This window comes from Crotalus tigris, unplaced genomic scaffold (genome assembly GCF_016545835.1).
Source record: "Crotalus tigris isolate CLP2741 ecotype Arizona unplaced genomic scaffold, ASM1654583v1 scf7180000018464.579312, whole genome shotgun sequence".
Classification (NCBI taxonomy): domain Eukaryota; kingdom Metazoa; phylum Chordata; class Lepidosauria; order Squamata; family Viperidae; genus Crotalus; species Crotalus tigris.
In genome coordinates, this window is record NW_024097020.1 from 26,214 (window position 1) to 230,623 (window position 204,410).

General features: G+C 38.7%; 3 protein-coding genes and 3 long non-coding RNA genes across 9 annotated transcripts; 4 read left to right on the forward strand and 2 right to left on the reverse strand.

Moving 5' to 3' along the window:
- Positions 1-9,649: 9,649 nt before the first annotated feature.
- On the forward strand, positions 9,650-59,266 carry MAMDC2 (MAM domain containing 2). Of its 2 annotated transcripts, XM_039352638.1 has the most exons (14): positions 9,652-10,535; positions 11,436-11,552; positions 31,013-31,284; positions 32,674-32,758; positions 34,167-34,304; positions 44,632-44,888; positions 45,830-45,923; positions 47,123-47,269; positions 49,117-49,382; positions 53,375-53,468; positions 54,755-54,907; positions 55,862-56,121; positions 57,823-57,907; positions 58,247-59,266. In XM_039352638.1, the coding sequence occupies exons 1-14, from the start codon at positions 10,505-10,507 to the stop codon at positions 58,309-58,311; spliced, it is 2,064 nt and encodes a 687-aa protein (XP_039208572.1). In that variant the 5' UTR covers positions 9,652-10,504; the 3' UTR covers positions 58,312-59,266. The 2 variants fall into 2 exon arrangements, with proteins under 2 accessions (XP_039208573.1, XP_039208572.1); XM_039352639.1 differs by lacking the exons at positions 57,823-57,907; positions 58,247-59,266 and having other exon boundaries at positions 9,650-10,535; positions 54,755-54,903; positions 55,862-56,035.
- LOC120312233 lies at positions 56,128-64,938 on the reverse strand. The gene is made up of 4 exons (XR_005557826.1): positions 64,816-64,938; positions 61,548-61,651; positions 59,448-59,516; positions 56,128-57,486 (listed from the first exon to the last, which is right to left on the reverse strand). It is a non-coding gene; the product is annotated as an uncharacterized LOC120312233 (long non-coding RNA).
- Positions 63,563-105,862, forward strand: SMC5 (structural maintenance of chromosomes 5). Of its 2 annotated transcripts, XM_039352636.1 has the most exons (24): positions 63,563-64,911; positions 66,567-66,708; positions 67,757-67,809; positions 68,370-68,532; positions 69,547-69,681; positions 71,954-72,094; positions 73,819-73,980; positions 74,960-75,031; positions 76,587-76,842; positions 77,491-77,645; positions 78,245-78,358; positions 79,829-79,923; positions 80,541-80,673; positions 80,920-81,093; positions 82,927-83,096; positions 84,832-84,955; positions 87,432-87,554; positions 91,343-91,468; positions 93,475-93,570; positions 94,254-94,358; positions 95,782-95,901; positions 102,072-102,251; positions 102,338-102,433; positions 105,031-105,862. In XM_039352636.1, exons 1-24 carry the CDS (start codon positions 64,736-64,738, stop codon positions 105,157-105,159), a joined length of 3,240 nt encoding a protein of 1,079 aa, XP_039208570.1. In that variant the 5' UTR covers positions 63,563-64,735; the 3' UTR covers positions 105,160-105,862. The 2 variants fall into 2 exon arrangements, with proteins under 2 accessions (XP_039208570.1, XP_039208571.1); XM_039352637.1 differs by lacking the exon at positions 63,563-64,911 and having other exon boundaries at positions 66,618-66,708; positions 67,757-67,807.
- Positions 105,863-106,608: 746 nt separating this feature from the next.
- KLF9 (Kruppel like factor 9) lies at positions 106,609-147,306 on the reverse strand. The gene is made up of 2 exons (XM_039352640.1): positions 145,895-147,306; positions 106,609-116,366 (listed from the first exon to the last, which is right to left on the reverse strand). The coding sequence occupies exons 1-2, from the start codon at positions 146,409-146,411 to the stop codon at positions 116,137-116,139; spliced, it is 747 nt and encodes a 248-aa protein (XP_039208574.1). The 5' UTR covers positions 146,412-147,306; the 3' UTR covers positions 106,609-116,136.
- Positions 147,204-180,556, forward strand: LOC120312235. Of its 2 annotated transcripts, none has more exons than XR_005557828.1 (3): positions 147,204-147,322; positions 177,921-178,046; positions 179,475-180,556. It is a non-coding gene; the product is annotated as an uncharacterized LOC120312235 (long non-coding RNA). The 2 variants fall into 2 exon arrangements; XR_005557827.1 differs by having other exon boundaries at positions 147,205-147,322; positions 177,918-178,046.
- A 6,900-nt stretch (positions 180,557-187,456) lies between these two features.
- On the forward strand, positions 187,457-189,694 carry LOC120312236. Its single transcript, XR_005557829.1, has 2 exons — positions 187,457-187,501; positions 189,348-189,694. It is a non-coding gene; the product is annotated as an uncharacterized LOC120312236 (long non-coding RNA).
- Positions 189,695-204,410: the final 14,716 nt, after the last annotated feature.

Consider the following 204,410-nt stretch of genomic DNA (forward strand, 5'->3'; position numbering starts at 1 on the left):
AGTTGAAGTCCACAAGTCTTAAAGTTGCCAAGATTGGACACTCCTGCTTTAAACCAAACACCCAGTTCTTCAGCTTGCTTATTGTCTTGCAGTGAAATGAAGCAACACACAAAGAACTAGCACAACAAACTTGTATCAATGAGCTGTAAAAAATGTTGACAAACCACTACCCAACAAATGCACCACTTTCAAACCAGCAGTGGGTCAGAAGGTACTCACGCTGTCCCCATCTTTCTGAAGAAGGTTGCAAATTGGACCTGGAGTTCATACCTTTTGTAATTAACTGTAATTGTAATTCAGCTTGACTAGCCACTGTCTGAGGCATGAGAATATACATTTACCAACGATTCATTTTTATTCCTTCCCCCTTCAGAATTTTCAGTGCTCATTATTAAGCTAGCTGTTCCTCTTGATTCTTCATAAGCTGAAAAAGTGATTCCTGTGATTTTTTTTCAGACTCCATGCAGGCATGAGAGTTTTTTCCCATGCTGAATGAAACACAAGCTGGGAGCCAGGAGGGTGTGGTAGGTGTCCCCAGAGAAACGGAATAGCATTGCAGGAAACAAATCCCATCTGTGCTTCATTCAGCTGTCAGAACCTTAGAGAACTTCTTAGAGGGGAAATGGGTGGGTATTTTTTGCCGTGTACTCCAACCATGGTGCCTGCAGCCTCGTGTAACATCTGGATATATCTGAAGTAACAGAAGCAAGATTATTCATACTTGACATACCTAAGTATCAAAACCACTAACACAATGTGAGTCATTTAAAGATGAAGATTTTAAAGATTTCATTTTTGTCACCTGAGCTATAGGGATCTCTAGGATAGGATAGGAAAGGGTAGGAGAGGAAAGGAGAGGATAAGGTAAGGTAAGATTGTCATTTTTTTACTGTTAGCAGACTGGCACACATTAAAAATGAAATTCTGTTGCCTGCTTGTTTAGAGTTCCAAGTAACTTTATTAATTGTCTCTCTTGCTCTATTTGTGTGAGTGTGTCTCTGAGTTAATCTTGACTCCTGGTGACTGCCTAAACTAGTTCCTTAAGTTTTCTTGGCAACATTTTTGGAAGTGGTTTGCCACTGCCTTCTTCCTAGGGCTGATACAGAGGGGCTGGCCCAAAGTCACCCAGCTGATTCTTGCCTAAGTCGGACTAGAACTTGTATAGTTTTCTGGTTTCTAGCCTGATGACTTAACCACTATACCAAATTATTCTCAAAATGTGCTGGTCTTGTATGCATCTTTCTTGTGTTGGTACTGGTGTACAGCTTTTAGCCAATAGGTTGAAGACAGTTACTCAGGAAAAAGAAAAAATTCCAAACTGAATTGCTTTCAGTCTATCAGAAACTCCCAAAGTGACAGTGGACAGTCACCTGGTTCAAAAAGTTTAGTTTTCCTAATTTTCAAATGACAAGATGTGTAAATAGTACAACATCTAGAGATGATCTGATGACAAATCTTATCGATGTCTGGCTCAGAACTCAGTTGACTACCGGAAACATCCTAACTGAAGTAGCCTCTTTATTGTTGGCTGTTCATCCTCCCCTCTTTAGATGTTGGAATAGGAAACAGCTGCTGTTCTTTTATTTTTTTAAAATATAGATAAGCTCAAAAATAAGATTATGAAATAGAAAGATACAACCTGTAAAGCTGTTGAGTGTAAGCACAGATAATATACTTTATATGTGCAAAAAGAAGAATAGATGTCCATACTACTGCATCTCCTCACCATCTCTTCTGTGGTGTCACTACAGTGCTGATTAGATTCCATACCTGCAACGGTCCTGTCTTTTCTGTCTGTCATTTGCTTGATTCCTTCATTTGGATGGTTTAGCCCAGGGGTCTTCAAACTTGGCCCTTTTATGACTTGTGGACTTCAACTCCCAGAATTCCTCAGCCAAGCAATCCTCCAAATTGTACTAGAAAATACCCTTTTTGCTTCTCCAGTGAATTCAAACATGTTTTGTTTTCCATCTGTCGTGTAGTCAAAACATTTTTCTTCAAGACTGGGGATTGATACTGCTCTATTTTTTTCTCCCAAGACTTGATTTCTAATATTTTGTCCCTGAGGAAATACTGTGCTACTTCCGGTTTAAAAAAAAAAAAGAATAGGCACAGGATTAAAGAATGTGATTGTCCCGCACTTTGTTTTTATAGTCCTAATAAACAACATGTAATTGTGGAACTATTCAGTAGTTAATTTAGTAGAAACAAGATTGTAGATACTACGGTATCAACTACTCCAGGTATTGTGAAGAACACTATGAAAGATTGGATGTCACAATATATCTAGAAATTTCAAGATCCCATGAAATAAATCAAACTAGCATCCTTAGGGATATAAATATGGACAGACACTTCAGTTCCAAAAGTATTGATATGCTAGTTATTTAGAGAGTACATTTGAAAATATAATGCTAGAATCATTAATTAGAATTGTTTACTAAAATAAGTATGACATTAGCTTTATGGTTTTCATAAAACCTGTTTACAAGAGTTGGAATTTTGACCTCACTTGGTTTATCTAATACTTATGCCCTTTTTCTGATTCCAGCTGAATTTTTGTTGCATATATGTGAGGTTAGAATTGAATGATTCTGAGTCTTTTTTTGTTGCTTTGCAGTTTAGATTTCAATTTGCAATTGATTCATTTTTGGCCTTCTTTCATGTTAGATCATATTTGAATCCATTCCAATGCTGCATAAAATGATGAGAAACAAAGCAGGCTTTTTATTATTTGCAGAAAGGTGCTGGAAAAGCCTCTGTCTAGTTCAACTCATGCTTCTGGTGGTGTCACGTAGAAGGCACGTGTTCGTACAAGCTGTACTTCTATATAAGACATTGGAGGATCATCTCAGAATGGTGGCTGACAATGAATGGTTAATAAGGGCTATCACTTAGGCAGAATATCCTGCTTTTGCAGCTTCACACTTTTCAATTGAACACACATCTCTGGCTACATAAGAGTTGGAACATGCTGTACATTCTGAAATATTTCAGTTCTCTTTGGAAATAAGCTTTTTTAAAATAACCTTACTTGCTTCTATTGAGATTAAATCCTTATTTCTGTGTGCATCCACAGTAACTTTGATAGATAGGCTGACCTCCCACAGTGCCATCATTAGGGAGGAATCTGTACTTTCCTAAAATAAGCTATCAGTTGTAATCACCCATAAGACTAATTATTCTATGAATGCTTTGCAAACCATTGTTGAAACCCACAAAAACATATGGGTGTAAATGCATGGATTATATGTGTATAGAGAAGGAATCCAATTAATTATTGTTAAGTTTCTTCTCCTTTAATGAATTGCTAGAATCTGGTAAGACAAGATACACTTGTGCTTGAGGCAGAGAGAATGGGTATTCTCTGGCTGACATTTTCAGATAATTTGGCTGGCAGCTAATTTAGAATGAGCAAGTAGATGAACATGTGGTCTGCAAGGAGCAGACTTGCAAGTGGAGAAGTGAAAGCAAGATGAAAGTCTCTGCAATTTGCAGTAAGTGAGGACAATGTGATTGAAAAGCAGATTGGGGATTACAGGGCTTTTGGAATTAAGTGGCAGGTCAGATGGGCTATCACATTGCAGAACTCCCTATGCATGTTTTCCAATTTTAATTCAACTATTTTATTACTGATACTCCATCTCTTTTGGAAGCAGGTTTATTGTATGGAAAATTAATTTCTTTTATCATCCCCAAACAAGGAAATGTTATCCTTTAATTCAGCTTTCCTTGTAGTTATATATGCCACCTTTAGTCTTGACATATTTCAGAAGATCCAGCATATTTAATATTCATCAAACAATTCACATTATACTATGACTTGAATCCAATTTCCACCATCAAGATGGCAGAATACAGAAATACAACACACACACAGAGGGTTTTCTGATATCTTTTGAGCCAGAACTACTCCATCTGGCTAAAAAATCCTGATAAACAGCAATTGAAGAGAGAGTTACAAGAGATTTCTGTTTGTCTTTGCTGCTGTTTAGCGTTTGTCCAGATTTCTGCAGCTCAGATTTAGTATGTTTAATGTTTTATTCTGCCCTGATAATAAACTGAGTAACTGGGAAACACAGCAGAAAGATCAACAGCATGCACTATCCTTAAAATCTGAGAAATGCAGAGGGCAGTAGCTGGGTTTAAAAATCAGTTTTTAGTACTGAGAATGGATGCGAGTAAAAGTACACTCATATACAGCCCTGAATAAACATGTTTCATGGTTTCTGGAATTTGAAATTGGAATTCTTTAATGCAAATCTCATCTGGCCAAGGTAGAACGATTTTGGGGTCACCGGTGTTGTTTGGGTTTAAAGGACCAAATAGATGCATTAAACCTTGCTTTCATGGCAACCCATATACTTTCTCCAAAACTCAGGCCATTTTTTCCCCACATAAAGTACAGTAGCTTAGGGGTAAAAACAGGTGTGCCTTTTGCTCCTGCAGGGCTGAAGGCATCTTTTTAGACATTTGAGTCTCCACAAAACAATCCAATGTTTTTAACCTTATCCATTTTGTGGTCCCCACGCTGGGCCATTTGTTCTACCAAGCAAAAGGTGGTTTCCTGGAATAAAAAAAAAAATTATTTTCTATGCAGTTTTAGATAATGTTGAGGTAATGCAGTCTACTTCAGGAGTAGATAACAGTACATTTTGGAGTGTCTTTAAGTTGGTCTTGCTTCATGGCAGCCGCATGCACTTTTAGTGGCTACATTTTTGGTGAGAGGTTTGCCATTACTTCATTCCAAGGAGTGAGAGAGAGTGATTGACCCAAAATCACCCAGCTGGCTTTGTGGATAAGGCAGTATTAGAACTCAGTCTCCTAACTTCCAACTTGATCAAACTGGCTCTCTTAAGATAGATACAAAAATGAAAAATGCTTTGAAGGCTGCATTTGCACATACGTAGGCAAATGCACATAGCTGTCCCATTAACCTACAGTGCCTCAGAAATGTATTCATACTATATACTTTGTCCCATTTTATGGAGAATAATTATATAGCTGATTGCTCTTACCAAATTATTTTTATAAAGATATTATTTTGTTTTTGACTCCTACAGGAGGAGAAAGATGAAGAATATATTGTACATTTATACATACTTCCACCATCATCTCTATGTCTGTGAAACTTAAATCTCCTGTCTTTGCCAGCTGAGCTTGCTTGTCTCTTTGCTATCCATGCTATGATTATTTAGCTGGGGGAGAAATGTACAGTATAATTGAAATGGGGAAGATGAATGCATTTTCCCAGACACTGCCTTCTATTAAACTGCATTACCTAAGAGACCAAAAACAACAATTTGATAGGCACTTGGAAACAAGACTGGGTCAAGCACAACAGGGCAATGATTCTTGGTACAGTCTTGTCCAACGAAATTGCAGTAGCATTGGTGGGGCAGAACACACAACCCAGCATCAGCATTGAAGGAAAACATGAAGTTGTCCCCAAGTGAGAACAAGGGAATTCATTGGGCAACTGACTCTTAGTAGAATTACAGTCCCAGCTGATGTCAGGATAATTGAACTCACCCATAATCCCTTTTTTATTTCTTCATTGAAAGGGTCACCTCATGCAGAAAGGTGCATTGGATTCTTTACTAAATATTTTCAAAAGGATTTACATGCACTCATCCCCAAATTTCTCTGTGTGTCTATGTATGTGGTGTGTGCGTGTATATATGTATCAGGCCTAGCCCAAGAATAACGTAACAAAATCCAGCCAAACTTCTTTATTTGCTTACAGCATATAGACAAAATCTTGATAGACTAAAATTATACTGCACTAATCAAACACATATACCTATTGGGCTCCAAAACCAAAAAAGATAAGCAGAGATACTTCTAAGCTGTTTCTTTTATAGTTTCTCCCCTATAGGCAGAAATCTTGCCAAACTAAAGCAACTACCTGCATCATTAATGTTATACTCTGAGAACATCTAGGGAGGAGCTAGTTTGTCTTTCTGCTAACAAAACTATCTAAACTTTGCTGTTTCTTGGTCCTCTGGAATGCAGCCTCTCTGTCCTGGGAATCCAGACTACATACCATCACAATATCCTGGGAGATTCAAGGGAATGGCTGTCCTAAATCTCTTCCATTCCCCACAATTCTGGTCTGCACTGTCTCTTGTCTCCTCTTCTCTATGGAATGTGTTCCCTCTTTTTACAAATCCTGCTCTGTTACTGTAATATATCACAAGATCGCCCCTTTATAGATACATTCCATTTCTCCCTCTCCCTCTCTCTCTCTCCCTCTGTGTGTGTGTGTGTGTGTTCATTATAAATACTGCAATACCCATATTCTTTGCCTTGGATCTATTCCTTTTTAATAAACTGAAGCCTTCCAGTGATGTGCACCAATCAAGAATATCATCCCACCATGCCTATGATGTTGTATTTGTGTTACTGAATTAGGATCTATGTATTTCCCATATTCTATGCATGGGTATAGAAAGCAATTTTTGTAAGAGACTGCTTATACATTTGAGTTTTGAAGTATCATTTATTTGTGCCTCTGTTGTAGTATCCTGAATCCACACCCTGCTCTTCTCATTCTGCTTTTGTGTTCTGCTTTCTTGGCTTCATTCTTTTCTCGCATATTTGTTTTCTGGGCTTTTGCAATAACCCTCTTTTTGTTCTAGCTTAACACACTTGTCCTGTGATTCACCTACATTTTTCAATTAACACCTGGAAGACAGGCTGCTTAGACAAGCTAGCTCTTCCTATTTATTTTTGCAAACTATGAGATAATTTCCAGTGCTAACCTCAATCAGATAAATATTTTGCTCTTAATCACACACTTAATCTTTATTAATATGTGGAATCCTTGGTGCTCTATGAACTTGGTAGTTTTCTTGCAAACTTTTCATTACCAAAGCAAGTAACATCATCAGTCCTAATTAATGAATATCTAATCTTCATCTGCTGATGCCTAAATTGCACAACTCTGGGGGTGGAAATAGGTTGCAGGGCTATATAACTTGTCCAAAGAAAGCAACCATTTTGTGAGTTGAATTCTGGAAACTATCCTCACCATTTGGGCATACCTAACTGACTGGGGACAGGTCCCCTGATGTTAGGAGTATATTCAGGGACAATTTTATACAATCTTAGAATCGTAGGATTAGAAAGTATCCTGGAGATTTTCTATCCAAACCCTCTTTCCAAGGCAGAAGTCCTCATAGCATCTCAGACAAATGGTTGTCCAATCTTTTCTTGAAAACCTCCAGCAATGGAGCATCCACAACTCTGGGAGGCAAGTTGTTCCACTGCTTAATTGTTTTCACTATCAGGAAATACCTATTTATTTCCAATTTATTATCTAATTTCTTAATAGACTTTCTTTAAAAAGTTAGTTGCTTTCTTGGTGTCTCCCTTGGTGTTCTCGTTCTTTGAGATCTGTCCTGCAAACCCTAAATTAAGTGTGGGTGCACTTGACAAATTAACAGCAACAACTCTCCTGATGAAATTGGAAAAGTGCCTGTCAATCTTTCTGTCCTAATTTTTATACAAATTTATCCTATGTCTTCCAAGAAATTCTTCATAAAGATTGTGTATGCTATTATCATGGGATCCAATACTGTATTTGTACCTGTATTCAGCATCCTGTTTTTCTTTCCCTTTTAACCCTTTTTAATATATATATATATATATATATATATATATATATATATATATATATATTAAAGCAACAAAAATAAAAGTTCCAGATAATTAAATATCTGTAAAAAGATCATTAAAAAGATCTGAATCATTAAAAGCCTTGAAAATGTTTAATAGCATATTGCTGAAGTTTGATTTTAAAATAAAATCTGAAAAGAATTCAAAAGATGAAAACAAACCCTAGATTATCATGTCACCTGCCATAAGGAGATCATTATATTACAAACATATAAAAGATATATATTCACTACTGAAGTATTTTGAGTTGCTTGTTTTTAGTAATCCAATATTTATCCTGTTCTATGTCATTCCACATAATGGATGGGTATAGACTTGCTGAAGGCAGATACAGTATACTTTTGTGTGGCATAGAGAGAACATTTCTTAATCTTGTCTATTGCTTAAAATAAAGAGGGATGGCATATATGATCCAGCTTAAAAAAAACAACATTAAGATGGGGGAAAAATTAAATAATAACAGGATTAAACTAATATGCATGTGCTATACTATTGCATTTGTTAAATGCAGCTTTGAGAAAAAAAGCTGAATATAGAAGCAAATTAAAGCACCAGATAGCACTGTGTACTATACATGTGCATTTTGAAGAACAGGATTACCAATAACAAATGTATATATCTATGTTTATATCTCGCCATCATCCTGTAATTCTGTAATTTACAGGAATACAAAAATGAAAATATCCATGACCAACATCAAAATAAAAAAAAAACAATTAAAATGTATAAAATAAACCAAATGTCTTTTGGGAGAGTTTTACTGTATTTTCATCTGCTTCCGGATGGTAGTTAAAGTGGAAGATAACCTAATCTCTGATGCAGAGGTAAGACCTAAGGACTTCAGCTCCCAGAATTTCCCAGCCAGCCATGCTGACTGGGAAATTCTGGGAGTTGAAGTCCACAATTCTTTAAGTCCAATCTTAAAGATCGAACACCACTATTCTAACAGGAGGCCATTTCAGAGACCTGCCATCCCTCCCATGGGAAATTAGGAGCTGCTTTACTCCAGCAAGACTGAATTGGTTGAACCAACCAATTTTAGTGGATAAATGTGGTCCTGAAGGTAGGTTGGTGCCAAGCCAACCTATGGTTCAAGGTTATCTCTTTACATTGCACCCAGAAGCCAACCCTTGAGCCTTCTGCAATGGCATAATAGGTTCCCACTGACAGGTGCTGGATAACATGGGTTGCTATATTTTGGGCCATCTGAAGTTTCTGGTTTTTAAGGGCAGAGCAAGTTGCAGTTGTCCAAGTGAGTGGCAATGAGGGCAGGAATCTTCACAGTAACATTAACCTGCAATCTGGTTAATCACTCATGGCATATATGGAGAAGCATGCTACACACATACAAATTTGTTTCTGTTTGGACGGAGAACTAACTAGGTAAAAATGATGAAAAAAAACATGACAGAATTACCTATACTGTGTGATTCATTAACATGCTTGCTGAGCTGATTATAAAAACGTAATTTAAGAAAAACAAATATCTGAGGAATTGTGTTAAAATGGAATGACTTCTAGCTCAGTTCTTTTGCAGTTTAAATAGTCTATATATTAGGGGTGTCCAACCTTGACAACTTTAAAACCTGTGGACTTCAACTCCCAGAATTCCCCAGCCAGCAAGTCTTAAAATTTACAATTTTGGACACCCAGGTCTACATTCCTTTTCTCAATTGCTACCATGAGATACAGATAGTCCTCGACTTATGTCCACAATTGAGCCCATTTCTGTTGCTAAGCGAGATATTTGTTAAATGAGTTTTACCCCATTTTATGACCTTTCTTGCCACAATTGTTAAGTTAATCACTGCAGTTGTTAACATGGTGGTTAAATGAATCTGGCTTCAGCATTGACTTTGCTTGTCAGACGGTCACAAAAGGTGATCATATGACCCCAGGACATGTGAGCTAGTTGCCAAGCATCTGAATTTTGATCATGCAACCATATCGATGCTGCAATGGTCTAAGTGTGAAAAACGGTCATAAGTCATATTTTTCAGTGATGTTGTAAGTTTGAATGGTCACTAAACGAAGTGGAAGTTGAGGACTACTTGTACAGTGTTTTAGGAAGGCTGAAATGCTGTATCTTGGGTTTGGGTCAGTGCCACTTGTGACTCTAGATTTATGTCCTCCTCCCCTTCTGCTTTATAGATCCGTCCTCAAACTGCATGTCCTGAGGCAAGGAAGGGACCCTACCAAGTCCTGAGAAGGGTGTTACCAGAATTCCTCAAAGTTGGCATCCGGGTTCGCCCCCAAGGCTCGGTCCTTCGTCTGCTATCCTACGCACCGTGATGGCTTGTAACATCCTCTGGGCTTCACACCCAGGAGCACCAGCGGTTCTGCGGATTTGAAGTCCCCCTCCGACCGCTCCAACCCGGTGCGGGACACGGAAAGCGGCGGCGGAAAGGCCAGCGGCCGCCGCCGCCTTGAGGCTCCCCTAGGAACTGGGAGCGTTTTCTTCGAGCCGAGCGGATTCCCGCCCGCGCGTCCCTGGAAGCTGTTGCCAATGGCTGAGCGAGGAGGAGAAGAAGGCTTACTCCGCGTGGAGACCGCGGGGCTTCCCTCACGGATCTTCTTCTGTTGCTTTCAGCAGCCCGTCCCTCCCTCGGAGCTGGCGGACTGCCTCCGAGGCTGTCCAAGCTCAGCCCCTCCGTCCCTCCCCCAGGGCTGCTGCTTAGCCTCGGCTGCTCGAGGCTTCTAAGGCATTCATTGGCATTGCGCGAGCCTCGTTGCCAGCGCCTTCGGCCCCTCGAGGCGTGAGATTAGCTGCGCGGTGCCCCCCGAGCTGCTTTGTTCTCCTCATCTCCTCGCTCCCGGCGCGGCTATGATCTTGCGTTACCTTTTCGCCGTGCAAGGTAAGGCGGTGGCGGCAGAGAGGAGGAGGCGATGTCTCGGTTCTTGCACCTGGAACAGCTTTGGGGGGTGGGGTGGCTTTTTGTGCTCGCTTTGCGGCGAAAACGATAAAAAGCTTCGGCGACAAATGAATTGAAGCAGAAGCTATATGAACTGTAGTCTGACAGATGGACGGAAACGTATTATGAGAGAATAGTACGAACGCCCCCATTGTTTGGGGCGGGGAGGGGACTACCAGAAGGAAAGGTCCAGAGACAACTGTGAGACAGAGAAAGTGATAATTGCATAGACTAGAGAGAGGGACCGTTCACAAAAAATGGGTGTGTCATAGAAACATAGCGTGTGTCTCACGTGTCTGACAACCTGGTCTCTGTTGAACCTCCTAATTCTGTAGTGAAGTCTGTACTTATGATTTCTTTGCTCTAGATTTAGGATAAGCATCTTTAGGTCTTTAAGAGATACATTAGGGAGATGAACTTATTTTTGGATATTGCATTTCCCAGATTTTTTTTTCCACTGGGTCAAGACAGCTTTTCCCATAGAAAATACAGTGGGTCGTGACTGATAAAGACATAAAGGATATTGACGGAAGAGTAGATGTATGAATCTTGCAATTACTGGGTCTTGTAATAGATTTTTAGAGTAGCAAATGAGATGAAATTTGTATTGGAATCTGGTGTAACTCTGTTGTATCTGTATCACTGGGAGGTGATCTTGGTAATTGTTAGACTGCTACTACAGTTTTTATTGCTTCTACTGCAGGAATGCAGTTGATTTCCATTGAATTAAGTCAAAGGCTGCTCTGTACTTACTTTCCTGAAGCGCACATTTTTCACAGACTCCCTTTCACAACTGGTCCACTTTCTTTATGTTGCAAACTAAGCCAGTTTTGTCCTCTTTAGTTTTGCAGTTAGCCAGAGCCCTGGAATCATACTCTGCTGGCTCTTGTGCCTTTGAAGACAGCGCTTGTGGCTATGAAACGGACATCATGACTCTCCCATGGATTTTGAATAAGGAAGGTGAGTGTTTTTTTTCCTAGGGTCACCCGAAGTTTGTTTTCTTAAACCACATTTTCATAGTAATACCAATTAACACTGTGTTATCTTTTCCTTAGTTTTTAGATGTTTAAAAGGCTGAATTTCCATCTACAGACTTAGTTACAAGCCAAATTAAAAACATATGTCATTGGCTTTTTGCACCCTCCCAGCCCCCACACTCTTACTGACTTAATGACTTACTTGAATTTTAATTATTTCAGAAATTCTGTGGGGTCTGTCTATAAATATTTAAGCATTTTATCAGTGTCTCAAGCAGAGATGCTGATATGTTTGTAGTAGACAGGATGTCTTGTTTCTTTCTGATAAAGAATATCTGTGAATATAGAATGTTCCACATTTTTTTGTCTTCTGTTTAAAATATGGGGGAGGAGATGATATAAGACAATATTTGTTAAACTTTCTGCTCTCAGGACCCCTTTTTACTTTTAAAAATTATGGATGATCCCAAAATAGCTTTTGCTTGTATGGGTTATATAAATAATACATTTTTAAAAGCTAACATGCATTTGTAATATATATATAATATTTACTGAAATAACAATATTAAACTCATTAGATATTTACATATTTTTCATGAAAAAAATCTTTATCTTTCAACAAACAGAAGAATGAGAAAATGACATTATTTTAAATTTTTGCAGATATCTTCAATATCTGACAAATAGTTTTGATTTCCTAAGAATGTGTTGGGTAATCCCTACAGATCCTTGGGCCTTTAAGACAGATTGACATAAAAGATTATAAAAAGCCTTAGATTCTGGAAAACGTCCCCAGGAAGATTTGACAATCAGTATGCTTATACTGAATTGTATATTTCTTGCCTTGGCTGCCCAAGTGAACCTTACCAAGAGCAAGTGGTTGTGTGTTTTAGGCCCCACAAGTCCTAGAAACATTACCGCGCTTGTAACTTGGGGGTGTTCCTTGTCTCACAGCTCCTGTATGAAAAGACAAAATGGCCTTTACCTTAAATTCATTTCTGAATCTGGGAACCTGCTCATGGTCACTCATATCTTATCTCCTAAATGGATTATAACTTGTGGTACATAGGGCTGTCCTTGACTACCATCCATAAGCTTCAATTGGTCCGAAATTCAGTGTCATGAATATTTATTTATTTATTTATTTATTTATGAGACTTATATACCGCTTTAAGTGCAAGCACTCTCTAAGCGGTGTACACCAGTAAGCAATGTATATATATATTTACATTGCCCCCAACAATCTGGGTCCTCATTTTACCTACCCCGGAAGGATGGAAGGCTGAGTCAACAATAATTATGGATGCTTCTTGTTACACTTCACTCAATAAGCTAGACCTGCTCCCTATAGGCCTCTAATGCAATGGAAGTCTTGGTTATCATCTATAAAGCTCTACATGACATAGGACAAGGTTATTATGAACCACCTTCTCCCAAGGTTATTTGCCTTTTTAACACATTTTGACAGGGAGGATACATTCCGGATCCCTTCTCTGAAACCTTATATAACCCATAAATAACTTCTCCGTGGTGGCTCCTGCCCTTTGGAACTGGACCTCTAATATATAGTCCCTTTAGAAAGACCTGGGCATGAGGGTAAAGATGAATCGAGTTCTTATTTGTTGAGATATATTTTAATCCTGATCTCCATTTAATTGTTTTAATTTGCTTTAATGATGTTACTTTTCTTCTGTATGTTGTTTAATTATTTTGGGTGTCATCCAGAGTCAGATTGTTAAGAGCTGGATGACTATCTAAATATTACAAACAAACAAACAAACTCATTCATTCAAGGAACTGGCAGAATCAACATGTAAAAGGAAGGTATTTTTCTTTTTTAAGTGCATAGGGGCAGAGGACTTAAGAGCAACCATGTTGCTTTCTTTTTATCTGCTTTAGAGCCTCTTCTCAGCATCACTTATACTTACATAACTGAAAGCAATTTCTCTATGCACAGCACTCTACAGAAATCTCTTCTACCAGTAGTTTTTGCAAAAGCTACTGGAAAAGGCTTCAAGGCCACATTCTCCTTTTGGTGTTCTCTAGTATTTATCAAAGCTAGAAGATGCTTCTGTGCAAGCAATGTATTTTTGTCAAGGTAAGAGACATGGGGAAGCTCAAACAAATTTATTGAGGAAAGTTGTCTTTCTGTTTTGTCTAGGGCAGGGGTAGGCAACCCAAAACACTTAAAGAGCCACTTGGACCCATTTCCCACCAAAAACAAAACACTGGGAGCCGCAAAACCATTTTGATATCTAAAATGAAGATAACACTGCATATATCCTTTTTTACCTTTATTATAGGTGTGTGTGTGTTTGTGTGTGTGTGTTTGTGTGTGTGTATGTGTGTGTGTGTGTATATATATATGTATATGTATATGTATGTATGTATGTATACACACACACACACACACACACAGGTAAAAAAAGGATATATGCAGTGTTATCTTCATTTTAGATGTCAAAAGGGTCTCTCTCTCTCTCTCTCTCTCCCTCTCTATCTGCCCTTGGTCTGCCACTCCTCTTCCCCCGCTCTCTTTCTTTCTCTCTCTCTCTTTCCTCTCTCTCTCCCTCTCTCTCCCTCTCTCTCTCTTTCTCTCTCTCTCTTTCTCCCCCCCTCTCTTATCTGCTGCTCACCTGACAAGCTTCAGGCTGTTGTCCAACAAGATCAGGGGTAGGCAACCTCATCTCTTTTATGACTCATGGACTTCAACTCCCAGAATTCCTGAGTCAGCCTAGCTGGGCTAGCTAGCTCTCTCCTGCCCTTCCTGCTTCCTGCTGAGAGAGCAGCAAAGGGAGGAGCTCCGCCCAGTAAGCTTTTCAGCTCCTCGGAGAACACTGTGAGTGCACTCTCTTTTACACATACACACACACACACAACACACACACACACACACAGAGAGAGAGAGAGAGAGAGAGAGAGAGAGAGAGAGAGAGAAGCAGGGAAGCGCAATTCCTCTCTCTGTCTCTGTCTCTCTCTACAAAGGCAGAGGAGGCTGGGAACCGCAGGGGAAGGCTCAAAGAGCCGCATGCGGCTCCGGAGCCGCAGGTTGCCGACCTGTGGTCTAGGGAATCATATTGTAAAGTACTTCAAGTTGAGTCTAAGTTGCTCAGCCTAGGACTACCATCTATCCATCTATTCCTACACTATCTATTCATCCTACATATTGGTTTTATTTTTTTTAAAGCACAATTTTCTATTTGCTAGGTTAGTCTATTAGCCAGTTAATGCAATACAATTGTTATATCCCATGCTTCTTTCAGCAGTGGATTTAAAAAGCAGAGGGGAGACCCTTGAAGTACCCCACATAGTAAGATCTAGATCTAGACCCTTCCTCTTCCCATCATCACCAATGGGAACCAGCCCTGGAAGGAGAACAATAACTACAAAACAGCTCCCCAAACCCTTCAGCTAGTTCAGATGTATACTATGGTCAGTGTTGTTAAAGACTGATAAGAGGTCAAGGAGATCCAGGATGAATTCATCTCTCCCATCCTGAGCCAACCAGAGGTAATCAAGCACAATCAAAGCTGTGTCTTACTGTATCCTAGTTTGAAACATGACTAAAAGGGGTCCATATAATCTGCTTCCTCCAAAACACTTTGGACCTGTTGGCTAACCACCTTCTCAAAAAAAAAAAAAACCCTAAAGAAGGAAGATTGGAATTTAGATAAAATAGTCCAGCTCTGCATGATCCAAAGATGTTCTTTTGAGGAGAGACAACCCAGTACCTCTTCTATAGTTTTCCACTGGAAACTCAGGCATGGGCTACCAGTCTGGAGGCTTGACAAAGCAGGAGGGGCTTGGATCAAAAACAAAAGTAGATATATCATAGAAACATACATATTTTTCCTATAAACTAAGTTTTAAAGGATGCTCAGACTTGCTCCTAGATTTCTTCCAGTGGCTCCCTAGGCATATCTTCTGCTATTTTTATCCAGCAGAGGTCCTCAATAAACCAAGGGCACATCGGGTCTGTTGCAGGAAAGATGGTGCAATCCAGCCTAAAGCCTACTTGTTGCCTCACTCTAAGCAGCAACCCAAGCCCTGTTCCTTCCAAAACCTAATTGGAACCAAGAGGTGTCTGGGAGTCTAGTCTTCCTGCAGTGGGTGATGGTGCTGTGATAAAAAGACAGAAAAGGGACTGATAATAATATCTTCCAATTCCATATTATCACCACTCTAAGACAACAGCCAAGTTTAGTGTATGACTCCCCTTCCCCCTGGGTCATTTTTGTAATAAATTGGTGGTCGTGGTGGCCATAATATCTTGGTTGACTATACAGAATTATTAAATATGTTTTTAAAAAGGATGGGCCTTGTATTCTGATGTTCTGTCCATACTGTTGATTTTTATCATCCTCCTGTGGAAGCCACTGATTGAATGGGGCATTTAGATTATTGAATTCAATCTTATGATCCATGCGGCAATCCAAAACATTCATAACAGATAGCTGTTCAGCTTCCTTTGCTTGCACACATCTAGTTCACTGTTTCCTTGGTTACCAGTTCTAATACTGAATTGTTCTTATGATTAAAATCTCTTAATATTCATCAGGAATTTTGTCTTATTCCTTGGCAGTCACCAGCATTTCTCTATTTAGAAGCCGGCTACTAACATTGCCACTTTCCTATTTGATTTACAATATTTATATACTTCCTTTGCTAGACTGAAAACAGTCTTTTAGGGATGTTCTGCTGATATTTCACAGGCCACACCCCTGGTTAACATGCAGTTAGTGTTATTGTTCATGGGGCCTAGTGATCACATGGAATGAGTACATATGGCTCCTTTCAGAGGGACAACATTCAGAAAACTAATATGTATTGTTCCCATCCACAGGAAAGGAATCCTACATGCATATATGTACCTCCACATGAAAGTTTATTTTTTACAAATTACAAATCATTAAGTAAACAGCTGATGTGCATGTTTTTATTGTGGCTTATAAAAATAAGGATGATTTATAATTATATAAATTAAAGCCAGTTGAAATATTTTATAAAATAAATGGAAAAATTAGTCTGAGAACAAGAATTTGAAGAACAGGATTAATTTAGAAAAAGCTGGATGGAATAGGAAAACTTTTCATTTGCTTCTGAAAATAAACATTCTAAAATCATTAGTAGACATTCTGTAGAAGAGTAATCCAAAATACCAGTGCTCTTGAGAAAAGCCTTGCTCCAAATAAATGATAATCTCGATCTCATAAAGATTCAAATCTTGGATAAATAAGAAATAGGTAAAAATAAAGTGTTTAATATTTTAAAATAAGTTACTGTTTTATTGTTCACATTTGAAAATGGGATAGTAAATCTTATTCTTTAAGGAAATGCTACTTTCCTTTCGAAAAATGCAAGCTGAAAGCTCATTTGCTTTCATTATATTAGAATAGGGGTGTCAAACTGCCGGCCTGCGGGCCAGATGCATCATGCCGAAACTGCGCCCACCCCATTGCCTTATGAAAGGCTAAAATGTTTTGTCTTTTAAACAGTGTGGGATAACTCCTTATGGTTTTATGGGAGCATCTCATGGACTATTGTTGGAAATAGGATTCTACATTTGATGGAGTTTTTGTCTGAAGTGATTAAGAGGAGAGATTTTTAATGTTCTTGAAGAATTAACTCATGATGACCTTAGTGTGCTTTAGAATTGTATAATTTGATTCATTGCCAAGGAACACTCTGGATTGTGTGGACTTCAGCTGTCTAAATTGACAGCAGTAATCCTACTGGCTGTGGAATTCCTGGCATTGGTCCACATATATGATGGGCAACCCATGTTAGGGATGACTGCTTATGTACTATATTCTGCCTGCATTAAAAAAAATACTTCTGGTTATATTGCATCTATAATTGCTCTATAGAGTGCAGCACATGTGGGTAACTGATAGACTCTATGTTTTGTTCAGCTGTTCACCATGGGGCTTAGAGGCCTTTTTACCTTTTTACTCAGATGATCAGTTTCAGCTGGGTGATGAAGAAAAGGTAATTTTGGTAGCATTATTAGCAGCGATGTAATAAGGTTTGCAGTTTATATAGCTGAAGTGAGTGTGTCAGCATTACTGATGACATGCTTGTGTGTATATAGTCCAAAACATGACATGTATACTATCCCTTAGTATGTGATGATATTTTATGAAATAAGTTGTGGTATAATACAGAGATGATACGCTTTCTTAGAAATAAAAGTAGCTACCCATTTCAACTTTGAGTTCACTCATTTAAAACAAATTTTTGGACATGCAAAAGAATAAAAATCTTGTTTTATTTTTCCAGATACTAAATAATATTTTTTATTTAGTAGTATCTTTGGTTGCAGTTTGATTTATTGCTGCTAGTCTAGTGACTGACCTGAAGATTTGTGCTTGAATAGCACCAATGAATCATAGAACAGCTGTACAGTATGTGATGAACAGTACAATAATCCAGTTAAATCAGCATGACATACTATCAGAGTTTTCTGTGCTTTTGAGTAGTATTTTGTGCTGCAGTATTTTTTGTATTAACTGTTTTGATTTGGCACAGTTAAGCTTCTGTCATTCAGAATTTTTTGGGGAGGGGGGAAACTCTTAGAATTGGCTTAGAAACCTGATTTGATAAGACAGTTATATTATTAATTCATTTCATAAGTAAGAGCTCTCAGTATTTCTTATTATAACCATTGTTTTTCATAATTAGAACTGCCATAAATCGTTCCTTGCTGCTAAAAAATTCTTGAAAGCATTTGAATCAAATTTTCTTTAGATTAAAAATCACTGAGGAGAATATTTATCTTCTGAGCTGAATATATGGATATATTCCTATATAATATATGGAAAACTTATTTCAGTGAAAGAATCTTATGTTACTCTGGACAACTACCAGAGTTCATAAGAATAACAAAATAGGAACCACTTTTGTAAGATTCTGAAGTACTTCTAAAAATTTGTAATACAGCCTTTTCTTTTTTAAAAGAAGAAATCAAAGACTTTCAATTTTAATTTTCAATTATGGAGCACCATGCAAATAATACAGTGCCTAAATTACCTCCCATTCATGTGCAGAATATTTCCTATTGCACCAATTACAAGTGGGTTTCCTCCTCCTCCTCCTCCTCCTCCTTCTCCTCCACCTCCACCTTCCTTATCTCTTATATTTAGCTTAGCCAGTGAACATCTATATTTGACAGCCTTTCTCCTTCTCAACATGTTCATATACTGAATGGAATTATACTGTTTAAACTGAGCTACATTAGGTCAGTGAAATCACTGAGTGCAGATTGGCTCAGTTTATTGCAACTTTGTTCTGTTTTCCTTTTTAGGTAGTAGTTTTATTGGTAGATGCCTATCTGATCTAGCAACAAGATGCTAAGTAAGTGCTGCAGAATAGACTTTTTGGTCATGTCATATTTATTTCTTAAAAGTTAATAAGTAGTGAAATGTTTAAGATGTTAGTATGCCAACACATATGGCATTAATATATGGCTCTATTTGGGAATACACTTTAGGCAGTGTGCAAAAAATTAATAAATACAGGATAAACAATTTAATAAAATAAAAATAGTGCTGCAATTTCAATATTATAATATTGAAATATTTCTTAAAAAGAGATTTTGTCATTTGGAAAGAAGTATTAATATCAGGTTTGCTTACATAAAATGATTTTGACCAGCCTTTTAAAATGAACAGTTTGAAGTTAACTTACAGAATACAGATGCTCTTAGGCATTTTTTTTTCCAGTGATATGTTTGCATAATCAATGCTTAGAAACATTGTGTTTTGTTGGGCCAATCTTGGTTCTGAAAGATTCTAAGGTGATATAATGTTTCCTCTCTTTTAAAAATAGTTTATAAATTATTTGATAAGGTTATTTTTGTTAGGATTTAAATAATAAATTTGCACTTAATTATATTCCACTCCTTCATTAAACAGGTAACATTAAAACATAAACAAAATGAATAATGGGAATCTAGTAGAAGGTGTATATACGTTATATACCTTATTTATTACTTAACTATTAGATAATTCAAGCAGAGTTTACATAGCCTGTGTTAGTGGGGGGGGGGAGGGAAGGACTCAAAGAAAACAGGACAACAAGCATAAGAACAATGTTGAAACCCTAGCACTGGCAAAGGACTTCTAATCATCTTGCTTACTTGTAAACTAATGCAATAAATACTCCAGAAATGATGGATGGAAAGAAATGACTGTAAGGGATAAGCTTCAGAACCTCTGTTCAGTTGAGGGGGAAGGCATCTGGAAAGAGGGAATAGGAAAGCCAAACATCTCAATTTTAGAAATTAACAGAACAGAATTGGAAAGGACCTGGAGGTCTTCTAGCCCAACCCCCTGCTCAAGTAGGAAATCCTATACCATTCCAGACAAATGTTGTCCAATCTCTTTCTAAAAACCTTCAGCAATGATGCGCCCACAACTTCTGAAAGCAACTCATTCTACTGATTGTTGTCAGGGAATTTCTTCTTAGTTCTGGGCTGGATCTCCCTGTGATAAGTTTCCATCATTACTTCTTGTCTTACCCTCAGCTACTTTGGAGAATAGGTTGATTCCCTCTTCTTTGTGATAGCCCCTCAAATATTGGAAGACTGTTATGTCACCCCAGTCCTTCTCTTCGCTAGATTAGACATACCCAATTCCTGCAATTTTTCATCATGTTTTAGCCTCCAGCCCAATCATCTTTGTTGCTTTTCTCTGCACTTTTCCTAGAGTCTTAGTATTTTTTTTTATATCATGGTGACCAAAATTGGATGCACTATTCCAAGTGTGGTCTTACAAAAGCAGTATATAGTGGTACTAATACTTCACGTAATCTTGATAATATTCCTCTGTTGGATTCCTAGGACTGCATTGGCTTTTTTGGCAACTGCAGCACACTGCTGGCTCCTACTTAAGTGATTCTCCTCTAGATCTCCTAAATTCTTCTCACTGTTACTGTTCTCAAGCCAGGTACTATCTGTTCTATGCCTGTGCATTTGGTTTTTCTTGCCTAAGTGTAAAACTTTACTTTTCTCACCACAGAATTGCATTTTATTGGATAGGGCCTAGTATTCTGTTTAAGTCCTTCTGGATCTTGAGCCTAGTTTCTAAAGTATTTGCTTTTCCTCCTAGCTTGATATTATCTGTAAATTTGATGAGTTCCCCTTCTATGCCCTCATCTTTATAGATTATGAAGATGTTGAAGAGTACTGGACCTAAGACAGAGTCTTCTGGTACCCCACTGCATACTTAACTCCTGTAGATGTAGTTTCATTGAGTGTGATTTGTCAGCCAGTTATGAATCCATTTGGTGGTGATACTATCTATCCCACATTTTTTTATCTTACCAAGAAGGTTGTGGTCTACTTTGTCAAATGCCTTACTGATTCCAATTATATTATGTGCACAATATTTTGCTGGTCCACTATTTTAGAGATGTATGACAGCTTCCCAAGTCAAGTTTTCAGAACAGTCCTTTTTGCTATATTTTGCTGCATTTTACTTGATTCATTGTTGAGAGCTATGTCAGATTATATTGAATCAAAGGAACTTGCCCAGACAATCTTACAATATTAGCCCTATATTTGTAACAATACTTTAGAATCAGCATATTTTCATGAACTCAGTGTAAAATTAAAAATCTGTTTGGAAATCTTAACACATGTCTTTGTAGAAGCAGCACGATCTGATAGAAAAGGGAATTTCTCACATACAATATTATAACTTTGCCTCTGGAACCTTTCACTGTTTGCCTATCTTATCATGAATGCATACTGTCAGCTTTTAAAAAATATTTTTCTTTAGGAGTGTGCAGCTATTTTTTGACATGTTTGATTTGGCAACTGTAGACTAGAAAGACTTCGATGGATTACTTTGGAGGCAAAGCAACTGCCTTTTCTCACCAAATTTGTTGTCTTATGCTGACAAATCTTTATATAAAATATGATCTCTGATCTTCTGTAAGTGGTTTGGTATACTGTATTAGGAAATTCATAAATCATAAAAGTTATGATTTCCATTTGCAGCACTTTAGTAAAAATTAATGGTTCTTTAAAATGTATAGTTCTGCGTTGCTAAAATAAAATAACCTGAATATTTTGGAATATGCAGTTTTTTAGTAAAAATATTTTAAAGTTCTGGGGAAAAAAACTGGGAAAGGGGAAATCCATATTTGTGCCTCACATAATTTCCATAAGTGGTTACTGTGGTGGAAGAGATGAGAACACTGCAACACACAGCTTTTTAGCTATATTTTAGTTGTGATGTCTTCAATGAACTGAAAATCATCACATTATTGTGTCTAGTTACAGTTCAGCTGAAATGATAGTTTAGTTGGGACTCTTGCTTTGAAAATTTATGAATGTATGATGAACAGCAGGAAAATGACCCTGCTAATGGAGCTGACAAGAGGAATAAGGGCTTTGTTTTATAAAAGGGTAGAAGAAAACAATTTTCAAGTTTTAGGACTTCTATGAAAGTAATTACCTGATTGGCAACTTTTGGTATTTTGAAACTGAATCTGGGCAATAGAATTACATTGGGAAGACAATATAATAATAAAAAAACTACAGCTTACATTGCCAAAATCCTTTTATTCCCAGTAGTGTTGCACTTCTTTTTATAGAGATGTATTAATCCACTTGACTATGTCATCCATCATCTTTTGAAAAGCAGGTGTGCTATTTAAATTGTGGAACAAATAGACCCTGAAATAATTTTGTGGGAGGTGGGCCTATAGAGGAAGCAGGCCTCTTCCTTATTATTCACTCCTATTATGAATAGAAGAAAGTTTGGCTTTATTTTGCCACTGATTGCACTGGGGGTAGGTTCTCACCCATCAGTAATCAGACAAATTGTTTTGATTAGTTTTACCCTTGTAAGGTTTCTGTGAGAATCCAAACATTAGGTTCAGCTTATTGTGTGAACTGAGAAACATCAATTCAGTTAAGTCCAAAGTAAAATGATCATATTTAATATGTTGTGCAAATGCAGACAGAAACTATTCACACAGCATGCTAATAAGTTCATCCTCCTAGCAGATGAAGGTAGGAGGGGAAAAAAAAAACCCTTGAAAAGAATTTCTCAACTCCTGGCCCTGGTACAGTGTTGGCAGTTGGGTAGGAAAAAGTTGACAAGAAGTTCAGATGAACCAGACAATTGGCTGGTGCAAGCCCTAAGCCAGGTCATTGTAATGGTAAATCAGATATGACAGCTGCAAACAGAAATAAGATAAGAAAAAGGAAAAGGTACAAATACTGCACTTAAAGCTAATGCAGTAAAATGCTGATGAGACTAGTAAATCCCAGTAAAAAAAACCCAATATCTAGTTCTAAAATATAAAACCTGGACAAATCTTATTCAGTTGTGGAGTTAATGTTTAAAAGAAGAATTTTTCTTTTTGTTTGGCAATTATCACATAGATGCAGAGGATAATTTTCCATGTGAATTTTTTAGGGTGTTTCTGTTACTCCTGATATGGAGATAATTGTGTCATAGTTTTCTTAGAATCATCAAATTAGTCATGGAGCATTGTTCTTTTCAATTTAATAATTTATATCGATTCATTGTAGAACATTCTAACATGCCAACACAAATAGAAAACTTTATTTTAGTGTATTTTATTCTTAATATTTATAAGCTTTGTTATATAACCAAAATGGTAAATCAGCATATAACATTACTTATCAGGAGATGTTTATTTCTATATATGAACATTAAAAGACCCTTAGCAGCATCAAAGTTACTTCTTGAAAGTATCCCAGAATTGGAAGGAGTACAGTGGGAGTTAGATGTAGGGCAACATTTTCCAATAGAACCATAAATACAAAATGATTCTAGGAGAAAATGTTATGTATATTTTTCTTTGATGCCAGTGTGTGATAGATTTGATAAAGCACATTGAGTATATTCTTGCGTCCCTTGCCAGATGCTTAGGAACAAGAGAATATTTATGAATATAATATTATGATGAAAATATTTCTTCCCAAACTTCAGTGTTTAAATAGATTAGTACAAGGTTTTATTTCAAGAGACAAAGCTGGTAAAGAAGATAAAATATTTTCCTTTTAACAATTATATTTTGAATATACTGTATTTGTGTAACACAAAATATCTCTGTCTGTACTCGGAGAAAAGAATTCCATTGCATACACAATTTTTAATGGCTGGAATACCCACACATTAAACCCAGCAATCCCAGCACACCCTATTGCAGCCATTAACCAAGGTTTATGGCTCAACAAAAGGGTACCCACCCCAATTGAAGCCTTCCAGGCTTGGTCCTCCCAGCCCTGAGTAAAGTAAGGGACTGCCTCTAACTCTCCACCCAACCACCTATTTCCCTCCTCCATCTATGCCCTTTTGACTCTTTTCACTCTGAAGCATTGGGCCCCAGGACTGCTTCCCATGTCCCAGGAAGTCTCAGTTGACATCTCATGACCTCACTGACTTAAGAAGCAATCCCATTCCTAATTGTGCTTGAAAGCTGAAAACTACCTTTATAATTTGATTGGTCCTATTTGTTTCTATAAATAGATGGAGGGGTATGCCATATTGTATTTTGCCTCAGTAAGATGTTTCAGGCCTGGATCCTAAGCGTATAAACAAGTGGTTCTACTTATATAAGTTAAATTAGGACTCATAGGTTGCAAGCCACAATAGCAGGTTTATCCAGTACTCTAAGCTTGTTTGTTTGTGTCAGAAGCATCACAATTAAAATAAGGCATACTTAAGGCTGCCATGAGGTCCTCAAATGTACATTGATTGGGGCACAAAGGGCAGGTATACATATGTATTATTGTCTGCATATCACCACAATCGCAAAGAGCAGAAGCAACTGGATAGCCCCATTTTTCAAAGTGTTTTTGGATCTTGTTGTGCAATGTGCTATTCTATCTGTAGTACTGTATCAGCAGCGCTCAGAACTTCTAGCTTGAGTGCCAGCAATAACATGCCAGAGTTCTATACACATTTGATACAGTACACAAACACTCACCTATGAATTTATAAAAGTATCTGTGGAGTTCATAAATTCAGTTCTGTGTATGATTACTTAGAAATAAATCAGACAGACTTTACTGGGGATTATTCCTAAGCAAGTGTGCACAGATTTGCTGCTCTGCAATAGCATGTCACTTTTAGTGATTCATAGATTGTTCTCATACAACTTCTTTTCTTTAGAGATTGTACATTTTGTTCCTTCACTTTTTACAGACCATTAGATGACACCATTATCAGTTCACTGAAGTCCATTGTTTCTGTTATCCTACTAGCTATTTATAAAACTTGATTTATGTGTTGCAAGGTGCCTTCATTGCAACTCATTTTTGGCTAATTGTAATGTCTCAGCTATGCCAAAAGCACTGTAATGGAGCACTCATGATATTCCCTGCAATCCCTCCTCTGTGCTGTGACCTATCAATTGGGCTAGTGCTCTTCTGAAAGGATGTGAAACCTTTGACCAAAGATAAGTCAGCAAGTGCAGAGGAAGGAAAGTGACTGGCACAAATATTTGTATAGTTCCTCCAACTTTAACTTGTGTTGCTCCTGCACATCTCTGATATATCAATTGGACAAGAGTTTTTTTTAATAGAATACTAAATCTGTGTTTTGAAAACAGGTACAACCTTGTGTCTAAAGGAAGCCTGCACAGATCTGACAAGCATGTGGGAAAGGACTATTAGGACAGTGTGCAGATAGATACATCTGCAGAAGTTGAATGTCCCAGCCTTGTAAAGGAATTCTCTGTAAAGAGTAAAGAAGATGACCTTGATGGAGATATGCAAGATTTGTAACAAAGATGAAAAACATTTTAAGTCCTCCGCAGACAGATAGCGTTTGTAAGCAGTCAGATAGACATCTTCCTCATTCAATGACATACAATATAAGCAGGTATAGGATAAATTAGACTTGCATGAATCTTTTATTTCAGCCAGATTGTTTTAGCAATTCTGTGGAGTTACAGTAGTTTATTGGGCTGGTCTATGTACTTGGGCTGGTCTCTGGATCCGGAAATAAAATTTGGGTGTGTCCAACTAAATTATAGAGCAAGAACATATAGACATTTTTGTGGTATCAAATAAGTAGTTAGTATCCTCCCCTTAGATCAAGACTTGGTAAGAAAACAGATCAAAGGCAATAGGGAGGCCCTGCTTTAACACGCACAAAAACAAGGGCCAAGGCACTTATAGTTACTTTTGAAGATTATATAGACTGTTTGCTCATTGCAGTAAACCTGCCTACTTTAAATCCATAAGAATATTGTTTTCTTATGAATGGATCAGATATTTCAAACCAAAATGATCATGGAGAACAGTACTCTGTGATCAGAAGCAGGCAGCACGCCCAAAGAAGCCTGAAGTGACCAATAGAAGGTAGGCAGATCCAACTCCTCAGTGTGTTTAGCAACCAGATGGTCAGTGAAGGGGTTAACAAACTCATAGAAAATGTTGCGTTTCAAGTAGAGGGAAACCAGCACAATGATTTGACTTGAAATACCTGAGATGTAGTAGAGAGAAGAAAGCTTTATATCCAATCTCCTCCCCCCTCCCCCAACAACCACTCTTTGAGGTGGGTTGGGGTGAGAGGGTGACTAGCCCAAGTCTTCCAGTGAGCATCTGTGGAGTAAAACCTGGGCATTTTTAATGCCAGTACAACATTGTGGCAACTGTACCATGTTGATTTTTCCGGCATGTTCGTGTCATGTTTAGGGACAAGTGAAAAACTCTTTAGAAAGCAGTGTTAGAAAGACCTCAGACATTTTATAAATCTGTGTATCTGAAGATGGTAACATTAGACATTCTGTCACCCACATACAAACATATGCAAAATGATGAATAAGCAGTTAGAACAAAAAAAGCTTTGAAAACAGACCACTTTTATATAATTTCCAAACATGCAGTACTGTTACTCTTCTCATCATTGCCATATGACAATTATAACAAAAGGTCCTTTTTAAAATAGAATTTACTATCATAACAATTCTGACTTAACACTTTATATAAAGTAAATGTTAACTATATTAAATAACAATCTGTAACTTTTATTTTCTTCAAACACTCCTATGTTTCCATTTAGAAAAAATGCACTTTCACTTAAGAGAAATTATGTACCTGCATAATAAATTCCACTTTTCCCATTAATATAATGATGGAACAACAGCTATTACTTGTAATTCTCTTATTTTACAATGCCATTCATCAACTGACTTAACTGGATTTAAATAATTGTGTCTAAGCTGGTTTACATAAAATAATAGTGATTTAAATGGAAAATTCATTTAGTCATAATTTTCATTTTATAAAAAATATTTTCACTATTTTATTGTAAACTCACCTCTTTAAGTAAGTGAAGTGCTTTAGAAAGTTGATTTTATCCATTCCATCTGCAGCTAAAAATAATCTTAATTATTCTGATGTGAAATTGAGTATGAAAAATCATGGCAGAGTCAGTAAACATACGCCAGAGAACAAGAGGAGATTTTGAAACTCAACTATTATGAAATGACTAGGAACCTCCAGAATTAGGATTCAATGGAAATCAGTTTATATTAAGTAAGTATCATGTAATCATATAATCTATTTAGTTTCGATGAATATATTATAGTAGATATATTGAGATTTCTGAAGTCTCAATATTTTGCAGAACATTATTTGGATAACTTTATGACACTTTCTCAGACACGAGACTTCTCTGGCTATATGAAAATATGTGGTGATCTTGCATAATAAAAAAATATTGCATAATTGAGTAACATGCAAAAAAATTAGCCAAAGTGATTAGTTAGATGCATAGACTGAGGAAAAGATACCAATGCTTCCATTTTAGTTTGGTAAAAAAGGCAAGTAAGAGGAAGTTATCATGCAGGTGGAGCAAATGGATAGAGAAATTTGCTGGTTTGGCTAAGTACTACAGTCCAGCACCATCCAATTAAGTTGAATAGTGGGGATTCAAAATATAAAGTTAAACTATAGAATTTCTTACCACAAAATATAATTATGGCCACCAACTTGTTATTTTAAAACAGTTTTCGGATAGTTTCTTGATTATAAATTTCTCCTCTAGCAGAAGTAAATACCAGTTACTGAAGAACATGAGTGGGCAGGATGATTTACTTGCTTATCCTGTCTGTGGGCATCCTGTCTATGGCCACTAAGGGGAAAAAAACTGCTGAAGTAAACACGTCTTCAGTTTACTCTTTCACAGTTTTTCTTGTAGTGTTATTTTTTCTTTTGACTATCTACTAGTATGCATATTCCACCATTTTCAGGAACCTGCTTAATAAAATTATAGTAATTTTACTATAGTAACTATAGTATGCTACAGTAAAATTATAGTAAGATGACAAGATATTGTAGTTTGGAGCTTCTGAGATTAACATAAAACATAATCAATGGTATACCATTAATTATGCTTTATGTTAATCTCAGAAGTTCCAAACTACAGTATCTTGTGGTCTTACTGTAAATTAATTTAAACGGCTAATTTTTAACAGATGAATATGTAAGTGTGGAGATAGGCCACCTTTTGTAGTTGGGAGAACAGTTGAAATTTTGACAGTATGTGGTGAGTGAATTCCTAAAATAATGACTGGAGCCTTGCCTATTCACAAAATGGCAAGACAAATCATAAAACCCATTTATCTTCTAGTGGAACTTTGTGAGCCCCAAAAGCATTGCTGCAAGGATAAAAACATTTTCGTCTCCTTTTCTTCCAAGCCATTAATAAAAAAAATATTTATTTATTTAAACCTTGCCTTTATTATTTTTACAAATAACTCAAGGCAGTGAACACATCCAGTATCTTCCTCCTTCTATTTTCCCCACAACAATAACCCTGTGAGGTGGGTTGGTCTGCCTTGAGAGAGAGTGACTGGTCCTAAGTCACCCAGCTGGCTTTCATGGCTAAGGTGGGACTTGAATTCATGGTCTCCCGCTTTCTGGCCTGGTGCCTTAACCACTAAAATTCTGTGTTTGAAGAGTACAGAACCAGGACCTGGTCCTTGTGGCATCCAGTTTGATCGCCCTTCAATTTGATGAGGAACCACTAGTAGACATTTTTACAGTATGATTTTTCAGCCAGCATTGTATCCATTTAATTGTCATGCCTTTCTATGCCCAGTTAATTAAGTTGCTAATCAATATGGTATGGAGTACTTTGTTAAATGTATTGTTGAAATCTTAATATATCGGTAGCCTAATAAGGAAGTTAAAAAAAAAAAGAGATATGGTTAGTCTGGCAAACTGTTTTTGACAAAGCAGTCCTCAGTTTGTGATAATTAGTACATTTTTTTTTCAAAATTGATATCTTTATAATTTGCATTTTTTTAGTATTGTGTCAAACTGCCTAGACTGTAATTTGCCCCTTTTTGAAGAAGAAATTTATGTTTTTCTCCATGTTTATTTGTTCAATGTATAAGTCACCTCAAAAGTATAGAATGTATTAAAACAATAACTCAGATTTATGTATGTATGTATATATTTATGCATGTATGTGTGTACAGTCATGTGAAAGAGAAAATACACTTTCTTTGAGTTCTATGGTTTTACGTATAGGACATAGTACAAATTATCTGGTCCTTAGCAGTTCTTAAAAGTAGGTAAATACAACCTCAGATGAAGAAGAACACATGACATATTACCCCATGACATTTATTTTACAAAAGTAAACCAAAATGAAGAAGACATCCCTCCCTCCCTCTGCTTTTGTGTAGCCACTGTGGTGTCCTTTTCTATTGCCCATTTTTTCCACACTGGAATTGTTTGTAATTTTATTTTTGGTACCATCCTGAGCTACTTTTCTCATTAGATTTTGGTGCAATGGCATCCTATTTATCATTGCTTTAGATTTATTATAATTTTTCTTAAAATTTGGTACTCCAACATCATCATATTTCCACTAATGTTCCTAATATTCCAGTTCTTCAATCAAGTATTTTCCCACTATTTGCTTTAATTTAAAAAAATATTTAAAAACAAGTCAGATGAGCATAGAATGCACAGGAAAAGACAGTCATGAATATGTATTTTCTATATAAAGTACAAACTCCCCACTCCCCCCAAGTTACATAAAATGTGTGCTTCAGTGTTATACCATTTGTTTCAGGTCAGATTCAAGGTTAATCTTGATTTACACTTGCAAATTTGTATTACCACAGTGATTTATTTTGAAAATAAATAGAATGTTTGCCCTCAGTAACTTTCCCAGAAATAGATGCTGTATACTTTTTAAAAAAATTTTCATTTGAATATCACACATCCCCTTACCATTGAAAGTAAGTAAGAGTTTGTAAAAATTGCTTTTTTCAAAATCTATTTCTAGTTACTATTTGGAATGAATATATTTGACAATTTGTTGACTTGGATAACAGCTGCCATAACAATTTTAAAATATATACATATACAAAGAACAATCAAATGTTCCCTTTTGGAGAGTAAGAAATAGCAAGCCAAAGAAATTAAGGCATGAATAATAAAAAAAAATGGAAATACACTTTGTCCAACTGTACTTTAAACTTCTACATACCTTTCTGCCCTTGCAAGCAAACTTCCTTGAAATATATTAATACAGAGGTCCCCAGCCTTTTGGGCACCAGGGACCGGTTCCGTGGAGAGAGGTTTTTCTGTGGATCGGATGGTGTATGGTTTTGTATGCTGCCTGCATCTCACGGATGGGGCTTTACTTGTTTGTGCGGCCCGGTTGCTGGCATACTGCGGCCCAGTACTGGACCATGGACCGGGGGTTGGGGACTCCTGTGTTAATACACTGCTTCGTATATTGGCGTTATCCTTTAAATGTCTTAACTATCTTTTTTTAGGATCTCATCAAGGTTTGGTCTGGAGACCAAGAATTTGCCATTATAATTAAATCATGGCAGTCGGGAGATACTTCATGTCATGTATACACTGATATTTAATAAATAAAAAATAATATTATCAAAATCCAATTTGCACTCCAGAATTAAAAAAAACCTTTACTAGTTCAGAATTATCCTCAGTACCTAGTCTTACGAAATGAACCTAAATATTATTCATATATTCAACAGCTGTAAAATAATTTACTTTAAAATTTAGAAACTTTAATTAAATGTATAATACATGATAAATGTATAAGAAATTTTAATCCTACAGGTTGTTTATGAAAAACATATATTATGAAATATTGTTATTTCTTTAACTCTTGCTTAATTATTTTAAATAATAAATAATAAATTAAAAAGTAGCTCGTAAGTCTGTTTAGTTTTACAGAGAAGGGAAAGGTATTGCAGCCTATATTTCAATCATCCACCCAATATGGTAATTTCCAGATATTTTGGATTCCTACACATCCTTCATCTGAACCAAAAGTAAAAGAGGCAATTTTCCTTCAGCTCAATCACTGACCATATTGGGTGAAGTTGATTGCACTTAAGAGTCCTAAGCATCAGTAAAGCATGTCTTCTTATTCAAACCCAATCATTGTACATTTTCAGGTCATTACATTTCTGTGGATACCTCACGAGGAACAAGTGGTGACACAGCTGTATTGCTCAGCCCTGAACTATACACAGGAGAGTGGAGTTGTATTCGTCTTATATATCAGATTGCATCAGCTTCAGAACTGCCTCTAGGTTCTATTACCCTAAACCTACATATAAGAGTGGAAGGTGAAAGCTTTGATCATTTGCTTTGGACAACCACAGAACATTCAGAGAGCTGGCTCATAGCCAGTGTAGATGTAAAAAATAGGACAGACAGATTCAAGGTAAGTAAGCATCTGAAACAAGTCTTTGCAAATTACATACATATACAATTGTAGATGAATGAAAAGAACTATAACACTTTTCATGTTTATCTCTTTTCTTATGAAACATAAATATCTGAAACAATTACAGCCTTTTTACTATTTGTGAAAGGATACTCAACATCCACATATCCACTTCAATAATATATCAGATATTCTAATTAATGTGTAAATCAGAGGGGAACCTGCTATCCTTATGGATTAATTGTACCACAAAACATATCAAAAAAGATCATTGTTCTATATTTTAGACTTTTCTTAGCAAAACCAGATAACTGTAGTAGTCTTTAAAGAAAAAAACAATGGAAAATAGTTTATTCTCTAAAGTACAATGATCTTAACTTTGATCTTTCTTCATATAATTTTGTAAACAGACATGTATATGAATATATCACTCTTTTGAAAACAGCAATATTATTCAATTTGAAAATAGCAATGTTACTAAAAGTGGGAAAAATGTAATGAAAAGATTAACAAAAGGGAAAAGCAAATATAGCAAATATATTTGGTTTGCACCAAATCCAGACACTATAGATTATATTTAAAACTTTTCTGTGCTTGCAAATCATCCTTGCTTCATATAACACTTCATACATTTTAAAATATTTAAACTTTTCACCTTTATTTTTTGGAATATTTCATTAATTTCATCCAGTCATTAATTTCATAGGGAGAGCCAATTTGTGTGATTAAGGCATTAGACTAGAAACTAGGAGACTGAGTTTTAGTCCCACTTTAGGCATGAAAGCCGACTCGTGACTTTTTGGGCCACTCGCTTTCTGATGGCCATGACATCAGGCTCCGGCAAGAAATTGGTCATTACCTGTTGCAACCAATGGATCAACAGTCAGTTGATGGGGGTGGGTGGGTGGGAGAGCTGATCCTGCAGATGCAGGAAAATGAAAAAGGATCTATATTCATTTTCTTTTTATAACCAAACATTGTCAAAGAACTTCTTTTATATTGGGTGTTCAGTTTTATACTCAGTCCGGATTCATTCAGCAACCATATATTCATGATTCTATCTCTTTTGTATCGTTGCATGTATTTTATAACCCACTCAAATGCATCATGTATTGTTCCTGACATATTCTTACTTCTATATGACAAAGGAGGCATAATCACTTTTTTTCCTCTCTCAATCTGAACAATATTTAGAGATGGTGTCTACTAACATAGACATTAAGCACTGCTCTGAAAGACTGATGTTCAAGAAAATATTGTAAGAAGGGTAAGAGGAAGTTAACCCAAATTCAGTGATTCATGGCCCAATCATTTAAGCTTTTTATTTTCTAAAACAAGTTATTATTAAAACACAGTGCTTACTCTACTTTTATGCTTATTTTACAGATTGTACTGGAAGCTATACTGGGAACAGAAACTTTTGCCAGCATAGCAATTTTTGAAATCAAAATTTCAAATGGCTACTGCATAGGTAAGTAGCTATTTTAATGTCTATAAATAGCATAACAATATAATATTTAATTGGGAATCTATTGTCATAAGAGTATTAGTTAAGAGAATTTCAATATAATATTGAAATATTATATTGTATTACTCTTAACCTGACAAGTAGTGTATTTGTGAATAATTATAATAAACTAAGTATAATTTGCTGCCCATGTTTCCAAATCTTTAGAAATCTTTGTTGCTCAGTCATGACTTAATACAAGAACAGCTACGCTGCAATAATGAAAAAGAACATGTTGCCTTAGTACTGGCTTGCAAGTATTCATAGATTAAAATGAATTAGGACATATTTAGGTTCTGTAACATCACTTGTACAGCTGTTAGTATCTTCTGTGTCATTGAATTTAAGGTGTGAGGACTTAAATTCAGAGTGATGATATTACAGTTAAGGACATTCCACAAGCATTGAATTTTAATTCTAATTTCTGGAAGCCATAGAGCAGGAGTCCTCAACTCCCGGTCTGTGGATTGGCACTGGGCCGCAGCATGCCAGAAACTGGGCCACGCAAACAAGTGAAGCCCCATCCTCGGGATGCAGGCAGCACACAAAACCACGCCCCCTCCGGTCTGTGGAAAAACCTCTCCATGGAACCGGTCCTTAGTACCCAAAAGATTGGGGGTCACTGCCTTAGATTTTATGGAGGGCACAGAATTTGAGAAAAGTAGAATGGAATCTGGGAATTATTGAAGGTTTAAATGCATTATATCACTTGCAAGAAGATTCAAAAGAAAAACTAAACTATAAATATGATGCACGTTGATGTAATCTGTGATGTGATTGATTTGTGCACCAGGAGGCACTTTGCTGAATTTGCTGAAATTTGCTTAGTGGGATGCATATTATTTTTAACTGGATATAGTCAAAGAAGGTTATGTGTACTTTTAATTGCTAGTTTTGTCTGCAAGAAGTATGCATTCTGTCATCAGTTGACATGCTTAACTAGCCTAATAGGCACAGAGTTTATAGGGAGGAAACAGTAATATTTGCATTAATAAATGTTTGCAATTTAACACCACAGCCCCCAAACGTTTGGGCACCAGGGACCAGTTTTATGGAGAGCAGTTTTTCCATGGACTGGGGGGCATGGTTTCACATGCTGCCTGGATCCTGAGTGTGCGCAGATGGGGATCCCTGATTTAACATATCATGAAAGTTCACCAATTCCTCCTTTATATTTCCTTTCCTTGTTCTGTTTAATGGCTTGCTGGATGATGATGGTAACACATAAGATTGAAGCTTATATTATTCTAAAGATTTATTAACATTCACAGTACATGTTAAATAGAACACTAAACTGATTATAATTGACAAAAGAGATAGTTCAGCATGCCAAATCATGAATATTTATGTGCTTTGATATTTTCAACTGCAGAATGTGATTTTGAAGAAAATCATCTTTGTGGTTTTATGAATCGCTGGAATCCGAATGTTAATTGGTTTGTTGGTGGTGGAAATGTAGGAAATTCACAGTCTATCCTTCCAAAAGATCATACTTTTAGGAATGAATTTGGTAAGCAAGAATGGATTATTTATTTTGAAAGAAAGCGGGATGGAAGATATCTGTAACTTTCAATTACAAATAATTCCAGTTTCTCTCATTTGTGTTCTCAATTCTGTGTTCCAAATTCTCTCACTAGAATACAAGAGCATCATAAATGAATATTTTATAATCATGTAGTTTTAAAAATGCATGTTCCAAAAATAGATGGGAGGGAAAACTGCAAATTGAATTTGGGTAATGGCAATTTTGATATAAATGGGGCATTCTTTCTGCATGTTGGGAGAACAGGGAGACATAGGGATTCAGCTTTTCATAACTGTTTTCCCATCTAAAGTATAACCATGTTTTGGTCAAAACAAATTATGACCTACATTTTTGCACTAAGTGCTTTCAGGCCTGCTTTTACATTTCATTTATAGTATTCGGTTTACAATAAATTTGTATGGTGTGAATTATTTATTAAATTAAATTCAGGCATTGTTCCAAGAATAATTTCTGTATAATTTTCTCAGCTATGCTCACATAGAAAATCTAGAGAAAGAAATGAATGAAACTTCATACTAGCTGTTAAACATTCTGGTTATTAAAAAGTAAAGAATTTACTTTGTTATCTTAAAATAACTACATTCTCTAAGTATATTACTCAAAACATTACATTATTTATTTAAACCTATATTTATTAAAAAAAATGTAAAATTGTTCAAATGAGCTAAAGCTCATCTATCTATAATGGCATAAATACATTTGAATTATCTTTTTGAGCCCTGTGTAAATCAGTTAGAAATATTTTTTTCTTCTTTTTGTATCATATAATTCTGTTTATCCAGTCTAAATATCAGAGATATAAACTTTTCAAAAGCTAAGTTTGATTCAATTTTTTAAGTGGCCCAATTTAACTGATTTTTTAAAAATAAAACTTTAAAATAGAATTGTCATCTGTTGGGAAAGGTTCTTTGTTTGCTGAGATGTGAGGTAAATAATGTCTGCGGTCTTTACCCAAACTTTCTTTGAATAATTTTCAAATGCGAGAAAAAAAAATATTCATGAATTCCTTCATTTCCCAGAACTATGGTCAGATGCTATTTTGAAGCATTAGAATATCTTCTGGAGAAGACTGAGAGATCAGAGGCGCTACCGAAGAAAAATAATTAAAAAGTATATTCTCCCCCCCCCCCTTTTAATGGGAGCTTTCAGAGAATCCTTTTTCATGAAGGGCACATCCATATCCAATTATAAGATAAAACATATAATAAAAGCAAAAACAATAGAAATAATTCTTTTCAGAGAAGTAAAAATAAATTAATTAATTTAGTTTCTTAGAAGTACTAAAACAATATGTTTTCATCATAGAGTTTTTCGGCATTATAAGACTATCGCAATGATAATTGAAATATACTGATAGAACCTGCATAAAACTAATCTGTAAAACAACTTCTTCAAATCTTGTAATATTCAAAAACAGTAGACTACAATTAAGTTGGAAAACTTTGATCTCCATGGATACTTTCTAATGTAAGAATGTCCTAAATTAGGAATAAATACTCAGGAAAGGAATGAAAGAAAGCTTTTGAATGACAAAGAAGTTATATTTCTGGTAAAAATTTAGCTTAGGGTTTTGTTTTTTTGCAAATTAGATGAGCTGAGTTCTTAACTTTTAAATTAGAGACCTTTGAGAAGATGTTAAACCACAATGTATTAAACCACAATGTGTTATATTTGTGCACTGGAAAGGCTGAGTGCAACAGATGCATTTAGCTCTAAAAATAGAGCAGCTGTGCAAGGCAAGGATTAATTTTGCTCATTCAGCAGACATTGCTCATTCCATGTGGTCTTTTGAGTTAGATAAAAAAGATAGTTCATCTTATATTATTTTTGGGGGGATTACATTGGTTTTTTTCTGGAAAATTGGAGAGGCCAGGATCCACCCTGTTTACTGTAGAGTTTGGGACCATTTTTAAAACAAGCAACATCTTTGTACCATTTTAGAATAACTAATTAATAAGAACTAGTAAGAGCCAAGATAGTGGAGGAGAAGGGGTCAGTAAAAAGCTGTAGAAATGCATTTATATATTTCTGCATTACTGAAATTACTTTACTAAGAATAGGTCACAAAATGCTATCAGTATAGATGTGGAAATCATTCTGGATTGTCTTCTGATGGTCTGCCGTAGTATGGAAAAGTCTTAATGTGGAAATTCACGGCTTCTGAAATATTTTCAAAGGATCAAATAGATAAACATAACTGGCAGATAGATTATAACTTCTATGGTTAAGATCTCATTAAAAAAAGGTCTATTTCCCTGGACTTTTTCCAGTTACTCATTGGAAATTAATAGCTTTTTCCCCTAATCTGAGTAGATTCTAGTTAGTAATATATTATACTGTGTTACTTGGTATCTGAACCTATGGCTTTGGAATCTTGATATTAAAACAATTTCTTATGGGAAAATTGTACTCATTTACCTCAAAAGTCTCAGATAGCTATTCACACTAACACAACAGAGTTTTATCTCTGAAATAAAGAGAAAAGTATGCTTTACTTCCAGAACTGCCGCCTGGTTCCTGTTCTACAAGCAAATGTAACTTTTGAAATGAATTAATTTAGCAGAATCTATAGAAATTTGCTGCTTCCTTTAAAATGACAAAAACAATATGAGCTTTCTCCTTTGGGTCTTGTGATTCTTCACATCACAATGCTCCTGGCATCAATTCATGTTCCCTAGCGCCATCCTACAGATGCAGGTGCGTGAAAGTGTTTTTCTGCTGATGTACACTACAGCAGATTGAAATATATTTTGAACCTACAAAGTCCTTGACTTACAATCATTCATTTGGTGACTATTCAAGTTACAATAGCACTGGAAAAGTGACTTATGATCATTTTTCACGCTTATGACTGTTGCAGCTACGTGATCAGAATTCAGACACTTGGCAACTGACTCATATGTATGACAGTTGCAGTGTCCTGGGGTCACGTGATCACCTATTGCAACATTTTGACAAGCAGAGTCAATGGGGAAGCCAAATTTGCTTACCAACCTTGTTACTAACCTAACAACTGCAGTGATTCATTTAACAACTGTGGCAATAAAGGTCATAAAATGAGGGAAACTCAATTGTTTTGCTTAGCAACAGAAATTTTGGACTCAATTGTGGTTGTAAGTCAAGGACTACCTGTACTCATTCAAAAAATAAAAATAAAAATGACAGGCATGGACTTTTCAGTTACACCAAAAATGAAAGGAGGTACAAAATGGTGTTGTGATATACCCCCTAAAACTAGAAATATGTAAAATGGATGAGATTTAAAAGAAGCTGGAAGAATTAGTGGGGAACACCTCTCAAACAGATGAACTATTACACTACAGGCACATTATTAGGTCCTGCTAATTCTTAAAGAGACAGTGGTGTGCCCTCTCTTTAAAGGACCACTGCTTGATCTAGATAGCCTGGACAGTTTCCTTCCTGTCTCCAACTTCCCATTTCTAGGGAAGGTGATGGAGGGAGTGGCTGCATGGGCAGCTTCAGAGAACTCTGGATAAAGCGGATTATCTAGACCAGGGCTTTTCAACCTTTACACAGATTGTACCACTTTTAGGACATGACAATATTTGAGTACCACCAGTGCTTAGCAAGGTGTCAAAAACTTGATGACTAAAAAAAAAGGGAGGGGATTTTGGGTTTTACTGATTAGATTCATTTGTTGTTATAGAAATGGCTACTTTATAATATTATGGAAAAGTAAAAAGTTGAGGTTCAATGTTAATGCTTCCTTCTACTGCAACAGAGGAAGTATGTTCTTTTTCCCTTTTCCCCCTCAATTTCCCCCCCCTTTTCCTCCCCACTGTGTCCTACTATTTGCTTTTGTATTTTGTTCTATAATCTAATAAAATATTACAAACTGTAGAAAAAAAGAAAAAAAGTACCAGTTTTAATTTCTTTGGTGGCTGTTCCTTTGCTGAATCACTTTCCCTTTGCGCTGACAAATGTATGATGAATTTATCCATGTTTATTAATATGCACCGCTACCAGCTACTTCAGGGGTCTTCAACCTTTTAGGACACTTTTAGGACTTCAACTCCCAGAATTCCCCAGCCCTCCTGGCTGTTGAGGAATTCTGGGAGTTAAAGTCCACAGGTATTAAAGTTGCTAAGTTTGTAGACTCCTGAGCTGGCTGGTTGGCCCAGTGTAGTAAGAATGCACCCCACCCCCACTCCCTTCCCTTTACCCATAAAGACACAGGAATCAAGTGCAAAGCAAGAAATTAAAACACAACCTCCATGTTTTTTTCTCTTTCAGCTGCCTCAGGCGTGTCACATGTCACAATGTTACAATTCTAGACTGAAAGGCTCCGGCAATTGCGAAAAGCTTTAGCTTTAAATTAAGCCAGTTTACCTTTAAAGAAAACTTTCTAAAAGCCACAGACAGAGTCAATTAAAGGGGGTAAAACTAATTAATTTGTTTAAAGGGATTAAACCTTTCCTGTTGTCTTTTTTTCCTTTCCCCCCCAAACCATGTTCTTTTATAGCCTCTCTCTTCCCCCTCCCCTTTTCTTAAGTTCACCTCCAACTCCGAACTGCTTCTGGAAGCGCCAATCAGCTGGAGCCCAGCCAGCTCCTGGGGCTTTTGCCGAGCCCAGACAGTCCTGCAGCTGCAGCTGCCTCTCGCTCAGGCTTGGCTCGCCTCGGCTCATTCCCCTCCCCTGCTATACTTGGCCAGCAATTGCGTACCACCTGCCATGTGGCAAAGTACCACAAGTGGTACGCGTACCACCAGTTGAAAAGCCCTGATCTAGACATCTTTCAGTCAGGGCCCAGGCCATGGTTTGGGACTGAGATGGCATTGATTGCACTCATGGATGACCTCTGGCAGGAGCGGGATGGAGGTAGTGCATCCATCCTAGCTTTCTTAACCTCTCAGCAGTATTCAATACCACCGATTGTAGTATTCATCTGAACCAGCTCTGAGAACTGGGGGTGGAAAGCACGGTACTGTACCTTCTTACAGGGCCAGTTCCAGTTGGTGTTGATAGAAGGGAGAGAGATCTAGCCCATGGCCTTTACTTCGCAGGGTGCCTTTGGGCTCTGGTCTCCCTCTCCTTCGATTTAACATCTACGTGAGGCTGCTGGGTGAGGTGATCTATTGGTTTGGTTGAGATATCATCAGTATGCGGATGATACCCAGCTCTATATCTCTACCCCAGGCCTCTTGAATGATGCCATGGATGTCTTATCCCAGTGTCTGGGAGCTGTTGGGGACCAGATGAGGCAAAACAAACTCCAACTCAATCCTTGTAAGTGACTGTGGGTATTTAGATCCCCCAGAGACAAGGATCTTCCATCTTTGCTTCTGGATGGGGCAGCCCTGCCCCAAATAGACCCAGTATGCAATTTGGGGATCCTCCTGGACTTGCAGCTCCTGCTTGAAGAGCAGGTGGCAGCTGTGGTCAGGGCAGCCTTTGTATACCTTCAAGTGATGTGCCAGTTGCATCCATACCTGGACTGGGAGGCCCTGCTCATGGTAACTCATACCCTTGTAATCTCCAAATTTCACTACTGTATCAGGCTTTACATTGGGGCTGCTCTTGAAGACCATTCAGAAATTTTAATTGGTGCAGAATGCAGTCACACCGGTAGTAATTGGTGCCAGATATATGGCACATGTAATATCACTCCTGCAGGAGCTGCACTGGTTACCAGTATATTTCCAGATGCAATTCAAGGTACTGATGATTATGTATAAAGCCCTACATGGCTTGGAACCAGGATACCTGAAGGATTGCCTTTTCCAAGAGTTTCTACCCATCCAATTAGATCAAATAGGATGGACATGCTACAGATCCCATCAGCCAAAGAATGTTGGCTGACAGGGACTAGAAGATGAGCTTCTTTCTTCTCCTCTGTGGAACATTATCCCTCTGGAGATTAGTTAGTCTTCTGTAAAGCATTGATGACCTGGCTATGCTTTCGAGCCTACATGCGCCAAGGGTCCTGCCTCCTGGCGATATTGTTCAGGCCAGATATCTTGTTTATATATACTGAAATTAGATGTTTTAAAGTTTTTTATTGTTTTAATTTTTTATTATTTTTATTGTTTTAAAATATTTTTTAAGATTTTAATTGCAATGTTTCTGAATTTGACCCATCCAGAGTTGTTTGCTGAGATGGGCAGCTACAGAAATCAAATAAAATAAGCTAACTTTAAATAAGGGTTAGCTTATGTATTGTCCCATATAATTTTGCTTAGGCTTTAGGCTGATTGCTAGTTCTAAAAGAGAAAAACAAAGATATACTGAACAAATTACAGTAAACATAAAATCTGTTCTGGGAGTTCATGGGAAATCAAAAATTTGCCAGAACCATAAAAGTGGCATCAGATGTCAAGCCAATTCTTTTTGATAATCCAAATGGGAAAAGACCAATAAGTGAAGCTAATGGTTTGAAAAACATCAGCCAACATTAGTTCTTGTTATTATTATGGAACTTCTGCTTGGCATCAAACATCACAAACCAACACAAAAACAATGAAGCATCATCTTCTTAGTATTCTGTCATACCCCCTTTTAATACAGTATGTATTACTTGGATCTTTTTTCCCTCTTCATCTGTACTTATGTCAGGCTGACTGATTTTTTGGTATTTTATTCTGCTTGATTTGCAAAATATAAAAGGAGTCTTTGTTATATAGGCTGCAATTTGAAAGATATCTGACATGCAGTTTCAGTACTGATTTGGCTGTACTAAAACATTTAAATGTGAATTAAATCCAGTTTTGGTCACCACGACGTAAAAAAGATGTTGAGACTTCCGGTTTTGCACAATAGCGACTGATTGCAGGCTTGCAGATTCTCCACACCCCCACAGCTAATTTCGCCCTGCCTGGGGACCCTAAATGGGTCTAAGTCACTCCGGAGAGGCGACGAAGAAAGAAGGGTGCTCCAGCGATTGTGGAATGGCGGCGGCCATTCCGTTCGACTTGGGGAAAGTCTTCTAACCCGACAGGAGAAAGGCTGGCCATATTGCATCGACCAGCCCAAGCTACTAGCAACCAAAGTCCAAAAGCACTAACCAGCACTACTGTGAACAGCATGCTTGAAACTGGGTGAGAAATTTGATCTTCTCTTTTCTATTCTACATTTAATTTCTTGGAAAAGATCCCCAAGAAGCAAAATACCTCTGAAAGGGAAGAAGGGATTTCTGCCCTACCCTTATTCTAATGGAAGCAGTGAATTAATCTTTTTATGGAGGATCAAAATATATGGAAGTGAAATAAATATAAAACCTGAAATTTAAAACTTAAATTTGGCTAAATCTAAAATTGTTTGAATGGTTAAGACTCTCATTTTAAAGATAATTGTTCATTTTGGAAATTGAAAAACAAATAGTTGCTGACACCTAGTGGTGGATGAAGACTACGACAGCTATGACTTTAATATAAGACTTGGCAAAACCTAGGAAAAACTAATCTGTGTTTGTGACCTTCAATTTTTTAACAACAAAGAACAGCTGTGACAAAAAAAGACAATAATCTGGGCTGTAAACAAAGAGAAAATTATAAATTTCAGGAAAAAAAGTCTTTTTTGAACTATTTGGATTACAAATATCTATTTAATTGGGACTCTAAAGCTATTTGCAGAGAAAAGAAAGGAAGAGAAAAACTCAAATTCTTGGCCATCATGGATCAGAGACATGTAGAAAGAACATATCAAGAAAACATAAATATTTCACAGGAGGAGATATATAGCATACTTCCACTAATTCAAACAACAATGACTTTAAACCGCAAAGAAATCCAAAATAACTTTGAAAATATAAATCAATCTATTTCTAAGTTAACTTTACAACAAAAAAAATTCCCAGAAAACAACAACAGATAAATGGATATAGAATTGAGAATAGAGATTTAAAGATGGAACTTAACAAAACAAGGAAACATGATTTAATACTAGTGGAAAAAAATTCATAAGAATTGGAAAAAACAACTTATCCCTTAAGACTACAAAATAAATCTGAGGACAAGAAAACATATTGGATAAAATGGATTGTAGAGATGTCAGGAACATTGGAGAGAAAGGAAATGATAAGAGAAGCGGAGAGAAAGAAAAAGATTTTCAACAAACGTGGAAAGGCAGAAGCCCTGTACAAAGACACTTCACCTGATTTACTTTTTATATCTACAGCAACATTTATGAACATACAGAAAAACTTTTTGATTCAGCAAAATACATTGATTAAGAAAGATACTGGGCAAAGAAAAAAGACTAAAGTGGAAACCAAGAAAATAGATGATGGGACTTACCAGAGAGAATATTTAAAAAAGAAACATTTGTTTGAATATGGTTAAAGAAATATAAAAGTTTTGGAATATATATGTCATTCTATGAGGGATGAATTCCCTAAATAATATAGTATGCTTTTTTCCCCTTTTTTGTTCTCTTTCTTGATATGAGTAATATAAAAAAATGACTTAGATAAAGGAAATGTTTTAGATACTTAAATGTGATTGAATTTAAGAAAATTATAATGCATAAAAATATTTTGAATGTTAAAGGACTAGATGATTAGATGTATTAAATGGAATGTTTAAAATTTAAACATATTTTTAGTTATGGTTAAAAAGAATAAGAAATTTAGGAAATAAATATATATTAGCTTAGGAGGGATATGTATTTTAAGTAGTATGTTATTTTTTATGTTTCTTTACTCTTGCTCTCCTTTCTTTTTTTTCTGCATTGTTTTATCTATTCCTTAAGAAATGTACAAGTGTGAAATAGTTCATATGGAAAAATAGAATTAAATTTTTAAATATAATTAATTTTTTAGAAAATCTTAACCAGTAAAAATACCTAGAATTTGATGGGAGAAACAAACTAAAATAAGGACTGTAACAGGATCTATGATAAGGCAACCAGAATGATTGGATAGAAAAGAAATATTATATTGATGTGATTATTATTTTTAGGAATATTGGGAAAAAATATATATTTAATTGTTATCTATCAAAGCAATAAGAATGGTATTAACTCAATGTTTGCAAAAGAGGATATTTTGGGAAAACAGGAAATCAACTAAAACCATTATGTGGATTATAGAAATCAATTGTTAATAATTGTTTTACAAATGTAACCCAGACAACACACTGTTCACCAATTATTAAGTGATTTATGTTTTTTTAAAAAATCAATAAAATATATTACAAAAAAATAAAATAAAAAAGATGTTGAGACTCTAGAAAGAGTACAGAGAAGAGCAACAAAGATGATTAGGGGACGGAAGCTAAAACAAATAAGGAATGGTTGCTGGAATTGGGTATGTCTAGTTTAATGAAGAGAAGGACGAGGGGGGACATGATAGCAGTGTTCCAATATCTCAGGGGCTGCCACAAAGAAGAGGGAGTCAAGCTATTCTCCAAAGCACCTGAAGGCAGGACAAGAAGCAACGGGTGGAAACTAATCAAAGAGAGAAGCAACCTAGAACTAGGGAGAAATTTTCAGACAGTTAGAACAATTAACCAGTGGAACAACCTGCCTCCAGAAGCTGTGAATGCTCCAACACTGAAAGTTTTTAAGAAGAGACTGGACAGCCATTTGTCCAAAACGGTATAGGGTTTCCTGCCTGAGCAGGGGGTTGGACTAGATGACCTCCAAGGTCCATTCCAACTTTATTATTATTATTATTGATCATCGCAGTCAGCCAGATATTCAGACTGGATTTGGCATTTTGTCTACCTATCGAGTCCTTACCAGGACCTGGGATAGGCAGATGTGGATATTTGATGGTATTACAGATATCATCGCAGGATGGAAGCAGTTCCTAATAATAATAATATTATTATTATAATATTATTATTATGCATCTAGATCTGCATATATTTCATGTAATTATAATAAATTTATGTTTACTATACATTTATCTAGAATTAAACCTTATATAACTGACTGAGATATCCTTTAATGTTATATTGCATATCAGTAAACTTTTTTGCCACGTACTTTATTGGAACCATACTGATAATGTGTAGCTCTGGCTAAAACATTTTTAGATACTATAATTTCAATACTCTACATTTATTAATTAAAAACATTTCCTTTGAGTATGCTGGTTCTAATGATATAAAAAAGGAAATAGATTGTGATATGTTCATATCAAGCAACCCAGGCAAAGCTGATAGTCCAAGTGCTGAGAGTTGCAGACATACTGATTCTAACATATTAAATATGTTAGCAAATATTCTGAGAATATCCCTTCTGAGGAGTTCATTGTTGTCATGTCTTTGTACAAAATTTTATGAGACAATGTACAATTATACTATTTTCACAAATATATTTCTCTTGTAGGTCATTACATGTATGTGGATTCGCTCTACGTCAAGCACTTTCAGGAAGTAGCTCAACTGGTTTCACCTAAGACACTAACTCCAATGTCAGGCTGTTTATCTTTTTATTATCAAGTACAGCAGGAAAATGGCATTGTTTTTACTATTTATACAAGAGATGCAAATGGCTTTTATGAGGAGCTTTGGAAAGCAGATAGACCAATGAGTAATGATTGGTTGCTAGGGGAAGTTGATTTCAGCGCACCATATCCAATGGAGGTAAGGGTCTAAAAACAACAGACCTGAATCTTTGCATATTACAGCTAATTCTTGACTTCTGACCCCAGTTAAGCCCAGAATTATGGTCATAAGTTGTTGCTGTCATTAAGCAAGGTCCTCTGAAGAGTGGGAGAGGCTCTGGGTTGCTGAATGAATGGTCATACATCCAGGACTACGTTTATAGAATTTGTGATGTTATACTTGAGCTTCCTCTTCAATATGGTAGGGGCTTAACTTTATTTTATTTTAAGAATGGTATGGAGTAATGATTTTTTTCTTTATGGATTACTTCCTTTAATTAAACTCCCTTGAGAATTCTTATAAGATGCCACTCCTTTTAAAAAAAAAAGGATTCATATCGGACATAGGAAAATGGCATGCAAGGCAGTGCACATTTCTTTGACAGATGCAAATATGTGTTGCCAATCACTGCTTCTCATTTGTAGATAGTGGAAAACATATAGATATATCGTTCTTTTGGAACTCAAATCTAGCCTGGCCAGCTAGACTTTGAGTTTGGCATGTAAACAGGAATGTATGTATTGTTCAGAAAGCGAACAATATGGGTTGTAAATTTGAGTTTGTTTCTGCACATCCCAAGTTTCTGGGACAAGGACAAGTAATAGTGGAAATGCTATAAAGCTTCCTCCTTATGATATTTGGTGTGACCCTCCTAGGTAAGTGAGCATGTGATTGTAACTTTAATCACATATAAACGTTTTTATTGTTTTTTTCTCCCCTTGATCATATTTTAATGTTAACCAAATTATTTGAGTAGCAAATGATAAATGATTTGAAAAATATATATGATTTCAAGTTTTTTCCTATGTATATAAATAAGGGTTAGCTGGGAATGATTGAATTTGCTTCTTTAAGACATCTGATCACCAAAATAACATTTTGTATAATTATAATCTAACTATGCTTGGATATTTTTGCAGATTGTTTTCGAAGTTGCTTTCAGCAGTGCCAAAGGAGGATATTTGGCTCTTGATGACATTTCTTTCTCCCCAGTTTTCTGTAGCAATCAAACAGGTACAAGTTTCCCACCTTAATTAATATTTTAAGTGAACATGAATATGTTGTATAATATGCATTTTTCTTTGCCAAATAGTAATTTAATTGCTATTATACAATAAGACAACCCAACATATCTTCAGCATCAACAAGCATTGATAATTTCTCTCAAATGATATCACCTCTAGGCAAGATGGGCAACATACAAGATGGACAGACAGACAGATAGATACTAGGACATCAGTTGTTATTGAGTAAAAAGAGTTCTGCCCACACACACAGGACTGTATCAGCAAAAAGATGTTCTGCACATACTTCTCCCATTACTGGTGGAAAAACATAGAAAGGATCCATAAGAAAACAACATCCTATAAATAGTGAGGGACAATCACACAAGCTGCATCTGAACAAATTATTGATGAACTTCTTTGAATGGATTATAGCCACTCATAAATTATATTTCTAGCCATTTGTATGTTGTAGTCTTTCTTCTGGTGCACAATTCTGTTTCAGTATATATACATAGATTGTCATAGATTTAATGGAGTATGTCTCATCTTCTTACTGGAATTGAGCTAAGATGTTGAAGAAACCGATATCTTTTAAAGCAAAATGACACAATTCACAAAATGGAGCTCATTATAGCATAAGCAGATGTATAATTCACAGTGTTTCATCTCAGAAATTATGACTAAAATACTTTGCATCCCACAAATGATGAATAAAGATGTATTTGGGTAACAGTGAGTATACAAAAAAATGAACAAGTTGTGCAGCAGATGCATATATGAAGTGAAGTAGCATTTAAAAAGATATATTACTTTTTTAAACAATTGAACATTATTGGTGGAAATATTATTACTGAGGTAATAACAGATACTGAATATAGTCTTATTGTACATCTTCCATCCTTTTTATTTGATATAAATTATTTCCACTGGAGAATGCAAATTACTGTCACTAAAAATAGGATTATCAGAGACATTTCCTTTACTGGCCTTGTATTTATGTGTGAATATGTGGATAGAAGGAAATCTTTTGGCTCTGTGGGAATCCTTAATTCTCTTTAGGATATGTTTTATTCAGTGTTACTATCCATAACTGCTATTAAGGGACAAACAGCTTGATTCCTTCTTGCTGATTTTGCTAGTATTTATCAGCTTGATTTTTCAGGTATGCAGTTTCAATTCTCTTCCATTTGATCTGTTATCCCTTAGGCCTTTCCTTCAGTCCCTTACAGGCAAGTTGCACTTTTGAAGAGAATTTTTGCCATTTTTATCAAGATTACAAGGATGGTCCTGGTTGGAGCAGGATAAAAGTGAAGCCTAATGCATATAGACCGGGTGACCATACTACCGGCTCAGGTAAGTAAAAATTCTTTATGGGAAAATGTATAGGGTGAGTCCTGTCTGTGGGCACACGAGCCGTTGTCCCAGCAGAGTTCGCTAGAGTAGCGAGTACATGGCATTTGGAAGCAACAGGGCAGGAAGTGAGCAAGCAAGCGGCATTTGCCCCCCGGGGATGTCCTGGAGATGGCAAGAGACTGGCCTCGGCCACGCTCACCCAGTCTGCCATGACCACTACAGCCACGTCCACCCAGTATGCCCATCCCCCCCGAGGGCATCACAATGCTGATGCAGCTCTGGCACTTTGCGATAAATAAGTGGGTTTTGGGTTGCAGTTTGGGCACTTGGTCTCTAAAAGGTTCGCCATCACTGACCTAGTTAGTACCAGCTTCACATAAATTTAGATGAAGTATTATTTCAGAAATTTCAAAAGCAAGATCTCAGTTAAAGAGTTTTCATACATGGGGCTTCCCCTTCCTACCAGCAGTGATCAGATGCTGACAAAAAGAGAGGGACAGGAGTGGGGAATGATTTAAGCCTGCTGTATAAGTTCACTGAGGGAAGAGATGCTGGCCAAACTTCAAAGTCTGAGGTTCTGGTTCACCTCCAAAATAGCTTTTCTATTAAAAGAACAATTTCAAATTAAGGCACTAATCATTAATATGATAAACGACATAGCAACATTATATGAAACAAGTTCAGCCAGACCCATATACATATATTGATGTCTAGTTTTGTGCAAAAGTGCTGTGTATGTCTGAAGATCTAACAATGAGTTTCAGACAAGGGATTTTTTTTTGTTTTTAATGATTTGCCTATTGAAAAATTCAGGGAGGAAAATTAAATTACAGGCAGTCCTTGACTTAGTCATTCAGTGTCTGTTCAAAGTTATAACACCATTGGAAAAAATGATTTATGATGGTTTTCGCACTTATGACCATTACGTATCCCCATAGTGAAAAGGTAAAGGTTTCTCTGTCAGTCTGACTCTGGGGCATAGTGCTCATCTCCGTTTCTTGGCCGAGGGAGCCAGTGTTGTCCGAAGACAATTTCTGTGATCATGTGGCCAGCATGGCTATATGCCAAAGATGCATGGAACGCTGTTACCTTCCCACTGAAGTGGTAGCTACTTATCTACTTCCATTTAGATGCTTTTGAACTGTTGGTGGGCAAGAGCTGGGAGCTCAAACCATTAGCGGAGTTTGGGTCTTGAATCTGGGCTGGCAGCTCCCCAGTTGGCAAGCTCTGCATCTTTAACAGCTGAACCATCATTCCATGGTCTCATGATCAAAATTCAGGCGCTTGGCAACTATCATGTATTTATGAAAGCAGCACTGTCTCTAGGCGTGTGATCACCATTCATAATCTTTTCAGCCAGCTTCTGACAAGCAAAATCAATGGGGGAAACCAGATTCACTTAATGCAGTGATTCACTTAACTGTGGCAAAGGTCATAGAATGGGTCAAAACTCATTTACCAACTGCTTTGCTTAGCAACAAAAATGTTGGGCTCAATTCTGGTCATAAGTTGAGACTACCTGTATATGTAACCTAATTACCATTCCTATAGTTATGGCAATATAGCTTTGGAACAAAATTAATCTAAAGGTTGGGTTAAAATGATTTTTTTTACTGTAAAGATAACATGTATTAATATTAATATGTAACAATGGGAAAATGGCAACTAAAAATATTCAAGCCTGGAAAGATTATTTAAGATATTATTATATGAAATAGTTCTTTAGAGACATGATCTTATATAGCAGTCCTAGCTTGCAAACATGGCACTGGAAGTCCACTACAATATCTAGAAATATCCCAGGAGTAAATTGCTTGAAATGATTTAAACATTACGTTGCATTACAGGTTTCTATTTGCTGGCAAATACAAAGTTTACATCGCAACCTGGATATATTGGCCGCTTATATAGCCCCACTCTGCCAGAAAACTTACAATATTGTCTGAGATTTTATTATGCCTTGTTTGGCTTTTTCAAAATGAGAGATTCCCTGGCTATTTATATCTTTGAAGAAAACCATATTGTTCAGGAAAAAATCTGGTCTGTCTCAGAAACTCCCAGAAGAGTCTGGACTCAAGCTGAAATCACCTTCAGAAAGCCCATGCCTTGCAAGGTAACAACCAATGTTTTCTGTCTTGGATACTGTTATTGTCAGCTTCTCCTAAATGAGTCATAATGACTCCTCTGTGAAAAAAGGGCAAAAGGATTTGTTCATCTTCTGTCTTTTCCAGTAAAAAACAGTCAAATTATCCTGGCAGATGGGAATGTGACCACAGATAGAAGGGCAGTCATTATATAGTTTGTGTGGCAGGAGGTTGTACACAAAAAGAAGCAATTATTCAAATAAAAAGGCAACTTTTAATTTTTATTGTGTTATCTGTTGTGGAAAGAAGAGTTCTAGCATTATTTCTTTAGATTGATTTAGTTAAATTAGAGCTTAAACCCTACTAATAGTTCTTATGATAAAAATATCAGTGGAAATGCTGTACCCAGCCACTGAATAGTATGCAACTAAAGTCACATTATGATTATTTTCTGTGACATGCATTGCCAGGCATATTGTAAACATTTTTTGTTGACTAACAAGATTATATGTAATTTGGGACAGTGCATTGTAAATCTGAAGGTACTTCACCGGACGTTCAGTTCATATGGAAATATGCCGTTCATACTGAAGATAGTAATAGATTTATGAAATTTTTAAAAACTGTACCAGAGTGAGGCATATTCAAGTTGTTTTAATAATTTTGATCCGAATGGAAAGGAAATTTAAAATATTAATGCCAATTGTAACAAATGTATTAATAATGTGCTTTGTGTGCATAGACAGTAAAAATGAATGGCTACTTTCATGGCTGCCAATGTAATATTTGCTCATATTATCTGGGAATATGTATTGTAGATCAAAAGATTCTAAGTTTAGAATCTTTATTTCAGTCCACTATATAGCATAAATACTGGTAGAACACAACCAGCATTTACTTCATTTTCCCTGTAGCTGATTTTATGCAACTTTGATTTTTTCCTTTCCAAGTGTCTATAGAAACAGTAAACACCCTCAGCTGCCAAGTTGAATCTTGGCCATCCTTGAATGTCACATAGCACAAGAGAATCTGATCTTTCCATTGCTTTTACAGCATTTCCAATTAAAAAATTTCAGCCATCAGAAACTCTTTTTGATGTGTTTTACTCTGCATTTTTCCTCAAATAAGAAATAGTGAATATTTAAAAATATTTTATTTCAGTCTTTGTCATTTCAGCTGGAAAAGCTGGAAAGCAGAATAATGAAAGACTTGGTTTCCAGGGATGAGACATTTTGGCGTATCTATTTGAAATTAGCTCTCTAAACCAATTACTGGTACTACAATATTTCATATAGAAGAAACTAGCCACTAACATTAATGAGCTCCTTGAAAACATCATTTTAGAACATATGCTTTGTGTAATTAAATCAAATGCAATAAACTTAAAACAAAAAGTAAGAAAATCATATTATTTGTATTATTAATTTTTATTATACTTCTCAGGTTGTCTACAACAAGGTCTTAATGTTTATGTGCTTTTTCTAGAAAGCAAGTATAAAAAGGACATTAAATCACTGAAATACTGAGGCTTTTCAGACTATGTAATAATAATAATAATGAGGAGGAGGAGGAAAAGAAAAAGTAGTAGTAGTAGTACTAGTTGGAAGGGACCTTGGAAGTCATCTAGTCCAACCCTCTGCTCAGGCAGGAAACCCTATACCATTTCAGACAAATGGCTATCCAGTCTCTTCTTAAAAACTTCCAGTGTTGGAGCATTCATAACTTCTGGAGGCAGGTTGTTCCACTAATTAATTGTTTTAACTGTCAGGAAATTTCTCCTTAGTTCTAGGTTGCTTCTCTCTTTAATTAGATTAGCGCCCAATGTTCAAGTCTGTCGAGATCCTTCTGTATCTTAAGCCTATCTTCTGGAGTATTGGCTATTCCTGCCAGCTTGGTGTCGTCTGCAAATTTGATGAGTTCCCCATCTATCCCTTCATCCAAATCATTGGTGAAGATGTTGAAGAGCACTGGGCCCAGAACAGGGCCCTGGGGCACCCCACTACACATTTCCCTCCATGTAGATGCAGTTCCATTGAGGACCACACGCTGAGTACAGCAGATCAGCCAGCTTCAAATCCATCTCTTGGTGATGCTGTCTAACCTACATTTTTCTATCTTATCAAGTCGTAGGTTGTGGTCTACTTTATCAAATGCCTTACTGAAGTCCAAGTAAATTATATCCACAGATTCCTCTGATCCACTAATTTTGTCACTTGGTCAAAGAATGCAATAAGATTTGTCTGGCATGATCTGTTTTTAACAAACCCATGCCTCTAGGTGTTTGCTGATTTGTTGCTTGATTATCTTCCCAGGTATTGAGGTCAGGCTGATAGGTCTGTCTGTTTCCCATATCCATTTTTTCCCCCATTTTTGAAGATGGGAACTACACCAGCTCTTTTCCAGTCCACTGGGTAGTTCCCAGTGCTCCAGGATCTTTGAAAAATATAGTTCAGTGGTTCTGAGATCATATCTGCCAGTTCTTCAGAACCCTGGGGGGTAGTCTATCTGGTCCTGGTGATTTGAACTCATCTAGGGTCGACAAGTGCTCACTTACCGTTTTCTTGCCTATCTTAACTTGTGTTTCTAATCTGTTTTTTACGGTACTGTTTTTGATAGGTTGGACTGTTTTTTCCCGTTGTGTAAAGACAGATGCAAAAACCGAGTTAAGTAGTTCTGCTTTTTCCCTGTTGCTTGTTACCTTCTTGATTAGCAACATGTGTTGCTTATGAAATTTCAGCCAGACTGATGTTACCTAGTTTAGTAATCTGCAAGAAAACCACCAAGTTCAGAGAGCACCAAGGACCCCATAATTTCAGCTATATTTGAACAATGTTGATTTCTGCAGAAACAATAATATAATCCCAATAAAGTTGTGAAAAAGTGTTTACAGACTTTTGTAAGAACTTTAATATAGTTTCTATATATCGTTCCGATTGGAAACCAATTTGTTTCCATAATGCTTTTAACCAGATAAATTTGTTCTTGTAATTGCTTTTACTGGTATTTTAACAATATTTTAGATATTTCTTTGTAAATTTGTGTTTGAGAGAGAAAGAGAAGAGGTAAATCTAAGTGTCATCTGCTATGGGGGACGATATGAGTGCAACTCTTTCCTGAAGATTATAGGAAGCAGATTATCTAGATCTTCACCAGTAAGGATTCTGACCTGGTTATGGAATGGAAATGGCATCAGTTACTCTTATTGAAGGTTATTATTGGACCTAGATGGTAGGGAATGGAAAGATTATTATGGCAATACCCAGAAAACTACCCACATCAAATCCCACTAGCTGCCATTTGAAAAGAAAAACAAAACAAAGTTACCTAATCAGGTAATGACACATCTGCAAGCAAGCAATCAAGCACAGAGAGCATCAAAGACTCCACAGATCATTACTATCTTCCTTTGGAGAAAGCATCAAATGCCTGAATATTTCTACTTCAATTGTTTATATACTTATTTGATCTACAGAACAAATATAATTTGAAACAATAATCTCAAATATAAATATTCATTGCTAAATTACATGATTCAAATTCTAGTAATACTATAGAATTAGCTAGGAATTTCTAGCTGTTTTATTAATGAAAAATCTGGATAAGCCAAATTGCTGTTTAATTCAGATTAGTGCTAAAATGGAAGTAACTAGAAATCAGTGAGTTAGCAATCTTTTATACTTATATTTTCATTATATATAACTGTGTTCAGACCATTAGAAAGAGTTCTAGTAAGCAAAACATTTTTTTCACGAATATTGAGATAATGTTAACTTCAAAATTTGACTATCTGTGATATGTACATAGATCGAGAATATTTCTTTTGAGATCGTGAGTAAAGTGAATGCATGCCCTTATGTACTGATATCCTTTGAAGCAACTTTCAATAAGGATGCTGTACCAGTTCATCTTTGTAAAGCATCTTTTTCAAATGCTATATAAAATTCAAAAGATTAGAAAAGCATTCTGGGGGGGAAAGGGCTTGGAAAAATTAAGATTGACTGTATTTTTGTGCAAATTTCAGGTGGTGTTTCTGAGCTGGTGTAGAAACTTTTGGGATTGTGGACTAGTGGCACTAGATGATATATCAGTGAATTTGGGAAGCTGTCATAGTGCTGGTAAAATTAATTACATTTCAAATCCGTAGTATGTATATTTATTGCAATTGATGTGTACTTTATGATATTAGTGATCTGTTCTGTATAAACTTTCCCCTAATATATATTTTCAGGTTATCATACACCATTCCATATTGGATGGAGATATACTTTTAAGTTTAAAAACTATGCTTTTTTCCATTTTAATGATGTGGATTCAAATTCACAATAATAAGAGTACAGAGAGTATTCAGCATGCCAAAGAAATTCTTGCAAAGAAATGGAATTTCTTCTATCAAATTTCAAAACACTCCTACTTGCTCTTAGAAAAAAAAATTGGGCAGATCTATATTTAAATTGGGATTTAGATATAGGCGAAATGAGTACCTTCCATTAACACAAATGTCCATTATGTCACTGTCTGTCTGTCTCCATATATATAAGAATCCAACCTACTGTAGGAATTGTTCTGAACGAGACAGTTAAATGTTCTGCATTTCTGAAAGTAACAGGGGCTCCAGAAAGATCTCCTTATAGTAGTGGTAGTCTCCTAAAATCAGGCTAGCGCTATCTCTGATTAGCTTTAGCAAAATGCCAAACACTGAGTTGTATAATGTAGAATTAGCTGTTCATGCATATACTGTATATTGACTCAATTTGATAATCCATGTTTTTGTTCCATTATGATGTGATTTAACTGATTTAAGCCATTTAAAATTAGGCTTACTATGAATGCTTTAGTTATTCTCTATATACTTTGTCAATTGCTAAGGTCACATTTGACTGTGACAAAACATAAATGAATAATCATGAGTAAACTCAAGAGATTGCAGTGAAATTTGAATTAACTAAACCATGAATAGTTACATGATTTTCTGTTAATAACTATTACTTATTTTAGCAATATTTAGCAATAACTATTACTTATTTAGAAATAACTATTATTTATTTTAGCAACTATTACTTATTTTAGCAATAACTAATTATTTTAGCAATATCAAACCAAATTGTAAAACATGCATCTAAGTAAATGTTATATAAGTCTATTTTAGAATGAAAAATCATATTTACTTAGAAAAGTAATATCTGCCTGGAATTTTGAGAAAGCAGAAAATGTAATGTGTTTAAAAAAATAATAAAAATGAGTAGAGTGTCATCAAATCAACAAATTCAGATAGAAAAGCAGTTGCTATAAGTACAGTTGAATAAAACTGATAGCTTTATCCATACCAGGAGTTTAAACAGGTCAATTAGATATATTTAAATATACTTAAGCATAACTGCATTTTACTGTATGTGTTTGGTAGATATACTACCTGATTTTCCCGGAGAATGTACTTTTGAAAAAAATGAGTGCTCATTTACTCTGCAACCAAGAAACCGGCATGGTTGGCATAGGAGGAGAAGTCCAACGCCTACATCTTACACTGGTCCAAGAGGAGACCACACTACTGGGGTAGGTAAGTTATAATTTAAAAGGTGATAAGTGACCTAAATAATATAATGAAATATCAAGTATGAATAGTTTTTATTCCAAGATAGATTTGTAATCTAAATGAGAACATTTGATGCTTTTCTTTTCTATTAAACATACAGATTAGGATTTCCATGCTTAAAAATAGACAAAACCATTCCTTCATTTTTTTAAATTTTTATGCTGATAACAGAATCTTATTGTAGATGTTCTTCAATAAATAAGACAATTGTTATGGTACTTTTTCCAGACTTCTCCGATAATTCTGGGTAAGATTTGAGAGAAGTGAATTCATATTGGAAAAGAGCAATAATTGCCAAGATACCGTGTTTCCCCGAAAGTAATACCTACCCTAGCTTGATTTTTGGGGCTGGGCCTAAAAATCAAGCTGGGGTGGGGAGGTGGAGCTGCCCCACACACCCCATACCCACTTACCGATGCAGCCAGGCTTCCCATGAATCAACACCTGCCTCGCCTCACCGGCTCACTTCTTCTGTGGTGCCCCCTAGCCTTCATTTTGCCATCAGAGGCTTCCGGAAAGGCCTCTGCAGCCAAGAACTGAGCTACAGATTCAATCTGGAGCTCCATTCTTTGCTGCAGAGGCATTTCCTTCCATCACAGAAGAAATGGGCCGGCTGGGTGGAGATTTCAGTGCTGCCACGGCGAGGTGAGACCGTGAAAAAGACACTCCCCAAAAATAAGACTTGGTGCCTCTTTTGGAGGCAAATAATAATAATAATAAGACCGGGTCTTATTTTTGGGGAAACACAGTAGACAAATCATATAATAATAAATGTTAGAAATATGTGTATGTGTAAAAAAAAAACCTCAAAAGTGACGGAAAGGAAACTTGTTCCTGGTAAAATTCAGATATCTGAATCACTCTATAAGAATTAAAAAAATCTCTTAAAATATACTTTCATATATTTTCTTTTTGAAGGATATTACATGTATATTGAAGCTTCTAATATGATCTATGGACAGAAGGCACAACTTATTTCAAGGTTATTACGAAAGACATTTGGACATCAGTGCCTTATATTTTTTTATCATATGTATGGACATGGGACAGGACTGCTGAATGTTTATTTGAAGATGCATGGTTCTAAAAAGGAGATCCTCATTTGGAGAAGACGTGGTGAACAAAGCATCTCATGGTTAAAGGGCCTAATAGAATATACATGTGATAAATCTCACCAGGTAAGTTAACAATCCCTTTATAGGAATGGGTATCTGTTTAACTTATGGCCCAGAATATTTGGAGGGATAAATTTCTGGTTGACAAGTTTGTTAAATGCCAGCAGCAGGCATAAATTCCCCAAGACCTGTAAGGAGAAAATGTGACTGAAACATGCCAATTTAAAATAGCACTGGATAGTCTTGAATTGATTGAGTCTAAATTGATTGCATAAGCAACCAAAATAAGCCTGTCTGTCATTAAAGATCATAGCAGTATCAGATGTTATGCACAGAAATTCTCATGTTTTTTTTCCTTACGGTTCTTATTTAATTTGATGGAGAATTTGCTTTACAAATTATTTTCCGAAGAAAATTATATAGATATTCTCATGAATGCTGTGTGATGTTTTTGCCCTTACTTAGGAAGGAGATATTGAAGGAGAGGTTTGTGAAATGCTCCATCTTTCATTGTATAGCCATTTTTCAAGCAGTCTAAAACTTATATACAAAAAAAGGACAAATTCAATAAATCATTTATTCTTTACACTTCATAAATCTAGCAAACAATTTCAATTGACTATTTGCTCATAGTACTATGTCTCTCTCTATCCAGTTTTAGATAATTTAAATATATAGATCTAATGTTGTACAGTTTGGATTTCAGTTACATATAATAGTATGAAGGAAGAGGTGCAGGAATAAAAATATCAAAGCAACTGTTACACATTTCTGTGAGAATGTGGGTCAGTCCAAAGGGTGTATAGATCTGTGCTCATGAACCATCTTTCAACTCCCCAGAATAGATTTTAAGAAGGACACAAAGAGGAAAAGGAAAGTTATTCTGTTGGGGGAAGAATACATTTTGATGCAACCAAAATTCTTCCTTCTAAAAGTAAATTCTTCTAAAAAATATATGTACAGGTTTCCTCTGAATCTGGAGTAGTGGCCTTCAGGCCTCCAAGTAAAAGTAAGACTGGTGGAGCTTTTACATCCAAATAATGAAGGCACAGGTAGAGGCTCTTCCAGTGAAGTTACTCCTTGCTGAACAAGGCAGAGAATACAAATAATGTGGAAGACCATTGCTTTGGTGTGTAAGATGGTGCTTCTGCCCCCAAATCCTTGCCTCTGCTATCACCTGGCTTGCCAGGAAAATAAAGAACAACTTTCCCTTTCTCCTCCAATTAAAAAAAATGAAAATATATGAGAAGAAACGTCACATTTTTTTAAAAAAAAGTCTATTCATTGAGAAGAAGGATATATAAATAATTCCTGGAAAGGGACAACTGAATCCATGTGGAAGGAAACTTATTGGTAGGATTTTCTTGGCTTCAAAGTTTGTCTGGAAGATTGGTCAATCTTTATGAAAAATAAGACTTCTTAGGAGATCTTGAGAAAGGAGGAAACAGACCCAAATAACACAAAGATTAATGGAGCAAATTTAATATTTTAACAGCACATTTTGTACAACTCCTTATTTTTATTTCCCATCCCATGTTACTATTCCTAAGGATTGCCAAACTTTCCAGAAGGGGCATGGAGAGGGTAGGAGAGATACTCATTTAAAAGAGCTTTCTTCTACTTCAGTTAGTTATAACTACACCATGATTTACAAACAAAAATTTACACACTTATATGTAAATTACTACCTTGCATGTACAGTACTTTATACATTTCTATAAAATCAAACTGTATTTATAAATTATGCTTTTTTAAAAAATGCAGATTATATTTGAAGCAATTCGTGGAATATCAATAAGAAGTGACATTGCTATAGATGACATTTCATTTCAGAGAGGACCTTGTAGAGGTAAACTTAATTTGATTGAATTTGCCCTGGTATTTGATTTACATTTGCCTCTTGAAAGCTTTTCATTATATTTATACACACACACACACACAACTAAAGAGACAACTGTTCATAGCAAGTGTTTCTTTCTAGATTTACAAAGATATTATTGTCACATTTATCAAAAGTCCCACAAAACCATTCTTGAGCTAAAGCTCTTTCATTATTTCTACTTTAATACTCATGAAAGAAAGGATAGCTAGTCTTCAGACTATTTCTCTCTGCATCTTAGCACCTCAAAATGATTTTTATCTGTAAAGTAATATACAGATGTTTTCAATGTTCTTTCTGTCCTCTTAGAAATGGAAGAAAGTATACTAGAGTCATCAGGATATTCTGCTGATTTCAATGAAATAGAGTACTGAACTCGGCAGTAGCTGATGGAATACCAGTGCTTTCTCTACAGTAGAAACTGCACAGACTTGTCCATACTATCCAATTTAAAGATAACTACTGGATTATTTTGTAAAAGACACAAAGGCACAGGAAGAGCCGAGGAAAGATTTAGTGCCTTGCTTATGAAATTATTGACTCAGGGTTTCTCTCACTTTGTTTTATGCATTTTCTTTTGCATGTGACATCAGTTATTCTAAGGAGCTATTGAATTTGCACCAAATTTGCAATAATCAATATAGATTTTTTAAGAATTTTCAGCCATACAAATATATAAAATAAAATGGACACAATCTGTCATTGTGTTAACAAAATCTGCATTCAATGAATGCCTTGTTGGCAAATAATGGATTTAGTTAAAAATTGTGAAATAAAGAAATTTATAAACACTATTAACATTTTATATGTTGTTTGCAAATGTTTTTAGTATTGTTTAGGAAGACTAATATCTGTCGGAATCCTATGCATGTCCACTCAGAAATTCATGTCATTGAGCTCAATGACAATGATTCCCAGATGTGCATAGATTTGCAATATAAGGGTCTCACCAATACAGTATTTTAATTATTGTGCTGTTTTTTCCTAATAATTATAATGAATCCGTTTATCCAGGCTGCAGCTGACAGATAAAATCTATGTAAGTGTTCTATAAAATATAATGCAGCGCACCAATATTGAACAACATACAAATGAGGAAACTGTTTGAAATGCAGTTTTATTATTTAATATATTAGTGGTTTGATAGACTTGTCAAGAATGACTTTAAGTTACATTTAACCACAAAATATTCCTGTTTGAAAAAAAATGATACCCATTTGAATGTTGAATATGTGATTATAGAGGGACATGCATTTCATATATGTATATGTGTGTACAAATGCCTTAATTTTAATTGATCAAATAAAATGTGTTTTCACTTTAACTCCACCTGTGGCCAGAAATGTACTATTTTTTTGAATAAAATTGATTTTTTTTCTCTCACAATCATCCTACAACGGAAACTGCCAGACCAGACTGCTTCAATTAGCTAGCTATGAAATGTATTTGAAAAAAAATATGGTCTGTAATATAACATAAATGGCCAATTAACGTTGTTAATATTATATACCTAGCTTTCTGTTGCAATTCATATGAAATCCAGACTAAAGTAATTCGTAATTTACAGCCAAAATTGGGACTGGAATTAAGAAAAAAAAATAGTTAAGCAAAACACCCACATAATCGGTTTGCTCAATGATTGCAATACTGGCTTTCCTAGTTGCGGTCGTTAAGTAATCTGATGGGACATGGAATCCCTTGCGATGTGAGAGGCTTGGGGAGCTTGGTGCCCAGCGGTGTGTGGAAACCTGTTGCAGGCTGGGAGGTCTGGGCCTTCTCACCCATCCCATGCTGGGTTGCCTGAGCCCTTCCCCACCCACTACGCCTGGGGCCACTTACCTTTGTGTTGTTTTTCTGACAGGCATGTCCAGCTGACACAAGGTGTGGCCTTCCAAGGAGACCACCTCAATATCATTCTGCAAGTGGGCCCAATTCTCACAATCATTCAGAATGATCCTTCTTCAAATTGTGTTATTTGGAGAAGGGGCCTTTCAAATGATTTGCAAGAATAATCAGTATGTTATCTATGTAACATCTTCCTAGGAATGTAAGCCTACCTATTTCATTATGCCATTGAATGAGCGTCATGTCAAGTACATACACTAACATCTAACATTTCATCTAGCTTTTCCAAAATCTCTAGAATTTTTCTAGAATCTCCCATAATTCTTTGGAATCTGCATAAAATGCATAGAAAATAATACAGCATGCCTGTACCGTGCACCCAAGCAGTGAATTAAGATTACTGGATGCAAAACCTAGACCTTTTATATTCAATCAGATATATCCATTTACCCATTATTTTGTTCCACAAAATACCATTATTATAGTTTTGTTAATACCTTTCACTGCAGTGTTTCTAATAATTTTATTTTATTGCATTACACATTTAAATAGAATTGCATTTTTTACATCATTTATTATAGGCTGTCAGTATATTCCACGTTTTTTTAGTCAAAAATAGGAAGTAAATGGTTTAATTGATATATTTCTTTCTAGCCTGATATTCTCCTGACATCTAGTGGACACTTCAAAAATAACATCTTCTAATTTAATAACTTGTGAACTTGCAAAAATCCTGTATGTTTTGATTTTTCAAAATAGTGAGTGTACAGTGCCTATTTGCTATCAGTTATAGTGTAGGATAGATATATATGGATCAGTACCTTGTGTTGGTCCATAACTGTAATAAAGACAGGACTGAATTGGATCAGTACCATCTGTAATATGGGTGTAAAATGCAAGTCTCATATCCCCTTTGAGATTAGTATATATATAAAAGGCAGAGCATGCATCACAGTGCTACATCTGCCATCTTACCCATTTTTACACTTCTATGACTACCATTGGTTTTAGTGAATTTCCTGTTCAGTGCCACATGCTAGACCAGGGGTCCCCAACCTGTGTGGGCTGTGGCCTGGTAGTGGGCCGTGGCCTGCTGGCCACCGGGCCACGGTACAGGCTGGCCAGTGCACACGCATGTGCGTGCACACCCCTCACTTGTGCTAGTGCCGCAGCTGCAGGGCACAAAAACAGGACGCCATGCCACAGGGCACAAAAACGGGTCACCGCTGCACCTTGGGATGTGAAAATTGGACGATGATGCACCTTGGGGTGCAAAAACAGGATACCGCCGCCCTGCAAGGCGCAAAAATGGCTACTGCCGTGCCACGAGGTGTAAAAACAAGGCGCTGTGCCACGCAAGAACAAGGCTAGTAGGGCTAGTATCACATGGGCGCTAGCCCTGCCCCGTTTGTGGCATGTGCATACTCACGGCCCTGTGCGCACGTACACACATGCATGCATGTAAAATGCTTCCCCCTCCCTTTTCCTTTGGTCTGCCAACCGACAAAGGTTGGTGACCTCTGTCCTAGACGTTTCAGAATCAAAATTTATCCTAAGGAACCATAACAGAAAAAGCATACTTCTTTGATCCCATTATGACACATTTAACTGAAGAAATCTGGAATATTCTCATTGTGTCTGACCCTAGACAGGCAGAGTGGATGGGCTCCTGGTCTCTTCAATTAATCATTGTGATCTATCAGGACTCAGAAAGTGAGTTCTGTTACAGCATCTGCCATCTAGAAAATACATCTATACAACTTACCATGATGGTGTTTTCAAAGTCATTTAAAACTTGATTCTGGTCCCAGGTTTGGAGGTAGGTGGCTGTTTATCCTGTTGTTTTTCCCTTTGGGTGTTGTGTTCCCTCTTTCAGATGTTGAGAAACTTTCATCATCATCTTTGTTTTTACTCCTTTTATTATGTAATCTATCTAGAGTTGTCTGGAGTCAAATGGCCTCTAAATTTAACTAATAAAGTGAATTTATGAACTAGATTCCTTTTTCTTTGTAGTGCTTCCTCTTGCTGCACACAAAAATGGGTATTGAAATAATGGAAAGCACTGATGGGTAGAATCAGATGATTTATAAACAAAAGTATATAAGGTATGTGCCAAAAATAATAATTCGCTTTTATCATTAATCTCTGGAGATTTCCAGTATTTTCCTTGGAGCCCATTAAATCCAGGAAGACATAACATCATTAACTCAAACAAAAATGGGCAAAGATAGAAATAAAATAAACTCCATGATGAAGATGGATCATACTAATACTTTTCATTCCTTTCTCTCTTAATATGCTTACAGGACTGAAAGTCTAACTTCATCAAGGCATTATTATGCTTACTAGAATTTAAGCTTAACAGCACCTGAAAAACTAGGCTATTTTAATCTTGACTTGCAACCTCCACTCCAGAATGAGATAAGCACATGTGCAGGAAAATAAGGGAAGTGAACTATCTTTTGATAGGAAAAAAAAGGAGTGTTATATGTCGTTGGCTGCTTTCTTTCACAATCAGTGGCAAAATTGCCTGACCAATAACCAGCCATAACACAGTGAAGATCTTGTTTCGTTTATTGTTAATAAGCGGAGAGAAGCATCATAGTTTGGTTCTCTCCAAAGTTTCAACTCAAACAATTCCCTTCCTTACACAACTCTGTCCTGGCAGCCCTCCTTGTTCCCCATTGGCTTAGGTATTATGAGGTTACATTCTCTCCAACCACCACCTACATTTTCCCCGAGACCTTCCTTAAACCTACTACATCACATTATGATTAAATTATATATGCAAGGAATGTCAATATTTTAAATATGTGCTTTGCTTACTACTGTGACCCACATTTTTCTTCTTAGAAAAACGACTTATTTTTCGGAATATTTGCCACAATTTATATGCCTCTCGCCTGTGGCTAAGTTAGCAATTTTATGCAGCTATTTTTGCAGCTCAGATGTTTCCATGCCTCACTCTGAAGCCCCTTCTGGTAGTTATACTATGGGTTCTTGGAGTTGTTGGTACAGTACCTTCCTCTAATTCTAATTATGAGAGCAGTTTGGAAATAAACCTTTGTTTGTTTATCAATGATATACACTCACAGATACAGAACTTTTATTATACACATTTGAAAACTACATTACATTACTTTTCAACATAATCGCCATCGAATTGAGGCACTTGTCATAACGTCTTACAAGTTTTGAAATTCCTTAGTAATAGTTGCTCGGCGCCAAATCTGGTCTATAGGGGGAGTAATCAAAAACATCCCAATGGAACTGCTTCAAAAGTTATTAGGTGTGTCTAGCGGTGTGCGGTGAGCATTATCGTGAATCAACACACCAGAAGTCAGCATGCCCTGATGCTTGTTATGGATGGCTCTTCTGTTTTCTGTTTCACAATATGCTTTTGAATTGATGTTCAAACCATGCTCCATGAACTTCACTAGCACTATTCCTTTGGCATCTTCACATTTGACAGGATTTTCTATGGCACCATTTCCGGTATGATGTTCGTTCATGATAATGCTTGCCTGCACACCGCTAGATGCACTCAAGAAATTTTGAAGCAGTTCCGTTGGGATGTTTTTGATCACCCCCCCCATAGCCCAGATTTGCCGCTGAGCGACTACTAAGGAATTTCAAACCTTGTAAGAAGTTATGACAAGTGCCTCAATTTGAATGGCAATTATGTTGAAAAGTAATATAATGTAGTTTTCTAATGTGTATAATAGAAGTTCTGTATCTGTGAGTGTCTGTCATTGATAACCAAATGGAGGTTTATTTCTGAATTGCCCTCGTATTTACTTCTGCAGTCAAGCTATCTCCTCTTGCAGCTTGGTACTTTCTGAAGCCCCATCATCATCTATTAAGAGGGAGCAAAAAGCCATTTTTTTCTACCATTATTTTTACTCCCCTTTTTTCCTATCAAAAGATCGATTCACCTTTTTTATGTTCCTGCACATCTCATGTTGGCTAGGGAATTCTGCTACTTGGAAATCCACAAGTCTTAAAAAGTGCCAAAGTTGGACACCTCTGGTCTAAATATTTTAGAATACAATCTCAATTAACCAGTGCCAGAATAGCTACAAATCTGGAGGACATGAACCTGAGGGAAAAATTATGCACACAAAAGACTTTTCCATGAAAAGCCAAGTTGCCTTTGCTTAACCTAAGCTCTAAGAGGATAAAAAAGCAATGAAATCCTTGGATAGTTAAGGATCATATTAATGTCATGTGGTGTTAGTGTTCAACCCCAACCTCTGCCATAGTTGCTTCTGTAATAATCATTGATAATTGAGATTTGTAATCCCATCCTACACTGGGCACGATAGGAAAACCTTGCTTACATAGTTTGGTAGAGAAGCCCTCGACATTATTCCTGGTCAGTTTTGCAGAGGATACTCATTTTTTTTCTGCTCCCAACTAACGCCTACCTTCTTTCCTAAAAACCATCAGCAACTACTTTTAGTTCATCAGTGAGAGGCTTTTTCTAAGAGGGCCACAAATTCTCGCTCGCATAAATTGCGACGACCGCTAGGTAGCAGGAGAGCAAGTTTCTGAACTCCAAATCTACTAATCTTAATTCGTAACGTACTTAAAATGCCCACTGCAAATTATTAAGGAGTAAAGCTTGATTTATACAACTGCGTCCAGAACTCAAGGTTTCACAAAGAAACGCCCCACTGCTTTTTCGCGCCCAGTGAAAATGCTCGTTCCCGCCCTTTTTTTCTCACCATCCAATAGACTTTGAGATCTTCCTCCCCGGCCGGTATGCGACAGAAAAAGAGGAAATAGTCTCCTATTTTCCTCTAACGGAAATACTCACGAGACGTAGGACTGTGGTAACCAATGACATACGCCGGCAGCCTAACCAGAGGTCAGAGCAACCAATGGGAAACGAGCGCGCATTGTCGCTTGCCTAGCCCTTAGAATTCACACTAGTTGTTGCAGGAGGTAAAGATGGCGGCCTCTGCTAAGCGTAAATCTGAAGAAACTGAGGCGGGGAGCAGCGGGGGCAAGAATCACCTCAGTAAACGAACCTCGAAGGAAAGCCAGCCGCGATCGGACGATCGACGAAGCGCAAATACATCGTTCGTCGAGGGCGCTATCGTGAGAATCTCCATGGAAAACTTCCTGTGAGTGGGAAAGACGCATGGGCAGCGGCTGTACGGCTGGCCAATAACGGCGGGGGGAGAAAAATGAGGCACGGTGGGCGTGGCCTCTTTCAAGGCCGAGAGGCGGGGTTTTACTATTTTGTCAGGAAACTTTTTCCCCGCTACCAGAGGGCTCGCGGTGGCTCCCGCGGGTTCGGTGGGTTCGTCGGTATCCCTATATGGTGTTTTGCTCTCACTCTTGCTTCCCCTAAATCCAAGAAGGGCCTTAATGACTTATTTTATTATCAGCAGTAGTTGCCCCATCAGAAAATCATGTTCATCTTTATACACTTTACCTCAGATCCTAAGAGCAGTCTAGATGTTCTGTTGCATTTAAACGTAAAGGGAGTAATTGAAGTCGCAAAGAGAGTCGTAGTGCCTAGTAGTGTCTATGTAGCCTACTGTTTCTGATTTCCCCTTGCCACCATTACATTCATGCTCCATTGGTCATCTATACAAAACTCTCAACTTCCCTCAGGAAGGGGGGAACAGGGAGTCAGTCAATCAGAATAAAGCTGGAAGGGACCTTAGAGATTTTCTAGTCCAACCCCCTACTCAAGTAGGAGATCCTAAACCAGGGGTTCTTCAACCTTGGCAACTTTAAGACTTGTGGACTTCAACTCCCAGAATTCCTCAGCCAGCAAAGCTGGCTGAGGAATTCTGGGAGTTGAAGTCCACAAGTCTTAAAGTTGCCAAGGTTGAGAACCCCTGTGACCTAAACCATTTCAGACAAGTGGCTATCTTCTTAAAAACCTCCAATGAAGGAGCACCCACGATTTCCGAAGGCAAAGCTGTTCGTTCCACTGGTTAATTGTTCTCACTGTTAGGAAGTTTCTCCTTCATTCCAGGTTGCTTCTCTCTTTGATTAGTTTCTATTCATTGTTTCTTGTGCTTTGCGTTCTGGTGCTTTGGAAACTAACTTGACTCCCCCTCTTCTCTGTGGCATTTAAACATTTTCATCCTCTACTAGCTAACCAAATATTCACTCTTAGTCTGTAATCAAAGCTGAACAATACCTATTTTCTGCTCCTATTTCTCAGTAATTGGTATTGAGAGGCATATTGCCCCTGGTACTGGAGCTAATAATTAGCCATAATGATTGACTAACAATCTTTATTAAAGTTATTAAAGTTGCCCAAGTGTGTGCCCAGTGTTATATTATGAGAGTGAATTGACAAATGATTTGCAATGAAAAAGTTCTTGTTCACTTTCTTCACACCATATAAGTATTTCATCCCCCTACATTTATCTTTTCCCTTAAAAGATGTAGATATAACTCTCACCTACAAGGGAGGTGTTACAAACATTTGATGGTTAACAGACTGGCATTGAAAAGTTAGCTTTAGATGGGATTCTTGTTTCAGTTAAGACATTAATTTCTTTGTTCTTTGATAAACTTTGTAGGATAGGATTTTATTTTTCTCTGTTTCTGAGCTAAAATTTAAAAGTCAGATTATCTTAGATATTAGCTTCTTTCTTTGCTTTATACCCTGTCTCTACTTTGGTGAGCACTCAAAACAGTAATGAAAAAAATGGGGGGGAAAATAGAATTATTAATAACATAAATTCTGCTTCTTTTTTATTTTTACAAATAACTTTCTTATAAACATTTCTTTTTTAAAAAAATTGATTTTCAGAACCTACGATAACTGTGTGGTGTTTCCAGGCCCTCATCTAAATATGATTGTGGGAGCTAATGGGACAGGTAAATCAAGCATTGTATGTGCGATATGCCTTGGATTGGCAGGAAAACCTTCCTTTATAGGACGAGCTGACAAGGTGAGAATTTGGTTTGGTTCTGTTTGGAATCATACGATATAAATTGGACTTCTGTTAGGGTACATTTCTTTAAGTTGTATAAAATAATTTCAATCTAATATATTGCAAATAAATGATGGTCCTTTGTATAATAACTTTAATGCATTATGTTTCAGGCATAATTTTTGACTGAAAAGATAGCATCATCGGGATGTAAAGTAACCCAACTCTTTTGCCACCAGCAGAAATAAAACATATAAAAAGGATCCCTTCTCACTCTAAACCAGGGTTCTCAACCTTGGCAACTTTAAGATTTGTGGACTTCAACTCCCAGAATTCCTCAGCCAGCTTTGCTGGCTGAGGAATTCTGGGAATTGAAGTTCATAAGTCTTAAAGTTGCCACGGTTGAGAACCCCTGCGTCCAAACCGAGGTCTGGTGGAAAAACCATGTTTTTAATGATCTGTAAAAGTCATTATATTAGGGGTCATCTGAACTTCAAGGGGAATGCTGTTCTCGAGGGTAGTTGCCACAACAAAGGCAACCTGCTATCTAGTTCCTGCTAGAAGGCATTACTTGATTAACAAAACCAGGAGAGAGACTGGTTTATTTTGTGTACTTCTTTTTCTAAATAACTTTAATCTCTGGAATGTTTTGTTGTCCTAGGTGTTACTCCTTAATTCTCCTCTCTCCTTTGTTATGCCAATACTGTATCACATCTGCTGGATTGTTTTAACTGTAATGATTTCAAAGGGGACTAAATATTAAATTATGATCTTTTTACTTTTATGCCATTTACTAAATAGCATATTTTGCTGTAAATACTGCACTGTACAGGCAGTTATGATTTCTGCCATGAGTTAGAGAGCTAAGTGCTGCTAGATTGTATGTTGAGTTTAGGTGACCAAAAATGATACCTCATTATGCTTACTTTCCTCTGCATTCTTTTTTCATTTCACTAATATCCTGTCCCAATTTATACTAAACAGCTCTACTGTTTAGGCATTTCATAACTGATATGCAATATTTATAAATTAAGGCTCTCTCTATGTATCTTTTCCTTTTGTTCAGGTTGGTCATTATGTGAAGCGAGGTTGCAATAAAGGAACAGTTGAAATTGAGGTGTGAGTAATGAGACTTGTTTATATGCCTGTTTTCACAAGTGTACAGGTAGTCCTCGACTTACAACAGTTAGTTTAATGACTGTTTGAAGTTACAATGGCACTGAAAAAAGTGACCTTAGGACTGTTTTTCACACTTAGGACAATTGTAGCATCCACATGGTCACGTAATCAAAATTCAGACCCTTGGCAACTGACTCATATTTATGACGGTTGCAATGTCCTGCGGTCATATGATCACCTTTTATGTCCTTCTGACTAGCAAAGTCAATAGGGAAGCCAGATTCACTTAATAGTAATGTTACTAACTTAACAACTGCAGTAATTCACTTAATAACTGTGGCAAGAAAGGTCATAAAATGAGGCAAAAGTCACTTAATGTCCCAATTAGCAACAGAAATTTTAAGCTCAGTTGTGGTTGTAAGTTGAGGACTACCTATACTTGAAAAGTAATGTTATTGAAACATTATTTTAATGTTTATTTTAATAGTACACATACAGTACTATTATACAATAGTACCATGGCCTAAGGTAATATGTAACAATTATTTTCTGGTCATTAGGCATAAGAAGCCCAAGAATATTACTATCACACGAGAAATTTCTGTAGCAAACAACCAGTCAACTTGGTTTCTTAATAAAGCCCCCTGCACTCTCAGAATGGTGGAGGAACAAGTCTCAGCTTTAAATATTCAAGTGGGCAATCTGTGCCAGTTTCTTCCGCAGGTATGAATACTTTTCATTTTAAAGAAAATATAAATATTAACAGTTTCAATAAATGAAATAATGAAGGATGTAATGATATGAAAAATCCTGTGCAAGATAAATGCTTACTTCCTGATATTAGCTATTAGATACAATAGGGTAAGTTATGAAAACAATAATCTTTATAGTACCATCTCTTTCATTCCAATGTGTGCATGACATGATAATAGAATTAAAGGACAGGAAAGTGATTATGAATAAATGTTAGGAAAAATTGTCATAATATAAAATTAGCTTGACAGGGAAACCAGTTAGACAAACTAGTTACTTCTCTTCACTGGGTGTTTTCAAGCAGAAATTGAATAGCCTTCTTTTTCAATTGTTTTAATTTGAATCCCTGCATCAGTAGGGAATTGAATAACATAAATAGCCCCTTCCAGATTTATGGTTCTTTGGTTTATTAGACTTCTCTCATTTATATTAGCATAATTGAAGTATTTTCTCTGAATGGGACTACCATAAATAGAAGATTTATTGTATAATGAACTTCTGCAGTAGATATGTCTTGGGTACAATCTAGTGCTCTGTGAGAAGTGTGAAATCATTCACAGAGCATCCTATTATTTAACCTCAGCTGAGTGACTTGCCTATATGTGAAATATGCTGCTGCTATCTCACAGTGAAAACCATAGGACCATCTGTAGCAGCTGAAACACCGTTCTGCCCACAACCTTTGCTGGTTTGTCTCTGATTCCAGCATTCCAAAGCTGTGTGAGAACTATATTTTGGCAATAGAATACCTTCTGCTGGTAAGGTGGAGAATAAGTGTTCAAAAGCCTTGTTTAGGGTAGATGTATTAACATATAGATGCAAAGGTTGTTGTCCAGAGCCTACCAAAACTGCTGTGTGGTGGCTACTAGTTGGGAAGAACTAAAAATAGCTGGATATTTATATTAGTTAAAAGTTCGTGTCTTTTAATGTAAAATATAATTGAATGCATTTATACGCATAAAATACTGCACATCTACTTTGCAGGATAAAGTTGGAGAATTTGCAAAATTGTCCAGAATTGAGTTGCTTGAAGCTACAGAAAAATCAATTGGTCCACCAGAGATGTACAAATTTCACTGTGATCTGAAAAACTTCAGGCAGAGAGAGCGAGAACTTGAAGTAAGAGTCTAATATGTATTGTATAAGATAAATATTGGGTTTGTTAAGTTCTAAGAATGTACAAGAAAAATTTCCTTCTTTTATTGAAAATATTTTATGACTTTACTCGGAAGAGCAGGCATGGTATTATCTTGGCTTATTGGCTTTGTTTCTTGCAGCTTTTATTTATTCTTTATTCTTTTATTTATTCTTCTTTGTATCTTCTTTCTAGCTTTATCTTTTTTTAACTACCTTAGATTAAAAAAACCTAAACAATTGATGTTTCCTTAATGATTGCTGATTCTGTCCTTGTTCCTCAGAAAAACTTTTCTTTCTTTTTCTTTTTTCCTGTTTATTGTATTTTATAACAAAAAAAATCACAAAAAATACAGAAGAAATGAAACACAAAAGACAATAACACTAAAAATAACTGTATAGGATAAAAAATAAAATATACTCACAAAAAAGCAAAATACTAAAACTAAAGATATATAGTTGATGAGTAGAAATAATTAGTTTACAAAAAACTTGTAAATCTGTATTATTATCAAATAAGAAAAAAAACTGGTAAGTTTTCAGAAAGACTTAAATGTTTTCTTTCCTTTACACCTTAGTCCCTAGGAATAAGTAGTGAGTAAATGTCCAGGGATATATAGCAGCACTGTACTACTGTTTGTTTATAGTATTTTTGCTTTATGTTACAATAATGCTTTCAAAATGTCTTGCAGTACAGCAAAACTGTATGACATTCATTTTAATTGTCAATATGGATCGATCTGTTATGTTTTGTAGTAATTTACTGGGAAGGTTTTCTAGAGATAACCATGATTACTTGAAGTTTGATGAAGGGGAATGCATAATCTCTGCAAATAAGTATGTTGCATTTTATTTAAACAAATATGTTGGATGGTTGGAAATCATGGTTATTAGATTTTATATTTTATATTAATTACAATTATTCTATTGAAATATCCTTTTGCTATTATTTTGATAATTATGAAACAGCTTGATATATTTTTAATGCTTTTCTACCATGTAAAACTTGTATTTATTTATTTAAGGTATTATTTATAGCTATCCACATCAATAGATTCTTGTAAAAACTATTTTATATTTATTTACTATTTATTTCATAGATTTAAAAAAATAGTCATTTTACCCAACTTTTTTTTAAACAAAAGATGAAATTAAATTAAACACGCCATTTTTAAAAATTAATCATAGTTCTTATTAGTAGAATCTCAATTATGTTAACATAACTATCAATATAGTATTTAAATACAGTTAAAGTTGGGGGTGAGAATTTGGTTGAGGGGATATCTTGTTAATTCAGTTATAAATTATTAAGATACAGAATTAAGAATTATGTTAATTTTTAATGGGAAAATAAAAAAGGAACTATAAATGTCCATTAATAAATAGAAAATACAGGTAGTCCTTGTTTTGCAACCATTTGTTTAGTGATCGTTCAACAACAACACTGAAAAAAGTGACTTATGACTGGTTTTCCCACTTAGGACCGTTGCAGCGTTCCCCTGGTCACATGTTCAAAATTCAGGCACTTGGCAACTGGCCTGTCCTTAACGACAATTGCACTGGCCCTGGTCATGCCATCATCCTTTGTAACTTTCCCAGCAGGCTTCCAACAAGCAAAGTCAATGGGGGAAGACAGATTTGCATGATTCATTTAACAACTGTAGCAAAATTCACTTAACAACTGCCTACTGAGCAATAAAAGTTTTGGGCTCAGTTGTGGTTGTAAGTTGAGGACTATCTGCATATATAATATTATTGATTGAACGTTTTCATTCAGTAAATATTTGGCTTCTGTTAGCACATTTCTATGGATCTGAGCTGACTCAAAGCAAAGACCAGGAACTCTAGTTATGATGAATTTTTCTGCATTACATTCAATGGTATATTGGGTTGTATCAGGTGGTGTCCCTTTGCTGAATGTTCATTGGTCCCGTGAAGATTTCCTTCAATGTCGGTAGGGAATGGAGGACTCCTCCAAATAGAGGGAGAATTGTTAAAAATTGCCTCTCCCATTCAGCGGGTGGAAACTGAGAGCAAATAATTGACTACAATCTAGTGATAATTTCTGTGACTACAACCCCAGTGACATTTCTGTTTTTAACTTGCACGCTGCAAAATAAGTTGTATTTTTGGAGATAAAATTCCCATTTGTATTAACACTAATACGAATTGAATGAAGTAGATGGTAGAACAATAACCTGAGAGTTAACTTGCTTAATTTAGTCATGTAAATAATTTAAAATATATGTGTTGACAGAATTCATGCACGGAAAAAAATAGCAATCTAGAAAAAATGAAGCAAAAGAATGAAAGATATAAGCAAGATGTGGAGCGATATCACGAACGTCAGCACCATCTAGATTCAATTGCAATGCTTGAGAAAAAAAGGCCATGGGTGGTAAGTTCTTAATTTTTAAAAAAGATTTGAAAATGTATTTTTAAACACAGATACACAGAGATATACACATGCATAAAAGCAAGGCTAATATAGCAAGAAAGAATTGGAGCGAAGTGGGGAAGCTGATCAAATGTCAACTATCTGTAATCTGTATTTTGTCTAACAAGAAAGAATTGGAGCGAAGTGGGGAAGCTGATCAAATGTCAACTATCTGTAATCTGTATTTTGTCTAACAAATGTCTACCTAAGCTAACAGAAAGGGAGATTACAAGCTGTTGGTAAATGTTTTAAATATACCTTTTTGCTAATTTCCATGATTATCAAATCCAGAATAAATTATAAATTAGTAACATTTTCAAAATGAAATTATGAAAAAATCACTTTTTTCTCTCCTCCCCCATAATAAGTAGCTCCTAAAATTCTTCTTGTCTTGGAATTGACTTAAGATTTTTTTTTCATCCTGCAACTTAATTTGAGCATTTTAAAACAGGGTAGGAAAAAAATTAAATTGTTTGATAAATCACATAAAGGTAAAGTTGAACTCAGTTTCATGGGCACTGGTAATTCTATAATAGTAATTTATGGAATTGTTTGGCTACTGCTTTCTTTGATGATTTTTGATTAATGTTTTGGAAACCTTTCTACTCTCTCTACATAAGGATCTCTTTTCAGTCTATTTCATGACAGCGAATTGTAAGAATAGAAATAAACAGCCTAAATTTCTTGCTGAAGACAGAGGTTCCCCTTTCTTGTGAAATCTGTTGATTTAGATTTACAGTGTTCCTTACAATGTTCTTAGTATCGATTCTCACTTGTTTTCTCTAGAGTCATATGTTGCAAAAGTGAGATGATTTCTCTCTTGTGGCAAGCCAAAACAGATTAACCCACCATCTGTTTCAATTCTCTGATTATATTAGGGTTTTTTTTTAATTCAAGAAAAACATGCTGTTCCCACTTTAAATAGCCTAAACACAATTTTAAAGTCATAGTGTTTCATTTTGTTGTAATATTTTAAAACTTGACTTCTATGATTTAACATTCATGCAAACTGAGATATGCCTATTTAAATAAACATTATTGAATACTCCAAAAAAAGTCTGAGAGCCCAGAATTTGATTAGCTACATTAAATTTAATCATTGAATATGATTTGTATAGCATCAATATGCTGTTCTTTTTTTAAAAAGTAAGAAAATACCTTTGAAATGATAATCCCCAAATTAAATTCATGATACTTTTAAAATGCTACATTGTGTCCTTCAGCTTGTTTGAGAAATGTATTGATATTTAATGCATCATCTTGACAGAAATAAACTGTTTTAAACATCAGAAAAAGAAAAGTTTACAAGACATCCGTATTTGTTGTGTATATATACCATCAAGTGGTTCATGTTAAAAAGCAAACAATTGTGCAAGTATTACAAATAGCAGTCTCACTGTAAAATTGTTCAGGTGTTTAAATTTTGTGCAGTGTTGTAATTCTGATCATAATGTCAAATAAAAATTTAGTTAATAGTGCAGTATAAAGCAGCATTCCTCCATCTGGTAGTCCCCTGATGTCAGTTGTTTTTCTTTTGCTAAGTAATGCCTGGTTAGATTATTCTGGTTCAAACTAATGTATAGTAATTATATAAATATTAAATGTGAGCAAAGTAGCAAAATTAGCTAGCATCATCCTATAGTTTGTGCAATGTCACTAATTACTTTGCATGCATTGCTTTTTAGATATATGAAGAAACACGGAAGCTGTATGAAGAGGCTAAAAGAACCCAAAATAGACAGAAAGAAGAATTAAGAATATTGAGACAGACCCAGGCTCCTATGATTCATGAGATCAGAGAAGCTGAGCAACAATGTGCAGAACTGGAAGACAAAATCAAGGAAAAGGCATGTTTTACATTTATTGTATCACTTTTGCATGAAATCTTATAGAAGTCAAAATGATTAATATACGTACAAAAGTTATAGGAATGTAGCCATGAAATTTAAAATTAAAACAGCTTATAAAAAACTGTCAGGGTTAAAATAAAAGAAGTAAAGATTTCATACCATTTAACTTTCCAACAAGTCCTCATTTCAAGATTAATGCACTATGGAAAAGCATTCTGGATCAGAGATTAATCTTACTTCCACTGGATGACATTGATAATCTCTAATTAATCACAGTACTTGAACATTGCTAGGATAAAGCAATAACTATTTTTAGCAGAATTTAAACCACCAAATGTGCTCTACAGCCCTGGGACTTGGAAATCATAGATTGACTGAATTTCTAATTCAACAAACCAGAAGATCTGCTCTTTAAATAAGATAGAAAGGCATACGTTTTCTGTTCTATACCAGTGTCTTTGTCCCATTCAGCATCTGGAGCAAATATAACTTAGGACAGCTAACTAATTCCAATTTTTAGTATTAGAGTGCTGGTTGAAAGCTTAGAACCTTAAACAAATTCATGTAAACTTCTGCTAACCATTCTTTTAAAAGTGTTCACTGTTATTTTCCTATTTGTGGAAGTCTATGATATCTCCGTACAGTACTGACTGTGAAGAAAACAGAAACTTGGTTGCAGTCCAGTAGCTGTAACTGTTACCAAAATAGAAATCATTTCTTAATAAATATTTCCAGTATATGTTGAATCCTTAAAATGGTTTCATAAGACTTCAGCTGTTCAAATTGCAGTTTGATAAACTTTACAATAATAGTTTACAGTTTTGTATCAAGTTTATTCTCCATGAGCTATAAAGAACAAACGATATGCAGTCTGTTCACATTAAAAATGTGGCAAGCTTATGCTTTCTGGTGCTATACTAGTTGATAAATTCACTAACTAGAACACAGTGCTAAGTTAAAATTCTCTTATATATAGATTGCAGCTATCAAAGAAACATCTCAGAAATGTAAACAGCAACAGGATGCTTTGGAGAAAAAAGACAAACAAGTAAGTTTTTTTCTCCCTTAAAGATTTTGACTTTAAGGTCATTGCAGGTAGTCTCACTTAACACTGGTAATTGGGATTGGCAACTCCAATGTGACCCCACCAGCTTGTGGCAGTTGCGGTAGTTCCAGTTGCCATCATTAGGTGAATCTTTGTGATTGCAGCATTCTATGGTCATGTGATCACCCATTGATTTTGCTTGTTGGAAGCCAGCAGTGAAGATCACAAATGGCAATCACATGACCTCAGGATGCAGGAATTTTCCTAAGTGTGAGTTGGTTACCAAGCACCTAAATTGTAATCACATAACTGCAAGGATGCTGTGACAGTTGCAACCCTGTGGTAAGATGAGCAATCAAAAATTAATTAATTACACACACACACACACACACACACACGCACACACACACAATTATGAGGAAGCATTGTAAGTCCCCTTGTTCAGTGCCATTGTAACGTTGAAAAATCACTGAATGGGTGGCTTTTAAAGAGAGACTAGCTATAGTAGCATGGTTTTGCTGACAGACCTGACAAAATAGGTTCTTGTTCCTCTCCACTCTCACTTATCAGCCAAACTTCAACCTCAGTGGAGTGAAGTGGGAAGAAGAGGAGTCCAATTTATGAATGGCAGTCTGCAGTATTAATCACTCAGTCTTGTCACAATATTCAAGAATATAAATGTTGAATTTCACTGTAATAATAATCACTGCAAATGTTACTTCAGGAGTCTTAAAGTGTAATACGTGCCCCCCTAAAATGATAGATGAGTTTATGTACATCACCTAGGCAAAGCACTTTTTAATTCTATCAACTTGCTGTAGTCTTTATTTCCCCTTGTCTGGACAAGCTGACTGTGGGCTGGCGCAGACAGAGTTTGTACAGGACTCAGGATTTCCTGCTTCTCTAGACCAAGTCCACTGAAAGTGCACCCTAGCAAAGTTGGAGCAGGTTTTGATAGTGCTGCTCCTTTTCCAGTTTAAGCCTGATTGGCCAAAAAGATGTTTGCATCCAGTCCTCCAGTTGTTTGACCCCTTGGATGATCACAGTTCACAATTTGAGAATATCCAACTTAGGTGATTTTTAACAATCATTTTATTCCACACACAGTATCTATTGTAGAGTATATTGACTTTTTTTTTTTAAAATACATTTTAGTTAAGAAGTGGGCATCTTGGAATTATAAAATAGTGGTCCCCAACCCCCTGCCTGTGGACCGACACCAGTCCATAGCATGCCAGAAACCGGTCCACACAAACAAGCAAACCTTCATCTGTGGGTTGTAGGGAGCACACGAAACCACGACCCCTCCAGTCCGCGGAAAAACCTCACTCCACGGAACTGGTCCCTGGTGCCCAAAAGGTTGGGGGCCATTGTTATAGAAGACAGATGCTTGCTTTGAATATTTGGCTATATCATTTCCCATAGTCATTGTTTACTGTACTTTAGTTTGCAAATAATAAGTTTGGGATCACCCATATTCAAGTCTTTGCTATTTTATAATGGAAACTTACTTTTTTATTGGCATTTCTGGAAAGTGTTTCTATGCATTTTTTTTTAGATTGAAGATATTAAACTAGCTTTAAGGATGAAAAGAGAGGCAGAAATGGATCGGCAGAAGAGAATACAAAACACTCGTAAGATGATAGAAGATTGGACCAATGAGCTTAGAAACACAGAGAATGCTGAGAACATTCAGCCTTTAATGAATTCTCTTAATGCCAACCTTAGACAGTTGGAAGAAGAGAAGGCAAATATTGATGGTGAATTAAATGATCTGCGCAGAGAAAGGGAGAACTTGCTAAAAGAAAGAAAAGGTAAAGGTGCTAAAGTATATTTTTGCTATTCATACAACCTGAGTTCCAAACAAATAAAGAGATATTGATAATTAACAACTAGCCCACTCTGTCCAGAGGGAAAATACTATGTTCCTCTTACCTGTTCCATAGCAGGATCCAAGCAGTTTATTTACTAAACTTTGGATCCTGGTATCAACCAAGCATTTCTGTCTGAATATCTTTAATATTCATTTTTTTCATATTATGGTTCTTCATGGAATAGTCATAGAAATTCTAAGATTTGCTAGATGTTGTGGAATAGTTTTGGGGAATGAGATTTATATAAGCATATAAATACATCTTTGGATTTTGTCTTCTCTATAATTTATACTAACGGAAAGATTTATGTTGAGGAAAAGGGTGGCTATTGCTATGAGAGCTACACATCTTTTGAATAGCACTTGCTATATGTTTGTTTTCTGTGGAAATTCAGCAACTCTTGTTGGATGATCTCACAGGAATAGTTCATAAGTCTCCATTAAGTTCTTGTAAACAGTAGCCTCTGTTAGAAGAGCAGAAAAATATCTAATTAAGTTATGTCTTTGCAGTCTATTAGTAAAATGGGAGGGGGGCTATATTTGTAATCATATATTACAGTAAATATTTCAGGGGTTATTAAAATTACAGGTATAGCAGACCGCATTGCTCAATTTGAAAATCTGATGAATATGAAGGAAGAGAAGCTGAGAGTGAGATTCCGAGATACACATGATGCTCTTATGTGGCTAAGACAGAATAGAGGGCAATTTAAAAGAAGCGTCTGTGACCCTGTGTTACTTTCAGTAAGCTGATTCACTTTAATATTATTACTAAAATTTAATCATTACTTCCGTTATAATCTTATTTTTAAAACCTTTTCTAAGCAATCCATTATTTTATTATCAACTGGGATATGTGCATTTTGACATCTTAAGTTAGCTATGTCAGTATAATTTGTCTCGTGAAACTTAAGTACAAAAAATATAGAACCAAAGATTTTTGTTCTGATGCTTTATTATATGCCTGTGTTATAAAGAGTATTCACAAAAATGTCAGAATTCTGATATATTAACATTTTTAATTATTTGATTTTGAGATGATATCATGCTTATTAGGTGAAGGTAATAATAACAATATGCTCACAAATTGTAATCTGTTGAGTGCTTGGGGAGAAGGCTTCCTTGCATTCATAGTCACAGTATATACAAAGTATAACTATTTTCCTTAGTGGGTACTGTTAAGTATAGGTCTTGTTGGAGAGCAGGTTGCTTTTCACAATCATGAATGATTGTTCTATAGCAGCGTATTATGTGGAGGGAATGGTGCATATTATTTAAAAAAAAATGAGTTTTGGATTTTTTAAATGCAATTCTTTTTGTAACTGTAGTTTCTTCTTTTACAGATTAATATGAGAGATAATAAGAACGCTAAATATGTAGAAAATCACATTTCTGCTAATGACATGAAGGCCTTTGTCTTTGAAATGAAGGAAGATATGGAAATATTTTTAAAAGAGGTAAAAATCTGTTCACATGATTAGAAACTGGTGGTGTAGGGGACTTAATAATAAGTAGGCTCTGTGGCATCCAGCACCATGTGTCATTACTGGCACTAAGAATACTTAATTAAATATCATTTCCACCTATACATTATAATTATATATTTTATAAATTTATCTTGTTGGGCATGTAGAATGGGGCAGGGGAATCTATTCTGTTCAACAGTAAAGATGAATATTTGAAACTTCAGCCCCCCCCCTCTCTCTCTCACACACACACACACACACACACACACACACACACAGAGAGAGAGAGAGAGAGAGAGAGAGAGAGAGAGAGAGTTTCCTTACTCTTAACTTGATGGAACATACCAATTTCTTGTTTAGAATAATCATGTTTTGAGTGGCCAATAAATAATTCAAAGATATAAGATAGACAGTACCAGAATCACCAGCCAGCTGATCAGTAATGAGAAATACTTGGAACTATAGTGCAGCAATAACCATTCAAACTATGTTCTGATAACAAACTCTTTCTTAGTGGAAGATATAGCTTCTTTTCAATAGTGTCAAAACACAATAATAGAATCCACTGTCTCCAGAGTAACCTACTGTATTTCTTTACACCTCTACAATGTTTGCAGTCAGAATTGGATGCATTCTTGATATGATTCATTTAACACAAACTAAAGTAGAACCTATTTCCTACATTATGTGCTTTTATTAATTGTTAGATTGCCGTAGATTTTTAAATGGATATTTAATCATTGCTGGCTTTTGTTCAAGTTACAAGCCATTTTATGAATACTGTTCTAAGGCAGGTCTCCAATCTTAATAGAACTCTCTCCTTAATAGACGTAAAAGTGCTCTTTCTGATATAGAGTTAATAGTAATTCTCAAATACTTGTGAACCATTTTTCGTTAATAATCTTACCTTTTGAAAAGAAAGCAAAAATATCCATATAATTTAGCAATTTAATTATCTTATACAGGTAATCCTTGCTTCACGCCCACAATTGGTACCAGCAACTGTGTCACTAAGTGCCATGATTGCTACGTGAAATATCTCATGACCGTGATGTGCTTATGATCTCACTACTGCTTTGGTTGTTAATTGAATCCCCATGGTCGTTAACCAAGATATTATATGACTGTGACTTAGATTTTACTTCCACATTCTTTATTACCTCTGCTTGTCAGAGGTCAGGCATGAAGCACATAAGTGGAAATCGTACCTGCGGGGTGATGTGATGGTCGCAAATGCGAGGATTAGTCGCAAAACCTTTTTTTTTTACACCAACATAACTTCAAATAGTTGTTAAATGAAGCAAGTGGTAATCGAGGACTGCCTGTATGCAATGGCAATGCAGAAAGAATATCCTTAGTTAGATTCAGAAGGCAATATTATAATACACCCTAGTAATAATCAAATTTATTATTTTAAAATAAATGAATTCACATTTTCGTTATTGGTGCAACCTATTGTAGATGCGGGATAATCGCAAACTAAGAGTGAATGCTGTATGTGCACCTAGTGAATCATTTGCTGAAAAAAGACCTTCAAAACCAATTGAAGAACTGTAGTAAGTAGTATACAGCCCTATGTTAAAATCAGACATTACTTAAATTAATGTGTGTGTGTAAAAATAATATATAGAGCTTGGTGGATTTTTTTAATCTTTTATAGCTTTTTGTTTCTATTTGCTTGCTTATTTTTTAGCTTGTTTGTATCCCATCTTTATTATTTTTATAAGTAACATGGTGGCAAACATACCCAACACACCTTCCTCCTCCTGTATCCCCCACAGCAACAACAGTAAGGTGGGTTATGCTGAGAGGAGTGAATGGCCCAAGGTCATCCAGCTGGCTTTCTTCACTGTCTATAAATACTCCAAGAATGGCATTATGCCTTCTTTTCTACTGTTGTTTTCTTTTGAAATTAAAGAGGTTTTTTTTTTTACTTGTAAATAAAATCAACTTATTTGATTAGAAAAATCAACACAATTGCCTATGGTACAATTAAAATCTTAAATAAAGGTGCTCCATTTGGTTTTTGTACTGCATACATCTAATTTTTATTTTAGTAAATGTAAAATGCTTCCTGCCACACATTTCCATCTCAGCTTCATTGCTTGGGGAATATGTTATTATTAGTAACAGAAAAGCTGCCTACCTGTATCTCTTTCTTTCTTTTTTTCAGCCGATATGGATTTTTCTCTTACTTAAGAGAGTTATTCGATGCTCCCCTCCCTGTGATGAATTACCTGTGTCATCAGTATCATGTTTATGAGGTTCCTGTAGGAACAGAGAAGACTAGGAATATGATTGAAAGGGTGAGAAGTATTCCCGAACAGCTCTATTGCCAGCTGAGAGGAAAAAAAACCATAGTGAACCATGGTGAAATGCCAAAAAAAAATTTTATTAACCAAACTTTAAGAGAATAACAAAGAAAGATACACCATCCACCGCCTTTCAGTCTGTCAGGAAGTTCCTCAGCTGGCAGCAGCTAGACTTCCTGGAGCTGCAGATAACTTCTCTACTTCCTGTTATGTTCATCTTTTCACTTGTTTCATGTACAGGTAATAAAGGAAACAAAACTTAAACAAATCTACACAGCAGAAGAAAGGTACACAGTAAAAATATCGCGTTACACAAATCAGTCTGTTTCCACTAACACATCATTGAGACCAGCACAGTATCTTACTGTTACAGTGGATGCAGATAAAAGAAGAGAGTTAGAAGATAAAAAAAATGTAAGTTAATTTCTGTAATGTTTCAAGAACGCGAGATTTCATTTGTATTTGAAGTTTTGGGTGTTTTTAATTCTAAAATGTCTTTGTCCTTAGCAGTTTTTCTTTTCCTTTATATCTATGTCACGGAGCATTTCTGTTTTATGTATATCTTGCTTCTGAAAACGGTGGCACATCCAGAATAGACACAGTAACAAAACACACATATTCAATACAGAATGGTATAAAATGACAAACCATAGGAAAGATGCATAAAATCTAAAATATGATGATAAAATCATATGCTACAATGAAGAACAATAAACATACAAATTCTATTAGGATATGAAAAAATATTTTCAGAATTGGATAACTTTAAACTAGCTTATTTTTCATCTTGAGTCATGCCTTTATCCTGAAAATAGCAGAGTCCAGGTTCAAATATCACTCACTCACCTCACTCACTCACTCATTCATTCATTCATTCATAAACAAACAAACAAACAAACAAATAAATGTGCTGATTTATTCACCTCTGTTTTCACACTTAAATTTTGAAAAGTGCTGTCACGCTTAATCTTTCTTTCATTCAGTTACTAGCACTATGTCTTTCACCTTACTACAAATCAAATCATTACAACCTATGACTTCTAGTAGTCATTATTGTGTTGAAAATATATTGGCAATCTAAGTTACGAATTTTAGATTTTAAATCTTTCTCACTAACTTATTATTGTACACCAATTTGTGTTTCTTAAGAAGCTTATTTATAGTAGTCAGGGTAGAATATCTTTTGAGAAACTTGGAGAGCATATAGATATAATAGACGAGATATTGTGTGTATGTCCATTTTAAAGCTAATGCAAGTTTTTAAAAGCAAGGAATGTCGATAGTTTGATAGTAAAAGAATTAAATTGATTGTACTAGAATGTATGTAGATCAAAGTTGATGATTTATCTAGTTAGGTAATGAAACATCCTCAAACAACAACCAAGCTTAGAAAGCACTAAGGACTTCTTAAATAAATAGATTACTAAAATTCTTAATATTACCAAGAATATATAATAATTGAAGAATGATCTATCTTATTTGTTAGTAAGATAATATGTAGGAGAAAAAGTTTTAGTAGGTGGCTGAAATTTAAATAACACGTGTTCCAGAAGGTGCTTAATGCAGGAAGATAATTCACTAGGTCAATAAATGAATAGACTAAAGTTGCATTTCTATACATCTTAGTTAGGATTCATTTTTAAAGGTCATTGAACTCAGTGGGAATTAATTTTGATTGGCTATGCAATTGTATTGTTAATAGAAAACTCAAAAGTGCTTTTTCTAGAGGCAATTGGACTTTCTTGTTTTTCTTTGAAGATGTTTCACTTCTTATCCAAGAAGCTTCTTCAGCTCTGACTTGATGGTGGGGAATAGAAGGATTTATATTCCTTGCAGCGGGCTGATCATTTGCATTCTTTCAGAGTCATTGAGGCCACTTGGAAGTTTATCTGTGTCCTCAAGGTCACCTGAGTGGTGCAAATGGGTATGGAACCATCTTTGAACTCCTGAAAAGTGAAAAAGCACTTTTGGGACAACCATGACCTGGATGTCAGAATCTCCATTGGCAGAGTTAATAGAAAAACTTCTGTCCAAAGCACACATAGTCGTGTGTGTGTGTGTGTGTGTGTGTGTGTGTGTGTGTGTGTGTGTCTGAAAAGAACAGGTCTGTTTACTTGAATCCAATAGTAAATTGTTACTTTATTGAACATGAGAGGAAAATACGTATAATTTAAAGCAGTCAATACAAACATCCTTAATAAGATTGCACAGTAAAATGGGATTTTTCTTCTATGCTACTTATTTCAGGAAAATAACAGGCAGTTGCAATCATTGGATTCTCAAATGGCATTACTCTCTGAGAAGCAGAAATGCCTAGAATGCAAAGACAACCAACTCCGTCAACAGAAAAAGGAACTCTTGGAACGAAAAAATAAAAGGAAACAATTAGAATCAAAAATTAGTATGAAATGTGATAGGTATGGACTTTAAATATTATATACAATTATTTAAAATCTATGTAGAAAAATAGAAGTTAGAAAGCAAAACCAAAACATCATCTAGTTCTTATCCAATGCCATATGCCTTTCAGGAAAAGAAGTGACTGCCACAACTTTATGATAATGAATAGATAGAACAGTAGTTCTGTTTCCTTTATGGGAAAACAAAATCTTACAAGATAACTGTTAAAACTGAAAAACAAATATTACTAAGTTAGATTATACTTACATATTCATTTTCTCTTTAATTTTTTGATTCTCTTCAATTGTTTTCCCTTGATCGTTTCTTCCCTTCAGCAGCATTCACCTTATGGCTGTTATTTTTGCTTAAAATTTTTCTCTCTTCACCCAATCTTCCCCTCATAGTGCTTACAGATAGTCCGTGACTTACAAGCACAGTTGAGCTTGAAAATGTTGGTGGTTGACTAAAGTGGTCATTAAACGAGGCATCATGTCTCACAGAGCTACCTGCCGGAGGTACTCTGCCTTGCACAGGGCCAAAATCCCAGCAGGTAGCCCTTTCACTCTGAAACAGGTTGGCTGAAAAAAGTCTGTCCCAAAATCCAAGCAAGATTTTGATATGGAGTATTTGCAACACAGGGCATTTGCAGCCCTGGTTTCTGGGGACTGGCTGCAAATTCCCTATCCTGCAGTTTGTAGTTACTTTGTTGTAAATCCAGGATACAATTTAGGAGCTGCTGCCGCCGCCAAGACACTTGTGCAAAACTACAGGATCTCAAGTTTTTGTGTTTGTGTCTGGGAGGGATAATGACATTATTTGGGATAGAGAAAAGGGGTGATTGTGTCAAATAGTTTAAGAACCACTGTTTCACAGATAGTTCTTGACCACAGTTGAGCCTTCAATTACTGTTGCTAAGTGAGGCAGTTGTTAAGTGAGTTTTGCCCCGTTTTACAGCCTTTTTTGCCACAATTGTTAAGCGAATCACTGCCATTGTTAAGTGAATCATGCAGTCATTAAACAATTCTGACTTCCCCCATTGATTTTTGCTTGTCGGAAGCCAACTGGGAAGGTTACAAATGGTGATCACATGATCCTGGGACAGTGCAACTGTCATAATTACATACCAGTTGCCAAGTGTCCCAATTTTGATCATGTGACTGGTTATAAGTGTGAAAAATGGTCATACGTCACTTTTTTCAATGCCATTGTCACTTCAAATGGTTACTACATGAATGGTGGTAAGTCAAGGACTATCTGTATGATCCTTGGGATTTTAACTGTCAGGGTAATTAACGTTGTAGGTAATACAATGTGTAATTTTATTTTTTTATGATATCTTTGCTGTGATCCTGAGCCTACTCGTTGTGTAAACATTCAACTAAATACAGTTTGAGAAAACTGAGACAAGGATGGCTTATACTGTTGTGATGTCTAGGTGGAGAAACATGTGCTAGTTTTAAACAAGTTTCACTTAATTGGTGGAAAATTGATAGGGTAGATTTATTAAAGACATTAGTGAGAATTAGTGCTACTAGTGTGCAGTTAGCAAATGGTGTTAAACTAAACTTCAAAAGTTTAAGGTCATCTGTACAGCATGTTCCAATGACGATGATAATGATGATGATGATGATTTTCTACTGTAGCAATCTTGTTTTGTAATTTTCCAAAATATTCCTGAAACATTTTTGTAATGTTGAAAGGAGAGTGTAATAATTATTCCCAAAATATTCCTCTTAAATCTTTTTTATACAGTTTAAGACAGATGGAACAGGATGGCATAAATCTGGAAGAAGAATCTGAGCAAGCAAATGCTACAATTAAGAAACTTAACACTCAGAAAGTAAAACTTGTAATTGATTTTATGCGACTAATAAAGGTAAATATAGTTTCTAAAACAGAAGAGATACTCTTAATGCAATTGTATATTATAAAAACCTTGAAATTATGAATTACTCTTTTTCATCCTCTGTCCTTTTTCCTTCTCTGCTATTTTATACGGTGATTGGCACATACATTGAACTTGGATAATATTTAACTGTTAATATTAACAGTTAATGTTTCATATCTTAAATTCTTGTCACCGGCTGCTTTCCATTGAGAAGCATTACACTGAGTGACATTCAATAATACAAATGCTTTCGATTAATGATGGACGTTCAGTGTGTGATTCATCATGTTAATTGCCATGTGATAAGTATTGAGTTCAGCTTAAATTAATAAATCCTGGTGTTGATCTGAACTCCAGTATTTGTATTACAACATCACAGATGTTAAGTAATTTGCCCATTGAGACCTGTGTTGCAGGATGATGTTTGAGTAGTTTTGCAAATTGGTAAGAGAATTACTTTACCCGGCCAAAATCGAAGTAGCTCTCAGACTAAATATCCTCAGCAAATAAAACAGTGTTCTGTTCTTGACACTGATTTCAGCCTAGCACAAGTGCTGTGATAAAACTGTAGGAAGCTGCCTTATAATGGCTTTCCTCTGGACATTGTGGGTGCTCCGTCGCTGGAGATTTTCAAGAAGAGACTGGACAGCCATTTGTCCGGAATGATATAGGATCACCTGCCACGGACAGAGGGTTGGACTAGAAGACCTCCAAGGTTCCTTCCAACTCTATTATTCTAGAACAGAAAATAATAACAGAGTTGGAAGAGACCTTGGAGGTCTTCTAGTCTAGGGGGTCCCCAACCTCTGGGCTGCGGCCGACTGCTGAGCCTTGAGCCTTTCGGGATTGGGCTGCAGAAATGCGCACTCCATTTGTGTGAGCAGCGGGTTGGGGAACTCTGTTCTAGTCCAACCCCTTGCTCAGGAAGGAAACCCTATACCAGGGGTAGGCAACCTTGGCTCTTTTATGACTCGTGGACTTCAACTCCCAGAATTCCTGAGCCAGCATGGCTGGCTCAGGAATTCTGGGAGTTGAAGTCCACGAGTCATAAAAGAGCCAAGGTTGCCTACCCCTGCCCTATACCATTTCAGATAAATGGTTGTCCAATCTCTTCTTAAAAACCTCCAGGATTGGAGCATCACAACTTCTGGAGGCGATCATTCTATAATCTAATGAGCCAAACCATTTAACTCAATCTTGCCAGTGCTTTCTGACAGGCATTCTCCCTGATTGCAGGCTATAATTTTTGCAGCCTTGCCTGGAGAAGCTGGACATTCAACACTCATAGCATATACTCTACAAATAATCTATGTCCGCCCCTTACAATTTGCAATGTAGAGTGTTGTAGAAAGAATGAGCCTTCCTGCCTCTCTTTCAAACTTCTTAAAAAGTTTATTGGTTTTTTTTTTTAAATTAGCAACAGACTTTATAACCTCAACCGCTCTCTCCTTTTCCTGATGCAACATGTTTCATTGGATGGATAGGAATAATCAGTTACTGAAATCTAAAAAGAGGATGACCGGGGGTGGGGGGGTGGGGGGAAAGGAAAACAAGATGAGTTGAGATATGAAGGTGAAGATAACATAGAAATGGTGTACTATTAGCAGGGTAAATAAAAACAGTGTCTTGTGGTTTATAAAGAGGAAGGAAGGATTCCTAAATTTGTAGGAAATTCTTATATTTCTGTTTCTGGATAAATGTAACTCATTCTTTAGAAATGTATCCAAAAGTTAGCTCTGGTTCAAATTCAGTAGGAAGAGGCACCTTAGCTTTCTAAAATTGCCAGAGAATTACATTACCTCAAACTCCCCCAAATATTCTTTCTGGAAATGTATGAGCTCATTCTCCCTTTTCTGTTGTTTGCACTCTTGCCCTTGACAAGTGTAATTGTGGGTTGGGATCAGGAAATGAAAAACATTCTTTGATTTACAGGTCATTGATTATGGAAGAAAACATTTTGCTTGATGAGTACTCGGATACATTCATGAGGGGGAGAACATTTTACTTTTAAAGAAGTGTTAAGTGGGACATACATTTTCCGTTGAGAAAAGAAAAAAAAGCAAGAGTTATATTTGTTTCAGTGATATGGTAGGTTCTAGACCAGTGGTTCTCAACCTGTGGGTCGGGACCCCATTTGGGGTCGAACAACCATTTCACGGGGGTCGCCAAACAAGGCTGTCTGCCATTTTTTCTACCTTTTCTTTGGCCACGCCCCTGGCACCCGGTGATGTATAAGTGGTTGGGGGTCACCACAACATGGGGAACTGTATTATGGGGTCGCAGCATTAGAAAGGTTGAGAACCACTGTTCTAGACAATAGAAAATCATGAATACATAATATAGGTAACCCTGCATTGGATCAATTTTTATATGAAGTGGAGTAATATAATCGGAATATCTAAATTTCTGAAGCTTGAAACATTTGCAAACTTTCCTAAACAGCATTTGCATTTATTTTCTGCAGAGTTGTATGGCCCTTAATGAAGACAAAACAAATTTGGTGCTAGAGAACACAATAGCTACTTTTCACAAAAGTAGGCTTGATGCTGAATATAGAACTGCAACTGTACAACTACGAGCTATGGATGTAAGCCTTCCATTTTGCTACTTGACAAATGAACTTGGAAATGTATCTAATATATGTATAGTTACCTATTTATAAGAGAGTTGCTCACATCGATTATAGTTCCTAGATAATAACTAGGTTAGTGTTTCCTTTCCTTTGTATGGACAAAATGATGAACATAAAAATAACTCCTATAATGGATTCCTTTGCTTCCTAAAAGAATTTCATCCTTCTACATCAAAAATTATGGATTAAGGTAAGCTGGATAGCAGTGGTGCTCTCTGAGATTGGTTGTTTTCTTGCAGATGTTTCATTACCCAAACTAGGTAACACCATCAACACTGTTAGTATTTCTGTGGGAATCAAATCTGCATACATGCCTCCTGCATATTTGTCAATCTAGAAATGTATTCAAAAGTGCATGCTATCATACACACGATGTAAAAGTATCACATGAATATTAGCAACTCTCCTACCTCTGGTTTTCAGCGTGGCACTTTAGGTCATAAATTCTCATTTATTCATTGCCTATATAAACACTAAAATCAACTCAACATTGGCCAGGATGCAGAGCAATGAGTGAATTATCCACAAAGGCTATAATTTATGGGATTCCCATATGTTCTTTATGTTACCTTTGGGTCAGATATACAAAAATGAGGCTAATTATTTTTTTTTTCAAATGAATGAATCTCATTTATAAATGAATAGACATCCATATTATTTATATATTGTACTATTTTGAGAGTTGGTATAAGAGCATTGGGCCTTTGTAAAATAGGATGATTTTTTATTTCCCTATGTTCTTACACCAAATTCGTGGGAAAACATGACCTTTTTGCTATACAGAAAAGTTACAGTTTATCTTTAAGTAAGTCAAAATTCTTTGTGTTTTCCATACTCGGGAATACTATATGTGAAGTTTAGTAAATGAGAATAATCTAAGATCATACTATGATTTTAGCAAAGCATAGGTACTCAGTTATTTGGGGACACAGCTACTAGATTAAAATTCAAGATCTCTACTTCAGGTTTTTCTCCTTATATATGGAAAAAGATCCCGGTTACAATTTATTAATATACAATAGTGTTAAATAATGTTTTGTTTACGTCTATACTAACCTAAACTGAGCTTGAAATAAATCATTTGGCATTGTCACCTATAGAGGCATTTTAATATTTCAATTATTTTTTCTGGCAGCTCTTCATAATATATTTGAATCGATTCAAATAGATTGGCCTGATAATAGATAAACCAAATTGTTGATTTATTAATTTATCTATTGGCAATAAACAAATAGCTGAACTATTCTCTTTTGACCACTAGAGGGCTCCTATTTATACTTCATTTATACAACAAAATTCTGTCACAATTTTCTTGACTCATGAAACCCAGAGTTAGAACGTATCAGCCGTATGAAGACTATCTAGAACTCAAAAACCTTTCAGGATAATTGTTCTGTTGTCAAATTGTTTGTATTGTTAGAACTAATGTTCAACCAAAATCTTGACTGTTTCTAATATAAGCCCTTTAATCAAAGCCTTTTCCTCTCTGCTGGCAGAGGCCACATCTGGGAGACAGCTGCTTGGTATTTGAAGTATACATCAAAGTGTCACTTGGCAATGATAAGATTTATTCATGAATTTATTTTTCGGTTGAGTAGATTGTCTTATTGTTATACTTTTATCTATACCAGGTTATCTGAATATCCTTCTTAAAATGTAGCATCCAGAATTGGGCAAGGTACTTGGGGGAACATCTGACTGATACGGCAAAAATAAAATAAATTCCTCAGTGACTTCTGAGGATTTGATTTTGGTTGGGTGCCAGTAAGTCAGTGCCCATAGACCTGTTCCCGGATAATTTGTCTCCAACCTGACCCTTCAAGTCTTTCAGTGGTTCATCCATCACCCAGTGTAATTGATTCCTTGTTTCTGGTTGTCCTCTTTTTCACTTTCCTTTCACCTTAGCTAGCATTATAGACTTTTCAAGAAAGTTAGGCCTTCGCACATGTCCAAAATATGATAATTTGAGTCTGGTCTCTTGTGCCTCAAGTGAGACCTTGCAATTGACTTGTTTTAAAGTTGTATTAGCAATTTTGCATTGCCTTGCACTGTTAAAATCCCAGTGTCTTTTTCATATATATGTATGTGTATGTGTGTGTGTGTGTCACTGCCAAGCATACAATCCCCGCCTTTTATAGAATTTTCTAACTTCCAAATTAAAAACAAAAACTAAACTTGCATTAATTGCCTGCTTGTTTTAGCTTAATAGTTTTCTATTAAGCAAAAAAGTGAAAGAAAAACAGAAAAGAAAGAAGAAAGATACAAATCAGTAGCCTCTGATCTTCTCCACAGCAATTAAAAGTAAAATTCTAAATTTACCTCTTGCTCTATGGGTACAACTCCTTTCTACAGTCTGTCCTATGTAATCATAAAAACTACAAATCATATGTTCATTTTGGGGGATTATGCAAAACGTCCAAAAGGGGTTTCGATGTTAATAAAATTGGGTATTTCTTGTTATGTGTGTGTGTGGGGGGGGGGAGACGATGGTTTTAAAAGATGCTTAAAAGTTGATTCAATAAGTTAGTTATCATTATTTCCCTGTAGCTGAAAAAATCATATGGTATGATCTGTTTTTAAAATATTGAATGGCCTATAGTTTTCCATATTGGTTTTTCATAAAATTCATCCAAGACAAAAAATTTCAATGGATTGTCTGTTTTGAATGAAAGCTGAATGTGAGCTATCCCATACAAACAAGAACTAAGTAGTGAGAAGCAGAGAATGTAGATTGCACTTCTACTTTTAATAGATGCATCTGTACATTTTAAACTCGATTTAGTTGGTGGGCTTGGGGATCCAATGGGGCATTCTTCACTGGAGATGGTTGGCAGGATAAGAAGACTTTGTCCCTATGCTGTCGGTCCCTTTGGTTTTAATTTTTATGTAAACCTTCTTCATTTAATTTAATTGTATTTATATTTAAGTTAATTGTGAATTAAATTTAATTTTTATATTTATCTTTTTTACCATTTATTAAGCCACCCACAGTTGCCTTATCAGTAAGCTAGAGGGCATTTAAATTTAATAAATAAATGAATAAAAATAAAATACACCAGGAGGTGACATGGATCGAATAATCAGGTGACCAGGTTAACAGACCCAAGGATCCTGTCTACTGCATCAAGAGTTACAGGATCTAAATTTTTTCCAACTAACTAAATAATATTGTGATTCATTTGTGTTAAATAGGCATGCCCAGTCGGAGTACAGCTCCTAGCAGTTTCAAATGATTTAATCTGTCAGATTCAAGAAATTTCTTCATCCAGCCTTTAGATGTTTTTGTGGTCCATCTCTTCCTAGAAGAGAATGGGGCATCTTAAAAAATACCACTGGCATATATCTGTCGAGGCAATAAGGCTGACCCCAAGAGAACCACTGCCAATACATAAATGTTGGGCTAAGTGATCAAATAGCCTGCCTTGGCTTGAGGGAACTTCATCTGTAATTTCTATCGTTGAAGAATAGTCTGAATTAAATCTATATGAGTTGATGACCATTTTATCAAATGTTTGTCTTATATCACGGGTATTGTAGTTTGTCAAGTACTTGTCATCGCAGATTGATAACAAACTAACATGACAGCCTCAGATGTTACTGCTGGACTTGTATTAATTGGTGTATTGTATATTCTGAAGGCTTAACTCTGATAAATGTTTTACTACCGTAGGTTTTCTTGAAGCAAGTAAAGCTTTCATAAACACAGTTTAGCCTTTTGTTTTAATCTCTTCTATTTATTCTAGCAACAAATTTCTGACCTGGATGTAAAGAAGAATTCTCTTTTGATGAAGTGTAAAGGTTTACTGAGCACTGCTAAAAAAGTTTGTAACCTTGGTATGGATCAAAACCTTCCAGAAGATGTCTATAAGGTAAATATCACAGTAAAAAGATCTCTCTCTCTCTCTCTCTCTCTCTCTCACACACACACACACACGCACAGTACTCTTCAATCTTTTTCCCAAGAAACCTATAGTATATGTAAAATAAGCTCAAAATGCAAAATTGCCCTGAAATCAATGAGACCGGAATAAAACAATTAAAACAACTGTATTAGACACAGTTGAATGTAAAGATCTAAAAATTAAATAAGATTCTATAAGCACTAAAAGGCCTACACTTAAGAATGCCTTTTTTCCCTAGTTGGTCTTACTTTAGATGTCAAAAATACCAAGAAAACTTCAAAAGATTATGTTCATTCATAGATAGATACAGAGAGTAAACTCTACAGATAGCCCTTGACCATTTGTTTAGTGACTATTTGAAGTTATAACAGCACTGAAAAAGGTGATTTATGACCGTTTTTCACACAACTATAGTAGTATCTCCAGGTCACATGATCGAAATTCGGGCACTTAGCAACTGGTATGTATTTATGATAGTTGCACTGTCTGGGGTCATGTGATCACCATTTGTAATCTTCCCAGCGGGTTTCCCACAAGCAAAGTCAATGGAGGAAGTCAGATTGCTTAAGAACCGCATGATTTATTTAATAGCTAGCCGGGGGGGGGAGGGGGGGAAGGTCATCAAATGGGGCTCAATTTACTTAAAAACTGTGTTGTTTAGCAGTGGAAATTTTGGCTCAGTTTTAGTCATAAGTTGTATAGGATTTTAAACATTAAAACTAGCAGTATGGATGATGTTCAGTTTGATTAAAAGCCCATGAAGCCCCAGAAGTACCTACTAGACAGGTCCTCAGCATCTGGCTGATAGTTGATTTACAGTATTGGGAAACTTCATTTCGGCACCTTTTTCAAAGACAAACCTTTCTCTTATTAAACACAAATAATCCAAAGGATTGCCACAGTTTGTAGATTACCTGTAGTTGTCATATTATCTCTAGGTCACAAAGGCTACTTGAGGCTGTTTTTCAAATTCATGAATGTTTCCAGTTATCAATTTAATACTTTTATGCTCTCATCTAATTGAAAAGTCAAGGACACGTAGAATTTAATGTTACCAGATTTCAGAAGTTTCTAAAACATCATTCTCCATTAGTATTTCTTCAAATTGCATTCAAATCCTTGCTCTTGTTGCCCACAAAGTCTCCAGTGGATGAGTAGATTTTAATCAGCTAGCATTACTTTCTTAAGAAAGAAGAGAAAACAAAAACATTTCTGTGTCCTTATCTTTATTAAGAGGGATATTTCACTGGAACCATGCATTTAGATTTTGGTCAAAGAAGGATGCTATAATACATTTTATTCCTTGTCTACTACTGAAGATTTCCTTGAAATATTGTAGGCATTATTGCAAAATAGTCCTTTTATTTTTCTATTTTCTCTTGAACCTTGCACAAGGACCTCTTTATTTTTCTATTAGTCATGATCAACTGTATTTTTGTATATGTAGCAGAAGTCCAAAAACATTTATCTGGCAGCGTAACTTATCCCAAAAAATTGTGGAATCAATAGCTTATCAGAAATTCACCATGTCACTTACCACGCTGACTACGTCGTTCCTTTATTCTTTGAAGAACGTGATAAGAAGCATCACAACTTTGCAACTGGATAATAGCATGTTGCTAAAGTTGTATTGGATGGTAGCATTGCACAATTATCGGAACAATCCCCCTTTTCACTTCAAGCAATAGAGGAAACTTGAAGTTGTACTTTGGTAATGGGATGCTACAATCAATCAATTTCCACACCCTTTTTTTGCTTGAAAATGAGTAGTGAAAATCTATCACAGTTGTTCCCTTCTGCCATCTCATGTTTATGAAAGGTTATCTGTATCAAGGCAGCGAGACACAAACTAGAAGCAAGCAGCTAGGGCCTTGTAGAAAAAAGGCCATGCGTGTGCAAAAGGAACATAGTAAACATCAACAGATGCTTGTGCAGAGTAATTATTTTACACAAATTTTACTCCATCTTTTTAGGCATTTCTGGACCTTCCAAATACAGTAGATGAAATTGATGCTCTGCTGAATGAGGAGAAAACAAGAGCTTCATGTTTCACAGGCCTCAGTGCTTCAGTATGTACTCCCAATGCAGTATTGCATTATACTATATTATGTGCATTATGTAAAAATTAATCATAGTCTTTGGTGGCCGGCAGCAGCTAAGTAGCAGGAATAATGTGTTGTAAATACCGTTAGAATTCCAAGTAATTTGTTCAAGGTCAAATATACTCTGTGCTGCTGTTCTTTTAAAAATGAAGAAGAAAAAACAGGTTAGGAAATGAGGAAAAAAGAGCTAGTTTACGAGACCCAGTTTTACTTTAAAGGCAATCTCTTCGTAGCACCTTCCCCCAATCATATTTGAATGACAGATACGTTTCCACAATTGAAGAAAACAAACAGTATTCAGTTATAATATATTGTACAGAACTAAAGAAATGTGGGCAGAAGTTAGCTTTTCAACCGTACATTTCCTTTAATTCAAAAAAATTATTGCTGCAACCGTGTTGTATTTGATCAGAGCAGATCCTATTTAGAACATAATAAGTCAACGTTAGGTATGGTTATACTCTCATAAGACACAACCTTGGATTCTTCTTGCTTGAGATAATAATATGCAAACGAGCTACCAAGTTTAATATAATCTTAGTGTGTGAGGAAATAATCAGTATTTTTACTTCAGATGTGGATAGCTAAAGTTCTGCATTGTCCATTCAAAAGATAATGCCCTTTAACCAAACCAGTTTTTTTCTTCCCAGGTTGTTGAAGAGTATAATAAAAGAGTTAAAGAAATAGCACAGATGACAATAGAACTGGAGGAAAAGAAAAAGGAGCTGGACAGCTATAGGCGAAATATTTCACAGGTACTCATTATTACTGTTACTTTCACTATTCTCTTTGTCCTGAAATAAATATCCATAAAGGAATTACATTGTAAGATACAGCATAAATGATAATTGGCTGGAAAATTCTGTCATTTGTTGTGTGCTGCCTGGAATTGCTTTTAGTGAGACAGGTAGATATATAAATTGAAATCATCAACAAATATAAAAGCATACAAGGAAAAATTGTTTGTAGGTTGCCCAGAGGGTAAATAGATGGCCATTTTTTTTTCTTTGAACAACTCTATCCCTTGCATCGGTGTGGAGTCGGGGCAACTGAATGGAGCTCAAGCGTTTACTGGCTGGATGACCTTCCTGACACCTATGCTACGTTTGCAGCAGACTTTTATTCATTGCGCCCAGAGAGAGAAATATCTCCCGCTGCTTAGGGCCAAATTCACAACTTTCTGATTGTGAAGCGAGAGCTCCACCTCTAGGCCACTATGCCACTCTAGTAGGTGGGTGGCCATATAAATCCAGTCAATCAATCAATTAATAGTATCATAGCTGTATCAGAAGCACTGAGATGCTTCTGGGTTAAAAGGATTAGCCAATGACATCACCGTTGCCCAGGGGACACTCAGTTGGGAGCTCCTTTCATGTCCCCAGCAGGAGCTGGAGCTCACCCTGCCCTATGGCAGCACTTAGATCTCAAACATGGGCTTGCTAACCTCCAACCCATCGTCCTAACCACATGAACCACCATGCTCCTTATTAAATAAATAAAGGCCAAAAGAACCAAATAAGGTAAATTATAATTGTCTACCCAAGCATTTCAGCTTGCCTCCTGAAGCCAGGATGACTTTCAGTTTTAATGCCTTTTGGAAAGCTGTTAAAGCCTGACTCTTCTGAAAACCTTTTACGGATTGATCGCAAAGCCATTGATTCCAAAATTAGTGTGGAATTGCAGTCTATTCCAGCCATAATGTGGCAACATTAGCATTCATTCCTACTAGGTAGCAGGGGGATTGGAAATGAAGGCGGCCAACTGCAGAGCAAACTTGAGCAATATGGCCTTGTGTACATTAATATGTCTAAACAGAGATGGGATGGGAGTTTCACTACCTAGTGGCCCCTGATAAATAAATTAACCTGATGATGGTATCTATTGATGCCCATGAAGATTACCAAAATGCACTATGAAGACGCGGAATCAAGATGGTACAAGACAACATTGCCTACATTTACTTTCCATGAAGCAATGTTGATGCATGGAATAGTTTGAAATAAGTAATTCAGAGCCTGGATGCATCTGTAATGTCTGATCACTATGCAGGTAGGTAAGTAAGTAAGATCATTATTAATTAATGATATATTGAATGCTTAATTTCAGCATCTTCTGTACTACTGGTGATGGAATCTTTATTGTCATTTCTCTTATGACCAGTTTTTTTTTTTTTTTTAGGTTAAGGAAAGGTGGCTGAACCCTTTGAAACAGATGATTGAACAAATAAATGAAAAGTTCAGCAGCTTTTTTAGCTCTATGCAATGTGCAGGGGAGATAGATCTTCATACAGAAAATGAGGTATGATTATAAAAGTGATACATTCCTTTATAGAGGAGAAAACACCTCCCACATGCATACATTTTCAATTAAACAATGGGCAGTAGGGTGCATATTTTTGAAGTTTGTATACTGTCATTTAGAAAAAAACTATCCAAGGCAAAAGCTTGTTTCCTTGGAATATATAAACACTTTAAAAAATTAAATTATCATATTCCTAGTTAAATTCTGGCAGTCCATGCATAAGGTCTGTGAATAATGTTGACACGATGCAACTTTAACTGGCTTCAACTGCAACACTTAATATACTCCCTCTACATTAAAAACTAACAGAGCTCTACCTAGTAGCACATCAATTTGGGGACAGATGTTTTGGACTATATTTTCCACATTCCTTTGCTCCTGGCCATGTTGGCAGAACTGATGCAAATTGCATTCTAAAGCATCTGTGAGGCATCAGTGACCATCTTTTGCCATAAGTAAAAAGTAATGATGCATATGAAAGGAGTAGGGTAATCCAAATATAGTCTGGCTCACTTTGCCTAATTGAGTTCTGTTGAGCAAAGTAAATAGATGCAGTTACAAATATATATAATTCTATAATTCTATATCTAGAATATAACTAAGGAAAAAAGCTCATTGTCAACCCAAATATATGAGGCAAAGAAGGCAGGTTCAGCTTCAATGGTACCTCTGATTGTACCTTCCTTCTGTATTATTGAATGGCTGCCATATACACTTTTAGTCACTAGAGCAGGCATGGGCCAGCTCAGGAATTCTGGGAGTTGAAGTCCAACAGGTCATAAAGTTGCTGTAGTTGCCCAACTCTGCACTAGAAAACTGAATTGCAAACTTCATTGGGTGACTCTGAATCTACCCAGCTTCTCTCACCAAATTGTTATGTTACTGTGGTTGTGATAAATTAGGGAATTGTTCATATAAGCCACTCTGAGTTGAAAGAGAAATGTTAGCATAAAAATACAATGAATAAATAAACAGGTTTAAGTCAGATTGGTATGCTTTTCAAGTCAAACCTTATGTTCCACCAAGAATGCTTCTTAGCCTCAGCCCCATTTCTAGCAATAAGAAGCTCTTGGGAGAATCCATAAGTACTCATAGAAATACTTTGAGTATACACGTGCTATTTACTATTATCTACCTGCCATATTAATAAGCATTTCATTTTGGGAGGACAATAAAGTTCATTCATCATAGCAATTTTTCTGATTACTTGAAAATAAAAAGTAGTGCAGATAGTGGTATTGATCAAAGCCTGGAGACTCCAAAAATCTAGACATGTTCATACTTTCTCCATATGTGTCAGCATAGAGTCTTAATCTACTATAACTCAGAAGTCTTGGAAAAAAGCACATACTATAAGTTGTCTGCTTTACAGTATTTTTTTGAGCATTGGAGTAACAATATCAGAAGAATTCTGTACACTTTGTAGAAAACTGGCCGTTTCATTCACTTTTTTTCTCATGGCATTTATCATCATTTGGACTTTGATTTGGGGTCTTCCCAGGTGCTTCAGTTGTTCATTCAAACTGTCTGAAATCTTTGGCTTTGTGGATTGCATTCCACTTCTGCCCAGCTTGCAAAAGTCAGTTCCTGTTAATAGACAGCCAGTTTCTCTTCCTTATGGCCACCACTGGCAAAAATTGAGCAGATATAGCATAATCACTCTTCTGTAATCAAGGTGCTTCTCTGGGGAAAAGCCTTCTTAGCAGTAGTGCCTGATTCCTTAGAATCTCTGGGCACATCCTTCTTGGCCTTAAGCAGCCATTATCTGCATGGCACATAGCTTTGGTATCATCCATTGGGTTGGCCTAACAGTCCTTTGCACCTCGTTGGATTGGTTGACTGAAATACTGCAGGGACCAAAGAAATACAAAACTAAGGGTCTCTTGCTGGATGGCTAAATCTGACTTTAAAAAGAGAAACTATCTAAGTTTATCTCTCTGTTATATCCATCATCTCAATTCCTCCTCACTTGGATATTATAATTCAGCAATAACACATGACTTTCCCCAAGATATGAGGACCATCACTACTGCAGCCACCTTTTTCCACTTATTGCTCATCCCAGACTTTCCTGTATGTACCGCTCTCTTTTAGAATTAATGCATCCTAAAATGCCGTTATGCTTCTTGTGATCCATATAACTAGCAGTGATGCCTTCTGAGCCAATTCTGCTTCAGAACAGGATGTGCAATCCTTTATTTTTGCAAGGTGCATGTGTCTGACCTAAAGTCCAGGACATCACTCTGAATATAAGATTTTCCACAATTCCTCCTTGCCTTTCTACACTCTGCTTTTCTACCGGTCTTCCTTGCTGCCATCACCACCAGGTGACTCTGCTAATTTCCTGATACCACTTTGGTGATTGAGCTTATCATACCTGTTCCATCTGTTTCGCAGAACATTCACCTATTTACCAATAGGGCAGATTTTGTACTTCAGAGCAAAAGGAAATACATGTCAACAAATCTCTATTCCCTCTATCTTGCTGTGTGGTTCCTTTGTTCTAGTTTCACAGCAAACATCACACTGGTCTTACAATTAAACTTTTTTGCCATGATCAGTGATAGACAGTCAAAGTTCTGTCATCTTGACTTAATTTTCTGTTTTCTTCTCTCCTAAAAGTGCTAAAAATTACTCCTATTGTCTGTAAAAGTTTACCTCATGGCTATTTCCTCCAGCCATTGCTCCATTCAGAATTTGTTGGTGTTTTTATAGTTGACACAGACGGTTTTCTCAAGCCTTTTTCCAATCTCAACCCATTTTAATCTCCTTTGCCACCACCTCTAATTCTCACAACTCTGTCACATATTTTTGGGAAACAATGCCACAAATACAGTATTTTTATCATCCGAAACCCAGCCTGGAGTTGCTGTTGCTGGGAAGTCTGAACTTTTCATGCTCATCCCTGTACCCGAATAATTCAAATGTCTGTCTTTTGCCTATGACAGTGTTTCCCAAACTTGACAATTTTAAGGCATGTGGACTTCAACTCCCAGAATTCCACAGCCAGCGTTGCTGGCTGTGGAATTCTGGGAGTTGAAGTCCACATGCCTTAAAATTGTCAAGTTTGGGAAACACTGGCCTATGATGCTGAATTTTTTTCCAATATAATCTTGGTAAAACTCTTCCTATCACCAGCTATACTACTGGAAAGAATTTTACAATCTTTAGATGCCAAGTGTAACTGGTGTACTGGGATATGCATTATATAGCCCAGTTTTTATTTTATTTTATTAAAGCCCATCTTTGTCTGCTTCTTGGAATGGAAGAGGTCTTATCATGGTAATTTGTCGGTTGAATAGTCAAAACAATCTTCCTATCTTATCAGTTGTTGAAGGAATTGCCCTTTGTAGGCATCAGAACTCATTCAAATTGTGACATCCTTCTGATACAATTGTGGTCTGTAGTCATGGTGTCAACTTATCAACTTCATTACTACTACAGTAGCATCCATGTAACTGAGATGTTTCCTATGGCCATATAGAGATATATGGACGTAGCCTTGAACAAGGGATGTAAGAGTGATTAATTAAACACCTTGTCAGCCCTGAAAAAGAGAAGGGAGTGAGAAAGAAACTCGAGATAACTGTACTTTATCTTTTTTATAAGACAAATAAGACAAAACTCAGTGAAACTTTCAAGCTTTTGTTCTTGGTTTATAGAGTTTCAGCTTTTGTCTGTTTTCTGACCTTGTCAACATATAGGAGTAAGGAGCTTATTGGTCCTAAAAGCAGTATTAAATTAATGGTGTTACTTGCCCCTAGTCATTAAAAAAGACTTTCTATCCATCCATCCATACCATAAAAATGTACAGGCTGCTGGATCTTCAAGTGGTAATCCGTGTATTCATAAAACCATCCTCCTTCCCATCTAAAGTACTTTGTGAATATCCATTCCCTTACAGTTCCCTTTGCAGTGGCCTTAAGGGCATTGAGGCAAGAACCAGAATGGGACAACTCACCACGGCCAATTCCCCACGGACACGTCAACACAGCCAACTTGCTGTGGCCAATTCTCTGCAGCCAACGTGCTACAGGACAACTTGCCAGGGGATTCACTTAGTTCTTTTTGTTGACCACATTTTCATCAAAATTATTTTATCTCTTGTATCAAAGGAAATCATTCCAATGACTACCAGCTTTTGTAATGTTTTGATGAATAATGAAAGGAACTTGTCCTGTGGCAAGTTGTCTCATGGCAAGTTGGCCATGGCAAGTTGTCCTGCGGCAAGTTAGCTACACAGAGTAGGCTACAGTGAGTTGGCCGTGGCGAATTGGCCGTGGCAAGTTGTTATAGAATAGCATTCCATTCATACATAGTAGGTTCCTGTCTCCAATTATAAAGTCCACCTCAGCTATCAAAAAGGGTTGCGCACAAATAATCCATATGTATGAATACATAGATGATACTTCAGAAAACCACAGTTAGAAAGAAGCAATCTGTTCTTCTAAAGAAAAATAACGCATTTTGACATAATTTTCATTTTTTTTACTGGAGGAACTGCTAGGAAATTTACAAACCATCTGACTGACATAAGACTTGCTTGCGAGTACCCAGTGAGATACCTGGCTTTGATAACAAGCAAGGTGAATTGTTTTTCCATGCTGGATTTTTCTTCAGCAGGTGAAGAAAACACTAGCAACAGTTGCCCCAGCAACAACTTAAGGCACCAACTTAAGAGAAAAATAAAGGGAGTACCGTACTTTCCGGCGTATAAGACGACTTTTGCAAGCGTTAAAATCGGCGCCGAAGTCAGGGGTCGTCTTATACGCCGAGTCGTCTTATACGCCGGAAATAACGGTACTTATTCTGAAAATTATGCAAAATAGGGAAATATTTTTATTGTTCAGGAGTTTAAAGATTGGTTTGAGGAAACATTTGAACAATATGCAAAATATGTGTTTATTTTTTTGTTGCTAATACAGGTAGTCTTCAACTTACTATTGAGTCCAAAATTATTGCTAAGTGAGAAATCTGTTGAGTTTTGCCCCATTTTACGATAACACAGTTGTTTAAGTGAATCACCATAGTGGTTAAATTAGTAATACTATTGTTAAGTGAATCTGGCTTTCCCATTGACTTTGCTTGTCAGAAGGTCACAAAAGGGGATCACATGATCCTGGATCACGGCAACCATCATCAATATGAACCACTTGTCAAGCATCTGAATGTAAATCAAGTGACCATGGGGATGCTGCAACAGTCCTAAGTGTGAAAAGTGGTCATAAGTCACTTTTCTCAGTGCCATTATAACTTCAAATGGTCACTGAATGAACTGTTGTATGTCGAGGTCTACCTGTATTGCATTGTTTCTTAATTGTGCTTGTGTCCTTTTTGTCCTTCCTTAGGAGTTTAAAGCAGCTTCAACATGGATCTCCAGCTATTCTATTCCATTGATAGAAGGCCTGCTTAGTATTGGGTGTAAAGGGCACGCTGACTTCATCACCTGGTTCCCTAATCTTGTTCTTCATTCACATTCACATGAATGAAGTCTTCCTGCAGGATTGAAACTTAGCACAGCATAGAGACTAGGGCAGTGTTTCTCAACCTTGACAATTTTAAGGCATGTGGACTTCAACTCCCAGAATTCCACAGCCAGCATTCCACAGCCAGAATTCCACAGCCAGCATTGCTGGCTGTGGAATTCTGGGAGTTGAAATCCACATGCCTTAAAATTGTCAAGGTTGAGAAACACTGGACTAGGGAGTGGCATGGGGAAAGACAACAATGTTGTGTATGGTCCAGTGTTACTTATAATTTCAGTACCTTGCCCACACTGAATACCTGAACAGGAATTTAGGGGAAGCATAACTATAATTTAACTGGGATATCAGAACTGACAAACTATGATTTGCCACCCGACTTTGAAATCATGTCTGCAGGGTCTGAACAGTGAACCATAGTTATGTTTCTTTCGGGACCCGCAGAAGCGCAATCATCAGTTAGCTCAGTCATCAGGAATTAAAATGAGAGCAAATTAGAGATTGATATCAAGATGTGCGGCTGTTGTTTACCATATGCTTGGAAGCTCAGCACTTGATCTGGCTTCTGAGTTATGGTTAGTGCAAACCTTGCTTTGATGTGGTATTTTCTCTTTTCAATTGATTAAGTCAGGGATTATATATATTTAAAAATCTCTGAACACACAGGCATTTGTGTTTTGACAGGAAGAATATGACAAGTACGGGATTCGGATTAGGGTCAAATTCCGTAGCAGCACGCAACTTCATGAATTGACTCCATACCATCAGAGTGGAGGAGAGAAAAGCGTTTCCACAATATTGTATTTAATGGCTTTGCAAGAACTCAACAGATGCCCTTTCAGAGTTGTTGATGAAATAAATCAGGTAAATATATGCTGATACTGGAAACAAAAGCTTCCTTCACTGTATTCAGTAGCAGAGAAGAAATATTGCTGTTTATTTCTTTACAGGGAATGGATCCAGTTAATGAAAGGAGAGTCTTTGATGTGGTAGTAGAAAATGCCTGCAAAAAGAGCACTTCACAATACTTCTTTATTACACCAAAGGTGTGTGGCTGAAAACTCTGCATCTTATGTAGATTTTGTACAGACAAACCCGTCTATAGCTTATCTTTTTCCATTTTGCACAAATCAAATTATAAATCAGCTTTATTCTATCCACAGCTGCTTAAATAGTATGTACATTCATACTCAACCTTAATGTAATTTTTAATGTTTAATCTTTCCTTTAGGTAGTTTTTTTCTGTAATGTTGAAGCTAGAACTGAATCAATTTAATTTGGAGAAGAGTTCATATTGATTATTATTATCTGTGCATAATAATGTGAAGTCACAGCTGCCAGTTCTTTACTGGTGTTGACCTTCATACTCATTGATTTCTGCCCAAGAATCTAGGATGTCATAGGATCAGTGTAGTGTAAGCCTTTTGCAATTGACAGATTGAAATTTTGTCAATTTGCAGATTTTTTGATTATTATTATTATTTTATCCCATCTAATAACACTATGTATTGGTCTAATAATAGGGAATGATCACTCTGTTAAAAAATACAGACAATGAAAGTTATTCTCATTTCTGATTCTAAATTTGGATTTGCTTATTAGAAAATAAGTAATACTGATAGCCAAAAACATATAAAGCTTAGCTTTAAGTCAGGTGTGTCCAACCTTGGCAATTTTAAGACTTGTGGACTTCAACTCCCAGAAGTCCCCAGCCAAGCATCATGGCTTGGCAAATTAGAAGAAAGGAAATTAAATAATGAGAGATTGACAGGCAGAGTCTGAACAGTTATTTCCTTTTCTCTTGATGTCATTCTACTCCATGGTATTTGTTTAGGGCCACTTCTTTGATAGCAAGGCAGATAATAGTGGCCTCCACAGGAATAACATCATCTTGTAAATGCAAAATCTTCCTGACCCAAATGAATAGGTTACAACATTTATGTGATGATATCCCCAAGCATATTACATCATCTCCTCTCCCCCACCCCAGTCAAGAGATGCTCAAAGGCTGCATACTGAAAATGTTTGCTAAAACTCCAGCTGTTTTATAAATTAAATGTAAGCAATCAGAAATTACCATCCCTGAATGTAATAAAATTAACTCTCAGGTAACTATGTACAGGTAGTCCTTGCTTAGTAACTGTCCTGTTTAGTGACCATTTGAAGTTATGACAGTGCTGAAAAAGGAACTTTATGACAGGTCCTCACATTTATGACTGTCACAGCATCCCTGCAGCCACACTTGATTGAGATCCGGGCACTTTACATCTGGTGGGCGTTTATTAACCGTTGCTGTGTCCTGAAGTCATATGACTTCTATTTTACATGTTTCACAGCTGGCTTCCAACAAGCAGTCAATGGAGATGCTGACAAGAAAACAGCAGTTGCTGTCTTATGTTGTCAGTCCCAGTCATAATTGTTAAACGAGGACTGCCTATATACCCTAACAATTCTGCCCCATGAATATATCCGTAAACAATTATTGTTGGTGTATTTGGAGAGGAAATGAGACTATCAGTAAAAGGAGCAATACATTTGACAAAAAGTTGATGGAGGGTATAGCTTCCCACAAGATAATTTGTTTATATACAAACTGAAACAAATTATCCTGTGGGAAGCTATTCCTGCCATCAACTTTTTGCCAAATTTATTGCTTGTTTTACTGATAGTCTTACGAATGTCCACTTCCCAGAATACTAGTTTCAAACTATTTTGAAGCTTCTTTGTTTTCTAGCAAGAATTTTAGGAAACGTGTTTACTGGCATTACTCCAATTTCTTTTTTTTAAAAAAATCTTAATAGTCTGTATTTCTTCCTAGCCTTTTATTTTGTTAATCTTTGCTTGTGCATATACAGGTAGTCCTCGACTTACAGCAGTTCATTTAGTAATTGTTCAAAGTTACAATGGCACTAAAAAAAAGTGACTTATGACCATTTTTCACAATTACAACCTTTGTAGCATCCCCATGGTCACATAATCAAAATTCAGATGCTTGGCAACTGATTCATACTTATGACCGTTGCTGTGTCCCAAGATCATATGATCACCTTTTGCTACCTTTTGACAAGCAAAGTCAATGGGGAAGCCAAGTTATTAACTTATCAACTGCGATTATTCACTTAACAACTGTGGCAAGAAAGGTTGTAAAATGGGACAAAACTCACTTAACAAATGTTTCTCTTAACAACAGAAATTTTGTGCTCAAATGTCATAAGTCGAGGACTACCTGTATACTATTTTTTTCAATTAAAGGTAGCTCAACAACCAAGCTCAGAGAGCACCAAAGATCTCTCATAGTTTTTTTTTCTTTATTTATATATTCTGCAAACAGCAAAAAATCTCTTGGCTGTAACTGTTAATATCTTAATATAGTAGTGTTTATTTAATTGATCCAGCCCTGGAGCTGAAAATTAGTAGTGACAATAGAGAAACTGTTCACAATTTATTCTGCATATATTATCTTAACCTAGCTAGCAATATTGTCTATTCTGTTGAACCCAAATAGAATAGCAATACCAGAGAAAAATGGAATGTAGCTGCTATGGGGAACATTCAGTATATAACAACTAATAACCAAGTATGCTTAGTAAAGAATAAGTAATAAGATTGTTTAACAAAATACTTTTTCCTTGCTTCTTAACAGCTGTTGCAGAATCTCAGTTACGGAGAAAAAATGACCATATTATTGGTCTACAATGGATCATCTATGCTAGAATCAAACAAGTGGGACTTAAAAGCTTTCTTTAGAAGGAGGCGGAGATTTCAACCATGATTAGCAGTAAAATATATATTCCTTTTTGAAACTGAAAAGAAAAATATTTGGAAAGATCAAGAATGAATGTATTTCTTAAAAGCACAATTTCTCTCTTGTAAAAGCCATTGATAGCCAATGTTTTATAAGACTGAAACACTAACCTTTTCTTTTATGCTCATTTTTCTCTGAAGAACTGTAGATATCAATTTGGAGGATAAATTGATAAAGGATATATTTTCTTATCAGCGATCAATTGTTTTAGATGAATTTGAGAAAAAAAATGTTCTGCCAGTTGTTCACAACTTGGAAACCTTAATTACATTTGTTATAATATGCCTTATAAATACAGCCTTTGAATTAACTGGTAAACTGGTAGGTTCACCAAATCTGTTCAACAAAGTTTAACTGTTTAAATATCTGTTCTCCATAACTATGAGATACTGAACTATGAAAAGTAGTCTTTCCAATTGCTGCTAAATGATGATCTTAATTGTGTTCTGGAAGACTAAAATAATTTCAAGAATTTCTGAAATATATAAAATATACAGTGTCTTTTTATCTTAATCTTAGAAGCAACCACTTGTTTGATTGGGTAATTTTATACGAAGTACCATTCTTACAACATGGGATATATTTACATTTTGTTCCATATGTTTGTCTTTTTTATAGGGAAAAATACCAAATCTCTTTTTATATAATAAATATATATGGGAAATAGTAATTTATTTTCAGTTTTTTAACTCCTGTTAAAATGGCAATAGAAATTGACTCAGTTTTGGGGTATTTCTAATAATCAAAAATATCCACTAAGTATGTCAGTCTTCAAATCATTTTTGATTAGCATATCAAAAGCATAAAGACTTTGAGACTGTTTTCATCAACAAGAAACATGAAATTTGTCTTTGAGATCCTAAGGAGCAAAATCTGTCTCCGGTAGAGGAATAAGAGAAATGTATAATTTCCATAATAATTATTTAATTCATGAGACACCATGATTATTTAATTCTGAGTACTTATGTTTATTGTAATTTGAATGTTTAATGAAAGAATGCAATAAGTTCAGAGGTATGGGTATTCAAGAGTAAATACTTTACTGGGTTTAGTTAGTTATTTCTCAAGTGACCTCCTTTTTATTTATTTACACACCACACACACACACACACACACACACACGGGGGCGGAGAAGGGGGGGACAGAGAGAGGGGGAAATGGTGGCAAATGTTTAAGAACTGGCTTTTGCCTGCACCATTCCTGCAGAACAGCTGATCAACATGCTAAGTGTATTGGCTCAGCTCCACTCTCAACCACCTTGTAAACTTCTAGAAAATACAACAATCATCTCTCATGAGCTGGCTGTAGCACCCTGTGGTGTATATATGATTCCTATAAGGTTACATTTTAAGCCATGAAGTTTGCAACTAGACCAAAACATTTGTTAAATATGAACCCTAGCTGCTCTTTTGTGGATTTGTTTTTATTTTAATTATTATTTTTTCCCTGTAGGCTGGTATGAATGCAGAGTTTCGATTCTGATTGTGGCCATTCTCCTATTTAAAAAAATGTGAATAGTAAAAGAAGCCCTTTTAATTAGATCTCTATGATTAGTGCAGTAATTTCATACTGAGATGCTAGGAGCAGAGGGGCTAATAATGTTCCTTGTTTAAAACTATTGTTTTATGAAAGTGACTAAAAAAACTAAGATAATTAACTCTACATAGGAAAGGAGAACACTGACCCTTCTCTCCTGTAGAGTTAAATAGCAAGTATAGATCTTTGCAATCAGTTGATTTTCATTTAACAAAAACCCAAAAGTTTAAGTTTGGGACCAGGTAGGTGGAGTTCATTATTTTTTTCTGCATTGTCACTTGATGCTAAGAACTTTTCTGTTTACTTACATCACTTCCTTTTCCTGGAACTCTAGAGAGCTTATTACTCCCATACAGAGACACAGTGTGTAGCATTGTGTGTGCCCTTGCAACATAGATTAGCTACAATGTTCTTTCATCATGCAGCTCAGTAACTATCTGTGTGGAAGAGGTAACAGTGAAAGGAAACTCCAGCCAAGTTGCTGAAGAAAGTATAATTGTAAGAGTTTGGATACTTGGATGGATTAAAAATGTTTACAGCAACCACTAGTAGTTTTTGAAGGTGTAGGGAAAGAATTTGAATTAGGTTCATTTCAGTTCTCTTACTCAAATTGCTGTGCTCAAGAGTGTTTGAATTCTATGTATAGGTTTTCTTTAATATTGAACTGACTCTAGTTTACCGCCAGAGGCCACTCTAATACCAGCTGCAGGAGATTTGCTTTGCCGTGTGGACTTGGAAGCTTTTAAAGGAAGTTAATGCCTTCAACTTTCAGAATGAAAAGAAGGCCTCTTTTCTAGCTGAAAACTATTTGGGACTGCACCTTCTCTATAGCAAATGTCTATTGGCTGTGGGGAATATAGACCAGTTACACCAGGAGTCTTCAAACTTGGCCCTTTTATGACTTGTGAAGTTCAATTACCAGAATTCCTCAGCCAGCGTGCCTGGCTGAGGGATTCTGGGAGTTGAAGACCACAAGTCATAAAAGCATCAAGTTTTGAAGAGCCCTGAGTTACACCAATGGTGGACGCTTTTGGAAATCTCAGCCAGGAAAACAAAACAAAAAGAAGGAAACATTGGTCCTGTGGAAATAGTAATATCATCAAGGTTTGCTGAATTGCAGATAAGGTAGAAGCAGGATTCCACCAACACTTTGAATTCCAGGAAAGACCCTTATCTTTCTGCTTGAAATAGATAACTAATGACTGATTTACTTTATTACAACTTAGAGAAGGAATAAGGTTCTAGGCTGTTTGGATGGAGAGAGTTGCAAACAGGATTGCAGGTAACAATAGTCTGTAAAATAACCTAATCAGCCTTTGTAATGTTGGGCAACATTTTGCCATCCAGGTGCTGTTGAAGTATAATTCCCATATTCCTTTACCATTGAGCATGTTGGCTGGAATTGCAGGGAGTTTGGACTTCAGTATCATCCAGACAGTACCAAAAACTGCATGACCTAAGCTTATGATTTCCTGTGAGAGTCTATGTGGTGCTTACAGTCGTTCCCAACTTTATATACCACAGTAATTCTCAGCTAAAGGATCTAACATATTTGAAGAAACTGAAATTATGAAAGATTGCCCTAAGTTACATCCTCTTGTGCAATCATTGTCTGTTGTTTTTTTCTCATCAAACTTTTGCATTCCTGTTTTTGGCCATTATAAACAAAGTTATTCTAGCTGGATGCGCTTATGCCCCCAAAAATCAAGGAGTTCTTGTTACAGTATTAACACACAAAAGCTTACATTTCATATTATATGAAGAACATATATATGACTTAAATAAGCTAGATTTTAGGTGTAAGCACTTGGAATTATTCTTTGTACATTGTCTAAAGCTGCAATGTTTAGGTCATAGATATTCTTTAAAAAATGGATGATATTTTACAGTTACCACAGGGTTTCTATAAGGCTCAAAAGGATTCTGACTTCTGCATATTGTCCTGTTGACTTTCTTGGTGCTCAAGTGTTAAAATTCTTGCTTCTTTATTTATGGCTAGGATTATTTTTAATGTTAAGTTTTTATGGCAATCTTCACGAACTTACTATTCCCTGACTTGCAAGCTGTTTTGCAAGTAATGAAAGATGGCTCAGGAACAAATAAAAAATGAGTATCGTTTGAATGGGCAATCTGAGTTATGTTGGGAAAAGGCTGATAACATTGTGATGCTGTTGTATAAAATATACCTTGCAAAAAATATGAAGAAGGCATTAAAGCAATATTCAAAATATTAAGCAAGAATGAATGTTTGGTGTTGCTAGTATTGAAAGAAGATTACATAAAATAATGTAATAATAGATTTTTAAAAGTATTGGTTTAATATCCATTTTTCCCTCAGACTTAATCCTATTAGTTCTGGTAGGAAAACACTGAAGTTGAAAGAACTGTTGATAAGTTGTTATCTTATGGGCTGTTCCCAGCATTCTTTACCCCTCCATAGAACAAGACCAGGCTAATCAGATTTTCCTGCAAGGAGTTAAAGATACCAAATACCACAATAAATTAGATACCACAGAATATTAAGGTTTGAGTTAAATATTCCATCTGGGAGTCAGCAATTTACCTTTGCTCACTTTTTCAAAAGCACAAAAAGAGTTTTCAAGGTCCAGATAGGAACTATTTCCATCTGCATTTTTAACAGGTAAATTCGCATTCCTGGAAAAGGATATATTAGATTTCATTATTCTGTATCTACATAGGACCAAATTTGATTTTTTTTTTTTTTAGCATAAAGAGACTGGGTCCTTTTAGCCTAAAGTGAAATGTACTTATTCTTTTCTTTAATACAAACCCAAAATAAATGCCAAAAAGTTCCACTCTAATAACAATACAGGATCACCCCAACTCTCTCCTTCTTCCATCCCCCCTCTACTATCCATCATGGCCAATTCTCCTATCTCCCAAAGGTCAGGCTGGTAGCTGGCTAGGGAACTAGGAGAGTTGGGCTAATACTTCTGGAAGGCACTAGATTTGGAGGTTTAACTTTGCAAAACATACGATCAAAAGTAACATAATCAAAGCAGAGTATGTCACAATATCTCTTTACATAAGTGAAACAAAGAATTATTGCTTAATTTGATTATTTCTTCAACGTATACTTGCCTCTGTACCCACAGGAAACTCAAAGTCAGTAATGGTATGAAATAAAATAGCGTAAGTAGATGGCACAGGTGACAAAGGGTGCACCTTTTCCTAACAATTAGGTTATGATTGGTAGAGGACTGTCCTTAAATCTGGTGTTGAAATTTAATGTTCATCTTTGGCAATTTCTGCTCTATTGAAGCAGCATCCTGTTGTGCAAACTTGCATGAGAATCCCTGAAAAATAACTCCAGAAACCAAGACTAAAAAATAAATGACTCATCTTGGCACACACTCCTTTTTCTGTGTGTCAGACAGAACAGCCAGCGCATCAGAACTTTCCATACTTCCGAGGGTGGTAAAATGAGGACCCAGATTATTGGGGGCAATATGTGACTCTAAACCGCTTAGGGCTGCAAAGCACTGTGAAGCAGTTTATAAATCTAAGTACTATTGCTATGGCTATAGGAGAAGATGGGAAGGAACAAACCAACACTGTTTCACATTTAATGCACTTAAAATGCATGCTGAATTTTACAAATCCAACTTAGAAGTGAGGGTTAGTTCTGACTAGTTGCTCTACCTTGAGGATTGAGTTGCTGGGTTGGGTAGGAAGGTTGGTATCAAAGGATTGCCCTTACACCTATCTTGACTTGGTAACAGAAGCTGCTGCATCAACAAGATACTTTGACCAACCGATAAGATCGGATATGTGTAGCATGTAGGAAGATCTTGAAAGTGTATGCAAAGTGTTCAAAATAAGAACTGCTGCTTGGGTTCTTGCTTGCAACTACCAGAACCCCCATCCTATCAGAATGAAAACAAAGCTGCTGCCTTCCAGGTACCATTGTTTTCTTAGTACGATTCAAAATATTCAAAGTATCATTCAGAGGGCCATGGAATCTCTTGAGTATTGAGATTGAGAGCTGCATAAAGGGTTCTTCCTACGCCTCCACAGTTGAGATGGGGCAGTTGCAGAAAGAGCCTTTATACTGGCACTTCCCAGATTCTGCAACAGATTTATCAAAAACATCTTAGCGTGTGCCAGGGACTAAAGGCAAGGACGAAGAATCTGGGGCCTTCCAGTTGTTGGTATCCAAACCCATACATTCTTCTGTGTGGCCAATTGTCGGATGGTGAGAATTGTATTCCAAACACCTAGAGCAGAAGTGTTCAACCTTGGTAACTTTAAGATGTGTGGACTTCACCTTCACTAGAGTTAAAGTCCACTGGTCTTAAAGTTGCCAAGATTGGACATCCCTGATCTAGAGGCTCAATACTTTCCCGAACCTTGGTATGTGTGTGTGTTTTTTTATTCTGATATATTAAATCTGCCTTTTTAAAACACTGGGATGTTTTAACTATAAACTTCTCTGGTTTTTTGTTTCTCTCCTGCTTCACCATTTTTTTTTACCTTTAAAAAAAGTTATCCATCTTGCAGTTCTGCCATTTTAATTGCTTGTTTTACTTTTATCTGTCTAAATCAACTTTGCCCAACATAATGGCCTCCCTGTATATTGAATTTCAACTCCAAAGGCTTTAAGCGACTGGAAGATTAAGGAGTTGTCTTGCTGATCTGGAAGAATCAGAATGGGGAGAGTGATTCAACTCCATTGTTAATAGATATTTCCTCTCATTATTTTCTGTACTATCCAATTTTGACCAATCAAACTCTGATACAAATCATCCCAAGCAGTTTTTCCATTTTGTTTCATTTTATTTCTTTTAAGTATTTGGACATTTTATATACATATGTACAAAAACACCTATTCCTACTTTTTTCTTTTTCTTTTTTCTTTTTTTTTTACAATTTCATATGATTTACAAAACAGGACAGCAAAATAACTTAGAAAGGATACGAATACTGTACAAAAATAAAATGGATTAAAGTTGTAAAGATTGGTAATTTTACAGTGTTACAGATTTGTTAACCTGCAATAAAACAGCATTTGAAAAGTATGTCTGGTGCATACTGGGCTAAGTCCATCAACAAACAGGAGAGACCTGTATAGAAGTCATCAAAATTGTTCACAAAAGATGTTGTATAGCTGTAGTTTAAAGCCATGGCTTCTCTAGGAAGGTCTTTCTGAATGGAGGCGAGGAGCTGCTTTCACGTCAGCACTCTTTTGAGAATTTCCAGAGTGGCCTGGCAAAGAAGTTCACCAAGAACTTGATTTTTCCTTCTGGTCAACACCTGCTGTAGCCTCTGCTCAAATTCCGATTTGCTAAAAGATCACAACCTATTTCACTGCGCTGTCAAGTCTGCAAGTGACGTTCACTGCTTACTCTTACACCAAATCTGACAAACTTGTCCGATTTTATTTTGTTAGTGGTTAATAAACTTTGGGTAGTTTCTGATGTTACTTTTGGAAGACTCCTAAAAAGCATATTTTACATCCTGTTGCTTACCAGATTTATTTGAAAGCAAGTTTCATTCATTTGAAGGACTGCTGCTTTCAAGTAAGCATGCTGAGATTAAAACCCTAATAAACATTCCCTGCTTCTGAGAGTAACCCTCATGAAACTCCTGGATGCTTGAGCCCTACGTCTCTTTTCTGGGGCACAGCCATGGGAGTTACAGTTCCCACAGAAAAACATTTTAACAATGATAGTGCAGCTGGGTGCAGTTGTCAGCAAGCAAGGTTGAAGAAATCCTTGCTTCTGCTGCTAAGTGAAAACAGTTTGCTGGGACAAGGATCTGTACTACACATGCTTAATCCTGTTCAATTGCCCTTCAAATTACCAACTAATTTCAGCCTAAGGAAGAGATTTATTTGGGAAGAAGAAAACTCTGAATGGGTAAGAATTAAGCACCTTATTTCTCCTTTTGCCCCAACAACTGCAAATGAGGCATCTTACATGACTTATGCAGCAGACAAATCATGCCCAAGATTCTCAACCCCGTTTGCTGTCAAATGCCAGACCAGCCCTTTTAAGACCTGGTTATGCACACATTGTCTAAAACTAATATAGGAAGCAGGCCAGTGTCAATCGGTAGCTTAACTATTGGTATGCATGACAGCCCCAATTAAAAGTTATCGTGCCAGTTGCTTCCCCTGCATCATAGCTGGAGAAATTCATGGCTGTTTGCAGAAAGTGGGTGATCTGACATGTTTAATGGTTATCAAGCCAGAAGTTTTATCATCTCTCAATACACATTAGTGGAGACATCCTCAGTAGCTTATAATGGGTTTACCTACAGTACATGTCAGTCAGCCTACTCATTGCAAACTGGTGGCCACTCCAATGCTAGAAATAATACACGTTATCTAGTGAAGGCAGGATCGTGCACACCTCATTGTAATGACCAGAATATCACAAAGGTTGGGGATTCATTGGGGATGAAATACATTGGGGATTCACTCTTTTTTTTATAGCTGGAAGAGCTGTTAAGAAAAATCAACCTAGTCATTATTTTATACATCCTATGGTTGGATTTGTCCATAAGAATCCTTTTAGAAATGAGAAGAGCAGTTCCTATGATTTGTTGTTCAAATAATAAATGCTGCCAATTAGATCACGGCAAACTATTCTGCAAATGGTTTGGCTGGTGGGGTGAAGGCAAAGCCATCATTTCTATACCCTGAAGTCCACAAGGGAGCAACATGAATAGCACCATTTGGCCGTCTAGAGCTTTCCAGCCCAAGGGACCAACGTAGAACCTTCGGGTGGACTGGAGGTGGCCACATGTCATATGAGATCAAAAAAAGAGTCCACAGCTGTCAGGGAATGGGCAAGTGCCCTAGCCACCATTTCACCAAACCTAATTATTCTCATCTGCCTTTGTGACCTGATAAGGAGGGTGCCATTTTAAGTGCCTATGGCTTGCTTTGTACAAAAGGTGAAAAAACAGCATTCAGCTTTTGGGCTCTCTTTTGCTAAAACTGCACTTGTCCTATCCCAAAGCAACAGTAAAGATCTGGCAAACTGTTTAATAGGACTCAGACTAGAGCTTAGGCTCCAGAGGATTGGTTTCATATAGAAAGGGAGGACGACTGGAATAGTACCACATTTGCGAGCTGCTGACCAACCACATAGTCCTCACCCTTATTAAACAAGGCAGCATTAACAGTACTGATAAAAGCAGAATACTTTCTCTCTCTCTTTTTTTTTTTATACACTCGAGCAATAGAAAGAGCCAGGCTACCTATTTTTATAAGGAAGAACAAACATCCCTACAATTTATTTTGGACACCAGAAATTAATTTTGGTTTATCATAAAATAAACGTTTCAAGAAGTTGAAACGGAGGTAGAAAGTGTGCTTGGTTTCCTGACATGTCTTCACTGAAGAACACTCATTCCTTTTTGCTTCTGAAATGCCATTAAGTTGTTCATTGCCCCAACACCTTTATTTAAAAGCTGTTCTTTTCGCATAGACAGGTTTTATAATGAGCCACACAAGTAAAAATGCTTGATGCACACTGAGTTCTAGTGCTGGAAGCCACAGACAATTGTAGAATATTCTACTCTCTGAGATGTTTTATTTTATTTTTCTAGGAAGCTAGCTTTCTATCGGATGAAACAAGAACAAGATACTGTCATAGCAGGTATACTTTACAAGGTCGTATGTACAGATTCTTTACAAAGTTGGGCAAACTGATCCTGGTGTAATCCCTCCGGCTACCGTGTGATTTCCTCACCCACAAAGTTAGCCCGACATAGGACAGTTGCACCACGCCTTTCATCATGAGAAAGAAGAGTCAAGGGCAGAGGGGGCAGGAGGGAAGTCTGTAAACATGATTCTCCATCATCACGAGAGATGGGGGAAGGGAACGTCCATGGATTACAACCTTCATCAGGTTCATGCTTTCAACATTAACAAAGATGACACAGCTTGGCTAGATGCAAGAGCTTTTCTCCAATGTGGATGGTGCCTCTGTTCCGAAGAGCAAACTGTAGCATTTGAAACAGATGAAATATTGCCATTATCATTAAACTGTATCAAGCCTGATACGGAGGATTGAGATTGCAAGGTACGTAGTGGTGAGGCCGTGTCGTGAAAAGTATTTCGACACGCCTCCTGCATCTGAGTCTGGATTCCTACTTGCAGTTAGTTTGGTTGTTATTCCCCAGACTCTGTACAACAGCTGCAATTTATGAAAAAGAAGACTTGTTAAAAAGTAGTTTAAAAAAATTAGTGTTAGTTGCCTTCGTCCATGTAGAGAATGTTCTGTTGGTGAAAATAAAACAAAAAAAGGTTCTCTACCAACTCCAAATGCGCATAGTTCTGTTAGCTGAGACAGAATTCTGGCGAGAGGTGAAGAAAATGCACCATTGAGAAAAGAGAGAAAGAGTCGTAAGAGAAAAAAAAACCTTTTATAAAAGTGGTAGCTTATCAAGATGGTAGCTGCTGTTATGCATTCATTCCAACAAAACCCAGCAGAGTAAAGCACTGGTAGTGGTATTCATATAGTACAGTACAGTATATGGTTGCTTTTCAGATGAAAGTCTAGGAACAGCTAAAGGAGAAAAAAAATAGTCTCATATTTCTGCCACATTTCTTTGCACGATTTAGGTTGCATTGTTTCTTTTCTACACAGCAAAGAATAGCCTCTTGTGTGTGATGCCAGCTGATTTCTTGTTTTCCTTTTGGTTTCATAATTGATTTCTGTGCATGTTTCCACTGGGGGGAAAAAAAGAGCAGCTCAAAAAGGATAACTTGGTAAAAAGTACAGTTTCCTTCCACCAATCTGGTACTGTGAATGATTTTTTTTCCTTAACAGTCTTGAACAGGGTGGACCACTTAGAAAGAAATGTGAAATTCCATCTATCATGTGCTACGATGTTTTTGTTTTTTGTTTTACTTGAAAAATACTTAAGTGAGTTGGAAAGTGGTTTCACTAAACTGGATTTTTGTTTTGTTTTAAAATACAAGCAGCATTACATTAGTCAACAAAACATCTCCATGACACAGCAATCACAAAGAGCTTGGAATCACTACTGTGGTGTCACAGGTCAAATCACCCAGTCACATATAACTATATACAGATGTGTGTGTGTGTGTCTGTGTTCACACACATGCACCCACACACCAGTGTTGATTCTTTAAACTAAAAAAAGTTGCATTATTTCTGCTCATCCCCATACAGTCTCCCCACCCAACCCCCCACGCCCACCCAGCAGCCCCTGGTTTAAGACTGTGGTTGGTAGCACAGCAGGGTGGACAGAACAAAAATGTTAATCTTTAAATTTCCAGCTACATGTGCTTTAAAAATGCAAGTCGGGGGGGGATTTTACTGTACAGTGGTGGACATATTTGTGCTGATCCATTCTGCCTTTTTCACTGATGGCCATCTCCCTACTCTCACTCCTGTTGTAGTCTTTCCTTCAAAAGGAGGCAGAGCTGGTCTTTTTAGATCGCTTGATCATGCTAGGGTGGAATTCGGTATGGCGACGGGCATGCTTGGTGAGATGGTCGCTCCGCATGAACCGCTTCTCACAAAGTGGGCATCGAAACTGCTTCTCCCCAGTGTGGGTTCGGTAGTGCCTTGTTAGCTCATCGGAGCGAGAGAACTTTTTAAGGCACTCTGGCCATGTACAAGGAAAAGGTCGTTCACCTGAAGGAAGAAAAAAAAAAGGAGAGGCATGATCAACGTGATCAATTCAAAACATATGGAAAGAATTCACCCAGGTGGAATTTCGAAGAATGTCAAAGGAACGATGAAACAAAAGAGTCTGCACAACGCTAAAACCAACTCAATGCGGCCAATAAAAACTCAGTTAAGACACCTAATCCAACATACCCGATACTCCAATTCTAATCCTACCTCCCAAGCACAGTTATCTTCATGCAGAATAGTTGCCCACTCCATTGGTCAGAGATTCTTGAGCAGCAGTATTAAAAGAATGAATTACACCACTGAGTAACTGCCTTTCCCATCCATATTTGGACCCTCACTTTTACCATCTTTTGTGCTCTTAGCCTTAACAATGTTGAAATGGCATATATTTCTATTATTAAGCAGTACCCAAAGTGACTCCTTTGAATATAGGTGCCACCTTTTAATCAGACCACCCAAAAAAAAGGGGGGGAAAGAGACCAACCAGATCAAAAAAAGAGGAAAAGAAAAAGAAAAATGAAGCAGCATTGGTAAAAGGAAAAAAAAACATGTCATCCAGAACTATTTTAAACCATACTGTTTGTGGTATTTTATTAATTTATTATCCAAGAGATAAAAGCCCGAAGATTATCATAGTGAGCTACAGAGTCTTCACAATAGATCTGAGCTGTAGAGCAGATATAAGAAAGAAAGGATTATTTTGAAATAGTTTTCTGTAAAACAACTTTCCCTTCCTAAGTTTTCCTTTTATTATTTACTTGATTCTAAAGGCAATGTGTGCAGTTAAGTTATTTTGAAGGCAGGCTGACAGTAACACAAAATGTGGGAACAATTCTTTGGAAGAAATATGACTAAACGGCATATTGGGATTCTCCAGAGATGAGGTTTTCCTGACTTGAAGTACTGCTGGAATGTCCACTAGAGAAAAAAGTTACCTGGTTTTGCAGAAGCACTACCAAATAGCTATGTCCCCCATGCCTCTTGTGTAAGAAATATTTCACTAACAAACTGTACGTTCTGTTAAAATCAGGTCAGCTTGCAAACTCGAAAATTCTTGTTCAAGACCAGCCATATGATTCAGTTGGCAGTGTACTATAACTTTACAAACTGTTTCAGGAAATGCTGCTGAAGCCAAAGTACAGGCCTGTCTAACACAGAGGTGTGGACCATTTACATTCCCCCAAAGGAAAGCTGACCATAAAAATTAAATGTGAAGAATTGTGCATTGGTATGTGGCTGATGTAAGGCATTACGTGTAACTCTATGCACACCCTTGTGCTAAAGAAGCCTCATTCAACAGTGGATCTGCTGTTTAAAACTATATGTGATTAACTGTTGTTTTTACAAGTAAACCTATTAGTAGATATCCTATAGGTGACTGACAGTAATTCTCCCATTGTGACACTGTTTGCATGGGGCATCGTGATAGATATCTGAAACCACAGATGTGGTTGCTAATGGCAAAACCCACCATGCATATCCTTCCATATCCTACTGATTTTTATTATTTCAGTGCCCATCGAATATATATATATTCCCCAATCCCTGCCAAGATGAGTGGTATTTGTTGTTAGAGGAGGAATGGAATGCTGGTCAGAACATTATTTATTGCAAAGCTTTCAGAGTATTTCATTCGAACATTTGCAAGTGGGTAGGAATCCAGAAATGCAAACAAGGAGAGCTTAGTTTTCTATGAATCATCTTTATAAGTGCATGCCAATGTACTTCCCCTTTTCTTATCCATGTGGAAAAGCAGCTTGTACGATGTGATTATTTTTGTATGTACATGATGGCTAAAATCCCTTGCTTGACAATCTTAATAAAGTGTAACTGTGAAGAACGTTTTGTTTTTTCTTAAAAGGGCCTAACGCCCAAAATAGAAGAAAAAATAACGTTGTCTCTCTTCTTGTCTAGCTGATTTGATTAAGAAAGCAGAGCCCTCCAATCACCTTTGATATGTCAGAAACTACCAAAGATAAAGGTTTCCCTGTCCAGTCGTGCCCGGCTCTAGTGATGTGATTCAGCCAGTTCGCACCAGTTTGGCAGAACCGGTAGCTAATTTTTTGTTGCCTAGGCCCAGGATGGACTTCCAGAAGTGACATCCACACAGAGAACCGGTTGTTCACCTATTTGAATACCACCACTGTCTAGGACTAAAGCCAGCATTGTCTGAAGACATTTGCCATGGTCATAGGGCCAGCATGATTGTTCTGTTCTGTGTGCTGGTAAGGCATTGAGACGAGGCAGTAATAACAACAATTGGTTCTTTATTAAAGCTTCAACAGAACAGAACCAACACAAAATGGCGCGGATCCCTTTTATACCCTTTTCCAGGGACAGCATCAGCCAATAAATGCAACATATTCTCCCGCTTTGCTGGTGCGCAATAGGCTGGAGACAGCCTGTCTGGCCTGGGTAGCCACGTGGTCTGCCCTGGACTCTCTGTAGCTTCCTGCACCTGCTCTGTCAATCACAGGCCCAGGACATAACACCCCTCCCCTCTTAGTTAAAAAAAACATACACAACTATTTTGTTAACTACTCCAAAGTTACCCTTTTGAGCGTATTCTTATTTCTAGAGAAATACTAGGCCCACCCGCTTACAGACAGTAATCTTACATAATCCTGTAAAAACTTTGGAGGGCCTCTGACCCGTTCCGAGCATCTCGGAGCTGCTGCAAGTGCCCGGTCTGCAAGCTCGCCTACCAGGCTTGTCAGACCAGGACTTTGAGGCCCAGTAGATACAGATGAACTGCATCTTGCTGACTGGCCTGGTCCAGTAAACCCAACCCTTTGTTCCTCTGACTTCGGCTGGCTATTTCCAGTAAGCCCAGACCAGAGTTTCTTGGTGGGGTGGAACTCCCCAGGTCTGCAAAAGACCCCTGTTGGGAGCACTATCCCGTAGGCACAAGACCTGCAGTAGATGTGGCATGAAAAGCCGGTTGCGTGCAATGTCCCATGGACCCAGTGCCAGAGTCAGGAGCCGCCTTGTTGGCAAACCCCCTATTTGAAGAATGCAAACCCCTGCTACCACAGAGAGACTGCGATCCACGATCGTGATCATGGTCCTCTTCCTCCCCGAGAGCAGAGTCAGGAGCAGAAGGGTGACTAGATAGCCTCCATCACAGCTGGTCAATATGCCGATGCAGCACGCGACCATCTTCCAAGGCCACTTCATATAACAGTGGCCCAGTGACCTTGAAGACCACTGCTGTCACACAGAGATGTCCAGGTCCATAGTTCCTTGCCCAAACCGGATCGCCCACCTGTAGTCTCCTCGGTGCCCATGGCTGTGACACCTGTGAAGCCACCCGGTCTGGGTGTAACCTGTCCAGTTTGGTAGTTAGCTGGCGACCCCAGCAGAGTTCAGCTGGGCTCTTGCCTGTAGCTGTGCAAGGTGTGGTGCGGTTGCAAAGGAGAAAATCAGCTAACTTATGGTGCCAGCTCCTGTGAGTGAGCCTCTTCAAGGCGTCTTTAGTTGTGTGCACCATGTGCTCAGCTTGGCTGTAAGAAGCCAGATGAAAGGGTGCCGAAGTAGTATGACGAATCATGTTGACTTGCAGGAAAGCCTGGAACTCCGAAGAGGTGAATTGAGGTCCGTTGTCAGAGACAAAGACATCTGGCAGCCCATGAGAGGAAAAGATCCCTCTCAATACCTGGATGGTCCTGGCAGTAGTTGTGGTGGACACTGGAACTACCTCTAGCCATTTAGAGTGACTGTCCACAACAATGAAGAAGAATTGCCCCTGAAAGGGCCAGCGTAGTCGATATGAACCCTCGACCAAGGATCATGTGTGTCCTCCCACCTATGTACAGGAGCCTGTGGCATTTCAGGCCTGGACTGTTGGCAAATGTGGCACCCTTGGACCTGGGCCTCAATCTCCTTATCAAGCCCAGGCCACCAAAGATAACTGTGCGCAAGTGCCTTCATCCGGACTATGCCCAGATGTCCCTCATGCAGAGACTGCAAGACTCTAGTCCTCAATGAGACTGGGATCACTACCCTGCTACCCCACAGGACACAACCCTTAAAGGTGGAAAGCTCATGCTTCCTTTTCCAGAAACTCTAGAAATTGGTGCCAGGACATGTGTCAGGCCATCCTTACAGCACCCATGTCAACACGCGTGTTAGCATGTTATCAGTGGCTGTTTCTGCAGCCACATCCCCTGCATTGAGGATCAGGATCAGATTCTACAAGCTGTAGGGGCAACCTACTAAGGCCATCTGCATGGCCCATTTCTTTGCCTGGTTTGTGAACCAGGGAGTAATCATATGCAGAAAGGAAAATTGACCACCTCAGCATTCTAGGAGAAATTATGTGTGGAGTTTGCTTGTTCGTTGTGAACCCCAGCAATGGCTTATGGTCTGTAAAGACCATGAAGTGGTGGCCATACAAAAAGTCATGGAACTTTATTATGCCAGACACTATGGCCAAGGCTTCTCTGTCTATCTGTGCGTAGTTATGCTCAGCAGAAGACAGAGTCCTTGAATAGTATGCTACAGGACCTTGAGTCCCATCAGCCTTGAGGTGACTTAAGACAGCCCCGATCCCATAAGGGGATGCATCACAAGCTATATACACACTGGCAGCTGCTCATTGAAATGAGCGAGAACAGCATTTGAAGACAACAATGCCTTGACCTCAGCAAAACTCCTTTCATGGACTTTTGTCCACTTCCATGGAGCCTGTTTGTCCAAAAGCTGATGTAATGGCTCTGCCACTGCAGCTTTGTGGGGGAGGAAGGAATGGTAAAAATTTAGAAGCCCAAGGAAGGCTTGAAGCTTACTCTCCGACTTGGGACTTGGGGCCTGCTGAATCACTTTGAGCTTAGATTTAGCAGGATGGATGCCAGGAATTCAGTGGAAGTTACTCCAATTTTGCATTTTTCCTGCTTAAGCTTCAGCCCCGCTTCGCGGAAATGCAGCAAAACAGACTGACGCCTTTCAGCCAGGTTTTTGAGTGATTCCCTAGCGATGAGGACATCATCGAAGTAAGGACAAACTCCCTGAATGTTATGGCGTGTTTGCTCCATCATGCTTTGAAAAATGCCAGGGGCTACGTTAACCCTGAACTGCAGTCTTCTGACTTTGAAAGCTCCCTGGTGCGTTACAATCATCTGGGCCTCACCCATTGCATCATCAACCGGTAGCTATTGATAGACCTGAGCCAAATCGAGTTTGGCGAAAACTCAGCCTCCTTTAAGTGAGGCCAAAATGTGACTCACCACAGGCACCGGATAAGAGTGCTGCTGTAATGCTTTGTTTAGCGTGCATTTATAATCAGCACAAATGCGGACTTCCCCGTTGGCCTTGAATGGCGTGACTATGGGTGTTTCCCATGGACTGCTATCCACAGGTTCCAAAATACCTTGCTGTACCAGTTTATCCAGCTTGGCATTAATCTTTTGCTTAAGCGCAAAAGGCACTCGACAAGGCTTAATCCTAATTGGTGCAATGGAGGGATCTAACCGCAAAGCAATTGGAGGCCTCTTGTATGACTCTAGCTCCGGGCTGAAGACATCAGTAAACTCCTTGCAAACTTCCGCAAGACTGGCCGTTTGCATGCTGGGTAGCCTAGTTACTTGATTCCCAAGTGCCTCGAACCAATCGAGTCCGATTAGACTCGTGTGGTCACCCTCAACCACGATAATGTCCAGAAACCCCTCAAAATGCTTACACTGCACTCTGAGCATGGCCTCCTCTTTCACACTGACTCAGGAATTCTGGAAGTCAGTTAAGATGAGATTTGACGTCACGGGTTTAACTCTCTGCCCATTCGTATAGCAGATCTACTTGAGGGTTTTCTGGGAAATGATTGACAGAGCTGAACCCATGTCCAGCTCCATCGTTAAGGGGACCCCCTGCAATTTGACATCAAGATGTAGCTTTTTTTTCAATGGCCGGAGAGCCCCTGTTCTCAAAATGCTCCTGCAGGACGTGCAGAACCCCACCCTATTCTGGCTGGGGACCCTGACACCTTTCTGAGGCAATTCGTTCATAGGATGGTCTTTCTTGTGACCCAAACAGATGGTGGCTATGTGGCCTTGCCGGCCACACGCCCGGCAAATAGCTGAGCAGAAACGGCAGTTGGAGTGCTTGTGGTGTCCTCCACAACCAAAACACCAAGGGAATGGAACTGCCTTGTCAGATCCCTTGTCAGCTCGCTCTTGGGGCCTTCTCTCTGCTGGCTGCTGTAAACGGTTGACCTCATTGTCGGAATTCAGTTCGGATACCTCTCGAGCAACCTTTTGATGGACTGAGCCTGAACTCGTAGGGTTCTTGGAAAGCCACAAGGCCTTAACAGCTCCTCCTGCTGCTTTGTCAGCCGTGATCTCCCTGAGCGCATCTTGGAAGGAAACGTCTTCCTTCGCAAAAATCTTCTGCTGCAGCTCTTGGCTCCTCAAGCCACAAACTAGCCGATCACGTAGCCGTTCTTCTAAGTCTTTGAATTCACAGGGCCTTGCAGCTTGATGTAGAGCACAATAAAGTCTGCAGCAGACTCTCCTGGACGTTGGTCCTGCTGCTCGAATGCATGACGCCATGCAATTACCAAAAGCTTTGGTTCAAAATGCTCCCTTAACATTTTCTTAAGCTCAGTATAAGCGATGGATTACAACGGGGCTGGGGCAGCCAGATTCTCAACAATATCAAATGTCTCTTGCCCACAGACACAAAGTAACATTGCGGCCTTGAGCCTGTCCTCCTGAACGTGGTTTACCCGAAAGTAGTTTTCTACTCTGGCAACATATGAACGCCAATGTTCAGGGTGCGCTGTATCGAATTCGGACAGTCGCCCAATCTTAGCCATCGTTCCTCCTTGGTGGCCTCGTCAATGCCTCGTGTTGCTCCGGCTTGTGAAAGGGTTCCAGAACGAATCTTGCCGAGCTCTCCTCCAGCACTTTTGTACTGGCAGGCAGAGTCGCGCAAGTCAGAATGCTGAACTTCCAAGCCCTTCAGCCTTCCGTGGTGAGTCAGCCTAATATTCTTTGCAGCATGATCCCACCTTCATTGCCAATGTTCTGTTCTGTGCGTTGGTAAGGCATTGAGACGAGGCAGTAGTAACAACAGTTGCTTCTTTATTAAAGCTTCAACAGAACCTCAACAGAACCAACACAAAATGGCGTGGATCCCTTTTATACCTTTTTCCAGGGACAGCGTCAGCCAATAAATGCAACATATTCTCCCGCTTTGCACATGCATAATAGGCTGAAGACAGCCTGTCTGGCCCGGGCAGCCACATGGTCTGCCTGGGACTCTCTGTAGCTTCCTGCACCTGCTCTGTCAATCACAGGCCCAGGACATAACAATGACTATACACCAAAGGTGCACGGATCACTGTTACCTTCCCACCGAAGTGATACCTATTAATCTACTTGCATTTGCATGCTTTCGAACTGCTAGGTGGGCCGGAGGTGGGGCAGGGATGGGAGCTCACCCCGTTATTTGGGCACAGATCTCAAACCCGGGATGTCAGCTCTCCAGCTGACAAGCTAAGCATCTTTAACCACTGAACCACTGTGCCCCCGCCCCAGAAAAGACTAACGTGACTGAAAATCCATTTCCAACATTCTCAAAGCAAAGTATATATAACTAATCACGGATGCTAGGAAAGTTGTTTACCTTGAGCAAATAACCATAGCTTTTTTTCCTCAGATACTAATATCTTATGTTAAGGATTTATAAAGATGATCTAACTTCCAAGATATTCATATACACTTGCTTTCTCTGAAGTTTTTCAAATCAGGTGGTGAGGACATTTCAGTGGAAGATCTAAAGAGAGCAGCAAGCAGAAGGTACACAAAGAAGACATGGATGCTAGACTGTCTGATCTGGTTTCCAGGCAGGGTGTTGGTTTATTTGTAGCAAATCATCCATAACCAACCTGAATCAAATTATGTATGAATGTATTTGTGCTCTGAAACTAATGTTCAGATATATGTAGGACTTTCATAAAAGAGTTTACAGAGTTGTTGATTATAAGGAAAGTGCAGAACTGCCTGCAGCTGTTTGTGCTTTGTCAGAATTTCCCAGCTATAACTGCAAATAGACTGAACCCCACCATATAAAGGTGTTCTAATATAATTACAGGTTGTCCTCATTTATCAACCATTTTATTCACAGCAAATATTTGAAGTTACACATTTTTAGATTTATAGCTGGGCCTTGAAGGTGAAGGCATTACAGCATCCCCATAGTTTACATGATCACAATTTGAGCACTTGGCAGCCAGGGTGCATTTATGGTGGTCACAGCTTCCCATGGTCACATAATCACCATGTACAACCTTCACAGGAGGCTTCCAACAAGCAAAGTCAACGGAGAAGCTGGCAGGAAGTTGCAAGTCTTGGTCATGTAACATCACACTTAACAAACTGTGGTGATTTGCTTAAAGAACCAGAGCAGAAATTGTAACTCAACACATTCACATCACAATTCACATTACAACTGCATCACTTAGCAATGAAGTTGCTGGCCTCAAGTACTGCACAGTCAGTAAGTGAGGACCACCAATAATGGAAAGGCAGATCTATTTAAAAGTAATCCTGCATATGGCTGCAGCTTCTTTTGATCATCTCAGGGGTGTAGAGGAGGCTTCATTTGCAACTCAGAATCCCTGCAGCCAGAGGTAACACCGGACTTATATGATTACTTATACTCAAAATCTCTGGGCTAGAAGCTTCATTTTCCTTCAAAAATAATAATAATAATACTACAAAAGTGGATTATTAGAAATCTAGGTATTGCACCAGTCATCAAGCTTGAATATAATCTTTGATTGGAGAATGTTGCCAACTACGACAAGATATTGATGCTTTTACTCTTAAATGAAGTAGTAAATGGAGGTAGATATGCTAATTATTCATCCTTGAGAACGACTCACTAGTATCCCAATAATGCTCTCATTTAAAATCACTGGGGGAAAAGTAGAAGTTGTTTTATTAAGCTTGAGTATGAAACATAGGAGAGAATATTGTACCATTTATTCGTAAGTTAACTTAGCCACATAGCCACTTTGCCATATGACCTAATGAAGTAAGAGAGATAGAAAGATGTAAACTTATTATCTGTAAGTTTAAGGGAGTGAATCAGAGTGAACAGTTCCCAAACCTGAGCACTTTCTCCCAAAGAGTGTGTATCCTCAATTGCATAACAATGAAGTTGTCCAAAACAGACAAGTGTCTCATAAAATGTCAAGTGGTTGAGCCCTCTCTCCTCCTGGATCTAAACACAATAACATAAAGAGATGAAAAATGATCATGTTTGTTCTGAACTTGGGAGACTAAACTAAAAAAAAAAGGGGGGGGGGGAAGCAAAAAGAGGAAAATTGAATCTGCAGCATTGTTTGAGACAATCCTACTAGTTCAACTTGGATAAAACATGAAAAAGGTCAACCAAGTCTGGAATCACCTATTCCAAAGCAAGAATGAAGCTACAATTCCAAATCCTTCAGCAGATCCTTCCTTGAGGTTTCATGTGTCACCAACAGGGTTATTACATTGATTTTGTTATTAACATTTCTGCAGCATTTCAGTTATCTGCAGACTCCGTTTTCATGAGCTGCTGTTGTTTGCTGCAAGAAAACAACCTGGATGCTTCATCTCAAACTAAGTACCATTAATTTATAAAATGGGAATACAGTTATTGCTTGGTTGACTTTTTGAGATTTCTGGGAGATTTCTGTGGGATTATGACTTTAGTGAAACAACAGAAGATTCTGCTTTTCCAGAAGGAGATGGGAGAAAGGGACAGAGTAATGACAGTACGTCTAACTGTACCTTCAAGCAAATGTTAAAAATTAAAGTGACCTAGATAAATTCATGAACCTAAGATAATATCAAAATGATCTTTGCAACATTTTCTGATTATTAAAAAAATGTCCTCCTTTTGAACTTCTCAAATACACATCCATTAAACTCCAAGTTCTATTTTGCATTGTGACTGATATCAATGCTAGTATCATTGTTATCCCAGATATCCCAAAGAAAATAGATATACCGATAAAGAAGAATATTTGTAGCTCAGGGTTAAATGAGGGGTCCTTGGTGCTCTCTGAGTTTCTTGCAGACATTTCATTGCCAAACTAGGTAACATTATCAGTGCACTGATGATGTTACCCAGTTTGGTAATGAAATGTCTGCAAGAAAACCATCAAGCCCGGAGAGCTCCGAGGACCCCTTAGAAATAGATATCATTAGAAGCATCCCCCCGATGCCATTTTCTGCTTTAAACCTGTCTATTTTGTGCTTGCTGTTTGGCCCTGAATCTATCATCTTGGAACAATTCTCATAGATTAGTGACATGTATCCTAGACGCCTCTAAAAGCAAAGTAGAGAGGCAAAATAAAACATAGTTGTGAACAAAAGCAGGAACGTCCAATGCAGCAGCCATTTTGTTATATAAGCTTAGTGTGAGGGCTTCAGAGTAAGATTTTAAGCCTTTACTGTCCCTTGACACAACAATATTTTTACAAATGTATTGTTATTCATTTGTAATATTTTAATCCCAATGCAAGATGGGAAATAATTTATTATATGTGATCAAGTTGTTGTTTTTTCCCTTAGCAATCACATAGATTTTTTCCCATGGTAATCTATCCCTAACTTGATCTTTCAGGTCTTCCAACATTGCACCCATTGCACTGATAATTGAGTACATCCACCTTGGTGCTGTTGTCGTCTTCTCCTCTTCCCTTCTCCCTTTTCTAGAATTAGAATCTTCTCCAAAGAGCTACTGTAGGTCTTTGCATAATGTGTCTGAAATAGGATAATTTCACCCTGTTCCTTTGTGCCTTGACCGAGAGAAGAAATATGTTAGGCAGACTGGTAAACTTATAAAAAGTTAGAGGGTATTCCCAAGAGCTTCCAGTGAGGATCATGCGAACTGGACATCCCCAAAGAAGAGGGACAGTGTAGGGCGGAGATTGGCAAACAGATTTTATTGATTTATGTATTTATTTATATCCCACCTTTATTATTTTTACCAATAATGCAAGGCGGCAAACATATCCAACACACCTTCCTCCTCCTGTTTTCTGCACAACAACAACCCTGTGAGATGAGTTGTTGTGACTGGCCTAGAGTCATCCAACTGGCTTTCAGGCCTAAGTATTACTTAAAGTCATGGTCTCCCAATTTTCCAGCAAAGGAGGCCTTAACTACTAGACCAAACTGGCTCTCTTGGCACAGATCAGGCAATACAAGTCTTTCCAGACAAAGGAGAGATAGTGAGGATGTGCATTTGCTTTCTGGACAGTTGCTCCTCCTGAGTAGAATGCAGGAAATGAGGGTTTTGGACCTGGATCTTGAGTTGAGCGGCTGGGAGTTGAGGGAATTCAATGAAGTTCATAGACTATTATATAGACACAAAGTTTACTCGCCCAATTTCTTAATCAATTTTGGATGTAATTAATTTATAGTTAAATAGAAATTGTGGGCACGCTGGTTGAGGAATGCTGGGAGTTGAAGTCCATAAGTCATAAAAAGGCCAAGTTTGAAGACCCCTGGTCTAAGTGATAGGATAAGACCCCACTTTATTTTTAATCTCACTTTTACTATTTTTATAAATAACTCAAGGCAGTGAACATACCTAATACTCCTTCCTCCTTCTATTTTCACCACAACAATAGCCAAAGTGAGTTGGGTCGAGAGAGAGTGACTGAGTCAAAGTCATCCTCAGCAATTTATAATTCTTTTAAGATTACAAAGGTACAAAGAAAGGAAGGTGTTTCAAGGACTTAGAATTTTTGGCCAAAAGCTTAACAAGAACACGATCCAAGAAAGTTTAAAATGGATAAAGGAGACACTTATTTTAAAAGTTTATTTCTAGTGAAAGTATTTTTAAATAAATTGGGATTAAATTAGACAAATTAACCAGACCTTCATGGCAATGTCTTCTGTTTACTATTGAAGAGTGCAGACAATTAGTGGATTTTACAAAATAAAAGGTAAAGGTAATTTGAGTCAGACTTAATGGGATGGTAGCTATGGAGATGGAGATATGGCCTTTGATGTTGATTGGAACTATGGAGTGCCATTAGAAATTAAATTATTCAAAGCAAAGAAACATTTTTAAAAATGGGAGAGATAGAAGAAATCTGGCCTTTTCTCTCTTTTTTGTTTGAGACACTTTCCTTTTTGAATTAAAATATTACAAAGGCAACCAAAAGAGTGGCGAGAAGAGAGGTTTGCTACACCAACCTACAGAGAAAGTAATTATAGTAGATTTTTCCAGCAAATGTTTGAGGAATTGGGAAATAAATTAGTAGAATCACTTGATTCTAAACTAACTTATTTGATATCAACTTGACATCATTTGAAAAAAGAATGGATAAAAGACTCATAAAGTTTAAAGAAGTTAAGATGATGGAAAGCTCTGTTAAACAATTGTCTGCAGAGGTAAATGTTAATGACAAAATGGAAATTTTAGAGAGTAAGGCAAAAGTTACAGAAACTTGGAAAGAGAACTAGATAAACTAGTTGAACTGACACCCAGAGAGAAGGAATTTTGCTTGCAATTTAGAGTAATCCCAGAGAATTCTGATGAATATATTAAAACAAAAGATTATTAAAGCCTTGACAAATTTTCTGGATTGAGAAGAGAAAGACACTGAGTCAAAAATTGATAAAATACATAAAATAAATCCCAGATTTGTAAGAACAAGAAATGTTACGAGGTATAGTTTAGGGCTAGTTTGTCAGGAAGAAGACAAGATATGAGGTGTTACAACAGTATTTTAATACAAGATTGAAGATTGAGAATACAGGTATGATGTTCTTAAAAAAAAGTCTTGTTAAAATTTTTGTGTAAGAGAGGGGCTTTTTTGACAGAGATGTTAAAGCAGAAAAAGTTAAGCATTCAAATGGGACAAATTGGAAGGTGTGATTTTTACTTCAAAACAGCTGAGGTCTTGACTGGATTCTATTTAAAGAGGGGATTTTTAGAAAAATAAAAATTGGAATTGGAAGAGTTCCAAATGGAGGTATCAGAGGAGATTACACAAAAACTCCAACAGGTGCAATAAGAAATGAAAAGAAATGATGATGATCTTTGTGACACATATTTTTTTTTTCTAAACTTTTGGCTTGATGATGGATGATAAATACTTAATTTGGAATATAAATGGAGCAAATGCTCCTCAAAAGAGAGGGGGGAAATCATTATTTTAAAAAAATTAAAAGAGGATATAATTTGTATACATGTTATGTTAATGTTAACAAAAATACATAAAATATTTAATCTATAAAAATTTGGATGAATTTATTTCTGCAAAGGAATTGTTTTGCATATAAATCTCCAACTAAAACCAGAATTTGAATTGACTAATGGTAGATTTGCTAGTGGAAGTTAATTTAGATGGGGCTGGACTTTGATACTGGAATTTATGCCTCGAATTGCTTTATAAGCAATGTATTGAGTGTTTTGTAGTTTTTTCCTATGAAAATTGGTGGTTGATGAGGAATTGTAATGGAATGATTTCCCCACAAATGGATAAAACCTCTGGGGAAAAAAAAAGGAATTACTCAGCAAATTACCATAATATTTTTTTAACTTGATGGACAATTTAGGGCTGGTTGATATATGAAAACAAAAAAATGGCAATTCAAGAGTTTACTCACATTTCTTAAAGACACAGATCTTTTTCAATAATAAACATGATTTGGATTTCAAAGGATTTGGCCACTGAGATTTCTAAAATAAAGATATTACCAAATACTTTTTTAGATCATAATCCTATGGGTTTGATTTATGAAAAAAAAGCTAATCCTTTTAGATGAAGACTCAAGAAATTTTGCTACCGGTATAAAAAGAAGCAATGAAATATTGTAAAAAGAAGCTAAAAGAATTATTGAAAATAATTCAGCTAAGGGCATTGATTTACAAATGGATTGGGATGCAAGTAATACTTTTATTAGAGGCCTTAGGCAGTGAACTTAAAAGAACAGTCAAAAGGAATCACAACCTATTTTGGATGAAATAAAGAGAAAAGAAGAATTAAAGAATTATCTGGAGAAGATAACTTTTTTTCAGCAAATTAACTTCTACAATGGCAATTCTCTATATTAACAGTAAGAAAAATAGAAATAAAAATGAATTGTGCAAAATTAAAAAAAATGAGTTTGCAAATATACCAGGGAAGTGACTAGTATATAAATGATGAAAAAAATGGTATTGAAATTACATGAGGGAAGTATTATATTAAGGGACAGTGAGGCTATATAAAAATCATTTCATCAGTATTATTCTAGTTTGTATAAAGGAAATGAAATCTCCCTGGAGAAAATAGATGAATATCTAAAGAAACAAAATTTACTAAAGATTATGTAATCTGAAGATAGATTACGAATGGACCTATCATAATAAGGGAAGTTTCTGAAGCTGTAAAAAAGATTAAACTAGGAAAGGTTCCTGGACCTGATGGATTATCAGGATGTCATTATAAATATTTTAAGGTTGAACTTTTACAACCTTTACAAAACATGATTATCTTTACCCTACAGCAGTGGTAGTGAACCTATGGCACGCATGCCAGAGGTGGCACTCAGAGCCCTCTCTGTGGGCACATGCGCCACGCCCCAGAGATGGCAACTGTCCCTCTTCAACCAGCCGCCTGCTAACTCGCCGAGGTCCCACGTGGCCAGATGCATTCCAGCATGGCTGGTTTCTCTCCCTCCCGTCCCATCCCTCCTGGCCTCAGATGCTCTCATTTTCCCGGGCATGACCCACTGCATCACCTCCTCAGCTGTCGGCTGGCCGTCCAGCTCAGAGGCAGCTTCTCTGAACTGCTGGTGGCAGGCTGTGGAGCCCCAGAGTGTGCTGGGGGCTGGCAGGCTGTGGCTGCTGATGGATGCTGTCAGCCCCCATGTGTTCGCTGGCCTCTGTGTGGGGGGGCCGATGGTGTCAGGCAGCAGCCGCCCCGGCCCCTGCCTCGCCTCGCCCTGTGACAATGGCACCCCCGCCCTACCTTGCCTCGCCTTGCCTCACCTCACCCCACAGGATGAGCTTCCTGCCCACTGCCCCACATGCCAGAGACCCTCTGGATCTCCCCCAACCCTGCCCAGCCTCCACAGGTGTCTGTCCCCATGAGCAACATAGAGGTTACCACGCCCACCTTGGCCACACCCATCCAGTCTGTCATGACCACGACAGCCACACCCACCCAGTGGGCCATGCCCACTCAGTGGGCCACGCCCACCTGGCACCCGGCAATAAATAAGTGGGTTTTGGGTTGCAGTTTGGGCACTCGGTCTCTAAAAGGTTCGCCATCACTGCCCTACAGGGAGGAGGGATAGTTGGAAAGAGGTCAATATAACATTAATATCCAAAGAAGGACAAGATATGATTTTAACAAGACATTATAGACCAATTATCATTACTGAACAATAACTACAAGTTGTTCACAGCAATCCTGATAAATCGAAAATGTTTCTGCAAGAATATATTCACAGGGAACATTGTGGGTTTTTACCTCAAAAAAAAAAGTTTAAGGAATAATATCATAAATGTATTGGACATTTTGGAATACTTTGAACAACATAATAAAAACAAATACCACTGATCTTTCTAGAAATAGAAAAGGTCTTTGATAATCTTGTTTAAGATTATGGAAGTTATGAATTTTGGAGAGAACTTTATAAAATGAAGATAAAACCAATCTGCACTTCAGAGAAAGCAAAAATAATTGTTAATAGAGATTTAAGAAAAACAATGTGAGATAAAAAGAAATAAATAGGGATGGCCTCTGTTTCCTCTTGTGGAAGTAAGAGTTTTAAAATAAACTTTTAATTTAAGGGCTCTTGCAAATGAACAGATAATGGTTCTGGAAATTCTTTTAAAGGGAATAGTATGGAAATATTAATGGGCAAATTAAAAATGTTTTGTGCATTATGAGGTTTTAATGTTAATAAACAGAAGATTATTTGGGTATCATTATGACAAATATGAAATGTATATTATTTCAAAATAATTATGTTAAGGTATAGAATGAATTTAAAATATATGTTAAGATGGGATAAAATTGCCCTTGTTGGGGACAACTTCTGAGATAAAAACGAATGTCTCACCTAGACTGATTTTATTTTAGATAATACCTGTTTTGACATGCAATGCACCATTTAAACATAACAAACAAAGAAGAAAACAATAAATGAAGCAATGTAGTCATTCCATATGTTACAGGAATATCGGAAAAGCTCAGGAGGATCTTCAGCCAATACAACTTATGTGCATACTTCAAACCAAACAATACACTAAGGCAGAAGCTTGTCCACCCCAGGGGTAAAACACCCAGATACAAACTGAGCAAAGTGGTATATCCAGTACAGTATATCCAGTACAGTGCAGTGAGCCATGTGCAGATCTGTACACTGGGAAAACAAAACAACCACTTCATAAATGTATGGCACAATATAGGAGAACAAACCCATCAGGACAAGATTCAGCAGTCTATCTGCATTTAAAAGACAAAGGCCACTCTTTGGAAGACAGCAAATATCACATTTTGGACAGAGAGGACAGCTCATTTGAAAGAGGGGCCAAAGAGGTCATCTATATCAAAATTGAACAGCCTTCTCTCAAAAGAGGGGGAGGGATACCCCAATCTATCTCCAGATCTATCTCCAGTCTACAACATAGTCCTCTCAACAGTTCCAAGAAGGCTCCGCACCCATTTGCACTACTCCGGTGACCCTGATGACACAGATAAGTCTCCAGGTGGCATCAACAACTTACTAAAAGAATGCAAATGACCAGCCATCTTCAAGGAATATAAATCTTTCCATTCCCCACCATCCAGTCAGAGCTGAAGAAGCTTCTTGGATGAGAAATGAAACATCTTCAAAGAGAAAAAAGAAAGTCCAATTGCCTCGTGAAAAAGCACCTTAAATAGTTTCAGAAGGATGCATCTGAATTTGTGCAGCGGGGAAAAATCTGTTAAGTTCTTACATTTAATTTCCACTGTTAAATAGAAAGTGTTACAAGATGCAAAGGACACTCTCACCTCAATCCTCCTCATAGGATTGTTACAATGGGGGAAATAGGAGGAAGAAGGAATATTATGTATGTTCACCACCATGACTTATTTATTAAAAAATAATAAAGACAAGAAGGAAGGGAAGGGAAGGGAAAGAGAAAGGGAAGGAAGGAAGGAAGGAAGGAAGGAAGGAAGGAAGGAAGGAGGGAGGGAGGGAGGGAGGGAGGGAGGGAGGGGGGGGGCTGGTTTGCCTGATTTGAAACTGTATTTTGCAGTTTGCTGTTAGGTTTGGGTGCTGTAGAGAAACAGAAGGCTTTTGGAGTTAGAAAGACATGACCTGAGATTTGAGTGGCATAAATATTTGTGATATAACAAGTCAAGGTCAGTGTAGATTTTAAAAAACCCTATTATGTTAGACATGCCATATTGAGAATATGGAAGAGATACGAAGCCATGTTGTGCCTGAAAATGCCCAAGAGGCTCTCAGCACAAGAAGCATATCACAGATGAGAAATAATAAACAAACACAAATGGCTAACTTATTGTGTGATATTAGAATTTTTGTCAAGGGGAACGTAAAATAAAATCAAGAGAAAAACTAGTGGTGGAGAAAATAATTTATGGATTTGAACTTTCTGAGTTTTAAATAGAATTGTATAAAAGTGATGAATATGTAATTACTAAAAAATATAAATTGTTCTTGAAATTTGAAAGGGGAGAAGAACATGTGAAAGATTATATGATAAAGTAGAGTAAAATTTTTGGTTGTAATATAGTGATAAAAAAAGGAAAAATATGTAGCTATACGTACACTGATTCAGAGGTCTTAACATTAATATATACTGAGATCATAGATTTTTCCTTTGGGACTGGTAGACAAATAGTTGGAAAAAAGTCATGGACTTTGTTTTTGTATACGATAACTGCAGCGAGATTATTTTATGTGCAGAGATGGAAAGATTCGGCACTAAACACAATGGAAGAATGATGGTTAAAAATGATGGAACTTGCTGAGATGGCTAAATTGACTTTTTTGATCAGAGAAAAGACAATATCTACATTTATTGCTGACTGGAAGCCCCATTAAAGAGAAACAATGAACTTATGATTTATGGTTTTGATGATTAAACAGAATAGATTATAGAAAGACGAGAGCTATGTTATAACTACAGAGTCAGAGGTAAACTTATAAAAGTATATATAACTACTATAAAAATAATCAGAAACTTTAAAAATAATCAGTATCTTTTTTCTTTCTTTTCTATTTTTTCTTTACTTTTTTCTCTCTTTCACTTCTCTTTGATTTCTTTCCCTTTTTTCTTTTTCTTATTTTACATTAGTTTGTGTTAGTTTTTATGTTGGTTTATGAATTTGCATTGGTGTGTATATATGTGTTTGTATGAAAGTTACAGGGTCATCCCATTTTTGCAAAATTCCAATTCCACCCCTCCACATATTTTTAAAAACAGAACTGCACAGTGGAGAGGGGATTTCTCTTGTATGGGGGTTCTTTGATTAGTCTTTTTATAGAGAATATGTTTTGTGCTTTAGCATTTCTCTGCATTCAAAACCATGATGGAACTCCCTTTGTTCCCTTTCTTTCTAAGTGGGATGTGGAGTTCTCCTTTTCCTCCATCCATCTGAAGAAATATCAACTCCAGTTTGAAAACACCTTCATGAATGACATATGAATCTCCTTGCCTTCCAATGAAATGTTAGTCCTAATCAATTTCTGAATCTTAACCCTTAGCAATTGGGTTTCTGCAGGAGAAGACATTCTGTGGGTCCAGAGCAACTTCTAAAAATGGTCTGGCCCAGCTCCTCTCAGCCCCACTTAATTGACAGAAAAGTATAGTACTAAAGGAGATTAGGACAACAGCAATGGGTGGGATTTCAGATAATGATTGGCTGAAGAATGAAATTACCTCCCTGCTTATTCCTGCACTTGAAACAAAACATATATCAAGAGACCCTAAGTCAAATTAAATCCAGGGATTTACAATTTCACATTGGCTACTAGATTCAGTTTGCAAAAATCCAAGCAGCCACTAGATATAGAATATTCTAGCTTATGGCTACCATCTAGTTTTCTCTAACTTAAATCTGATAGCCGCTCAAAGGCTCTTGGAGTTGGCTAGACTACACTCACAATTAATTAGAAGCACAGACCACCCCCAATTGCTGGGAAACAATACACAGGCCTTGCCCTCCCTTCCCCTGACAGCCCATTCTGAAAATACAGGATGTTGATTCAGAAGGCATTTGTTTGGGTTCAGGAGAATTCTTACGGCTCTCTAACTAGAACATTCTTCAAATATCAAACAAACAGTGTTGAAGCTCCAATGACAATTCTCGGCTGATGATCAGTTTTGCATTTGAAAAACTGTAAAAGAGAATTTCCCAGAATATTTAAACTTTAAAAAGGAAACTCTGGAGCATTGACTAAGAATTCCGAGAGTTTTGAACCCAACATATTAGAAAGCTGCCAAGTTCAGAAATTTTAGAGTGGTTTTTTTTTTTGGGGGGGTAATCTGGGTTCCACAGAATTAAGGGGGAGGGAATTTCTTTGTAAGGGGATAAGGGTGTGTGGGGGGGATGAGACCTTGAACTCAGCCATCCAATCCTGCTCTTCCCCTCAAACTTGCTAAGTCACCAGCTTTCGCAAGCTGGGTTTGTCAGAAGTTCCACCTCTCTTGGTCAGGAGTTCCAGGAACTATTCTTTTTTAACAAACAGGTTCTGCAGCCTGGAAAAAAATGAAAACTTTTGGTCTAGAATTTCTCTTTCAAATCTCTAGATTCTTGTATACTTTCTCAAGTGAAAGGAGATACACATACACAGGTGTCTGTCTTTCTTTCTTTCTTTCTTTCTTTCTTTCTTTCTTTCTTTCTTTCTTTCTTTCTTTCTTTCTTTCTTTCCTGTCTTACACTTAAAATGCAATGGTTCAGGATGGTTTTTCCCTTACCAGAGATAAAAATAGAGATAGGAAAGACATGTTAGGTGTTGTTAAGGGGGGAAAATAGAAGTAATATACAATACAACAACAACGAAAAAATGTTTTACTTCACATGACATTGAAGAAGACTGACTGGCTTAAGTTTGTGCAGTTGGGTAGACTTGCTTCCACTGAGTTTTATGACAGAAGGAATGGCACATCCGGCTCCTCCTGGAAAAAGCCCCTTATCACCAACTTCAGGGGTTTTTTGGACTAGGCAGGGCATCCTGGTAAAGCCCAGCCTCTTCTGAGAAGGTCTTGGAGAAATGCTCATAGTGGCTTGCTAACAATATGGCATGTTAATTACACAGCAGAGATATAGCAAGCTGCTGCCATAACATACAATGCCACAGAAAACAAGCAAATCACAGAGAAGGGAAACTGGCACAGAAAAACTATCACCCAGAGTCTTGATTCCCCCTTCTTAAAAATACAGTAATGCATTTCTGAGCAGACTGAAACTTGCTCCAATCACAGAGTTTAAAAGGAAGGTTTGACCCAGAATGCATGCTGGGCCTTAAGTCAATGCTCAGATTGCTGAAAGCTGAGTTATTAAACTTCTCTTCTGGCTTGGCAAGATCCACAGCAAAGTGTGACATTCCACCACCGCAAGGAAAAGCAAAGTTAAGGCCACATTGAAGAGGTTGAGAATTTAGAAAGTGAATGGCGTCCAAAATAAAATTAGCTTTGCCATTTCAAAAATACTCTGCTTACTAGAGAATTCAACGAATGGATGAATCTCATTGGTCAGCTACAGGTCAATATCAGAGAACCCATCATGCCATTCAACCCCTCCTCAACATTTTCCATGTATGGTAGTGAAATTGCAGCATTGAATATTGTCTGTAACAACCCCAGAAAAAAAAAAGCGGGTTAATCTGCAAAAACATTCACAAGGCTGAAAACTGCTTCACAGCCGCTTAATTTGTTTTGCTGCATCAAAATGGATCTCTGTTTCCAGTTGCAAATCTGCTTTGATAGAGTCTTCTGTCTGAAGCTTCCTCAGATCAAAGGCCACCTTCAAAGATCTGAACAGCCTTAACTTACAGTACAATAATTTTAGGAATCTTGATGGTGTCTGGTTGCTCAACAATAGAAGGTTAAAGTCTTGGATAATTTTTGATTAAGAAAATAAAAAAGAGAGTTTGTGTTTTTAAATATTAAAGGCAATCAAATACATTCAAATATACTTTATTTGGTGCTAGGCCAGAACAGGAGAGGTACAGACAATGAAACAGTTATAGTTAAAACTTAAGCCCATTGATATGTATGGCTCATCTGTGTTTCAAGGAAACACAATGTTTCATTGTTGAATGGCAACATTTTGCAACTCCATAGTTCTGTTTAGAGACTCGGACTGCCAGGAAAAAGTTATGTAAAAGTGCTCAGGGTGACCTGATCAGTGATATGAAGAAATTATAGATTCCTCCCTCTTCCTGTTTCTTTGTAGGACTAGAAGTTAAACTTGCCATCTGGCAACAACTGGCAGTATGTTCTTGCCAAGCTCCACACTGCTGGCAAGATCCAGGAAGTGTATTTCAGAAAGGTATCTTTAATGCTAGTCTTGGAATGAACACAGATCTAGGAAACTTTAAAAGGAATTTCCCACCCTCATTTATAGTGATCTCACTAAGGCAGAATCCTTTTGAATGATTTGAAAAGCTTTTTCCCAGCTCTCTCACTACCTGGGCTGAGTTGCCACTGACAAGATAAGCTGCCAACACCCTTTATCTGTTGATTGATTGTGTCTACTCTGCTTTCCATGCCTTTTTCATCCTGCCCACAACCTCTTCACAGTAAACACAAAAAAAAGAAAGAAAGAAAGAAAAGAAAAAAGAAAAGAAAAGAAAAGATACCCTCAACCTATGGCACCACTAAATAACAGAAAGAAGTTAATACTACTAAGTTGGAAAACTCTGAAAAAAAATAAGACTCACTCCAAGTAGATCTTTCACAAAATCTTTTGTGGTTATTCACAACAGAGATCTACATTCTGAGGCCATTTACTCTTTAAGTGGGGGGGGGCCTTCTCATATCATAGATTCCCTTGGGGCATCTCCCCGGTTGTGAAAATATTTGTAAATTAAATGGACCCTCCATGTGATTCTACTTTTTATGTCACTGTTTATTTTTGGAATATAATTTGTAGCAGCTTTTTTGGAACAGATAGTGTGGGAACCAGTTGAAAAAAAAAACAAGATGTGAAATGGACTTTTATAAAGCTAGTACTGATTCCATAAATAAATACTGGGGCTGGGGTGGGATAATAAAGATTGTCCCCACAATCTTAACACTTCAACACTCATAAACAATTTTAACTACTATCTAAAAATACTGAAATCTTCTTTATTTCCCAACGAACTGGTGTCACTCATGATCGCTCGGCAAATCCTACATTGTCCAAGCATTGATCATATTAGCATTTGGCGGTTTAGTTCTTATCTTCCCCTCTTAAGCAATAGATGTTCCAGAATTGTCCAGAAGCCATTAGGTTTCCATAGACTAGACCAAAATATTAGCAATGATCTCCTGTCAGATTTCCCCCCTCCCCCCCTTTTTTTTTTAGAAAAAACACTGTTTTATTTTGCAGCAATCTTACTTTTTCATTTCTCTTCTGGCATCAATTGTCCCAAACATTTAATTGTCCCTGGACCTAATCTTAGACTGGGAATGTCACTATTCAAAAATACCTGAATACTTCGTGGTCAGCTGGTAGCAACCTGTGAAGCTTCCTTATCTTCCATGTAAGTGTTTTTTTTTGTTTGTTTTTTTAAAAATCAGTTTACTATAAACATGTGCAATAAGAAAAGCATAAAGGAACTCCAGATAGTCCTCAACTTATGACCACAATTGAGCCCAAAATTTACATGGGTGAGGCCTTTGTTAAGTGAATTTTGCCCCATTTTACAACCTTTCTTGCCACAGCTGTTAAGTGAATCGCTGCAATTATTAAATTAGTAACATGGTTGTTAAGTGAAGTCCCTATTGGCTTGGTTTGTCAGAAGGTTGCAAAAGGTGATCAATAACTCCGGGATGTTGCACCCCCCCACCCCATAAATATGAGTCAGTTATCAAGCATCTGAATTTTGATCATGTGATCATGGGGAATGCTGCAACATGTGAAAGATGATCGTACGTCATTTTTTTCAGTGATGTAACTTTGATCACTAAATGAATTTATGTTGGAAAGATCTCACTTAGAGAGAACAAAGTTGCTCTCCATTTTTGCACAGTTCTCTGTGGACAAATTGTCTATTTAGGCGGCAAGAATAGAAGACAAGCTCTGAAGATCATTTCAGTTTGGATAACGTCTAGATATTTATCCGTCCGTATAGGAAACATGCATTCAACCCTAATTTCTTTTTCAAGACTAGGGAGGAAACAGGTCCAGCATGTTTTAATGGATAGAACAAGTGTGCTGTAGGTTGATGTCCTGAATGGGGAAACAAAATTACATTGGTTGAGTCCAAACGTTCTTGCAGCCGAATATTTTCAAATATGATAAAAGTGTCTATTTTCAAGTAGGTGGCAAGATGGCAACATCAGATAATAAGAACCTTACAATGGTTATCCAGGAGATTTCTTAGTAGCTAATTATTGAGCCACCTGCAAGGTGCTATCTAGCTGGGAAAGCCCCAAAGGGCAGAGCAGGAATTTCCTCATGTGTGCTGGATATCAACAGATCTGGCATTTGGAAAATGTCCATGACTAGCAATTAAAGTTACTAGCCTTGGTGTCAAAGGATGAAGCAGATGGGTAAGCATGGTGCTTATCTAATTCACTGCTTCCTTTTCACAGTGGGCTTTTTCCTTCTTAGGCTAGACTACATTAGTGCTCTATTTCATGTGAAGAAACATTTGTTTCTTCGAAACATCAAGGTAGGTACATTTTAGTTGGTTTTATGGAACTCTGAGGCAGTAGGCAATACAAAAATTGCTTGCATGAATAATAAACTGAAATCAGGACTTATACATTATCAACACTAGAGTCAAATAGGGCAAGAGAGTAATAATGCCTGAATTAATGATAGAGATTGTTTTTATATTTTCCAAAGGAAATGTTTCCTGACCTGCTAGTTATCTCATGTAATCATTGCATCTACCAGGTTATACTGTGATCCGTCTAGTCATATCATGTATATCCCTCCGTGAGTAAAATGTTGGGACCATAATATGGACAACACAGTGCCATGGAGTTAGGACTAGAGTGCAATTAAAGTAAACAATTTACTAATACCCAGCCCCCATATGGAGATTCCCATGCACACATGGTAAGCCATGCTTTATTTTTTGTAATGGTCCCACATGCCTTTAAAAAACATACCTTTTACATTGCCTCTAAAAACTCTGCAAGAAAAATAGAGCTTGTGGAATGTGTTTAATTCTTTATGGTCAGGCTTAGAAAGCAAAGCACTTGTCTGTTTCACATCCCATCTAACCCAAATCTTCCACAACCTACATGAAAACATTCAGCACAACTCACATGCATTGCTGGTGCAATATAAATTTGGAGTCTCCACACTTCTGGAGGCCATATGGATAGTACCAAAACCATCACGATAATCCTCATAGCCAAGGGAAAATATGATTTTAATAATATCAATGAGGAAAACACTAAAAAGGTACAAAGTATTAGAGAGAAGAGAACAGCCAAAAAAAAAAAAATGCCTCTAGGGAGATATACAAGAATGTACAAGTGAGAAATGGGTTCTCAGTCTGCTTGCTATATTCAAGTGTATATTTGCTTCAGCCATAATCATCCTATATATTAGTCTAAGGCAGGTGTGTCAAACTCAATTTCATTGCAGTTGTCCTCGGGTGGGTGTGGCCTACTGTGTGGGCATGGATGGAGTCGGTGTGGCCTACTGGGTGAGTGTGGCCAGCTCTAAATCATTTGAGTCAAGGGTGCCTGTGGGGGCCTGGGCAGGAGTGGGACAGATCTGAGGGTCTCTGGCAGAAGGGGGTGGGACCAGGGTAAATGCCAAGGCATGGTCCACTGGAGGAGCCTCACTGTTCCTCTCAGGCCATGTGGGGGGGCTGGATGGTGGCGCGGGCTGCCCGGAGCCCTGGGCAGCAGAGGTCAAACACCAGCCTGGCCCTCAAGCACCTGTGGCACCAAGCCCAGCCCCACTTCCCCAAGGGGGCACCTAGCTATACTTACCTCCTCCTCAAAGCTGCTGCTACTGTGCTTGCTCTCCTTAGCCAAGTTGCTCATGATGGGTACGAGGGCAAAGTCAGAGGGAGGCCCATTCCCTCTCCATGTGAGGAGACCCAGCTTTGTATCCAAAGCTTCCTTAGCAATAGGATGGGAGACCCCCAGGATAGGCCAGGAGGAGGGGACAAAGGGATGGTGAAAGGGCAGCAGGGCAGGACTAAGGCAGGACTTCCCTCAGACTCTCCCTCTCCTGCTTTCCTTCCTTCCTTCCTTCCTTCCTTCCTTCCTTCCTTCCTTCCTTCCTTCCTTCCTTCCTTCCTTCCTAAGTACAGAGCAGTGGGAAAATATTTGAGATGAGGGAGGGAGAAAAACAGGCAAGAAATGCAGCTGGGGAGGTGTCACCCTTCGTGAGGAATGAAGAAATGCACCATTGCCTAAAAGTGGCCAGCACATGGCCCTCACCTACTTCACATATCTGGCTTGGTGGGCTCTGGGGGAGGGGATGCCATGAGCAGTGTGAGAGTCAACATTACCTGCGCAATGCCACCTAGCCCCCAGCCTGTCCAGTTTCGGCAGGCAGCGGGGTGCTCTCCTCACAGTACCGAGAGGTTGAGCCGGGCAGTGCAAAGATCACCAGCTTTGCACCTTGCTGCCTGCTGAAACTGAGCAGGCTGGGGCTAGGCAGCATTGCACTTCTCATCAGATTCGTGCCACCTGGCTCAGCCTCTCAGCGCTGTGAGGAGAGCACCCCGCTTCCTGCTAAAACCCCTCCCCTGAAGCCCATCAAGCCGGATATGTGAAGTAGGCGAGGGCCATTTGCTGGCCACTTTCAGGTGATGGTGCATTTCTTCATTCCTCACAAAGGATGACACCTCCCCAGCATGTACCCAGGGGGTGGGGCTGACGTGGCAGGGGCTGGTTCCTCGTTGTTTCCGGACGGCTTTGTGGAGCTAAGATTGAATGCGTTTCAGCATAGATGGCCAAGAAAGCGGGGGTGTTCCCTCACTGTTTCCAGAATGGCTTCAGGGGCCACATGAAACCACTTTGCGGGCTGCATCCGGCCCCTGGGCCTTGTGTTTGACATGTTGGGTCTAAGGGCACTTCAGATGTGGTTATAATAGTCCTAATCAGCAGAGCCAATGATATGGAATGTTGGAATTTCAATTTAGCAACTAGTTGAGATCCATCATAGTGATCCATTTACAAATAGTCCTTATTTAGTGACCATTCACAATTACACTGGTGATGAAAAAGTAACTTTATGGCCAGTCCTCACATTTATAACCTTCATAGGTCCGTAAAGCATAGACCTGAAAACTACAGGAAAAAGTTAAGCATATGTGCAGTTTCACTTAATGACCAAGTCGCCAGTTCCAATTGTAGTTGCTAGAGGAGGATTGTCTGTGCATATCATTGAATTATATTTTCCCTACAAGTAACATTAGTTCTGATTCCTACATATGACGATCGGAATTTGATAGCCAAGGGAATTAGTATTTCAGAAACGAAGCACTAAAGTTTCTATCAAATTATAAACCTATTTCTTGCAAATAACTCCGCGATGCAATACACCCTCGAAGCAAAATAGAGATTTATTAATTTCCATCCCAAGTTTCTCTGCTCTTTAGTTGATAGTAAATGGTTTGCCGTTCTCTGAACTAGCTTCTTGATGGAAAAGCCTTGAATTCCAAGCACAGGAAAACATGGAAGGTCAATAAATAATGAAAATACTACTAACTTGTAGAATGGTCACTGTCAGTCACAATTCTCAGAATAACCAATGGTAAGAAAAGAGAAATTTTAATGGATTTCTACAGTGTAGACTTTCAGGTTAGCTGAGAATTGTGCCATGTGGCTTCCTTTTCCTTTTTTGAAGTCCTACTCTTAGTCAGGAAGAAACAAAATGTAAGGACTTGCTTCATTAGAATGATTAGAAAATGATTGGCATTTCCTATGTGTAGGATACTACTGGGGCATTCTCAGCAATTGACCTCTCTCACTTTATAAATTATTTGGTATTTCTGCCATGTTACAGAAAAAAGCTGATGCTCATATTTTCTTTCCTTCCTGTGTTATGGGTTTTAACCACAGGAATCACTGCTGAATGACACACGACACTCCTTTTCCTGTGCATTTTCCATTCTGCAGTCTACGGTGCCCGTTGTGTGAACAGGGCTGAGATTCTCTCCCAGGGATGTCGCACATCATCCAGGAATATTTACCATAGAAATTTGGCCAAATCCAGTTTGACACTCTCTCTTAGGTAAACATTAAATGCACCTAATGTGGGCATCAATAGTACCATGACCAGTTTCCTATAATGAAGATTTATTCCTCTTCAAGTCATTTTTTTTAAAAACATATGGCAGGGGAAAATAATCTATAAGAAAAATGATAAGGATTAGGAACTTCCGTTTTGCTTCCCCAGCAACTATCCCATCTTCACACAAGGCACTTTAAGCCTTATATGCATCACATATTCATCATAAGAAAGAAATCGAATCCATTCTTATACTATCCAACCATTTTCCTTCAGCTCCTAACTCACATGGCTTAGACGAGGCCACGAAAAACTGTTTCACAGATCATTTGGATCAGGGAGCAACTTGCAACATTGAGTCTTGCTACTCTGTCTGGTTTTCAAATAACGGGAACATAACACAAATAGAAAAACACACATTCACAAACCGAGGGAAAGCTGCTTATTTCCCAAGATGGTATTGAAATTCCTCACCACGTTGCTTGTGCTCTTATCAGACCATAGAACTATTGCCTAGATTGTTTTTCTTCCCTGCCAAAGGAAACCCCAAATAACATACATACGAGCACCCCAAGACCAGGCTCCTTGTGTTGGAACACCACTTTATAATCACATGACCAACAAAAAGACAGGCTAAAGTTGCGATGTGTTTTGTCAATGAGGCACCATAAATGTATGTAGCCCCATGTGTCATCTTCAAAGCTTACTAACCACCCCATGTTTGATCACAGATGCTGCCAACACACCCACATACGACAACTGGGTACAATGTGCTTTGGTGGAAAAGATGGCATTCATTTCCCCCAATCATTTCGTCTTTCAAAGAAGCTCACTTTAAATATCCTAATCAACGTTTATCTTTAAACATATTCGCCAAGTGCTAGGAATGCACTTTCCGGTGCCTGCAAGACAGTGCCAGATGTACTAAAAACAGAGAATTATGATCTATTATAATTGGCTGGGGTTTGAACCAAGAATAAGCAAACGTACCCTCAGAAGAAGCAACTTACTGATGATGCACTCAACAAGTTCAAAGCCTACAAAAGAAGGCAATTAGGCAACACATGACGCAAGTGGCTCAAATGAAGACAGCTGCCATATTACTGAAGACTGAATGAAAATAACGAATTTCTCTTATAGATGGTAGCCATGTGTACCACATGCATTTGGACATCATTAAACAAAACTGTCCCAAAGCATGGACCTCAGGGCCTTCTGCTTTTGCTGCCATTATTCTTTCCTGCTCCCTTGGTGTTTACCCCCCAAGGCAATGAAAGCCAAGGAGCACCCACGTGGGAGACCTCACGTCAGAATTTGAAAAAAATACGTCATCAATCCACGACAGCCACCAAGCCCGGCCCCGCCCAGGTGGAGTTTATGGAATCCAGAGGTCCCAAAGAAGCTGCGCCAGGCCTAGCATTAAAAAGTCTGTTCTAGGAAGCAGCCCAAGGAAACATGAAGTTGGCTCCTGGTCTAGAATTTCATGAGAATTCTAACCCAGTATTGCCACGCTTGATACGAGAAAAAGTTAAAGGGAGGATTATCGTGCAATCATAAAATAGGAGGAAACCCTGTTAACTTCACCCACGAAGCCCCTTTCCCGGCTGACCCTCCTCCAACATCCTTCAGAGATTGAGATGAAGGCTTCTGAAGGAAACAGCTCCTCTACTGGCACCACCGACTCGGTGTAAGCCATCACTACAGAACAGGGGAGGACAGGAAAGATTCCCGGAGGGTGCCATCCACTCCAACACCCTCAGCTCCTCCATCCATCCTCGGCGTTTTGACGTGTCATTTGCAGTAACACCCCTGTGCAGCCTGCACCAGAGCGAGCTCCAGGAGGAGAGAAGGCTGGGCAGGGCAGGGCACGGGCAGGCAGGCAGGCAGGCAGGCAGGCAGGCAGGGAAGAGCGGCGCTAAGGCAACCGCGGCATTTTGAGGAGAGTTCAACTGAGGACAACCGACATACTTGAAGGAGGGGGAGGGAAAGCGAGCGGCTGCCGCGGGAAAAGAGCTCAGCCCGGCTCCCCTTCCTAGTACTAATCCCCGCCTTTAGCAAACAGGTCCGACTCGCGGGCGATCCCCGCCCGCCGGCGCCCATCCACCCCACTCCACCCCACCCCCCCGCGGGCGAGAGTGCCGCGGCTCACCTGTGTGCACTCGGTAGTGGGCTTTGAGGTGGGAGGACTTGCCGTACACTTTGCCACAGCCGCTGTAGGGGCACTTGTGTCTCTTTTCCGCGGCCAGCTTCCCTTTGGCCGGCCCTCCGCCGTGCAGGAGCGCCAAGGCGCCGGGCCCGCGGGCAGCCTCCTGGCCCTCGGCCGGGCTGTGGGAAGGGCTCGACCCCGATTCGGTGGTCACGTCGCTGTCGGAGCCGATGTCCTCGTCGGGGCTCTCCACGCTGTCGCTGCAGATGGAAGGGGCGGGGAGGGGTCTGTATTTGTTCAAGTCCAGCAAGCTCTTGGCGATGGTCACCAACGTGCAATAATCCTTCCAGGAGTCGCGGGGGTCGTTCATTTCCTTGGTCACGACGGCGGCGGCGGCTTCCTCCTCGGGCATCTTCAGGACCTCGGCTTCGCGGGTCACGTCCGGTTGTGCCACGGAGCGGTTGGAAATGGAGACCAAGCACTGGGCAGCCACGAAGTCCATGTAAGCCACCGCTGACATCTTGCAGGCGACCGTCGGTCCCCGAGGTAATAATAATTTAAGAGGGGGAGGGGGAGGGGCAGGGCGAGGGCCCCGGGGCAAAACTTCCTCCGCGCTGGCTGCCTGTGGCCGCCGCCGCCGCCGCCGCCGCCCTCTCGCCCTCCGAGGGCCGGGTGGGTAGGTGTGTCGAGCGCCGGGCGGCTGGTCGCCTTCCTTCAGGCTGCGGATCGCGGGTGGAGGTGGGGCGGGGTGGGGTGCCGTTGCAGCCAGGAGGGATCCACTGCCGGGGCTCGGCGTTTACATAACCACGACCGTCTGGGATTCCCAGCCAGGAGAAGCACCGCTAAGCCTACCTCTTGACCTCGGTCGCCGTCGTTTCCCGCGCCCCCTCTCCGCAGAACTCCGGATCGGTGAGGCGTCGCGCGTGGGTCGTGCACTCCCGGACCCGCTTCAGAGGCTAGACTGTGATAAGGCTCCCTTCTTCGGAAAACAGGGTCACGAGCGGTGGTTTCAAGTAATCCAAGTAGCACCAGCAGGGAGTTTTCCCTGTTCCTCTCCTCCTCCTCCTCCTTCTCCTCCTCCTCCTCCTCCCCCTCCTCCCCACCCCGCGAGGGGACGGAAAGCAGAAGAAAATCGGAAGGAGCTCGGGAAGAGCTCAGCAGTCCTCGCACCCGAGCCGCCGCCGCCGCCGCCGCGTTTGCTTCTCCGCCCCCGCTTCGCGAGGCTTTCCAGCGCATTCACACACTCCTCAGAAGGCGCGGTGCTGAAACAGCAGCCCAAGCGTGAGGACTCTACGCAGCAGCAGCAGCAGCAGCAGCGACTGAGGCTGGGTCTGCCCACTGACTGACTCACTCCCCCCTCGCCTACGGCTCTTCAATGTTCCAGCACAGCCCTGCTCAGGACCGATTTCGCAGAAGCCCATCACGCAAAAGGTTCTTCCAGCGAGCCCCCCCCCCCTCCGCCCCTGTACCCCCAATTGGTCAGCCGGGAGAGTGATTCAACTCTGTTTACCTTCTCCTCCTTCCACTCAGAAGGTCCCTTTTTGCATGAGGGGTGTGTCTACAGACGGGGACCTCGGCCAATCCGAAGGTTTCCTCCCGATGCCTCGTGCTACTCTCGACGCCTTGTAAGCCCCCACTTAAAAGGGCAACGAAGGGAAAGGCGGGAGAGTTTATCCCGGCGACACAGAGGCTGGGAAGCGCGGAGGAGAGCGCTTGCCGCCTCCGAATGGCTCGTCAGGCGGGGCTTCGGCCGTCCGGGGTGCGGGGACCCATCAGCCTCAACTCCAGCTCGCATCTTTTCCCTCTGGGACAAATTGCCGCGCGTTCAACTAGCCAGGACTATAAGGGCTTTCCGGCAGAAATCGGGTTAACTGCCTCACCGAAAGCCCTTATAGTCCCAGCAACCAGCTAACCAATCAAAAGTGCTTTGGCTGATGTCACTAACATTGGCTCCGCCAATGAAAAATACATTCCAAGCAGTCCTCACTTGTAAACTTAGGTCTGGGCATTAGTTGGGAAGAAGTGTTTTGAAAGTAAAATATAAACTTTTGTATAACTTTAGGAAGGGAGGGGAGAGGGATTGTGTAATTGCACTACTATCCCTATATTTAGTTCACACATCCCTTTGACAAGTATAGATTCTGAATAATCAAGTCACTGATTCAAAACAAAAAGAATCTAAGAATGGCAACATCCTTCTATGTTGTGGAATGATCAGTGTGGGAATAAATACAGGCTGTCCTTATGACCACAACTGACCCCAAAATTTCCGTTACTAAGCAATACATTTTTTAAGTGAATTTTGCTCCATTTTACAACATTAACGTTCTTCCCACTGTTTTAAGCTAATCACTGCAGCTATCAAATTAGTATCATGCTTGTTAAGTGGATTTGGCCTCACCATTGATTTTGCTTGTCAGATGGCCACAAAAGGGATCGCCCTGGGACACTGCAATCATTATAAATATATACCAGTTGCCAAGCATCCTAATTTTGATCACATGACCATATGGGGCTGTTGCAACAGTCAAATAATAAATGATCATAATTCACTTTTTTCAGGGTCATTGTAACTTTGAAGGGTCATATGCCTTGCCTTGAGAAAGCTGCCCCACCAAAATAATAATGCAAAAGGTAGGGCAAAAATTTAGAAGCTGGGAAGAAAACAGCTAGCCAAAAAGAGAAATGTTACAATTGTTTCTCTTGTTAGTATGAATAAGTGAACAGTTCAGGCCATTGATGAAGTTTCTTGTTATTTTTAAATCACTCAATCACTTCTCATTCTTTGCTACCCATCATAGATCTCTGGGATTATCTTTCAGTAAATGCTTCCTCAATTATCATCAACTCAGTGATAATATTTAATTATCTTGTTTCAGTTGCCTTTGATACTTACAAGCTACAGAGTCTTCTTTGGCCCTTCTATTATATGTCTAAAATGTTTAAACTTCAACTTCATTACTAGTGCTTTGAGGAGCAAATTGTGAGAACTAGATTACTGTATTAGTTAAAGTACCAGGCACTTGGAGATTATAAATGTTAGTCATAGCCCTAGGAAAGAGGCAATGGTGAACCACTTCTGAAAATCTTGCCAGGAAAACTACAGGGACTAGTTGCCAGGAGTCAAAAACGGACTCAAAGGCACACACACAGAGACACCCTATTGAATTATTTGTTCTTTTTATAGCCCAAGGTATTCTCCACAATTTCTCCAGCACAGCAATTCAGAAGCATACATTCTTCTTTTTGATAGCCCACCAGTCACAGCCATATGTTGCAACTGAAAAAACCATGGCCTTGACAATACATACCATGTTTGGCAGTTTGATGTATCTGCGATTCAGTATTTTGTATTGACTTGTCAAAGTCATTCTCTCTTGTATCAGATGTTTCTTTATCTCATGTCTATAGTCGTCATCCTGGTGAATTTTTGAGAGTAGAAAGGAACAGTCTACAACAACTTCATTTTCTTTCCTGCCTGTTTGCGCTGGGATGTATTGCTTGTTGACATATTCTTAGGTTGTTTTTTTTTATTGAGCAGGCTGTTTTTGCACCCTCTTCTTTCTTCTCAAACAACAGATTCCACAAGTCTTGCTTGCGCCCAGTCATTAAAATGCTATCATCAACATATTTGAGATTATTGACATTTTTCTGGCAGTGTAATGCCAACTTTTCTTTATTCTACTCCAGCATTTCTCCTAATATATTCTGCATATAAGTTAAATAAGTAAGTTGTCAACATCCAGTCTTGACACAGACTTTCTTCTGAATTATTCAGTATTTAATTGTTGCTTCCTAGTTATTCTTCAAATTCTTCAGTATGCAAATAAGGTGGCCAAGAATGTGTCCCTGTTTGTAAGGGTTATCTACTATTTGTTGTGGCCTACACAACCAAAAGCTTTTGTATGATCAACAAAATAACAATTGACATCTTCCAATAGAAGAGAATATATATAGCTTGGGGTTGAACTGTAGAGTCTTTGGTGCTCTGTGAGCTTGGTTGTTTGATTGCAGAAGCTTCACAACTGAGTAGTAACATCATAATCAGTGCCAGTGAGTTTGGGATTATCTACAGCAGCTTTCTCTGCCAGTGTAATTTGCCCTGCTATGTTAATACCAGACAAGCAAAAAACAATATTAATCAAGGAAATACCCCCTCCCCAACATTGGTGGGGCCAAACTTCACAATTGACTTATTTTTGGAGCTTCCTTTCTTTTTCCATTTTCCACTACTAATTAGCAAAGTTAATTTGAGTGCCTTTTCTATATCCAGTTCCTTCATCTGGAGGTTTGATGTCTGGATTACTAAATCTTGACCACTATCTTATCAAATTGTGAGATTAATTCAATTGTTGGTAGTTTGAACAATCTTTAGCACCGACTTTTTGGTATATTTAAACGAGTATATTTGGTATATTTAAACAAGTAATGCAATAATGTACTCTAATGGAAGGTATTATATTATTATATATGGTAGATATTTGAAAAAGTCACTGGAGAAAGTCATGGTGCATCCCGTCTTGTTGACACTTCCTATAGCATATAACAACATATAAGTCTATAATAACACCCATCATTCCCAATTAGCACAGCCAACTATCTGACAGAGCCATAAGACAGACATGTAATCTCTGGAGTGCCAGAGACAGATGTTTCTAAATTCCTCCTATTTTCTAGTACAGACGGTGCAAAAAGCCAAGTTGACTGAGAGGTAATGGATGTTTGGTTTCATGGCAATGGCATGAAGACCCCTGGAAGGGTCTTCCAAATGCCTAGAGAGGTCTGTTTAACCTTCCCTGAGAGTTCTTCCACTCTCAGAAATAATCTTTTCTGTTGAAAAAGAGAGACAAAGCCTTTCACTGTCAAGTGGGTATGTTGTCTCAGCTGCTGCTCCTGTCATATGAAAGGACCGTGTGGTTTTTACTAATTTGTTTTATGCGTTATTTATGTTTGTCTCTCTGTTAAATCTTGAGTGTTTTTAACCACCTTGGAAAGAATAAGAAATTAAATAATAAATAAATAAAGGAAAGGAAAGGAAAAGGAAAAGGAAAGGTACTTTGGTTCATAATAAACTAAGAAAAAGATCTCCACTTTGAACTATCCAAGTTTTTTCAGCTTAAATCTGAAGCAACTTGCCTGGCTAACCCAGCCAAAGGTATCTTAAACTAGGTTTAAGCTGGATTATTTCTGTTCTGCAGTTGCATTGTACAGAAGGGAAAAGAAATAAAATTATATCACGATTCATTGCTGATTACAGTTTGTCCCCAAGTGAACAAATGAGTGAAAAGCAGTGCACTTGTATCTCTGTGTTTTGCCTATTAGGGACAATGCATCTTGGCCTTCCTTGGCCATTAGTTGCTTGAATTCAGTCCAGCCATGAAAACAAATATAAGCTGGCAGTGGGCAATTCATTTTGTACTTTAGACTTCATTACAGTATATTTTTATGAGATAACAATTTCCCTTGAATTAGAATAGTGATCTCATGCTATAAAAGCTTGGGATGTTTTTTTTTTAAAGTAAAGATAGCTTCAGATATATAAATACTTTAGACACATGTGATTCTAATTTACAACATATTTAATGATTCCCGCAAGGTTATGTTAAATATGCTAACCTAGGAACCAGAATAACATACTTTTAAGAGCTGTAAAGGAGTTCAGAAAGCCTATTTTATTCACTGTTGACGTTTCCTAGACTACAGTACTGGCCTAATCATTCCTTGCCTGTCCCATTCTTTAATTCTTTAGCTATTATTTCTATTTTTTAATGTTTATCAAATGTACAGGTAATCCTCGACTTACAACAGTTCATTTAGTGGCCATTCAAAGTTACAATGGCACTGAAAAAAGTGACTTATGACCCTCGCAGCATTCCCCATGGTCACATGATCAAAATTCAGATGCTTGGCAACTGACTCATATTTATGGCAGTTGCAATATCCAGGGGTTATGTGATCACATTTTGCAGCCATCTGACATGCATAGTCAATGGGGAAGCTAGATTCACTAAACAACTTAAACAACTGTCGTGATTCACTTAACAACTGTGGCAAGAAAGGTCATAAAATGAGGCAGAATTCACTTAACTATCTCGCTTAGCAACATAAATTTTGGGCTCAATTGCAGTTGTAAGTTGAGAACTACCTGTAAAGATCTCTGTCTGAATACAAGATTGGCAATTGTGTTTCTTCTAGTAATTATTTGGGATTTTGTGTGAGTCATGAAACCATGATATATAAATATTTGTTCAACTAGCCACAATTGAACCATTCTGGACATTCACAGAATGGTTATAGGGTAGCATGAGTGACAAAAAGATGAGGATCCGTATTGCAAATCAGCATTTTATATAACATTTCAGAAGCATACAGTTTATATGTTAACTTTGGCAAACACCAACAGTATCTGAGATTTCATATATCCATTTGTATAACAGTTAAAAACTGTGTTCCTCAATATGCATTATTCATTGTATTCTTCTATGTTTCTCAATAACCATTGTTTCTCTTTCTTTATAGATGAGAGTTAATAATTAATTGAAACTTTCCCACATTAATTCCATTGGGATGTTCCATATTCAAAGTTTTGTCTTGTGCTTTACCTTCCTATAGACACATCTTATATTGCACCTTCCCATGTGTTTATATCTTGGAATTACATGAATAGGCAGCATACTTATAAATGTGAACAAACAAATAACTATAACCTTGTATAATTTATTAGAAAGTTTTAAAACTTTATTTTAAGTCCAAATCCTAAAGTTGTCACAAGCTAGTGTGCAAACAGTAAAAGATGAATAATAATAAGTGCAGTACTCCTATCTATCGTCCATCTATCATCCTTCCGAAATCTGATGGTCTATCTTGATATCCCCTCAATAACTTCAAACACTTCTGTATCCTTAATAGAAATCTATGGAAGTTCCATGCTTGTCTTCAAGCTCCCTGACACACGTGTGTGCATACACACACATGTGTGTGCGTGCGCACACACACACACCAAAAGAGAAGTATTGTGGTTTAATTTAGTAGGATAAAGAACCAAGGGTCCTAGTAAGGAGGCAAAAAGGAAACATCCATATGATAAATATAATTATCTATATAAAAATATTTTAATTATTGAGTTTATTGTTACATCTGGACCATACTGCAGTATAACATATTATCTTTCCAGTTTTAGAGCATGAAGATCTTTCAGAAATACTGTAGAATTGAAGCTGTTATTGATTAATATGCACATATTTATTTTATAAGAAATCTCACTTACTTCCCCTTATATGGGCATATTATAATGATCTACACACCTATCTGGAAGTGAGGTCCACTGAATTCTCTCAGAATTTCTGAATAGATAAAACTATTCTGGAAGATTATGGCCTCATAACCACTTATCTGTAAGTTCAGATATGACATGCACTGATATTTTTTTTCTTTCAGAGCATTTTTAGACTCTATTAAGACTTACAAATCTTATAAGCAGTTTCATGATCTGCTTATATAGATAATTTATACATTTGCATATGCTATAAATATGTTTCTCATATTGTTAATGAAGTTGGCATGCAAAATGCTTAGCAGTGGTTTTCTTGATCATTTTTAAAGCAACTTTTTAAAGCTGATGAAACTGGCCTGTCATTTTAAGGTAAGATGTTATTAGGAAAGTGAATGAAATAATATTTAGATAGTTGATCAGTTTTGTGGCCTATCTCTTAACCAGGACCATTTCCTGACTCTCGATTTACGGCATTATCCAACCATTGCTGTGCCTATACAACAAAAAATAAAGACAGCTTTGGAATACCTGAGCGATATTATGGGACACTACAAAAAGGGAAGAGATAGCTCAATGAAGTAAGAAACAACCACAGAAGGGTCCCTGTTACAGCTGCTCCAAATTTCCTTTTCCTTTTATCTATGTAGTCTGGTCATTTTCCCTCCAGATGTAAGCTGATATTTGACTAGGCAAAACTATGGCAAAACTAAAAAGTTTAGAGTTTGGGAAAGGCTGAGATAATGCCTGATTTACATGCCTGATGATCTATTTTATTACAAGATAAAACTAGGATACTAACAAGTTTTAGCTATGTATTTAATTGTTAATGGTCTATTTCTTTCTGTTTAATAATACATGTACCCAGAATGTCCAAAGCTGGTCTCCCAAGGCACTCCTGAGATAGACTGTTTGTTTAAAAAGACTAATCTGATCTATTTACAGGAACAAAAGCTACCTATGGAAAGGCAGAACAAACCATTCTCTACTCTGTTTGCCTAGTTACTGCTTCCTCCATGAAGGAAAGCCTCCAGCGCAAAGGTTATGAGGGTAAAAGATGGGTAAGGTCTGTTGCCTAACTATCAGAAGAACATTCCAAAACAATTGGGTGGGTGGGGAAGAACAGAATACCCCCTCCAGGAGAAGATAAAGAGGGAATTGATATTAATGTTAATGGTGAGGCAAAGCAGATAAGAAAGCTACATTTTCAGGATTTAGTAGGCTTCCTGTAAATGCATTTGTTTTTTTTTTTTTTTTTTAAAGATACCCTACCCTCCAAAATTTGCAAAACAACAGAACAGTTGAAGTTGTTCTCTGCCTTGCAGGGAGATCAATTCTCTTTTGGAAGGGAAGCAAGGAAGGCAGTTTTGTGCTGCTTGCATGCTAGGAAAGTGACTGGGTTTATAATCTTCCCAGGTAACACCCAGCATTCCTGATGTGTCCCCCAACATAACTTTGTTTACATAAGTTTTTTGACTATTCAATGCAGAGCGAATGTTGGTGGGGCCACACCAACAGACTGCACTGCAGGCTGCAGATGTACGTGCATCCAAGCCACATGCTGTTCAGGCAAAAGTACAGACATCGCCCTTTTAAAGCTGTTCTGCAGGCGGCAGAAGGGAGGAGGAGAAGGAGAAGGAGTGGAGTTCATCTGAGGACACAGTCCCAGTTCTCAGAAATCCCTTCGCTGCTGGAACATCGAGCTCCCTTTACTGCAGTTGAACAAACTGCCCTAGATTGGGGGCTGGTGAGCCCGCCCCCAGCTTGTGCATGAAGCTCAGGGCGTCCATACCCACGTGAGCTGCACTGAAATTAGCACCTCCACCTCCGAGACAGACAGAAACGGATAGAAGAGGGAGCTGGATGGGGAGGAAAGGGGAGAGCAGCCCAGTGGCAGCTAAGGTAGCTGCGTGACATCTGGCCTAAGGCCCCGGTACTTTCATCCAGTGGAAATGCTGGGTTGCGTTCTCCCCTTTTCGGCTTCAGGGCCGAAGGTGGGTCTTTCATACGTCCTGGCGCGCGCGTTTGTACTTTTCAGTGGCAAATACGTGCGAACAGCCTGCGAAATTGGCGCGAGGTAAATCGGCTGCCCGCCACCTTGCACCGCGCCCTTCCCGCTCTCGCTGCGAGGGCAGCTTCTATGAAATGCAAATGTTTGGGAAGCGGCTGGTGCAACAAGGTATTTTGAGGTAGCCGACTCCACCCTTTTACACGCACGCACACCCTTGCGATGGTGGTGGTGGAAGACATTCGGTCACTCCGAGCGCGCGGGCTCAATAAAATAAGGGAGCGAATCTAAAGCCATGTCTATTTATAAATAGAAGGGTTAGACCCCGGAGGAATTAACCCCAGGGGTTCTTCTGGCTTTTTTTTTTTTTTTTAAAAAAAAAAACCCTCCCCCTGCATCGCCCTCCATTGTGGCACGCGTGTACTCAAACGACACATTTGCAATTATCTGTATACTGTGGAGCTTCCCTCCCCCCTAGCTCTGATTCAGATGGGTGCATTTCCTGAAGAGGGTGTGTTGTGTAGTGTAGTGTGTGTGTGTGTGTTAATAATGTGTTCCATCTCCTCCCCCGCCCCCTCTCCTTTTCTTGCCTTCCCTCCTCCCCTTCTCGCTCAAATATTGTATGTAAAAGCCTCTCCGTCCTTTCTCTGTCCGGCCACGTCCCGGGTGGTTGCCTCTGTTAGTCTCCCCTTTTCCTTTCTGGAGGTGATCTAAAGCGCGCCACATCAACCCTGCTCGTGCAGGCACCCTCCCACGCCCACTGGCCCCTTTCCAAAGGGGACCTTCAGGATCCGAGTCCGGGCGTGCTCGGGGACCCTTGTTCTAGCAAAGTGCTGTGGGGGCTCGTCGGGCGGGGTGACTTTGGTGACCAGAGATTGTTGAGCAGCGCCCAGAATGAAAAATGTCTGTAGAGAAACGCGGGTTCTGGCAAGAAACAGGTTGTTCTGGCAAACGATAATCTTCGCCTCAGCCTTTGAGGGCCACGCCCCCTCCTCGCATTATTTTAGATCTCCCCCTGCGCGGCGTGACATCAACGATCTCGACCCCCACCCCATTGCTCCTACTTGTCCCTTCCATTCCTCCCCCGGCGTTTCGCTTCCATTCCGGCCGCCCACCACTTCCCTTGCCGCCTGTCACACCCCTCCTTTCCGCCCCTCCACTCCCGCCTCGCAGCCGCGGCGGTGGCGGCGGCAGTCGCCTCCTTCCTCTCCTTAGCTCGCCGCCTCTCTCCGTCTCCTCCCCGTTTCACCTCAAATAACCCTCCGTTCTCTCCTCGCCGTCCTCCCTCCCTCCGCCTCGCAGCCTCCCGCATGCCTCCATGTTGTACACATGGAAAGAGCGCGCTCGCCGGCTCGGCTTTGCCCGCAGCCTGCCGCACCCCTCAAGCCCACGGCCCCCGCGCGGGGGGCTGTCAGGAGAGGGAGCGCCCAAGGCTTACGGAGGCTAGGACGCCATCCTCCGCCGCCGCCTCCCCCGCATTTCCCAGTTTCTCCCCGGCCGCCGCCCCTCCGAAGCAATCGTGTGCCTGGCACTGGCGGGGGCACCACATTCAATCCCCGCCTCAAGGGCAGCGCGGGCGAGGGGGCAGCCTCCCTCTGCCCTCCCCCCCAACCGGATGCAAAAGCGCCTTCCGAAAGCAGAGCGAGCCAGGGGGGGGGAAGAGGCGAGGGGCGCCGCAGCTGTTGCTTCCCCCTCCCCCGGAAGCCGCGGCTGGCATTGCTGGCGCTTCAGTGTTTACTTTCGCTCTTCCCTCGCTGGGCAGCCCCGAGCGCCAAACGTGCGCAGCCGGCAGTCATGAGATTTCCCTGGAAAGGGTGTCGCCGCGGTTGTGGACTATTTACGTGGGAAGGGTTACGCCAGAGCTGGGTGAAATCCAGCGCGCGCGGCGGGGAGGGGAGGGAAGGAGAGCGAGCGAGCGAGCGAGCGAGGGAGGCTTCGTGGTGGTTTCAGATTACACGGCCCGCTTTTGTGGGAATTTCTTCAGTCGCACGCAGGGCTCCCGCCGCTTTTGCTCGGCTCCGCGCTGGCTCGCGCGCGCCAGCCAGCGGGGGCGCCCGACGAACACAGTCCCTTCCCCTCGAGTTCCCCGGCTGGGGACCCTCCTCCCTCCTCCCAGAAGGGAAGGGCCGTGGGCATCGCGTGGCGGCTGCCGGACGCCCCTTCTCGGGAAGGAGGAATGTCTCTTCGTTCCAGCACATCAAAGCTGCATAGAACATGAGGAATCTACCTCAGCCACGTAGCGAACATTCCGCAGAACAGGCTGTGCAGCAGCACCCGCGTCCCTTATCTTTTGACATTTCCCCAAAAGATGCAGCCGAGCGCGCTGCTCCTACCGGCCTCCCCGCTGGAGCACCGACGGAGGCTGCTCTTCTGGGGGGGGGGGGGGGCGATAGTGAGCCGTGAGCCAAGATCGCCTTCCAGCCAGAATCCCTACCTCGGGGATCTTGTTTGTTTACCCACTCAAGGACTGAAGGGAATTCGAGCTGAAGTGAAGCTATGATTTGGTTGCTGTTATTTGGGCTTGGTGCATTTTTTATGTTTTTTTTTTTTTTTTTTTTACAAAGGGCCTGCTTAACATGCAGCGGTCCCTCTTCAGTTTGTTTCCTTTTAGTTTTCACCAGCCACAGGCTGAGAGATCAGAAACATGGGATTACTTCGGATCTAAAGTAACTTTTTTAAAGGAGGATGTTGTAAACAAAGTACTCTAAATACTTTCTTGATTCTAATCTAGTCAGTTTGAAATGGTAACTTAAAAAGGGGAAGGCTTGCTAGATTTTCATAATTTGTTCAGATTTCCCAGTATCGGGTTTGCATTACTTCACCTCTCCATTGCTTCTTAAGGACTATCTTAGTTTGTTTGATTAATTGATTGATAGTCTGTACTTCCTCTAGGAGTTCAAGATGATGTGCAGAGTTCTCCCATTTCAGTTTCCACCATAATCAGAATCCCCAGAGACAGATTTGTGCTAAATTAGCCAGAAACTGAATTTCTAGAGCTTAGGGTGGTCTTGAGATGGGCTCAATATATTCCAGCCCCTTAACCATAACACCACAATGACTTTACAGGTAATCCATACGGAATGACTATCTCATTTAGTGAGAGTTACAATGGTGCTAAAAAAAGACCCCTTAGCATCAGTCCTTGTATTTACATCCTTTGCAGCATCTCTGCCATTATTTTCACTTGCTTGCGTACCCTGTACCAAGATGTCCTCAAAGAGAAACAGTCCAAGTTCAGCAAAAGGAAGTAGCAAGAAGCAAACAAAAAGGGAAGTAAAATCATAAAAACAATTGAGGTCACGTGATTTTCAGTTAGTGACCACTTTGCTTAATGACTTGCTGGTCTCAGTTGTGGTCACTACACAAGGACTGCCTCTACTTGCTTGACAAAGAAATATATTTGGGACATGCTGGTTCTGAGCCCGGTACCTGATGCCACCAGATGAACAATACTGTATTATATAATGGTGAGATATCCTTGCTTAGTTTGGATGCAGAAAATCTCAGCTCTGTTTTGGAGCTCCTTGAGGTTTTTTTGGCAAGTTACTTAAAGTAACTCTATCCATACGTAGGCCAATGACAGAGCATTTTCTAAAGTCATGCAGTGTTCATTGGTCGAATATATTAGTGCAACAGTCCCATCCTTTCTGGCATCAAGGACCTTTTTCAGAAGAAAAATGGTCTTCTATAGACGGGCTAAATGGTTGTGGTTTCATGTGCAATCTAGATTTCACGCATCCAGGCCCGGAGGTTGGGGACCCTTGTATTAGAGCAGGGGTGTCAAACTCAATTTCACTGAGGGCCGCATCAGCATTGCGATTGCCCTGGGGGGGGGCAGGTGGGTGTGGCCAGAGTGGGCGCAGCCTAATGGGTGGGTGTGGATGGAGTGGGTGTGGCCTACTGGGTGGGTGTGGCCAGTTCTATATCATTCGCATCAAGGGTGCCTATGGAGGCCTGGGCAGGAGTGGGACAGATCTGAGAGTCTCTGGCAGAAGGGGGTGGGACCGGGGCAAGTGCTAAGGCATGGTCAACTGGGGCAAGTGCCAAGATGGCGACCACAAAATTGTACATTGGCTCCCGGCTGGCCTGGGCCAGGGCCAAGGCAGTGGGGGCCTTTCCCTCGCTGTTTCCAGGATGGCTTCATGGACCATATGAAACCACTTCGTGGGCCGCATCCGGCGCCCGGGCCTTGTGTTTGACATGTCTGTATTAGAGGATCTGAGAACAGGCTCTATATAAAGTTAGAGATGGGGAATGCTGAACAATGTCACAAGTTCCACTGTAGTGGTTGAAGTGATAACTAGAGATTGCCAGTGTATGACCCAATGATATCCTTTTGAAGAAAAAGAAGATCCACATATGCCAAAAATAAATAGTATCCATCAGAGGATAATCTAGAATAGAATTCACCAAACCAGTGTTGGGTTTGGAATTCCCAGAATTACCAGCTGAAAGTACCTGAGAATTATGGGAAATCTGGTCCTAGTGTGTATGGAGGGCACCAGGAGCATACTGTATTACCCTACTTAATTTTAGAAGATATTTTGCAAGTGGGGTTGCGGACACACATTCATTACTCATGTCTTATGCTATGTTTTCTTTAGATGCCCTCCAGGTGCCTGGGCAATTCACCAGCTACTATGAGGATTCTGAGAATTCTGGGACACAAATTTAGAGGGGTACTGGGCTGGGTCGGGGGGGAGGGAAGAATGATAAAAGTAATTTCATTGCATTCAGAAGCATCCACAATGACTTGGGTTGGGGGGAGACTCTGGCCAATTGGGATGATGGGTACAAGTGCATGATTAAATCCCCCCCCCTTTGAACATATAATACATCAACATATACATGTAGAAAGGGGTGGGGCTTTGACCCCATGTAAGCTCAAGCAGCTTGGACATCCACCTCATTGTGAATATCTCTTAAGTGCATTCGTGCAAACATGCAGCCTAAATTCCTCATACTGAAAAGGAAAGCAGAACTTCTGATTAGTGATGCCAAATAAAAATGACACTTTCTTCACTAAACAGTTCAATAACAAATAGGACTGAAATGTTAAGGGTGAAAATGTTCCTTAACTGACATTTTACCCATAAACATCGATTCCTCATTCCTTCATCCACAATTGAAGATAAATATATTGTTACACATCTTGCAAAAAGAATTTCTCTATCTGGACAAAATGGGAAACTATGGTTAATTAGAGAGGTTGTGTTTTTTTTTTTTTACTTTAATCATGCAAAGAAAAAAAAATGAAGGAACTACAGGCAGTCCTCGGCTTACAACCAAACTGAACCTAAAATTTCCATTTCTGAGCAAGTGAGACAGCTGTTAAATGATTTTTGCCCCATTTTATGGCCTTTTTGCCACAGCTGTTAGGCGAATCCCTGCAATTGTTAAGAGAATCGTGTGTTAGTTAGGCAAATCTGGCTTCCCCCACTGACTTTGCTTGTCAGGAGCTGACTAGGAAGGTTCAGATGTTGATCACATGACCCCGAGACAGTGCAACTGTCACAGATGCATGCCAGTTGCCAAGTGCTCAAATTTTGATCATGTGACCATGGGGATGGCTGCAGCGGTTGCCAGTGTGAAAAGTCACTTTTGGCAGTGTCATTGTAACTTCGAACAGTCACTAAATGAATGGTTGTAAGTTGAGGAAAACCTGTGTATGCTATTCATACCTGTGTTGCAGAGAACCATCTGGAAGATACGCTTCTCATAAAATGAGGTAAAGTATTGACACATCTGGATTTTATATTTGACAGTTTTGTAGCATCTTTCTCTCCTAGAGCATTGTTATTAATTAGCTACACTTTCTGGAGAACTGGCACAAAATCCAATGAGACGTGCAATCTGTTGTGGCCTCTTAAGCAATCAACAGCAAAATGGCAAGGCGTCATTTGCCCTCCTGTGTTTACTTGGAATTTAGAACCTCACTTATAGTGGAACAGTCTTAATTAATTCAACATTGCACATCCTTTTTAAAAATACTAAGAAATAACAGTCAAAACCCTATGTCGGCATTTTTGTTGCAAATATCATGGAAACAAGACAGAAAATACAGTAAATTAAATTAAAATACAGTAAATTGAATTAAAAAGTTCTCAGTATTTGAGAAAAACCATCATGAATTTGACAGGTAACTGCAGATAAATGGGTTCTTCTAGAATTCTTCCTTGTGTGGCTATTATTAGTGGCTTGTAAATTTTGAATTAGCCATTTTTATTAATAATGGCAATACCTCCTATGTTCCTCTGTCCTGAATAGTCCACAGTAAAAATACAAAGCCTGTACAAAAACAAAAGTCTTGATGGAATAGACCACCTCATCTTTGCTTCTACTAGTGGCCAACCTCGTTGTTCAGACTCTTTTTTTTTTTTTTGCATGTATGGGATATGGTTTATCATAGATTTTTCTTTCTCTGACAGGACTGTTCTGGTTCTCCTATGAAACAATTTAAAACATCTGCAGCAATTTGGTTTTCTGATTTCTGATTCCACCCTGCAATAATCTGGATGGCCACTAGACAGCAGCATCTATATAAATGTTTCATAGTACTGTTGGACACGGCTTCTTGCTGTGATAGAAAAAGTGACCTCATGTATTAAATCAATAGACCTGTGGTGAAATATTAAGGGGAAAAATATTGGACATCAATTGCTGTTCTTACATTGTCACATGGTGGAGCTGCATGGACAGGAGGACAGGATGTCCCCATGTGCACTTTAAGCACCCACTGTGGGAACAGTGTGATTTGTGCAAACACAATTTCTTCCCATCTCTGGGATGAGAAGAAAGTATAGCAAAACAACTGGGTGGATGAGGTTAGCCCTAGGAAGATCATAAATAGAACCTTGAAGGCAAGCTCCTCTCACATGTCCTTTATAGCAGAGGTCTCCAATCTTGCCAACTTTAAGACTTGTGGATTTAAATTTCCAGAATTCCTCAGCCAACTTGTCTGGGGCTGAGGAATTCTGGGAGTTGAAGTCCACAAGTCTTAAAGTTGCCAAGGTTGGGGACCTCTGCTTTATAGGGCGTTCAGAAATGATGTGGTTTCCAGTTTTATAGTTAACATTTGATCTGATGTGCCTTATCGTTGAAGAAAACGTGGACCAACATTTCAAAATAAAAGTTGTGCCAAGTATAAACAATATGTTTTGAGATAATAACTTTGGAGTTATGGAAAGCTGTATTTTAGGACAGTTATTGTCCTGGGCCTTCTTCAAAGTAGCAAAGCCTGACTATTTAGGGATGTGTTTCTGGTGAGAAAGCCACAGGGCATTCAGCTTAATTTTGGAACCTGCATTTCAATTTTGCATCATGAGCTTTGTTTTGTAAATATGTTGGATTAGATCCAAAGATGCTAGATGCACACTACTCATAGTCTTCCTTTGAAAGTTTATGTGAAATCATCACCCAACAAAAGAAATCAGGATTCAGGTTTGTTGCAGAATAAAATACTTAGCTTCATTCACATTTATTTAGGTGTTACCGCTGCAAGATCATTGCACATTAGTGATATGCCATCCATATCAGGGCAAATATTGGGAGTGGGTAAGTGCTGCCCCAGGGGAAAAAATGTATTAGTTTGAAGAGTGCCAAGTTTTTTTTATTAGAAATAATTTTAAAATAAAGAAAACATGAGTAAGACTCTTAATCATTGCACTTGTGGATTCTGGATGGACTTTGTTGCTTTGGGTTTTAGGTAGTCTTTGGTTATGATTGCCTTGCTTAGTGACTGTTCAAACCTATGTTGGCACTGCAAAAGTAGCTTTATGATTGATTGTCTCAAATTTACAACATTGCAGCATCCCTCAACAAGCTTCACAGCCAACCTCTGAAAACTGAAGTCAGTGGTAAAGTTGATAATAAGCCATAGTCACAGTTGCATGTTGTAGCACTTAATGGACCCTGGAATGATTTGCTTAATAACTGCAGTGGAACTGACATCATAAATCCAGTAAGGTCACAGGACACTTAGTGACTGACTTTTAGCAATGGAGTTGCCAGTCACAATTGCAGTTGTTAAGTAAGGACTACTTGTACTTTCTACATAGCTGCTTTTCACAGAAAGTTCATACATACAATGTTATTTTAAAGGTTAGGTAGGTAGGAATGTGTGTGTGTGTGTGTGTACATTCACACATGCAGTATAAACATATATCTAGATACACACACACACACACACACACACACACACACACGTTAAAAAACCATGGCAAAATGCAAACTTGCTTAATGGTCAGCTAGGTTTCATTGCAAGGATTGGTCCTTCACAGATGTCATTGATGTATATGGAATAGCCAAGAATGATGAAGTCGCACAATTCTCACATAAAAAAGCTTATTACAGCATAATATGAGCCAGCCAGCCATAAGATGAATGAGATGCACTGTGTATACATAGCCAAAAAAGCTCTGAAGTATCAGATCTGTTTGGATACAGATTACAATTAGAACCATAGGGGAAGCTACTAATGTACCCAGTGGATTCTGTTTCACAGCCTAATAATTCCTGAACTCTCCAGGCTACTTCCTATTTTAACTTGGGAAATCTTCAGAAACAATGCAAAGAATCATAGCTGTGAATGGGAAAGGAGAATGCCTATCCATCCCCACAAAAATGCTTGCTAAAGATTTTGAGTTACGATGGCTATGCATTACATGAATCCTGGATGGATATAACTCTAATTTTGAAAGCACTGTAAACCAGAGGTCTCCAACCTTTTGGGCACCAGGGACCGGTTCCATGGAGAAAGGTTTTTCCATGGACCAGAGAGTGCGTGGTTTTGTGTGCTGCCTGCATCCCATGGATGGGGCTTTGCTTGTTTGTGCAGACCGCGTGCTGGCATGCCGTGGGCCGGTACTGGTCCATGGACTGGGGGTTGGGGACCCCTGCTGTAAACAACATAACCATTTTTGGACCAGAGTTGTGATATTGAAAGAGATTTAAGTCAGGTGCATGTGGCTCACAGCTAAAATATAATACAGGTAGTCCTTGACTTACAACAGTTCTCTTAGTGACCATTCAAAGTTACAACAGCACTGAAAAAAGTAACGTATGACCGTTTTTCACACTTATGACCATTGCAGCATTTCCCACAGTCACGTAATCAAAATTCAGATGCTTGGCAACTGGTTCATATTTATAACGATTGCAGTGTCCCGGGGTCATATGTGATCACCTTTTGTGACTTTCTGACAAGCAAAATCAATGGGGAAGCCAGATTCACTTAACAACTGTGTCACTAACTTAACAATTGCAGTGATTCACTTAACAACTGTGGCAAGAAAGATTGTAAAATGGGGGCAAACAAATGTTTCACTTTAGCAACATACATTTTGGACTCAATTGTGGTTGTAACTCAAGGACTACCTGTATGTCAATATGTTTAGTGGAGAAGGAATGGCCACCCTTATAGATCTTGCCTGAAGCTAGGCACTTCTTCGTGGGCCCCAAAGGACCGATTAATCCCCGGCATCAGTCTTTCAAGTGGTTTTGATTTGGCAATTGCCATTTTGACAGCTACTCTGTCTTATAGAAGTCTGAGCTTACCAATTGCTGAAGAAGAGTAGGACCTTCAAGGAAAGTATTGTGCAAGTTGTAGAAAGTGGGGGTTAGCGACTGCTGGCATAGAGCTGGCTTTAAATTGTGAGCTGCAGGGATTCTGGATCACTCTGGAGGAGTCTGCTTCCTCGTGTGCCATCAAACTGCTGTTGAATCTTAATAACCACACAGATTTTCTCCAGGTCAATCTGCCCCTAACCTGGTCTTTGAGGCCTTCGAACAATGCCTCCATTGCTACTACAACTGAGTCTCTCCATCTTATTGCTGGTTGTCCTTTTTTCTTTCCATCCACCTCTCCTAGCATTAGAGCCTTCCCCAGAGAGCAAGAACTTTGCATAATGTGTCTGAAGTAAGATAATTTAAGTCTGGTGATTTGTGCCTCAAGTGAGAATTCTGGGTTGATTTCCTTGATGTTACATTTGTTTGTTTTCTTGGCTGTGCATGGTATTCTCAGAGGTCTTCTCCAACACAAAAGGTTGTTTTTTTTTAAACTTTTGCCCAAAGAAAAATTTAATATTGTTCAATTTCCCCCCAAATTTATGTTGGTACTATAATGGTTCACCCTTAAGGAATTTCTGTACAGCTGAAGATGAGAATGCAAGCTGTCAAGTACCAGTTCCTAGGACAGCTAAAGTTTAAGGTAAGACAAGAGGTTTACTATTTCCAGCTGAATAAGAGGTTCAGAGCTGCTCCCTGCACTGCAGCTACACTGGAAATGAAATTGAAGGGCTATGCAATTAATCTAGAAATAGCTCAAACACCATGACTATAATTCAAATATTTTTCCATTGAATTGCAAAAATAAATAAATAAATAAATAAAATTTGGGAGATGGATCCTTGTATTTTTATACATGCATTTACCCAATTCATGTTACTTTAACACTGAGCCGCTTGCAACGAGTATGGTGAAACAACTACAATAAAATATCAACCAAATTTCCAAACCTACAAATTGGTCTCCAGTATCCCAGAAACAAGTAGGAACAATGAACCTTCTAGTAAAGCTGGTAACATGCTTGTGGCTGGGAAATAGTTATTTATGAGATCGTGACCTTAAGTCTTACTTGGCCCTAATATTTCTTTTCTGTACCTGTCATGCCAGAGTATTAGAATTCTCTAATTCATCACAGAGCTTTTACCTAGGACAGTGATGGCGAACCTTTTAGAGACCGAGTGCCCCAAAACTGGCCCTGCCCCTGCTCCACCCCTGCCCTGTCCTATTCCATCCCCATCCCTCACCCTGCCGGCCCGCAGGGCCACTCACCACCTCCAGAGCCCGCCGCAGATCGCCCAGGCAGCCCATCAGCGCTATGGCGCTCACGCCCTCTGCCCGTGCCCTGCAGCATCAACTGTGCACGATGGGGTGTGAGGGCAGAGTCTTGTCTATGCTGCCTGGCTGCCATGTCCTTGGCTGTGCTGCTCCGTGTGGGTCACGCTCAGGGGCGACTCTCCTTCAGGAAGGCTGTTGGAGAGAAGGGGGTCGCCGGGGGGGAGGCAAGGCTAGGCAATGACATGTGTGCCCACAGAGAGGGCTCCGAGTGTCGCCTCTGGCACCCGTGCCATAGGTTCGCCACCACTGACCTAGGAGGTCTCTTGTTCTGAGCCTTTTGCCAAGACAGTCCAAGTCCTGTTGGTTCTTAACAGCAAGGGAAGAATAATAACCATAACGTGTTTTACTGGCATGAAGTAGGAATATGGGAATACTTCTTCAATTCTGTCATGGTTGAAAAACAGTTTCTGGATTGAGGGGTGGGAAAGTTGGTTAAAGGAAATAATAATTTTAGAAACGTTTGACTGTGTTAACTACTGCAAAAAAAAAAAAAATTAAAAAATTTCCAAACTCCTTTTGTTTGTGTGCAACATTCAAAACAATAACTCTGCTAAACCCCTTAGGATAAAAATAAACTCAAAATGAATCTTTCCAGAGCATTTTGACTGTGAAATGTGCAGCCTATGGTCAAATGATGACATGGTAGGTTTGGATTGTGATTTCATCCATTTAATGTGGTCTGTTGGGATTTATAACTTTAAGGGAGGGAGATACAGCAAAAACCATTTTACATACCAGGAATTCCATTTCCCATTATTAGTCCATTTTCCAACACTGTACAGTGTCATGTGGTATTATTTTATTTTTGGGTTCCAGAAACAATAACATTTCCTGCTTTGAAAAAACAACAAAAATATTACTTGCTCAAATTCAATTCATACATGGAAAACTCCATCTAGTTCCTGCAGCAAATATACTCAAAATCATTGTCCTTGTTCTTTAGATTATCTAGGATAATCCGTCACCTTCAAAAGACTGTTCCTATGTCAACAGCTACAAATAATGCTTAGAAAGTTGGAAGATTCAGGGTTTGAGTAATCTTATTTTTTGCATTTGGGATTCAATGTTACTATCTTTCTTCATGGTGTACATCTATGTATAGGATCAGGAAAGATGGCAACTGCTCCTCTGCCAAAGTAAGCAATATTTTAACATTAGCTCACGAATTTCCCCTTTTTAAAATTAAAAATCACTTTCATACTCAGAATATAGCTGGGCAGAATTAGGCATTTCTGCTGAGGCTGATGCAGCTGCATCAACTGCTGTGCAATGTTTTTCGTGAGGATGCTTTTGTGCATGAGCACACGTTGAATTGCACAATGGGAGGAACCCCTGAAGGCCTCTTCACTAAAAATATTTACGCTATAGTTACAGACACTTGCTGGAATGTGAGTAGTAAGCAAGCCATTAAGAGGGCATGGTTTATCACCAGAATTTGATATAGGTGATATTTGATCCTATAACACCTCTCCCTCTCTCTTCCCTGTCCCCGTTATCTCTCTCTCTCTCTCTTTATATTACTGTTTCTGTTATATCTCTCTCTCATTTTCTCTATTCATCTATTATCTTACTGTCTCCATTATCTACTTGTCTATCTGTTTGTCTGATCTATCTATCTATCTATCTATCTATCTATCTATCTATCTATCTATCTATCTATCTATCTTACTGTCTCTTTCAATCATCTATTTCTCTCTCTGTATCTACACACACACACACACACACACACACACACAAACATACACACATAAAATCTATCTCCTTCTCCTCTTCCTCTGTTGTTAAACCAGCTTCAAGCATTTACATATTTGAGAATATTCACATTTTTCACTGCATGCAGTTGCATCTTTAATCATTTCCTATTTATTTCCTTCAGACTGTTTTGAAACTTCATTTTCCCCCCTTTCTTCCTCAACACTATATGCCAGTGATGGCAAACCTTTTAGAGACCGAGTGCCCAAAAATTGCCTCGCCCCTGCCTTGCCCCCGCATCTCCTGCCCGCAGGGCCACCCACCACCTCCACGGCCCGCCACAGCAGATCGCCCAGGCGGCCCAGCAGCATCATGGCGGCCATGCTCTCTGTCTATGCCCCGCAGCATCATCTGTACGCGATGGGGCGCAAGGGCAGAGTCTTGTCCCCACTGCTCGGCTGCCATGTCCTTGGCTGCACTGCTCTGCGCAGGCTGTGCCCGGAGCGACTTTCCTCCGGGGGGCTGCTGGTGAGGAGGGGGCCATGGGGAGTGGCAGAGCTGGGGCAACAGCATGCGTGCCCACAGAGAGGGTTCTGAGTCCCACCTCTGGCACCTGTGCCATAGGTTCGCCACCACCGCTATATGCTCTCATTTTTGTGACTAATCTCAAAGCTTTTAGTTTCCAATGGAGCAATATTGATGCCTAGGTTTTAAATAATGGCATATAACAATATTTAGAATATGTTACCTTTGGTAACCAGAATAAATTGTTCCAGCATTGCTGGAATTAAGAGTGTGGAAAACAGAGGAAATACAGATTGATTTCCCCCTACAACATAACTTGCCAGCCTTTGGAAGCTTGCAGTCTAGGCTGTGTCTGTTAATTCTGAAATCTTGTCGAGCTCCTGACAAATTCCTTTTGCTTCACACTCACAAAAGAAATCTATATAAAGCCAGGGTAAATATTGACCGGTTTAAGTGTATATGTGGAAAAAAAATAGACAATCCAGGGTGGTCTTAGAATGAATATTATCTTTGTATATTCATTGTGGGGAAATAGCCCAGTTCGGTTAAGCAGTTATAACTACTATTGATTAAGTATCTCTTATCAAAATAAATGCGATTTAATGCTTGAGGTTGGATGGTTTATGTTATATGTTTGCATGTTACAACTCTTGACTTTCAGGAAAGCTATTCAGACATGGCTTTTGAAGAGAATCCTGGGAGTAGAAATTATTTAAGCAGAAAGCTTCCCCCTCCTGCTCTTTGTGGATTATGTTTTATCCAAACACCAAGACATTTTGTTACACTATTTTCCTTTGTCTTTTAATTTTGTAATTGAAAGGAGACTGACCTGCTCAGAGTCCTTTTGGATTGGAGTGATACAGAAAGCACAAGGAGAGAAGGAAAGAAGGAAAATAGCAAGCTTTCTTGTGTTGCCCACAAGAAAATGAATATATAGGTATTCCTCGACTTAACAACAGTTTGTTTAGTGACCGAAGTTACAATGGCTTCACACTTATGACTGTTGCAGCATCCCTGTAGTCCTGTGATCAAAATTCAGACACTTGGCAACTGGTGTGTACTTATGACTGCTGCTGTGTCCCATGGTCATGTGATCACTTTTGGTGACCTGGCAAGCAAAATCAATGGGGAAGCCAGATTGACTTAACAACCATGTTATTAACTTAATAACTGCAGTGACTCACTTAACAACTGTGGCAAGAAAAATGGGGCAAAATTCACTGAACAACCATTTTGCTTAGCAATGGAAATTTTGGATTCAATTGTGGTGGTAAGTTGAGGACCTCCTGCAGTGGAAATGGTTTCTTGAAAAGTCAGTTGTTGAGTCTCCATTTTCCAATGAGAAACCGAGGGAATGAGAGAGTGGTGTTAAGAGATTATATTGTGTTGAATTTAACATACTAGCACCAAAATATGTCAAAACAATAAAATTCAAGAGAATTGGTCATTGTCAGGCCAAAAAAAAAGTACCTTTGCTGGGTACTTCTCTTACATTAAAAATGAAGTTTAACTCTACCCCCTTGGTTCATCATAAATGGCTCAGGAGCAGCTTCTTGTTTCTGAAAGTTTTGATTAAGAGATTGTGGAGCACTGGCAGGTTTCTGTGGGGATTAGCTTAACTCCCCTCACTGGCATTTTTTATGCATTTTTAACATTTCTTGGGAACGGTAGCATTCGTGTGTGTGTGTGTGTGTGTGTGTGTGTGTGTGTGTGTGTGAAGCAAATGCCAGTATTGTCATTTGGCACACAAATACCTTAGTTGGGTAATGAAATGTCTGCAAGAAAACAACCAAGCTTAGAGAGCACCAGGGACCCCATAGATGTAATACGATGGCAACTTGAGGGTTGGATTGTATGGAAGTTGGGAATTATTATGTTCTAGAAAAGGATAAGGATGGTTGCAATTGTATTACTCACCAGCTGGTTATTACCCACTTCTTAGACTATAATTTTAGTCTGGGAAAGATCTGTGTTAACAACTTTCATTGAAATTCCATTCCAATGATTTAAGCAAGTCTTGTTTCTGTCCATAGTATTCTCCTGACCATAGTATGGAGAGGAGAGCTAGATGGCTGCCTTAAAATACATTCCCTCAGTCTTGTATCAAGAAAAGCATAAACTTTGTTGCTCTCCTAGCTGAGCCCTCTCTTGCCTCAGTGGGACATGTGTAATGGTTTGAACATGGGGAGACGTTAAGGAGAGAAATTGGTGGATTCCTTTTGCTTTATTTCCCTTCCCACAAAGCATCGCCTGCCAATGGAAAAAACAACCACCAGTGGTTCTCCTGTGGGTCAAGGTTACTTTGAATATCTTGTTTAGCCATCTGGCAAGTTTCCTCCAACAGGTTAGAGAAATGGAGGAGCTCTGGATCTATGATTTGTCCATTGGGCTCTTTTACAACAAAGAGTGAATGCAGGAACCAATCTGGGTCAGTCACCGGGACCAGAGGTTTAGTCTTCCGAGCTTTTGGACTCGAACTGGAGCCCATCCTCAGGGAACTTCTCACTAACAGAATGTGTGCTTTGGGCTATTCTATGGGCGCTACTTCTGTGGTGCCTGGTTGTATGTGTTGATTGGGATGTTAATGGTGGCGTTGGTTGTTGTTTCCTTGTACTGCTGAGCCCTTGGCTCCTAAGTACTTGATAAGCTGATGGTAAATCAGTGTTGACAGAAAAGGCGCCCATTTCCCAGGTTTCAATAATTTCCCTGGCTATTTTTGTCCCTGTTCAGCCAATAATCTTAGAAGCTGCAAGACTGAACATACAGTATGTCCCTGTTCATTGCAATGTGAGGCTACCAGTGGGTTTGGATCTCCTTGTCTGAATTCTTATAATGTGGTTAGCTTAACTTGTATTCTTGTAATCTGGTGGTTAGCTTCCTCCCCGTCTGTCTTACATAGTCACAGGGGCAATCCTTGAAGGGAATCCAGTAGAATACATTAGAAGTAGATTACATTAGAAGTATCTCCTATCTCTAGGTGAACTTTGCAATGCATGATTTGTCTTTGTATGGTAGCCTCTGGGCGGTGTGTGATGCCCACTTACAGATCTCGGAAGCTGCGTTCTACTGCTTCCAAAATGTTTTTGATGTATGGTAGAGTGTCCCATACAGTTGGTCTTGAATGAAGGAATCTGAATGTTCTTTTGAAAGAAAATTTCCCTGTTATAAACAGGAAGAGGTATCTGGCTAGGCAGTGTAGAGAATACAGGGTGAAACAGGAGGGAACAATTGGCAATGAACAGGTTTTATTGTTGACAAAATCTGCAAAGGAGCAACAGCACTAGCATTGAAGAGCCATAGTCAGTGGTGGCCAAATGTAACCTGTGGAATTGGCAAATGGTACTTGTTATGTCCCGAGCCTTGCAAACGGCTCGGGCGTTTGCAGGCAGTCCCGGGCAGGTGCAAAGCTGCCCGGGACCAGACAGGCTGTCGCCAGCGCCGTGCGCATGCGCGGGTGCTGGCGCGGGAAAAGTATCACATTTACCCGGGAAGCGTCTATATAAGAAGCTGGGAGGTTTTGGGAGCTGCTGAAGCCATCTACTTGTAAGCTGAACGCTGAATAAAGGAAACTGAGAACTTCAACTGCTTCTCGTGTCTGCTTCCCGCCAAGGACTCAACACTGGCGACGAGGATGGGATTGCCTTACACCGCCTGGAAAGGAAGAAGTGTAAGCTTACCCAAGTGAGTCCTGAGCGGCGGAACGGCGTCGACTCGGCAGCTACCCGCCAATCCAGTGCGCATTCAGGGGTAGGCTGGCTGATAGACCCGTCTCCTGAAGATGGCGAAAATCGGAAGGCTTTCGGAATTCGACGTCTCACATCCAGAGCGGTGGGAGTCATACGTAGCCAGGGTGGAGAACTACTTCAAGGCAAACCAAGTGAGGGAAGAGAGCTTGAAGGCTGCCACAAGACGCCTTCGACATCGAGAAAACCTTGCAGCACCTGTTCCAGTAGAGTCTGTCAGCTACGCAGATCTGAAGAAGTTACTGAAGGAGCACTTCCACCCTAAGATGTCCGTCATCGCATGGCGCCACACCTTCGAGCAGAGGGATCAACGGCCCGGTGAGTCGGCCAAAGAATTCATCACTGCATTACGGAAGGCCGCCAAACACTGCGAGTTCAAAGACCTCGAAGAACGACTGAGGGACCGATTCGTGTGTGGGTTAAGGCATCGAGATCTACAACAAAGACTTTTTGCTAAAGAAGAATTGTCCTACCAAGATGCCTTAAGGGAAGTCACCGCAGAAGAAGCAGCAGGCGGTGCTGTCAAGAACATGCGGCCGATCAGAAACAGTCCAGAGGTTGCATCCGTGCACCAGGAAGACGCCCAAAGAAACTCCGAGGAGGATCCGGACGAGGAAGTCGACCGTCTCCACCCCACGACGGAAGAAAAACAGAAGGGAAGCTCTTCAGCTCCGCTCAAGTGCATCGGCTGTGGAGGTCGCCACAGGAGAACCGACTGCAAGTTCCGCTCCGCTACCTGCCGGGCATGCGGCAAACAAGGACACATTGCAGCTGTGTGTCTGGGCCAACGAAAGGTACAACCTCAGGAAGAACTGCGCCTGAAAGGTACCAGATTCCCCAGCCAGAATAGGGTAGGTTTTGCGCTTCGCGAAGAAGCATCCTTAGGACAGGCACACACAAGCCCATTAAGAAAAAGCTGTCACTCAAGGTGAAGCTACAAGGGGTTCCATTATCTATGGAACTAGACACAGGGTCTGCCTTTTCAATTATCTCCTTGCATACATTTAGGAAGATTTGTTCCGGTAGTGGAACTCAGGCCAAGTTAAGGCCTTCTGACATTGTGTTAACAGATTTTCAAAATTCAAGAGTGTGTGTTAAGGGGGAGGCCACCCTTAACGTGCAATACAAGAGTTTTGAAGGTCCACTAGACTTATTAGTAGTAGGGGGTGAACGAACGAGTCTCATAGGACTCGATTGGTTTGAGGCCCTGGGGATACACGTCACAGGACTCAACAGCTTACAAACACTCGACCTACAGGAAGTCTGCAAAGAATTTGCAGATGTTTTCAGCCCCCAGCTGGGCACATTCAAAGGACCCCCTGTGTCCTTAAAGCTAGACCCCACTGTCACTCCCATTAGAATTAAAGCAAGAAGGGTCCCTTTTGCTTTAAAGAGTAAAATTGACACTGAGTTAGACAAACTGATTCAACAGGGAATCCTAGAACCTGTTGATTCCAGTCCTTGGGAGACCCCCATTGTCACGCCTCTAAAGGCAAATGGGGACATTCGCATTTGTGCTGACTACAAATGCACTCTGAATAAGGCATTGCAGCAACATGCCTATCCTGTTCCTGTGGTCAGTCATATTCTGGCCTCCCTCAAGGGGGGGCGCGTTTTTGCAAAGCTTGACCTAGCTCAAGCGTATCAACAGCTGCCTGTTGATGATGATGCTGCTATAGCTCAGACTATTGTGACCCACAGGGGAGCCTTTAAGGTAAAAAGGCTGCAGTTTGGAGTGAATGTCGCTCCTGGGATTTTCCAAAGCGTAATGGAAAACACACTACGGGGTATACCAGGGGTTTGCCCCTACTTTGATGATGTCTTAATTGCAGGAGACTCCACACACATTCTAGCTGAAAGGCTAAGGGCTGTTCTGTTAAGATTCAGGAAGTCAGGCCTCAAGCTCAAAAAAGACAAATGCAAGATTGGGGTGCCTTCTACTGAATTTCTGGGGTTCAAAATTGATGCTGCTGGGATTCACCCTGCTGAATCCAAACTAACAGCTATTTTAGAAGCACCTAGGCCAAAGTCCAAGGCCGAACTTCAGGCCTTCCTGGGCCTCCTGAATTTCTACAATTCTTTTCTTCCTCATAAAGCTAGTGTAGCTGAGCCTCTTCACAGGCTACTAGACAAACAAGCAGTGTGGCAGTGGTCACAAACACATGAGGCTTGCTTTAACGAAGTCAAGGCCTTGCTCACTTCTAACAGTGTACTTGCACATTTCAACGAATCTCTTCCTGTGTGCATCGCATGTGATGCGTCCCCTTACGGGGTAGGAGCTGTCCTGAGCCACCTCAGGTCTGATGGAACTCAGGTTCCTGTTGCATATTACTCCAGAACATTGTCTTCTGCTGAGCGCAACTACGCTCAGATAGACAGGGAGGCTCTGGCTGTTGTTGCTGGAATTAAAAAATTCCACGATTTTCTATATGGCAGGCATTTCACGGTCTTTACTGACCATAAGCCTCTGCTGGGACTGTTTACCACACGTAAGCAGACTCCCCAAATCATTTCCCCTAGAATGCTTAGGTGGTCTATTTTTCTGTCTGCATATGATTTTTCTTTACTCCACAAGCCTGGGAAAGAAATGGGCCATGCTGATGGCCTCAGTAGATTGCCTCTGCCAGTAGTAGAAGCTGACCCTGCGCCAGCTGTCAACATTCTATCAATCCAAGCCTTGCCCGAGCTCCCTCTTTGTGCCAGGGATGTTGCCGCTGAAACAGGTACAGATCACACACTTTCACGTGTCCGTTCCTGGGTTTTGTCCGGTTGGCCTGAGCACTGCCCTAGTCCTGAGTTTCAGAGTTTCTGGTCCAAAAGAAACGAGTTGTCCCTTTCTCAGGGTTGTCTGCTTTGGGGAAACAGAGTTGTCATTCCCACCTCAATGAGGACTAGGGTCTTAGAATCCCTCCACGAGGGTCATCCTGGCATTGTTCGTATGAAGGCTCTTGCACGCAGCCACTTGTGGTGGCCTGCTTTAGATAAAGGATATTGAGGCTAAGGTGCACGCATGCCACCTGTGCCAACGATCTCGCCCAGAGATGCCCCAAGCTCCTGTGCATAGATGGGAGGAAACACAGTCCCCATGGTCTAGGGTGCACATTGACTACGCTGGGCCCTTTCAGGGCCAGTTCTTCTTGGTCCTTGTTGACAGCCATTCAAAATGGCTTGAGGTTGTGCCTGTCTCATCCACCACCACTGCAAAGACTATTCAGGTACTGAGGGGGATTTTTGCTGCACACGGGCTGCCAGATGTCATTGTGTCCGACAACGGCCCTCAATTCACTTCCTCCGAATTCCAAGCTTTCTTACAGGCTAACATGATTCGTCATGCCACGTCTGCACCCTTCCACCCGTCCACCAACGGTATGGCTGAACGTATGGTGCGCATCACAAAGGACGCCTTGAAAAGACTCACCTACGGGGACTGGCATCACAGGTTGGCTGACTTTCTCCTTTCTTATCGCACCACACCGTCCACTTCTACAGGGAGAAGCCCAGCTGAACTTCGCTGGGGGCGTCAACTTACTACTAAACTTGACCGGTTGCATCCGGACAGACTGCCTTCATCTACCTCACATCCTAGGGCACCTAGACAACTACTTGTGGGTGCCCCGGTTTGGACTCGCAATTACGGGCCTGGTCATACCTGGGTCCCCGCTTCTATTTCCAGGGTCACAGGTCCTCTCTCCTACGAGGTTGCCCTGGACAACGGTCGTGTCCTGCGTCGGCACATCGACCAACTCCGCCCTAGGCGGGACTTTTCAGATGAGACTCCTGGGTCTTTTCCAGGGGGGGAGGGGGACCCTTTGGAGCAAAGGGAAGGGCACGAACTGCTGCCCATCTCCACTGATGGAGCCACAAACGGCCCATCCCAGAGTTCCGCGAGAGCTCCGAACAAGAATTCTATGAGCCTACCTAACTACCAGGCATCCACGCCTACTCCAGCCAGGGAGTCACCCCGGGGGCATACTCACTTTCCACACACATCACACAGCACTCCAGTCACGGAGGATACCCGGGGGCACCCCAACAAATCATTCCCCGCAAGAGAGCTGGCACACAATTCCCAAGGTTGGCCTGACCTTACCCCAAATCCTACAGGGGGTCAAACATACACAGAGATAGTCGAGGAACCAAGTCCCGACTACAACACCTCTAGCACAAATCAGGGAACACCTGAGTTTTGGGAAAGTACAGAAACCCACACAAGCCCGAACACAGAACGGGGTTCAGGGAATGGACAGTCTCCTGACAGGTCTTGGACTGACCTAGGAGGTTCTACAGAGACGCCCAGCAGTGGCTATCACTTCAAGAGGCCCGAGGGTCTGCAGCTAGGCAGGTCAACCAGGTCACAAAGTGACAGAAGCCCTGGCCTGACGAGCCCGGTGGGCAAGCAAGCAGGCCAGGCATCGGGGCACAGTCCTTGGAAGGCACCAAGGCAAAATAAGGAGAACAGGCTCACATCTCCCTCCAGTCAGGGAACTCATGCTAGTAACCCAGAGCTGAGAAGGTCACAGAGAGCAAAGAAGTCTCCTAAATACTTAGAGGATTACATAACATTGCTGGCTAAACAAAAGCCAGGTAACGATAGGAGCACTGAGAAGCAGAACACTGCATAAAATAAATGATTATATGTTGGTAGTAGTTTTAGCCCGGGGGAAAGGGGTGTTATGTCCCGAGCCTTGCAAACGGCTCGGGCGTTTGCAGGCAGTCCCGGGCAGGTGCAAAGCTGCCCGGGACCAGACAGGCTGTCGCCAGCGCCGTGCGCATGCGCGGGTGCTGGCGCGGGAAAAGTATCACATTTACCCGGGAAGCGTCTATATAAGAAGCTGGGAGGTTTTGGGAGCTGCTGAAGCCATCTACTTGTAAGCTGAACGCTGAATAAAGGAAACTGAGAACTTCAACTGCTTCTCGTGTCTGCTTCCCGCCAAGGACTCAACAGTACTGTCCGTCCCCCCAAAGTAATCAAAACAGAAAAAGGTATGGCTGCATGAAGCCCCTTATCGCCAGAAAAAAATAATGTAATGTATTCATCTGTGACAGTATCAACTACAGAGCTGGCAGGACCCATTTTAAACAAACCTTCTGTACAACACAAGATTACTGCTTTCTTAAATGGAAATTAAAAAAAAACAGTTTCAAAAGAGCACTAACCTATGTGGCTTGATGAGTGGTTTGGAGGTCAGGTGGCTTTGATGAAGCTGCATGCCCAGGTTCTCCTGCAGCCAAAATAACATAGCCACAAAAGTCATTGTCTAGTGCTGCGGTGTCCATCCTTGGCAATGTTAAGACCTATGGACTTCAACTCCCAGAATTTCCCAGCCAGCCATGCTTTGTGGATTGGACAGAACCAGTAAATTACTATATGTTTCTGCCTCTAAGTTATATCAGATGCTGTTATTTCAACAATTTGTTTATTGTTCACTGCTTTTTTTTTTCTGATGTTGGAAATCACAAATTCTCCATTATGTAAAAATGTGAATACTTATATCCATGTTGAAAACTGGAGTTGGAGACCATTGCCGTGTGGAGGGCATCCAGGGGTGAGTAGCTTCATTTTATAAATTGCAGTGCTTTTAAAAAGAATTTCATTAGTCTGGGGCTGAATATAAAAGGGCAGATTTGACCATGAAAAGAGGTGCAGTTTGTAAAATTGTAATTCCCCATCCTGGCTGGGAAATTTTGGAAGCTGAAGTCCATAGATCCTAAAGTTCCTTAAGCTGACATCGTTATGAAATGTATTTTAAATGATGTATAATTTAAAGAAATGTAGCTTTTATGTTTAATGTAACACATTCTGATTGTCTGCTTTCTATAAGAACAGATCATTCTTTCTTCATTTTCTATCACTGTATATTTGTGATGGCTAAATACCTTTTCTTCCAGTAGTTTTGCAGTTGCTGGCCCTGGCTGCTCAGCCAACAGTCCTGAGTCCTGTAGCCCATTTTTTCACCAGATGTCCAGGAACTCCAACTCCTAGTGTGGTCCTCGTTGACTGTGGTGATGACCAAGCTGGTATGGATTTGTGTAATTTATGTCTCAATGCATTTTTATAGGAGAAACATGTTTATCTGATTCCTCTGATGAGATTTCTCCAATATGATTGAACCTCTAATCATCTTCCTCAGAGCCCCACAATCATGTTAAGGTAGTGTCTCACTTGGTGGTGGTGGTGGTGGTAGTGGTGTGTGTGTGTGTGTGTGTGTGTGTGCGCGCGCGTGTGTATAAACTATATATAAATATATACACACACACTTACACAATCATCTCCAGCAATTGGAAGCATTTCCCCTCCCCCATTCAGTCTCTCTCTATAATCTTAATAGCTTTCACAGCAACATGTATCCATTTTATCTCATTCTTAACAGTCCAATTTTGGGGGAAATGGCTTGTCTTCCCCCCCCCCAGCACTGTTGATCTATTTTTGGTATGTTTGCTCTCCCTTTTCAATAATTCTCATTCTTGTTGAGGGAAGAGAGGTGGGAAGGTTTAAGTATTTTTCTTACTTAGGTGTGTTTTATCACTTTTTTAAAATTACAAAATGTCTTTCTCCTAAGTGACAGAGCAGTAACAGCAGTAGCTGACAAATGTTGGCAAAAATACTCATTTAAGGCAGTACAAGCTGATTTCCCTTTACCATGATGAGGTTTCATGCTGCGGAGGCAACACAGTTATTATTGTCGAGGCAAAGCGGCAACACGAATATCTTTCACTAGGCGGTTCACAATGCCTCCAAGTCTTGAGAATAGCTCCAGTGAAATACTGGATATTGAAAATATGGAGGCCTTTGTGGAGAGGCAAAGCAGAAGAACGTGGCCTCTTCATTGTACTAATACCAGGGGTCTTCAAACCTGGCCCTTTTATGACTTGTAGACTTCAACTCCCAGAATTCCTTAGCCTGGCTGAGGAATTCTGAAAGTTGAAGTTCACAAGTCATAAAAGGGCCAGGTTTGAAAACCCCTGTACTAATAGGAGTTAGGACACTCCATTTCTCAGAAAACATCTTCAGGGAAGTCCTTTGCTTGGGCCTTTATTGGTTAGAAAAATCACACGACCCTCGTGTAATTGTCCACACATAGATGAAGTAATGAAAGCAGAAGAACGTGGCCTCTTCATTGTACTAATACCAGGGGTCTTCAAACCTGGCCCTTTTATGACTTGTAGACTTCAACTCCCAGAATTCCTTAGCCTGGCTGAGGAATTCTGAAAGTTGAAGTTCACAAGTCATTAAAGGGCCAGGTTTGAAAACCCCTGTACTAATAGGAGTTAGGACACTCCATTTCTCAGAAAACATCTTCAGGGAAGTCCTTTGCTTGGGCCTTTATTGGTTAGAAAAATCACACGACCCTCATGTAATTGTCCACACATAGATGAAGTAATGAAAGCCCGTGACCTTTTGTCTTTGACACATATTCTTAAAATCGTTTTTATTTTGGAATGAAGAATTTGTACTTCGTGACCAGCTGCCATTCTTCCCGTTGGATAGAAGAAAAGCCAAAGGTACAGCTACATGGAGGAATCCATTCCTGCCAAGAGAAGTTCTACTATTCTGCAGTTTCAGAAGAGATTCCAGGAGTTCCCTACTGTTGATGGTTCTGGATCACTGGATGACGAGCAGCTGCCACAAACTTTAGAGTTGGAGGAAAAGGATTACCTAGGCTCTGCAAGGATCTCTGCCTCTTCCTTGAAGAGGGGGAAGTGAGGGGTGGTGGTGATAGAAGACTTCCTTCTGTGGAACTGAAGCAGCAATCTATTAGGAGTTGCCTTAGGTGAAATCTAAATTGAATTTCTCAATTAATCAATTAAATGTCCTGCTTGGGAGCACTCCAGGGGCATCTGGTTGGGCGCTGTTTGAAAAACAAAATAATGGCTTAAAGTGGATCTTGGCCTGATCCACTAAAATCATTCTTATTTTATATTTGGTCAAGTTTGCATTGCATTTAACATACCTGTATCAATCTAGAGAATTTGCTAAACCTTTCAGTCTTTCTTGCTGGGTTGGGTGTCTGACCTGGGATCACCCACAGAGTAGCTTTTAGGAGGTGCTTGTCCAACCAGATGAAATTGGCTGGAAATGAATACAGTTTAAGAAATTGTTGTCCAGATTTCAATCCATTCTTCAGCTTTGTCAGCAATGCTGGACAGCTGTTCTGTCTGGACAGTGGTCACCATGGGTCCCAACTGAGGATCTCCTTGCTTTTTAAATTTGCCCTATCTACTCTGGGAGAGCAAGTGCCAGACACTTTCTTTCCAGGAGTGGGTCTGTGAGGAGGTAGAATTACATTGATGATTCCCCCCACCCCGCTCCCCTGAATCTCCAGACTCCTACTTCCGCAATACAGTGGACTGGTAGAAAAAAGAACAAACAATTTTATGTGTGTGTGTTTGTTAGAGTTGAGTGCTTCCCTTTTCCTATAGAAGTGAAACTAGTTTTACTATCCTTCCTGTTATTTGGTCTAGAAGGGGAAATTTGCAGGCAGGACCATATTTTCACTGCTTCATAAATAAACCTGTAAAAAAAATAAGCATTTCTCCAGGCCATTGGTGACAGTGAAGGAAGAAACATCAAGCGTTTAATTAGTCCCTCTGACTGACTGTTGTTTGCCATATCCATTGGTAAACCACTCACTCATGTGGACAGCAACTGGTGAACTGGTGCTTCAGTGTGCCCCTTATTTGAGTTATAGAAAGAATCGGTCTCTACATCTCTCTCACAATGCACAGAAGAGTTCTGGTTTTATGTGGGCATGTTCTCCATGGACACAGATGTCCCAAATATACCGTATATTCCAGCGTATAAGGCAACCCGGCGTATAAGATGACCCCCATCTTCGGCGCCGAGTCACATGCCTAGAAAGTCCTCTTATACGCCGGAAACTACCATTATTTCCGGCGTATAAGACGACTCAGCATATAAGACAACCCCTGTCTTCGGCGCCAATTTTAAAGCTAGCGAAAGTCGTCTTATATGCCGGAAAGAACGGTAGTTATGGAAAAAAACAACCCATGACCATTGGAATTTAAGAGAGGGGTCATTCTAGCTGCTCCATTTAATGACCGATAATAGTAGAGAATTGTCTGATTTGAACTGTAGCCCAACATACTTGCTTTTTCTACATTAGGGGAATTCACATGCATTACTATTCCCACACTATCGACTGTTATTCCAGGCAGATGGCGATTTTTCTGTTTTTCTTAGTCTTCTGTCTTTCTGTAGCAGAACATCTGAGTCCCCATAGGATGGGAAACTCACACCTCTCTTCCCAGAAGCCTTCTGGATCTTCATGGGGGGGTAGGTGTCTATCTCTATTCTATCTATCTATCTATCTATCTATCTATCTATCTATCTATCTATCTATCTATCATCAATCATTTATCATCATCTATCATCTCTCTCTTATCTATCTAGTAATATCTATATCATCTATATCTATGTATCATCATCATCATATCATCATCATAATCTATATATATCTTCTATGTACCTATCTCACAAAAATGAATGCCATACAATAAAATCATAAAAATAATTTCAGAAACACTCTACAATTAAAACATTAATATTATTATATAAAAACCCGGAATGGCTAGGGAAAGCATGCGATGTTGCATATATTATAGCCATTTCATTAAGTCCTCATTTCTAGGAGATTCTCAAGTCTGCTTACATTATCAGGATTTAAGGGATTTCTAAAAGGACATCATGAATGGGGCATCTTCAAGGATCATCTTGCTTGAAGGGGATGATATTCCATGGGGCAGGGCCCATGGTAGGAAAGGCCCATCTTCTGGGTTCCACTAAACATAGCTCCTTACAGATGGAGTGCATACCCCTTCTGCTAGACAAGATGGATGGGCAGAAATATTTGGGAAGTCCTTCAAATGACCCATCCCCATGCTATGAAGGGCTTTAAGAGTCAAAACCAACATCTTGAATTGGATCCAAAAGCAAATGGGCAAGTAAAGCAGCTCACAGAGTAAAAGTGTAAATGCCGTTCTAGGGATATACGTAACTACTCATGCCATTGCATTTTGCACCAGCTGAAGTTTCCGCCTACTCCTCAAGGGCAGCCTCATGTAGAGACATCACATCATCCATCAGATGATCATGCATGAGTGACTATGACTCCCGATTCAGGAATGGGTGCAACTGGCTCACAACACAAAGGTATGCAAAGGGTCTCTTATCCAAAGCTACACCCTTGCTCCAGATTTGGCCCAACTCTGCTTGATCTTTCAGCATGAAAAAAGGCATTATGGTAAATCCTTTTGTGGGGCAAAGCTTGAAGATGCCCCAAATCTCAAGGCCTGACACCATCAGCCCCCGCATACAGAGGCCAGCAAGCACATGGGGGGCGACAGTGTCTGTCAGCAGCCACAGCATGCCGGCCCCTCGACCAGCACACTCAGGCTCCGCAGCCCACCGCCAGCAGTTCAGGGAAGCCGCCTCTGATCTGGATGGCTGACTGACAGCTGAGGAGGCAATGCAGTGGGTCGTGCTTGGGAAAAGGAGCATGCGAGGCCAGGAGGGATGGAATGGGGGGGGAGGGAAACCAGCTGTGCTGGGATGCATCCGGCCACGTGGGACCTCAGCGAGTTAGCGGGTGGTTGGTTGAAGAGGGACGGTTGCCATCTCTGGGGCATGGCACGTGTGCCCAAAGGGCTCTGAGTGCCGCCTCTGGCACGCGTGCCATAGGTTCGCCACCACTGTTCTAGACACTAGGATAGGACATCCACAGCACTGCTTAATTTGCCAGGGGCAGAGAAGTGTAATTGGATATCATCTTCATATTGACAATACCTCACCCCATGCTGATGGATGACGCTCACCCAGTGGATTCATGTAGAAGTTAAATAGGAGTGGAGGGAGCATTGAGAGCTGTAGCACCAAAGGTGGGACTTCTGCCCCCATCCCCATTCACCACCAACTGGAATCGATTTCAGAGAAAGAAAAACAAAGAAAGCTCCGCTCCTTTTTGTTTATCATATGGAATTTCATCACTTGGATATGCCCACCATTTTGCATCATTCACTACCCCTGAAAATGCCCCCTGCATAAACCTGACTTAGAGGTAATTGGTTTTGTGTTGCCTTGAGATTTGGGGCATCTTCAAGCTTTGCCCCACAGAAGGATTTACCATAATGCCTTTTTTCATGCTGAAAGATCAAGCAGAGTTGGGCTGAATCTGGAGCAAGAGTGTAGAATACACAATCATGCAACCCTTGGCGTGAATAATTCCAAGGCCACCAGTTTTAATTTTAAGATGCATGGGAAGGAGGTTAATGCTGTTGCTCACCTTTGACAAAGCCAACTATGCATGAGCAATTCATCCCCGATCGCGCCATATGATGCAAGTTAAAACGTTGACGCTCATAGGTTTAAGTGCATACGCTCATCTCAATTATGAAAGATAGCAGGGTCTTGCCATTTTTAATCCAAAACAGTAGCTGTGTAAAACAAGGCATTAAACTGCTGCCTGATGCAAGTCAGTGGGGAAAGCATAGCTAGGAGATTTTTTGAAAAATGGGAATCGGTGACAGACAAACATAACAAAGCACCTTTGCAGAACTTGCACATGTTGTGATTGGAGAGGCATTGTTGCCCTGGGCTTTCTTAACTATAATTAGATTAAAGACAACTGGAGGGGAAAACCCTTTAAGTGGAGAATAACAAATGAGTTCTCAGGGCAGAAAGTCCGGTCATTCACCGCCCTTGATCTGTGCACACCCATGTGGGTATTTTCCTTTTTTTTTTTTTTTCCCTTTTCCTCTGATGTCGATGGAGCAACCTTTTGACTCAACCAGATTGAGAGTTTCTCTATTGTGGAGCTGTTGCGGCTGCTGCCACGGAGCTGAAGCTGACGTTGTTGATCTTGTTTTACAGCAGCTTTGCCTGTTGTTCAGGGAACAGAATGTTCTCTTCAAGTGAACCGAGGTTGAACTTCCCAGCCCACTTGGTCTCCGAAATCACAAGGGGAAAGAGAAAGATGGATTTTTTTTTTTATAAAAAGGGATCGGTTTTAATTGAATCTTTTAATATTCCATCCCTTTCCCATCGACATTGCAACAAGAACACACATTTGAAATCTCATGCTTTAAGGGGAATATAACCTACTTGCTGATCAAAAGTAGCTCTCCTGACTTCCTTTCCCATGATCAGATTGCCACTTCTTTTCCTCTGCCATAATCTCTTCCCATCCTTCTCAAAACTGGGACTGCTAGGGAAACTCCCATTCATGAATCATGCGTGGGAAGAGAGGAGACGCTAACCTCTCAGAGGCATCTTGATCTGCCAAAACAGCAAAAAGAATTCCAAAATATTACAAAGCCACTTACAATCCTTTGCCGGGCTGGTCCATTCCTTGAAGGTGAAGGAACAGCCTTGGTGGTGCAGCTCCCATCTCAAAAAGCAGTTGAATGAGATCAGGCCTACAGCGAGGCATTGTAATTCTTTCCCTCCCGTGTTCTTCTCCTTCATTAAAATGGTTTGAACTGACTACAGGTAGTCCTTGACTTACAACCAAAATTGAGCTGAAAATTTCTGGCTGTGGAATTCTGGGAGTTGAAGTCCACATACCTTAAAATTGTCAAGGTTGAGAAACACTGTGCTAAAGTGAGACATCTGTTAAATGAATTTTGCCCCGTTTTATGACCTTTCTTGTCACAGTTGTTAAGTAAATCACCGCAGTTGTTCAGCTAGTAACATGGTTGTTAAGCGAGTCTGACTTCCCCATTGACTTTGCTCGTCAGAAAGTCTCCAAAGGTGATCACATGACCCCCACATGACACTGCAACCGTCATGAATAGGAATCAGTTGCCAACTGTCTGAATTTTTGATCATGTGACCATGGGGATGCTATAATGGTCGTAAGTGCGAAAAATGGTCATAAGTCACTTTTTTCAGTGCCACTGTAACTTTGAAAGGTCACTAAATGAACTGTTGTAAGTCAAGGACTACCTGCGTATGATTTAGCTCATGGAAAAGGTATCAAGTTCAATGCCATCTGAAGGATGAAATTTGACTGGGAAGGCAGAATGAAGAAACATATTCCTGATCTTAATTGCCCCTCCCCCATGGATACCAATACCTCTTGTTTTTTTTCCCTAAAGAATCCTAGAAAATGTTATTCTACGGATTATATATACTGTGTTCTTATACCTCTCCAGAGGATCACTTTTTTGCTATTTCAGGGTTCAGCAACTGCATTAAATTTAAGGTGCCATACTCACTGCATGAATTATTTGTGGATATATAAGGCATATGGAGATTATATCTTTAGTATTTCCCTTTAGCATTCATTCATCATTTGAATTAAAACACATAGACTGTGATTCTCAAATACTCAGTTCTGCCACACACTTGGATATCAAGCCTTTCAGCCATTTATTTCCATGGTTACCAAATTTGTGCATTAGTGTAGAGTCACTTTTCCCAACTTGGTGACCTTCAAGTATGTGAAAATGTAGACGAACGTGATTCAACCAGAGCACTCATGTAAAAGAACTTGGCTTCCCAGTCCTATGTCTAATATTTCTGATTGTACTTCTTAGTAATGTGTTGATATCATGTATTTTTTATTACTGGTTTTTCTTTATCATTACACTGAAGTTATAGTTACTTGCATGGAAAATCCTGATCTCTGTAAAGCTCAATCTAACCATTCATTATTGGTTAATATTCAGGTCAACGTTTCTCAACCTTAGCAACTTTAAGATGTGTAGAATTCAACTCCCAGAATTCCCTATCCAGCAAGCTAAGAGTGGACTACTTTAGTTTAAAAAGGAATAGCAAAGCATGTTTTATACTTGCAAAAACAGATGATGATTATCCATCAAAGTCTTATGATTTCTAGAATGTTTACTTTTATGTGACACCCACATTTTTTCTCATGTCTTTTTTTTGCCATATGTCTGTTCTTTCTGTTATTTGTTGACTTCTGTATTGTGTCATATATTGGCAACTATTGACACATGAATTCAACAAGTGGGTCTTTGTATTCGTAGATTATTTGAGCATCACGGGGCACAAAAATGTATGAAGTTGGATATATACATTGCTCACAGCTAACACTGCGAAGACTGACCTAGAATTCTAGAATGTCTAGGTAAGATCTTCTTAAGACATATATAAGCTGCCGGATAAGCATTTGTCATGCCTGGGGGATCATCATTAACTTACCAAGAATATTTGTATTATTAGTACCACTTTATTCTGGTTGCATTTTTCCCCCATACACTTAGATTTTCAAGTATCCGTCAGGGTCAGCATTTTTGTGGATTTCATTTCTCACTGACCTTTACATGTGTTTATCTTTGAGAGCAACCAATCATGCATATTAGGAAGTAATATCTTATAATATAAATTCTAAATAAAATGTATTATCTAGATACAAACAAAGATAATCTCCCCAAATTAACACTGCTGCATCTTGAGAATCCTTTTTAGAATAACAGGTTTGATCAGTTCAGCCAGTTTAGCCAGCTAGTCCTGTCAATGTTGCATTTTTTTCCCCAATGACTTAGAATGCCTGACATGGAACTATGGTTGTGTAAAGAGATGATCAGACAAGGACTTCACTATGAAATTGTTCTATGTCATTCATGGATTTTTAGCAGGAAAAAGTGGGAGGGCATCATCCCAGTCATATTATGTTCCCTTATTAGTGGTGCTCCTGGGATGAATGAGTGAAGTGTATCAGGACTGAACACCAAGAGCAAGTACTCCAAATAGGATCACCCAACATATGAAGATCATCTCAGCTACCCAGTCAAAGCAAGCAATTATCTATATTGGGCAGTAGCAATGTAGGAAGATGCTGAATGCTGAAATGCGGACAATATTTTAGTAACAACAAAGGCTTTTCATATGGCATGGAAAAATCCATAGAGAAGATAAAGTGGTTTTTAATGTAGTGCCAGATGATGGCCCTCAGGTCAGATGGTACTCAACATGCTACTGAGAAAGAATTGAGGATCTCTCATGCTACTAATGGTGTCTATGATGCAGCCAATTTAAAGCCTTCAGGACATTTGCTTTGCTGATGTTACCATGCAGGAAAAGAGAATCCAAAGCTGTAAAAACAAAATTATAGTGGAATCATGGAATGTAAGAAACATGCATATAGGAAAGCACAACACAATGAGAGATTACAATGAGAAATCTGCTACACATTGCCATCATATTACAAATTGAAAAGGACTGGGACTGGACACTTTGTTAGAAGATCAGTTGGTTTCAGTGGGATTCAGCCGGTTCACACCGGTTCAGTAGCACCGGTAGCTAAATTTTGAGTTTGGAGAACCGGCTGAACCCATGCTGCTTTTGGAAGTCTGTTCTAGGCCTTGGAGGCCTGGAGGAGGTCTCCCAGGCCTAGAAAAGCCCACAGGAAGTGCATGGATGTCACTTCTGGAAGTCCATTCTAGGCCTCGAAGGCCCAGGCCTGCATCCACACAGAGAATCTGATGTTCAGGTATTTGAATCCCACCACTGGATGGTTTACTATTCAGAACACACACACACACACACACACACACACACACACACACACACAGAGAGAGAGAGAGAGAGAGAGAGAGAGAGAGAGAGAGAGAGAGAAAGAAAGAAAATGCTGCTTCCTTTGTCTGAAAACACTAGTAAAGAGAGTTCTTAGTACAGTGCAGTCAGTAATGGAGCATTGCAAATTAATTTCTGCAGACAACTCTTTAAAATAACATTTATTTGAGTTTATGTTCCAATAATTGATACTAAACAAGAGGAAGGTGACAAATTTAATGGTCAAGTTTAATTTGAAATCAACAGAATGTGAAGCAAGAGATGTTGCCTGTGATTGGAAATTGCTAAGCCAAAGCTGAAAATATTAAGAAGGAAAATGTGGTTGCATTACATAGCCTACCACAGAGTAATGAAACAGAAGAATTAATTATCAGTTTCTGCCAATACAATTATTTCTTCAGTACTAACATATTCTTCAAACAACCAAAACAATACAGGTAGTCCTCAACGTATGACCACATTTGAGCCCAAACTTTCTGTGGCTAGGTAAGACATTTGCTAAGTGAATTTTGTCCCATTTTACCATTTTTCTTGCCACGGTTGACAAGTGAATCATTGTTAAGTTAGTAACACGGTTGTTAAGTGAATCTGGCTTCCCCATGCTTGTCAGAAGGTTACAAAAGGGGATCACATGACTCCAGGACATTGCAACACCAATAAACATGAGTCAGTTACCAAGGATCTGAATTCTGATCACATGAGCATAGGGAATGCTGCAAAGGTTGTAAGTGTAAAAAATGGTCATAAGTCACTTTTTAAAAATGCCGTTGTAACTTTGTACGGTCACTAAGTGAACTGTTGTAAGTCAAAGACTACCTGTACACATACAGTACACATGGCTATCAGCAGGGGAAGCACAAAAAAAATAATCAAATTGATTATACTATTGATACAAGGAGGTGAGACAGTTCAGCTATAATGGCAAAGACATCACCAAGGGCTGCTCGTGGGATATGTCATGAACTGCTCACTTAACCAAGCTTAAAGTGGAAAAACAAACCGAAACATTTTCCACACAGTATGAGCTTGGACATATATTAATAATTTTCAAGAAATTGAAAAAAAAATTAAAAAGAAATGGAAAGAAATCAGGAATTGCTATGAAGTCCTGAATACAGGTAGTGCTTGACTTACAATTATTACAACAGCTCTGAAAAAAGGGATTTAAGACCATTTCACATAGCGCCATTGCAGCATCCCCATGGTCAAGGGATCGAAATACGGATGCTTGGCAACTGGCATGTATTTATGACGGTTGCAGTGCCCCGGGGGTCATGTGATCCCCATTTGCAACCTTCTGACAAGCAAAGTCCATGAGGAAGCCAGATTTATTTAGCAACTGTGTTACTAACTGAACAGCTGCAATGATTCACTTAACAATTGTGGCAAGAAAAGTCATAAAACGGTACAAAACTCACTTAACAACTATCTTGCTTACCAACAGAAATTTTGGGCTCAGTTGTGGTAATAAGTCAAGGACTTCCTGCGTGCCCTGAAGTTCAACAGGCTTCTACCTTCCTGGTCTTCTGTAAAGCACTGAAGACCTGGCACCCGCCCCCTCAAGTGTGCGATAAAATGAAGTGACTGCATGTCAGGAGCTTAACTTGGCACCGTTTTTGTTTAATGTGCTTGCTTTTAATAATAGCTTTAATATGACTTTTAAGTTATTTTAATTTTTGATTGGGAGCCTCCCAATGTTTGTTGTAAGATGGGCAGCTATATAAAAGTTTGAAATAAACTAAAATCCTGACTCTCATTCATAGGGAACTAGAGGAATTGTGGAATTAAAGCAAAGAAGCTTGTTAAGATGCATGTGAAAACAAACTGACAAAGAGAAGAGATGTCAAAGCCAAGAAAGACAAAGATTGAAGAAAGGAACTTTACAAAGAATTTCAGGTATCTGAGGGAAGACAAAAGGGCCAATGTTACAACATCTGTACTACATCTTTTCCCTTTAAGAGGGAAAAAAGAAATCGAAAAACAAGGAAAATCTTCCAAAAGATCTGCAAACAAAAAGAGATTCCAAACTCAAATTAGTACGCCAAAAGATACCAATTACATAGTAACAGATTTTTAAAAATCAAATAAAGATAAAAGGAATATAATTAAACATTGTACAGGAAGAATGTCGTTTCTTTATATGAACCTCTAATACAGGAGTTGTCAACTATGGCCTCTTTATGATCTGTGGACTTCAACTCCCAGAATTCCCAAGTCAGCCATGTTCTGGGGGTTGAAGTCCACAGGTCATAAAGGGGCCATAATTGCCCACACTTGCTCTAATACTAACAGATAGGTCTGAACTTCATCAAATTGTGAGATTACAGGAATTGGTGGAACATCTACACAAACATGGCAAGCATCAGAATAAGAATTGTTAAAGCTTCTAACTAAATAATGCCAACAAATCTGGAGAATGACACAGTGACCAACATTTTGGAAGAGGTCCGTCTATATACCAATACCAAACAAAGGAGATTTAACAGATTGTGCAAAGTATTATAAAATATCCTTCGTTTCACATCCCAAAGGTGCTTTTTTCACAAGGCAACTGGACTTCCTAGTTTTTCTGGAAGATGTTTTGCTTCTCATCCAAGCAGCTTCTTCAGTTCTGACTGGTGGTGAGGAATGGCAGGATTTATACTCCTTGCAGGCACTTGGTCATTTGCATTCTTTTAGTGAGTCGTTGCAGCCCCTGGAGGCTTATCTGTGACATCAGGGTTACCTGAGTAGTACAAATGGGTGTGGAGCCTTCTTAGAACTGTTGAAAGGACTTTGTTGTAGACTGGAGATAGATAATGTCGGATCCCTCCCCCCTATGTTGAGAGAAGGCTGTTCAATTTTGACATAGATCAGTGGTGGCGAACCTATGGCACGGGTCCCAGAGGCGGCACTCAGAGCCCTCTCTGTGGGCACACGTGCCGTCACCCCAGTCCTAGGCCTTCAGCTGGATTTTATAAAACCTTTTCGCTTTAGGCCTCCGCCGCCATATGCAAAAAAAAAAAAGGTTCAATCAGTCAATTTCAACTTCTTGCAGAAAAAAAAAAGAACTTGCAAAGTTGGAATTGATTGATTGAACTTTTTAGTCCTACCCAGTCTGCCATTACCATTGCAGCCACGCCCACCCAATGGGCCACACCCACCCGGCACTCAACAATGCAAAGTGGGTTTTGGGTTGCAGTTTGGGCACTCAGTCTCTAAAAGGTTCGCCATTACTGACATAGATGGTCTCTTTGACCCCTCTTTCAAACTAATGGTCATCTCTGTGCAAAATGTGGACTTTGTAGTCTTCGAAAGAGTGGCCTTCATTTCACAAGTTAGTAAAATAATGCTTAGAATAATCCAATACAGATTATTATATTTTCCTAAAGGGGAAGGGGAATGCCAGATGTTCAAACTGCTTTTATAAAAGGCCAAGGATTATGAAACATTTTTTTGCTGATGCACGCTGATAATTTAGAAAGCCAAAGAATACCAAAAATAGGTCAATATGTGTTTCATTGGCTATAAAAAGGTCAGGTTTATGTGCCAGGTTTATTAAACTGTAGAATGTCCTTAGGAAAATACGAATGCCAGAGCATCTTATCGCCCTCATGCAAAGTCTATACAGAGACTATACAGAGACAGAGATTTGGGTCACTGACTAATGAAAAGAAAATAAACAGCATAAAACTACTCCCTAATAATGAGAACTATGCAATAGTGGCAAATATCTGTAGCTAGGGTGCCGGATGAAGGTGGAGATTCGTTCTCCGAGTTTGTGGGGTTGGTTTCCAAATGTTTCATTACCAGGCTAACATCTTTACATCTTCAGAAGAGTTACGGGATGTCAGTGTCGGTGTTCTTCTGCTTATAAGGACTTCATGTGGTCAGTAGATACTGTAAAGGGTAAGGTTACATGAGATGAGGGTCATGTCAGATGATGGGCTTGTGATGGGTCAGGAGTGGATTGTGTATATTGTGATGGGTCTTGTGATGCGAACTATTAGCAACCATTTGTGGGAGAAACTTACACATAATGTAGCAATGTTTTGCTACTTTTAGAGAAATAAATTTACTTAACAAATAGTGCATATAAAAGCTATCAGAATGACCCAGATATTTAAAATGAAGAGGGGTAATCAACTGGTGGCAAATGTCCCTGGAGAAGACTTTTCACAAGGGGAATTGTTTAACTGGGTTCACATATAGTACAAGATTGAGCCCCAGTGTGAGTTGTTGATTTGTAAACCTGGCTTGGTAGATTGGCTGTACATCTAGCCAGCTGGAGCTTTTGTGACAGACCACCACTACCCAGATCATGGTTTAGCCTCCAGGCAGCCTGGCCAGCAGTAAGAATTCTGGGAAAGATAGTTTTAACAATCTATGGATTGCCAGAACTTGACACTGGGTCTCTTTGGATTCATTCATTGGACAATCATTTATCTAGAGTGGTATAAGTTCTCCTGCTTGAGCAGGGCGTTGGATTAGAAGACCCCCAATGTCCCTCCCAACCTTGTCATTTTATGTTCTAGGAGAACTGGCAATACAGAAGAATGTAGGCTATGCTTTCTGTGGTTATTGGGTTTCATATGAGCGTTTTCCTACACTTTCGTTCCAGGACAGCTGTGGGAAAAATATTAAACTGAGCTAAAGATAAAGCTGCCCTAAATTTGGGAACTGTGTTATGATACAAATATGAAACAGGTTTAGACACAAATATTTGCTTATTTTCAAGATTATAAAGTCTCGTCTTAGTTATGTGGAATATGTATCAAGGGACTCTGGATTGGAAAAAGATTACTGTCGTTTTAAACTAGACAAATAAACAACTATAATCTGTGTTATGTTGATGATACCCTGCTCAATGGCTGAGAATGCACATGCTAATAAGGAAAGTCAAGGAGCATAGTGAAAAACAGGATTATGATTAAAAATAAAGATCAGTCTAATGAGTATACTGTAGGTTCAGTAACAGTCTTAGAACTAACAATGAAGACACTGAGATGGTGGATATTTTAGGGTTCAGACAACAACAGTAAAAGACCAGCAGTCAAGAAATGCACCATGTATTAGCACTTAGTAGGGTAGCAATGAAGGCCTTGAAAAAGTTGTCATGATGTCTCTATATCTAAAGACTATCAAATAATGTAGACAATTATTGTCCTTGTGACACTCTATGAATACAAAAATTGTACTTTGAAGACATGGAATATAAAGAGTACTGGCACATTTGAACAATAGTAGTGGAAAATACTTTTTCAGAATACAAAAGATAGACTGAAAAACCAACAAATACATCATAGAATAAATCAATCCAGAGTTTTTAGTCCAAGGACAAATGATCAAGTTCAATCTATCATAATTTGAATACATTACATGAAGATTCCAATTCTTTAAGAAGTCCACAGTGCTGAGAAAAACAGAATGAAAGAGAAGGAAATGACAACTACCAACAAGATAGACAGACTCAATTACAACAGCAATGAATTGAGAAACTTAAAAGGCCAGATTGACAACAAAACATATTGGGGAAAATCTATCTATGCGGTCACTAAGGGTTAGGACTTAATCAAGTGAGAGGTAGTCCAGAGGTCATTATGATGTTTCATTCTGATCTCGTATTTTTCACCACACCCACAGGGTTTTTTTTTGTTAATTTTAATCAGAAAAATATCTACTAAGGAAGAAAAAATGTGGAATAACTGATACTTAGCTACATGAAAGACTTAAGACTCCAACTGAAGTCTTGAATTATTCTTGTTATACTCAATCACTTTTGGGAATCCTGTAGCAAAGCATTGCTGCAAACTGTTAAACAATAAAAACCACTTTGCAATAATAAGAATAAATACTAACTTTTCTATGTATGTATGAGAGAGACAGAGTGTATGCCTAACCTACTACTGCCCTACTCAATACTGTCCCGTCCCCCACATGATTGCACACTAATCCTTAATCTGCTAGACATTAGAATCTCTAGTTATTTTCCTGGAAATCTGTTCACAAGAGTTTAAGAACTTTCTGATAGGCATGTGTTCAGAGGTCTATTTCAGATAAAAAGCCAAAAAGGTGTTTCAGATCATGTGATCATGTGAAGTGTTAATACCACTTTACAATGCCTTGGTAAGGCCACACTTAGAATACTGTGTCCAGTTTTGGTCACCACGATGTAAAAAAGATGTTCAGATTCTAGAAAGAGTACAGAGAAGAGGAACAAAGATGATCAGGGGACTGGAGGCTAAAACTTATAAGGAACGGTTGCTGGAATTGGGTATGTCCAGTTTAATAAAGAGAAGGACGAGGGGGGACATGATAACCGTGTTTCAGTATCTCAGGGTTGCCACAAAGAAGAGGGAGTCAAGCTATTCTCCAAAGCACCTGAAGGCAGGACAAGAAGCAACAGTTGGGAACTAATCTAAAGAGAGCCGAGGTGGTGCAGCAGTTAGAATGCAGTACTGCAGGCCACTGCAGGCCACTTTAGCTGTGTTCAGCAGGTCAGTGGTTCAAATCTCACCGGCTCAAGGTTGACTCAGCCTTCCATCCTTCCGAGGTAGGTAAAATGAGGACCCAAATTGTTGGGGGCAATGTAAATATATATATACATTGCTTACTGGTGTACACCGCTTAGAGAATGCTTGCACTTAAAGCGGTATATAAGTCTCATAAATAAATAAACAATAATAAATAAATAAATAATCAAGGAGAGAAGCAACCTAGAACTAAGGAGAAATTTCCTGACAGTTAGAACAATGAATCAGTGGAACAACTTGCCTTCAGAAGTTGGGAATGCTCCAACACTGGAAGTTTTTAAGAAGAGATTGGACAACCATTTGTCTGAAATGATATAGGGTTTCCTGCCCTAGCAGAGGATTGGACTAGAAGACCTCCAATATCCCTTCCAACTCTGTTATTCTATTCTATTCTATTCTATTCTATTCTATTCTATTCTATTCTATTCTATTCTATTCTAGAGTAAGAATAGGTGAGTACATTGGCAGCATCCCCTTAAAGTAGCTGCATGGCAAGTAAGCAATCCCAGGAAGATATGGGTTAAGAGTTAAAAGCCTCCCACACTGTGTTCTTCTTTGCTCTGAATAAACTTTCTGAATTTGGATCCAAAGTGTCACATATCCCTTTTTCCAGAACCAGGTGCTGTGCATAAAAATGTGGGTACCCAATTTTTAAAATGATCCAAATCTTGTGAGATCATCAGATCTAATAAAATTCAATTACTTTGTGAGATGGTTTTGTTCCTGTTTGAAATCCTATCGGATTACAACCTGATCACCTTAAAACAAGCAAGACTGGAAAAAATCTCATGATGTTTCAGCCATTTTGAAAGTTCTGCAGGTGCCATGTTGCCTGAGATCACTGCATTGCCAACATAAAATATCTGTACACATAAATATCTAAATAATTTACATCTAGAGCTCACCTGTACATCTTTATGGATTACACATCTGAAAAAAATATCCATACTATTTACTCATAATGGGCCCATATGATTATCACAAGCATTTGATAATTTACTCTTTATTACATAAAATGTATTTTCATTCTACTGGATGGCTGATCTATATCTTCCTTGAAAGTAGCAATGGAGAAACTTTAAGCAAACCTAAGAAAGGACAGGATAGAAATTGTGTAACTTCTTATTATGTATTGCATTAGTATTTTCAGTTACTCCAAGGATTTGAGGCCATATATTAATCTCTCAGCTGCTCTCTGGGGAATGTCAGGGTGACACTCAATGGCCAGTTTACGACCCTTCCTGGCAAGCAGGACTTTGATCCCTAGTTTCTCTGCTCAAGTCTAATACTATAGCAACCGTATCTGCTCCTGGAACACAGGGCCAGGAATTGAGAATATATAAATTAAAATGAAATTTAATTTTATGCATGAATGATTCAGGAAACAAATAATTTGACAAAAGTTGTGATGGACATAAAATCCAGTGAGTTGGCACAAGACTAAATTAGTTGTACAAGCAGCAATCCTATACCTATTTACTGGGGGTATAGTCATTGAAATGAATAGGATGCCCTTCTAAGTAAGTCTTGTGGGATTGCACAGGCCATTCCTTTAAATCAGGGGTCTTCAAACCTGGCCCTTTTATGACTTGTGGACTCCAACTCCCAGAATTCCTCAGCCAGCGTGGCTGAGGAATTCTGGGAGTTGAAGTCCATAAGTCATAAAAGGGCCAGGTTTGAAGACCCTGGCCTTAAATTAAAGACTGAATTGGCTTCAGTGTTTTAAGTAGGTCTAAATGATAGTTGGTGGCCATTGTATATATACCCCTATCTATGGGGCAAATGCTCTGCAATTCAAGAGAACTTATAGAAATCTTAACAAGGCCTGCCTCCTTGTAATTGGTTTGGCCGTATATTTTTGCAGAAATATGTAGCATTAACTCAGGGCACTTGTATATGCTTCTTTTATTTATTTATTTGGGGGGGGGCAATTCTGGTTACCACGTTAATTTAATTTACTTCAGTTATGACCAATCAGCTCCTTCATAGTCGCTGATATTGGGTTTAGGTTGCAAAATTACAGGTGACCACTAGGGGGCTGCAAAAGAGAGTTTTGGTACCTCTTGGTTGCCACCTAGTGGCTAACCACAATTTTGCAAGCCAGATCTGGCAGCTGCGTTTCTGGGTTTCACTTGTAGTCCATAGTTATCCATTTGACTATATTTTTTTTAAAATGTTCATGAACCATGGCTTCCTTTTAACACATATGGGTGTATGTGTATTAATATATTAGTGTGATTTCAGTGAAATACAATACTTCTAAAGCAAAATTCTTCTCTAATTCTTTTCAAGATGCTGAGAAATCCATGGGCACAATGTTCACTTGAGATCATATTTTTACCTGCACCCTTGGTCAATATAACCTTATTTTTTTATTTTTTTGCCCACCAAAGTCACTAACCCAGGAAATGCAAATGCATAGGATACAAAATTCTGAAATCACTTTTGTGCATTGCGTGCTTTCTGATCAAGTTTGTTGCTTGGATTAAAAGTGTTCTGAACCATATTTTGAAAGGAAGCCGAGCAGATTTTTAGCATCAGTATAGTCAAAAATCGGCTTAATAACCTGCCAAGAGATTCTATGCACTTTCAAGGGGTGACTGGATTAAGGAACATCTAGAGATGCTTTATACTGAACTGAAGAACTTAGCTGTTTTTATTGGTTTTGTTTCCCTATTTTTTTTTTTTAACCTATAATGCAATTTCCCACTGATGTCACCTAGGAATGGTGCTGGAAATAGTGCAGTCCCATTTCACCATTGAGGACACTCTTGTCACTTTCCCATCAATTTAAGCCATGGGGGGCAGGTGGGGGGAGGGGAGGGATGCTTTGCTGGATCCTGTCCTTCATTACAAGGTAAGTTTTATCAAAAATGTCCTTACACTTTTGATGGTTGCTGTGGTGATAAGAAGCCAATATTTCTATAATTATTAATAGCTCATATTCTTGTTAAGGTGATTCAGTGTAAAAGTTAACTGGGTTGCAGATTTCCAGAGCAAAAGATTTAAACTTTTTTGGTTGACAGATTAACCCTTTACCTCCTGTTCTTTACTACGACTTTCTCTTGAGCAGGGTTTTCCAGTTGATTATGTCCAAGACAGGGATGCCCACAGTGGCATGATGGGGGTTGTGGCAACAAAGTCAAAATGGTAGCCACAACCATGTGATTGAAGGCCTGGTCTTTGTTTAGGAGTGCTTGCAGCCACCATCTTGACCAGGGGTGAGCAACTACGGCAACTTGATGACCTGTGGACTTCATCTCCCAGAATTCCTGAGCTAGCATGGGCTCAATTGTGGTCATAATTTGAGGACTACCTGTAGGCCTCAAATCTCCAACAAACAGTAAGATATTAATAACATTTGTGAGTAATTACAACACACAGCTGAAGCCACTCAGTTGTATTATTAATAAGGCTCAGCCTGGAAAATGATACTTTACTGTTTCACCAACCAACTGGTAGGCTCATGCACGCATAGAGACAGTTTTGCACAGGCAACAACCAAGACAATTATGCCAATTATGGCTAATATCCACATCTATACCATCAGCACTACCAAAGGTCACAGCAGAATTAGAAGTTCTCTCACACGCCCTTCCTCCATATAACAGAGGCCAGGAATGTCCTTTTGGATTCTATATAGGACATATGAGAGAAAGTTTGCCCAAAATAACTACTGTAGTGGACACAAGCTTGAGATTAGGACTCAAAGCAAGGTCAAACGATCCTTTTAGGACACTCCTTAGCAGACCTCAAAGTGACTCAGGATCTAGGGCACCAAAGCAAGAAACAAATCCACATATATCAAAAGATTTCAGGTAATCTCAGAAGATCTCAACAAACACACTGGGTTTTCAATGCATTACAACTGTTAATTTATAAGATAAAGGACTCGTAATCAGTCTCACATGTAACCTGCATCTGGATAACAAAACTATCTTTCTTCTTTTTTCTTCCCTTCTTGTCCTCCCATCCCACCCCAGATTAAATCCTACATCAGTCTAGCCACTCTGTGCATCTGATAAGATGAGCTTCCCTTGATTGTCGCAATCAAAGGCCTTTCTCTAATCAATGAAGTGCTATATTGTCTTCTTTGAGGTATTCTCATTTATCCAAAGTGTATTAGGAATAATGTCCTGTATTCTTTGGCCTTTTCTAAAGCCAGCTTGAACATCTGGCATTTTTTACATAGAAGGCTCTAATAGACTACAGGAATAGAGGAAGTCATGACAATAAGTCCAAGGATGCTAAATTTCTTTCCATTAGATATCATCGGAGTGGGACATTTACAATAAAATTATTGCTCATCACACAGTCAGCCAAATGTTCAGACTGGATTTGGCATTTTAGTCTACCTATCGTGTCCTTTCCAAGGATCTGGGCTAGGCAGATCTGTATGTTTGATGATGTTATAGATTTCATTGCAGGATGTAAGCTGTTCCAAGTAAAGCTGCTTTTTGCAATTGACTGATGGTGAATTTGTCAATGCTAATGGTGTTCAAATGGTGCTCCAGTTGTTTTGGGATTGCTCCCAGGACGCCTAGTACTCTTGGTACTACCTTTGCTTGCTTCTGCCAAGTCTTTCTATTTCTGGGTGCAGGCCTTTGTATTTTGTGATCTTCTCCAATTCTTTATTTTCTATTCTGCTGTCAAATAGAAAAAGTAAACATCTTTTCTATTCTGCTGTTTCCAGGTACTGCCACACCCACTATCCAGACTTTTTTTTGTATTATTAATTGTTAAGTCTGGAGTGCTATGTGGCAGGTGCCTGTCTGAATTCTAAAGTCCCAGAGCAATTTAACTTCTTCATTTTCTATGACTTTCTCGATTTTATGATCCCACCAGTTCTTGCTTGCAGGCAAATGATATTTCTTGCAGATTTTCCAATGCACCATTGTTGCTACTTTGTCATGTCATCGCTAGTAGTCAGTCTGTGTGATCTTCCTGCAGTAGCTAACCAGGTGCATAGATGGCATTTGATCTCTTGCTGTCTTTTTAATTCTGGTTTTGTATGAATTTGTTCTTAAGGCTTGGTCTTGTGCAGCCAGAATTAACCCTGCCATATCTTTTTTCAACTTCCCTGCTTGTAGCCATTGCCAGGTCTTGTTATTATGTTTTTATGTTATGTTTTTCTTGCTATTTTTTTAATGTATTGGCTATATAATGATTTGTCTTCCCATGCCTCCATTCAGGTCTTCATTTGGTCTTTCTTGTAGGTCAGTTGTTGTTATCCTCCTTCTCCTTCTCCTCCTCCCTCCCTCCCTCCCTCCCTTCTTTTTCTGACAGCTAAGCACGGTTAGTTTCTATCATCTACTCGTTACAGGTTCTACGTATTTGGGCACAGGAACAGGTGTTTTGTTCACAGAAGGAATGCAGATATCGCTGTGATTTAGAAATACAATTCATGCATATTTGACCTCTGTTTTCTGAGCCTTGTTTATCAATAAGTTCACATGCCATGGCTGGTAAACAAACATGCATTTATTCAACTCCATGTTTATTTTAAGCTGATTTTTACTTTTTCATTTCATCAAAAAAGCTCACAGCCTAGATTAACTATGTTTCCAGATGGAAATTAAGAAGCATTTTTTCCTGGACGATATTTTATACAATATAAAATCTCTCTTTCCTCCTTTCTTTCTTTTTGCCCAACTTATACATCTTTCCTGGTTACAATTCAGTTTTTGTCCATGAGTTAGGAACTGCTGTCTGTCTCTGTGGAGGGTAGGGCTGCAGTCCAAGAAAGCTGAAGGCAGGTGGGTCATCCATGATGGCAGGTAATGCTTGTATCTATGAAGGATTTAGTAATGGCTATAAAACAGCTTTTTGACTGGGGAACAGATAAGCCCTGCTACATAAAAGGTTCATGATTGCTGACTGAATTGGTACTAATTCAGTGGCTCCTTTTCTGAAATTTCAACTGGCAATTTATTGGCAGACATGGACTACCTGTTTATGTGTGTGTTTGTGTGTGTTTTCCTGATCTCTGCTGGTGGATCTTGGGAAACCAAAATGGCTATTTTTTATTTATAAACATCACTAAGCCCATCAGCAGCCTAGCATGCTTTTTCTTCCATTTTCAGGCCAACAATCAGGTGGAAATTGTACTAAGGGCATTCAGTGATTTGCCCTTGAGGTTTAGAGTGTGTTTGGGGGAGGCCTACCATTTGCATGGATGTGGCTCCCCCTCCCCCAATTTCAGTGATGGGAGAGCTGGTAATTGAAATCCCAGGAATGTAGAAGCAGCTTTTTTTTTTTTGCTCACTAAAGTGGATCATTGGTCCATTTTGTAGCCCAGCCCAATTTATATATTGTATTGTCATAATGTACTTTATTTATTTTTAGCTTTGTAAAATATAAGCCAGGGTATTGTCTTGTGAATCACAGTTTATGTTTTTGGATGTTTTGGGAGGTGGGGGTGTAGAGGCTCAGACTGAGATATGGCTAGGATGGTTCTATTTTATGTGGACAAATGAGACCCAGGAGATGACGAATGAGCATTTGATTGTAGCCAAGCAGTTTCATGTCTAGGTCTTACTTGAATGGTGATGGCTTGTTCAGAAACTTTCTTTGCTGTGGAAAAATGGGAGACAAACAGCAATATACCACTACCATCAAGGAATTAGAAGTAGAAGTAGTAGTAGTACTTTTCCTCTGAGGAATTGGATATCTCAGAAACATGAACAAGTTAGCTTTTTAAATGGGCTGGGCTTGGGAGCCCATGCTGATTCTCCAAGGGTTACAGATTGGTTCCAGCCTGCCTGGACCAAAAGGCTGGGTCTCCAGAGAGCAGCAGCAGTAAGTTGGGCTGAGACCGACTTGATAAACTGTAAGTGATAAATTGTGGCAGTCTAGGCGGGAGAGACATGTTTAGTCCAAGGCATTAATAACAGAAAGAATTTAGTATTTAGTATTAGAGACCTGCTATAGTAGTTGAAAAGAAGCTTCTGGGAAACAGCAAGCTCTTTGGCAGAAAGGTATATGGAAGAATGAATGAGTATGCAAAAATTCCATAATTGGATACTCGGACTATTTCTTCCAACGTTTACTTTTTATTCAAAGGTGCTGTCGATTCTGTTTTCAAGCATCTGCATGGAGAAATAACCATCTAAATGTAAAAGGCAGCTCGTTGATATCAGCTGAGTATTTCATCCCCTCTGTGTAGAATACATTCAGGGAAATTAAAAGATGCCTCCCCCCCCACCATCACCCTTTGAGTGTTGAAAAGAACTACTCAATCTCATTTTAAGTAAATGTGGGTGTGTGTATGTATGCATATGTCAGATAACCTATGTGGAAGGAAGCCAGGTCAACAGATGGCCGGCTGCTGAATTTCACAGAGGAAACACTGACACCCTGTGGCCATAGTTCAATAACAACACAGGCACAGAAAAAAGATTTAAGAGGAATCCAAGCAAAGTGAGTCTATAGTAAATTGTATTTCCGCTTGCAGACAGATCTAAGGAGGCAATCTATGAAGCAAAGAGGGGGATCTGAATCCCCAAGACTTGTGCTTCAGGATTCAGTCTCAGGGACTTCTAAATGGTCCCTTCCCCCTTTTTTTTAACATGGGGAAAACTTTTGAAACACATGATTGAGCTGAAATAATATTCTGTTTTTAATTTTTTAATTCAGTGTAAATGAAATCAAACATAGCTTTTATCTTGGCACCTAATTAATTAATCCACATATGAGCATAGTCCCCAGTGTTGCCTCTGCCCTAAAAAAACAAAACACTCAACATCCTTGCTAGGATGACTTCTAATAAGCAGAATTTTCCAACATTAAAATATGTAGAGGCAGAGTAGGAAACCTGATGTCCCCTTTGGATGGTTTGGATGATTCCTTCCATGTTACCCACTATTCATATCTGCTGGCTCACAGAAAATTGTGATCTAACTATCTGGAAGTTTGACAGAGTTATCTAACCTGGGCCAGAATTCTTAACTGTCATTGAGAATTGGGCAGCAAACATGTTTATGTTGCCCAAAGTTTCCTTGGACAGCAAGACGATGGCATATTAATTAATTAATTAATTAATTAATTAATTGTGTTAGAACCATTACAAATTACTCTTTGTAGTGTTTCTAACTTTTGTGTTTTCCTAAATTGCACAAAGTTTATCAAGCAATGCCAGCTTCCTTTGGTTTGTCAGTTGATTGTCTATATTGGCCCTTGATAATACCTAGCTCAATCATGATGCACGTAGTGTTTCATTAAGATTATAGAGACTTTGGAAAGCTTCTGATGTCCCAAAATGTCATATATTAAAGAATTTACTAAGATTGGTGGATTGGAATGCACTGTTCTGAAATACATTCAAGCATACATTACTTTGATTTGAGACCAGCACCCTCATCTGAAGCAAGCAACTTTGGGTTGCCCAGTTTTGCTGATATGACTGTTTTCATTTTGAAAAGATAACATCAATCTTCAGTTAATAACATTACCTATATTTACTGTGGGCAGATAGGCTACTGTTTTCAATAAGTATAATGGATTTTTTTTACATGAAAATCAAGAAAATGTATACTCGATCTTTATAATTGTGTGGTGTCAACATGGAACCCAGTGCTTTTGTTCTACAAACAAGAAAAAAAGGAATAAACTATTACACTGAACACATTACATTGGGATTTATTGTTATTTAGACTCAGAAACTTGAACAAAAATTCTTTTCACTATATTGCTCATATTTCTTCTGACAATGAACTAATACAGCTAACAATAGCACTGTGTATTGTTGATGAGAGGCTGACCACTGTTTCAACGTGTATAGTATCGTATAAACTGGATAATTGGCCATTCAGCCTAGGCCTCTAAAGATGTGTATTGCTTCTTTTCTTATTGTTGTGCTGTATTGTTGGTTTGAACTCTGGAAGCAGGTCTATTTTTTTTTAAAAAAACCAACTTTTTAGATTGACCACTTTCTTAACAGATATCACTTTCATGGTTAACTCATGGTAACTTTTAATTTTTAACTATATGCATTTCAAGTATTATGCAGAAGGGCTGATAGTTGACACTACTGATTTTTTCCCCACATTAATTCCCATTTATATATCTCAACTAAGTAAATCACTTGTGGCATGCCTTCCTGCTCTTAAATTACATTTCTAGCTCCCACTAAATAGAGCAAAGCAATGTGTAAAGATGTCAGTCTGTCCCTGTTGCTTGTATTTTATTTAACTGACTCAAAATTGGCCTATTTTTTAAAAAATCTCTCTAGCATGGGGATTTTATACAGTAATTGCGCCCTTGTTACATAGCAATAGTTGATAACCTCTCTGTATCTCTTTGCTGCCATTTGTTGGTAATCTAGTTTTTTGCAGTTAGATCTGGCAGCCTTTTCTGTGATTTTTAAACCATTCAGTCTTAGATATTCTTTTTCTAAGTAAAGATGGTAAAATATTCCTTAAGTTTTCCATGTGTTTATTTTATTTTGTTAGATTTGTGAGCTGACTGTTGTCCAAAGAATAATCTTCTTTGTCTGCGATTGAACACACACTGTGAAGTTGAATTATATACAGTGAGGAAACCACAGCCTTCATATTCATATTATTCATATTATAGGTAATAATTTCACAAGATTAAAGGCAAACGAAGTCCGATATCACACTCTCACTTAGCAATTTTAATTTTTTTAAGCATCCTGTTAGGACAGGTATTAACTTTATATCAAGGCTCAAAACTGCTTTGTGAATAAAATTGAAGCAATCATTTTTGGAATGCTGAAAAGATGTAAATGTAGACCATGTATATTTGTGGAAAGGGCTAGTCATAGCAATTACCTAAGTGCAGGATTAAGGGAGAAGAAATGACCATAAACAGAAGTACCAAGAAACTACAGAAATATTTTCAACTACATCCATTTTTATTGCAAAACATTTGTTACAAGAATTTCAAAAGTTCTACTGTAGCAACTGTCAAGTTCTTCTTTTTATAATATATCTAATATACAGCCTAAAAGTGCATTGTGAATCCAGTAGAACTTTAAAAGGACAATTCTTCTAGATATTTATTTTCCTTTTAAATATTTTTTTTTCTAGGAAATGATTTGAAATTACATTTTAATTGTTTTTATTTATATGAGTGTAATAGAACTGAAAATAAAAATCCTGCTAATACATCAACTTTAACTTTTAGGGTCAATTGTAAAAACCCTTTCAGTTAGCAGAAAAACGTGCTTCATTTTAGATAGTTGTAGAGGTCAAAGACATATATCCCTTTATTACCTCATAATAATTTTCTCTCACACACACACTCTTTTACTCTATTATTGTTTACATTTAAAATAAAATAAAATAAAATGTA

Bases quoted from the DNA above. Each gene is read 5' to 3' on its own strand.
- SMC5 (XM_039352636.1), top strand. From the start codon at position 64,736: ATGGCGGCCTCTGCTAAGCGTAAATCTGAAGAAACTGAGGCGGGGAGC. The intron at 78,359-79,828 runs GTAAAAATCTGT...AACCTATTGTAG, and splicing joins TGGAAATATTTTTAAAAGAG to ATGCGGGATAATCGCAAACT. The intron at 80,674-80,919 runs GTGAGAAGTATT...TTTCATGTACAG, and splicing joins CTAGGAATATGATTGAAAGG to GTAATAAAGGAAACAAAACT.
- KLF9 (XM_039352640.1), bottom strand. From the start codon at position 146,411: ATGTCAGCGGTGGCTTACATGGACTTCGTGGCTGCCCAGTGCTTGGTC. The intron at 116,367-145,894 runs GTGAGCCGCGGC...TTCTTCCTTCAG, and splicing joins CCACTACCGAGTGCACACAG to GTGAACGACCTTTTCCTTGT.
- MAMDC2 (XM_039352638.1), top strand. From the start codon at position 10,505: ATGATCTTGCGTTACCTTTTCGCCGTGCAAG. The intron at 32,759-34,166 runs GTAAGTAGCTAT...TTTCAACTGCAG, and splicing joins TTCAAATGGCTACTGCATAG to AATGTGATTTTGAAGAAAAT. The intron at 47,270-49,116 runs GTAAGTAAAAAT...GTTGCATTACAG, and splicing joins TGACCATACTACCGGCTCAG to GTTTCTATTTGCTGGCAAAT.